General features: G+C 41.5%; 3 pseudogenes; all 3 read left to right on the forward strand.

Moving 5' to 3' along the window:
* The first annotated feature begins 28,367 nt into the window (after positions 1-28,367).
* Positions 28,368-138,212, forward strand: LOC134378236 (B-cell scaffold protein with ankyrin repeats-like; annotated as a pseudogene).
* Positions 138,213-142,089: 3,877 nt separating this feature from the next.
* Positions 142,090-143,103, forward strand: LOC134377724 (dead end protein homolog 1-like; annotated as a pseudogene).
* Positions 143,104-154,955: 11,852 nt separating this feature from the next.
* Positions 154,956-191,868, forward strand: LOC134378237 (GDNF family receptor alpha-2-like; annotated as a pseudogene).
* The last annotated feature ends 59,947 nt before the right edge of the window (positions 191,869-251,815 follow it).

Consider the following 251,815-nt stretch of genomic DNA (forward strand, 5'->3'; position numbering starts at 1 on the left):
GCCCTTGGAAAACCCCAAACTTGAGCTGACACGTGGATGTGCTGCCCAAGTGTCTGCATCAAAATCTGCATCTCCTCTTTCCACTGACACTGATCTCTTGACCCTGACCACACTCTGCACCACCAGCACCAGCTGAGCATCCGCATGGGTGAGCATGCTCGAGTGTGAGCGGGATGCTCTGCACACCTGCTCTGGCTCAGCACGGGCTCTGGGGGTGTGGGCAGGGCTGGATGGGAGGGGTGGGGGCAGGTTCTCTCTGGGCTCACTCTGCTCTCCAGCCTCTTGCACACCCTACAGTGCCTGTGGCCCCATCCCCAGCTCATCTTGACTCCTTTTCCTGCAGGAAAGGCTGTGCCCTGGGCCCTGTAGCAGGCATCATAAGATGTATGGCAGCCAGAGTTCTGCCAGCCCCCCCCATCCACAGGCCCCCACAGACCACACACTGTTCTGTGGAGATGGGAGCCCCGCCATCTGCACCCAAACTCCACTCTCCATTTTAGCTGCTCCAGGGGTCCGCCATCCCCATCACAATCAGAAATGATGCTACTGTACCTAGAGGAGACCAGGATGGTGTCACATCTACCATATGGTGGCACTACCAGCTTCTCATGTATATTGTGGTTGTCTGACCTCTGACTAGAATGGAAGCCCAGGAGGGCAGGGAATGTAGTCTCCTCGGTTCATTGGAATATGGTCAGTGCCCAGAAAGTCACTGCACATAGTGTGACTTCAGATATGTTTGTTGAAGGAATGAACGCCAACCAAGTCCTCCCAAGATATCTGGGTGCACCTGAAGCCCCTCTGCCAGCCTCCAGTCTCCCTGCTTTGAATACACCCAGAAGGCTACAGATAGAATGTCAAATGTGAAAAGAGTGAAGCCCAAGTCAACGAGGTCAGTGAGGGTGTGACAGAGACTTCCTCGTGGGGGGTGGGGGCAGGAATCCTGAATGAGGACGACCGTGGCCCCTCCAGCAGAACTTTCCACAGGGCTGGACTCAGGAGCAGCACTTTCCATGGGGGACCCACTGGAGCTTGTTCCTGTTACCACCCACTGAACACAGGTGGAAACTGAGGCTTAGAAAGGTGTGGTGACAGTCCCAAGACTCACAGCTGGGAGGCGGCCGAGTGACACTGTGTGATCGATGGGCAGAGTGCTCTCCCGAGGAAAAGCAGGTGCAGCACCTGCTGGGGAGTGGCAAAGTTCCTGTAGCTCAGGAGAAATGTGTGGACGTACGAGTGGTTGCCACACATGACAGCGGGCACCAGGTGCTCCACCCACTTCTGCAGGGTGCCTGCGGGGACAGGCCACAACATGTGGGTGGCATCCAGGCTCAGGAAATACTTGTCTTCACTCTAGGACAGGAGAGGGGAGAGATGCACAGTGACAGCACTGTGAACCCCCAGGAGGGAAGGGGCTGGAGGCCAGTCTTAACCCCAGGGAGGACATGAGAAGACAGCCTGAGCGCCCAGAGTTCATGTACAGGGTGGTGGTTGCCACCCCCGCAGTCCCCTTTCACCCTCCAGCCCTGACCTGAGGTGTGAACGCACCAGGACCAGCAGGTTTATAAAGCCCCTACCCTCTGCCCCTGCCCAGGGAGGGTGTCCCATGTCCCCATGTCCCCCCACACACAGGAGAAGGGTGTGCATTCACCCAGGGAGGCTCACAGTGTTGGCCTGGCCTGGCCCCCCCTGTCCTGGGACACCTGACATTACCTTTGGGGACCTCCTGCCAAATGGCCACAGGAGTCCAGGGCGAGGGCTGACCCAGCGCCGGAAGCATCGGACAAACCTCTCAGCACAGGGCTGCCTGGGGCTACTGCCCTGGGACCTCGGGATACAGCACGACATCTCACTCTGCCTGTGGCCAAGTGAGCTGGGGAAGGGACTGTGTATAGAATGTGGGTGCCAGGTTACCGAGTTCCGAGTTCAGTTGGGGTCTGTTGTCAAGGAAGTGAGGTCACTTCCTAGTACCTCATTTCTTAAACCCCTCCTTTGTTTACAAGACTGCAAGTGCCCCTCTGGGTATCTGACTGCTGACCCTCCTTCCCCATGAACTCTATTGCCCACACTTCCACCAACACTGCCTGACCACACACCTGTACAAGGCCTGGGTGCAGCCAGCTTCACAGCTCGGAGGAAATACATGTAGTTTCAGCCCCAGCTCCTCCTCCTTATTACTTATGTGACCCTGGACAAGCCACTGTGACTCTCCGGACCTCCCCAGTCTCCTCTTCTGCACAGTGGTTATCATTCTAGCATCTCCTTCCTAAGGATGTCATCAGGCATGTGTGAGCAAACATCTCTGATACCTATGACCAGTGTCACATGTAGCTAATGAACAAAACTAGAGACAAAATCCATGATGGTGTGTAAGGTAGCATGGAATACAACTAATGACAGGCCTGTTTCCTGTCATATAATCTTGAAAGTGTTGCTTTTGCTCTTGGCCTGTTTTCCCTGTCTGCACCATGATTATTATTACCCCATTTTACGGATAAGCAAAGACGTACAGAGTCTGAGTGAAAACAGCCAGCTGCAGAGTGGCAGTCTTGTCAGTTACCAGTGACATCTTCTTGCATGATCTTTCTCTCCGGAGTTTCTTCTTTCCAGATCCTGTTTGGGTGCACTAATCTGGTACAGGTGACTAATCATACCCATTTGCATACGGATCATTCAAAGTTGCACAATCAGGTTTTACAAATGAGGAAACTGACAGATTTAACTAACTTCCTGGGCTCCAGGGGGCAGGCCATCATTTGAACCTAGATCTGTGCGATTGAGAGAGAGATGAGGGAGAGGGGTTTGGGGGGAACTCAGCTCCTGGCTGAGGCTTGCCAAATATTATTACCACACCCAAGTCTGGCTGCCTCCCCCTAAATAAAAATAAACGACCCCAAAAGTCAAATGTTGTTGAACATGGAAGTAAGACTTTATTCAGGAATATCAGTGACCTGAGGAGACATGTTGGGCTGACCTATCTCTCTAGAAAGCCTGAAGGAGAGTGGCCAGGCTAAAGCCATCTCAGAGACTCAGGTTTACTGAGGTGTTTCTAAAGAGGGGGCTGAGAGAAAGGAATGTGGGACAGGAAAAGCAGGAGGGAGGGGACGTGAGCTACAGGAGGCCCGTGCAGGGAGCCAAGTGCACTTTCACACCAAGGCTCCATCTGGCTTCTGCTCCTGTCCTTGCTGTTACCTCAGGTCCTGCTGGAGGGGTGGAATCCACATAGCTTTACTGATGTCTCCCTTGATTTCTCAGGGTCTGGATAGTATGTGCCTCCCAGCAAGTTTGCAGCTTCAGGCTGGCTGGAAACAACTTTACATTTATGTAAATGTCACCCCATAACCAGGGCTCAAAATATCAAATAACCATGGGAAAAGAGGGACCTCAGAGAAATGCATGCTAAGAATAAAAACTGAGTCTTTAAAAAATCTTTTAGAGTCTGTGAGGTTTTAGGTCCCAATATGGCTTCAGTCCTCATCACTCCAACATGATTACAACGCCCTGGCTCTTTCCTGAATGTCTCAACTACCCAAGACAGTGCTGGGCCAAGGTATTTGCTCAAAACATGCTTGTTGAATTGGTTTTACCAGATCTGGAAGTAGGATGGACAGAGCTCAGCCATAATTAGGGCATGTTTAACAGTGGTCATAGGGGGTAGTGTTTGTGCGTGTTGGTAAGGGTGGGGATGATGGGGGTGACGAGAATCTCAAGTGAAATGATTGTCAGGGACAGGGGTGGGTTTATTACTTTTACTCGGAGTTGCACCAAATTTTTGGTTCCTAAGGCCAATGGATCACTTCTATCCTTTAAAGGCAAGAAAGCCATAGTTTTAGGCATGGTCATAAGAATGAGCAGTTCTTGAGGTCTTTCTTGGTAAATAAGGGGTTTTGAGTCTCTGTTGTCAGGTTCACAGCCTAATGTTTTGTTTAAACTATATTTACAGTAAAAGGGTCCTAGAACTGTTTGGGGGTTGAGGGATAGGAGTAGAAGTGGGATAATATGTACGAGTGTCAGGGAGTTCTCTCGCATGAGGGATGGTTTGATGCTGTTGATGTGGTGTGTGGGAGCACCTCGTTGTGTTGTGATTAGTATATATAGGGTGTATAGGGCCGTGATTAGCATGTTGAGTCCTATGAGGAGATCATGTAGGCAACAAAGCAACAGAGGATCAGTTAATCTGTCAGATGGAGAGAACAAATCTGTGGTTACTAGAAGGGGGGAAGGAGAGGAGGGGAAGGGGGAAGGAGAGGAGGGGGAGGGGGGAAGTGAGGAGGGGGAGGGGGAAAGGAGAGGAGGGGAGGGGGAAGGAGAGGAGGGGGAGGGGGGAAGGAGAGGTGGGGGATGGGGAAGGAGAGGAGGGGGAGGGGGGAGATTGGGTAAGGGGCATAAAGAATAAGTATGATTTGTAACAATGAGAATGCTAAGGGAAAAAACCAACCCTAAATCACATTTCTGGGCATTTTGCCTAAAATCTTGGGCCAGTTCAACTGACATCATCCTGCAGCAGATGCAGTGAGTGTGCACGCTGCTCAGTGATCTCTACTGCTCAGAAATACACAAAATTCCTCATGGAGTCCAGCCCCCAGTAGAAGCAGATAGGAGTCTGGGTCCAAATTCAGTTTCACCTGTGTTCTATTCAGATGGACGATGGTGCATCTAAGAATCCAAAAAAAGAAAACAGCAAATTCTGGTTTTTGTAGGCCAAATTAAATTAGGTAATTGTTGTTATATGCTTAACTTTCTAACACTATCCTTTCTCTGTTCTTGAACTATTCTATTGCTGTAGATAGAGTATTGTGATGGTTAATTTTATGTGTCAAATTGACTGGGCCACAGTGTACCGATGTATTTGGTCAAACATTATTCTGGGTGTTTCTGTGGCAGTGCTTTTGGGTGAGATAACTATTTTAATTGATCAGCTGAGTAAAGCAGATTTCTCTCCCTAATGGGGATGAGCTTCATCGCAGGAGTTGAAAGCCTGAAAAGAACAAAAATCTGAACACTAGATTAATTATATCACGTTACAGTTTGCTGTCGGGGCTGTAACCAACTGTTGAGTGTCACATGGAAAGAGGGGGTTGGGGTGCTGGAGACGAAGCCAGAGATGTGCAGAGACCCAGGAGACCAAGAGAAAGGAGCAAACAAAGGGCCACAGGCAAAGCAATAAAAACCCACAACAGTTCAGGAGTAAGGAACTAAAATTGTTCTGGGAAAATAACATGAAAATTGATTAAAATGCTCTTTTAAGAGAAAACCCTATTTGTTTAATATCTTCATAGTGGTTCTCACGTACCTCCTAGGAGGAGTTTGGGGAAGTCGGGGGGCCTATTTTAATGGCTGAAGGGCTCTACTGACTGTCAGCAGATGGATGTTCAATGTTTTGTAGAGTGGGGGACAGTCGCTCGCTATGAAGAATGAGCCCATCCATAATGCCAGTGGATCCTCCCTTAAGAAATATTAGCAAGAAACTTTCAGCTGATCACACTCTCGGTTAACCCAGAATTCAACTTTTTCCATATTCTCTCTGACTTCCTTATCCCTTTGGCAAGTAGATATATTAAATGGAATTGAAACTGTTTTTATATGTGTGTGCATATGACTGTATATGTGTCTGTGTGTTTAAAAAATTGCTCTCTGTTCCACTATGAGGTCAGAATTTGGAATTTTCTAAGGGTACTTTTTTATTTTAAGTTTTACATTAGTTGTTCTGTTGTAATTCTATCTTCTTAAATATTTATATATGAAAATATTTAATCATCTGTGGTATGTCAGAAAATGTGGGCTGCCATTTTGCCAGAGACAGCTGTCACCATCATTACCAGACAACACAGCCTGAACAGCTTCTAGGAGTAAAACTGAAGATGAAATTACAGCTGCTGTATTATGTCATCCACTAAATGTCTGTTTCCTACTTCAGTGACATGTCTCTCTTCCTTGTGAATAACACTTTTACACTTCTAAAAGAAGAAATATTGTGGGACCACCCATTCTTCTGGGACAATATCTACATATAGTGGAGGAGATAGAACATAGAGATATTCTTTTCAAATAGAATAAGCTAACCTCTCAAAGGTAGAGAAGAAGCAAAACAATAGATTGTGTGAGTAGGTAAAAAAAATCTACAGGGTAAAACTTAATTCTAAACCTATATAATAAGAATAAAATGGATATTGTAGGGGTGTTTGAAGTTACCGTCTTTTTCCTGTAGTTGCAAAATGACTTGCATTGTGGTGATACCATAATATCATATGCAGAATGTACCCTGAAACATATTCTTGCCTCCACAATTTATGGAGTGAATTAGTTATACTGCAGACTCTGCTCCCTTTCAAATGCAAGTATGAGTTTAGACATACTAATGTCATGAATAATTGGCAGGCAGCTATTGTGAAGTTTACCAAATATAATGACTCATGGTGGACATAGGGTTATCGAAAGGGATATTATTTGGAGAAACTAATGGAAACAAGATATAGAGCTTTATTTAGGTTGGATCATATTCAACAAACAAAGGAGTCAGGTAAGAAAAAAAAAGAGTTAAGCATGAGGGCAACCACTGGGAGTAATTTCTCTTTCAGAAAAAAGCAAGTCAGTAGAAGAAATTCATGTTAAAGAGGTGCAAGGTTCTTACACGGCTGTACCATTGGCCCTTCTGCCTCATACGAATGCTTGTTACATCTGTAGCCAAGTAAGAAAGTGAATGTTTCCCAGGCCAGCAGTTCTGACCACTGTGTTACAATCTCTTCACAAGTGTATTATCAAATTTTGATCCACAAATATTTTAAAAATATAATTTAGCATATATCATGTTGTAGGAATGACTATCCAAGAGAACGTTTAGCCAGATATATTGCACAACACAATACAGAGACAGGAGCAATTTACTGTAGAAATAAGAATTAAGGAAGTAGCGTCAAGTGCATAGAAATGAAAGGCCAAATATTTGTTGAAAGAGTGAGAATTCTGCCTCGCTGTCTAATGGAAGGTAGTCAGGGCAGTAAAAAGCTCTACTCAGGTCTCATGACAGTGTTGAAAGGTTACCAAACTGATAGCCTGTGACGTCGGACTATTTTATAAGTTCTGTGAGACACTGTCATTCAGTAGTCAGGACTCCCCTATAATTACCACTTCCAATGTAATTATGTTGTTTAGAGTGATTTGAGTTTTTCCATCCATTACAATTCACTGCTAAAAGCGTTGGTGTCTGAAGGCACGTCTCACTGCAACCACCTAAATATTGTGAACCCTGCCTTAGGGCCTGGATGCCACCAGCAAGCTGCCCAGTGTGTGAAGCCAAGAGGCAAGGGTAAGCCACAGCATGTGGGACAGGATCTCTTACTGCTAGCGAGAGGCCAAACGTGTATCAGCAGTAACTGTGAGGAAACTTCCAGAGCAGATTATAAAAACCTTTATTAACAGCCTAAGGGTTTAGAAGTATAAGCCTGTTGAAATATCTTTGTATTCAACAAAGGAAGCTATGGTTCTGCAATTTACTTGTTGGAAGTGAATTTTCCAATATCTTTCTGCACCGTAGTTAACTAGATGGATGGGTGGGCTAAGCTGTGTGTGTGACGTGCTAAGAGGCCACAATGGAGAACAACAGGGAGGAGCAAAGCGGAGACGATGGCTGTCACCATCGAAGGAGAAACTCCTGATCCTCCTGGTGGAAATGAAGGGAAAGCCTGAGCAGTGAGGGCTACCAAGTGAATTTTTTCCCTAAAAAATTTACTTATTTATTTTTGATTATACATATTTATGGAGTATAGAGTTGACTCGCAGTATTTGTGTGCAGTATGTGATAATCAAATCCATATTATTAGCCTGTTCATCCTCCACAAATTGTAATCACTCTTTGCACCCGTTACCCAGTTACTCCACTACTAACCCCCTCGTCCTACCCCTTTCCCACCAATAGTAACTGTAGGTCTGTTCTCTCCTTCTAAAAGTTCGGCGTTTCACTGCAGTCTTTGTTTCTTTCTGTGTTTCTTTCTTTCTTTCATTTATTTATTTATTTTTCTTAGAACCTAGAGCTAGTCCTTTGTCATAGACTTGTGAAGGGTTTTTTTTTAGTGTCATTTCTGTCAAAACAAGAGAATCAAAGATTAATATGCCTTTCTGATTGATGTAGCCAGTGGCCTTATGACCATAGCTTAAAAACAATTAAAAAAAAATAAAAACCAAAACCACTAACACCTACACTCTTAGAACAACTCATAAATAAATGGAAGATTCCCTTTGTAGCACCAAAGCAGGAGCTATTGTGACTGCACTGCTATTTTAATGCCATTTTAAAACAACTTTGCTAGGGAACCTCTTTCGAGTTTCATATATTTTCACCAATGCCACACTTCTTCACTGTACACGCACTTCATGGGCAGGGTTTACCTATCCCATTGTACCAGGACCATGGCTAACTCCCTGTTGAAATGTCATTTTCTCAAAGGGGCCCACTCTGACCACTCAAAATTGTGAATCCCAACACCCCCTCCCTTCACCTGGCATTTCAATTTCCTTTTATCTTGCTCAATTTATTTTTCTTATTTTTGTTTATTTATTTATTTTTAGTCATAGCACTTATCACTTTTGGAAATACTACATGGTGGCATTTATTATGTGCATCCACCCCACCCCACAGCCCCACCCCAAGATTATAAGTACCCTGAGGACAGGGATCTCTGTTTTGTTTTTATTGAATTTAAATTTTTTCTAAAGTTAAAGAAAGCAAACTATTTCAATTAACCTAGTAAAACTGAACAACTACACTGCAGTTATAAACGCAAAGCAATGAAAAAGTTTTAAGTAAAGTTCTTAAGGAGTCAATCAGGAAAATAGCTGAGTAAGAAAATTGTCTTGTGGATGTGAAGTAAAATGTAAGTCTTTCTGTGGGCTGTTAATTTTCTGAGGAATGCACTTGGAGAAATATACCATTAATGTCTTAACCCAAGGTCCATAATCTACTTTTTGAGAAGGTGTTTACCTTAATTTTTGAAATCACTTATCAAGATAAAAAAGGGCAGGGGGGAGAATTTTCCTTGATTTCAACACATTGATTATTCAATTTATTATCAAATGCCATTGAAAATCTTATCTGTGTCTAATATATTTGATAGAGCCTCTCATCTTTCCCTCAAGTAATTAGTTTAGGGAGGGTCCTAGGGAATACATGCAACATGCAACAAACCCTCTCACTACATTCGTATTAAGAAGGTTACTTACCAGAGGGGAAAATAACCTGACAACAAATATAGCACGCATGATTCCATGAACGGCATGTTTTTTCCCCAACCCACATCTCAGAAGCCATAGTCTTCAGAGCAGGAGACTGCATTTGGGCTGCCGGTCTCCAACTCCTCAATCACTTTGGCCTCACACCATATACAGGTAGCCCAGCAGTGCCAGCACCGTCCAGCCTTGCCAAAATTCTCTCTCCTCTCATTTCCCAAAGCCTTTCTGTTCCTTCCATATGTACAATCCTATCCTGCTGCTTTGTTCACTTATGTGTCTTCAACACTTCGTATTTTTCACACGTGATCATATCTGATATCCCACATAGTGGTTCAGAGACCTGACTCTGCTAGCAGAGAGGCTTAGTTTTTAAATCCCACTCCAGTACTTAATGTTTGATCTCGGGCATTACTTAATCTCTTTGTAGTTCGGCTTCTTCCTCTAGGGAAAAAGAGGTAAGAGTAGTACTGAAGAAATTGAGTAGTTGTGAAGGAAAAGACTAATGGTGTGCAAGAAGCACACAGGACAGTGCCACCACATAACATGCACTCAGAAATATTAGTAATTACTATTATTATTACTATTGTTAAGTCTCACGCCCTATGTGGTAGACAATATTAATGCAAATACACGTATGCCCACACGTGCACACACACAGCTACAAAAAGGCTCTTAAAGGTTAAATGACTTGTTCAGGGTTGTACACCTTTAACTGGCAGAGCTTCAATTCACAACTTTTGGCCTCAGGTTCAGTGCCTCACTGGACAAACCTGGACATAGAACTCAAAGGAAAATGTCTGGACGTCCTGTAGAATTCAATCTGACACAGCCATCCAAGGGTGTAATTACTGTAATGGGCAACGTTGGTGCTCTTAGCTAAGGTGGGCACCAAGCATGAGGGTGTCTTTCTCAAGACAGCCAAGTTAGTTTCAAGTTTTTTTATGTGCCATCTCATCCTGAAAATTGAAAAGGGAAGCACTCAATAAACCTTTAACTGATCCGGTTATGCATATGTGTGTTGCTTGTTCTGGCTATATATGTGTAATAAGCCACCTTAAAATTAAGTGGATTGAAACCATGACAATGATTGATTTTGCTCATAAATCTGAAATTAGGCAGGGCTCAGTAGGGGAGGCTCATCTTTGCTCCAAGTCACTTCAGTTGGGGCACCTCAAAAGTGGAAGACACACTTTCAAAAATGGATTATTGACTTGCCTGTCAGTTAGAGGTCTGTGCTGAGCTCAGCTGGGGCTATGCCCTGGGAGTCCTCTGCTCCTCTCCTGGGGGCGAGGTGAGGCTCTCCATGTTTCCTGGACTGCCTCACAGCATGGTGGGTGGTTCTAAGGGTAAACATCCTGCAAGAGAGAGACGGGCAACAGTTCTATCACTTTCATGACCTAGCTGCAGAATCTTGTAGAGGCACTTCTGCCCTCCTCTTTCGTCAAGGCAACCACAAAGTCCACACCTTTCCAAGAAGGAGGAGCACAAATACTTTCTGTTGGTGGGGAGTGGCAAGATTCTGGAAGAGCACATGGAGTGGGAAGTAGAAGACATGGGAAATGTGTATATGCATGCACGCATATATGAATATGTAAATGTATACATTTCATATCAACTGTGTGCTTCTGTATTTATGTGTACATATTTTATATTCAAATATATACTTCATCGTCATGTGTACATATATATGTATACTCATGTGTACATATATACACTCATACATATATATACACACACATATGTATGAACTGTTTGAGCTATGTAAAGTAACAACCCCACCCTGGCACTGCCTATCTCTCTTCATTTTTTTCCCTCAGCAATTATAACGACAAGGCATATTATATATTTATTTGTTTATTATGTCTACCCTCTACTAGAACGAAGCTCCACAGAGGCAGGAACTTTATCATATTTTATTTACTGCTATATCCTTATTACCCAGAACATTTCCTGGCATATAGTAGATGTTCAATCTATTTGTTGAATGAATGAATACATGCATAAATGGATACAACCTCCAACATACAGGACCAAAAATTCACCAGCGCTGAAGACGCTGGCTAAATGAGAGGTTCGTGGTGCTCTGTTCCATATGTAACAAACTTGGCATATGATGGAGAAAGAATGCCATCAAAGCTCCTGACACCTGCATTTCCAATCCCATGAAAAATATAACTTCTATAGCCATTTTTCCTTTCATCAACCAGCCATTGCTAGAAGTCTCAGCAGAGGGAATTTTTGGATGGCAGCTATGGAATACTAAAGAAAAGCAGTGCCAGATGCAAGGATTCTATTTGCCTTCCACAAGTTGGAACTTGTGAAGCCTCATAATGTCATTGTTAATAAGGTGTCTGCTTTGCCTTGAGGTTTTTTTCAGTAGCTCATAATAGCTTTTATTTCAGAAAGTATGGGCGTTGCTACTCACAATATATTTTGGCACATTAAGGGTCAAATAAAAATGATAAGAAAAGACCATGTTTGGATTTAGAAAAATCAAAAAGCCCTCAAAGCATAAGAAGATATAAAAGATTATTATGTGCCTTTTGTTAGATATAAGGTACATTATAATGAACCCCTTACCAATACCTCCACAGCTTTAGTTGTAAACACATAATATTGAATGTTCACTGTAATATCCAATCAGATCCTTGACACGATTATGTTGTCCCTTCCATAGACATCTTGATTCTGATGAAACACTACTTAATAGTGATAGTGGGAAGAAACAATTAGAAAATTCATGAATTACACAATGTTTCTGTGGTACAGCATTTTAAAAATATTTGATTTTGATTATGGATGCCAAAAGAATATTAGATGCTAACATATGATTTTCAACACTATTCTGGGAAAGTCAAACATCTCTATACTCAAGATGTCATAAGCAATATTTTAATTAAAGCCCGAAAAAGATGCTTTCATGTGAGAACTGTAACACAGCAATAATTTATGAATTCTCTTAAATTTTTTCTCTTAATGTCAACATTGATCTTTGATCACATGTAATCACATAATATACGATTAAAAATATTTATAAAATAAATGCATGAACAAAGAAGATGCTACTTGTTCAACATCAGTAGGCCATGATCTGTCAGACCATTTTTAAGAAGTAGTTATGGATTTGAATCATTATTTCCAGAAAGTTTGTGAATTAGCAGATAAACAAGAGAAATGTGAAACTTGTTCTAGAGAACATTATTCTTTATATTTGGTTCCAGTGGACATGGTGTGGGAGAACAGCTGAGAAGAATGGAAAGGACTGGCTGGCACAGTGTTGGACTTTCCACCCATGGGAAATAGACGCCTTTGGTTAAAACATCAGTAAAGGAGTTCGCTACCACCATCGTTATTATAATCATCATGAGAGAAAACATTTATTGAGTATTTTACTATGTGCCAGGAACATTCTAAATGCTATATATAATATGTGTGTAAATGCATTATATATATGCATAAATGTATTAATAAATGTATAACAAGATTCTTTTGAGACAGGTACTATTCTTTTGAGAATACGTTGATTCTTTTGAAGCCGGTGCTAGTAGTAGCCCATTTTACAGATGAGCAAATGAGGGACAGAAAACTTAAGTGCTTGGCCAAGGTCACAGAGCTAATAGATGGCATAGTCAGGATTTCAACTTGGCTGTTGGCCCTGAAGTTCATACTCTTAATCACACTGCTATGTTTCTTCAAGAAGGCACAACATTGCCTATAAAGAAAAATGTTAAGTTCTAACCCAGGAAGTGATATGACAATGGAAATCTGGAATGCCGTGAGTTATCAGGGTATGAAAACTACAATGCAGTTTTGGAGATTGGCACACACTATCACACTTCACCTGCACATAAAGTGCACCCACTGTATAATAATAACAGTACTTAATTTATGCCAAGAACTAGCTCATCTGATCCTCGAAACAACATGAAGAATTTGATTTACAGATGAAAATTAGTTCTGAGAAAGATTAAATAACTTGTTCATCACCAATAATCAGGAGCCACTTTGAATTTTGGTTATCAGACTCTGTGGTTGTAATCCCTATCCTCATGGTTCTACCATCTGGATACACATTAGAATCCCCAGCAGAGGCATTAATAAATGTCAGTGGCTGGGTCCCACCTCCAGAGATTCTAATTTAATTGGTCTTGGGTGGCACCCGGGAATAGGTAGTTTGTAAAGGCTCCCTACATGAATTTAATTTGCATTCAGGGCAAGGGACCATTACACTATCTGATAATGGTGCTCCTCTTAAAGTTATCTTTGGTCTCCACCAAAGGTAAAATACAATAATCTAGAGTATTCTTTCAAGGATGGGGTAAGGCATGAAAAGCGAACTTAAGTAATTAGAAATCTCAAGTGCTTTCTTATATGGGTTTTAAGACACAAGACATGGACATTAGATGTAAAAAGGATTTCTTAATCCATTCACAAATAACTAGATGGTTCTGGGCAGGATGTCATAACTTTAAATTCATTTATTTTCTGACCTTCACAACAGATAACCTTTCCATAATATATGATCTATTTAATTGCTGCTGTCCTAGTATAATTTTATCTTTAGTACAGCTGGCCTACACTTTTTAGCTAGTGTAGCTCTGATCTGCAAAAGTATAACCTAGGGTTCTCCTGAGTAATGCCACATATGTGTTATCAAGCTACAGTGGAGATGGCAGTAAAGATTTGTTGACTCATTATATAAAAGCCTATCTTTCTGTGGTCTATATTCATTTCTTTTTACAAGCAAAAGAAAAAGGGAAGAAACATCAAGCTAATGGGTAAGTCTGAAAAAGAATGTTACCTTAAGAATGAAAAAATAAAATCCCTAAGTTAGAAAACCTAACATCTGGATTATAATGTATTAGGTATTTGATAAAGTTGAAATACATATCTGGACAGCTATTATTAACCAAATAAAAAGAATTAGAAGAAACAAGTGCAAATCCAACAACTTTATCTTCGCACTTGAAAAGTTCATAATGATTACAAAGGCTGTCAAACAGAAATGGGTATTGTGTTCCAGAAACAAATCAATGCTAAAAGGCTAAGTGCTTTGGCCATCTTTGAAATGTTTGGCTAAAGATTCAGGAAATAAGAAAGAAAGCATGGATATAAAATTTTCGGTGGTAATGGGAGCTAGGGAAACAAGGTAATCTGAAACCATAATTTAAAATTATTTTTAACATTTTTGTCACAAAACTGAAACAAATGTAACTATAATGTGTAAAATTTTACTTTTCCCTTTTTATTACATCTATCAAAAGATAAGTCTACCTGATAGAAATGTTTCTCCTTTCAAAAGGGTAACACATTCTAGGAACTTCAATTGCTGGTAAATAAATAGACAATTAAATACAGACTTGAAAATATCATCAGGAGAGGGAGAAGGCAAGACACTGCACTGTGCTACCACTGATGGGGGAGGCCCCAGGCAAGCAGGCAGGAGACCTGGTCAGCCCACTGCCCAGCCCTCTGCACAGCCCCCTACCCAGCCTGTGCACAAGGCAAGATCCCATACTGTGCTGCCTCTGACAGGGGAGGCCCCAGGCAGGAAAGCAAGAGGCCCAGCCAGCCACCGGCCAGCCCCCCACCCCACCTGCACAGAAGGCAAGACTCCGTGCCACCACCACAAGGCCCCACACAGCTTTTGTGGAGGTGGCCCACAACATCCACCACCACACCTACTACTGTTGCAAGGATGGCTCACCATCTTAGTAACATCCACAACCACCATGAAGTTGGCCCACCACATATATGACTTCACTGACACAAGGAGAGTCACCAGAGGGGTCTGGGAAAAGAGGAAGAAGTCTTTCTCCTCCAAGTCCACTCCAGAGAAATAAAAGAAGCAACTGATCTGTCAGGTGACCAGAAATCAACAGAGAGATACTAGAAATAGGAATAAATCAGAAAATACAACACTGCCAAAAGAATTCAGTAACTCTCAAGTACCAGACCCTTCAGAACAGGAAATGCTTGAAATGATAGAAAAGTAATTCTGAGTAGCTACCTTCAGGAAACTCAATGAGATGAGAGGACTCTGTAAGACAACAAAATGAAATGCGAAAAAATGTTCAGGATATGAAGGAGGAAATTTACAAAGAGATTAATACCCTAAAAAAGAAGGTAGCAGAACTCCTGGAACACAAAGACACACTCAAAGCAAAGGAAAGGATTTCAGAACTCAAAGACAGTCTTTATGAAATAACCCAGACAGACAAAAGAAAAGGAAAAAAGAATTTAAAAAATGAAGAATGTCTGAGAGAGCAAGCAGACAACCTTAAGTGCATAAACATCTGAAGCATGGGTGTTCCTGAAGGGGAGAAGAAAGGTAAAGTCATTGAATATTTATTCAATGAAATAATAATGGAAAACATCCGAAGTATAGAAAGAGACATAGACATTCAGATCCAGGAAGTTCAAAGGTCCCCAAACAGATTCAATCCAAAACGATCTTCTCCACGACACATTATAGTCAAACTGGAAAAGCTTAAAGACAAAGAGAGAATCCAAGAAGCAGCAAGAGAAAAGCATCAAGTGACTTATAAGGGAGCCCGCCATCAAACTAACAGCAGACTTCTCCACAGAAACTCTACAGGACAAAAGAAAATGGGATGACATATTCTAAATACTAAAAGAAAAAAAAAAGGCAGCCAAGAATACTATACCCAGCAAGACTATCCTTCAGAAATAAGGAAAAATAGTGCATTTCCCAGACAAACAAAAATTGTGGGAGTTCATCACCACGTGGCCAGCCGTGCAAGAAACTCAAGGGAATCCTGGATCTGGCATCTGAAAAATAATAATCACTACCATGAATACACAAATAAGAACAAAACCCAGTAGTAAAACATAAATGCAAATGAGAAAGATAAAAGAAACTAAATCTTACCACATCAAAAAAAAAAAAAAAAAAAAAAAAAACGCCCTACAAACATTGACGACCAATAATCAAAGAAAAGCATGGCACCTCTCACCATATACCAAAATCAACTCAAAATGGATTAAAGTGTTAAATATAAGACCTGAAACTGTAAAACTACTAAGGGAAAATATAGGGAAAACACTTCAGAAACTAGGACTGGGCAAAGACTTTTTGAACAAAAGCCCAAAAGCACAATCAACAAAAGAAAAACTAAACAGATGGGATTATATCAAACTAAAAAGCTTCTGCACAGCAAAGGAAACAATCAACAGAGTGAAACAACAACCTACATAATGGGGGAAAATATTTGCAAACTATACATCTAACAAGGCATTAATAACCAGAATATACAAGGAACTCAAACAACTATACAGTAAAAAAACCAAATAACCCAATTAAATAATGGGCAAAGGAACTGAATAGACATTTTTCAAAGGAAGACATACAAATGGCTAATAGGCACTTAAAAATGTTCAACATCACTTAATCATCAGGGAAATGCAAATTAAATCCACATGAGATATCACCTTACCCCAGTTAGACTGTCTATAATCAAAAGAACAGAGAATAACAAATGCTGGTGAGGACCTGTAGAGAAGGGTCTGCTCCTACACCGTTGGTGGGACTGTAAATTAGTACAGCTGCTATGGAAAACAGTATGGAGGTTTCTCAAACAACTACAGATAGATCCGCCATATGATCCAGCAATCCCACTTCTAGGTATATACCCAAAGGAATGGAAATCATCATGTCAAAGGGATACCTGCACTCCCATGTTCATCAAAGCTCTATTTACGATAGCCAAAATATGGAAACAAGCCAAATGTCCATCGATGGATGACTGGATAAGGAAAACATAGTATAAAACATAAGGTTGCCAGTGGCAGGGAGAGATCGGAGATTAATTGGGTAGGGGACATTTGGAATAATTGCAATTTGTGGTAAAGGGCATCCTGATATTATTGATTTGACCATCACATCCTCAGCACAGGTAGTGAAGGTTAGCTTTGTACACCATGAAATATGCATTATAAATTTTTAAAAATGCAAAGAACAAACAAATTTTCATAAAAATAAATTAATAAATATCATCTGAAATATTCAGAATTGTCTTAATGTCTTTAAGTCATAGTGGTCATCTTTCATTCTGAACTGTATCACATGATTTTAATTAATTACCAGATTTTGTTCAATTAATTTCATAACTTTCTCACTTATTCTGTCAAATATCACATTATTAGTCAAAGATAAAAGGTATAAATTTCAGATTCATTTTTACGACTAACATAACTTTTTAAACTTTTCTTCTCATTTCAAAGTAGAACTTTGACCTATAGTCAAACATGATTTCCTCACTGAGTAAGAAGTTTCATTTCCCTATGTCTGTGGTCTTTTACTATGTTTCTTTTAGTGTCATCTGTCCACATTACAGATGGTTTTAACAGAGGAAGAAAGCATCGTGTTGTAGTGTAAAGAGCACTGGATTTGGATCTACAGCAGAGGAACCCCAAAGCCCTGGGTTATCCTGGATTTGAGTCTCTCCTTTAAATACTGTGCATCATGGACAAACTCTTCATCTTAACCTCCTCATCTGTAGGACTCCCCCTGCTTGTCTTTCAGGGTTTAAGGATCGTAATATACAAGAGGTCTTCAAAAAGTAAAACTGCTTTGAAAACCATAAATTGCTTTATAAATATAAAGAACCATAACCAAGATCTTCTTAATCATAGAATCTGCATCTCCTTTTGATTGATGGCAAGACAGAGGATAATGCTTCTAGCTACATATCACATATGCAAGGGTGCTGCAAGAAGTTCATAGAAAGATTCCTGTTATCTTTTAATTCTATTTGGCCACAAGCGTTTTGAAGTACCCTTGTATCTGAGAAAGGAGTTGTGGATGAAGCTCTGATTGCAAGAAACTCTCTTCATCCAGTGACCATGCACAAGTCATTATAAAACTTCTCTGCCTCTGTCATCCCATTTGGGAAATGAATATAACATGTAATTGTACATATTGCTTGAAATAGATTTAGAAGGAATAGCCAGACACACTTTATTTCTGTGCTACCAAGGGGACAGAGCACATTAAGTTATCAAATTATATTCCTGTAAAACCCAGATGTTCTTACTTGTAACATTTTCATCTTACAACTTTTTGTTTGTTTGTTTTTGAAAGACTGGGCCTAAAGCAAAATTCTCTGATTGTAATATTATAATATATCTGCATTCACCCCATTTTTTATTTCAAAGAACACAAGAAGCATTTATGAGATATTTTCACTCTAATTATATCTAAGCCAAAAGTAAAAATGTAGCTCTCTCTTGCCTCTCAAAAAAATACCTAGCTCTTTTGCTAGCAGGGGCGGCTGAGAAAAACGCACGGGAATGCCTGCGGTCGTCTTGGCTGCAGCTTGCTTGTTTGGCCCCGTTCCCAGTGCCTCCATTCACACTCCACTATTGGCATCTGTGCGATACGGTTTTATGATGTCTTGCTTGTGCTTTCAAATGCCATTTTTGCTGTCTTGCCCATCTCTTCCTTGGTGATTGATAGTGGGCCTCCTGATTCCTCGCAGCTCAAACAATAGCCAATACAGCCTTTATCTCTGTGTGTCCCCTACACACAGCCTTGACAGACAGCCTGACTCCCGGCCACCTGGCCTTAAATGCTAGAAAATGGTGAGAAAACTGAAAGAATAGTACAATGGAGTTTCCTAGTGCCCATAGACAGATACCTGGTGCCCCTACCCTCTCGCCATGTTGGCTACTCGTTGTTTCCCATGTATGACCCAGACTCCACATCCACTTTGATTTTTCTAATTATGTTGCTTTGACTGCTCATGATGCCCTGCCCCTGCTTCTATCCCTGCTTTTGAATGTTTTCTCATTTTTCAAAAATGTCTCAAAAGCCACCACCCCGAGGCTTGGGCGTTTCTTGCAAAATATTATCAGCTGCCCTTCCTATGAATGACTTTTGATTTATTGTATTCTTTGGTGACTTGGCCCATGCTTCCTTTTATATGCTTATTTACTTATTTTCCTTAATGTTTGGGCCCTCTAATAAGAGATACTAGCTATGTAACCTTGGACAAGTTATTTAGTCTCATTGTGCCTATTTTTTCATTCATTAAATGAGGATTGCAATAGTAAACCTATCTCATAATACTTTTTCTGAGGATTAAATAAGTTAATAAAAAATACAGCATTTAGAGCAGTATCTGAGATATAGTAAATATTATGTAAGTTATTAGTTTTGATGATATTGTTACATCTAACATGTATTATATAGGTATGTGCCTGTCTGTGTTTTCTAAGACAAATTTAACTTATCTTTCCTTATATTCCCATTGCCTAACCTAGTTTCTTATATTTACTGAGATCTGAATAAATGTTTTTAAATAAGTAAAAAATAAAGAAATAAATAAAGCCCCATTGCCATGGTCTTCTAGAGACTGAACTTTATTCATTGCCTAAACTGAGCTGACATTGCTTCAGTTTCATGAATTTCTAAGCAGTTCAACTTTTTGGTTAGGAATAAATCTTTATAAAACTTCAAAATATCCTCAAACACAGGACATAGCAATTGTTTTATTCACTCACTTAGTTCAGCTGTTAATAAATGCAAATCCCAGATAAAGTAACTCAATTCTTATCTTACTGTTTTAATTACATGATCCATAACAACGCAAAATTGTTCAAATTCCTAGGAAAAGTGTTAACATACAATGTTAGAAAACTAGATGACCCAGGGTTTCAATATTATATTTATATGTGCTAAGCCACTGTTGGTTTCTATAGAATTCTACCCTAACCAGTTTCAGAGGCACTTTCAGGCAGAATGAATAATACTAAGTCCTATATCTATTGTTAAATGAATTTTGTTTTTAATTTAAAGAGACTGTTTTAAACTTACACATGTCTTATTGTATAACTATCCTTTCATCAAATGTCATGGCCTTACTTTGTGGAAATGAATGTCTACATTTAGAACCAAAAAAATTCCTTGAAAACTGCATTATGCAAATTTATTTAAACATCATGTAAGGCTACACATTTACAGGAGTTGCTTCCAAGTTAAAGTGGGTATCAGATACACCCTGATTTCCATTAGACTAATCCTGATGTTTTAGGCTATGGCTATGAAGAGTAGAAATCATTTTCACAAATGACTGAAATCTACCTACTAAATCACTTGAAATTTTAAAATGCTGAGCTACCACCTCACAACAAGCAGGTTTTCAATTCTTGGTGGCAGAATGAATTGGGAGAAGGCTCATTGCACAGTGTTTACAGAATGTAAACAGCAACACCCTCAGTGTCCTGGATAGTGACCCCACAAAATAAAATGTGTTACATAAGTACATGTTGAAAACTTTCAGATTTCTGGGCTGAAGAAAATGATGTCTTTCCTTCAAAGAGACCTTATTGGTTTTATTGATTCTCTTCTATTTTGATTCTATGTGCAGATGTATGGGAAGTATATTTCTTTAATAAAAAGGTTATTTCTTCTACCAGAAAAGCTTTCCATTTTATTTTACCTTAAATATACTGAAAATTTACTTTTAATAGGTTTGTTCTAATATCAACTTATCAAATTTATTCTACTACAGCTTTTTATTGTTTTGGTGCATAAAATAATTTCTCAAAAAGGTCTGTGTTTAGATAAGATCTAAGAGCGTACATCTTCCCAATGCACTCACCAAAGTTAAGTGCAATAGGAAAGGGCTTCTCATAACTAATTTGAATGGAATCTCTCAAACTGGGATGGAGAGCATATGGTGGCTTTTAATTAGGAAAATCATTTTTAAAGGGTAAGAAATATTTAGGGTACTATGGTGTGTTACAGTGCATCAAAAACTAATACTGAATCCACATATGAGGGTACTTCAAAAAGTTCATAGAAAAGTAGAATTAAAAGATAATACGAATCTTTCCATAAACTTTTTGAAGTACTCTCGTATATAAGTACTTTTCGTATACTTTTATCTATCATGACTTTCTCCCATAGGAACAGCCTCTGCTAACTTGTTACCTCCGTTCAAACTGAACATTCAAGGCCAGAGATTATGTTTACTGTCCTACTATGTCTTCACTGAATTTATAATTTACCTTTTCTGCCTGTCAATCTTTCATGTTTTAGATACTCTGATCAATAAGAAGTGACTCTCTAATTCTGTATGTGGAAGCAAGGGGTTATTTCAGCCAAATAAACACATACTGGGAATAGATTTGAGGCAATATAAACCTTAAGAATCTTTCTGTTTAATTTGTCAAATAATACCTATTTTCTGGAACTAATAATACAAATGTAAAAGGTCTTTGGTTTCATTTGTCAAATAACACTTATTATCTAACAACTGAGTAGTATAATCTTTCTGGCAAACTGCTAGGTCTCTAAGTGATATTTTATGTTTGCTTCTGGCTTAGATTTCAGAAACCACTTGGTCCTTTGTTTTTATATAAATGAAAAGTCCAACAAGTATGTTGACGATGATGACAATGCTACATTTTTATTACTCGGCTTGCTTTTTTCCATTTGGTTCTTTGACCCTCACTCAGATTATCAAAGGCTCGGAAGAAAGAACAAATAAAGAATTGGCTCTTAGTGCTAGTCAACATAAATGTAAACCTAGTTTCCTTTTCACTAACTTCGATCATTCAGTTTGGAAACATGTTGACCACTTGGAAAGTTCATTCATTATTTAGTTTCTATTTAGTTTTCCTCTAGATTAAAGCATGTTTCTTAAATTTGATTTGCTTGGAGCATTCAAAGTAGCATAATGATTTATACTGTACTTTTGACATAATGGTATTTTGTATTTCCGTTAAAGACCTTTATTAACTTACAATTTTGAAACTAAAACTGATTTCAATATTTTAGAATGCTCAATAGCAAAGCTTTACGCTACTTCTGGTATATACTGATTTCTAGTTGTAGGAATACAAAAGCAGAGTTAGGTTCTAAATGCAGAAATTTTAGATTCATGTCTTGAGCCAAGCTCTTTAATCAGTTCTTAACTATTCACATGTGCACTCCGTCTCTCATCCATGGCCAATTTCTTTGGTGCTTCTGGTATGAAACATGATTCTGAGTCTGCACCTGTCCTCCTTGGCATCATTTTATGCTGGAGGAAGGCAAACTAGTTTTAATATTAACCTAAATAAGTCCTTGTTGTAATATCAACATTGTAAAATCAAATACAAGCCAGTGGGAATTAAACACTTTTTTGAATCATTTGAGAGTCCCCGGCACCCAACCCTGCTGATAATCAGCTCTTAGGGTGCCTTATATATCATAGTCTGTGGGAATGGAGCCCCAAGAGAATTTCCGTGGATAGCCCTGTTTAATTTCTGCTAGCATAAATGATCCAATATTGACCCATCATCACATCTGTCTTGTGCTTCCTTACACCTAAAAAATAGAGATAATTTTTAAAATTATAGTAAGCTACAGAAAGGTCTTTTTTTTTTCATCTTTATATTCCAGTTAGAATATAATTGATCTTTACTCAATCTTATAATTGAATACAGATTTTGACAGAAACATAATTTAGTAATATTAAAAAGGGAAACATAAAAATTAATTCTCTGATGAAATAACAATCTCAATAAAGATAATGGACATAACAGTTGTTGGATGCTTTCGATGTGCCAAGCTCTTGATGTGTTAAGTACTTGATATGTTTCCTCTTAAAATTTTCAAAATAACTCTGTGAGTTAAGGGACATTTAAGCTCATTTCGCAGAGAGGCCAAAAGAAAGGAATGTGCTTAAGATGATATAAGTAATAAATGAGTAGTAAGATTTGAATCCAGATCTGTCTGACAATATACCTCATCTCAAACTCTTAACCTATATAGCCTGCACATTTAGATGGCATGTTTAGTAACAATATCAGTCATCACTATCATCATCTAGAGATATTTCTAATACCCCACAACTAGGACATAGTAAGCAAATGTTGACTCTGCTCTTCCTATCAAAATTCACATATTCTCCCCAATATTCACCTGCTTCTTTGATTGTGTGGCTTTGCTCTCTGTGTATGGTCTGCTCAACCTCACTTTTGTTTGTGCCAGTCTCCATACCAAGAATACCCACATTCTTTTTTCTTCCACTAATTCATTTGTTGTCCATTTATCCATTAGGTCAATGCATTAGCTGCTATAACTAGATTTAGGGCTTATCTCTCAAATTCTACTCATCCTTCAAAACAACCCTACTAATTTCAACTAGAATAATTTTATTTTTATCCTCTGTTGCACTCTTTAGTCAAACCAAACATTTGAAGGACTATAATTGCTTCACGCATTTCGCTTCGATTTTCCTAGCTAAATATTCAGCATCCTGGGAGTATATTGTATGTTATATCTTTTGCATATCCCCAGAAACTTGCCTATTATTATAGTTTTATTCACACAGAAATCACTTACTAAATAATTATTGACTAATAGGCCAATGTTGGTGATAACTGTCATGCTTGAAAATGTTAGATCGCATATCTAGAGTACATACTAAGAATTTCTCAGAGCTCAGTTTTACACATTTTGGTAAAGAATGGGAAACTCATTCTTCTTCAAGATGTTTTAGCTGAGTCCTGAATACTATTTTGAAATCAAGGAAGGTTAATTAAAAATGATTCTCTGCCTCTTAGCTTTGAACTTTGACTTGTGTGATTGCATCCTCCTTCTGACTATCTCTGACATTTTCTTATCTCTCTTGTGTTCTCTTGTACAAACCCCTTTCTTTGTGCTGTCTCCTCACCTTCTAACTTCATTTCTAAATGGTAGACACAACTATGTGGCTTTTGTTCTCAGTGTATTATTCAGAAGTGCCTAATACACAATTAACCCATTTAATTTTATGGCAAACTTGTATAAAATCTTTTCATTTTTTATAAAGAAATTTAGTCACACTTGAATAAATGTAATTTATAGTTTGATATTCCATAGCTTGTATATAAGAACTATAATGGTAGCTTTATAATTTAATTTAGACTTTGTACTTAGTTGTTTTGCAATTCAATTCTACTAGCCAGTTAATTTGGCCTCTATACAATTAACTACCTTCTGTTTTCCCAGGCTGGTAAACTTCTTAACTTCATAGAGAAACTGGAAGATTCATCATTTCATAGCCACATACCTACTCCGCATATGTTTTCAAGTGTTCCAAGAAGCAATGCAAAGGATACTTAAGATGTAGATTTTCTATCTTTACCTCAAACTCCCATCTCAAATTACATAAAAAAATATGTTTTTAATCAGTGCCCTCATCTCTAAATGACAAGAGTTCTTTGGAGAAGTGTCCTGAAAAAGATGGTTCTAAACATGAGAACTGGTTGTCAGATGTTGAGCTGAATAGAAATTTACATTGTCCTATTTGACTCCTCTTCTCCAGCCTTTGGCATCGAAGCTATAAAAAATTTTGTGCCTACCATCTCCTGAATATTTCTTGAATTTGCCTTCTCCAGTAAATACTTTCTTTCACTAGCCTTCATTGCCTTTCACCTTAACTATTAGAATCGCCCCTTCTCCCTCTTACCTGCTATTGCTAGAATTATGTTTTTTAAATACAGGCAAGAACTCACTACTTTCTACTTCTTAGGAAGTAAGTACATACTCCAAAGCATTTAAAACTTTATCAGAGAACATCTTAATGCACCACCACATCTTTGCATTCAAATATATCCCTCCATGCAACCTAATCAAACCAACTGAAACCATCTACCAAATCTTCCTGCTGTTGCGGTCATACCCGCCTATTGACCAATAATTTGCTTCCTCCCTTTCTTTACGGATTAAACTCATACTTATCCTTTAAAGCTCAATTTGAATACTGTCTGCTCTGTAAAATTTTCTGTTCCATTCACCCAATGGAAATGAGGGCATGTTTCTCTCTATCTTACAGCATTTTACAAGTATGTGTACATTTAAAAAGCATGTTTTGCCTTGTCCATATTGTTTGTCTTCCTCACTAATTGCAAAATACTTGAGGTTGGGAATCATCCAACTTTAGTACTTGTATGCCCGACATTGCCCAGGCTAGTGTTTTGAGCGTGTGAGCTCTGGGTGTCACCGTCCCTCTCAGTAGCCTTTGCCTGTAATGAAGCACTCTTTCTCTGACATCTTAACTCATTCTCTGAAAAATGAATCTTAAGCACAGTTGCCCAATATCCCTTCTTTACTTTATGAAATCTAAAAGGAAAGACTATACATGATGCCTTTGGTTCTTTACCCCCATTTAACTTTTTAAGCTTCTTCAGTCCAGTATGAATTCACACAATTCTATTGTGATTCCTCTCACAGAGTCACCAGTGACTTGACTGGAAAATCTGATTAACTGTTTTCCGAACTTTTCTTTTTCACACTTGGTGAAGCCCTGTGGGTGTCCATGCCAGGAGGTCAGCTGGAGGGTGACCTGGAATGAGAGAATAGCCTGGGGCGAGCACAGGCCAGGTGGGAGACGTGCCAGCTGTAGAAGCCAACACTCCGTAAATGGTGTTTAAGAGCTAAACTTTTTCTATCTTGTTTTCCTCAGTGAAGGAGTAGGTCTCAATATGCCTGCTGTTTCTTTCTCCCTTCCCACATACTAAGGGATGAAAACATTGCTTGTCCCCTTGGTACACGTTCCTTTCACTTCACCAGATTGTCCTTGTTGGTCTCAGTTAGAAAATGGAATTCCTCATGTGTGCAAAATGAGACTTCTTTCACCTGGTCATAGTGTCTTTTCATCACTTTAATTTTCTATAATTAGACTGTGCCTGAAAAATAGGGCATATATATGCAGATTGTTCAGATGGAATTTTTACCCATGTAGAGGAAAATGTCCACTTTTTCCCCCTGAGTTTAACAGCTCCACATTTATCTTATTCATCTTCATGCCTCTCCCAAAGAAAGAGTTCCTATCTAATTTTTGCACTCAACGTTCCAATGTTATAATATAAAAACAAACTTCCATGGTTTTAGGTCATATCCCTAGATGGCCTAAGGAGAAACTTTAAAAGATTTCATTAGAGCTCAGACATTACACTCCTACAATGTATCCTTAAAGTTTTATTTTGAGACGCTGTGTTTGCCATTATTCATGGTTTTAGTATGACATTGGTCATTATTCTTAATATTTACTAAAAATAATCTCAATTATTTCCATTGAAGCATTTTCTCAGATTCTTTAACCTAATGCTTTCATTTGTGTTAATACATAAAATATTACAAGGTCAATTTGTTACTCTTAGAACATATTTATCTTTTAATTTCCATTCCACAGACTGCCATGTGCTTTAAAAGCTGGTGAAATCACTTGTAATCAACACTGTGGAAAGTTGAGCAAAAGTTGGGCCAATTACAATATCTTCAGATTCTCATAAAGTGATTTGGAAACCAACTGCCATGTGAAGATTGTTTTTATTCACTTCCTCAAAATCAGAATATTAAGATCAGTTTCCACAGTACCAGATGCCAAAGCCATGTGGAGCTTTATAAACCTCAGTCAATAAGAAGTTCTCTTTTTAATCTTTGGTAATGAATGATTTTAATTTCATTAAACATTGTGTGCTGCAAGGAGGATCTATGGGTTGAAATATTTCATTATTCAATGAATATTAGTGTGTTCAGCTAATAGATTTTTGTCATTTAAGCTTGAACTTTTATTTAGAGAAGTGGGAATCAATGCAACTATCAAGATACTTTTTAAATCCAATCTCCCCACTCAAAAAGCAAATGAATTGAACTTTTGCCCTGATTATCTGACAATTTCTTGATTCTCTACTCACCTGTGAGAACTGAGTTTGTTGTAGTGAAATAAACAAAATATTGTATTCTAATCATTTTACTATTTTTCTTCCTCTCCTAATAAAAACAGGATATTTTTGAGAATGGAAATTGTATCTTTTTTTTAAACTTACTTTTCTTAATAGCTAACAAGGCACTTAGCATAAAGTAGGTCTGAATAAATAATTGACGAATGAATAACATCAGACTCTAGCACTAGAAGAAGAAACCATGTTTGCTTAAAAGTAGATCTATATAGTATGTGATGAAGGAAAATTTAACATGTGAAGACTACGTTTATTGAGTACTTTACTATGTGGTAGGTATGCTATGGGTGTGCTTATATTGCTCTAATTTAACCCTTCCAGAAACTGATGGCAGAGATATTTCTATCCACATTTTGCAGAATGGAATACTGAGGTTTGAGGTTAAATGTCTTGCTCTATATCACATAGCAAATAAATAGAGCTGTGATTTGTTCTTAAATTAATCCCAAAGTCCATGCTCTGTGCATTACACAACCAAGGTTTAAAGTGATGAAGTGTCAGAATGCCACCATTCTTATCTTTGAAGCTGTTGTTGATTTATTGAAGTTATTAATATCTCACTAGATCTAGCATGTTTTTTCAAAATAAATATGATTGTAAGTGTAAGGAACCAAGTAAGAAACATTTGTATTTCAGCTTAAATATTTCTAAAGCTCCTGTCATTCCTGAGAAAACAATTAGTCTTTGCACTGTCTGCTTGTACAAAGTATAAATTGTATGTAGTACTGATGAAAGTGATCAAATCAGTGAAACTATGCCAATTTTAAAATATGCAAACAGTTTTCTTTAAGAAATTCTTGGGTTTGGGGTGATTGTTTTTTGGTACAAATATCATATAGTTTAAGTTATGACACAAAAAATGACTTCATTAGATTTCAAACTCAGTGCATACACACAGATCTACATACTTGTCCGATGACTCTTTATTAATTCACAGTGATTTTGAGCTCTTAATGCTTAGACTTGTGAACAATATATAGGAATTTTTGCATAATTCCTGATATCTTTGAAAACGATTTCTTTTATTCAACTAGCAAAAACTTCCTTGATAAGGTTTTGAGAGTATATGGATTTTTTAATATATTGTTAACCTACCTTATGAAATATATAGGTCAGGCAACTAGAAACAAAGAAAAGCTATATTAAACAATGATTTTAATACCACAGCATACAAATATAAATCAGTATGTCAAGCCCCCTACTAAATCTATGTGATTTTTCATATTAGCATTTGGTGGAGCCCACTAAGGGGAAAATGTGATTGAAGTATAAAATGAGTTACTGCATCAGTCTCACTAAAAATATACTAAAGAGTTTTTATCTTCAAGATTCCACTAGAAATCAGGGACTGTGTTGCTTCTCTGGGTAGCATTAGTTTAATAAATAAATAAATAAATTCCAGCATGCTTCCATTGGCCAAGGTGGGTGATAAACCAAATTAATGAAGTCAGTACTCGGGTCAAAATACCTTTGCATATCAAAGCTATTATAAATTTAAAAATGTTTTAATATGGATGCTTCTAATTTTTAAAGGGACATTCTAAATGCCGAGCAAATGGCCTAATCATTTCAATCAATTTTATTAAGAACAAAATCATAAACCATTTGAATAATCATTTGGAGTTTATGGTAACAAAATGTGACCTATGTTAACAACAGCCAAGCTCTATTCCTCTCCCTAAATGGTTTTGCAAAAATAGAACTGTCACTGGTATTATTTAGCTTTCTCTGTGAGCACAGTATTCTCCACAATGTAGACTCCATGTCTCCTTCAGAGATTATAACCAAAGACCAGCAATTCTGGAGATAACAGGTTTCTGTCTTTTCTTAGTAATTCTGCATTCCAAGTTTGGTGAAACTGATAACAGAAAGACAAATGAACAGACATACCCTTACTCAGTTTCTTTCCTCTTTTTAAAGATGGAGAATAAATCGCTTTATAATTTTATTGTTTTTCACTGTATTAAAATATTTGATGTAATTAAGAATATCTTTTGAATGGATAAAAGATATAAAAATGTTAAAAGGAAGCAAAGCTCATAGTTTCTAAGAGAAATAGTTATGCTAAATTCTACTCAGAAGTTCTTTATTGCACCTAAATTTCATGATTGCTTTCTTTCAGTAGTAAACTAGTTGCAATAAGCTTCATTTTTAAAGCAATTTATTACTTATTACAAATGTTCTGTTTCCCAGTTATATTTTTAACACTCTGTGTTATCATGTCCTTATAGACAGCACAAATAAAATAACCAAGATCTGTAATATAATAGAATTAAAGTATTTAAATAAAAATTATTTTTAATTTCCACAGGTATCAAATGAAGATTTATTAAGATTACTGAATATTACTAAAAATTACTCTTTTTTTAGATCCAAGAAATTAGCAGAAATAATGAGCAAGAAAATGACTATGAAGAGCATATTATCTCATTGTCTACAAGTCCTCCCTGTAAGTTTTCCTGCATGTCATGTATATAAGTGACTTCTATATTGTGGTATATGTAACTGGAAAAGTAAGACTGAAGAGACGTGAAATGGTATTTAATTAAATAAATGCTTTTTATGGGTAAAATGGTAGAGATCTACTACATTATATTACTAATTTAAATACATTTAATAAGCTCAAAGTTTAATAATCAAACACCAGTTTTTTCAATCCAGAGAGAACACAAGTCATGCTGATATAAACATTCTATTTGGCAGCTATATTTTTTTCAGTTTTTTTTTTTAACATAATTGCATTCTTTGCGGACCTTAGTTTTCTCAGTTATGAAGTGAGAAGGTTGAAGTGAGATACTCTCTAAGGTCCTCCTTGGCTCTAGTAGTTGTAATTCTATATTCTGGTGACTGAAGACTAATTCGCTGATCCTACATATTTATAAACCACCCATCATGTCAGGTTTCATTAGTATGCAATGGCTTGCTCAACATTTTCACCAGCATGTCTGCTAGGCATCTCACTCAATATTTCTGAAAATCCTGATTCCTGTTATTCCCAGACCTCTCCACCTGCGGACTTCTCCATCTCAGTGTCAATGCCTTCCTTCCGTTGTTCAAGTCAATCCAAAATCCTTGGAGTGACCCTTACAATTTTTACTTTCTCTCCTATCCCATATCCAATTTGTCATGTAATACTGTTGACTCTACATTCAAAATATTGCCAGCATTCAATCATTTGTCACCTCTTTCATTGTTATCTATCCTAGTCCACACTGTCATCAGGTCTCCCCTGGATTATGTCAATAGCACAGCGGTTCTCAATGGAGAGCTATTTACCACCCCTTATGTGACCAATTTGGCAACGAACAAAGGGTTTTTTTTATTGTCAAGACATGAGGAGGGAGGATTGCTGCTGGTATTTAGTGGGTAGAGACACCAGGAATGCTGCTAAATATCCTGTTATGCACAGGAGAGCTCCTCAGAACAAGGGATTATGCAGTCCGAAATGTCTTTAGTACTCATGTTAAGAAATCCCATGATAGCAACTTCTGCACTTGCCTCCTCTCACTTGCTATGCTTTATGAAGGAACTAATCAGTTTTCTGCTCCAAATCCTCCTCTACTTTTCCATTGTATGCATAATCCTTCTCATCACCTATGATGCCTTAGATAATCTTTTTGTTGCCATCTTTGACCACTCTCTTGCTTGTTCAAGGCTGCAGTGACATCTCACACATCAAGCATGCTCCTGCCTCAGGGCATTTGCAATTTCTCTTCCTTCTAAACACTTTTCCTCTTGTATCCTCATGGCTTTCTTCTATCATAACTCTCCACGATACCATTGCTTTTAATTTCCCTTTACCTGCTCCTCTTTTTCATTGCATTTATCAACATTTAACACTACAGTTTATTTTTCTGGTTGTTGGTTTATTACCTGTCCTCTCCTTCTAAAAGGCATGTTCAAATAGATCAGGACTTGTTTTGTTTACTGCTGATTGTATCCCCAGCACCTGTAACAGTAAATAGTCGATGTTTAATTAAACATTATAGACCACAAGTTTTTCAAGTGATAAGCAAATCAAATAAAATTAAATGCTTTGGCAAAATCAGTAAACTCCTTCAAATCTGTTGCACAACACACCTCCCCAAAATGCCAGATATTAAATTAATGAATTAATGCACCGAAGGTGATATATCTTATCATTTTTAATAATAATAAAAGTGATGATCAAGTCCATGATAGATAATGATGATATATTCATCAAGACATTTAATCTTCAGAAGAACTGTCTGTAATAAGAAAACATAATTTCAGTTCTTTGCAAAGGAAAACCTCATTTCTACAGTTTGGAACTGGAAACTTTCTCATAAAGAAAGCTCTGTGTGACTGGGCTCAACTGTCAGGTTCCTTCGTGGAGAGGGGGTGAAGCACACAACACCCTATGTCAGCAGATTTCTGTGGGCATCACCATTACCATCAAGTGTACTAAACCCGCTGACCCATTGATCTGACTCTCCAGCGCTGGATTCCAGGTTTGGGCATATTTGACCAGTACCATGGAGCTTCTGTTGCTTATTCGGTGTTAACAAACACTGAATACATAAACAGCACTGTGACCATGACTAATTGTCTGTAGCCTAAATGTGATTCTGAGTTGATGACTGATTGGCCCAGACAGGAATAGTGAAGTCCTTTTGCTACCCTAAGCAGTGATTTCTTTTCAGTCATTCCATCATCTACTTCATCAACATTTCTTGAGGCGACTTTATTTCAGGGTCTGTGTTTGGTGTTAGTGGTAGAAAAATGAATGAGATCTGTGTAGACATATCATGCAAAAATGACCTTCTGTCTGCTCTGGCCAGGCTGGTAATTAAAGAATCTTGATTCAGTTCTAGTACTGGAAGCTGTATCTTTCTTTTTTCTCACATGAGAGAAGAGAAAAAGAAAAAAGAAAATTCCATATAGTAATATGGGGTACCATCACGGGCATTATGTTTTACCACATAATTTTTCTACTATTGCAGAAAAATTTCCATGTTTCAAGTCTTCATATTTAAAAAAATAATAATAAAAATAAGTAAATAAATAAAGTTATTTTCCTTCACAATCTGCTATTTGGCTTTTTAAGCTGTATTTTATTTTAGTGATATTTTAATACAACAATTGTTTGCACTGACAATAACAATTCATATATTCCAATGTCTGCTATAGAGGTTCCAAAGCCCATTCAGAAGTTCCAAAGTCTGTTTTAAACTTTTTAATCCTTTATGTTTTTAATGTATTCACTTTCTTTTTTTAAATTTTATTTTAACATTTACTTATACATGTTTGCGGAGTACAGTGTGTTGTTTCAATACATGCGTATACTGCACAACAAACCCTTTATTTGGAGATTTTTTAAACAAAGAAAATTTAATAAAAGTGTTTTTAAGATTTACAGTTATCATATTATATTTTTTTCTATTTTCTTCGAGAGTAGTTAAAGAGCATATATTGTGTATAATATAAAAACAAATGAGGGCACGGCTGTTAGAGTGGAGGGAATTCAGATCATTTGGTTAAATTTTAGGATAAAATGCATTTTTTAGGTGAGAGAACTGAGCCTCAGAAAAATTTAACTACTATTGATGATTTGGATGCCTTCCTCATCAAAAAATATTAATGTTTTCCCAAGTAATATTTTCAAAAAATTGGTATGCTATCTATAATAAAATTAATATAATAAATTATAAAAATTATCATGGCATCTATAATTAAAATATAGCATATATAATAAGTATATTGAAATAATAACTAAATAAGAGTCAGAGATTCATTTCTATTCATTATTTATAAGCAAGTCAAGGTTTATTTCTTTTTTCTTTTATCTTTTGCATCACAATACTTATTTAATTAGGTCACTTATACAGTTTTCTAATAAAATGCAATAATGCTATCAAATATATGAATCTGCTCAGAGAACTGCAGAGAATCAGAACATCATTACATGCATAAGTGTGTCATGTGCTGAGGTAGCGAGAGATAATGGAACTTTGACTGTTCATTTCGTTAATATTTTAAAAGCCCAGAGATGACTGTTCACTAAAGTTACGCATTTGACAGCTTTCCACTCTATCAGGTCGTGAAAGTTCTAGTAGCAGCACTGCTACTTCTTACAAATGTACAAAATGTGAAATGCCTGCAGACGGTGTGTTTAACTAAGTCAGACAATCTTCATCATGAACAGCCGCACAGAACCCAGCATTTCAGCAGGAAAGCGGAAAGTCGTCCAGGCAGAGCGCGGCTGGGGCCGAGGTGAACGCAGCCCCCGGGGCAGCGGAGGAGCGTGAGCCGCACGCGGAGGCCGAGCAGGAGCCTCCCGAGGCCGGCGGTGGCAGCTCCGAGGACCCATGCGGTGACTGGCGCGTGTTCATCCCGAAGCCGATCCAGAAAATGGGTCACCAGAGCCGCTCATGAGCAGCAGACCCGCCTCGTCCCACCGCGACCTGTAGCTGCCGCCTGCCAGCTGGAAAAACGTCACTTCACCTTCCACGGTAAGTTTAAGGTTGAAAACAAAACAAACAAACAAACAAACAAACAAAAAACACCCTTGACCGGCTGACACAGGTAGAGTGCAGAGGCAAATCGACGCAGAGCTCAGCTTTTGAAACCAAGAGCCGCTTTCCTCCTGCTCTTTCACAACTAAGGTCTGAGAGATGAGGCAAGAGATACCTGCTGCTAGATCTTTCTTTCTCTTCCTCCTTCCTTCCTTCCTTCCTTCCTTCCTTCCTTCCTTCCTTCCTTCCTTCCTTCCTTCCTTCCTTCCTTCCTTCCTTCCTTCCTTCCTTCCTTCCTTCCTTCCTTCCTTTTCTTTCTTTCTTTTCTTTCCTCTCTCTCTTTCAACCCCCTTTTCTTTTCTTTCTTTCTTTCTCTCTTTCTCTCCTCTCCTCTCATTCTCTCTCTCCGTCTTTCTTCTGGAAAAAAGTCTCATTACAAAACTTTAAGAAAATAAAGAAATAAAACTTGGGAGGAGTCTATAGTTCTTCACATAAAATGAACCTCAGGTATCCTGTGGAAAACAACATTGCTTTCAAAAAATACTCTCAGTCTTCTGGCAAGAGGGACAGGATAATATTTTACAGATGATTTGCAAGTGGCCTTGGGCACTTCACTTACTTGGTAACTATAGGAGAATTAAGTGGTAAAGGATTTATCGCACACTGCATTGCGACCCAAATCTAACAGTATTCTACACACAGCCATAAGTGGAGGAACTGTCACCGCGGCCAGTAGCATTTGTTCCCAGATGCAGGAATTAGGGTGTGGAAGGTGGGGCTGTGCTCTTCCAGCCTTGCACAGGGTGGGAAGAAGAGCTTCCACACTGGGCTCGTCTGCCAGCCTGTTCAACAGCCTGAAACACTTCCAGCTCTAGGTTGACTCTTAAAGTTGTTAATTATAACCCACTTATTGATCATTGTTGAATATTTACTTTTCAAATAATAAAATGTTCTTATGAAGAAAATTTAGTAAGAAAGATGAAAAAAAACACCCATTATCAAAACCCCATTTGTCACTATATTTTAGCTGTCGGGTCCTAGAAGGCTATAAAGTACATAAACACACTGTTTCAAAAGTGAAGCTTGAAGCAATGAAATTTAATATTTTTTCCTTGAAGGCCCTGTATCTATGAAGGCTCAAGTTTATCAGCATAAGGCTTACTAAGGTTATGCACTATATTCAGAGATGGAAGGTGCTGCTTAATGGAAAGTACTGCAAACTACTAGACACTCGTCTGATTCATTCACTCCTTCAGCAGGTATTTATTGATTACCTACTATGTGTCATGCTCTTGTAGACCCTTGAGATACTCCTATACCAATGAAATGGGTATAATCATATTTGGGGGGGCATAGGTTAGTAGTACACTGGTAACAAAATTCTGGCATATCATTCTCATTTTTTCAGATTTGAACAATTTCATGTATTATTTAATTGTTACAAAGGCAAGGTTTCTTATGGCAGGTTAAGTCTTGTAAAGGAGCTAATATTAAATTATGTTTTTCTTAATGTAAATTTTTATATATGATATGTTTGGTTAGGAGATCTAAAACTACTCTACCCAGAGTGTTCACCAGAAATGTAATGGTGGCTAATACATCTCCTGAAATATAAAAAGCAAAATAAAACAAAAACCCACTCCTTTTATTTAAAAGCTTTATTTTCATATATTGTAATCAGTGCTACATTTCATCTTATCCTTTCGTAGGACTGATATTGGAAGTGAGTAGAAAATAAAATGCTAATTTTTTTCATAAATTTTTTTTTATTAATGTCTTTAAAAGCAAGGCTATAAGCTACCACTTATTTTTCACTGTAGACTTTGTATGGGGTCTTTGACTTTACCTGGTGATAACTTCAGGATTGTCCTTTAAGATTAGCTTCCATCTACCCTCAAGTTACTGGAAAAAATAAAAATGAAAAAGGACATCTCATCAATGCCCTAGGCATAAAATTCCTCACGATGGATTTATGAATATATTCATTGGAGAAACTAATAATATCTAATAATATGTAACTCTATAATAGGGCACTTTTCAATTTCTAAAGGGCACGTTGTCTCTTTTTATCTTCGCAACGATCCTGCAAAGTAACTATCACTGTGTTGTCTTTGACTCAGATCCCAGACCACAGAGCCTGCGATAGCAATGTGTCAGATACTTACTTCAGTGAACATATTTCCTGGGCTTGTAGCATTCTTCTCTTTTTTACACACTCTTGCCCCAATTATTTCAAAAGTTGGAATTATGGGAGTGTTTTATTTTAATCTTTACTTATTAATGTATAACCTGAATTAAGAAAGCTCACATCCCACTCTTAAATGCAAAGTACAATCAGATACTTTGGAAAATAAAAAGTAAAATGTATTATTTCTAGTGCAAGCTCAACTTTAAAAATAGTTGGGAAGAGAAGTGGGTGGGAAAACAGAGTTAACAGCTCAGGAAATCGGTTTATAAAAGTAGGATAGGTGACACATTCCGCTAAAAATGAACACTGTAAAAGTGCTTCCCACAACTTAATCTGGTTTCACCTGTGATTCTGTCAGTGAAACAGAAGTCACAAAGTCAAATTCTCAAAACCATATTATTCACAGGGAAAAAGGCAACTCTTGATGATTTTAAAGTTAGTGCTAGTCACATAAGTAGTTAATACTGTACTTCTTAAGGTAAACTAACAGAAATAATAAAATTGAAGACTGTTGGGAGATTATCCTGTTCTCTCTCATAAGTCTACTCAAAACCATTGCTGCATCTTTTTAGAATAATAACTTTTTATTCTGCTCTACTATTTGTCTTTTCTCTTAGATTCTAAGATTTCCCACTAAAATCTTCATAAGTAAACTCAATAATTTGGTGGGGGGGGGGAAGTCAGATTCTTACCAAACAAAGGACAAATTTAACAAACAAAAAAAGAAGAAGAGAGGGAGAGGAAAAAAAAAACAAAGCAAATAACCCTTAATTGGTCTGATGGAGAGCCATTGAAATTCTTTTCAATTTATTTATTCACCAAAGTATATCATATCTTTGTCTTCTAAATAACTGCTACTAAAATATTTGAACACATTCGTATAAAATATGTGAAGATTTTACTGAATATAAAAACCATAAAAGACTCTGAAACTTGTAACTTTATGCTTTTCATATGAATTAATCCTTAAGCCATTGGTTATCCACGCTGTCTTTCATGTTACAAGTCCTAGTTCTGGTGTCCTTTATCTAGGAATGAGGTGCGTGTTGGTTTGCAGGAATCATGAGTTACGTTTTTGAAGATCAGTTTGTCTTAGCCAGAAACTGACTGCTCGGAAACCAAGTAACAGTGTCGTTGGCTATTCCCCATCATTTTCAGAGAAATTGAATTTTAGGTTAAATATCCAGTGCAAGCAATATGGAAGGTAAAATGACTTCACAGGAAAAAAATCTAAGGGTATTATGCTTGAAACACACAAATTTTCAAAAAATTTGGAGTGTGAGACAGATTTGTAACTCAATTTCCTGATATTAAGTCATTCATTATATATGGATGTATTCACAAAATAATGTGGAAATATTTATATGTTTTTAAAGAATTTCATATTTTAAAGAAAGTGTTTTTGTTAACAAAATTAACAATTATAAACTGCAGGAGGAAGTGTTAGTAAGTTACATAGTTCACTTTTACTTGGAAATTTATGGGGTAATATATAAATTATTTTTATGGAGATTAGGAGCTTTTCTCGTATCATTTCTTATAGCATTTGATTAAGACACTTTGGGAAACTCAAGCAAGTGACTAAGCAATAATATTGCACTTAATAGAAGAGTAAATACAATATAAATATTTTATAAGCAGGCAAAAGGGCGGAAGGCCACATGGAAAGAAGAACTGGTGTGGTCCTGGCGTGAGACAAGAACCAGGAGCTGAACTCAAAGGAGAAGAAGAGAAGAAAGAAGACAAAAAGGAGCAGGAGAAAGAGGAAGATCCACACACTTTTGCTGAGATCGATGACAGCGAATATGACATGACACTGGCCAACATGAGTATGAAGAAGACAACTGGAAGTCGGTCTTTCATTATAAACAGACCTCCTGCCCTGACACCCCGACCCACAAGTATCCCTCGAAAGAGGAAACCACACCTTACATAGCTCAAGGTAATGTTGTGTTGTTGTTGTTGTTTGTTTGTGGATTTTTTTTGTCCTTTTGTGTATCAGAGGGGAGTGGGTATAAGGTGTTGTGATTAGTGCTCTAAAACTCCAAAGATTAAAAGTATCTTTTCAAGTCACAGTTGAGACTTGAATTTTACAAACATAATGAATAAAGAAAACAAGAATGATGGCTTGGGTTCTGGCTTCTAATTCTCCATTAAGAAGGATAATTTTGATAAGTCATCCAAGGAACATAGAATCATGGCATATATGGAGAAATTCTGTTTGATATTTCCTCCATAATTACAAGAATTCTACATAAGTCTACAATAACAAAATGGAAATTGGAACAATTAAGGTTATGAAGGCAGGGAATAAGCTTTAATTAGAAATTCTCTGATTTTCTATCACAGTGATCTCTAGAATATTCTATCTCTTTGACAAGGCTGCTAAATCCCAATAAATATTTTTAAAAGGGAGAAAATAGATACACCTTGATACAAGAATTTAGTTACATTCTAGAAATTTTTGAAGAGGTAAATTATCTTCTATACTCCTGAAGAGCTAGAGCTGGGTCTGGAGCTCACAGACCCCTCAAGCCCGTTGTCCAGACTGGGTCACAAACCCTTCCCATGCCAGGCTGGGTCAGCAGACCCCTCACACGCAGGTCTATGAGCTAGGTAACCGGCAAACAGGTCCTCAGAAGCCACAGGCTGGAAAGCATGGCAGCTTGGTGCAGCGGCCAACCAAGGCAGTAAACTCCAGCCAAGGTGGCGGTGATGCGCATGCATGCTAACTCCACCCCCCCACACACAATTTGTTTACTGAACCACCTCCAACTGGCCAGGAGGCAAAGGGAACCCGATTAAATTATTCTGTTATCCCAATTTAGGGAGATTCTCAGGACCACAAATACTGACGCCCATGTTATATTGTTCCACTTTTGGGGACTTATCTTGCCATTTTTCTGTTGTCAGTCATATTCTTATTTTCCAAGATCTCTTTTTTGTTCTTTGTTCTTTTTATAGCATTCTCTTCTCTTTTGGAGGTGGAAAAGAAGTGTAATGCAGTATCTGTGTTACTTTGTTTTTGCTTAATTTTGTTTTGATTTAGGTTTTTAAATTTGTTTTGATTTTTATTTTTCTTCTGCTCTCATTGTCTCTTCTTTCTGTATTTGTTGTTTGTTTGTTCTGTCTATATTACTTGACACTTCCATCGAATATGGCTATTCTCAGCTATGCTTTCATGTTTAAGAACGAAGCACCAAAAATGTGAACAGAACCTCTACTTGTTAGCTTGTCTACTGCATTGTATGTAATAGGGAGGTAAGCACCCTTTTCATGGAATGACCCCAGAAAGTAATTTATGTAGCTCTGTTCTCCTATACTTTTCAATTTTTCTAGAATAAAATCTAACTAACTTTAGTCTGCACTTACACTCGTATATCTAGTTGCCAGCACAGTGAGATTACAGTGTGTGGAGAAGACTGGGACATTTCTTCACTCAGAATGTTCAATTTACCTTGCTCTACCTGTTTTCAGTTCAGTGCCACCCACTGTGCCTCATCGCCCACGTTCAGAACAACTTCAGTTCAATTTCTGTAATGAATAACCTCCCATCGTGTATGATTTCCCCATTTCACAGTGTTGGAGAAGGAATTTAGGGCTGTGATTGCTTTAGACTTTCAACCAATCCTCATCTTTAAATAAGTGAATTGGGATGGTTTTCCTCCTTGTTCATTTATTTATTAATTACATAAAGATTTATTGAGTGCCAATGATAGTCTGTGTATTAATTTTGCAAATTCTGTACATCGCAATGGTGTAATTTGTCCCATACATATATGCACTCATAGGATTTTAGGGAATCTTAGAAATCTTGAGTTTCTAAGAAATTGTAAAGGTTATTTAACTCACCTACCAAGCCAGTCCCACTTCAATATTTATAAGGCATCTTTCTAATTCACTTATGAATTCTAATTTATTCTCATGATGTTTGTATTACATAAAGACAGGAACCAGCATTATAATGTTTATTTGTTTTTGCAATTAAGTAAAACAGGTGTAGTTATTTGCCCCACAACCTAAATCAGTAGTAAAATCCCCTTCCATTTTTTCTTCTTTTTCTCTTTCACTGGGATATATTTGCCTGCCTCTTTCCTTTAGGCAATTGATTGTAGATCATTCTGTTCCCATATTAGGAAGAGATTGCCTCATCAGCTACTTCTTCCTTGATGTTATTTGTATTTCACAGGATAAAAGTCTTTCCTCACATCTTTCTTCTTTTTCTTTTTTTTTTTTTTTCCTTAGCTCAGGCATATCTGTTAAGTGGAATTGCCACCATTTCCCAGAAAGCCATCCATTTAATTAAAAGAACATTAATTGTCCTCAGTTCTTGCCAGAGCACAGAAGTGGCAGCAGAATGTTGAAACATCCAGGGTGTGTTAACACACCGAAAAGAGAAGGATGTGGAATCGGGGATGGAAGAAGAATACAGGATGCAGAACTTCAAAGTACTATTTTAAAATCTCAAGAAAGCACTGTACTAGGAAAGGGACTAGGAAAAGGAAAACCAGGGAGATACAAGAAAACCGTGCTGGCTTTGTAGAAAACTCTGTACTCAGATTCAACCAGTGTTACCAAAACAAGTAAATTTATATATCTCAGATTCAATTTCCTCATTGTAAATTAGGGATAAAAATAATATCTACTTCCAAGGTTGTTACAATCTTTAAATGAAATAGAATTAGCAAATACCTGCACAATAGTTGGTATGTAGTATGCATTCGATACATTATAATTAAAAGCAATTCTACTTTGTCTTTGTTCAGTTCTGGACAGAGGATGACTTTGATAAACTAACGTTAAATTACAGAAAAAGTGTTGGTGTGTTTCTCGGATTCTGGAGGAGTCAGAAGTTAAGGAAGATAATAGAGCTGGAGTGGGTGGGGAGGAAGACCTTGTCCTCTAGCGGGATAGCTTGGCTTTGTCCACTCCTTGTAACCATTATTATTCGGTAACTTTCATGATAATTTCAGATTTATGTAATAATCCTGTCGGCAGTAATAGCCTCATTTTAGAGAAAAAGAAACTGACGTTCAATGAGTTTCAGTGTCTTGCTCGAGGTGATAAAACTAGGAGGAGGAAAAAGTGGGATTTGGATGCAGATTAATCTGGTTTTGTGCTTGTGCACATGGCACCACAGATGTCCTCCACCAATACGTTTATTTCTGAATTATTTACTAATATTTATGTTTTCCTTCTGACACATAATATCCATGAAGGAAGAGACCAGCCTCATCCACTTTTGCCCATTATCGTATCTCTGGTGCCAAGCTCAGTGCTGAATTTCTAGTGAAAAATAATGAACGCCGGAAGACTGTTAGCTAAATAAATGAATGACAGAAATAACGAGACCCACTCCAATGTGTCCAGAGTAGAAGGCTTCGGAAACACTCGGAGGATGCCCGGAGGAATGTCCATCTACAGTCACTAAACTTTCCCTGCTTTAAACCACCCTGTGTTCAAAGCACTGATAATTGAAGGGAAGAGCCCACATAGAATAGGACAAAGCTCTAAGATGTTCACGTATAGCTCGTCATTTTCGCTGCTTTCATAAAACATGACATATGAGAGAGAAGCTCTATTTCCACCATCGTCATCATCCCCCACACAGAAATATTACTTATAAATGCAGAACCGAATCCTTGCTGGCTCATTTTTTTTTAAGATTTATGTTTCTGATTTTTTTATTCCATTGCTGTTGTACTAAACCTAATCTTAAATTAACAACCACAACAAGAATAATTCACTTTTCTTAAAAAGATATTGAAGTTTGCCTATTTTCAGATATCATATTCTCTCTACCTTTTTCTCCCTGTAATACTGAAAAAGATCGGGTTCACTAAGTTTCAAGAATACAGAGGAATTAACATGGATTTACAGTCTTCTTTAGTGACAGAATTCTTGATTTAAGACAAATCAAGGAAAGAAAATGAGCACTTGGCATGGTGTAGATAGATTGGTAGTAAAACTATATCCATAAATCATGCAAAGAGATGAATGCCTATTGGGGAAATTTTTTCAATATCAGTGGACAATTTTCCATTTCTTCCTCACACAATTAATAGAACAGAGAGCCTTCTTCAGAATCTACATGGCTGATTTGGGATAAAATATGATTTCCCTTTCAATTTTCAATTGCTACTGAGTTGCCCTTGGCATTTTGCAATGCAACAAAGTTTTATATGACCTTTTTGAGAGCTACGCAGATACTGGGACCCCAAAATGTCAAGTACAGCTCAGTTGCTGTCAGAAATTTTCCACTTGCAATTCACTTGTACTTGAAATTGATCACATACAATGCAATTGAAATGCAAAAAGAAAAAAGAAAAAAGGACCTTGTAGAAACTCTTAGGAAAATTAACCCATATCACTGCAAATGTGACAAGGTAGAATGGTTTCTGTCCTAATTAATTATGAAATATGGTCAAGTGGATTAAAGTAGGTAAAGTAGGTCTTAGATCAAGTGCCTGGGGTCCTGTCTCTGGCTAGTGACCTTGTCCAAACCATTTAGCTGCAGGACATGGATATATATCATAAGTGTTCTTAGAACAGTGACATATTTATCATTCTGTCTGTAAGCCTAGTGTTCCTGTCTTTCTCCTGTGACCCTCTGCCTCGTTCCTTCTTCTGATAGGGTGCTGGTGCAGCTCTGCAAAGGAGCGATCATTCTGCCTTGCGCTCATGCTGTCCATTGAAGGGGAGCACGTCTGCTTGTGTGACCCACATGTCTTGATTTACTCTTTCTGTCCTTCTCACAGCAGAACATCATGATCTCCTGGCTCCTTCACAGAGACACTGAGTAAAACCTGAGAAGGGAGTTGCAGAACATCTGTTAGAGTGTTGGCATAATAATGACGAACTTTTCCAGTCCCATCTTCCAGGATTCATTCCTTTATATTAGTGAAGTGAGAAGGAGGCAGTAATCAACTGTGGTGTGAAGTGACAGTAAAGGGTTTGTTTTATGCAAGAAAATGAATACAAATGTTATCAAGCACTTAGACTTTCACTGAACAGCAGTGTGAATTCTGGTCTTTTTCCCCTCAAGATATAGTGCTCCTAAGCTCTCTGTTAAATACATCTCTACTAAGAAGTTTAATTGACCTACAGCAGTAGTTCTTAACTGGTGGTGGTTTGCCTCCCAGAAGACATTTGGCAATGTGTGAATACATTTTGATTGTCACAACTAGGACAGTACTAGTAGCATCAAGTAGGTAGAAGCCAGGAATGCTGCTAAACATCCCGCAGTGCATAAGCTAGCCCCCAAAAACAAGGAATTATCCAGTCTAAAATGTCCATGGTGCCACTGTTGAGAAACTCTGACCTAGATTATTTTCAAGTCAGAGTAATCATTTGAATACTTTAGAGAACAATCATTTAAAGATAAAATCATAGTTTTATCAAACAGCTATCCACAGACTCTTTTTTCTCACTTTAGATTTCCTGAATTCACAATATTTTCCCTGAAGACTTTTAATGTGTGCATCCTTTTAACTCTAAATAAGTAGCAGTTAGAGAAAAACAAGGTGCTTCCTGGTGTTGGCACACTGACAGGAGCATCCCCTAAGGGACTGGCAGCCTGGTGTAGTGAAATTCATGAAGACTGTAAAGCTGGATGCAACTGAATTTGACTTATGGCTTTGCCAGTTATAGTTTGTGCAAGTTGCATAACCTTGCTTCATTTGTCTTTGTTTTTGTTTTTTATTTTCTGTTTTTAAAGAAATGGTAATAACTGCTTCACAGGGTTTTCACATGAGAACTAAAGCTACATATGTACGGTGGCCGGTGCAGAGTAGTATGCAGGAAATGGTAGTCACTGTGATGGCTGGTATTCTGCAGACACAGACGGGAGGGCAGACCTGCCGTGGCCCTCTCCCCTTTAGTATGCCTTTTGCTTCTTCCCTTTTACATGGGTTTTGTATGGTAATACATCATCTTGCATGACTTTCCCGAAGTATTTATTAACTACCTCTATTGAACACTATCTAGAACAAATGGGCACAGGCCTGTCCTTTTGGAATTTTCAATCTGCATTTCTATAGTTTGAGACTTATTAGCAGAACTAGTATTTAATATTTGTTCAAAGTGAGCACAACCAGATAGTTCATCTGAAGTTCAGAGGAGAAAACTGTTTAGAGTGTCGAGTGTTATCACCCTGTGAAATATAACAAAATGCAAATCATGATCCACTGTTGCTTCTCAGGATAGCAACATTTCCTGGCATGGGGGTTGGGGGTTAAGGCAAAAGAGAAGGCCGGAGAAGTTACTTTTTGGTAATCACTGAGCATGAACCAAAAGGTGAACTCATCATAATTTCCACAGTCGTCTAGTGACTTCCTTCCTACCCAAACCACTTTTCTTTGAAACGAAAGGAAAATTCCTTGGGATGCTACTCAGTATCTACACTTACATCATTTCACTGAATACAAATGGGCAAAAAGAGAAGTGGAGTAATAAACCCAAAAGAAGTCTTATGGGAAGAGATTAACCCCCAGTCCAGTGCTATGCAAGCAATAGATGTTCAATACATGCTGCCTGCCTGGTAACCAGAGGGAGGAAGACCTGCCTACCCACTGATTAGTAGAGGTTTTGCCAATAAACTCATTGCAATGGCCTCAAGCTACAATTACATAGAATTCCACCAAGCAACTGTTCTCTCTCAGAATGTCCCAACTTCCTGGACATTTCTAAAATAGAAATATTCTTATTTGCAACAAGAAGAATAAATGTGCAAATAAAAATAGTTTGTGTTCTACTTTAGTAAAAATTCAGTTCCTTATAAGTAGAAAAAATAATTTATAGTGAGATCTCCTGGTTTGGGAGAGGATTTTTATGGGAGCACTTCTATCAGACAAAGTTTCTGCTATAAATTGGAAAGAAAATTAATGTTTTCTCCTTAAGAAACTAAAGTATTCATTGAAATCTCCATTGATTCAAATTTCTGTGCCATTTTCTTTTATGCAGCTATGTGCTTTCCAACTTTCCATCTCTGCCAATCTCGAGAGTAAGCTTTGGTAACCATGTCAGTGACCTCATGTGTGCTAGCTGACGATTTACAGATTCTTCCTAAAAATATAATGCCACCACTCCCAGCCACATGTGTCTGCCATTCAGTAAACTACTTTCAGGTGAAAGACTTTCATGTTATGTGGCTGATGTGACTGTTTATTGTGTCTGCACTACCTTGAATGCATCTGTTCAACTGTGGTGGCCTGATTCTGATAAATTTGTTCAAATTAATAACCTGTAACTATTGCTAGCACAATGAAATGGTGGTTTTAAGGTGACTGGAGAGCTCAGTCTTTCTTAGTTAATTTGCAAAGAGGCCACATCTTAATTTGACCTTCAGATTAGTCAGCATTACTACTTATAGGGTTAGAACATTCTGTCCTCTGCATGTACCAGCTAGACAAAGGGATTGTGTACACTGTTTCTTTTACCTCATTCTGCCTTTCTGTGATTAGCTTTTATATGGTGCATATTGGAGGAACAAGGTAGGCAGAATACAGTTACAAGGACTGAATTATGACCCTTGCTCTTCCTGACTATTTCTCATTTCTGTCCTCTTTCATCAGTAGGCGGTATAATGACACATTTGACCTTTACTTAAATGAATACACCAAAATTAGAGGATAGTCTGGCAACTGTGACTATGCGTTATGTACCTTTGTGTCCTCAGAACCCAGCACAGCACTTAACTATGTAGTTAGCAACCTATTGAAAGGTTGTTGAATGAATAATAAACATACTGTTTCCACTCTACATAGTATCGTTCTCTGAAAGTTCAGAACACAATACAGATCCGTGTATTTTATTTTATATCAAATCTCTAGTTTCAAGAGTGATCTCAGTGACAGGTGTATATCTCTAAATAACATTTCATTGTTCAATTCTAGTGGGCATGAAACCTCAAGGGGCTTGTGGGTTATAATTCATACCTTCATGAATGCTATTGGCTATTGCACAGACTTTTTATCACCTTAGCCACTTAAAAATAATTCAAAATAAGCTTTATCAGATTTTCTAAGAAGGGCTGCTCTGGAAGAGTCCCTTTGCTTGAAATAGGCCACAAATCAGGTTAACATGAAGAATGTTCTTACAGAAGCAGCCTGGTAAGACAAATAGTTCTAGTTAATCATTATATTTCACCTTCTCCTCTGCTCTTCTGCTAGCTCTGCTTTGCTTAACATTTTGAGTATTTAATACTATGCTAATGTTTTCCATTCAATGTCATTCCTATTCTGGAGAAAATTTTGCAGAAGTCATTCCACCAATATTTAAAATAAACAGGGGTGTTATTTGGGAGATTTCTATTTTGGGGTGTTATTTTATACCTCAAAAATTATTTTTCCTATTGGTGGGAGCTAAAAATTAATATATAAATTCACACACACACACACACACACACACACACAAAATAAAAAAAACAAGGGGGGGAAGAAGATTTAACAACCACAATTACTTGAAGATGATACGACAAGCAAACAGAAAGGACATTGTTGGGTGGGGGGGGGGGGAGGGAGAAGGGAGGGAGGTTTTGGTGATGGGGAGCAATAATAAGCCACAATGTATATCGACAAAATAAAATTTAAAAAAAAAATTAAAAAAAAAAATTTTTTTAAAAATATTTTTCTTTCTCTATGGACTTATTTTTATGTTTAAAGGTATTGACTACAACTAATAATGCATTCATGTTTCTTTCTTCTCAAATTCTAATTTTTGGTAGAAAGAGAAAAAATAAGATTTTACTGGGGCAGAGTCATCAAAGTTGACATATGTCATAAGTGCCTTGATAGCATTCTTTGAACATTGATGGGGTAAAATGTGATGAAAATAATATCCTCCAAGAATTTACACACATAGGGATAGGATCATATCAATATATTATTTAAAAAATTAACGTTAGTCTGTGATTTAACCTTCTAGCTTTTATATTAGTCAAAATCCCCAGATTACAAATAATTTCTTCTTCAGAAAATAGCATTCTACTTAAATTCATACTCACTTAAAAATTTATCCTGGCACCTTTGGACCTGGGAATAAGAACTGGTAACATCTTAGAATGTAATAGCTGAGTGAGATGTTAGAGATCATTGCGTCTAAGCCCTAACTTTATTGACAAGAAAATAAAGGTCCAGGAGGAGAAAGCCCTTTTCCATGTAATGCATGCTGTTAATATAAAGACAAAACTAGACTCCTTCTGCTGTGCCAAATTGGTTAGCATTCTAGTATACAGATTTTTTCCAGTTACGATATGTTTAAAACAGACTCATCTAACTCATCACAAATCTTGCTGTACAAAAATATGTACTTTTGTATATAAATCTGAGTGACCCATAACCCAACACTCAGTTCTCACTCTAGCACAGATTTTATATTTACCTCTTGTAAAGTTTGTGTGAAGTGATTGAATATGGTAAATATAAAGTGTGTAAAACTTTTTAGAACAAAGGTTTTACTGGTGGAAGCAATTTAAAATGTTTCAGTTAATATTAACTGTAAAAAAGGAAGATTGACAAATTCTAGAATTTTTTATTTTATATAGAATTTTATATTCTTTTCTAAGGCCGATGAAGTATGTGTCGTTGATATGCGTGTTTGCTTCAGTGATAATTGTGATGGGTTAACTCTTTCTTCAGGAAACAAGTTAAAATAGGTCCTTTCCCAAGGTGACCTTATAAACTTAAAAACACCTCCCAACTTGCATAGAGAAGAGAAGACGTGGAGATGTGCATGGAGACTTGGAGATATGCTAATTGCTAATTAGGCTTTTGTAACAAAGTGAGGCGCATCTTTTGGTGGGAGAAAGGGGACAGGGAGGAATGGATGCAACTGGAGATGAATTAGCTGGGAATTCCAAGGCAACTAAACAGACAGAAAGGACCTTTGTCCTGTTTGGTGTGACCTACTACTGCACATGCTGCTTTTAAAGAGTTCTGTTATCAGGCTTTTCATAATCGCCTCATGGATAGCATCCTACTCTCCCATTCCAATCCTCCACCCTCGTCCTGGACTGCTCCAAGTATAAGTCATGGTGAAATCTCAATAATAAATAAATACACTACGTGTAAATTCTTAATCTAGTAACTGAAAAAGAGCATTTATTTGGTATTTACTGTATTTCAAATAGCCTGAGCATTTGTTGTCAACAGAAAGTATTCCAATAAAATATAGGTTATAAAGTGGTTTTTAACAAAGTAATGCAAAATAAAATGCTGAAAAAATAATTCCATTTCCAAGTACTCTGTAGCTTCAAACCTCAGCAGAATTCTTTAAACTTATCAATTAATGTAATTTTTATTTGAAGAATTTATTGTCTGAATTTATCTTTGGACTCAGGTCATTTCTCATATTAATGATAGCATATTACAGCTTTTTAGTCTTATACATCCTCATTTATATCTTAACAATATGGGCAAAAAAGTAGAAAAGCTCTGCATGTTATTAAAATTTCGAAAGCATTGCATTTTTTAAAGACTTTTAGAACTGGCCAATGGAAAAAAAAAACAAACACCACTTTTAAAAATTCTTCTAGTATCCTAAAATACATTCACACACCACGTATCCCTCAGTATATTTTATTTTAGGAAAAATATAAGCCACTAACCCAGAACTTGCCAGTTAGTTATATTCAGCATGTTTTGCAAATACTAACTTGAAGCAGAAAACTGATTTTCAACCAGAAATGTTATTTTGTGTATCATTTTTCTCAAACACATTATACTTTGAAAATGTATTTGCCTCTTCTGTTTGAGAGAGGACAATAGACAGGAGTGTCCTTTCTCTTGACAGCATCTGTCAAAGTATATATGCTTAATAAATAATTGTTGCTTTGATATATTTGGGGGCACTTTTTTAAACTCAAAAAATGTCCCTGGTATGATCTTGATATTAGATTGGTTTAAAGCATGTTATAACCAAAGACAGTGATCTCAGATAACTGCAGGACGCTTCCTCCAGTCAGTGTCTGAGCACCACCACCCAGCTGGAGCACTCTCACTCCCACGTGCCTCAGTTTAATTACCCAGGAAATCCTGTTGAGCTGTTAAAGTGAACAAGAGACACAGCCATGTTGGAAATGCTCTAAGGCTCCTTTTAATCCTCTCCCTCTGTTTCCTTCTTTACCTATAAAAGGAAATAGTCATGGAAGGGAAGAGGTAGCAGTGCTGGAAAGAACCAAGCAATAGATTGAAGTTCTAGGCTTGAGGGTCTAAGTCACATCTCTACTAGCCAACAGCTTTGGGATCAAAATTTGCAAAATTACTTCGCCCTTTTACAAGCTAGTTACTTCCACCTCCCTCATCTATAAACACATGAGGTTGGACTAAATCTCCAAAGCTTCTTCCAGTTCCCAAACCCTTAATTCAAACTGCCCATAAAAATAAATGTAACCCTGGGATGTTCATTTTCTAAAGTAAAGTTGTAACAGGTCTGGACTTTTTCATTAACAAATGCCAGAAGCTATACAGAACTTTGTGGGTGCTCAATAAATGTAAGTACTAAGCAATAAATTTTATCTTTCATCTGCAAAATGTGGTGAGTAATGCTGACTTGTCTCCCAGAACTTTGTGTAAGAAATAATAAATGAGAGCAAAGCACTTTTCAGATAATGAAGTAATTTGAATAAGCTACTTTAATACGTCTGAGGTCTAGATAGGTGATGCAAAAATAAAGTGTCTTTTTTATTAGCACATCTGTGAAATACAACAGTCTTTTCATCTGTTTAAGAAGAAACAGTCATTACCCTTGCTTATCACCAAAAAGTCAGCATGAGTAATTTCTGTGCAAATGGAATTTTTCATGTGATGTTAACATTTATCACTTTTAACAAAGTGCAGCTTTAATCTCTACCTGATATCAAAATGGAATCATATCTTGATTCAAATAGTTTAATGAGGCATTCCATTAGCACTGTCCTACTCTGCCCACGAAAATGCTTTGTGAAATGACTGATAAGCTGCACAAATGAGAAAATTGTATATATAATAATCCTCCTACTGAAAAATAATACAATTCAGGAATTGTTACTAAGGAAAAAGATATATTGCATTCTAACTTCCTGGAGACATCTACAGTTTGTTATTTTTAACGTTTATGTTCACTGAATAATATGTTCTATATTATTTACAGTGTTCCAACAAAAGGCAGCCAGAAGGCAATCTGACATTGACAAGTTCCATGGTCCTCGTAAGAAAAAAGGTACTGACACTAACTTCAGTCTACCTAATACTCTCTAAGTAAGACTTAAAGAAAACTTATGAATACTGAATAAAGCCTCTTAGGACAGGAATAAATAATTGGGTGCTTTATTAATTTTACTCTTAAGTTAGTGTCTAACTCAAATACAATTTTGCCATAATATAATAAAATTGATGCAAAAAGATTATTTTAATTAACAAAGACATGAAATGGCCTCGTCAAAATATTTGTGATGATGTGGTTGATGTTGTTTTGAGGGCTCCAGGAAGGTCAAGTAAGACAAATTCTGTGTAGAGGGAAGTCTGTAGAACTTAACTTGGGTGAGAGGGGCAGATGATTGATTCCCCAAAGGAGGGAAATAGCATAGGTTGTCTATGCTCTGTGCTAAATGCCAATCAAAGATTGTACCCTTTTCCCACTATTGTCTAACCTTCAGTATTTGACACAACATTTTTTGAACAATTATTTGTCATGCAGAAAAGATCTGAAAACTATGACCACAAAAACATCTTACACAGGAGGAATATTTTCTGCCTACAGTTTTCCGTGAAATACTTGTCTCCTATTTAATACAGACACTAGAGCAAGTTATTTATTATGATTTTTTGTCCTGATAAGAAGGCCTTACTTACGGTTTAAAATGAAAATTGTAAAAGGTGGCAGAGATACAGACACCATTAGCTGACTGTAATAATCAGTGAGCAGATAGAGACCCACCTCTGTAATAACCTGGGTCCAGAATAATATTACCTTGAAATTGGTACCAATAAATTGCTAAGAGAGACATTAAAATAAAACCAGGAAATTATTTCATGGCAGCCCATAATGACTCCCATAGTCAGTCTCCTTTTGTGCCATTGTGGAGATCAATAGGTAATGATTGTGCCAACTTCTAACTCCCCCTGAACTACTAAACATAGAATCTCAATGGACCTGCTCCTAGGATGCTATGAATTGTCCTCAAAACAAAGGTGTGCCCTTAAATGAATGACCTTCACCTATCACTTCAAGTAGCATTGCCCACAGCAGCAAGGTTATACTTGGATCATTTTTCCAATCAAGTACATGTTGTTTGAATACAACACATGATGATGCTGAACTTCTATTTTTCCCATGAATCACTTGGATTCCCTGCTTGGAAATTTACATGCAATAACTCTGTTTGACAATTTTCCATTTTTGGTGATTTCATATTTTTAAGAGACATGTATATCTTTTTTAAGTCTACTATTATGCTCCCACTGTGTCTTTAGCACTCTTGAGAAATAAATGCAAAGCTCTATGTAATATCATTGTACAGTTAGGATCAGAACCGTACTAGGGAATTAAACAAGGTAGATAAGATTATTCCTATCTGGACTCTCCCACATACCTCACAGAGCTTTGGAAACAATAATGGGAGAAGATGCTTTGAGTTATTTGGGAGAAAATTCCCTAAATCATTTTTCTTATAAATTATTCAATTACATTTTTAATTAAATTCTCTTAGAGTTAAGGGGAAAATGTGAAGGGGCACACAGCAGATGAAGGAAGGTGACAAGTATAAAGTGTAATAAAGACATCTGTGGAAACCTTGGTCTTACCAACCATCCTTCTTGCTGCCCCACAGAGAGCAGGATGAGGAAGAGCCTGATTCAAGTATCCATATGTACAGAAAAATAGTACCAAATGGTGCCCAGAACAAAAGCGGGGAGAGGAAAATGGTGAAAGGAAACAAGGACCTGATCATACAATATTTTATTGAATTGACATCTATCTATATCTTGTTACCTAATTTGCTTCATAAAGGTCAATTTCATTAGATTGTTAAAATTTTGGGGGGATAACGATACTGAAAATTTTGATCATATTTTATTTGAAATTTTTTTCTTTCTGGATTTAACATATTGAGGACATTTTTGATAGTCTTCTTACAGCAGTTTCCCTAGATTCCTTTAATCCTGGATATCAGTAACCTACCCGAATGGAACAGAACATTGCTCTATTTGCAAGGACTGAGGGAATATCAAACCTTACGGAATGGTTTTTTTTTTTAAAAAAAAAAACTTTCTCCAATGTCTACAAGCTGCAGAGAAATCAACATCTAGCATGAGGAAAAAAAAAAAGATAATTATAAATCATTGGGAATATTTTCAAGTAAAAGAATTAATTACCTAAGTACCTAAAAGGGCTTACTCCATCCATCCGTATATCTCTAAACTGCCTAGATATTATGATCATCCAGTCAATGGAACATACTAGGCAATGAAAACTGCTTACTACTGAAGTAGTGAATACTCTTCAAATATCCTGAGATTTTATAGCATAATAGGAAAATTGGTATATACTTCACCAATGATAATCTCTTTGGAAAAGAAGAGCAGGGCCTTTTATGAAATGTTTGCCAGAGTCAAGATTTTCTAAAGGGGCTAGACAAGTTCTCTAAATAAGGTTAAAGAAACTATTTAATTCTTCCACTATATTCTGGAAGGAAAAGGGATTATGACAGCCAGTGATTTTCCCACTGTAAGTGTAGGCATTTCAGAGGCACTAAGTTCAAGACTACCAAGGGATTGCCAGGAAGTTACATTATTGCTAAGTCAAAGAATTTTCCTGAAGAACAGGAAAAAAAAAATTAATTGGCACCATTTCCATGGAAACTCAACAGATTTCTTCAACTCAATTTTCACATCCTGAAAAAATACAAGTAAAAGTGCTGAAGGCTTAAAATAAATTTTTCCAAGTTCATTTTGAATTAGAAAATGCCAAAGAATCACAGAGAATACGCTGCCACCACACCTCCACCCCCTTCCCAAAATTGAGTCTCACAGAGCAGTCAAGGGGTTGTTCCTCAACCTTGTAAGCCAGAGAACTGAATTTTGTCAGTAGGTTTAGGTTGATCAGGGTTTTGAAGGCTGAGTTATGTTAACTAAGATCACAGAGGGCTGATTTATTACCCCCATTCCTTCCCAGTGAATAAAATACTTGCATTCATTTGGCCCCTGCCAAACACTGAAGTTTCTGTAAAATATACTTGGCAATTAGCAGACTGCTGGGTGAACATGATCAAGTCAAAGAGTGCTGGCGGAATGTAAGGGCTCCTTTAAGGACGTGGAAATATCTGGCTAATTTTCCCTGCCTCACAAAACCATCTAGTAGTCCACGGTCAAGATTGCTTACATTCCCCAGACTATTATATCATTTTCTTGGACTGTGCATAGGGGCCTTATCTATCTACACCATTTTACCTACAGATATGACCAACTGATAAGGCTCAAGCATTCTTAACGAAATGCTTCCCTGTGATCGTGAATCACAGATCTCCTCTGCTATCCAATTAAATGATGAACCTCATCAAGAATGTGTGGTTGCTATCACTGCTGGAGGGCAGCGCTTTTCTTTGAGCAGGGAGAGTAGATGGGCAGGCGGAGCACGTCCACTCTAACCAGATGCGGTACCAGCCACTCCTAACTCTAGGTGAACATAAGAACTTTTTATGGAGCTTCTAAAACTTGATTGCCTAAACCCTACCTTAGACATGGACTAAATGTAGAACAGAAAATAGCAATCAGCAATAATCTAAAAATCAACATATAAAAAACCCTCCCAAAAGAAACTATATGTTTCAGAAGCCACGTTTTGGTCAAGTTTAGCCCCTAAATATGTTATATTTCAAAATAACCTGCACAATATAATTTAAATTTTTTGCCAGCATTTAAGGCTATATTTCATGTTAAAATTCAAATTTCCAACCACTCCGATTTATAAATGTATCATTTACTACAAATGACTTTTGCTATTATTTATTATTATGTTTTCCATGTTTTCTTATAGTTGAAACACATTTCTCTAAAGTCATATAATTCTACCAAAAGTGGGAAAATAAAAGGTATATCAAAAGTCATGTTATCAAGAAAAAAATGAAAGAGCATTTTTGTTTGTGATAATGAAGACTATTCAAATGTATTTAATAAGCAGACACTAAGTCTTTGCTCAGTCATTTGATCGCCTGGCCCCTGTAGGCTTATGAGTTTGCAAACCCGTGATATAGTCCCTGCCCACCAATTTTTCACTCCAGACTACAAAATCATTATTGGCTGGTCTTTTGGGAGGTGTGCAGGCTCATGGGAAAGATACAGTGAGGGAACATATCTGTTATGTGTTGTCTAAGTGTCCAGTGCTGCAGCAGTTCTATAGATGCTAAATAATAGAATTGTGTATAAGCAGGAGAGCTGGGGAAACATGGAAGGTATTATTTAGCCTTATGTGGGGAAAAGAGAATGCTGATCTCTGCGGTATTTTCATCAGGGTGTTTTTGCCAGTACTGGCTATATTAAAGAGAAAAAGAGGAAAATTGTCAAAATGTGGTCATTTGTACTCCATAAAAGAATAATGGCCTCGGTTCCTTTTTCCAGTATAACTTACATTTATTTCCATTTGTCATATTGCTCACAAAAGTTTTTTTTTGTTGTTGTTAAAGTTATACCTGGAACATTTTGTGTAACAGCTGAGTTCTTGCCTAAAATGGCCATGTGTTAACAACCCACAGTGCGGCCTTTCTCAGAAATGAAGGCAAAGCATAAAAAAGATGAAATTCTTAGTAACAGTGAGAACAAAGACTGAAAAACAACCTTGCTAGAATCTGGGACTAACTCCAATTAATTCTAAGGTTGAAAAAAGGTGATTGAGACAAATAAATCAATTGTCTGGCCCTATTGCTTATGAAAGAAAGCAGTCCTTTGCTCATAAATGAAGGTAGGAAGATATTTAATCAACCTTCCCCCACTGGCCCCCAGCTACCTCTCTACTACGCAAATATTAACATTTAAATGTGCTCCGCTCCCCAGCTCCGGTCTTTCTGTATACAGTAGACCAGACCTTTCCTCCCTGTAGAAAGTGAGAGGTGGGGGGTTAATGTTACACTTTGCTCCTCCTGGGACCCTCAAGTAAAGCTTGACCTAGGTAAACAAAGCTTCGGAGAACAGGAGAGTAGGGAACTGAATATGCTGACTGAATGGGCTTGCTGTGTTCCAGGAAAAAGTGAGGACAGTTACCCATATTTAAAAGCACCCTAACAAACCTTTTTAATTATAAGAACAAAGAAACAGTTCTAAAGTATTGAGGACTTACTTTAAGTTAGATTTTCTAATAAAACAATTAAAATTCATTTTAAAAATTGAAGAATCTTTGTAACAAAAATTTGAGATAAGGGACTACAGTAGTTATGCAGGAAGAGACTGCAACTTAAGTTTAAATTTAGTCAGGTATTTTGTTTGTGTTAGAAGAAAACAAATATAATAGTTTTAAGGATATCCAAGATTCTATGTCATCATGAAAGTATTACCCAAAATATATTCTAACCTAATAAGACTAAACAAAGGTAAAAAGCTTAAGAAAGAAGTTATAGTATTAAAAAATTGTAGTGAATAATGAATCCAGTTAAACAGACATGAATTTAAATAATTATTGTAAATTTATTTATAAAATATGTGAATGTAAAATATTGGTAATAAAGAAAAAATATGTAATGTAACAAATTATAATTTTATAGCAATAATCTGGATCCAATACCCAAATAATATAAAAATATCTAGGAACTAGAAGAAAAAGAAAAGCAATGCCTTTTCATTCATGATTTTATTAATCAAAAAATATGAGGCAAAAATATCTGTGAAATTTTAAAAAGTAAAATTTTTAAAAATAAAATTTATTTTAAAATAAACAAATTAAATAATAAAATATAATATGTACTATAAAATAAAATAAGATATATAAAAATAAAATGAGCTTGATAGAATATAAACTTTCTAAGATCCATAATTAATAATACGATATCTGATAAAAAATTCTCAATGAATATATGAGCAATTCAACCCACTCTCTAATCTCAGTGCAATATTCAAAGAATTAATAGCAGAAGTCTAAAAAATAAAAACAATCGAGGGAATTCTGAAAATCTTTTAAGGCAAAGATAAAATTAAAACACAATTAACCCTTCAGAAAGCAGCCCTACAAACTGCCTCTATAAACAGAGGCAACTTCACACCCTTTAAAGCTTTCATTATTAAACAAGAAAGAAGAAAAACAAAGGAACTAGACATTCTAATACCAAAAAAAAAAAAAAAAAAGGAATAAAGCCAATGAAATAAATATAATAAAAATTGAAAATTAATGGTAGAATTTAAAGGAAATTAGGACTAAGTATACATAGATTTAAAAGTGTTCATACTCAAAAATTAAAATTTTAGGGAGATATCACAACAAAATAAACAACAGTGCAGCCTGTGATTCATGTAAAAGAGTTTTAAGCTCCAACAATATATAATTGTGGAAAAAATGGAAACAATAAAAAAAAATCCAACTGTAAGGGAATGGTTAACTATTTTATTGAATATACAGACTTTGCAATATAATGCAGCTATTAAAAATCATGCTTCAAAGTGGTAGGGGAAAAAGTCATGTTCTGAAACCACAATAATTAAAATGAAACAGCAAGGAATATATACAGCCCTAAAGTTAAGAAGACATGGAGACTTTACTTGGAACTTACATATAAATGAATAGTCCAAGCATCTCCTAACTGGAGACCTGAGATTATTTTCCTTCAAATTCCCAAGCTAAATAGCAAAAAATAACTTCAGATTTAAATCTTGGTCACTGGTTCTTTAAGTCTTATGACTAAACAGTCCTTTCCAATTTACACAAAATAATTTGGTTTAATGGTACAGTATGGTATGGCATGGCAGGGCACTTATAATATGGCATGATACTTAACAGCACAGTACACCTGGCCTGGATTCAAACGGTGTGCATTCCATATAGGAATACATAGGAGAAGCCTATTAGTAAGGTGGAAGAAACTTTCTTACTGTAAAAACCAATATATCATTATTACATAAAGTTGTAGGTTAGAAGAAAACAATGACGTCTGATATCAGAAAAGAACAACTTGTATCAACTTTAAAAAATTTCTTCCATGCTTTAATATGTATACAACTTTTATATTGCTGAAATTTTAATGTATACATGATTTATCCTGAGTTTGTACTTGTCATTATATAATAAGCAGTTCCTATATTGCCACATCGTCTTTATTTTTTTAATGAATGCATGATATTTATTATGTAAATATTTCCTTTATAAATTTTTTGTTGGGCAATCAAGTCATTTCCTTCCAAATTTTCAGTAAAAAATGTTCTTCTAGCCAGTCATTCAGTAATAGAATTTTAATGAAAATCTCAGTTTGCTTTCTTACCCAATCTATAGATTCATATACTCACACCGTAAATTGTTTGATGTTTATATGACCAATATTTGATCAAATGAAAAATCTTGTAAAGAAAAATTGATCCAAAAGAAACTAAAACTTTGGAAACTATAGTTAATCTTGAAGCTTTTACAATAAGAAACCAAGAGTCTACAATATGTAGTTATTAATCTGATGAATGCTTTTTGATGAAAATTATGTTGAACTCACAGTAATTCTACTGAAAAAGAAATATAAAATTGGGGAGGAAGAAAAACCTTCCCCATCACCCTTCCCTCGTCAAATAGTAATCTAAATGCTTTATTGCAATAAAGAACTTATATTACTTCTAAATGTAAATCTTGCAAATCCTACCAAAAATTATATGCTGCATGTTTTGATTTTAGTCTGCCCTTAGGAGTAAAATGCCTAAATCATTCTTTTTTTGCAACTTGTTGTGCCTAATAGTAACTTTCAAGATAAATGCTTTAATCACTTTAATGTGAAAAAAAATTAAAAGCAGGTCTATGTGAAAGTGGTCTAGCTGTAAACAACTCACTTTTTGATATCTAGGACTTCTGCTGCTCCTAACTTTTGTGCTTTTGTTCTCTCTGCACAATCATGCAAGACTGAACACCACACACACACCCCCAAGTCATCTTGCTTGTATTTTAATAGCTAGGATTTAAAATATGAAGGGGTAATTGAAATGAATATTAATTCAGTATTTTTTAAAATTCAACTGTACATATAGCAAAACTGAAACTGGTATGGTTTTCTGGGGAAAATTTACTTGAGATACTTCCACAAAGGGAGAAATTCCAGCTGCGTGGGTTACTTGAGATAAAAATGAATTCACACTTAGGCAAAGGAATGATGGAAGCGAGGTGACAGTTAAATGGCGTAGCTGTTAAGTGATGAGGCTAAACCTCCGCACTGTGGCAGGGATGCACACACAATTCTACTGCAAACTGAATTTCACAAATCGAATTTGAGTGTGGACGCCTATAAAAAGCAAGTGGTGTAAGAAGCAAGATCTCAATCGTTATCTGTGCTTTTTGCTGCTGAACCAGTTAGCTCTCGGCCTGACTGTGCTTCTCCAGTTCCCCTGGGATTTTATGCTCCATAATCTTGGGAGGAAGATTTAGAGTGTAGAGTCTGTTGACATCTTGTTAGTTCTGGGGGAATAGACTTCTGAAGAGAAAACACAAGTCAAGAAACCCCCCGGGGGAATCAGAATGATTGGCCATGGAGCACTTTAATGTGCACACGAACGTTTTCGAAAAGGAACCCTCTCTGTGTCCCTATTCCCAGGTTGAGTACGAGAGTCCTTCTCAAAACTGAGAGGAACATTAGAGGTCATTCCAGGACAGCCCCGAGGCTCAAGTCCTCTTCAAATACTTAAAACCTACTGTCAAATACTGGAAACTTCTCATTTCCACAATAACCAATCCTGATTCTATTATTGATTCCTTATTACTATAGAATTTGAATGCCCTCCTCATTTCCTAAATCCTTGCCAATGTGATCCTGATACAGTCTAGTTTATCTAATTCTTTCTTGAGGAAGGACTCCCAGTAGTGAGCAGATTCTCCAGAGACAGCTCACTGGTGTGCCATTGGGTGGGACTAGCTATCATCTCCTTCTAGACCCTATGGGCATGCTTAGATGTGACAATGCATTAAGACATGTGCTAGGGCTCAGTTACCCTGCCCCTCTTGTGGTAATACAATAAGTATGTGGGACTTAATGCAGATATGTAAATGAGAAGGTACAAATTCAAATGAGTTCTGCAGCCAGGCAAGTAGCACAAGTTCATTGTCGTCTGGAGACAATAAGGAATGGCAGGGTTTGGGGTACCCTGGAGAGCACATAGCATCCCTAAAGGCATACAGGCATAGTTATGTCTGTAAATACCATGGTGGACAAATGAAATACTGAATTCACCTGTGGTCTGCCATTAGCTGTCACTGTGCCTCAGGCCAGTCTCTGGTGTTGGATTAGCAGCCCCATGCGGAAACCAGGCCGTCTAATATCCTTACTGTGCTGAGCAAATAATACATGGCATGCTCCAAAATAAACTCTTTTGAAAAGAAAGCATTTCATTACAAAATGACCAATTATTTACTTTAAATCTTTCAGAAATAAAATTTCAAATGATCCTAAGCCTCTTGTGACATTTGGATGTTGGTTGACCTCTCTTTTCTCAATAAAGAGATTGTTTATTCTCCAAATGCTTACTATCCATGATTATATTAACATTTACTTAGCTTATGATGAGGCAGGCACCATGCCAAGTATTTTGTGCACATGATCTCTTTTAACCCTCACAAAAAGAACATAAAAGTGGCACTGCCCACAGCTGGCGCAGCACAGAACTTTTGCTACTGTTCATTCTCTCCTCATCCCTTTCTGTTTTTCAGCGACGTGACACATTCTTTTTATTGTAACACTAGGTTCCAGGTATCCACCATCCTTAGAAACTCATTTAAAAATTGTTTATTCTGTAACTTCTTTTTTTTAATTTTAACTTCTCAACATACATTGTGGTTGATTTTCGTATCCCTTTACCCGTTCCTCTTTGTCCCCTCTCCTCTCCCCCACTACATCGTATCTGTTCACTTGTCTTAACAAATTCAAGAAGTTGTTGTGATTGTTCTTATAGATGGTTATGAACAAGAAACTCCAATGGCTTTTTTTTTTTGAGTGTTTTCTTCCCCGGTTGTCCATATGTTGACTTCCTGTTAAAACACCCTCCCCCATATTGTAGAGAGAGCTCGGATGGAGAGTCCAGCCTTTTCTACTCCAAGGGGCTGTCTGGCCACTGGGCAGGAAGAACTCATCCTCCTGCAAGAAAGAGTCAAGAATGGGAAAATGACTGTGGATGAAGCCCTGGAGAAATTTAAACACTGGCAGATGGGAAAGAGTGGCTTGGAAATGGTTCAGCAGGTAATAATGACCCCTGTCCCTTCTGGAGTGTTCTCTCACTTGTGGAGCTCCTAGACTCTGTAAATATTTCGTCTTCACAGGAAACACAGGTAACTGTTCTTTTGTTTTTAACTAGCCACTGAAAAATATGTTTCAAACAATCAGTTAAAAGGTAGAAAATATCCAGATTTCATGTTTACCAGCCTTTGGTCAACTCAATCCTGGAACCCAGTGTGTCAAAGCTAATACCTAATCGGTTTATACTACCTGTCCTTAGTATAGTGAATATTTTTTGAATCTCATTGCTGAAATTAAGGTGAAGTATTTTTATACTAATGTGCTCAGCATTCTGAAAAGGGTATTATGTAGAGGCTTAAAGGCAACAAGAAAATGATTGAAATCACATCAAGCAATAGTTCTAAATGAAACATACTATAGTAAGTTTTATCTTCTTTCTCCTTAACTTTTTTGGGGGATATATATACATCTCCACATGCCAGTCAAGGTTTGCAGAGAAATGCCAAGAATATTAACTTCAGATAAGTTTGTCTTCTATAAATATAATTTACATCCTGGGTGGGATTAGAGATGTTGGTTCTGAGATGAGAATGACAACAAAACATCCCACATGCACTCCTTGACATTCTTCAGCAAGGGGTATCAGGGCCATATTCTATCTGTCCCACAGTCTTCCCACTCCCAGAATATTCCAACAGTTTTTTTCTTCTCATCACAGAAAGGCCCATTGCCCAAGAACCCAGTTTCAGGTAGCTGTTTGATCAAACACGTGTAATAAACTAATTTTGGTGGCTGTGTAAATAATTACTAATAGCTTACTGTGCTATCTTTCCCAAGATAATTTTTAATTAAAAGACAATGCTTAGGAGAATAGTTTTTAAAAAATAAAAAAAAATCACAATGCTGAAATTTCAAACAATACAGCCTAGTTTAGGCAAGGGGACTTTCCCAGGACATCTTAGATCACAGTTTGTCAGAAACCACCTATCTCTAAGAGTAGTTCTGATTGTGGGTGGTGGCTGGACTTGTTCCAGATTTGACAAGTCCAAGAAAGTCAGTTATTTTGCCAAACAAATGCTGTGGAATGCTGACTGTAGAGTTCTGCAACTGTTCGTTGTTCACCAGAATTACACCATTGCTTTTCAGTCCATGCCAGTGTCATCACCATCACGCATCCCGTTATCCTGGAATGGGGTAAAATGTGCTTAAGCGCAGGCCTACAAATCACTTTCTTGGAGACATTGTATAGGTTTTGTTGAAGTAAGCCAATTGTGCTTCATCCTCCTCAGATCCTTAAATAATAAAGTTTTCAATTTAGTGTAATCCAACCTAAATATCTTCTTGGAAATGATTTCACTAATTGTTTCATTAAGGCTTTGGTGGTCTCTATTTTGTTTGCATACTTATATTCAATCTTGTTTGGGGAAGAATTTAAGGTGGTCAATATTCACTACGTAAAGACTGATCTGACACATTTGATATACAGGAATACTGAGATAATGAGTATAGTTAATGTTTATGCAAAAAAAATATTTTTTTCTTTAACTTGTAAATATAGGCCAGAAGATGCTACGATTACCTTCCACCTGAACCAAAAGTTTAGTGACTCTGGCTGAATGCTGTTAGAGGAATCAGTCAGTCCTTAACATAAGGGCCTTGAAAAAATCCAAATAACACAAAAATGAATGTTCTTCGCATTTCTCCAACACACACACACATAGTCATTCCCATATACTTTTCAATATGCATCTTGTAGTTTGCAAAAGTATTAATGTGCACCCTGGGAATGAATCTATCAAGGTTAACTGTGAAGTTATATTATTATCGACAGAAGAATTATCCTAGAAAACTAAAAAGAAAAATGGCACAAACGCAGAATTACGAGTTTCCAGAATAATGAGGACCCATGTAGAATTCCTGGCATTGACGGTGAGACAGTGGAGAAGGTGAACAGTTTGCTTTTATTCTTCCCCCTCCTTCTCACGATCGCAGTGCACCTGAGGAAGAGCGTGGCTCCACTCAGAAGAGAGGATCTGCAAGGCAACGGAAACAACAAAGTAGAAAAAGTGGTTTCTAGGTTTCTGCAGAAACCCTGAGGAAAAAATGCAACTCAGGTTGTCTTCTAAAAGGGGATTTATTAAATGTTAACTTGTTTGAGTTTTTCATTTAAAAAAAAATAAATGTTCAATGTAGAATATTTGTAAAACAAAGAAGGATGGGGAATCTAGTTACATATCATTTGCTCCTGAGTACCTAAATTTTAGAATTAGAACACCAGGAAGGAATGTGCCCTACAGAACTGTAGATGGGCTCAGACCACAGCAAACCACTGCTGTTTAGCCCTTCTCCTTTTGGACACCAAACAACCAATGCAGACCCCACAAGCGTTAGGGTGAAAAACAGCTCCCATAAGAACTGGGCTCTGGGATGCAATCCTGAGTCTACCACTTATAACTGTATGATCTAGGAAAGTTACTTAACTTCTCTGTACCTCAGTTTCCATATCTGTAAAATGGGATGATAACATTTTATGTGTACTTCATGAAGTGGTCATAATCAAGTAAAATAATACATGTAAAGTATCAAGGATGGCAATTGGGATATCGTGAAGTAGCAAATGAATACTAAGTAATAGTATTGGTACTAGTAATACTAGTTGTTGTTTTCACCTTGATCCATGAAAAGTTTGCAAATCATGACCTCAGTGTCCTGGTTGTTTCTTCATTAAGGAAAAACTATGCCAACTACAAGACTGCATTATTGGGAAAAGGCCAGAAGAAGAAAATGTCTGTGGTAAGTGAAATTTGCCTGCTGTTCAGAAATGATAGAGTGATGAAGTAGAAAATACAGGGACTGTGGAGTCAAATAGACCTGGGGTTCAAATCTATACCCCATCACTTCCCAATTGTCTGCCCTGGGAAGTGTCTTAATCCCTGGTACTTGGGTTACTTGTCTGCAAAACAGGAGTAACTGTACATGTACCTGGAGTGCTTGTGGGAATTGACATATAAATATTTATCACATTCTCGGATCCATAATGGACCCTCAGTAAATGCTCATTACTTTCTTTCTTTTGATTTTAATGTAAGCTATAAATAAGATAATTCTCTAGTTTTTTTTATAAGCCATTAGGTAGGCAATCAAATAATTGGGGAGTCATGCTTTTCTAATTAATATTCTTAATATAGTCAGTTCTCACAATTTTTCACATGTGAATTATTTTAAATTACTAATAATTAACATTGCTCTTGGGGTGGGGGCAGAGACACTCAATATTAATGCAAACCAAACATCATTAAGATGGTAAATCTTCTCCAAAAATAAACAGCACATTCCAGAATTAAAAATAAATTATCTTGTCACTGCCTGACTACTCTTCCCCCAAATCTCTACCCCTGCACAGAAAATTAAAAACTAAGAACCATTAAGAAAGCTTGAATGCTTCCATCTCTTCCATTTTCAGTAATATTTCATGGCTTTCAGCTAGTCCTTCATTTCCCTTCATTTTATTGAGCTGTTATCTACTTTTCCATAGGGAATTCTTCAAGCTCTCTTAGAAATGTTTTCTAAAACAGAAATACACTTTCTAAAATAATTAAGGTCATAAATCCAGGGCTAATTTATAGTAACTGACAAGCAAAATTCATGAGGTGGCTCTGTTGGTGGCCCAAGTTTCTGCCAGAGAAATATTTCCTGACTACTGTCCATGCAAAGCAAGAAAGCCCTGTTGAACTGAGGAGGCAGAGATCCTAGTTCAGGGCAGCTGAAGCTGCTGGAATGTGTGTGGTGGGTGATTGAAGAGGAGGTGGCTGTGAAGAGAGGTAGTCCCACAGGTCCATGTGAGGGACTATACAAGTCTATGGCTGAGAGATGAGCTGTAAATGTGCAAGGAAAGACCACTCAAGGCATACAAAATAGCAGCTTCTAGAGCATTGAAAGCAAAGCAGAGACACAAAAGAGATTGACCAGAGCCAGGGTAGACATACTGGGAATGTCTGAGTTCCTGCCCTGCTGAAGTGGAAAGATCTTCTTGACACCTCCTTAAGACACCTGGCATCCTGCTGTGAAAGTCAAGAGACACAATGAGTGAGGAGAACAGCTCAGAGTTAGAGCTACTCTAGACATGCCCTAACAATGTCTAAAAGTAAGCCCTGCAACATCCACATGGGAGACACAGTTTGCTAGGCTGAGTCCTACCAAGGGCCTTAGAAAACACCTTTAGGTTTCTATAGATCAACACTGAAAGAATAAAATCAAGCCTATACAAGGTCATGCCAGTAATTGACTGCCTGCTAAAACAAGAGCCTACATTCATCAGAGAAATATTATAGAATCCAGAATATACAACAGATTATCTATACATCCAGTATTAATTTTTTTTAAAGAAGACATACGAAGAAACAGGAAAATGCAATCCATAGTGAAGAAAAAACTGAACAACTGAACCTGAGATGTTGTTGATCTTAGCAAAGACTTTTAAGTGGCTCTTATAAACATATTGAATTAATGAAAGAATATGGTTTTAAGGAGTGAATAAATAGGGAATCTTAGCAGAAGAATTAAAACCACGCAACAGAACCAAATGGAAATTGTAAAATAAAATTTCAATAAAAGAAATGAAAACTTTACTGGTTAAGCTTATCAGCAGACTGTATATAGCAAAGTAAAAGTTAGTGAACTTGATGACAGATCAATAGAAACTATTTAGTGTGATAAATAGGAGGATAAAAAGTCTTTGGGGAAAAAAAAATAGAACTCCAGGGACATTAGGGCAATATAACACAGTCTAGTATGCATGTAATTAGAGCCCCAGAAGGAGAAAAAAGTGAGTTTGGGGGAAAACATTTTTGAAGAAATAATGGCCAAAACCTTGCCAAATTTAATGCAAGTCACGTCTGTACAGTTTTAAGAACTTCAGAAAAAACCCAATCAGCATAATTGTTAAGAGAACAATATCTAGGCAACTTGTGGTCAAGCTACTTCAAGTCAAGGTAAAGAGAAATTCTTGAAAGCAATAGAAGAAAGGACACAGTACATACAGAGGAAAAAGGATAAAAAATATGCCCAATTTCTTATTAGAAACAATAGAGAACTAAAGACAATGCAATGATATCTTAAAGTAATAAAAAAAAAAAAAATAAGGCCACTTATAATTCTGTATCCAGAGAAAATATCTCTCAAAAGTTTGGTAAAGTAAAGATATTTTTAGGTAAATTAAATTAGAGAATTTATAGCAATATTGCAATTCAATAAGTGCTACAGAATGTCATACAGGTTGAAGGGAACATTAACAAATAGAAACTTAGATCCACTCTAAGGGAAAAAGAACACAAATTATACAAAGCAGGTAAATATAAAATAGTTGTTTTTTTCTTCTCATAAATTATTTCAAAGACAACTGTTTAAAGCAAAAATAATAGCACTTAAGTTGGTGTTATATAATGTGAAGAAGGAAAAAATATAAAAACAATCACACAAAGGACATAGGGTGCTTATAAGTGAAATTATATGTTGGCAAGATTTTTATATGGTAAAGTACAAAGTGTGGAGTGTAAAGAATCAGTTATAATGTAAGAAGAGAAAAGGGTAAAGTAGAAATTTTGAAGGGTCAAGTCTAAAGCATAAAGCATGAAAGAATAAACTATCATCTCAAAAGAGATTCTGGTAAGTTAAGGATGGATATTTTAGTCATAAAGCAACCACTAAAAAAGTAAATGAAAAAGTATATATACCTAGGAAACCTATAAAGAAAATAAAATAGACCATTAAAAAACTATTTGAGTCACCAAAAATAAAGCAGGAAAGTAGCCAAAGAGGAGCATAAACAAAAGGGGTAAGTGAAAAACCAAGAACAAGATGGTAGTATTAAACTGAGCCATATCAATAATGATGTTAAATGTAATTGGATTAAATACTTAATTTAAAAGGCAGACATTTTCAGACTGGATTAAAAAAGCAATACCAACTTTATGCTGTCTAAAAGACATATTTTAAATATAAGACACAGATAGTTTGAAAGTAAAGGATGGTAAAAGTCTACTATGCCAACAGTAAGCATAAGAAGTTTGGCTTGGCTATATCAATATAAGACAAGATAAACTTCAAGACAAAGAGCACTACAAGAGGTAAAAGAAGATACAGTATAATGATAAGAGGGAAGTTTACTAGTAAGATATAACAATTCTAAATATTTGTGTATTTTATACCATATATGTACTTGTGAGCTTTATCAAAACTCATAAAACAAAATCTGACCGTACTCAGAGATCTTTTTCTTCTTTCTTCATAATTAGTAGAGCAAACAGACAAAAATCAGCAAAGTTACCGAATACCTACACAGCCCTATTGACTAATTTGACCTAATTAACATTTACAGAATAAGACACTGAAAAAAATTCAGAGAACATGCTTGTTAAAGGTGTGCATTGAAGTTTCACCAAGATAGAACACTTAATAAACCATCAAAAATGTTTCAATAAGTTTCAAAAGATTGAAATCTTCAGAGTATGTTCTCTGAAAGATTTTAGTATTTTGAAATCTTATATTCTCTTACCACATCAGAAGTAAATTAGAAATTAAGAACTAGATATCTAGAAAATATCTCCAAATATTTAGGTATTAAAACAACGTTCCAAAATAACCCATGGGTCAAATAAGAAATCATGAGAAAATATTTCAACCTGAATAATAATGAAAAAATACCAAAATTTGTAAATACAGCTAAAACAGTTATGGAGTTAACAGTTAAATTAGAGGGAGATTCATGGCTCCATATGTTATACTAGGAAAGAAAAAAGATTAAGATCAATGATTTAAGTTTCTACCTCTAGAAAACTAGAAAAGGGAAAGCAAACCAAACCCAAAAAGAGGTAAGAAATAATTAAGATAAGATCAGATATTGATTGAAAAGGAAAGAGATGAACAAAAGAAAAAATTACCAAAACCAAAATCGGTATTGGAAAACATAAGTAAAATTGGTAAGTTCATGGGAAGAATGATCCAGGAGGAAAGAAACAACAAAAAGCAAGAGACTACATTAGGAATTAGAGTGCACTATCACAACAGATCCTACAGAATACATTAAGAAAATACAAGTAACTTTTTGCCAATACATTTGACAACTTACGAAAAAGAACAAATTATCTGAAAAAGAAAATGTACCAAAACTGATGCAAAAAGAAAAAGGATCCACACTTCTCTGAGTATACCTCTTTATATAGTTCTCACTTGAAGAACTTTATTTTACATATTCCATAAACAAGGATGAGTCAAGGCAGGGAAAGGAAAGAAAATGGATTATAAGCAGAAACGAATGAACCTAGTGGTACTATAAATAAATAGTATATCCATATTGAGTGGGGGATAGGAAAAAAAACATAAATAAATCTAGAAAACAGTGTATCCTAAGGCTAAAAATAAGAGAAGAAAAATAGATAAAAATTGTACTTTACCCAAATGAGTAGGGTTTATTTCTCCAGAGTGGTGTAATTTAGAAATTTCTGTACATTATGGATATTCTAGAACTGAGCAAATCAAGAAATGTACTGAGATAATGAGAGCCAAGTTTTCTACTATCAGAGAAGGGAGTTATAACTAAGGGAAGAAGGAAGGCTAGAATGAATCACGTGGTATAGCATTGAACTGGCGGTAAAAGTATGGCAAATCATGGCTGCTAATATGTATAGCACAGGAGGGTAAATATAGAGATGTAGTTGTATGCATAATGTACATATTTGTTTAGCTCTGTTTGCTGTGAGGACATAGAAGCAATGACAGCCCAGCACCACTGAGCACACCCAGCACCGCTAGCACACCCAGCACCCAGAGCACACCCAGCACCGCTGAGCACACCCAGCACCCAGAGCAAACCCAGCACCGCTGAGCACACCCAGCACCCAGAGCACACCCAGCACCGCTGAGCACACCCAGCACCCAGAGCACACCCAGCACCCAGAGCACACCCAGCACCGCTGAGCACACCCAGCACCCAGAGCACACCCAGCACCGCTGAGCACACCCAGCACCCAGAGCACACCAGCACCCAGAGCACACTCAGCACCCAGAGCACACCCAGCACCGCTGAGCACACCCAGCACCCAGAGCACACCCAGCACCCAGAGCACACCCAGCACAACTGAGCACACCCAGCACCCAGAGCACACCCAGCACAACTGAGCACACCCAGCACCCAGAGCACACCCAGCACCGCTGAGCACACCCAGCACCCAGAGCACACCCAGCACCACTGAGCACACCCAGCACCCAGAGCACACCCAGCACCGCTGAGCACACCCAGCACCCAGAGCTCAGTTTACAAAAGTGAATGGCCAGTAACGTGTGAAAAGATGCTCAACATCATTAACCATCAGGAAAAGGCAAATTAAGCTACAGGGAGATACCAGCACACAACAGCTGGAGTGAATACAATTTTAAAAGTAAGTCAGGTCTAAGTGTTTGTTTGGATGTGGAACTGGACACGCACTGCATGCGCTGTTGATGGTAGTATAAGGTGACATGATGCCTTTGGGAAAGTCAAATACACACTTACTATACAGCCTAGTCATTTGCACTACTCGGTGTTCTTCCAAGACAAATGAAAGCATATGTCCACCCAAAGATTTGTTCACAAAAGTTCACAGCAGTTTCTTTCATAATAGTCAAACTGAAAACAACCCAAATGTCCCCTAGGAGACTAGATCATTATATTGTGGCATATTTATACTATGGAATACTACTCAGCAATGAAAAAAAAAATACTTACTATTATACACAAAAATATAAATGAATCTCATAGACTTTATACTGAATGAGAGATAACAGACACCAAGGAGTACAAGAAATAAGATTGCGTTTATCTGGAATACTAGATGAAACTCATCTGGACAAAACTAATCTACAGAGATTGAAATCTGATCAGGGGTTGCTGTGAGTAATGTTTGGGTGAGGATTGCCATAAGGGGACATGGGGAAATATTCTCTGGAGATGAAATGGTCTCTATCCTAATTGGGTTGATGGGCACATGGTTACATAGACAGTCAAAAGTCATCAACCTATACACTTAAAAATGTTTGAAGCATGCTGTATGTGATTATTCCTGAATCATGTTGATTTATAAAAAGAATGGCGTAGGCCAGGCTAAGGTAATATCAAGGCATAGTAGCAAGCCATTATTAAGTGTCAAACATATCTAAGACATAACAACCACAATTACTTGAAGTTGATACGACAAGCAAACAGAAAGGACATTGTTGGGTGGGAGGGAGGAGAGGGAGGAGGGAGGGTGGTTTTGGTGATGGGCAACAATAATCAACCACAATGTATATCGACAAAATAAAATTAAAAAAAATAAATAAAATAAAAATAAAAATAAAATAAAATAATAACACCTTGGGACAAGGGTTGGCGGGGGGGAGACAAAAGTAATAGTAGCCAGAGGTAGATAAATTTGGAATTAGTATTTTTAGATCAGATTGTGAGATTTTATAGTCACCTCAAAGACAAGAAGTAGTCAAACAATCAAAAAACCTTAGAATAAATACTGAACAAAACTCAGCAGAATGTGCTTTTTTTTGTCTTTTAGATAAGCTCACCATCGTGCACCATCCAAGTGGTAAGTGCTAGGTATTTATTGAAGGATTTAAGGCTAAAACAAAGTATGTAGTAAACCAATTTCAATATTAATGTAAACCTAATATGATTAGGCAGGTCAGTGTACAAATTTCCATGGATTAGATATTTACATGCAAAACCAAAATGAATGTGAGGTGGTTCTAGAAGAGCAATGCTAGGGGCATCGTAATACAGTAAAAGAAGCGTGGGCTTTGAATTCTGATTAACCTGGCTGTTCACAGCTTACCAGTTGTAACCTTTGGCCAGTCACTTAAGCTCATATGTGAAGCATCGATAAGAATTGTACCATGGGAAATTGCTATGAAGCCTGACAAGGATTTATGTGAATAATGCTTGATCGTGGGAGTTATTGATTGAGCGGATGAAATTGGAGCAACCTTTGAGAGAGCAACTCACTTCAATATGAAGGGAGAGGAACGTGTGCCAAATACTGGGAGGGCAGAGAAGAGCTAGAGGCCAGCTGGGGAGCTGTTGAATAATCTAGAAGCAATGTCTACAGCCTGGACCAAAGCACTGACTGTGGGGAGAGGAGAAGCAACAGATTCAAGCCATGTGGCTGGGGTGGAAACTAGGAAGCCATAGCAGAGGCAGGAGGAGCAGCAACTCAGGCCAGTGGGGAGCCGCGGAACAAGTTTTCTCAGAAGAGCGCGCTTTGCAACGGGCCGATCCTGGTGAATGCGGAGAAGAAGAAGAAATCGTAATCATGGGGACGTTGTTACTCAAAGAGGTCGGAAAGACGGTTTCCAAACTGACATGACTGCTCAGTATCCTACATAAACCTCTCCCTACACGAAGGAGATATTAATAACATGCTCCCCGAGGGTGACTTTTCAACATGTCCTTTTTAACTGTTTAGTAATGTTTCTCTTCACCCTACTCTTTGTATTCGTCATTTTTAAGAAGTGCCGAATAAGTGAATCATCAAATGTGTGAATGACGGAAGAGGTAGTAACATAGTTTGTATTTCTAGGTAATGAAACTGCCCACAATGAAAATATGCTTTATAACATACCCTTCAACAATAAGGTAGGTTGTATTTATTTTGATTTTTATGAAATGCAAATAAAGAACTTCTCTGCTGAGAAAGAACCTGAGAGCCTTCAATCCCCTCTGTGCTTTGAAACATTCTAACAAGTATGAACAAAATAGGTTATGTGAGCATTTGTGTGCAAAATCTGTGAGAGTGATTTTAGGAAATTACCTATTCAGAAGACAACAAGGGAGGAACTAAAAGGGAAAAGCCACCAGGGCCAAAGTGTGGCTGAATTCAACATGTACAGACCAAATAAATCTTAGAGGAATTACGAATACATCTGTTTTAGCAATAGGAATATGATAAGTCTATTTGAACCACAATGTATACATCCTTAAAAGTCTAGTTATAGGAAAAATACAGCCCCAAAATATCGCTGATGCAAATATGCATCACCTCACTTTGTAGAGTTAACTGAAAATAAATTGCTGCAGAGAAGCTAAAAATAACACTAAACAAAGATAGCAGCAATTGAAAACCAAGACCAAATCATGACAACACTGATAACGTCCTGACCACAAATTTTTCTTCTTGTGTTATATATACAGATATGTGATATAAGAAATTTGCATTGTTAGCAAGGGTCAAGTGACAGCTGAATTTCTTGCTAAAATTCAGAAATAGAGTCCTTGGTAGGTTTTCATAATGAACCAATTTTGGTTTTCCAAATTTTAGCAACCCTTTAAGCTCTTTTATATTTTACATAAATCATAAATAGTCATTAAAGTCATTCACCATTAAGAACTAATCAAAGTATTTGCATTTTTGGATCATTCTGTGGCCCAGCAATAAACTATAAGAGCTATATACTATAGGCTCCTTCCACTCATTAGAATGCGGCAGAATCGTGGGGTACACCAAAGCACAGGAATTTATGAAAATATCTCTGTCAAACAAAGATTCTTCCACAGGACCCTATACACAACCATGGTATTTATTTTGTGAAAGCAATATTTTGTATAAGAGAAAAAGAATACAAATTCCCAATGCTAGGCTGTTCTCCTTCAAAATGGAAATGAAATTTGAATTCAAGGACTTTGATGTAGTTGAACTTTACAATAATTGTTTCCTTTTAAGATGGAGGATTGTCTTGCCAGCTGCCTCAACAAAGCTGTTTTTTCCATGACTGTAAAAGACACCTATGACTTCATCGTATTTCTTTGTTCAGCCTTAAAATTGAAAAATGCTAGTTCTGTGTCTTATTTTTTAGTTTCCTGCTCAACTCCAAATTGAAAAGGAATTTGGTTTCTGCTTGAGGAAAGATCATTAAAGAAGGTAAAATATTAGCTATTCTTTTTAGAAAACCTAAAGCAAGTTTGCTGGAGACTTGAAAGAATCATTTCTCTAGGAAATAGAACTCTTTAAATATTTCATTGTCTTCTCTTGAAAGGATAAACATGTATATTTTTCAAGCTAAAGGTGGTTGCTCCTTAGAAAGAGTTATATATAGGGGTGATTTTATGCTAGCTAATCAATTTCAGTTGATGAGCCATTTTTCACTAATATATTTCCTGTGATTTCATTTTCAGGTTATTATAATGAAACTCAAGAATTTGCAGACATTGTGCCTTCTGGGTGATTCAAGCTTGCTTTTGGATTACCTGCTCTCTCCAGGGCAGTCTATACTATGAAAGCAGAAGCAAACCTCTGAGTTTCAGAATTTGTTATTGCCACAATTTATTGGCATCATAACTGCTTCAGATGGGTATATTAATATTAAAATGGAGTGCCATGGAGTAACTGCATTCTTTGAAAATTCTTGAATTTTACAATGTGCTTTGCCACTGACGCAGCCAGTTCCCATTTTGAAAATTAAAAGAAAATAAGATCAGAGAAGTTAAATGCTGCGTAGCAGCATTATTGGGCCTGTCTATGGCACTAACCTTAGATTACTCCTCCTGTCCTTAGAATAACCATGAAAATGCAAATTCACTTCATACATATTTGCCTTTTAAGTGACTGGTTTGTTTTTTCGATTTCTCAAATTCGGTCCTCTAATTATTATTGTTATATCATGTTTGCAGAAACCTTCCCTTATTTAGAGCTTCTTTGCATATAACACTGAGAACATCATTTTTTTTGAAAAATTTTCTATGTCTCAAATTAATATACATTTCCAGAGTCAATATTCTTTATTGAAAGCTATAATTTCATCAACCTATTTCTTAGAAATAATTTACTAGCTTAGATTAGAATGCAGTTTCATCATATTATGATTTCCATGTACAAATGCTGCAAATAAATTGAATGTTTAAAGCTATGTCTGACTTTTTAAAATAAATGTATAAAAATTAACCACTAAGTTTTCTGCTTATCAATTTAAAGAGGGAAGTCTACCAAAATTGTTTTAAAATAAACTCAATTAATTTCATTGTATAGGGCCCATATACTAAGAACAAATGATTTTTTTTCTACCTTCTAAACAGTGATAGGAATATCTATTTAAAGTCATTCTGAACATTTATCATAGGTTTCTCATAAGTACTAACATTCTAAAATGAGCTCAAGTTTTAAAAAATAATACAGTAGCTTGATTAATCTCTAAAAGAAGGTGCTTTTGACTATGGCATTTGGAAATTCAGTCCACAGGGGCACATCCAGAATTTCAAGAAATAGCACACTGAGTCCCCATTTCTGTGGGCTGTTCCATCCTTAGGAAAGGCAATAAAAAAACCTGATGACTTTTCTATCACTTTTCAATCTATAAAATTCAAATAAGTGTATCATTTCTGAAGTAAGAACTTCCATACTGACTGTGACTGATGCCTACAATTTCACCCTTGGCTTTATCTTATTAAAAATGTGAAATCCAATGATAGGTAAGATGCCGATTTTTCTAGTTATAATGCAACTAAATCATTCTTACCTGCGAATCAGTGAAGGGTGGAAATGGAAGATGAGGCCTGAGTGTTATTCAGGTGTTTCACATAGAGAGAAATCTAAAATCAGGATCTCTAAATACTACCCTAGTGAACTGGGCTAACGCAGATTAAAATCAAGACTAAAAGCCCCTGTAAATCGCCTCTTACCTTAGAGAGTCTGGCCTTTGAAACCGTACTACTTTGTTATCACAGAGAAACATGGAAAAAGAAATCTAGAAATAACTGAGATCTTCCCTGCGTTTTTTTCGCTGTGGCTGCTGTGCTTGACCAGTCAGTCTTTGCCAGAGCTGGGAAGACGGTTAGAGAAGGCTGGAGTTGGTGAGCCAGAAAAAGTCCTTGGAAGAAAGACATGAAAAATAAAGAAATGCAAAGGAAGAGGAAGGATCATCCAAATATGGGCATGTTCCCGACTGAAAATGCTCCATAGAGAATCAATATCTTCTCGCCTCTGGGCTGAAGTGCATAGACATAGAATACTGTCCGTTAAATTCAACCACATGACACATGCTTCTTCTTGGTGGTGGAAGCGATCAGGGAACAGGAGCAAAGGGGTAGGGAAGTGGAAGAGAAAGACTTGACCTTTCCTTGGAGACTTGGAGCATTTCTGAAAGAGCCCCAGCCACCGCCAGAAAGGAAAGGCCTGAATGGGAGATCTGAAGATTCTGTACTGAATCTAGAAGTCAAAGCAGCCAGGAGCTAATATACCTTATTGTTCCCATAATCCCCTCCTCAGATCAGATGTTTCCAAGCCATTACTGCTAACTTCAGCCAGGAGTCATCTCCTACCTCCGGTTCTTAAATGTACCCGCACTCTGACTTCTAGAGGAATGTAAACTGGTACTGAATGTTATCAAGAGTTTTATTTCGAATATTAACTCCCTTATTTTCTACCTAGTCAATTTCCTGGGATAACAAAGAGAAAGCATCAAGACCAGTGGGCTCTTAACTAGGACAATTTTCCTCTGCCTGCCCCAGACATGTGACAATATCTGGAGATATTTTTGATTGTTGTGACCGGGAAGAGGTGCTCCTGGCATCTAGTGTGTGGACCTAAGGACGCTGATAAATATTCTTCATTACACAAGACAACGAATTAACTGTCCAAAATGTCAACAGTGCCAACGTTGAGAAACCTTGATCTAGACTATGAAGTAAAATGGCATTAACACTTAAAACAATGTCATTAAAATAAAAACGGTTAACCTTATTCAGAGTTTTTGGAAGTGGAAACCCCAATGATAGCATAATTGAATGTCTTTATTTTGAGTGCATATGGTGTAAGCATAAATGATCATTAAATACTCAAAAGAATGGGTGAGTCTAATACACTTTCATAAATCAACATTAGAGTGTTCTATCACTGGAACCTCTAATTTTTAGAAAATGAGACTATTCTTAATATTTTCTAATGAGAATGACCTTGTAACAAGTCGTTATTACATCCTATTTGTGCACTAAGTATTTTCTATTCTGAGTTTTTTCTTGTTTCCTGTAATGCTCGGGGGGGTTCTATTTGAATAACTTGGACTTACCTGAATGTTCACTTCATATTGCTTTTCTAAGTGGGTAAATATTTAGGAGAGAGGTTTGTGTCATGAGTGTGAGCTAGTGGGTCCCAGCTGATTGCACAGAGTGGTATGAGGCCCTACTTGCAGCCCTTCCTTTAGCTGTTCCTTCCAGCCACACTTGTTGGCCTGTCTTATTTTCTGGGGCCCACCAGGGTTGCCACATAAAAGATAGCAAAAGGCAAGGTTCTGAACACAATAGACCTCAGTTTCTAAATGACAGTGTATCATTTCCTCACTATTCTCATCAGAATGCAGATGATAATGCTTCTTTCATAATCTGATGAGTATTAAATGATCAGTGCTGTACTGCATTCAAGCACACAACCTTTGAAGACCAACCTAGCTTGAATCTTGGATCAGCTATGTCCCATGTGTGTGAGTAAAGCTGTCTCCCTGAATCCTGTTTCATCACTTATAAAAATGAGGGTAATAATACAAAGCTGGCGTAAGTTGTCTGAGAATTAAATGTAGGGGGATCACTTAATTTATCATTCAAAGAGGACACTTGGACAATAAAATAGAGTGCTGTTAATGATTAAGTTATAAAACCAGGCATAAACTGGGACTGCCTCTGGCATGAAATGGGATGTACAGTCACTCGACTTAAAGAAGATGTAAGTTCTTGGAACATTTTGGCTCACAGTAGATGGTCAACAAAAATAGTTTGCAAAAAAATAATCCTCTTTGAAATGTGAATTCTGGCGCAACACCAGCACCTCAGGCCCGTCTGGGGACCTGAGGCATGGATCCAGGGACCGGACCCCCCTCCCACAACCAGCTACACGGCCAGCACCAAGAAGCATGCCAAAAACATCACCTCCAGGTGGGTGGCCCACCACAGCCACCACAATAACCACAGCTGCCACAAAAGCAGCTAGATGCCAAAACCACCATGCAGATGGCCCACCAGCCACTGGAATGCATTCACACAAGGAGTCACCAGCAGAGACCAAAGAAAAGAAGAGGACGTCTCTCTCCACAAAGCCCATTCCAGAGTGACAGAAGAAGCATCTGCTCTACGATAATATTGGGGGACCTGATCACACCTCTCAGCATTGGACAGATCATCTAGGCAACAAGTCAAGAGAATAACCATTATTCTTTCAGAAGGAGAGAAGAAATCTAGGGTAATTAGATGGGGGGAGGGGGAGGGAGAGGGGGATAGAGATTGGACAAGGGGCATAAAGAGTAAGTACGATTTGTAACAATATATGTGCTAGTAATATTGATTTGATCTACATATGTTGACATGGAACTCCCAAAATATGTATAATCAATTATGACTCAATAAAAATTAATTTAAAAAAATGTGAATGCTGGATGACACTTTAGGTTGACTTGTTATCTGACTGACTCTTATGTGCACCTGTACAGCATGTGATTCAAATCTACCCCATTATAAAAAAAAGAAGAAGAAAAGAAACAACGATTACTAACTGTTGAATGAACACTTGCATCATCCATAAATATCAGAAGCCTCCAGTAGAAAAATCTGAGAGCAGTAAGGTACAGTAGCAGTGTTTCCCAAGTTGTGCTCCAAGGAACTCATGGGGGGTATTGCATCAAGATAGGGTTCTAAGATCAAGTGCATTTGGGGAGTGTTCTGTATTTTATTCCATTTTAGAAGAGCATATTATACATCACAATATTGAAAACTAAGTAATCCTGCACTAAAGAAATCTATACAGTTCGAGAAGCACTGGCTTGCATTTTATGTACATGTAAGTTGGCCTCATTTTTCATGGAATGAAGTAAGAAAGACGGGCTAAAGGATGCCTGGAGTGATGCGATGAGAAGGAGTCAGCAACGTGTTTCAATGCGCAACTGTGTCATGATTCGCTGACAATGTGTGCCGTGGATATCGGTGTGGGCGTGAGGAGTGGTGGCATGCATGATGCTTATTTTGCATTTTGCACCTGGCTAGCATAGAGTGAAAGATTGAGTTCTGAATTTTGCAAATAATAAAAGTTAGTTTCACTCAGAATAAAATTAATGTGACAACTATTATTTGTCTTCAAAGAAACGAATTAGTAAACACGTCTCTGGATATGACACTATAATTTCCACTATATTTATTATGCCTTCAAATAACATCAAGCTTGGGTCCACTCCACTGGTTTAAGACCACTCAGAGATGCTGCACATTGAAATGCATCAAACTCTGGATCAGTTTCTGAGTCCGTGGAATCCAGTAGGATAGTTTTGCTCAGGTTGGTTTTTGCCCTCTATAGCAATAGGTGACCCTCAGAGGGAAATTAGCCCTCAGCAAATTAACCATCAATTTCTGATGGACTGTCTCTTTCATTTCTCAAGGTGGAGATGGACATGCTATATCAACTAAAATAAACGTGCTACAGTTTTGCCCCTAGCACTTTCTCATTTCCTTGTTCAAGTGAAAGAAAAGACAAGGGATGCAGGGAAGTGTGAGCTGATGTTGTTTTAACATTCAGGCCTGGCACTCAAGTGGAAGCATCTGCAGTCACGCCAAGCAGCCTGAGCTCCCTTGCACGACATTGACACTTGTCCTAACGTTGTGAAATGAGGTGTTCTGCAAGTCAGAAGTAGCAAGTCATTCCCAGTACCTCTGAGATCTTCTAACTTGGGGAATCCTAGCAGATGACCTGTCATTAACAGTGACATTGAAGGGCATAAGGACCTTAATTATGATCTCCATCTGTTCCCTTCACTTTAGTTTCCATAAACTGTGGCACCTTGACTGAGATATTTATATACCTGCCATTCAAATTTTGGTCACAGGTGATCTTTCTGGGAATGCCAGAAAATGGCAAAACAGCCCCTCTATCACTATAAAAACAATCTGCTTTCTCACCTTCTTAAAAAGACAGCGGATAAGTAAACATTATGTTTTCCCAACCTATTTCATCAATTAAAAAAGCCAGTGTTTATGAAGATTCTGCTCATGTTTCAGCCTCTGAAATAAGAATGGAACAAATAGCAATCTTCTTTGGAATATGACAAAAAAATTTATTTGGAAAGAAGTTGTTTAGGACCACAAAAAAAATGATGGAGGTAGTGCAATTGGTCCTAAAAAAAGAAAAAATATATATGAAATATTCTACAGAAAGTATAGAGAATAGCATGTATTTCTTATGTATACAGTGTGTATGTATGTAGTAGGACCAATCGTGCTACTTCCATCATTTACATTTGCCATGAACTTATAAAAATTTACAATAAAAATATATTAAATATATTAACATGAACTGTGTAACTCTCTCTATAAAATACAGTCAATAGGAAGACAATTCCCCCACATGCCAGAGGCAGCTGAGCCCATAGGCTTCCAATCAAGTGAAACAGACCACAAATTTCCTCCGGGATCACACCATTGATTCATGTCTACTTAATATAAGTTTGTGGAGCACCTGCGGTAGGAGGAAGCATACAGTACTGGTAAATGCTCAGTTAAGATATTTAATTAATGATTGAGCCACAAGTGCCTGGATTCAAATCTCGACTCCAATACTTACTAACCGCGTGACCTTGAAAATATGATTTATCCTCTTTCTGCTTCAGTTTTTTTTTTTCTTTTTTTGTGACTGGTAAGGGGATCGCAACCGTTGGCTTGGTGTCGTCTGCACCGTGCTCAGCCAGTGAGCGCACCGGCCATCCCTATATAGGATCCAAACCCGTGGCGGGAGTGCTGCTGCACTCCCAGCACCACACTCTCCCGAGTGAGCCACGGTGCTGGCCCTCTGCTTCAGTTTCTAATCTGGAAGTATTAATGGTACCTTTCTCATAGATTATGTGAATAAATTAGGTGAATATGGTGCTCAATGAATGCCCTTTATTACTATAATTATTTGAATTTTTATTAATCTTTGTAGGACAACGCACCAGGTGCTAGGGGTGCAAGAATAAAATGCTAAGCCAAAACAGAAACACTTCCTTGCCCTCATGGGGATATTAAAAATAGTAATCACAGTAATAAATGTAAAATTATAGCTGTATTAATAGCTATGAAGAAGAGGACATAGTGCTATGAGAGTTATGGAAGTGGGGATTGACCTATCTAGGAAAATCAAGGTAACGATTTCCTGAGGAAATGACAGTAGAGATGAGATCTGAAGGAAGGATGGAAAGAATGAGTGATAATTGAGACAAAAAGGACAGGAAGAATGTTGTAGGCAGCGAGAACAGCAAGTGCAAAAGCCCTGTGGCAGAAGGAAACAAAAAGTATCTGAGAACCAAAGTAAGGCCAGTATGACTAGAACACAGAGAACAAAGGGAAACAGAATATACGGGCAGATCATGCAGGGCAATACTGAGGATTCTGTTTTTTCCAGAAATCAATGGAAATCATAAATGAGTTTTAAGCAAAGAGGATGTCATATTTGCATTTTTAAAAATGAACACCCTCAATTCACAAGGGAAAAGTGGAAAGAATGTAGCAAACAAGATAGGAATCAATTGTCCAAATACAAGGCCTCACGTTTGCTCTGAATTTTGAAGCTACAGGTGTTAGTTTTCTGTGCTGCATAACAAATTGCTACAAAGTTAGCAGCTTAAAATAACACATTTATTGTCTCAAAGTTTCCATGGGTCATGAGTCCAAGCATGGCTTAACTGGGTCTGCTGCTCAGGGTCTCACAAGGCTGCAATGAAAGCCTTGACCAGGCTGAATTTTCATGTGGAGGCAAAATGGGGGAATAATCTCCTCCAAAGTTCATTCAGGTTGTTGGCAGAATTCATTTCCTTGTGGCCATTGGGCTGAGGGTCTCATATTTTTGATAGCTCTAGGCCAACCCTCAGGTCCTATAGGCCTCATGGAATTACTTGCCACATAGGTCTCCTCAGCACAGTGCCTGCCTCATCAAGACCATGGGAGAGGCCCAGGCCTCCCTAAGGTGATATGACTTTTTATTATTTTAAAATCAACTAATTTGGGACCTTAATTACTTCTGAAAAATCCCTTCACCTTTGCCATATTCTGTCATCAAGAAGCAAATCAAAGGTCCCATCAACACCCAAGGAAGAGAGGTTTACACAAGGCATGATCACCAAGGGGCAGGAATCATGGATGCCATGTTAGAATTTTGTCTACCACACCACCAAACACTTAAATTTTATATTACAAATTTTCAAAAACAAATTCCTGGTATCAATGGGACTTTACTATACAGATCTTATTTTTACAACTTAATAAGAACATTGCTAAGAGAAGAGTCCTTTCCTTGAGATCTCCATAATGCCTTTTTCATATCACCAATCAACTTACTCAATTTCTTATAGCAACCCACCAAGAAATGTGAATACCCTGCAACCCTTTGCTACTTTTTGGTAAATTGAAATATCTCTTCTAATGTTTTCCAGTTCTATTTCCACCTTCATCTGCTTTTACATTTGTATTTAGCTAAGTGGTTTTCTCCAACACTGCAACTCTCTCAATATAGATGCACATTTGGCATCAAAAAGAAAGTAATGGAAACCAAAAATAAATGGCTTGAATAATTTCTCTATGACTTACTTGAACTTAACCAGTTTCATTACATTTGGCAGTTTGGGGTTCTCAGAATTATTCGGACTCATCATGGAATCTGACACTGCTAGCAACGATACCCAGAAAACAACCAGAAATCCCAGAAAATCAAAATTTCATCTTCTAACTTTTACATCACTGATTACTTCCCTGGTAATCAATGCGATACTTTAAATTCTATTTAATACTTAGAGCACGTTATTTTTAGAGTAGCCCAGTGGCAAAAATCTAGGAGGGAGATACACCTAGATTTAAATCCTCCTTCCCTCCTTCTGACCTCGCCTCTCTCTCCCTCCATCTCATTCTGTCTTTTCGTCTTCCCATTTGCCAGATCAGGCACTGTTTTGAGTGCTGGGATAAAGCATTAAACAATACAGTCAAGGTATGTCCCCTCACACAGCTTATGTTCCAGTAAGGTTTGGGGAGAAGAGATAATAACCAACCTACAAATAATGAATAGAAAATATCATAAAATGGTAAGTGCTATGCAAAAAGGTAAAATAGAGTGATGAGACAGAAATTAACTCAGTGGCTACTCAGTTTATGTGACAATGGAAGATCACTTTAAGAAGAGACATTCAAGATACCAGCAGAATACAGGTGATCCAGCCATGAGAAGAGGAGAAAGAGCAGCATTCAAGGCGGAGGCTACGAGTACTGCCGATGCCCCAACGCGGGAAATGAGCTGGGCATTTTCTGCAAACTGAAAGTTTCATTTCATGGTCTGAATTGTGTCCCCTCAAAAAAGTCATGTTGTAGTCCTAACCCCAATACCTCAGAGTGTGACCCTATTTGGAGATAGGATCTTTGAACGGGTATTTAAGTTAAAATAATGTCATTTGAGTGGGTCTTAATCCAATATGACTGTTGTTCTTATCAGAAAAAAGTCTGAACACTGACACATAGAGAGGGAAGATGATGTGAGGACACAGGCAGATGGTGGCCATCTGTAAACCAGAGACAAAGGTCTGGAACAGATCTTTTTCTCAAGTCCCTCAGAAAGAACCAACCCTGCCGGCATCTTTAACTCCAATTTCTAGCCTCTGGACTATAAGGAAATAAATTGCTGTTGTTGCAGACACCCAATCCACATTACTTTGTCCTTGTTACAGCAGCCCTGGTAAACTAATACATTGTGATCGGAATGTAGTATGAAGGGGCAGAGAAGAAATTAGTTTGCAGTGGTAAGTCAGAGCAAAACATCATGGAAGAAGTTTTAGATTTTATTCTAGGTACAGTAAGAAGACATTGAGAGGTTTTAAGCAGAAAAATTCACTCTGCAGATGGAGAACAGGTTATGAAGAGTCAAGAGTGGAGGTAAAGTGACCAGTCACGAACGAGTGTGGTATTACAGAGATAGTGATGGCTTGGAGTAGGGTGATCCCAGAGGTGACAGAAGAGGCATATTTTAAACATATTCTGATGATGATGTCAACAGGACTCAATAACGGGTTAGATGTATGGGTAAGAAAAAAGAATGTGGATAACGCCTGTACTTCTTGACTTGATCAGTTTACGATGATGGTGTTATTTACTAAGAGGGAGAAGCCAGGAGGGTAAGTATTGATGAGTTGTATCTGACATTGGCCAGGTCAATTAATTTATTCTCCATTTCCTGATTAGTAAAATGGAGCTAATAATAGTGCTACTTCTTTGGGTAGTTGTGAAGATGAATGCTCAAGAAACACTGAATTATTATTATTATTATTATTATCCTTATCATCATCATCATCATCATCAGTCCGTTCTCATCTGAAGTACAACAAACAATTAGGTAAAGCTGGAGTCAGTGTCGTCAGGGACATTACAACTGAAGTAGTAATATTTCTCTTTGTAATAAACACAGAAGCCAAAATTTTACTTAAAATTAATTTTGTACTGTATGTCTAAAGTCTGTTAATCCATGGGAAACTGTTATCAGATTCTGACAGAGTGAAGCTTTAGCCATTTATGAAGTTGCCTTTGAATGTAGAATAGTTTGAGGAAGATTTCCTGATATTTTTGCTCATCTCCGTAAAAAGACCAGAGACTCTTATGGGTCCTCAAAACAGACTAAGTCTTCTGGGTGTGGATTCAGCATCCATTTGAATTTCCTTCTATGAAGACCCTACATTAAAGGGGCTGGAAGGTTAAAGCGTAGGTTTCTCAGGCTCCCCGGCAGGTCAGGGCTAGATGTGACGTGCATCCCATCAGGGAGAGAGTCTCACGTGAGGAATGAGGGTGGAGGTGTCTGCGGCCGATGGGGTCCACATTCAAGTGTCTGGTCACCAGCTTCCTGCGTTTGAAGCAGTTGTATTGACATCAGTGGTGGCAGTAGGCACAGCTGCTTCCTGACCTCTGGATCTTAGCTACAGCAGTGCTCACCTGAACCAACTCCTCTAGGTCTTTAAAAGATTTTATAACCGCTTAGTTCCACATATTAAATCACTTTTTGATTAAAATATCTAGAGTGATTTCTATTTCCTCAATGGAACTCTAACTGGTACGCTGAGTCACATCAAGATGCTAAAGTTAAGTCAGTTTTTGACTAATTAGAATTTTATCTGATAACATTTTTGTTAACGAAAATTTCCAATCTGTTTACCCTGCTACTTGATTCTCATTTCAGGCATCCTCACCAAAGCAGGTGCTTATTTGGTGTTTGTTCAATGAATAAATATTAGGAGCTTATCTCTTGGGTTACCTAATGCATAAAAATATAACTCATTCCTCCTGACATAAGCCCAGCTTTCAAATCAGTCTAATACAATATTCATCAAGTTATTCAGATGTTTATAATCAATTTTAAATCCTTTTGAACTTTATATAATCATGCATATAATAGCTTATAGCTTAAATGGGAAATTTAAATGCCAATATTACCACAGGTGCAGCCAAAACTTTATTCAATGAATTCCTAGTTGTGGAATCGAGATCCTGTTAGTTATTTCTCAAGGATATTTAGTTAAACCAAATGACTTTCATTAAACTCATTTTTCATCAAAATCTAAAAATACCAAATTACCAATTCAGGAAGAATTTCACTTGCATCTATAATCAAGGCATCAGCATTAAATTATTCATTGATTAGTTCTTCCTTTGTTTGCTCTGCTCTTGACATAAATATTTTAGATTGTGTTGAATGTTATTTTTTCCTCCTTAAATATGCTCAGGCCCTCATTATTAATAACCTTATCATCTGATTTAAACCATCCTTTGATGGTCCAGATTGCAGAAAAGCAAACTTAGAAAACCTGGTACCAAATGAAACATTTATCAGAACTGTGGCTGGATTATAACTTTCTCAGTTTTGTAATATAGTATATATTTAAAGGGAAAAAAATCAATGAACTGAATACTAGAAAGTGGCCCCTGGTAGTCTGTGTCACAATATCACATGCTCAGATCTGTTTTCCTTCCTAGACTGGAGGGCTTAGAAGAACAGGACTCCTGGCACTAGAACTTCCAGCAGCGTCTCTTCTGTTGGGGTGCAGTGGTCCAAGCAGGAAATTCAATAAACTTTCGAATCCATCTACCTTACCTCATAACTAGATACCAAGTATTTTTTAATGCCCAGGGCTGCTACAGGTTTGAAGAAGAAACGATAGACAGTGGAATTAAGGTTTTCTTGAAATGTTACTAGTTACCTGACAGTCACTGAGCATCATGGTCTGATGTCCCCAGAGAAATGGCACGAACTTACCAGAGTTACCACAAAAATAGATACTAACCACTGGGCACAATGATTTTTCATTTTGTTCTCCACTTTTTGTGACTGCAGAAAGGGAACAATTTCAGATTGGGCAGTGTGCTTACCATACTTTACTGGAAATGCATTGAACATTTGCCTTTAAAATGTCTATGGTCTTCTTTATGTTCAGGTAGCAATCGCCTCTTAAAAGGATTTACTAAAGGAAGAGACCCCTTTCATTTCAATTAAATTAGTTCATCATGGGCGCTTCTTTAGATTATTCTCACTTGTACCAATGCGAATTTACCCACCTGGGGCAGGCTAGGGCATAACAATCCGATGGAATCTTAATATTCAACCAACGCTACATTAGATTTTAACAAATTTTGCAAACATTCTTATTACATTAACATCAGCCACCAACACAGGACATAAATAACACAAGCACAGTGGTAATTTAAGGACGGACACTCTATAAATTACTGATTCCACAAACATGTTGCACAGAAAACCACCATAAAACTCCAGTGCTATGACGGTTTGTGGGGGTTCAGTTGATCTCTTCAGATTGCAATGATCTCTTGTGGTTTCCCTCCTGGGACTTCACTCATCTGGGGGTTAGGTAGGTGGCTCTGCTGACCTTGCTGGGGCTCCACTGGCTGTGCTGGTCTAGGATGTCCTGGGGGGGCACTTCACAAGCTAGCTCTGCACACCGTGTCTCCTTCCCACCAGCAGGATAGGCCAGGCACAGTCTCAAGGCAAGCTACAGAGAGCAAGAGAGAGGCAGCAATTGCACAAGCACTTTCCAGCCTCTGTTGTGCCACATTTGCCACTTGTCATTGCCCCAAGTAAGTCACGCTGCTGACCCAAAGTCAACGCAGAAGAAAATCAAAGGAACGTGGCAAAGGATGTAGAAACAGGGAGGGGTGAAATATCAATTCATCTACCAAAGACACTTCTTAATGTCACTTTATCCCATTAAAGTGCATACCAAACCACAAAGAAAAAGCTACATAATGAGAAGTAGCAAAACCAAAATTAAAATGATAATGGCACACTGGAAAAATATTTGCAGCTCTAATATGTAAGGATCACATTCAAATCTATAAGGAAAACATTCAGATTTCAATGGTAAACTCCCAAAAGACAGGAACAAAGAGTTCATTTAAGAAGAAACGCAGGCAGTGAACAAGTATGTGAAAAGAATGTTTATCCTCATTTGTGACACAAAAATTAAAGATAACTTAAGATAGAATTTTCCCTTAATAAATTAACAGAAAAATAAAAATTTTAACTAAGAGCAAATAAAATTGATGAGCTACAACTCTATTGGAACATAGTGTGGCCATAGACAGAGTATTTACTGCAATGGGATTTTTGCACCTGCCGTCTTGCCTGCATCATTTATTCAGACCCTCAGCCTCTTACTTCACTTAAGAATTCTCTCCAAACTTAACCTTCTCAGAAAGGTCTTTCTGACATCCCTACCTAAAACAGCACACCTTTCCCTCCCCTTTTTATTTTTCTCCACAGCACGTATCACCATCTTGTCATCTAGTCCATATTTAATTTTTTATATATTTATTGTCTGTCTCCCTCACTAGAATAAAAACTGCATAAAGACAAGAATTTCGTCCACCTTTTTCACAACTTTGTCTCCAGACATGAAACAGTAGCCAGCACAGACACTTGAATATTTGGTAAATAAGTGAATGAATGAATAAATGAATGAATAGCTAAATGAAAATGATTGACTACATGAAAATGAATGTTTACACTTTATCAGTGTAATCTTAAGGAAAAAAATTTAAAATAAGTCAAAACCTACATGCAGGAAGATGTTCATTAGTATATTAACTGAAATAGCAGAAAAGTAGAATCAATCTAAACATCTAACAGGGTTTTAGACATTCATTAATCCATTATTCAACAAGTGCTTTTTGACTTCTTACTGTCTGTGAGGCACTTCTGCTGATATTTGCCCTGCTACATTGAATTTATATTAGTGGGATAAATAACCATTAAGAAATTAATATATACTATGATGCTAGGCAATGATAAATGCTATGAAAAGATAAAAATCAGGAAACGTTACAGAGTAAGGGAATGGGGGACTCAACCCAGCCTTATTATTATGAGGTTTGTATAGAAAAGTGCTCAGAATACAATATGTGAAATAGAACACAGCACTATATAGTGAACATTTTAATAACTATGTAGAAATACATAGTCATGGTAGCATGAATTAGAAAAACAAAATAATTAGCTTAGGTAGCAAAACTAAGGAATTTTTAAAAAATTTCAAATTCTTTATTATTGCATCATTTCTCCACTTAAAAAAAAAAGAAATATGAAAGGAGAAAAGGAATTTGGAACAAGGAGACCAGGAGTTTTGGAGCACACTGCTCACAGTGTCCTCTGGAAGAGACTCGCACCTGCATACAAAATAGCTTGGAGGTGGGCTGAGACTCCAGAGTTGTGGATGTCATTTCCCGTATAACCAGGGATATTTTCTGCCTCAATTCTCTTGTTTCAACCAATCCTCTGAGCCATCTAGATTTCCTGGTGGACGCAGAAACATTCGTTTCTATTCAGAATAAACTTTCTACAGGAATTATCTACCGTTCATTTGTGGTTGAGGTCATTCATTACAATGTATTTTGTATTTTAAAACTAAATTTTGTCTTCCATTCATTTGGGGGAATTTCATTTATTTTCTCATGGATCTATGCATATTAAAACCCTCTGTGTGAAATCATCCAGCTTTGAAACGAGTAATAACTATCACTTGCAGGTTGTCTTCTTTTTGCCAGGTGCTATGCAAGCTACTGCATATATAAAATCTCATATCTTCACAGCAGTCTTAGATGGCTGGCTTTATAGATGTAGAAACAGATTCCTAGGTGTCAACGGTTTCTTACTGGTATTCCTTCCAAGACTGGTGGCCAATGGGTGACTTGGAAGAAGACGAAACCCAACGTAGCTTATTTATGGACCTGAGGATTTTTATAAACCTGGAGAAATTGGTCATTTATTTTGATGACATAGACTTTGCCTTCCTGTACCAGACATTTGTCTTACTTCGCTCCCCATTGTCTGAATCCCCCTTCCCTTTCCTTATCGGCACTGCCATCGTCCTTTTGAGAAAATTCCCACTGAGTGTAGTTTTGACAAGAAAGCAATTCCATCTGACTCACTCCTACTTCCTACAATGAGAGGGGCAGATTCTTCTTCAAGCATCCTTGGCACAGCCAGGTGTCTAAACCTACTCAACCAGATACTCATTCCTGGGATGCTGATTCAACAGTGAAGAACAGATTAATCAAGATGCAGAAGAGAACAGAGGTCAGACTGTTTCTGAAACATGCCTTTGGCTGCAACTTTGCCTGCCATCTCCCAAAGGATCCCTGGTTCCTGTCCATTCTCCTAGTTCAACCCTCCATCTCCCATCTATTATGTCACTCTGACATCCTCACAATAAATTTGCATTTACTGAGACAGGCAGGGTTGTTCCTGTGCTTGTAACCCACACCCTAGACTGGAGGAATCAAATGTATATGTTATGGGTTGAATTGTGTCCCCCACCCTGCAAAAGATTATTTGAAGTCCTAATCCCCAGTACCTGTGAATGGGACTTATTTTTGGAAATAAGATCTTTGCAGATGTAATCAAGATAAGTTGAAGTCATACTGGAGTAGGGTGGGCCTTTAATCCAATAAGACTGATGGATGTCCTCATAGGAAGAGGAGAGAGGCACACAAGGAGGCCACCATGTAAAGACACAGACACACGGGTAAGAACGCCATTGCCGTGCCACAGCCGCAAACCAAGGAACACCAAGGAATGCAAACAAACTACGGAAGATAGGAAGAGCCAAGGAAGGATGCCCCCCTGCAGGTTTCAGAGGCAGCATGGCCCTGGCAACCCCTTAATTTCAGATTTCTAGCTTCTAACATTGTGAGATACAAATTTCTGTTGTTTTAAACCATGCAAGTTTGTGGCACTTTGTTATGGCAGTCCTAGGAAATATCTAATTTAAATTATTCCTAAAAATGGTGGACTAACAGGTACCAAACTATGCCATCTTCTCTAAGTGCATCATTGTGCAGTCTATGCATGCATTGAAACAATACACCGTACCTGCAAATATGTACAAGTAAATGCTAAAATTCTTTTTAAATAAATAAATTTTTATTAATGACAATCATGGGCCATTAGGCATCTTATTTGCTCAAGAAACTCATTATATATCTGTAACATAATAATCCTTTCCTAGATAACTGGCTATACTTTTTATTTTTTAACCTTCCTGACCCAAAGTTTTCTATGTAGTAGGCATATAAATAATAACCCAATTGGTAATACAAGCCTGCAGGTGAACAGAGAGCTTGATGCAGGGTGGGATTGCCCTAAGAAGTTTATGTATTTTCTAACTTATTCTCAACAACTAAACACTTGACTCTTCTTATCTATTCATAGAATGTTCGTATCATCAACCAGGCCACTTTCTGAATACTCTATGAGTATTTACCAAACAAACCAAGTCCTTGACAAAACCAGAATTAGACACTTCATAGTAACACAAGATTTTTAAGGAATATGAATTTTCACCATGACAACCTTATCACAACCCTGAAATATACATAAATAAGGAAAGCAAGTTATAACATTTCTTTAGTTTTATTCATATTTGGTACTGTGAACTATTAAGACAGGTAAAATGGAATGGAATTAAAATAGAAAGGACATAGAGATACCCACTAAAAGGAGGATATCCAGAAAGGTTTTAAAAACTATGTGCAACTATCTTGCCAATTGACCAGACAGCCATCAGTGGCAATGATTAGATTTTTAAACTACCTTGAAGTTTCATTATATTTTATTCAGCAAAGTCAAATATGATTGCAGAATATTGGGCAAACAGAAATGTGTGTTACAGGTATCATGCTGGCATTTTATTTTCTACTGGGACTTTGATTATATATTATTAGCTCCTCAGTCATTCCAAAATTCCTCAGATTTATTTCTGGTACTGCCATTTGACTTAGCAACTAGATAAAAACAGCTGAAGGCATTTCTTGATCTTAAATTAGAGTTGGCCATGACAAGTGTTCCTGCAAGACTATAGGATAAGTCCCACACATTTATCATGGCATGTGAGCCATGTTTGTTTCTGTAGGACAAAGGAGAGGGTAGGCAGGATTCTTATGTTGGTAAACTGGAAGCCTAAGCACTGTACTTGCCATCTGGGCTGCTTTGACAAGAATACCGGCCTGTTCTTCCCACTTAATTTCCAAAATGAAGTATCATCATGCAAAGACAATGATCTTGGTGATCTAGACTTAAGTAAAACCAGTAAGAATAAATATTTTCATTTAAATAGGATTGTATTTGTTTACTATGACATTCAACAAGATTCTAGAGTTTATAGAAAAATTTCATGCATATGTTTAGCCTATCCAAATACAAAGAAGTTACATAAACCCAACATAATTAAAGCAATTTATATAGGGCATAAACTTTATGACATTTACAGTCAACTTGCAAGTAAAGAAGGCAACTAACAGAAATAACTTCTAGAAAAAACACTTACGTGGTTTGCACAGTTCCAAAATACCAGTCTTTACATATGTACCATTCCACCAAAGTGCCAAAAGGAAAATAGCAAACTAAATAAAGAAAATATGGCCTCAATTTAGAGATTTGGTAACAAAGTAAAAGGAAGACCTACTTTTACACATGCTGTTGCAAAGAATCAGCTTAATTTCTCCAGCATTATAATTTCATTAACTCCATTATGGAATACAATTTCAAATAAATAGCAGGTTTATCTAGATCTATTGAACAATTAAGACAATTGTAATACTTTTGGTGTTAAAGCCACTGAGTTCCAGATATACTCACACTTTTTTTACTGCAGAATCTCCTTTGTTAAATAATAGAAATAGTGTATTTTTAAATGCTCAATGGGCAACTCAGAAGCATGCTAAGTGGCCGCCTGAGGTCATAATCAGAACAAGGACTCCCAAGTGCTGTCCCTTATGGAAATAGCATTAGATCAGGTTTCTATTACCTGAGTGTCTGAGCAAACTTTAGTCCACACTCCCAGCCCTGTACTGAGCAGATATCCACCAGCAATTTTCTATGAATGTGCTGTCAGGCCTCAAATTTGCTTTTGACAGAATTGTTACAACAGTAAACATTTGCCCTGAGTACCAGTCCGACACAATTCTTTGACAAGCAATTTCTCTCATGCAGAGGAGAGAACAGGTAAATATGATTCCTGCCTAACAGACAATTTCGGAATGATACGGATAAAAACTCACAGTAGCAGCAACTTATTTCCTGATTCTGCATTCCAAAACAGAATTACCATCTGCCTTTTGGAATCAGGTCTCAAAGGTATTTTTTATTAGCGGTATTCTTTCCAATGACAATTATAAGGACACTAATTATCCTGAGGTTCACAGCAATTTATTTTAACTCAAGAATTTTCATCTTTGGAAAGCATCTTTATCTCTGCAGATGGGAGTAGCCAAGTCATGTGGAGAAAACCCTCAGCAAAGGATCTACATCAATAGGTTTATCCAGATTTGACCCTGGGCTAAATGGAAGGCCTGGCTTAAGTGGAATGAAATGACATTTTAAACACTGGGGTGGGGACTTTTTCAAAGCAGTCATCCCCAAGTCACTTTCTTTCATCTTTCTTCTTCAAACTACCCATAATATACATCTTTTTTTAAATTTTTCAATTTAAAAACTGCCTTCCTGGTGCCTCTTCACAATTCTTCCCTCTCTGGGTCAAAATACCCTGTCCTGACGGGCCCTAAGACGAAAAAGTGAGCAAAGCCAAGGAGTCACTTCACAGCAACCTGTCCCCCCTTGTTGTCCCAGTTGACTGACACACCACGTTCTAGAAGCAGATGAAACACTGCAGGTGTCTGCAGGCTGGGCAGCCCCTCAGACATGCAGGCCTGCTGGTGTGCTTGGATTTAGAGCTGAGTCTGCGAGGTCTCAGATGTCTCCTCATGAAAGGATCATATTAGAAGTGGAACATTGATATCATCATCTTAGGGAAGAGAAGTGGCTTGTGAGCAAAAAAGCTGTCACTCTTTTTTGTACTCACAGCCACATCCCTCTCCTGCCCCTCCACATCTCCCAAACAGGCTGGAGGTAGGGAGCGCACTTCCTAAAAACTGTTCTTATCGTAGAGATGAGGATAAACTGACTTGGTAAACGGTGTGTGACACACCTTGACGGAAAGGTTTAAGAAGTACTCTAGCAAAAAGTATATCAGAAATAGCACATATTATGCACAGTCTCCACTGTGGGATCCACAGAGATCAATCACCCTTCTTAGATTTCCTTAAGTCACACATCTCATGGAAACAGAGGGCCCAAATGAGCAGAGCAATTTGGGCATAGATGCCAATTACAGATCAAGAAGTGAATGGTGGGAGTTTCAAGATGGCGGCGGCTGCGGCGGCTGGCGCGGAGTAGCTGAGGTGGAAAAGGTGGCCACTGGGCCTCAGGAAGCCGGGAAACTTGTGGACCTTCCTCTGGCCATCTCTTAAGGGAGGACTGCTGCTGCTGGCTCGTCGTGGGGGCTCAACGCCACTTTGCCCCCGGCAGGAGAGGCTGCCTCATTTACAGGCAACAGCTTTGAAGTGTGGAGCAGGAAAAGAACTGATTCTTAGCTGCAAAAGCGAGTCTCTAAACAGGGAACACGGCGCCAGGGCTGCTGTGGATGCAGCCAGGATCCCGGAGGCTGGGGCCGCACTGAAGGCGGCCAGCTGCCCTATTCAGGATTCGAGGTTTCAGGCCGGCATTAAAGAAGATTCCTGGGAGCGCCCGAGCGGCGCCGCGACTGAACAGCCCGAGGCGGCAGCGCCGAGAACACAGAAGGCAACAAACCAGAGACAGAGCGAGCGCCCTACCTGGCACAGCACTGTGAGTGATCCCTGGCACAGCTCTGTTCGGGGGGGTGGATGCCCACGCGGCTCCTGCCTGCACCACCAGGCCACTCACTGCGCCGGTGCTGCCTCCATTTTCCCAGGTGCGGGCAGCTCCGCCCTGCTCGGCCATCACTGAGCCCATTTGCTTGGCCTGGCACGGGGCTTTCCGGACCCTGCGGGCCCGCCTCCTCTCCCACTCCCTCCGTGGTTCTCTGGCAGGGCTGGGGGTGTGGGGCGTCCCGACCAGTGTTGGGAGGGCTAGGAAGTACGCGGGCCGACTGTCACTCCACCACACCCTGGACTCCGGCCCCGGTAAACTTCCTGTTACTGGGAGGCAGATACCATCTCTGCGACCACCAGTTTGGAAAAAAGCCTAACGAATTTCTGGTTGGGAATAGTGTGGTAGGAGAGTTCCCAGGTCCGCTTGAACCTGCCGGAGACCAGGCTGCAGGCGGGCGCTAGACTCGGTTTATACCGGGGGGATACAAAGGTGAACAAGACCCGAGAAAGATCTACACAGTGCTACAAAGGCACCCAGAGAGACCGGTCGTCTGTGCCTAGCAGAAACCAGGTAGACTTCCTGGGCGAGGCGGTGCTGAGCAGGGTCTTGAAGGCCCAGCTGATAGACGAGGGGTGCAGAAGACACGCCCCAGCCCAGCACAGTGTGCACAGAGGGGGGAGACGTGCGGCCAGGGAGGCGGAGACTCGACAGAAACCACACACCCGGTGGGGTCGCCACTGCATGATCTAACAGCCTGGGCCAGAGCACACGGAACGGGGAGAAGTCCTGTACAGAAAGTGAAAGCTCAACAGAGATCACACACCCTGTGGTACGTGATCGACCAGCCCAGCAGAGTACAAGCTGACCAGAAAGGTGGATCCCCGGAGAAGCCCAAGACCCGAGGCAACCACACACACAAGACACTAGAGGCCAACTGAGCAGTCACGGCGGGAGCCATACCAAATTGGCAACCACAGCAACATCCTAGTTAGTCATTAGTCTCAAACCGGTGGACTGTGAAACCCCCTGCCACAATGAATAAACACCAAAAAAAAGACACCAGAAATACAAAAAATCAAGAAAGTACACCACCAAAAGTTAATAAATCTCATACTCTAGATCCTATAGAACAAGAAGCCCTTGAAATAACTAACAAGGAATTTTGAGTGATAATTCTAAGGAAACTGAATGAGATACAAGAAAACTCAGCTAGACATCATGATGAAATGAGGAAAAGTATACAGGATCTGAAAGAGGAAATATACAAGGAAATCAATGTCCTGAAAAAAAATGTAGCAGAACTTGCTGAACTGAAGAAGTTATTCAGCGAAATAAAAAACACAACGGAGAGTTTAACCAGCAGGCTTGTCGAAGTTGAAGAGAGAACCTCTGAACTTGAAGATGGGCTGTTTGAAATAACACAAGCAGACAAAAAGAAAGAAAAAAGAATCAAGGACATTGAAGAAAATCTGAGAGAGATATCAGACAACCTCAAGCGCTCAAATATCCGAGTCATGGGTATTCCAGAAGGGGAGGAAAATGGAGATTCCATTGAAAACATATTCAACAAAATAGTGGCAGAAAACTTCCCAGGTATAGGAAAAATCACAGATCTTCAGATCCAGGAAGCTCAACGATCTCCAAACGTATTCAACCCAAAAAGGCCTTCTCCAAGACATGTCATAGTCAAATTGGCAAAACTCAGAGACAAAGAGAGAATCTTAAAAGCTGCAAGAGAGAAGCGTCAAATCACCTATAAGGGAGCCCCAATCAGGTTAACATCAGACTTTTCATCACAAACCCTAAAAGCTAGAAAGGAATGGGATGATATTTTCAAAATACTAAAAGACAAAGATTGCCAGCCAAGAATACTCTACCCTGCAAGGCTATCCTTCTGAAATGAGGGGCAAATAGTATATTTCTCAGACAAACAAAAACTGCAAGAGTTCACTACCACAAGACCACCCTTACAAGAAATCCTCAAGGGAGTACTGGGTTTGGTTCCTGAAAAATAACTACCACTGCCATAAAAACCTAAGAAAAATCTAAACCCGCTAGTACAATAAAAATGGCATTCATGAAGAGAAAACAAGCTAACAAAAACACTATCTACAACCTAAGGAACCAACAAACAAAGAAACCAAACAGTAAATCAGAAAGCAAGGAACAAAAGACACCTAAGACAACCAAACAACAATCAATAAAATGCTAGGAATAAATCAACACCTTTCAATAACAACTCTTAATGTTAAAGGCTTAAATTCCCCAATTAAAAGACACAGACTGGCTGACTGGATCAAAAAGCAGGACCCAACTATATGCTGCCTACAAGAGACCCACCTCACCCATAAAGATTCACACAGACTAAGAGTGAAAGGATGGAAAAAGATTTACCATGCAAACAGAAAAGAAAAACGAGCTGGAGTGGCTATTCTTATATCTGACAAAATAGACTTTAAACTAAAAACCATAAAAAGAGACAATGAGGGACACTACTTAATGATAAAAGGACTGATCCATCAAGAAGACATAACAATCATAAATATGTATGCACCCAATGTTGGAGCAGCCAGATTTATAAAACAAACTCTATTAGACCTAAAGAAGGAAATAGACACTAATACCATAATAGCAGGGGACCTGAACACTCCACTGTCAATATTAGACAGATCATCTAGGCAAAGAATCAGTAGAGAAACACAAGATCTAAACAAGACTCTAGACCAATTGGAATTGGCAGATATCTACAGAACATTCCACCCAACAACCTCAGAATATTCATTCTTCTCATCAGCACATGGATCGTTCTCCAGGATAGATCACATATTAGGTCACAAATCAAGTCTCAATAAATTCAAAAAAATTGGAATTATCCCATGTATCTTCTCAGACCACAATGGATTAAAACTAGAAATTAATAACAAACAAAACTCTGGAAACTATACAAACACATGGAAATTAAACAGCATTCTACTTAATGACATATGGGTCCAAGAAGAAATCAAGCAGGAAATCAAAAAGTTTATTGAAACTAATGAAAACAATGATACATCATACCAAAACCTGTGGGATACTGCAAAAGCAGTATTGAGGGGAAAATTTATTGCATTAAATGCTCACTTCAGAAGAATGGAAAGATGGCAAGTGAACAACCTAACACTGCACCTTAAAGAACTAGAAAAACAAGAACAATCCAATCCTAAAGTTAGCAGGCGGAAAGAAATCATTAAGATCAGAGCAGAACTGAATGAAATTGAAAACCAAAAAACAATTCAAAAGATCAACGAATCAAAAAGTTGGTTTTTTGAAAAGATAAATAAAATTGACAAACCATTAGCATGGCTAACAAAAAAAAGAAGAGAGAAGACTCAAATAACAAAAATTAGAAATGAAAAAGGCGATATTACAACTGATTCATCTGAAATACAAGGAATCATTCGAGACTACTATAAACAACTATACGCCAACAAATTTGAAAAGCTGGAGGAAATGGATAAATTTCTGGACACACACAAGCTCCCAAAACTGAACCGTGAAGACGTAGAAAATTTGAACAGACCAATAACAATAAAGGAGATTGAAGCTGTTATCAGAAGGCTCCCAACAAAGAAAAGCCCAGGACCAGATGGATTCACAGCAGAATTTTACCAAACATTCAAAGAGGAATTGACACCGATTCTTTACAAACTATTCCAAAAGATTGAAACGGACGCAAATCTCCCAAACTCATTCTATGAAGCAAACATCATCCTGATACCAAACCCAGGTAAAGATATAACCAAAAAAGAAAACTACAGGCCGATATCCTTGATGAATATAGATGCAAAAATCCTCACTAAAATACTAGCAAACAGAATACAGCAACACGTACGAAAAATTATTCATCACGATCAAGTGGGATTCATCCCAGGGATGCAAGGTTGGTTCAACATACGCAAATCAATAAATGTGATACACCATATTAATAAACTCAAACACAAGGACCATATGATCATCTCTATAGATGCTGAAAAAGCATTTGATAAAGTTCAGCACTCATTCATGACAAAGACCCTCTATAAGTTAGGTATAGAGGGAAAGTATCTCAACATAATTAAAGCCATATATGACAAACCCACTGCCAATATCATCCTGAATGGGGAAAAGCTGAAAGCTTTTCCTTTAAGAACAGGCACTAGACAAGGATGCCCACTCTCACCACTCCTATTCAACATAGTGTTGGAAGTACTAGCCAGAGCAATCAGAGAAGAGAAGGAAATAAAGGGCATCCAGATTGGAAAAGATGAAGTCAAACTGTCCCTGTTTGCAGATGACATGATCCTATATATCGAACAGCCTAAAACCTCTACAAAAAAACTGTTGGAATTGATAAACGATTTCAGCACAGTAGCAGGATACAAAATCAACACACAAAAATCAGTAGCATTTCTTTTCTCCAATAGTGAACATGCAGAAGGAGAAATCAAGAGAGCCTGCCCATTTACAATAGCCACCAAAAAAATAAAATACTTAGGAATTGAGTTAACCAAGGAGGTGAAAAATCTCTATAATGAGAACTACAAACCACTGCTGAGAGAAATTAGAGAGGATACAAGAAGATGGAAAGATATCCCATGCTCTTGGATTGGAAGAATCAACATAGTGAAAATGTCCATACTACCCAAAGTAATATACAAATTCAATGCAATCCCCATCAAAATTCCAAAGACATTTTTCTCAGAAATGGAAAAAACTATTCAGACATTTTTATGGAACAATAAAAGACCACGAATAGCCAAAGCAATGCTCAGCAAAAAAAATAAAGCTGGAGGCATAACACTACCTGACTTTAAGCTATACTACAAAGCTATAATAACCAAAACAGTATGGTACTGGCATAAAAACAGACACACTGACCAATGGAATAGAATAGAGAATCCAGAAATCAACCCACACACTTACTGCCATCTGATCTTTGACAAAGGCACCAAGCCTTTTCACTGGGGAAGGGATTGCCTCTTCAGCAAGTGGTGCTGGGATAACTGGATATCGATATGCAGGAGAATGAAACTAGATCCATACCTCTCACCGTATACTAAAATCAACTCAAAATGGATTAAGGATTTAAATATACACCCTGAGACAATAAAACTTCTTAAAGAAAACATAGGGGAAACACTTCAGGAAATAGGACTGGGCACAGACTTCATGAATACGACCCCAAAAGCACGGGCAACCAAAGGAAAAATAAACAAATGGGATTATATCAAACTAAAAAGCTTCTGCACAGCAAAAGAAACAATTAAAAGAGTTAAAAGACAACCAACAGAGTGGGAGAAAATATTTGCAAAATATACATCTGACAAAGGATTAATATCCAGAATATATAAGGAACTCAAACAATTTTACAAGAAGAAAACAAGCAACCCAATTAAAAAATGGGCAAAAGAGCTAAGTAGGCATTTCTCTAAGGAAGATATCCAAATGGCTAACAGACATATGAAAAAATGCTCAACATCACTCAGCATCCGGGAAATGCAAATCAAAACCACATTGAGATACCATCTAACCCCAGTTAGGATGGCTAAAATCCAAAAGACTATGAACGATAAATGCTGGCGAGGCTGCGGAGAAAAAGGAACTCTCATACATTGTTGGTGGGACTGCAAAATGGTGCAGCCTCTATGGAAAATGGTATGGAGGTTCCTTAAACAATTGCAAATAGATCTACCATACGACCCAGCCATCCCACTGTTGGGAATGTACCCAGAGGAATGGAAATCATCAAGTCGAAGGTATACCTGTTCCCCAATGTTCATTGCAGCACTCTTTACAATAGCCAAGAGTTGGAACCAGCCCAAATGCCCATCATCAGATGAGTGGATACGGAAAATGTGGTACATCTACACAATGGAATACTACTCAGCTATAAAAACGAATGAAATACTGCCATTTGCAACAACATGGATGGACCTTGAGAGAATTATATTAAGTGAAACAAGTCAGGCACAGAAAGAGAAATACCACATGTTCTCACTTATTGGAGGGAGCTAAAAATTAATATATAAATTCACACACACACATACACACACACACACACAAACCGGGGGGGGGGGGAAGAAGATATAACAACCACAATTATTTGAAGTTGATACGACAAGCAAACAGAAAGGACATTGTTGGGGGGGGAGGGGGGAGGGAGAAGGGAGGGAGAAAAAAAAAAAAAAAGAAGTGAATGATGTTTAGTGAAATATTTGCTAAAACTCTCAGGCCTTAGTATAGGAACATAAAGAAAAATATTAGCAAAAATGCATGAGAAAGGACAAATTGCTAGAATTCAAAAAGAGGTTGCAAACTTCATATGTTGAAATCCAAATCCTCACGATGATGGAATTAGGAATTGAAGACTTCAGGAGGTGATTAAGTCACCTTGCGATCAGTGCTCTTATAAAAGAGGCCCAAGAGAGGCCCCTTGCCCTTTCCACCATGTGAGGACAAGCAAGAAGTCACCATCTGCAGGCCAGGAAGTAGACCCTCAGCAGCCACTGAACCTGCCTGCATCCTGGATTTCCCAGCCTCCAGGAGTATGTGAAACACATTTTTGTTGTTTATGAACCACACATAGTATGGAATTTTGTTATAGCGGCCTAAGTACTAGGGCAGTTAACACATAATAGTGTGATATTATAATAGCCACAGAGGTGCACTGCTCAGATCGGCCTTCAAGAGAGGAACTGCTGCAAAGACTGTGGTGAGCTGACAGATCCCCCAGCCTTCGGATCCACACCCTTCCCAGGCTGCTCCAAGCCAGTACTGAGCAGTGTGGATACTGGAGCTGGGCCATGTCTGCCCAGTTCAGGATTGCTCCGATGAAGAACCTTTGCTGTGGGCAGCCCATCGCCCTCACTAAGACTTTGTCGAAGGGGCACTGCAGTCTTCGGCTCTCCCACCGTAATCATTCTTCCCCTGCCCTCTCTTTTCACAGATGCCAGGCACACGGTGGGATCTCTACCCTCTCCCCACCTGCCTGCCCCTACTCCCCCTCCCCTTTATCTCTCACACGTGTTCCCCCAATAAGCCTCTTGCACTCCTAATTCCATCACGGTGTCTGCTTCCCAGAGGACCTGAACTGATGCCAAAAATATGTACATCAGTGCAGTTTTGGCTATCTTTCTGGGAGACAAAAATCCTAGCTAAAAAAAGTTATTTATTTACTTATTTTATTACACGTACATGTGGGGTGCAATGTTGATTTGCAATAATTATGTAGAATGTGTGGTGGGTAGATCAGTATGTTAGCTTATTCATCATTCCAATATGCAATCATTCTTGTGTCCATTGACCAATTCCTCATTAGCACCCCCTTCCTATCCACTCCACTCCCCTTTTCCACTTCTAGTTTTCTAAAAGTTCAACATATTACTGTGATTGTTTTTTCTTTCTTTCATTCTCTCTCTCTCTCTTTATTGTTCATTTGTTTATTTATGAATTCACCTCCCAGCTATGAGTGAAAACATGTGGTATTTTTCTTTCTGTACCTGGGTTGTTTCACTTAGCATAATTTTCTCCAGGTTCATTCATGTTGTTGCAAATGGTAGAATTCCATTCTTTTTTGTGGCTGAGTAGTATTCCATTGCGTGTATACACCACAATTTCCTTATCCAGTCATCCATCTATGGACATTTAAGTTGGTTCCATTACCCAGCTATTGAAAAAAATATAGCTGCAATAAACATGGGAGTGCAGGTATCCCTTTGACTTGATGTTTTCCAATCCTCTGGATATATCTTCAGGAGTGGGATTCCTGGATCATATGGAAGTCCTGTCTGTAGTTGTTCAAGGAACCTCCATACTGTTTTCCATAATGACTGCACTAGCATACAGTCCCACCAACAGTGTAGGAGGGTTCCTCTCTCCTCACATCTTCATCAGCAATTGTTATTCTCTTTTTTATAATAGCCAGTCTGACTAGGGTGAGGTGATATCTCAAAGTGGTTTTGATTTGCATTTCCCTGATAATTAGTGATGCTGAGCATTTTTTCCTATACCCATTGGCCATTTGTATGTCTTCCTTTGAGAAATGTCTATTTAGCTCCTTGGCCCATTTGTTAATTTGATTACTTGCTTTTTTTGCTGTAAAGTTGTCTGAGCTCTTTGTATATTCTGGATATTAATCCCTTGTCAGATGCATATTTTGCAAATATTTTCTCCCATTCTGTAGGATGTCTTTTCACTGTATTGATTGTTTCCTTTGCTGTGCAGAAGCTTTTTAGTTTGATACAATCCCATTTGTTTATTTTTCTCTTTTGTTGCCGGTGCTTTTGCGGTGTTATTCATAAAGTCATTGCCCAGTCCTAAATCCTGGAGCCTTTCTCCTAAAACTTTAGGTGTTTTAAAGTTTCAGGGCTTATATTTAGGTCTTTAATCCATTTTGAGTTGATTTTGGTATATGGTGAAAGGTATGGATCAAGTTTCATTCTTCTACAAATGGATGTCCACTTTTCCTGGCACCACTTATTGAAGAGGCAATCTCTCCCTGATGTATGTTCTTGGTGCCTTTGTCAAGATCAGTTGGCTGTAAATATGTTGGCTGATTTCTGAGTTCTCTATTCTGTACCATTTGTCCACGTGTCTGTATTTATGCCAGTATTATGCTGTTTTTGTTACTACAGATTTGTAATATAGTTTGAAGTCAGGAAGTGTAATGCCTCTAGCTTTACTTTTTGTACTCAGGATTGCTTTGGCTATTTGGGGTCTTTTGCTGTTTCATATGAATGTTAGGGTTGCTTTTTCTATTTCTGTGAAGAATGTCATTGGTATTTTGATGGGAATCACATTGAATCTGTAGATGGCTTTGGGAACTATGGACATTTTTACTACATTGTTTCTTACAATCCACAAACAAGGAATGTCTTTCCATCTCTTAGTGTCTTCTTTGATTTCTTTCAGAAGTGGTTTGTAGTTCTCATTGTAGAGATCTTTCACCTCTTTGGTTAGATTTATTCCTAGGTATTTTATTTTTTTGTAGACTATTGTAAAATTTAAATGAATGTTAACCATGAAAAGAATGAAGTAATAATCAGTGCTTTTTCCTTCTATCAAAGCATATACTGTTTCCAAAGTTTAATCTCTTTTTAAAATTGTTGTTTCCCCCATAATAGAACCTTCTCTTTTCTTGGCCTTCCTAATGAATCTGTTACTCTCATCTCTCTCTAGCTCAAAGTTAAATGTATTCTATTGACATTAACATAGCAGATATATGGATTGGGAACAACAGACCTCTTCTAATAAATTTAGGCATTGTCTATGAATAGTTATTACTTAAGAATAGTTGTTCACACTAGGTACGTATAATTCTAAACTGCCATGCTTTGAGGTTTTTCAGTACCTGGAGAGAGAAGTAAGTGTACATTTAGAAGATAATTTAATCTAAATAACCTGGACTTCAGAGGTTGGTAATGCCCAAAAGCTTGTAATTCATTTGATCACAACTATCAAATAAAGTCTGCATTAGGACTCACCCAATATTGTGAATTTGCTCTTGGAAAGATCTTTGGAGGCAGTTCTATTCTTCTTCTTTAGCAATTATTTACCAAGCTTCAATTCACTTCAGGTTCATCTGTCACCAACTCCCTTTCTTGCATGGTTCATGACTCTAAATTATCCACTTGTTTCACATCCTGAAAATGCTTATTTTCTTTGTAAACAGAGAGAATGTAGCTCTAGTATAATCAACCTCCCCCACAATGTTGTGTACACTGAGGATGAATTTTCATTAGAGGGTAGGGTGGGAGGAGAGAGAAATAGCAAGTGCCTGCTCCATTCACTGAGTGCCACCTGTACTCAAGGGCACCCACACAGAATGCCCACACATCAGTCCCTACACAGCACCCCTGGAAGCTGTGGGAAGGGGACACACAAGCTGAGACAAACATGGCACCCACTTTGAGACTGCACATATTGTTCATCAAAAGATGCAGAATGAGCCTCAAAGGAAGAAAAATATGAAGCTCATTTTAAGTTTTAAAATTAATTTTTAACTTTTTTAGCAAAAATGAGCGAGTTTTTCTTTTTTAATGCCTGCAGAACCTCTAATGCCCAATCTGTTCAGAGACTTACCTTCCTTTACAAACCAACAAAAATGGACATGTGGCCAACCTCTGAAACTCAGTGTAAGAAATAGAAATCATTTTTTCATAGTTTCTTTGCAAATCAACATGTTAAATTAGAGATTAGGGAGCAGGTCACTCTCTCTATATTTTAAGAAACAAGAAAAGATGCTGTCTGGAGTTGGTATGAAAACTCCAATTCTTTCTGACTCTAAAGTAGGAAAGGCATCACTGGCAGGTAAACAAAAAGCCTGATTAATAGAAGGAGGGAACAGGAAGTGGAAGAAAAAGAGAAAGAAAGAGACAGACACACTCATAAGTGGGGGCTGAATCAGTAAACAAACAATAGGGAAAGAGAGACAGAAACAGCAATCCACAATAATACATTGAACTTTTAAAAGGAGAGAAAAGAATAGTGGTTACCAGAGGCGGGAAAGAGGAGAGAAGTGGAAGAGGGAGGGGGCTAATGAAGAACTGGTTAACAGACACAAAGAATGATTGCATATAGTAGTGAAGAATAAGTTAACTATCCTGATCTGACCATCACAGATTGTACACAGCTGCTGAAAATCAAATTTGTACCCCACACATATATGTAATAAATTATCTTAAAGAGAAAAAGAAGAAAGAAATGGGAAATAAACATTTATTGTAAAGATTGGGTTTTTTTGTTTTTTGATTTTGTTTTTGGCTTGCCAGTTTACGTAATATCTCACTTATTCCTCATGATGGCTCGGTGAGATGGGCAGCCCTGTTTCCATGAAGAAAACTAACCCAAAAGATGGTTTGCAAACTGTGTGTAGAAAAAGGCAGAATATAAAAATAGGAACAAAGAAAAAAAGCAACAAATAGAAAACAATAACAAATATGGTAGATACTAATCCAACTATATCAATAATCGCGTTGAACATCAATGGTCAAAGTGCACCAATTAAAAAAAAAGATTTTCACAGTGGATCAAAAATAAAACCCAACTATATGTTGTCTAAAAGAAACCCACTGTAAATATTAAAAAATATATAGATTAAGAGTAAATGGATGGAAAATGATTTATTACGCTAACAGCAATCAAAAGAATGCAGGAGTAGCAATATTAATTTCAGCCAGGACAGATTTTGGAGCAAGGAAATTTATCCAGAATAAATGAGGGCATTACATAAAGATCAAGGAGTCAAGACACAACAATCTTTAATATGTATGCATCTAACAACAGAGCATCAAATTACATGAGGCAAGGGCCGGCTCCATGGCTCACTCGGGAGAGTGCAGTGCTGGTAGCGCCGAGGCCACGGGTTCAGATCCTATATAGGGATGGCTGGTGCACTCACTGCCTGAACGTGGTTGCAGACCACACCATGCTGAGGGTTGCAATCCTCTTACTGGTCAAAAAAAAAAAAATTACATGAGGCAAAAACTAATAGAACTGCAATGAGAAACAGATGAATCCACTATTAAAGTTGGAGGCTTCAACACCCCTCTAGCAGAAATCGACAGATCCATCAGGCAGAAACACATTAAGGATATAGTTAAATCCAACAATATGATCATCATTCAACTGGATACAATTGACATCTATACAGTATTTCATCCAACAACAGAATACATATTCTTCTCAATTTCACATGGAACATTTGCACAGATTGATCATATTCTGGGTCATAAAATACACCTTAATAATGTTAAAGGAACATAAATCATGTAATGTCTACCCTCAGATCACAATCATTTTAAACTAGAAATCAATAATAGAAAGTTAGATGGAAAATCTCAAAATGTATGGAGATTAAACAACACATTTCTAAATAGCACATGGGTAAGAAAGTCATCTCAAGAAAAATTTTAAATACTTTTAGCTTAATTAAAATGAAAACACAACTCATTAAAATTTGTAGAACGTAGCAAAAGCAGAGGTTACAGGGAAATTTTTACCATTGAATATATATATCAGAAAAGAAAAAAAGATCAATAATCTAAGTTTTCACCTTAGAAAATTAGAAAAAGAAGCCAGTCAAGATGGCAGAGTAGTTTGCTTCCTGGTGTTGCTCTCTCCCACAGAGCGACCAATTTGGAGGTATTGAGGAGAAGTAATGGAGGACCCGAGATCTGCACAGGAGTGGTGGGGAACAGCACACTGTGGGACTCCAGTTCAGGTTGCTCCCCACTGCATGGAGAGATTTTAGAGCTTCTGGGCCCACATGCCCAGAGCCTGCAGGGCTGGAGAAGGCAGGTGGGGTGGGACTTCTGGCCCAGGCCTTTCCCCAACACTGGGAGAGACTTAAGAGCCTTGGGGCCCCCACACTGTGAGCCAGCCAGGCAGAGAAGGCAGATGGGGCAGGACCTCTGGCTAGGTTGATCCCCACCCTCAGGAGAGACTTAAGAGCCTCAGGGCCCCTGCACCCTGAGCCAGCTGTCCCAGAAAAGGCAGGTACAGTGGGACACCAAGCCCAGGCTAGTTCCTTCTGCCTAGAAGCAGCAGTGACTTCAGGATCCAAGCCAGACCTCAGGGAGAAGAGAGTGTACTATGATACCCCAGGCCACAACGACAGAAATATGAAAAATCAAGAAAGTACATTGCCACTAAAGGAAAATAATAACTCTCAAGGGCTAGATCCTATGGAACAAGAAGTCTTTGATATGACAGACAAGGATTTAGAGTAACAATTCTACAGAAATTAAATGAGATACAAGGAAACTCAGACAACACAACGAAATGAAAAAAAATATAATGGATCTGAAAGAAGAAATGTACAAAGAAATCAATGCCTTGAAACAGAATATAGCTGAGCTTATGGAGCTGAAGGATTCATTCAATGAAATAAAAAACACAATGAAGAGATTAACCAGCCGACTTGAACAAACAGAAGAGAGAATTTCTGACCTTGAGACAGGCTGAGGCAGACAAGAAAAAAAAAAGAATCAAAAAAATTGACAAAAATCTAAGAGAGACTACAGACAACTTTAAGTGCTCAAATATACAAATCATGGGTATTCCAGAAGGGAAGGAAAAAGGAAATGGCATTGAAAACATATTCAACAAAATAATAGCAGAAAACTTCCCAGGTATACGGAAAGTCACAGGTCTCCAGATTCAGGCAGCCCAAAGATCCTTAAACACTTTCAATCCAAAAAGGTCCTCTCCAAGACATGTGATAATCAAACTGGCAAAACTCAAAGACAAAGAGAGAATCTTAAAAGCTACAAGAGAGAAGCAGCAAGTCACCTAGAAGGGAACCCCAATCAGAATAACATCAGACTTTTCATCAGAAACCCTAAAAGCCAGAAAAGAATGGGATGATATATTCAAAACACTAAAGGACAAAAATTGCCAGCCAATAATACATTACTCAGCAAGGCTGTGCTTCCAAATTGAAGGACAAATAGTATATTTCCCAGACAAAGAAAAACTGCAGGAGTTCACTACCACACTACCACCCTTCCAAGAAATTCTCAAGGAAGTACTGGGTTTGATACCACAAAAACAACCATCACTGCCATGAATATTCAAGAAAGAGCAATAACTACCAGAAAACAAAAATGCTAGCAAAAGAGAAAAAAAAATAGTTTATCTATCACCACAACAAACCAACAAATACAGAAGACAAACAGAAAATTAAAAAGAAAGGAACAAAAGGTACTTAAGACAGCTAAACAAAAATCAGTAAAATGCCAGGAGTAAATCAACACCTTTCTATAATAACTCTAAATGTAAAGAGATTAAATTCACCTTTCAAAAGACACAGACTGACTGACTGGATTAAAAAGATGGGCCCAACAGTATGCTATCTTCAAGAGACTCACTTGACCTGTAAAGACACACATAGACTAAGAGTGAAGGGATGGAAAAAGATATATCATGCAAATAGAAATAAAAAACAAGCTGGAGTAGCCGTTCTTATATCAGATAAAGTAGACTTTAAAGCAAAACCATAAAAAGAGATAAAGAAGGCCACTATATGATGATAAAAGGATCTATCCATCAAGAAGACATAAGAGTCATAAATATGTATGCAGCCAATGTCAGAGCAGCCAGATTTACACAGTAAACACTCTTAGATGTAAAGAAAGAGATAGACACTAACACCATAATAGTGGGGGACCTGAACACCCCACTCTCATCATTGGACAAATCAACAAGGCAAAAAATCAATGGAAAATCACAAGATCTAAACAATACTTTAGAACAATAGGACTTAGCAGATATCTACAGAACTTTCCATCCAACAACCTCAGAATATTCATTCTTCTCATCAGCACATGTAACATTCTCCAGGATAGATCACATCTTAGGTCAGAAAGCAAGTCTCAACAAATTCAAAAAATTGAAATTATTCCTGTATTTTTTCCAATCACAAATTAGAGATCAATAATAAATGAAAGTCTGGAAACTATACAAACACATGGAAATTAAACAACATTCTACTTAATAAAATAGGGTCCAAGAAGAAAGTAAACAGAAATTCAAAAAATTTCTTGGAACTAATGAAACTAATGACACATCATACTAAAACCTGTGGGATAAGGGAGAAATTTATCACATTAAATGCTTACTGCAGAAAAATGGAAAGATGGCAAATAAACAACCTAACACTTCACCTTAAAGATCTAGAAAAACAAGAACAATCCACACCTAAAGTTAGCAGATGGAAAGAAATAATTAAGATCAGAGCAGAATTAAATGAAATAGAAACCTGAAAAACAATACAAAAGATCAGTGAAACAAAAAGTTGGTTTTCTGAAAAGATAAACAAAATCAACAAATCTTTAGCAAGATTATTTAAGAAAACAAGAGAGAAGACCCAAATAACAAAAATTGGAAATGAAAGGCTGATATTGCAACTGACACCTCAGAAATACAAGGAATCATTAGAGACTACTATAAACAACTATATGCCAACAAATGTGAAAATCTGGAGGAAATGGATAAATTTCTGAATGCATACAAACTACCAAAACTGAGCCAAGAAGATATAGAAAATCTGAACAGACCAATAACAATAAAAGAGATTGAAGCTGTTATCAGAAGGCTCCCAACAAAAAGCCCAGGAACAGATAGGATCACTGTGGAGCTGTACCAGGAACTGATACAGCTTCAAAGAGGAACTGATACCAATTCTCTACAAACTGTTCCAAAAGATTGAAACAGAGACCATTCTCCCATACTCATTCTATGAGGCAAACATCACCCTGATACCAAAACCAGACAAAGTTGCATCAAAAGTAGAAAACTACAGGCCAATATCCTTGATGAACATAGATGCAAAAATCCTCAATAAAATACTAGCTAACAGAATACAGCAACACATACACAAAACTATACACCATGATCAAGTGGAATTCATCCCAGGGATGCAAGGTTGGTTCAACATATGCAAATCAATAAATGTGATACATCACATCAATAAAAGCAAAGATAAAAACCATATGATCATCTTTATAGACAATGAAAAATCATTTGACAAAATTCAACATTCCTTTGTGGTAAAGACTCTCTACAAGTTACATATAGATGGAAAGTATCTCAACATAATTAAAGCCATATATGATAAGACGACTGCCAATATCATTCTGAATATGGAAAAGCTGGAAGATTTTCCCTTAAAAACAGGAACTAGACAAGGATGCCCACTCTCACCAGTCCTATTCAACATTGTGTTGGAAGTACTAGCCAAAGCAATCAGTGAAGAGAAGGAAATAAAGGGCATCCAGATTGGAAAGGATGAAGTCAAGCTGTCTTTTATTGTGGATGATATGATCCTATATGTTGAACAGTCTAAAGTCTCTACAAAAAACTCCTAGAGTTGATAAATGATTTCAGCAAAGTTGCAGGATACAAAATCAACACACAAAATCATTAGCATTTCTATATTCCAACAGTGAACATGCAGAAAAAGAAATCAAGAAAGATAGCCTATTTACAATAGCCACCAAAAAAAAAGGCGACTGAGGATGTGAAAAACCTCTACAAAGAGAACTACAAACCACTGTTGAGAGAAACTAAAGAGAACACAAGAAGATGGAAAGATATCCTATGCTCTTAGATTGGAAGAATTAACATTGTGAAAATGTCCATATTACCCAAAGTAATCTACAGATTTGATGCAATCCCCACCAAAATTCCAATGACATTTTTCTCTGAGATGGAAAAAGCTATCCTGACATTTATATGGAACAACAAAAGACCACACAGCCAAAGCAATCCTGAGCAAAAAAAAATAAAGCTGGAGGCATAACACTACCTGACTTTAAACTATACTACAAAGCTTTAATAACCAAAACAGCATGGCACTGGCATAAAAATAGACACACAGATCAATGGAATAGAATTTAGAACCCAGAAATCAATCCATATGCCTACGGTCATCTGATCTTTGACAAAGGCACCAAGCCTATAAACTGGGGAAGATACTGCCTCTTCAGCAAATGGTGCTGGGATAACTGAATATCCATATGCAAGAGAATGAAACTAGACCTGCACCTTTCATCATATACAAAAATCAACTCAAAATGTATTAAAGAATTAAATATACACCCTGAAACAATAAAACTCCTTAAAGAAAACATAGGTGTAACACTCCAGGAAATAGGAGTGGGTACAGACTTATGAATAAGACCCAAAAAGCATGTGCAACTAAAGGAAAAATTAAAAAATGGGATTATATCAAACTAAAAAGCTTCTGCACAGCAAAAGAAACAATTAACAGAGTAAAAAGACAACCAACAGATTGGGAGAAAATATTTGTAAAATATACATCTGACGAAGGATTAATGTCCATAATACACAAGGAACTCAAACAACTTTACAGCAAAAAACCAAATAACCCAATTCAAAAATGGGCAAAGGAGCTGAATAGGCATTTCTCAAAGGAAGATGTAGGAATAGCCAAAAGACACATGAAAAAAATGCTCAACCTCACTCAGCATCCGGGAAATGCAAATCAAGATCACTTTGAGATACCATCTCACTCCAGTTATGATGGCTAACATCCAAAAGACTGACAATGATAAGTGATGGAGAAGTTGTGGAGAAAAAGGAACTCTCATACACTGTTGGTGGGGCTGCAAAATGGTGCAGACTTTAGGGAAAATGGCATGGAGATTCCCCAAACAATTACAGATAGGTCTACCATATGACCCAGCAATTCCACTGTTGGGAATATACCCAGCGAAATGGAAATCATCATGCCGAAGGGATACCTATAATCCAGTGTTTATTGCAGCTCTATTTACAATAACCAAGAGTTGGAACCAGCCCAAATGTCCATCATCTGATGACTGGATAAGGAAACTGTGGTATATCTACACAACGGAATACTACTCTGCTATAAAACAAGAACAAAATACTACCATTTGCAACAACATGGATGGACTCAGAGAAAATTATATTAAGTGAAAAGAGTCAGGCACAGAAATAGAAATATCACGTGTTCTCATTTATTTGTGGGAGCTAAAAATAAACAAATAAATGAGCACACAAAGAAATAAAGGGTTTGGGGGGAAGAAGACAGAAGAACCACAAAAATTCCTTGAATTATTTAAGTCAAGTGAACAGATATGATGCCAGGAGGGGAGAGGAGGGGTAGAGAGGAGTGGGTAAAAGGGCATGAAAATCAACTATGATGTATATTTAGAAGGAGAATTTAAAAAAAGAAAATTATAAAAAGAAGAGTAAGTTAAATTCAAAGTAAGCAGAAAAAAATGAATAATAATTATAGTAGAAATCAATCACCTTGTAAAGAGGGAATGAACAACTCTATTTCCACAAATTTGATAACCTAGATGAAATGGACTGATTCCTTGAAAGATACAATTTGCTAAATCTCACACAAGACAAAATTAAGAACCTGAATAGGCCTATATCTATTAAAGAAATTGAATCAACAATTGATAATTTTCTAAAACACAAAGCAACAAACCCAGATAAATTCACTGATGAATTCTACCGAATATTTAAGGAAGAAATTGTGCCAATTCTCCACAATCTCTTTCAGTGGATAGAAGCAAAGAGAATATTTCCTAACCCATTCTATGAGGCCAGTATTTTATCCTAATACCAAAACCAAAGACATTACAAGAAAAGTAATACAGACCTATATCTCAGAGAAACATAGATGCAAAAATCCAAAAGAAAATATTAGCAAATTGAATTCAACTATATGTAAGAAGAATTACACATCAGAACCAACTGTGACTTGTCCCAGTTATGCAAGGTTAGTTCAGCATTCAAATATCATTTAAAGTAATCTATCACATCGACAAGCTAAAAAAGAAAAATTACATGATCATATAAACAGATGAAGAAAATGCGTTTGACAAAATCCAACACCTATTCATGGTAAAGACTCTCAATAATCTAGTAACAGAGAGGGGAACTTCTTCAACTTGATAAAGAACATTTGCAAAAAAACCTACAGTTAACATCATACTTAATGGTGAGAAACTCAAAGTATCTCCACCAAGATGAGGAAGAAAGCAAGGATGTCCCCTCTCATGACTTGCCTTACAGCATTGCACTGGAATTCCTAGCCAATTCAAGAAGACAAGACAAGACAAGACAAGACAAGAAAAGAAAAGAAAAGGTATACAGACTGGGAAAGAAGAAATAAAACTCTTTGTTCACAAATGATGTTATTTCTATGTAGAAAATCTGAATGAATTTAAAGAAAAAAAAAACTCCTGGAACAAATAGGCAGTTATAGCAAGGTTTCAGAGTACATTAAAAAGCCAACCACTTTCTTGGATTATAATAACAATAAACAAGCAATAAACAAGTGATATTTGAAATTAAAAACACAATACCATTTAAATTAACACCCTCAAAAATTAAATACTTAGATATAAATCCAACAAAATGTGCACAAGATTTATATGAGGAGAACTAAAAAACTCTGATAACCAAAGCAAAGAAATAAGTGGAAAGATATTCCATGTTCATGGATAAAAAGAATCAATTTTGTCAAGATGTCAGTTCTTGTCAGTTTGATCTACAGATTCAATGTAATCTCAACCAAAACTCCATCAACTAGTTTTGTAGATATCAACAAAGATTGTAAAGTTTATATGGAGAGGCAAAAGACCCAGAATAGCCAATAAAATGTTGAAGAAGAACAAAGTTGGAAAACTGACACTATTCAACTTTAAAACTCACTATAAAGCTGTAGTAATCGAGCATGTGTGGTATTGGTGAAAGAACAGACAAATACATCAATAGAACAGAATGGAGAGCCCAGAAATAGACCCACATAAATATGGTCAACTGATCCTTGACAAAGGAGCAAAGACAATACAATGGAGCAAAGATAGTTTTTTTTTTTAAATTTTATTTTGTCGATATACATTGTGGTTGATTATTGTTGCCCCTTACCAAAACCTCCCTCCCTCCACCCTCTCCTCCTTCCCCCCCAACAATGTCCTTTCTGTTTGCTTGTCGTATCAACTTCAATAATTGTGGTTGTTATATCTTCTTCCCCCTCCGCCGGTTTTTGTGTGTGTGTGTGTGTGTGTGTGTGTGTGTGTGAATTTTTATATTAATTTTTAGCTCCCACCAATAAGTGAGAACATGTGGTATTTCTCTTTCAGTGCCTGACTCGTTTCACTTAATATAATTCTCTCAAGGTCCATCCATGTTGTTGCAAATGGCAGTATGTCATTCGTTTTCATAGCTGAGTAGTATTCCATTGTGTAGATGTACCACATTTTCTGTATTCACTCATCCGATGATGGACATTTGGGCTGGTTCCAACTCTTGGCTATTGTAAAGAGTGCTTCAATAAACATTGGGGAACAGGTACACCTTCGACTTGATGATTTCCATTCCTCTGGGTATATTCCCAGCAGTGAGATAGCTGGGTCATATGGCAGATCTATCTGCAATTGTTTGAGGAACCTCCATACCATTTTCCATAGAGGCTGCACCATTTTGCAGTCCCACCAACAATGTAAGAGAGTTCCTTTTTCTCCACCACCTCACCAGCATTTACCGTTCAGAGTCTTTTGGATTTTAGCCGTCCTAACTGAGGTGAGATGGTATCTCAGTGTGGTTTTGATTTGCATTTCCCGGATGCTGAGTGATGTTGAGCATTTTTTCATATGTCTGTTGGCCAAAGATAGTTTTTTCAACAAATGTTACTGGAACAATTGGACATCCACATACACAAAAAATTAATCTAGGTAAAAACTTTACATCCTTCATAAAAACTAATTCATAATGGATTATAGACCTAAATGTAACACACAAAATTATGAAAGTTCTAGAAGATAATATGGGAGAAAACTAAGATAATCTTGAGTATAGCAACGGCTTTTTTAGTACAACACCAAAGGCACAATCCATGAAAAAAATAATTGATGGCTTGACTTCATTAAAATTGAAAACTTCTGCTCTGTAAAGACAATGTCAACAGAATGAGAAGACAAGCCACATACTGGGAGAAAATATTTACAAGAGACCTATCTGATAAAGAACTGTTATCCAAAATATACCAAGAATTCTTAAAACTCAACAATAAGAAAACAAACAACCAGATTAAAAACTGAGCCAAAGACCTCAACAGACACCTCACCAAAGAGGATGTACAGATGGCAAACAAGCACACGAAAAGATGCTCTATGTCATATGTCATCAGAGAAATGCAAATTCAAGCAACAATGAAATACCACTGCACACCTATGGGAATGGCCAAAATTCAAAACACTGACAACACCAAATGCGTGTGAGGATGTGGAGCAACAGGTGCTTTCATTCATTGCTAGTGGCAATGCAAAATGGTACAGTCACTTCAGAAAACAGTTTGACGGTTTCTTACAAAACTAAACATAGTCTTACCATACAATTCAGCAACTGAGCTCCTTAGTATTTAACCAAAGAAGTTGAAAACTTTTGTTCACACAAAAATCTGCACATGGATGTTTATAGCAGATTTATCCATAACTTCTAAAACTTGGAAGCAACCAAGATGTCCTAGGTAGCAAGATCATTAGGGTGGAGGATCGTCTCAGCAGCCAGTTCAGCTGGAATCTAAACATTGCATGGAAAATTAATCTTCAGAGTTTGAAAGTCCATCTTCTCTTTTGGTGAAAGGAGGGTGGTTCATTCACAGGGTTGGTTCTAGAAGCAATGAGAAATCAGACATTAAGTACCACAATTTTTAACATACCTCTGCAGACAACTGTCAAGACTAAAGAGAGGGGCTCAAAATGAATGGATTCCAAAATTGCTCAGAACTGCACTGAGGAAACCTCTCAGCTACTGACATATCTCTGAGAATATTTCAACAAAGGAACAAATCTTTTTTGTTGTTTTCCATTTGCAGTGTTTTCAAATTCGTTTTACCACTCTATGGAGAACACAAAACTTACTAAGGTATCTGAAAAATCCTTTGGAAGATTTAAGAAGTAATATGCTTTACCTAAACAGGCTCACAGCAGCTCCCATTGTTGACTGCAGGATAAGACATAAAGATTTAGAGACCTGTGTTCTCTGAATTTGCACCTCAGAGTGCGTGTCATTAACTTGCTACACTCAGGTTTCTCTTCACATGCACCTTTCACTCTTGTGCTATCAGAATATGTGGATTTAAACATATTAGAGAAAGCTAATCACAAAACTGAATTAACAGATAAATGGCTCCCCAGTTTAAGATAGGTTGTTAATGCCGTTCTGAGAGTGGTCAGTACCCCTCACGCCTATCAGAAAAAACTGAACTACCTGATCTAGAAAGGCATCTATTTGAGTGTGACTGTGAATCTTTTCAACAGTCACTACCCCAAGACCTCCATTTCTACGATGGAGTTTAACATATTCCAGCCATGTCACAAATGCTTTAAGGCCCCTTTTGAATGAGATCTTTCCGGCTAAGTTTTCTGGGGCTGTCTGCCGGATTCAGTCTGAGCTAACATTCTCAGGACACACCGGACCTCTCAATAAGGCCGCCTCCGTAGGAAGACAGCGCATCGCAGGCTGTCAGCAAGTTCAGGAGAGAAACTGTCCTCTCGTCCATCCCTGACATCCCTAGTCAGGCACGGAGCCAAAGCTTTCTTAAATTGGGTCCAGAAGTGTAGTTATTCCTTAGATTTATTATATAGCTCAGTAGTTTGATGCGTTCTTTCCATCTCACAGATTACTATTGTTGTTCTATTAAAATGAAGTGGAAATATATCTTTTGATTTTTGTCTGAGCTCCCAACAGTGCTAACTCAAAACATTTCCTGCTATGTGTAAGATGGCAGGACAAACCATGTTTCAGTTCTTTGTTATTCCTAACTGCCATGGAGCTAAAATTTGATTTGGACTCTTTTTTCATATGACTGGCCAGTGGGGCAAATTGCAAGGAATAGCCTTATTTGTTTTAGTGAAGGAAGAGAAAATAGTATATGAAGGAATAAAGGAGAAAAAAAGTGTGCAATAAATGCTGAATTACTATCCTAACATACCTAATCATGAGTAGCCAAGCACTTCCTTCCCATCACTTTGACATTAAACCACGTTCCTACAATATAAAAAGATTTATTTCCTCCCAAATACCATAAAGCTATAGACTGCTTAGAGAAAAAAATCAGATAAGCTACTAAGATACTCAAATAAGTAAAAAACTAAAAGCACAAATTATTTTTTACAAGAGCAATTGTTAGAATTACCTTGGAGTTTGCAGTCTCTTTCTTCCTTAGCGCTATTTTGGGGAACTGCCTATGATTTAAGGAAACCTGGAGCCAATGCCTTTCCGGTCTTGGTATCTAACTACAGGATTGCTGGAGACCACACCAAAACAATACCACTTACATTCTCATCTTGGGCTACTCTCCCAGTCTACAGTCACATGCAAAGGTAATGTCATTGAAGCCTAAGGACATGGCTTTGAGTACCTGCTCCTTCCATGACTCATTTCTTGACAGTGTCCAGTTAATGAAATTGAGATTAGAAGTCAAGTCTAATCCATGCTGGGAGCAGATGTCTTCATTCTGTTCTGTAGCTATAGGTTGCTAAATCAAATGTGCTTGACCAGAGAAAATGAGCTCCAAGTGAGAAGGAAATTTTCATGAGTGAATGCATAAAATCCTTCCACTTTCAGTGGATAAACAACTCTAGGGCATACCTACACACAGGGGTCATTAGATGCAGCTCTGGTCAAGGGGGAAAGTGTGCTGCAACCACAATGGAATGACTCAGCCACTGAGAATACAATCTGTAGGGGAAAATAATCACATATATTGAGATTAATTACACAACACAAGTTTTTGGTTATCTTTTTTCTAAGTGACCATATAAAAGACTGCCTTCGATGAAAAATGTGGTAAATCACAGACAAGAGAAACATCGACTAAATCCCAAGTTCAACTCTCTTCTACAGTGCCAAAGGAATCTTGTAACTCCATATCCCAGACCTCACTAGCTTTGTCAACCCCCCACACACATGTGCGCGCGCACACACACACACACACACACACACACACACACACACACACACACACATTTGCTTTCCTATCGCAACCACTATTGTAACTCATTCTCTATTTATATATGACATGCTTACTAAACATATGAGATATGAAAAAACATAGCAACACCATATTTTGCTGTAACCTAAAACACTGCTTAATTTTTCATAGGCATAAATGATTCCCTTATCATGGATTTCTCATAACCCAAAAGATGAAGCTTCTTTAAGTGACTTTCTAACCAATCTCCAATTTTATTCCTGACTTAGCTCTAGAAGAGAAAATAAATTTAAATGTTTTTTTTAAAAAAGATTATTTTCCTTTTCAGAGTCTCATTCAACCAGGAAACCAAAATGTTTCACCATGTCTTGACAGCCACCCATTCCAAATCAGTCAATTGAACTTGACAATGTTATTAGGCTCTGGCTTCTTTTTCTTTCCTGGTGAAAGGTGTGTTCAGGTCTTGGAGTCTGGACAACTGTCATCTCTTCTATGTTGAAACGGTTTGACCAACTATTCCACAAGAAAATGCCTATTTTATTTATACTGGCCAAATATTTACCTGCATTTTATTACCTGAAAGAATTATTTTCTATTCATCTTATTTTCTTTATTCTTGTTCATGCAACATTGAACAATATTTACTGAGCCCCTGGGAGTCAGTGACTATGCTATGTGATAACCATGAGAAACAACGACGGGATCCCCTCCTCCCAATACATACCCAGGAAGGCAGATAAGTAGAGAGGGAATTACAATGCAGCACGACCCATTTCATTCCTAAGCTCAGGTGACGCTGACCATCATGCTTTGCACAGCAATTATTCTTAACTTCATTTCTGGCTTCTTTATGGTTAAGCACTGTCCAATAGAAATTTCTGTGCTGATGAAAATGTTCTAGAGCTTCACTATCCAGTGCATAGCCACTAATCCCATGTGACTATTAAGCAGGGTTAGTGTGACAGAAGAACTAATTTTTAATTTTATATAACTTTAATTAATTTCAATTTTAATTTAAATAGCCTCCCATGGCAAGTGAGTACTGTGTTGGTCAGTGCATTTATAGACAGACATCCCTGGTGCTACAAACCACATTATTTGATTCAACTATAAATTAGCCTTTCAACTGTAAAAAGTCCAGGGAACTAGTTATTACAGGCACTGTGTAATTCTGGATATAAAATGCATCTGATGGTTCAGCTGCACTGAATGCAACTTTCTATCTTTATTGAACGTATAGACATCTTCTTATAGCAATCCATCAGTGGGCTGTATAGTACAAAGGGCATAATTCTTTTTGCTAGATTCAGCTATGTCAAGGAAAAAGAACCCCAAACATTCAAAAGTAAATTAATACTCTTCTTTATGTTTATAGATAATTCTTGCCAACTTGCCTCCAATCCAATAGTAAATTGATACAAGTTTTAATTCACTCAAAGTTATTGAGCGGAAAGATGTTTTATTTAGAGAACCGTTGAATGTTAAATGTGTTCTGAAAGTAGAAACACAGGTTTTTGGCCCAGGATTACAACATTTAAACTACTCATAACCAAAGCACTGACAACATGGTACCAAGGGGGAAAGGCCAAAGGGACATCGATAAAGGCAATGAGCCAGCATGAGAAAGATAAAGATGCGTTATTTTGAGGGTGAGGTGTGGAAGAGCAGTGACGTGAGAGGGATCTGGGTATTGAAGGGAGGCCCTGGCCTCACTCCTGGCTCTGACATGGAGAGCTGAGTGACCACGGGAAGTTTGCTTTAGTTTTCTCATCTGTAAAATGTTAATAATATCTGTCTTACAGGTTGTTGAGAAGGCCATAAGTAATGTGTTCCAAATGCCTCGAGCAATGGTAGTTAATATGAAGCTAAGTATAACTGTAAAATTGCAGTCACAGCAGCCTGTACCAGTTGAATCCCATCAAGCTATCCTTTAAATTCAAGACATAAGAACCTATTATTTATTTATTTTATTTTATTTTTATTTTTAATAGATAAATAAATATACAAACAAATAAACAAGGGTCAGGGGGAACCTATTTTTTAAACAAGTGAACATCTCTAAATAAAATGAAATTCTGTCCCAAGCCAAATGGAGATTCACAAATGGGAGAATTAAGTAGACAGAATGCAGGAGAAATAGCTCCCTCGTCCAGAAGTTTTACCTGATACGATCAAGATTCCTTTCCCCTGCGTTAACACTTTCTCGAATTCAATACAGAATTAGGAAGAAGTTAAAGAGAGAAGTATATGGGCCGGGCCCGTGGCGCACCGAGTGCGGCGCTGGGAGCGCAGCGATGCTCCCGCGCGCAGCCCCGGGTTCGGATCCTATATAGGAATGGCCGGGTGCACTCACTGGCTGAGTGCCGGTCATGAAAAAGCCAAAAAAAAAAAAAAAAAAAAAAAAAGAGAGAGAAGTATAAAAAGTGACTGGTTAGTCAAAGAACTGAAACAACACTTGTTTTTATTGCAAACCCAAATCACACGTAATATTTGAAGAGTGGAATTTGGTCTCAGAGAAAAAATCCGGGAAGAAAATGACTCTAGAATCAACATTTAAACCATTCTCATCAAGGCCCCAGTATCTCCACACATTTTTATCCATTTGATTCTGATACTACAGCCTGCCTTTCTAGCTTGTTATCAGAACCAGACATTGAGGGGCAACTGGAAAATCAGTTAACAGTGACAAACGCATACTCCTACTGGCAAAGACAGTGAGACAAATAACCCTGCCCACAACCCGTAGTCGGCAATCTTTCTTCTTTCTTTTTTTTTTTTTTTTTATAGTTCATGCTCTATATTTTGTTATATTTTGATTTTTTCTACAGTGCACATGCATTATTGCACTTCTTATATAACTTTGAAATATCTCCCTTCTCAATGTCTGTCCTCATCCTTTTTTTTTTTTTTTTTTTTTAAATTTTATTTTGTCGATATACATTGTGGCTGATTATTGCTCCCCATCACCAAAACCTCCCTCCCTTCTCCCTCCCCCCTCCCCCCCAACAATGTCCTTTCTGTTTGCTTGTCGTATCAACTTCAAATAATTGTGGTTGTTATATCTTCTTCCCCCCCCCGTTTGTGTGTGTGTGTGTGTGTGTGTGTGTGTGAATTTATATATTAATTTTTAGCTCCCACCAATAAGTGAGAACATGTGGTATTTCTCTTTCTGTGCCTGACTTGTTTCACTTAATATAATTCTCTCAAGGTCCATCCATGTTGTTGCAAATGGCAGTATTTCATTCGTTTTTATAGCTGAGTAGTATTCCATTGTGTAGATGTACCACATTTTCCGTATCCACTCATCCGATGATGGGCATTTGGGCTGGTTCCAACCCTTGGCTATTGTAAAGAGTGCTGCGATAAACATTGGGAAACAGGTATACCTTCGACTTGATGATTTCCATTCCTCTGGGTATATACCCAACAGTGGGATAGCTGGGTCGTATGGTAGATCTATCTGCAATTGTTTGAGGAACCTCCATACCATTTTCCATAGAGGCTGCACCATTTTGCAGTCCCACCAACAATGTATGAGAGTTCCTTTTTCTCCGCAGCCTCGCCAGCATTTATCGTTCATAGTCTTTTGGATTTTAGCCATCCTAACTGGGGTGAGATGGTATCTCAGTGTGGTTTTGATTTGCATTTCCCGGATGCTGAGTGATGTTGAGCATTTTTTCATATGTCTGTTGGCCATTTGTATATCTTCCTTAGAGAAATGCCTACTTAGCTCTTTTGCCCATTTTTTAATCGGGTTGTTTGTTCAATCTTTCTTCTTTCAAATGTGGATCTTTGTTTTACTAATAATGAGGTTATTTCAGCAGTAACCAAGGGATGACAGTTTGCAGGGGACAAAAGTAATGAGCAAGTAGTGTCTCTAAACCATTTCATTTGACAGCCATTCTCCTCTCTAACAGTCATGGTAGTTATTACCATAATTGTACCAAATTATTAAATTATTCTCAAAGTAATTTGCATGAAAATTCTCTTCCTCTCTCTCCCCCTACATATAAATGCAAATAATTATGTCAGTTTTTGGTTGTAGGTAAGTAAAATTCCTCCCTAAACATCAAAGTACTAAACTAAAGCATACAGGTTTAGAGTACTCATCGATTAAGTAAAACAAATCTGTTTCATGCATATATCATGAGAGTTAAAGGGTAATGGGGTTATTATGAGAAAGATAAAGAGTTAAACAATTTGGGTCAGATACTGACTCAGCTTCACCATTTCTTAGCTAAGTGAACTTGGGCAAGTTATGTGTTTTAAATTTCAATTCCTTCATCTCATAGATATGGAAATAACAACATCATCTTTTTCATAAAGTTGTTGCAATTGTTAAAGTAATAATGCATTTTGTAAAACTCTGCACAGAGGTTAACATAATAGAATCAATAAATAATACATATCATTGATAAATATATGTAATCATCATTTCCTGCATGGTAAATAGGCAGATATGAAAAATCATTCATGCAGGTTAACCTGTTTCACATTACATTTATGCAACCACATCTTGCTGTCTTTTTCCAGTATCTAAAATAAAGAGTGCCAAATACAATCAATAAGAAAAAATCCACATCTAAACATATTATCATAAATTATAAGAACATCAAAAGCAAAGCAAAAATTCTATATAGCAGAGAGAAAGAACACACAACCTAAAAAAGAGCAATAATTAAATTGACATCACGTCTCAACAGGGACACTGGAAGCAAAAAGACAATGAAGTAATGTTTTTACACACTGTGAAAGGATGGAAAATTTGGACTTAGAATATATCGTGCAAAAATGTTAATTTTAAGATAAAATAGAAACAAAGATATGCTCAGACATAGAAGGCCTCAGGAAATATACTATACAGGAACTTACTTTTAAAATATTCGTGAGCTGGCCAGTTAGCTCAGCTGGTTAGAGCGTGGTGTTGGTAACGCCAAGGTCAAGAGTTTGGATCCTGTCCCTGGCCAGCTGCCAAATAAATAAATAAATAAATAAATAAAACATTCTTGAAGGAGGCACTCCTGAAAAAAAGAGAAACCAATCTAAAAATATCTTCTGAGATATGAGAAGCAAGCATGAGAAAACAAGAAAAAAGCCTTCTTGTGGTGTGATATTAATAGGTCATGATCAAACAAGAAGCAGAACACTCACACACAGACAAAAATGAAGAAAAAGAAAATCCAGAAAATCAAAGGCTACATGACACCAACATCAAAAAAATGTATTTGAGGATAAAAATAGAACAAAGGCAGTAAGAACATGAAAGGACTTGGACTTCATTAAGGAAAAAAATAAGCATATTTATTGTCCTTAAAAACTTGGGGATACCACTAAAAGAATAAACATAGAAAATACAACTTCCAACTAGTATAAAAAAAAATTCACTTATTCAATGAAATGTAGGAACAAACAAAAAAATATCATGAATATATATTATCAAATAAGATAGAGAAATAAAAACTACTGAAGTGCACAAATTAAAATTGTGACACTCACATTAGATTAAAAAATAAACAACATGAATATCCTATTATAAGATACACATTTAATAAGAAAAGGATACAGAAAGGTTTAAAATAAAGAGTGAATGAAGATATTTCAGGCAAATGTGAACCAAAAAACTGTGGTAGCAATAATAAAAGCAGACAGGAGACATGAAAATTATATGGCACCAGGACTGTTACATACCTGAGGAAGTAAGAGTAAATTTAAAATATTGTATAGACATATAGACTTAGAAAAGTATGAAATGATTATAGACGTGTGTGTGTGTGTGTGTGTGTGTGTGAGAGAGAGAGAGAGAGAGAGAGAGAGAGAGAGAATATGAAACAGGTAAAGCAACAACCGACAGAGTTATGGAGAGAAACATTAATCAATATCACTCAAGTAATACTCTTTCTAATGTCATAATGTATTTCCTCTCTACTGAATCATTCCCATTAATAGAAAATGTCCTGATGTCACTTCTCCCTTTAGCTACTTCTCCTTCTCTCTGCTCCCATTTCCAGCAAAACTCCTTAAAACTGTGATCTAAATTCCTTGCCTCCCATCCCCTCCTTTTCATCTCAAACCCTCTCCAGGCGGGTTTTCACCCCCATCACTCTGCCAAAACTGCTCCTTTCAAGGTTTCTAATGACTTCCACAGTGCGAAGTCAGGGGATCCATGTGAATTCTCATATTTGGCCAAAATTGATCACTCCTCCTTGAAACCATTATGTCACTTGGCTTCCAAAACACCACTCCTTTCCCTAGCTTTTCTTCCACTGCCTTGGCCATTTCTTTCAATATTCTTTGCTGATTCCTCCTCTCTCTTCTGTCATATAAACATCAGAAAGCCTAGAACTCAGTCCCTGGGCTCTTCCCTGTCTACACAAGTTTAATGACTTTAAACACCGCCTATTTGCTGCAAACGTCAAGTTCCTATTTCTGCCTCAGACCTCTCTCTGGAGCTCCATACTCATATATCTGAACTCCTGTACCATATCTAAAAGGCACTTCACATTAGCATGTCCAAAGTCAAACTCCTGATCTATAGCCCCACAACCTGCTCCTCCTAGAGCCTTTCCCTTCCCAGCAGTTGTCAACTAAATGCGGGTACTTCAAAAAGTTCATGGAAAAATAGAATTGAAAGATAATATGAATCTTTCTGTGAACTTTTGAGGATGTTCTTTGTATTCTTCCACTCACTGTCCGGTCAAAACTCGTGTTGCTTCCTTAATTTTTCTCTTCCTCTCACAGACACGTTCAATATGTCAGTAGAATCTGCTTGCCTTGCCTTCAAAATATATCCTGGATTCTACCCACTTCTTACCATTTTTATGACTCCCACTCTCATCCAAGAAACCATCACATTATCTCTCACCTCAAGTATTGCAATAGCACCCCAACTTGCTCTCCTACAATCTATTTGCACCACAATAGCCTCTCTAGTCCTTTTAAAATCTAAGTTAGATCATGCCACTCATGTAGGTTTCTACATTTCTGACAGTCAACCCCAAAGTCCTTACAATTTCCTCTATAATCAGTCCTTCCATTTCTGCTCTGGCATTGACTGGCCACACTGGCTGCCTGCTCTTCCATACACGTCGATCCTGCCTCAGGGCTTTTGCACCTACTGTCTCCTCTGCCTGGAATGATTTTCCACTAGATATCCATACACTTCACTTTCTTCTGACTTAGGCTCAAACGCCATATTCTCAGTGAACACAGTTTCCTTCAGAGAATTCCTACAGATCAATTCATAGGAGAAAACAGAGCATCACCTGAGCAAATAGCTCACTCATCCAACAATACTGATCAAGACTCTCTTCAAGATCCTTGACTTGCTGTAGTCACCAAACCTAAACTTCCACAAATTTATACAATCTCAATCAGCTTCCCTCTTTGAATGACCCATCTGTAACCACTTCAGCCCAGGCTAGAGAGCCCTGTAAATACCCCACTTCTGAATTCTCCTTCTGAGACACTGACTCTGTCGAAACGGCATTTTCCCTTGCTGCAGTGAATTCAAATGAACTTAGTTTTTCATTATTAACAAGGTTTCTGGTGGCATTTTGGAGAATTCAATAAAGGACTAGATGATTCTTAACTCGTTCAAGTTGTTCCAAGAAGCAGGAAAAGACAGAAAGGACCTATTTATTTAAAAGGCTGGTTCGACATTGATTCTATAACCAAGTGAGAGTCTATATAAGAAAAGAAATATAAACCCAAATCACTTATTAACACTGATATAAAATTTCTATATCAAATATTATATAGATATATCCAAATTTAAGGACAAAAAAAGCACTGAGATCAAATAGGGTTCATTCCAAACCCCTTCATTTCCATCTACATATTAAATCATATGTAAATATAATTTAAAGCAGAGAATCTATCAGTAGTTATCACATCTTCAAAAACAGAAAAAGCACATAATTAACTTAATTGATCAGAAAAGTTATAATTTTTTTAAAATATATAAAACTAGAAATAGATTATTAACTTAATTAGTCCTGTCCTTAAAAAATCACATAAAATATCTCTTTGAGATTTATTTTCTCGTCATAAAACAAGACAAGAATGCTCACTATTACCTTCACTGTTCAGTACTGGCCTGGAGAAAAAATAAAAAGAAGTAGTAGAATTGGAAAGGAAGAAACAAAGCTGTCATTATTTGCAGATGATATGATCATCTATAAAGAAAAACAGCAGAATCCAAAACTACTAGATGTAGTAAAGATTGATCGACAAGGTATTAGGTACAAGATCAACTTATAAAAATCGACATTTCTTTACACCAGCAATAACACAACAGGAAACAAAACCAGAATAAAACACCATTCAAATAGCAACAAATACAAAGTAACCAGAAGCAAATACCTTCACCAAGCAATATAAAAAGACATCTGAATAAGTGGAGAGCCACTCTGTCGGTCCTAGATGAAACAACTTATTATTGTTAAGTTGTCACATTATCAAAATTAATCTTTAAAGACATTGCATTGCTAATCAAAATTCCAGAAGGCTATTTTGTACAAATTGACAAACTGATTCTAAAATTTCCTAGGAAGAATTAAGGTCCATGAAGAGCTAAAAATTTTCAAAAGGAAGAGCAAGTAAGGAAGATTCATGGATTTAAGAGCCAGACCATAAGATTTTGAGAGCTGACTCTGCCTTCGGTTACTGGGCAAACTGCTTAAGCCTTGCTTTTCTCATATACATGATGGGGGAAGAAAATACTGCCTTCCTCAGAGGACTATTCTGAGAATTAAATGAAATAATGTATGTAAAGTGCCTGAAATGTGGTGAGCACTCAAAAATTTAAGCTATTGCTATTGTTGTTAATATTATCTTAATATACAGTTATTTGTGTAACTAATCTTTCTAGCAACACCAGAACTTCTTTAGCAAGATCTTTGAGAGTTACTCATTTTGTTCCCCTGTAGTTAACAGCCTTACACGAGTCATGTCTGTTTGTTTTCATAATTTATAAAAGGAGAAAAAAAGGACTGTTTCTTCTTTTATTTAAGATAAGACAAGTTGGACTCAGAGACACTGTATTCTTTTCCAGCCTCTAGAATATAACCTCTAAAAAGACAAAAAAAGAAAAAAGAAAGCATGCAAATAGAGGGCTCTACTGGGATTGGATGATGTACAGCATAAATATTGTAAAGAAAATTCTAAACTGTCTCTCTTAGAATTTAGTATGCTCATTTAGAAGGAGACAGCACAACTCAGTCAATGGAAAATTCAATAAACTTAATAACAAACTGGAAACCTGAAGGCCTAGTAACTTGTTAAGGTATTTATAACAAGTTTTTTCCCTTCTGTCTTTCATTTTCCCTATCTGTAAAGTGGGAATAACAATTCTTGCCTTGCTGGAACAACTTTTGAAGAGTTTGAAGAAGACAGTGCTATATAAATGCTTATTTTAAAACAGAGACAAAAGGTAGTGGAACAAAAGCCTTATAGTGGAACAATACTCTCTGGGGTTAAATGGATTGCATATGGAAAAGTTATCATCTGTATTTAAGACAATACCACCACAAGTGATCAACATGAAAACGCATGAATTTATTGTCTACTCTCCTTGGTCAACTTGACCATTTCTACCTGGAGCCATAGGCTGCTAATGCTTTAAGTGACAACTTTTCATTTCTTGCAGATTGTCCCAGAAGTAAACAGACTGCACCTCTCAAAAATAGAAATTATATTGAACAAGTGGATCCCATCTGCTAGAAAGTAAACATCATGAAGAAAACTGTACTTATTTAAATAGCCATCAGGTGTCATGGAAATTAGACGATATAATCCAGCTTGATCTTATTTAATGATTTCCTTAGCATCCTGTATGTCATGATGTTTCCTGGATTTTGGGAGAAGCAGGCACTGAAAAGCACACAAGAGGTGAGTGCAAGCTTTCACATCACTGTTTGACACAGATATTGACATTCAAGAAGCACTGATATTAGGTATTAAGGTTTCTCAGGGTCAGTTGTTCCCTTTTTTGCTGCTGTGAATAAGGTGATAACCAAGAGATGTGCATGGCTACAAAGAGGAGAGCAGGCAACAGGCAGAATTGAAAGGCAGCAACCGAAAGAAAATACTTTTAATGGAAATGGACCATTAGCCTTCTGTTTGGGCAATTCTAGCAATTGGGAGGGTACAGAGACCCAACGATGCAAATGATCCCATAAAATGCAGACAGGAAGACCTGGAGAAATCTTCCTTGACATCAACGCTGTCCTAACTCCTCAGCAGAATATCTCGATCTAGCTCCATTATTCCTCTCTGGCCCCAGCCATGCAGAGCCACCTGCACTTCTCCTATGTCTGGGTCTCTATGCTCGCCATTACTCTGCTTGGAACTGCCCTTCTCACACTGCTTCCCAACCCTTCCTTCTTCTGGCCAATTCCACTAATTATATTGGTCTCAACTTAAACAGTAGTTGTTGGGCGGCCTATCCTGACCCTTGTCCGTCCCCCGTGACTTCAGTAGCTCCCTGTGCTACTTCTTCACATGGAACTTGTCATGCTTCATTCCCTATTCATATGGTCTCCACCCACCCCAGACGATCTGCGAGCTCAAGGGTCGGGCTATCCTTCCAATGTATTCCCAGCATCTTACACATTGGAAATGCTTAAGAAATAACTGCTGAACATTGAATGTTAATAGAAGAAGGCTAGTTGAGATTCTGAAACTGGATAAATCTGTCTTTGAATCCTCACTCTAACACTTAAAAATTGTGTGACTTCAGTCTAGACAGTCCTCTTTTCTGTAAAATAGGGCATAAATGGAGATGATGCACAGGTTATAGGGGGCATTATTAGAAGGAAATATATGGAAAGCATTTAGCTCACATATGCTGGCTGACACAGCAAATGGTAGTTATTTTGATAATAATATTATTAGAGATTGCTAAAATTGGATTTAAATATATTTCTTTGCTTTTTAATCATTTACATCCTAAATTACAGGGGTTACTGTAAATGCATATGTTGAACCATCCTTGCATCCCTGGGAAGAATCTCACTTGATTGTGCTGTATCATTTTTTTTTTTTTATGTGTTGCTGTGTTCTGTTTGCTAATGTTCTACTGAGGATTTCTGTGTCTATTTTCATCAAAGATATTGCCCTATATTTTATTGTTCTGTGTATCTTTGTCAGGTTTTGGTATTAAGGTGATGCAGGCCTCATAGAGTGAGTTTGAGAAAAAGGCCTGTGTTTCAATTTTTTGGAATAGTTTGAAGAGATGTGGTATTAATTCCTGTTTGAAGGTTTGGTAGAATTCAGTTGTAAAGCCATTTGGTCCTGGGTGTTTGTTGGGAGACTGCTGATTGCTGCTTCAATTCCGTTGCTTGTTACTCGTCTCTGCTGGCTTTCTGTTTCTTCTTGGTTCAGTTTTGGAAGTTTGTATGTGTCCAGAAATTTATCCATGTCCTCTATGTTTTTAAATTTGTTGGTGTATAGTTGGTTATAATAGTCTCTAATGATTGATTCTTTGTATTTATGTGGTATTGGATGTAACGTCTCCTTTTTCATTTCTGATTTTTGTATTTGTGTCTTCTCTCTTCTTTTTTTAGTCAGCCTAGGTAATGGTGTGTCTATTTTGTTTATCTTCTCAAAAAACCAACTTTTTGTTTCATTGATCTTTTGTATGATTTTGGGGGTCTCTATTTCATTTAGTTTTGCTCTGATCTTAATTATTTCTTTCCATCGACTAATTTTGGGGTTGAATTGTTCTTATTTTTCTAGTTGTTTGAGGTGTGCCATTTGGTTGGTTGTTTGAGATCTTTCTATTATTTTGATGTTAGTGTTTATTGCAATAAACTTCCCTCTTAGTACTGCTTTTGCAGTATCCCACAGGTTTTAGTATGATGTGTCTCTGTTTTCATTAGTTTTGAGAAATTTTTAAAATTTCCAGTTTAATTTCCTCTTTGACCCATAGGTCATTCAAGAGCATGTTGTTTAATTTCCAGTATTTGTATAGTTTCCACAGTGTTGCTTGTTATTGATTTCTAGTTCTAATTTGTTGTGGTCTGAAAAGATAATTGAAATGATTTCAGTTTTTCTAAATTTGTTGAGACTTGATTTGAGACTTAACATCTGATCGTTCCTGGAGAATGTTCCACGTGGTGATGAGAAGATTGTGTATTCTGTTTTTATTGGATGAAATGTTCTGTAGATATCTGCCAAGTCCAGTTGGCCTAAAGTGTGGTTTAAATCCAGTTTCTCTGTTGGTTTGTTGCTTAGATGATCTGCCCAATTTTGGGAAAGGGGTATTCAGATCCCCCGCTATTATCATATTTTGTCTATCTCTTTCCTTAGGTTAATGGTGTTTGCTTTACCTATCTGGGTACACCAATGTTAGGTGCATATATATTTATGATTATTATGTCTTTTTGCTGGATAGATCCCTTCATCATTACATAGTGAACTTCTTTGTCTCTTTTTATAGTTTTTTGTTTAAAGTCTATTTTATCTGATAGAAAAATAGCTTCTCCTGCTCATTTTTGATTTCCATTTGTGTTGTATGTCTTTTTTCATTTCTTAACTAATAGTCTGTGTGTGTGTTTACAGTTGAGGTGAGTCTCTTATAGGCACCATACAATTGGGTCTAGCTTTTTAATCCAGTCAGCCAATATGTGTCTTTTTGGTGGGAATTTAATTCATTTACATTTAGGGTGTTATTGAAAGGCATCTTACTCCTGGTATTTTATCAATTTTCGTTTGGATGTTTTAAATATCTCTTGTTTCTTTCCCTTTCATTGTTTGTATTAGGTGATAAGATTTAGTTTCTTTTCTCTTTTTTGTTTGCATTTTTTGCTCTACCAATGACTTTCATTCATTTGTGTATTCATGGTAGTGATTATTGTTTTTTTGGATCCCAGGTGCAGGACTTCCTTGAAGAGTTCTTGTAGGGCTGGTCATGTGGTGGTGAACACCTATAGTTTTTATTTGTCTGGGAAATACACTGTTTCTTCTTCCTTTCTGAAGGATAGCCTTGCTGAATATAGTATTTTTGGCTGGCAGTTTTTTTCTTTTAGGATTTTGAAAATATCATCCCATTTTCTTCTGGCATGTAGAGTTTCTGTTGAGAAGTCTTCTGTTAGTTTGATGGGGACTCCGTTATAGGTGACTTAATGCTTTTCTCTTGCTGTTTTTAGGATTCTTTCTTTGTCTTTGAGTTTTGCTGGTTTGACTATCATGTGTCTTGGAGAGGATCTTTTTGGATTGAATATGTCTGGGGATCTTTGAGTTTTGTGATCTGAAGCTCCATGTCTCTCCCTACACCAGAGAAGTTTTCTGCTGTTATTTCATTGATTGTGTCCTAAATAATTTTTCCTTTCTCTTCCTCTTCTGGAACACCCAGGATTTGGATGTCTGTGCACTTAAGGTTGTCTGTTACTTCTCTTAGATTTTCTTCATTTTTTAAAATTACTTTTTCTTTTTTATTATCCTCCTGAGTTATTTAAAGACACTGTCTTTAGGATCAGGCATCCTTTTTCCTGCTTGCTCTAGCATGCTGCTCAAGCTCTTAGTTGTGTTTTTTATTTCATTGAATGATTCCTTCAGTTCCTTGAGTTCTGCTACATTCTTTTTTAAGGTATTTTTCTCTTGTAAATTTCCTCCTTCCTATCCCAGATAGTTTTTCTCAGTTCATTGTGTAATCTAACTGCATCTTCTTGTATCTCATTGAGTTTACTCAAGATTTTTACTTGGAATTCCTTTTCAGTCATTTCAAGGGTTTTCTGCTCTGGGGGGTCTGGTACTTGAGAGTTATTGTTTTCATTTGGTGGTATCATATTTTCTTGTTTTCCCTTATTTCTAGTGTCTCTGTGTTCATGTGGTAGAGCTGTTGCTTCTTCTCTTGCTCTCCTCTGATCTCTGTTGGTGAGTCTTCTTGTGATAAAGCAGTTGAGTGGTAGTTAGTCTGCCTGCACAGCAGTAGCAGCTGCTCCTGTGGTAAGGCCACCCTTGTTGTGGTGGTGGCTGTGGCAGTGGCTTTGGTGGGCTGCCTATGTGGTATTGGTGGCTCCATATGTGGTGGGCTGCTCGCATAATGATGTTGGCTGCCTGGTGGCACTGGTGGTGGTGCTACAGTAGTGGCCCCTGCAGCTGTTTCTGTAGTGGCCATGGGGTTACTTTGTGGCATCAACAGCTATGGTGGCTGCTGGTGTCTGTGGGTCTTGGTGACAATTGGGTTATATCATGGGGGTGGTAACAGTGCTTGTGGTTACAACTGCCTCCCTTACATCTGTGGTGTCTGCAGCAGCCTTGGGGTTACCTCATGGGGAGGGCAGTGGTGCTAGCAGCTGCATCTGCCTCCCTTGCATCTGCAGTGTCCACAGCGGCAGTGGGGTTACCTCATGGCGGCTTTAACCATCTCTTTTGCATCTGCAGTGTCCTTGGCAGTAGTGGGGACAAATACTTATTGTATCTGCTCTGTATCTAGTACTATTTCTAGGTACTGTACAAAAGTGGTTAACAAGGTGATAAGGTTCCTCTTATTAAGGACTTTATATCTGAATGAAGAATAATGAAATAAATGAAGGCAATTTCAACAAATGATAAGTACTATGCAAATAATTTTAGGAGTAGAGATTGAATTGGGTATGGGGCTCGGGCTTTGTGTTAGATTGTTGGTGTCAGAAGGCCTTTTGCAGAGGTATCATAGAGCTGAACATGGAGAGAAGGTACCAGTCGCCTGGAGGTGTTTCAGGCAGCTGAAAAGGCGGTGCCAAGACCCTGAGTAGGTTGTATTCTAGCAAAAAAAAAAAAAAAAAAAAAAGCCTAGGTGGCTGTAGTATACTGTAGGGAGGGAGCAGAGATTGGGGAAGGTAGAAAGCAGGACAGGGAGAGGAGCTATTTGAGGGCAGAAAGTAAGTAGGGGATTGTGTTGGATGTTGTAGGCCAGAGTGTCATTTACATTTTATTCCACTTGAAATGGGACAGCATCTGATTTACATTTTGTAAAGATCTCTGGCTGCCTATAAGTCATTGTGTCAGAAACTTAATTTATTTGGGGTTCCTGTTAAGGTCTAACAGAGAGCTTTCAGTATAATACTTAATTTTTATTGCCATTGATAAAACTAGAATTCTTTGTTAAGTGAGTTTTAAGAAATTTTCAATTATTTAAAAAACAACATCATGTACTGTGGATGTGAAAGTTGAAAACACACAGTAAATCACTCTAAATATTTACACCATTATAACCAAGAAGAAATGAACAATGTTGGATTATCAAGTCTTTTTCTTTTGATGGCTGGCTGGTATGGGTATCCGAACCCTTGACTTTGGCATTATCAACACCAACTCAGCTAACTGGCCAGCCATCTTTTATATGAAGCCAGTCTTTTATATGAAGTAGGAAATTACATTTAAAAAATTGTAGGGTAGGAAAATGAATAGATGGTTAGAACTTACAGATTCAACCATGTGAATAAGGATACTGTGTTTCTTCTTTAGGATAGCAATAGCAAACTCTTGGTATAAGGATCACCATAGGTAAAGCGAAGAAAGCCATTACCACGCCTGAATTATTGACTTCATAAATGGTCCCTTTTCTGCCTCTTCCCGTTCTAACCAAGACTGGTCTTAAAGATAGCCCAGAGACACCTCCATAGATAGACTAATAAAGTTCCACTGATTTAAGATCCATGGTCTCTAACCTTTCTATTCCCGACATCATGAAGTTCAAAATATTTAGTTTTTCTTGAACTTGATGAGAAGCCTGATGTGGTATAGAAGTTATAACAGTTCTAACATTTTCCAGTTTCACACAGAGAATCATAATTTTCTGATTTTATAAAATACCTGATAAAATAAAGTAAAATTTTCCTAACTCAGTTCTTAAATGTAGCTCTACTTTTCTTTATAGCTCAGTTTCCTTGTCTTTTATGTGTTTAATTCAGTGATCTCTGGAACGTGATTAAAAATTTATATAACCTTGGACCTCTGGTCATTGAAGAGTCCCAGCATGCTTTCACATTTTATAAAAGAAAAATAAACAGAATGAAAGCTGTGTCATTGAAGGGGACACAAAATACATTAGTTTACAGCAAAGCCTTCAAAGCCTCTCTTCATGTTTTGGACATATTTCATTTCCTAACAAATAGATTTTTCCTATTTTGAGGCAGGCAGTGATGATACACCTGTCAAGACTGCCCCTTCTTCAGATATTACATATATTTGTGTATGTGTACTTGTATATACATATCCAGATTTCTCATCATGGGCAGGGGATTACCCCTTTAGCTCCTGATATAAGTTCTGCATTCCTTGTTACTTGTCTTATTGGCCCATCCTAGTCTCCGCCTCTAGTGGCTGCTTATGTTAGTAATTCCCCACACCTTCTCATTATTTGATCGCCGTGGGCTTGTGGGGCAGTGTGCATTATTTGCATAGTGCAGACGGGGAGAGGTTACTTTGTGCAGCACCTCCCCCACGGTAAATGACAGAGCTGGGAATTGCCCAGGACTTCTGACTCTAATACGTGTGTTGTTTCTTTTTCTTTTTTGACAGTTTTTTTATTGAAAGATAATTGATTATATATATTCGTGGGGTACAGAATCAAATATCAATACATGTGTACAATATGTGGTGATCAGTCAGGATAATGAGTGTACTTATGTTTACAAAATGTAATCAGTCTTTGTGACCCTTAACTAATTTCTTGCCACCATCCCCTGCTTCCCACCTCTAATAACCATAGTTCTGTTTTCTCTTTTTTTTTTTGAAAGTTTATGTATTATTGTGATTGTTTCTTTCTCTTTTTCCTTTCATTTTCTTTCTTTATTTTAGCTCCCACTTACGAGTGAGGACATGCAGTATTTCTCTTTCTGTGCTGGCTTATTTCACTTTACATAATTTTCTCTAAGTTCATTCATTTTGCTGTGAATGGCAGAATTTCATTATTTTTTTATGGCAGAGTAGTATTCCATTGTGTATATATACCACACTTACCTTATCCACTCCCATCTGTCAATGGACATTTAGGTTGATTCCAACTCTTGGCTATTGTAAATAGAGCTGCAATACATATGGGAGTACAGGTGTTCTTTGACATGATGATTTCCATTCCTCTAGGAATGTAACCAGCAGTGTAGCTGAGTGTATACCTCAAGAAAAATACCCAAAGGAATATACCCAGCTACACTTTAGGGATTGCTGGGTTGCATGGCAGTTCTACCTGCAGTTGTTTGAGGAACCTCCAGACTGTTTTCCATAGTGGCTGCATTAATTTACAGTCCCAGCAGCTGTGTAGGAGGGTCCCCTTTCTCCACATCCTTGCCAGCATTTGTTGTTCTCTGTCTTTTGGATAATGGCCCGCATAACTGGGGTGAGATGATATCTGCGTGTGGCTTTGATTCGCATTTCCCTGGTGCTGAGGGACGCTGAGCATCTTCTCACGTATCTGGTGGCCCTCTGCAGATCTTCCTTTGAGAAATGTCTATTCAGCTCCTTTGCCCATTTTTAAACTGGGTTACTTGTTTTCTTACTGTTGAGTTATTTGAATTCTTTGTATATTCTGGATATTAATCCTTTGTCAGATACATAGTTTGCAAATATTTTCTCCCATTCTGTGGTTGTCTTTTTGCTCTGTTAGTTGTTTCTTTTGCTGTGCAGAAGCTTTTTAGCTTGATATAATCCCATTTATTTATTTTTTCTTTTGTTCCCTGTGTTGTTTCTTAATGACTTCTTGAAGAAAGGTTGGGAAGACTGCTAGTAAAATCTGCCTTTTGGCCCTGCAGTAGGGGCGCTTCCGTGAGAAGTCTCCCGTCCCTGTTGTGCTCAGACCTCACATGAAAACTGTGCCATTGTTTCTGTTGCAATGCTGGCTGGGTCATGATGGCCCCTAGGTTTAGGAATTGTGGAAGATTAAAGCCATGTTGTTAGAGTGTTTCAGGGAAATGGGAACCTGATTTACATTGAGGAAAACATAAAGGTCATGTTTCACTTTTTGATTTTTTCAGCAGCCCCAGAGCTTCTGTAGCCACAGTGCTTGCTCATGAAGGCAAAAGGTGCAGAACCAGGCAGCCCTTTTACGGGAAATATCATTTTTACAGGCCTGGCCCTTGACGTGGTCGGGTTTAGCAACTTGTTTGAGACCACACGGGGAGCAGAGCTGGAGGAACAGCTGGCAACAAAGCTTCCTCCTTTCAGCCAAATGGTCTTTCCCTAAAACTATCTACCTTCCTCAGGAAACTAGTCTTTGAAAAGCAGCCTACGCTCCACCGAGAACCTGGGCTGGAAGATGGAGAGAGGTTTCCACTGGGTGAGCTGTGTGGCCTTGAGTCACCGGGATGAGTCAGGAATGGGCAGCAGTCATCGGAATGGATGTGTGAGCTTGCTAATCGCATTTCTCTCTGACTTCACTGGCTCTTCACAGAAGAGATTACTGATGCTTAGAGAATGGAAGTTGCCTGTCCTAGGAAGGGTGTGGGGCTGTTCTGCTGGAACAGAGGTTCACTGCCCTGGCCCTTTTATTAGTTAAAAGGCTTACATTGTCAATGGCTCTTTTGCAGGTATTCATTTAGAATCAAGTTTTATACTCATAATCATTAGAATTGTATGGCTCTCATCTATTGCACTCTAGCTACTTAACTAGTATATTTGAAGCTATGGGCCTTTGGACATATTCTGCTTTTATAAAAATTTGAGCACTCCAAGACTCCCTTTGGGAATTCTTTTGGTGGGTGTAATTCTTTTGGTGGATGTCAGACAGAGTCACAAAAATCAGTGTTCTGCAACTTTCCCCTTGGTGACAGATCGTGCCTCATATTTAACTTTTTCTGTTTTTAAACTATGTCTCGAAGCATCTATTACCACCTTGTTGACAGTTAAGAAAGCATCCTTTAGAAAGTTAAATTTGCTCTGTACTGAACTAGCCAAGAGGTAAATAAACCACAGGCAAGCCAGCTTGTACTGTGTGATCTACAGTTTCTTTGAGTTTGTTTTGGATTCACTGTTTAGTGTAGGTGTGGAACACTGCTGAAAAAACATAAAAAACAGTTCTAGAGACCTGCTATGGTAGATTTTCAGAAGTGCCTTCCACACTGAACTTTTTAACAGTGGTTCTTAGTGGAGTCATGCCTTGTGACCTACACTATTAATACATTTTGTAAGTGTGAATTCTCTTTGTTCTTGGTACTGAGAGTAAAACATACAGATCCAATTAAAGGTTGTGTGCATAGCACAGTGTTTATCAGTGCAGTGAGGGAAATAAACCACCAGGTGGCTCAAGTACAAAGCATTTGCATTGTATTTTTTAGTCCTTGATACTTACCCCTAAGTTTTACATTTGCTTTGTACTTCAGAGAGACTGTTCAGTATGAACTATTACAAGAATTTATTTATTTTTTTCACACAGTCTTAGAATGCTAAAGCAGAAAGTTGATTGTTTTGAATTGTCATTAACATTTACAAGTTTTTGAATACAAACCTGGTGTTTGCTTAGGCTGAAATAAGTGCCCAATTGTCATCTTGGAATGTTATGATACATTGTATATTTACATATTTATTTTGACATACATCTTCCATAGTTGCAAATAAAATGAATAGATATTTAATTTCACTTTTGAAATTTAAACTGTAAGCCTGGTTTATATTGTCTTAGTTTATACCTCACTCTTCAGAAAAAAAGAGGAGATACACAATACCTGTGAAATCAACACATAATTTTTATGGACTTATTATTATTCCCCAAGAAGAACTTTGAAAACTTATTTTTATCCATGAAAAGATAGTTTCTACATAGATTCCCATTTACATTAGGAGAAAAAGATTAAAATGCAAAAGTATTGGCTTTATTTTAGAATAAATGTGCAATAAATTTCAAGTAAATTATCCCAGTTGCCCTTAGCAGACCAAGACACGGCATCTTAATTTTGGTTCTCATACTTTTTATTTTTAATCACAGAGTTCCTAGAATTGGAAATTTTTTCCTGATAAGCTTAAGGCATAAAGGAAAATAAAACACTTTTTTCAAAAATTTAGTGTTCAGTTTCCTATTTATCTAAAGTCTTCTTCCTTTTGCTTCAGAATTTTCAGACAAAGTCTTTAGGTCCTGTAACTTCTGTTAGAAGAGGAGGAACAAGGGAAAGAAGGTGAAGTTCAAGTGTGTTTTTCTTTGTACTAATTCTAGTTAAAGTGTTTGTTGAAGAAAAGATGAAATAAGTTTTTAAGAACATGTTTTAAAATTACTATGATTTTATTTACTCTTGTTAATTCCACCTAGAGTATTATTACCTCAGAAAGGAAACCAAGGTCTTTATTGATACTATTAAAAATAATGGGTTTTTTTCTTTTTAGTGAAAAAATAATAAGTCTTTGATAATTCTGAAGACTGTTTGAGGAGTGATTGTGGCTCACAGAACAGCATTTGTGGAACATCGCTACTGGACTTGGCCGGCAGCAGTATTACTGTGTCTGCAAGTCGTACATTGACTACGCTAACTTTGCCCCTTTATACATGGTCATCCAAGTAGTAACGAAACCTTCAAAAACGGATCTTTGCTATGGTATTAATTTTTGTCAAGGAAATTGATGTGATTTTAAAGAACTGTCACTGTGTGTGAACTGGGTAGGGGAAGCTATTTGTGTGTTTTCCCCTCCCCCGTGATTAGGAAAATAAAACAACCAAAAAGCGTGTGTGTGTGGCACGCTTTAATTCTAGTCATCTTCTATTTGTATTGGTGGCTTGGAACCTTTTTTTGTCATAATGATAAGGGAACTAGACATGTGAAACATGTTGATCGATAAAGGAAGTAAAATTGGTGGAAAATGCTTAAAGACATAATTTAGTGTTAATATTTTAGCTGTCATGTTTATTTATTGGTTTTAAACAACTATATATACGTGTGTGTGTTTAAAACATACTCCATGAGGAACTGACCTTTAAGAATCTTGAAACATATGAGGGCACTTCAAAAAGCTCATGGAAAGATTCACATGATCTTTCAATTCTGTTCTTCCACAAACTTTTTGAAGTACCCTTGTATTTTCCCCAAGTTTCTTTTTAAAAAAATGTTTTTTAAACATTTTAAAACTTTTTTTTAAAGTTTCATTGTGAATATTTTAATGTCATTTCTTCCTTCTTTAATTTCCTTTTAAATTAGTTTTACTATATATGCTGATTCAGAAATTAGTCATTTTTAAATTACAGAAATTTAAAAACTAAGCTTTGAATCCAAAGGAGCTCATGTATAGAATACAGAAGCACCTGGATCAATAGATGCCTTTCTTTCTCATATACACGCAGTACAAACTGCTGACAATGCTGAGATTAAGTCAGGATCTCCTGAGGCATGGGAGCCATCTCACTTGACTTGCATCACGCTAAATTGAGAATGACAGGTAATATTAATAATGCCTTTTCCTCTATAGCACTTTCACTAAGCTTCCATTATTCTAGGGGTTCATGTGGCCGTTTCATGTGTATTTGCCACTTTTCTAGTCTTAAAATGAAATTCACGGATAACATATCTTAACTACACACATTATTTTTAAAAATCTATATAATGTTTTTATTATCACAAAAAAGGAAATAAAAAGAAACTTGTTTGCCAGGAGAGCCAATGTTTTAGTACACAGAGGTGTAGACACTGCTGCCCTCGAGCCTTTGATGGAGCTCTCCAAGGCCTGCACCTCCGTAGCATCCCCAAGTGTGGGACGGCCGCAGCCGCAGGCTGCCACAGGTGCTGGCAGCGGAGACTCAGTAAGCGCTAGTGGTCTGCTCTTAGTGTCGTCATTTTTGAAATGGTTGAATTTGGAATAAAATAGTAGTCCTTAATACATACTTTGTCCTGAATACAACTTTGGAATAAAGTAGTCATCTTTAATACATACTTTGTAACACATAGTTTGTGCCTGTGTAAAAAATGAGTTAGGTTCTATGCTCAATAATAAACAGGTTTTTTTTTACCCACATGAGTATCCAACAAGACTTTAAAAAGTTGTGAGGAATGCAGGACAGTCTTTGGCTGTGTGGACTGTCCTGGGCATTCCTAGTCTCCACCCTCTCAGAGCCAGTAGCATCATCCCCCAGTCACTGTGACAACCAAAATGCCTCCACAAATCCCTAAAGCCATCCTTAGGGCTGTGAGAGCCAATGGGTAAGCCCTAGCAAGGTACCACGTGTCCATTCAGCACCACCATTAGGAACCTGCCTTGTGGCAGTCAGCGTTAGGTGCTGCAGAGTTGAGGTGAGCGGCACTTGTTTTCGTCCTAAGTGAGTACAGTCTCGTGCTCAAGAAAGCACATGTGCCATATCAGGGAACGTGGGGTAACGTGGCCACAGGAGGGATCCAGAAAACAATACCTGTGGATCATTTCAAAGATGAACTGTTTTCCTCCTGCCTTTATGTTGTCTCCTGTATTGCAGAAGCCCCTCGGTGTCCTGGCCAAGAGGCCACTGCCCTCAGGAGCACTGGGTGGGATTCCAGCTCTGCCCTCAGGAGAAGAGACCGAGAACTAAAACTAGACTTGTCCAAGCCTTGCTGTTGTCATCTGTAGAAGTGGTGGTCATGAGACTACCTGTGCAGTGGGATAACTGTGAGAATTATAGATTTTGTGTAAAGACAGCTCAATGGCTTATACGTAGTGAGTGCACAAAAAGTTGCCTTTTACTGTTTTTTTTTTAACAACAGAGAGAAAACAGGCCATCAGTAAATAGAATTAGGGTTACTCTAATACTAAACTAATTTGCTCTTTTATTAGAAACATTTAAAAAATAAAATTCCTGCGGTTTGCAATGTCAGGTTTCCATTTCACATTTGCTCTTTTCTCCCATCTCTGGTTATTTTCTTCAGAAATAAAATACAAAATTTATAAAAAAAGCATTTTGTGCTTTTAATAAAAGTTGCAGGTTGAATGTTTTCCATTGGCTAAGTTGCCTTCCTGAGCTTAATGACCTCTGTGAGGTGGAAAAGGAGCTAAGAGTAGAGAGGACTCCGAGCAAGAAGTCTGCTGAAACATGTGCAAAGTGACCAACATCTGTAAAAAGTTCACGTTTCGTTACGTAAGTTGTCCCATAACCTCACTGCGCCTCATCCTTTAGAACAAAAGAACTGCTGCACATTACCATCAGCCTCGTAGTCATGAAGTCATGAGTTACATTGGTCACAAAAGTTTTGGCAGAATGGATCTTTGTGTTGTAGTCGTTGGTACTCGCAGACCTCGACCATCAGTTATACAGCAGAATATCAAAGCCATTCCCATAGCCAGTGGAATATAGACGGAGAAAAAATTATTTTCAGGTGTGAAGGTATGTTTCCAATCCTCCAGAAAGGTGTACTAGTTCCATGTTCTGCAAGTTCCATCAAAATGAGCATGCTCTGGAAGCACACCCAGAACTATAAAGGCCGGAGATTATAGACGGCAAAGTGAGCAGAGTGCCAAGAGCAGTGGCCTCTACTCTTGGTTTCTAAATAATATGCATTCCTGGCCCTTCCCAGATCTATGTAGTCAGGATTTCTTAGGGTGGGGGCCAGGGGGTCTTGCTTTGAACAGGTTTCCCACCTGATTCTGATAATGATATGAATTTGGGAATCACCATAGGGATTGGAAAATTAACTCTCCAAAGACAGGACTAGCCTGCATTTTTGATTGTCCATTTGATCTCTGTACCTGGATGCTCTCTCTAAGTCTCAAAGTCCACACAGCTAAATTCAAACATCTACACTCCATCCTCTCCCCTCCCCCAACTCCTGGTTCTGTTATCAGCGTGACTTCACTCCCTGGTGCCCAGGCTTGAAATGCCAGTTTCCTTGGTATGGTTTTCTGCTTCCCTTTTTTCCTCAGACCAGTCAATCACCATGTGTTCTGTCTCTTCCCTGCATCACAAGCTTTGGCCATAATGGGCACTGGCTCTTCTCCTCCCTGTCTCCCGTCTCTCGAGTGCCCGCACTGAGTGTGGCATCCCCCTGCCTGTGGCCTCTCCTGTTGCTCTTCTGCTGTCCCTCCTAGCCCGGCTCCAGTTTCGTGTGCTCAAGGATGGCTTCCTGGGCCTCCTTCAGCAGATGTGCCCTTGCCCTCCTCTGAATCCTCTGCCGTGTGTTGCAGTTAATCAGTGATTGGCTTTTTGTTATTGGACATTAAACTCCTTGAGAACCAAGACTTGTCATCTTGACATCCCAGCAGCACTTAGTGAAGAACCGTGACCATGGTGGATGAGGTAATGACCGTTTGTTGTATTCTTTATTCCATTGCTGCTAAGAACAAGAATTAAAATCTCTTACTACTTTTTCCTACCTCAGTAGTGAATCTATCCTTATCAAAATAGAACATTTTGCTTCTTGTTTTTTGTTTTAAATCTCAAGGGGGAGGTTGATTATGTGACCAGCACAGGGCAGTTAGAGACGTCTCAGGTGAAGCACCTGGAGAGGCTAAAAGCAGGGTCCTGGTGCTGCTTTTATAGGCAGCTGGAAATTACCTTTGGTTTTGGAAGGAAGGTGCTAAATAGAAAAGCTAAAATTATTTGTTTAACCGTTAATGAGGTTCAGCTAGATTGGACTTTGCGTCCAGTCTTTGTGTGAGAGAATTCTGAACATTTAGGTAAAAGAAATCCATAGCCAGTTGTGTGCAGCGCAGGAGACTTTGTGCCCTCCCACTGCCCCCTCACTGTGAATCCTCCTCCTTGGGAGACACAGGCATGTTGCCTCCAAGAATGCGGCGGGCTGTCAGCCTGAAGATAGAACCAGCCTGAGGATAGGGTATTGGCTTGTCAGTTATTAACAGACTGGATTAGGCTAATCATAATGGGCCGGTCATTTCTGTACCAACCTGAAAGCTCTGCAGGGAGCCTGAAGGCTTTACTTTTCTGCTTTCCTAGGCAAATTACTGTGGGTATTGTTTTTTAGGGTTTTAGAGGCAAAGAATTCTGAGATTTGAATCCACAATATTTTGCTCTTTAGTAATGGACTATACTGAAAACCCTTTTAATAACAATCCCTTTGAAGAAAACAATTTCAGCTTGAAAACCATTGCTCATTCCGTCCCAATGTGGACGCCCTTTTATATTGTCTGTTACAGTGAAAGAAAAGCAGAGGAAAGTCATAGCCTAGAGTTTAAACCTTTACTGTTTTACTTGCTTGGTATGTCATCTTATGCAAAGCTTTCTTAACTTAATTTTAAACCTCAGCCTTCTTTTCAGGAAAATGGGCATAGCGATGGTACTGCCCTCATAGGAGAAGATCTCATGGCAGATGAAATGAAATGGAGCGTAGCAAGCACCATCTCTCTCATAAGTGTTTTTTAAACCGAACACTGGGAGGCATTTCCTGTGCTGCTTTCATTTTGCATTTTGTTGAAGAGCTTGGTACTTCTCCAAGGAGGAGTTTGGGTCTACATGGATAAGAGTCAAGCTTGTGACTGTAACACAGGTAAACCAAATCCACAGAATGATGACTACGTCAGGTGAGAAACAAAAGAATGAAACTTGTTTCTCAAGTCACAGGTCTTGTCACTGTGACTTTGTCCCAGACCAATAGATGGAGGTAAGCAGAATCTGAAGGCATATGGAGGCCCTTCTTTGGCCTGAGACAGGAGTGCTTTACCAACTGACTAGCTGGAGGCCCCTTTTTCTTAACCGGCTGCAGAGAGGGCCAGCTGAAACCAACTTATTCACCCATTTCTTTTGTGAACTTGGCTGATAAATAAAGAATATCTCTGGTCCTAAATGTTGTTATTGTAAAATTTATAAAGCAGACACGTTATAGAAGAAAATACAAAATATGGTTACCTAGAGAGCAGGAAATATTTAAGGATGTTTTAATGATCTGGCAAAGCTTTAAAACATTTATTGTTTTAAAACAGAGTATCACTAATGTTTAATAGTAGATTCCACTTTTAGTTAAAAGTATCAAATTTATCACATATAACTTTATATATAAATATATGTACATATATACTTATTTGTGAAATGCGGCAAATACCCAAATAAAGACTTCTTTCAGGTGTCTTTGGTTTAAAACACTAGCAACTGTAGCGTATTAGTACATATACACTCAGTAATTTCAGTCCCTCACCTTGAGTGTCAGAATCTTGATAAGGGAAACTGTGTAGGTAGTTTTGTGGTTTTTAGTCCTTGCTTGACAGAATGGATTTTTTTCCTTTAAATTAGTAAACGAACCTAAACAATGGTCCTCAGTGTGTATTACAAGTTAAATGCCATCACAAAGAAATAATCGGATTACTCCAGAATATGACATTTTTTAAGACAACTGACCTGGTTTTCAAAAAGACATTTTTTTTTTAACTAGGGGGAAAGCATAGTGGATTGAATTGTGTCCCCCCAAACTCATTGAGGCTTGACTTGTATCCCCAGGTTTTCTGTAGTAGAAACTTACGAGTCCAAGCGGGCGTGTGAGCTCCGGGGTGAGCAGGTGAATCCAGAGAACGAGGCGGCGTTGGGGGCGCGGGTCAGGGAGACGGGCGTCCGCCTGGTGCAGGTGGAGGGACAGAGGAAGGACGGCGGGCCAGCCCCAGGCCGGGTGGGCAGCCCGCCGCCGGCCGGCTCGGAGGTGTTCTCGGGCGGCTGCTCCAGGACGTCTCGGAGCACCAGGTGATCCCACTGTGGCAGCGTGCGGGCCGCCTGCGAGATCCGCCTGCCCATGACCTTCAGCGGCCTGAACCGCGGCTTCCCGACGCCCGCTGCAGCTCGCGGCGCGGCGCGCAGGCCGCCATGGCCCCGCTGCACAGCCGCCCGCTGCGGCGAGAAGAGCGAGCTGCGCGTGGACGGGTCACCGCCGACGGGAGCCGCCGCCGCTGCTGCTCGCGCTGCAGCCTCAGGGCCCGGCCTGCAGGAGGCGCTGCCGCTGCCCAGCCCTGGCGGCGACCGCGCAGATCGCGCTGCTCAAGTTCAGCTCGCAGCGCAACGCCGCCGCCTGCCCCCAAAGGCACTGGTGGGAGGGCTGTCACGCCTCTGTGGAGGGCAGGAGGCCGTGGAGTGGCTCAAGACAGGCCCGAAGCAGCGACTACGCCAGCAGCTTGCAGGTCCCTCACTGCGGTGCCTACAGCTGCAGGGCAGCTGACTGGCCTTGGCTAGGGACAGGCTAGGGTCCCAAGGGGCTCGGGCTGCCCTCCAGCTGCTGTGCTAACAAATGAGGCTGGGCAGCCCGGTCTTCCTCACCAAGTGTTTGGGCACAGGACCTGCTGGCTGGCACCACTTCTGGTACCATGCGGTGATCCCTGGTCATCCAGTGCCTTTCAGCGGCCTTATCTGGGTTGCGCTGGCCGCAGATGGGCAGGACGGGCATGACATAGCTAAGGATGCGGCGTCCGCACAGCTGCTGGAGTCACTGAGTGAGTCTGGGGCTGGCTTCTTGTGGTCTGCTGGGGCTGAGCCAGGTGCCATCATGAAGCAGTGACCCCGTCCTCCACAGGCAGCCTAAACAAGGAGGCAGAGCCTGTGTCAGTCTCCAGCCCAGCAGGCCTGGGTGGCCACTGTCTGATCCCATTGGGGGAGGGGCGGGGTCCTGCCGCATGTGTGACACAGCCTCCCTGCTCGGGCAGGGCCTCATAGCACCTGGGTGGCTCGGGTTTGGCTTATGTGGTGGTGAAGGACCTTGCCCTCCCCCTCCCAGCCCAGGGTCAGACCTGATCCCATGGTGAAACCCACACCTACCTTTGTCCTGTCACCCCTCTTTCTCCCACAGCTCAGTATGAATCATGGTTATTTTCTTGATTTCTTTTGGTTGGATTTTATTTGCGGGGCCGGCTGAACCAAAGGGTCAGAAATCCTGCCGTCATCTCCACTTCTTGGCATCTGGGTTTGGCTTATGTATAGTTTTGAGTTTCTCTATGCTGGTTGTATTTATATTAAACTCCTGGCTGGTATAAAAAAAAAAAAGAAGAAAGAAAGAAACTTACCCCCACTGTGACTGTTAAGAGGGTGGGAAATCCTGTTATGGTAGTTGAAAGGTGGAGCCTTGAAGAGCTGATTGGATTGTAGGACCATGCAGGAGCAAATGGATTAAAAATGATGGTCAGGGGTGTGATTCTGAGGACTTTAAAAGAAGAGGAGAGTCTGTCTTTCTCTGTCTTGCTCTCTCAGCTTCCACCACCTTGCAATGTGAGACCCCGGGGTCACTGTCACCACCAACAGATGGACTTGGACTTCCCAGCCTCAGAAACTGTAAGCAATAGATTTTGTTTTCTTTACAAATCACCCACTTTCAAGTATTTTGTTATAAGCAACAGGAATGAACTAACACAGAAGGTATTTGATTAAAAGAAACAAAACAAGGGCCGGCCTGTGGCTCAGTCGGGAGAGTGTGGTGCTGATAACACCAAGGCCCCGGGTTCAGATCCCATATAGGGATGGCCTCTGAGCTCACAGGGTGAGCGTGGTGCTGACAACACCAATTCAAGGGTTAAGATCCCCTTACCGGTCATCTTTAAAAAAAAAAAAAGAAAAAAAGAAACAAAACAACTGATTATAATGTGAACTTTGAGAAAGAAAAAAAGCAGCCCCTGACCACCATAGCTGAGCCAGGCCATGGAGTTCTCCTACTGAACATAAACCATGTCCCAGAACACTCTCTCTGTTACCTTTCTGGAGCAAGATAAAAACCAAGACCGTTCTGTAATTGTCTAAGAACAGACAAAAACAAGAACTTTGTTCAAACCACAAAAGGGCCAGATGTCTCCCTTTCCTGCACTATTTTGCCTGCTTCTAAGTAAAAGTTAAGATAATCATAGAATTGCTCTTGCTTTTTGACAGCACCCAGTCTAGAACAAAACCACCCCTTCCTTGAACCCTCCCCCAATCAACTAACACAAGCTGAAGTCCTATGAGCCCCATCTTGAGTTGCAAAGAGTTCAATCAAATATGTCCTCTCCTCCTACCTTTACAAGTATGTTCCTGGCATCCAGGTCCCACCACTTGCTCACCAATCAGAAACAAAAGACTGGTGAGTCCCAAATGTTGGTGCAAGGCAGGAAGTTCATTATCAGATGTCTAAGGAGACAGACTAGAACTGTCTACCACTTTAGGGTTTCAGGGGAGTTTAAGGGGGAGCGGAGGGAATGGAGCACGGGAAATGAAAAGCAGGAGGGAGGGGCCCGTGCAAGGAACCAGGTGCAGTCTCAGCCAGCCTCCGTCTGGTTTCTGCTCCCGTCCTTGCTGTTATCTCAGGGTCCTGCTGGAGGGATGGAATCAGCATAGCTTTAGTGAGTCTTCCTTGGATAGCACATGCAATTCTGCCGCTCCAGGCTGACCGGAGGACAGCTTCAAGTCCATGTATATAACGTCATCTTGCCCCATAACCGAGGTTCAAAATATCAAATAACCATGGGGAAAGAGGGAACTCAGAGAAATGAAGTCCAAGGAAAAACAAAAAATCTGTGTCATTTTGAAATCTTTGAGAACCCATGCAGTTTTAGTTCCCAACATGGCTTCAGTCCTGCTCACTCCAACAACTTACCTTCCTAATTACCTGGACAGTCTGTTTCAAGTTTAGAATTTTTAGACACCCTGAAGTTTCAGGCTGGGCCATACTGTGAGGATCACAGCCCGCACACGATCTCCCCTTCTCTTCCCACCCCGGCTCCACTCCACAAGTCAAAGAGCCTGTTGGGTTTCCATGTGGACACAGCAACCAGGCTTGGGTTTAGTGATAATATTTGGCAAGCCTCAGCCAGGAGCTGAGTGCCCCCTAACCCACTCCCCCTCATCTCTGTCTCAATTGAACACATCTAGTTTCAAAAGATGGGCCTGCCCCCCCGCAGCCCAGGAAGTTAAATCTCTGTGTCAGTGTTCTCATCTGTAAAACCTGATCGTGCAACTTTGAAAGATCCTTATGCAAATGGGTACGATTAGTCACCTGTACCAGATTAATCCACCCAAGCAGGATCTGGAAAGAAGAAAGTCCAGAGAGAAAGACCATGCAAGAAGATGTCACTGGGTACTGAGAAGACTGCCACTCTGCAGCCGGCTGTTCTCACTCAGACTCTGTACATCTTTGCTTATGTGTAAAATTTGGTGTATTATAATAATTATGGTGCCGACAGGGAAAACAGGCCAAGAGCACAAACAACATGTTCAAGATTATATGGCAGAAACCAGACGTGTCATTAGTCGTATTCCATGCTACCTTCCACACCATCATGGGTTTTTATCTCCAGTTTTGTTCATTAGCTACATGTGACACCGGTCATAGGTTTCAGGGATGTTTGCTCACACATGCCTGATGACATCCTTAGGAAGGGGATGCTAGAATGATCACCACTGTGTAGAAGGGGAGACTGGGAAGGTCCTGAGAGTCACAGTGGCTTGTCCAGGGTCACATAAGTGATAAGAAGGAGGAGCTGGGGCTGAACTTCCATGTATCTCCTCTGAGCTGTGAAGCTGGCTGCACCCAGGCTTTGCACAGGGGTGTGGTCAGGCAGTGTTGGTGGAAGTGTGGGCAGTAGAGAGAGTTCATGGGGCAGGAGGGTCAGCAGTCAGGTACCCAGAGGGGCAATTGCACTCTTGTACACAGAGGAGGGGTTCAGGAAATGAGGTACCAGGAGGTGACCTCACTTCCTTGACGACAGACCCCAACTGAACTCAGAACTCGGTAACCTGGCACCCACATTCTATACACAGCCCCTTCCCCAGCTCACTTGGCCACAGGCAGAGTGAGATGTCGTGCTGTATCCCGAGGTCCCGGGGCAGTAGCCCCAGGCAGCCCTGGGCTGAGAGGTTTGTCCGATGCTTCTGGCGCTGGGTCAGCCCTCGCCCTGGACTCCTGTGGCCCTTTGGCAGGAGGTCCCCAAAGGTAATGTCAGGTGTCCCAGGGGAGGGCGGGCCAGGCCAGCAGTGTGAGCCTCCCTGGGTGACCGCACACCCTCCTCCTGTGTGTGGGGGCGGGCATGGGGACATGGGACACCCTCCCTGGGCAGGGGCAGAGGGTGGGGGATTTATAAACCTGCTGGTTCCTGGTGTGTTCACACCTCAGGTCAGGGCTGGAGGGTGAAAGGGGACTGAGGGGGTGGCAACCACCACCCTGTACATGAACCCTGGGCCCTCAGGCTGTCTTCTCAAGTCCTCCCTGGGGTTCAGACTGGCCTCCGGCCCCTTCCCACCTGGGGGTTCACAGTGCTGTCACTATGTATCTCTCCCCTTTCCTGTTCAAGACTAGAAACAAGGCTTCCCTGAACCTGGATGCCACCCAGATGGTGTGGCCAGTACCGGCAGGCACCCTGCAGAAGCGGGTGGCGCACCTGCTGCTCGCTGTCCTGGATGGCAACCGCTCCTATGTGCACAGCTTTATCCTGAGCTACAGGAACTTTGCCAGTCCCCAGCAAGCGCTGCACCTGCTTTTCCTCAGGTGAGCACTCTGCCCCTCGATCCCACAGTGTCACTCGGCTGCCTCCCAGCTTCACAGGACTGTCATCACACCCCTCTAAGCCTCAGTTTCCACCTGTGTTCAGTGGGTGGTAACAGGAACAAGCTCCAGTGGGTCCCCCATGGAAAGTGCTGCTCCTGAGTCCAGCCCTGTGGAAAGTTCTGCTGGAGGGGCCACGGTCGTCCTCATTCAGGATTCCTGCCCCCCCCACGAGGAAGTCTCTGTCACACCCTCACTGACCTCGTTGACTTGGGCTTCACACTTTTCACATTTGAGATTCTATCTGTAGGCTTCTGGGTGTATTCAAAGCAGGGAGACTGGAGGCTGGCAGAGGGGCTTCAGGTGCACCCAGATATCTTGGGAGGAGTTGGTTGGCGTTCATTCCTTCAACAAACATATCTGAAGTCACACTATGTGCAGTGACTTTCTGGGCACTGACCATATTCCAATGAACCGAGGAGACTACATTCCCTGCCCTCCTGGGCTTCCATTCTAGTCAGAGGTCAGACAACCACAATAGACATGAGAAGCAGGTAGTGCCACCATATGGTAGATGTGACACCGTCCTGGTCTCCTCTAGGTACAGAAGCATTGCTTCCAATTTTCATGGGGATGGCGGACCCCTGGAGCAGCTAAAATGGTGAGTGGGGTTGGAGTGCAGGTGGAGGGGCTCCCATCTCCACAGAACTGTGTGTGCTCGGTGGGGGCCTGTGGATGGGGGGCTGGCAGAAATCTGGCTGCCACACATCTTATGATTCCTGCTACAGGGCTGAGGGCTCAGGACTTTCCCTGCAGGAAAAGGAGTCAAGATGAGCTGGGGATGGGGCCACAGGCACTGTAGGGTGTGCGAGAGGCTGGAGAGCAGAGTGAGCCCAGAGAGAACCTGCCCCCACCCCTCCCATCCAGCCCTGCCCACACCCCCAGAGCCCGTGCTGAGCCAGAGCAGGTGTGCAGAGCATCCCGCTCACACTCGGGGATGCTCACCCATGCGGATGCTCAGCTGCTGCTGGTGGTGCAGAGTGTGGTCAGGGTCAAGAGATCAGTGTCAGTGGGAAGAGGAGATGCAGATTTTGATGCAGACACTTGGGCAGCACATCCACGTGTCAGCTCAAGTTTGGGGTTTTCCAAGGGCCCTGGGAAGGCCAGGGGAGCAGAGCCTCCCTCTGTTTCCTCATTCATCAGATATTCCTGGACACCTCCTGTGTGCCAGCGAGTAAGGCCCAGAGCAGACAGCACCCTCCTGCCCTGATGGACAGGTCATTCCAACAGGGATGGGGCAGGGACCCAGACAGAGGAAGGTGTCAGATTTCCCTGAAGAAGGGAAAGCTGGTAACACCAGTGATTGAAGGATCCCCGCACAGGGGCTTTTGCCAGCCCCTCCTTGGTTGCCAGGCCCATCTCTTCCAGGACTGCCATACTGGGGGTGGACATTGGAGGGGCTGGTCTATGGAGAGGCAGGGGCAGAGGGTAGAAGACTGCAGCTCACGCAGGGGAGCCCTGGGAGGGCAGCATAGAGGGATAGGCCAGGCCTCTGATGCTGCTGCCCACCTGTCTCCCCCAGTGCCATGTCCTCCATCCTAAAGATCTGGCTGGAATTCTATTCCATTGACTTCCACGAGCCTCCTGAATTTCCTTCTTTGAAGTTTCTGTTGGCCTATGCACACATCAACATGCCAGGATCAGAGGTGGAGCGCAAGGCAGATCTTCTTCTGGCGCAGCTGGAGAAGCTGGAGCACCTGGAGCCCAGTGAGGCGGAGACTGAGGGTGAGGAGGAAAAGGGTGGGTGCCTGTGAGGGTTTGGGGAGGGGGCTGGGATGGGCCACACAGAGCAGAGTTTCCAGAAGCAGGCTGGGGACAGGGGCACTGAGTACTCAGAACAATCATGCAGTGTTCTGCAGTGTGGGGTGACTTCCTGAGGCTTGGTCGCTGGACTTGGGCTTCTCAGAAAGACTGTCATTGGAAGAGACATAGAAACTCATGTTGATATTTTCAATCGTTGTCACTCCAGTTCCAGCTTCGGCCCAGGCTGAACAAGTGTCCAAAGAGCCAAAGCCATCTTTAGCTCCAGCTCGAGCTCCACCTCCACTGCCAAAGCCAGAGCGAAAGCAATATCCAGATCCCAAGCGAGAGCACGAGAAAGATCAGGAGCAAGATCCAGAGCCCAAGCCAGAGCAAAAGAAAGATCAGGAGCAAGATCCAGAGCAAGAGCTAGATCCTGAGCCAGAGCCAGAGCCCAAGCCAGAACATGAACAACATCCTGAGCCAGAGGAAGAGCAAGAGCAACAGCAAAAACAAGAGCAGGATCAAGATCCAGAGCCTGAGCAAGAGCAAACACTAGAGAGAGCCAGAGCACGAGCCATGGCCAGGGCCAGGGCCAAGGGAAGAGCCAGAACCAGAGCCAGAGGAAGAGCCAGAGCAAGCTCACCTAACCACCCCTGAAACATCAAAAGAAGTAGAAGAAACACCAGCATCCAGGGGAGCCCTGGATCCAGAACTCCCACAAACACCCTCACTAGTCCCCACTCCAGAGCTGTCCTTCCCCTTCCCTGCCACTGTGCTTGTCCTCATTTTTGTCTTTGTCCTGCATCTCCCAAATTTTATCATCTTTTCTCTTCACTTATGTCCCTTGTATAAAATAAAGTGTTTTAATATTTTCAAAATTACAATTCAGTGGCATGAAGTACATTTCTCATGTGGTGCAGCCCTCACCTCTGTCTAGTGAGCAAACAGCTTCATCAATTCTGTAGCCATTAAGCTGTCACTCCCCATCCCACCTCTCCTAGTCCCTGACAACCACTCCATTTTCTGTGTGTGTGAATTCACCTATCGTGGATTGTTCCTATCAGTACAGTTATGTTATGTGGCCTTTTGTGTCTGGCCACACAATATGAGAAGGAACTGATTAATTTTTATTTTATGTTTTTAGTAAGAGGAAAATTACAGAAAAATCAAAGACTATATGTAGAAACACAAAGCCCCAATATTTACTATTGCCATATCTTGAAATAGGAACTACTTTTGAATGACTGGAGAGCCAGATGCCACAGAGGAAAAGACTGACTTTTGCTGGTCAAAACAAACCAAGAATAATGTCCAAAGCTTAAAAGACAAACCCCAGATTGGAAAATTCTTCATGGGCAGAGAAAGGGTAATATGCATCCTAGTGGTACAAAGAGTTTTCATTTATCCATGTTTTTAAGGGGAGAAAGGATATGTTCGTGCAGTTCCAAAGGGAAGCAATTCACATGGCCAGTAAATGTCAGACATCCGCGACCTCCCTTATGATGACACACAAAAATTTACACACTATTGAGATGTCATTTGCCCCATCAGATGGGCAGGTCTGTATGTCTGGTGATGACCAGCTCTGGTGACAATGTGGGAGAAGAGGTGCCAGCGGATGTCCTGGGAGACATGTTCGTAGATACCCCATCTCAGGAACCACTCAGCAACTTCTATCAAAGTGAACACGCGTGTCCATCTGCCAAGCAGTGGTAATCCGGGGAGGTTATTCCACAACCACAGCTGCCCAGGTTTTCAAGATTTCTGTTGAAGTGTTTTCATCACCACACTGGTGGAGGTAGCAAGGGGCTGGCCACGTCTCTAACATCCTGTACAGGGGCTGGGTGTTCAAACCTGGTCCACATGGACCAGGGAACATTGAGCGGCTGCTGAGCTGCACACAGAAATTGTCATGTAAACATGTCATGAAGGCCAGTCTGTATTGAGGGTCTCAGGTTGAAAAACATCTATGTGTTGTCAACATGCATACACACCTGTAGGTAAATGACTGTTTAGGTGAGAGAGTGAGACAGACAGACACAGGACAGAGGAAGTCAAATGGGAGAGACAGCCTGGGAGACGTGACCAAGCCATGAATGAGGACCAGCTCTGCTGGGTGGGACTTTCAAAACCTTTTATTCTCCTTTACGAGACATGTGAATATTTTTAATATGCACATTATTTTATATTTATATAAACATTAACAGCACATTAAATAATATCCACTAAACACTCACCTACTAAGTAAAGTACATTACCCGGTTTCAATTTTTGTAGGCACTTATTACAAAGACAAAAGATAATTATTATACATAAATCAGTAGTTCAATATGAATGAAGAATAACATTAAAAACACAGTCCTTCCACCCAGAAGCCCAGTGGGTGTCCACTGTGGTGTTCCTCTTTCCTGTTCTTGCCCTGTGTGCAGGCACGTGTGTGTGTGTGTGCAGGTGCGTGTGTGCAGATGTGTGTGGGTAGGTGTGTGTATGTGCAGCCGTGTGTGCAGGTGTGAGTGTGTGGAGGTTTGTGTCTTTGGGTGTGTGTGTGCAGTTGTGTGTGTGTGTGTGCAGGGTTCTGTGTTTGTAGGTGTGTATGTGCAGTTGTGTGTTTGTAGGTGTGTGTGCACATAGGTGTGAGTGTGCAGAGATGTGTGTGCATGTGTGTATGTGTGTGTGTGCACTTGTCTGGGGAGAGGGTGCTGTATGCCTGCAGAGGACCTGCTGCCCCAGTGTCAGGTGAACTCAGGCATGCCGAGGGGACATGCATGTGCCATCAGCAGTTTCACCACCCTGGTGTCCTGTATCCAAGGCCAGGACCCTTTGCACCACTTGACAGGCCAACTTCTTCAGTCAAAGCACCACTTCCTCTGCACAGTCCTTCGTAGTTCCCAGCTTGCTCTGCATCGTGTGATCACACTCAGACCAGCCTTGGAGGAGGTGGCCATCACTGGGTGTCCCCAGCATTATAAACAAGGAGCCCTAAGATCACACTGAGGAAGAGACTTCTCCACAGTGACAGGGCTGCAGTGACACAGCATGGTTCCAGTCCAGCTGCTGCCGCCTCCAGGTGTGGCTGCCCCATGCCGCCACCTGCACTGAAGTAAAAAATGCCCAGCACAGTGGGGGGCTGCCACCTCTGCTGCCCTGGACTCTTGTCCCCACATGAAGCACAGAAGAGGGTCGAGGAGGGCCTGAGGGCTGCAGCTCCAGGGAGCTGGAAGGTGAAGAGGAGCAGCCACATCCAGATGTTCAGTCTGGGAAGAGAGAATTCTGTCAAAACGCAGAGCTGTGGCCAGTAATTACTTCGTGTCTTTGTGAAGTGTATTGCTGCACATCCCTGCTCAGCAAGAACTGCTTCTCCCCAGCCTGGACATCTGGGAAGGGAAGGGCTTGGAGCCCTGGAGAGAGGGGCCCGTTGGGCCGGAGCTGGACTCGTGCAGAAGACAACATTCTACCTCCTGAGCTCAAGGGGCCGGGGTGGGTGTCTAAGAACAATGCTTCCCTGAAATCCTCTCTGTTTTATCATTTATCTTTCTCCTCCTGAAGAACATACTTTCCATTTTAAGATAAGACAGGGTTTGCCAAGATTGCAAACCACACTGAGGAGTCAGTTCTGAGTTTGGCAACCCCAGTACACCACGTGATCTAGGACCTACTTGTCTAAGCTCTTTGTTCTGTTGTCTGGCAGCTGTGGTAAGACTGGAATAAGAAACATCTGCAGTGAGCAAACAGCCTACGGAGAGGAGGGATGGGGCGCCTTTCGCCTTGATGACACTTTAAAATTGCAGATGGGGGTTCTTGGAAGACGTAATTATTAAAATGATTAAAATTCAGTGCCTGCCCCCTAATGATGGGCATCCTATCCTAGCACTGAATTGCTGTTCACTCCTCTGTGAGCCAGTTCGCCACTTTCCAGTGGTCCGTGACCACAGCCTGTCGTAGCCGGTCCTACATGGTCCATGGTGTCCGTCTGGCTATGGAAGCAAAGTACTTGCCATGAGGACAAACACATGAAGCCCTGGAGTACGGGATGCCCTCAACCTGAGGGAGCCTCAAGGACACCCACCGTGCACACACCAGGGAGACAGACATTTTCTACTCAGAATCATTCCAGAACCTCCCCCAATATTGCTGACATTCTCCTTGATGCCTAAAACAGGAAGCAAAGAACTATCTGGATGCGTCCAGAAGATACCGCACTTCCAAACGAGCCCCTGACTTGACTCACGGCAATAAAAGAGGCTTCAGTCTCCTCGTCCACACCAGCTCTTAAAGGCACCAGAACCATCTCTAGGAGCCACAATCGATGTTCTCAACTTTCACACGACACACGACGTGATTCTTGTGTCGATGACTGTTCTCAGGAGACGGCTGGAAAATCTCAATAACTGTCAGGATTTTCTCAGTAAAACCAGTGAATGTCCGTGGATCTAGTGACAACCAGCAAAGAGGAGGAGGTGGTGAGCTTCCTCACGCTGGATGAGGAGTGACAGGAGGTCAGCACGTTTACCAGCCGTGGTCAGCTCTGATGACTTTCCAGGGAGATGTTTTCAGTGGCTGTGTCATTACACTCTTTCATGAATTTGAAACGGAGCCTAACTTTAAACAAGAATGTAACCAAGAAGGGAAAGTCAAGCCCAATAATGAGCTCACCTTCAGCAGAGGAACGTGGGGTACAGCTGTGCAGAAGGACTGAGGGTTCTCAGCCCAGCCCGGGACAGGACAACCCACCTCTTACTCCTAGTCAGGTGCTGGGGAGGGTGCAATGTTGGACGTGTGTTGACAGATGCTCCATGAGGCCTACCCAGCATCTGGGAGAATCACAGCAGAATTCCAAACTAACTGTGAAACAGACTCTGCTGATAAAATAAATAGGCCCCAATATGAACATCCAGAGACAACCCCTTCATACCAGACCTCCACCCTTGAAGTCCTCTGATTGCTGAGATCTTCTCTACGACACCTGGACTCTGCTTCTACTTCAGGCCACCCCCCCCCCAGCCCCTATCTGTCCCCCACCCCTTTCATCCAGCTCCTGACTCTACCAAAGTTGGGCTTCCCCTTCTGAAAATAGGTTGGAGACTCGATTTGTCCATAGTCACTCTGTACCCTTCAAGAACAGCCTACTTATCGGATGCTCCTCTGGTCTGAGCTGCTTTCACCTAACATCACAGAAAGAAAACCAACCCCTGCATCAGGGGAATCGATGGTTGAAATGTAACAGACATAGGCAGGAAAGAAACAGAGCTAAGTGGTTCCATTTAATCTGCACCAATCTTTGGTGCTAGGTGTCACAATCCAGCCACACCCAGAGCTTAACAAAAGGGACTATGAGCTTCAACCACAGCAGTCCCACGTTCTTTTTACCTGGAGCCTGTACAGCTTTACAGATAGTAACTTGACATGTACACCCCTGATGAATTTAGTCCCCCGCTTTATAGCTTACAGCATATAAAATGGGATACTAGATGCAAAGACTTGGAGGATGAGGGGTAGACATGGAGGGAACAGGAGGCTGTTGGTGCCAGACCACCGGTAGCAGAAGAAATGAAGTCATAACAATGGACAGAGGAAAAGAAACCTAGAAACTCAACATTTTATTGTCACATAGTACCATGATGGCTGTTTGTAAAATTTTTATGTCAAAAAATAGTTAATTTGCTTCTGTACACTCTAATTAAGAAAGTACCACGCTATGAAAATAAATGCTTCAGTGCCTTTCTGGATAAAGAGAGTGAGGTATGAAGAAGAAAAGAGTAAGTATCAGGATGTCAGCAAAGGGGCTTAGAACTAGGATGTTTAAACAACTTTCCCTTCATTTGCCAAATCCATTTCAGTTTTAGGGGCTTCCTGGAGCACTCCCTGAGGTCTCGGGCCCCTCCTCTGAGCTCTCCCCTGGAGGAAAGTAACTGTTGCCAGTTAGACCTATTTTTAGCACCAAGGGGAAAATGAGACCACAGGGGCCTGGCTTGTGCAATCCGGTGGCTGGGCATGCTCAAGAGAGAGCACAGAACATTCTGATTATCACTGCTTGGCTGTTACTATTATTGTTGTTATTTTTTTTTACCCAAGGGAGAAAGACAAAAATACTGTGGGATTTATTTAACATGATCTTGGCAAACGCCTTCTGCCTCCTTTTTAGGTGAGTACCTGCGGGCGGGGAGCAGCGAGGTCGCGGGGGCGTCCGGGGCGACGGCGGGGGACCGGCGGGGACCGAGCGCCGCGGAGCGAGCGGGGCCGGGCGGCGAGGACGCGGGCGGAGCGACGGGAGTCGCGGCTGGCTGGCTGCGCGGGGGACTGGGAAGGAGACTTCAACGTCCAGCCATCCCCGCGCACAGACAGCCTGGCTCGCTCACACGCCGCGATCGCACATATTTCCTCCAAATTAATGGGTTCACATTGCGGCAACTTAAGAAAAAAATCCAACTCTTGATCTGGAACAGGGGAAGGAGAGGCGGGGCTCAGAGACTGGGAGGGAAAAGTCGTGCCAGGTCCACCGTTCACGGTCGGCTCCCGGTGGCGGTCGGTCGCGGTGCAGGGCGTGGGTTTGTCCAGGAGCTCCTGGTTGGACATCAGCGGGGGAGCGCGGGCAGTCACCTGCCAATCAACCTCTGGAAAATGCACCCCGTTTCCTCCCTCCCGGAGCCCCTTCCCAGCGGCTCCACCCCCTGGAACACTTTTCAAGTGTGTCCCCACCGTTTCCCTCCCTCCCACCCACCGCCACCAGAGCCAGACGGGTGGGCGGGAGTGGAGGGCTGCTAGCACCGGTACCGGCCTTCCCTCGCCCACCTCTGGGGACCGGGGACCCCGTAGTTGGTGGGAAGAAGAGGCAGGGAGGCCAAAGTTTGCTTCCTAGGGTGAAGAAGGTGGGGGGGAAACGGATCCGAGCAAAGACCGCTGCCCCTCTGTAAAGCCCCCTTCCTCCAGGGCAGGGAGGAGGGGCTGCCCGGTGCCCCCGATCCGCACAGCAGCTTCTTTCCCACACGGAACTCTCAGGCCCTCGCCCCCTATTATCCTACGGGAAATGGCTGCTTAGGAAGAGGGGTCTAGAGAAAGCAGTCGCCCAGCTGAGTGCGGAAGAGAGTGTGCCAGGCTGTGTGCTGACAGGAGTCCCAGGCACGGCTTCTGCCACCGAGTAGGTGCCCCATAGAGGGAGCCCGGGAACTACTCGGTGTGTGTCAAAGAAGCACATGTGCTTCAGTGCCGGTGCTGCTGCAGCCGCCCTGCCTGGCTGTGTGGCCCGCTGTGAGCCCGCTGTGAGCCCGCTGTGAGCCCGGCACCATTTCTTTCCTGCAGGAGGGGCCCGGGGAAGGCAGGGGTGGGGGGAGGCAGGTGCTGGTTACAGGAAGAGGTATGCCGTCTAAGAACTCTCCAGACTGGACAGGGGATTCGGAGTCAGCGAGGGTGGACGTTGGTCAGGCCCCGGGCCCTTGGCATGAGTTCCCAGGGGGCATGGCCCGGCTCTGGGTGGCCTTTCCCACCTCCCTAAGCGGCAGGCAGCGTCTCTCTGGGGTGGGAGGGTGAGTAGGGAAGCTGGAAGATGCTCTGGGCCCACTGTGATCCCCCAGCCCTTCCAAGCAGCCCTGGGGAGGTGGCCTCTCATTGTGAAGGGGCTATTATAAAACCTGACCTTTTCTCCCACTGCTGATTTGAAAACCCAGCTTTCTGGGTCTCAGAATGATCAGGGCCAATAAGAAAAGAAAACTGTATTTCAGGCAAAACAGCCAGATTGCCTGATGCTGAGCTGCACCCCCCACCCCTTGCCTGCAGGGCTCCCTGGTGGGGGCGCCTTCTGAGGGCTGCGGGTGGAGGAGAGCAGCGTGGGCCCCTTAGCCCCCTCCAGACCAGACCCCCATGCTGTAGTCAGGCTTTCCCCAGCTGAGGAGTCGACTCTCCTGTCCTTCCCAGAAGTGGCATTGGGGATCCTGCTCACGGTGGGTGTGTATGTTTGTGTGTGAAAGTGTGTGCATGGGGGGTTGGTCGGAGGCTCCCACCTGGTGTCTGTGACTTGAGTGCTGAGTAGTGGTGGTGGCGGGAGCAGGAGAGGAGCAGGGGCAGCATCCCCTCGGGGCACAGCCCTTTAGTTCTCTTTCCTTTGAGAAGTCCTTTTCCAAAGCTGGGCTGAAGGCTTAACTGAGTGGCTGCAGGATATTGAGAGGCTCTGGGTCAGGCCAGCCAAAAGAAAGGGATAGGTTGGGGGCAACTTTAGCCTTAAGGCCTTTTTCCTGGCAAGGAGCCCATAGTTGGGAGTTGGTTGGAAATTCCACGTGCGGGAGAGGTTTTCCTGGAGCTTGAGTGTTGGTAGGCAGTCTTGGCTGGGGACGTGGTGAAGCGTCTTTCCAGGAGCAAGGGCCTTTGATGTGGCCTTCCCAAGGCTCTGAGTGAGGTCTGTGGGTGGAGGACCATTGGTGGAGAAAAGGGCCTTCCTTGCCCAGCCCGCTGACCTGCAGCATTGGCATACCCAAAGAGAGAATGAGCTGGGAAGGTGGCTTGGAGCAGCGGAGCTGGTCAGAGGGCCCACTTCCAACTGGCATTCTAGCTGTTGTGGGGACCTCAGGAGGGCAGGTGTAGTTCTGTGTCATCTCAGTTGACCCATGTCTCTAGAAGCTGCTCCACATGATTGTTCCTGGTGGATCTGAGTTTCCTCCTGACCTAGGATTAGGAAACATCACCTCTGCCCTTCACTCTCCTAGGATTCTGCTGAGGCCTGCAGGTTGCTGCAATTCCTTTCTCTGGCTGGGCATGATCGGTTCTGGGGTCACAGTGTGGTGAAAGGATGCCTGGACCTTTGCAGAGCAAATCCCTGCCCTGGGCACACGTGCCAATTGGCAGGATGGGGAAGCCTTCTTTTGGTTCGGGAGCCTACCTAAGCTTGTGTGAGGATCATCCCCTGGGGTCCTGGGCCCCACCAGCAGGGCAAGGAGAGTAAGTAAGCATCCTTATTGTCCACCCCCCCTAGGCTAATACCCTGACCTTTAAGGGTGCTTTGAATTCTGAGCCTACAGAAGGCCGAGGATGAGAGGATGTCCCATTCCCAGACCTCCTCTGGCTGTGCAGGCTTTGACTCAGTCAGTGTGGGAGGGGAGAAGCCTGCCGGGACACTGGGCGGGGGTCGCAGGTGCCAGTGGCCGTGTCGGCTCAGCTGCTCCTGAGTGGCCCAGATGCACCCAGGTCCTGCTCAGGGATGTTGGAATCTGCTGAAGCCAAGAAAGAAAGATGCTGCCTCAGCTCGTTGCAGGACACCTCTCCAGCCCGCGCTTGGGCAGATGCCCCGCTGCCCTGCCTGGGCCTCACACTCCACTCTGCGATTTCTTCTCTGGTCCAGTTCAGTCTGGGCTTTAGCTCTTCTTGTTCTGGGGCAGAGGTATGGTCACTGAGAGAAGGAAAGGTCTTTTGCTGTGGCCCTGAGGTCTTCTCCATCCCAGGCCCTCCCCAGCACTCTCTCCATGTGGTCTCCTTGTGGCTTGTGGCGTGGGTTCCTTTTCCCTCGGGGCTCTGGGGAGGGACAGGCTTGCGGTGCTGTGCTCTGCCTCTAGCTGTCGCTGTCCCCCTGCAGTAGCTCCCCCCTGAGCAGGGCCTCCTGAGGGAAGGCATGGCCCTTCTGGGTAGGACGAGGGGATTCTGCAGTATTCTGAGGGGGAGACTTGTGGCCTACAATTTTATTATGCTTTGGGGTGGGACGGAGCGGAGTAAGTCTCCCAAGTCACTATTTGCACCTTAGAAAAAGCAGTCATGGCTCTGGGACATGGGATGGGCTTTTCTGTGGCAGGATATGGAATCAGGGCCTTAGGAGAGGACAGGGGGGCTGGGAAGAGGATGTCTATGTCTGGAAGAAACCATTTGGGAGCTTGGCCTTGAAGGCATCAGGCTGGCCTCTCCCTGCCCTTCACCTCTGTATAATCTTCTCCCCCAGTGCCCTCCCTTCTGAAGCACCATGGGTTTGGACACCAGGGGCAAAGGATGGAGAGGGCTGGCTGATGGGTGCTTGCTCATTTGCGGGGAAGCGAGGGTCGGTCTTCCAGGCCAGAGTCCAAAGGAGGTCTGGGGGAAAAATTTCCCTTTTGCCATTGATTTATTTGGCTTTTGGAAGGCAGAAAAGAGAGACAAGGAGAGAGGGTTTCAGGGGATGGGTGGGGAGGAGAGGAAAGAAAATGAGAAAGAGAGAGGAGGAGAGAGAGAGGGCCCGTCAAGAACGGATAAAAGGTGGTGGAGAATCACACCCCCTGTGAGGTGGCAGGAGAGGCGTGAGAGGCAGAGACAGGAGAGGCAGGGCCGGAGGGAGGAATGGGACTTGCTCTACAGGCTTGCCTAAAGCACTTGCTTCTGGGAGAGCTGGGGTGGAACTTGTCCCATGGAAGGCAGAGTTCAGGTCTCCATCTGGTGCAGAGTCGGGCTGGGCTGGAAGGGAATGGGGCAGCCCCTGCCTGCTGGACACGCCTGGACCGTAGAGTTTGGCTTCTCTCTCCCTGTCTTCTCTTACAGTCTAGCAACTCAAAATGAGTAGAGTAGGGGTCGGAGGGGCTTTTCTGCTTCTGTGGGTGATCTTGAGTTGTCATCTCTGTTCTCTAGGCCTCAGTCTCCCAAGGGTAGAATGTGGGGTCCGGACTGTGTGTCTCTCTAAGGTCCTAACAGACTGTGCAAGTTCAGTGACTTTCTGCTGCTTTCACGGCTTCACACAGCGCCTTGTATGGGCCTCTGGCTGGAGTGGGGTTTGCAGGAGGCCTGGGGTGGTGTTGATCTGAGAGTCCCCCTCTGCACCCCAGCAAGCCCTGCAGCTCCCAGCTCTGTGCTGAGGCTGTGACATTCTTCTCTGGACTCCTGGTGTCTTAGACTGTCTGTAGTCTCAAGCGAGGGACTTCTTGGCTTTCCTGTGCTGTGCTCCTAGCCCCAGTGCCGGTGCCAAGGAGGAAGCCACCCTGGTGGAGCCAGGGGAGAATGACGGCTGAGTTCTAGTTGGGTTTGAGGAGGACTATTCCGCTATGTTGGCCTTGGTGTGCTTTGGTGTAAAATGGGCGTGAAGTTCCCAGAAGGGCCCCCGTCCCTGGGCCGGCCTCTGGGGTCCTCACTGATGCTTGTCTTCCCTCCCCACCACCCAGACAAGACCCTCCGCTCTTTGGCCAGCCCTTCCTCCCTGCAGGGCCCAGAGCTCCACGGCTGGCGCCCCCCGGTGGACTGTGTCCGGGGCCAATGAGCTGGGTGCGGCCGAATCCAACTGCAGCTCCCGCTACTGCACGCTGCGGCAGTGCCTGGCAGGCCGCGATCACAGCACCGTGCTAGCCAACAAGGAGTGCCAGGCAGCCCTGGACGTCCTGCAGGAGAGCCCGCTTTATGACTGCCGCTGCAAGCGGGGCATGAAGAAGGAGCTGCAGTGTTTGCAGATCTACTGGAGCATCCACCTGGGGCTGACCGAGGGTAAGCCCGGGAGGTGGCGGTAGTGGGCCCAGGGTTCAGGAGGGAGGACTTGGTAATGGGGTGACTGGCCAGCTTTCTGTGTCTATCCACCAGGGGAATCTAGAGCCCAGAGGACGTAGCCACCCCACCTGGGAGGGTGGTGTGGGAGAAGGCCAGGAGAGCTAAGGCTGGAGGAAGGGGAGATGAGCAGGGTGGGGAAAGAGCAGGACCACGGGATTTATGCAAGGACGGTGTGAGGTGGTCCCAGAGAAGGTGAGAGTCACCAGGTGGGTGGAGAAGTAGGAGGGAGGAGAGAGAAGGGCAGGCCGTGTGCACGCAGAGCACTGATGCCCAGAGCAGCCAGCCCCTGGCTCTCCCCTGCCCTGTCCTGCCAGGCAGCTGAGCCCAGAGCTGGCTGCCTCATCTATCCTTTCTGCTCCTGCCTCCTTGCTCCAGGAGGCCCGCCCTTCATGTGGCTCTGGACCCTATGGCTGGCCAGGAGCCTTCTGTAGCTGGTGTGTGTGTAGCAGGTCCCACATCCCTTGGCAAGCCTGCCTCCAAGTGCAAGGTAGAACCTGTGAACCCCTCCCCAATACCCTCCATTTCCTCTCTCTCCAAACTGGGTATTCTTTAGGAGACATTCATTTATTAATTTAACAGCTGTTTATTTGGAGTGCACTCAGTGTCTGCTAGGCATTGCAGGAACAGTCGAGAACAAGTGGCGCAGCCTTCGTCTGCAGGGAGCTTGTAGTCTGGGGTGGGGTGCAGGTTAAGGAAGGGGGCGTGTGTCATCTGAGGCCGTGGGGGGCTGTGATGGGAAAGCACAGGGCGCTGTGGTGGCACCTTGGAAGGGCATCTAGAAACCTCTTGTTACCAAATCTAAAGAGTCTTCCTGGAAGAGGCGGCCTCCAAGCCGAGATGGAAGAGTGAGTCAGAATTGTGTAGGGGATGTGGGGAGAGTGTGGGCAGTGGAGGGAACAGCATGGGTGAGGCCCAGATGTGAGAGAGGGACCTGCCTGCGGAACTGAAAGTAACCCGATGTGGCAGAGGGTGGAGTTGGAAGCAGGGAGAAGAAGTAGGGGACAGAGCAGCGGGGTGGGTGTGACATCTGGTGGGCTGTAGGGAGCCCTGAAAGGCTTTAAGGGAGATGGTCAGACCTATGCTTCCGAAAAATGTTAACGTGGTTTCTGTGCAGAGACTAGAGTGGAGGGACTGTTGAGAATCCACTGCAGAGATACAGGCTAGGGATAATGGTGGTGGAACCAGGACAGTGGCAGGAAAGGAGGAGACGCTCTAAGAGCTGTTCAGAAGGTAGAAGCAACAGGTCTTGGTGACTAGTGAAGTAAGAGTGTGAGGAGAGAGAGGAGTCATGGAGGGCACCCTGTTTCCTGTCTTGGGCCACTGAATGGATGCTCGGGCCATTCAGAAAAACAGGGAAGGCTTTGAGGGGGAGGGTGGGTGATGGTGAGTTCATTTGGGGGCATGTGCCTCTTGTTGGCCATACCCTGCAGACCTGCAGGTATGGAGCTCAGGTGAAGAAGCGGGCTGGAGAGAGAGATTCAGGAGTGGACGTCAGCCTGTAGGTGATCACCAGAGCCAAGGGAGTAGTGCCGTCACATGGAGAGGAGGGCAGTGATGGGGCCCCCGGGACCATGGACAGTTAGGGATGGGAGGGGGAAGGGGAGCCTGTAAGGGCGACTGAGAAGGCCCTGGGGGAGAGGTGGGAGGACCAGCAGAAGAGCAAGGGAGGGGCTGATTCTCAGAAGGCAGGGCTGTCAACAGCACCAAGTGCTGTGGGTCAAGCAGAAGGACAGACATGTGGCTGCTGGGGGCAGGAACCTGGTTAGGGGGTGCATGGTAGCTGGGGGATGGGATGGTGAGTGTGGACACCTCTCTCCAGAATTTTGGTGTAACAATGGGAGAGGATTGGGTAGTTTATATTCTAAGGTAGGACAGTAGTGATGGAGATGTTGAGGTGAGGAGAGAGGGGTTCTCTGTGGAATGGTGCCCTTGGGACAGGCGAGGGGTGAGCCCAGGGCTTGGGGTGGGGATGGTGGATTATCCTCAGAGCGGAGGAGGAACACTCCCTCCAGCGTGCTGGAAGGGAAGGAGGAAAGAGACCCACTGCGAGTGTGGAGTCTGGGTAGAGAGGGACTCCTGCCCTGTGGCTGAGATGGCTCAAGTGCACTCTGAATATAGGAATGAGCAGTGCATGTCATTATTAGTGTGACCACCACTCATGGCAAAGTAGTTCTTTGTGACTTGGGCAGCCTCATCTCCTAGCAGCGTCGATTCCTAGAGCTAGCAAAGAGGGCCGTACTATCAGCAAGCACATGCATTTTGTTCTGCAAGAGACCGGGAGCTGTCTTCTCCCAGAGCCTGACTCTGTAGTGTACAAAAGATGAAGGTTCCTGATTCCTGAGCTGGGGAGTTGTGTTTCCCGTTTTGTTTCTGGCAGCCTTCAGTTTCAAAGCAACAGGTGGGGGTGGGCCTGCTGCAGGCTACAGAGCGGACCAGGAAGAGGGAGGACAGAAGTGCCAGCAAGCAGAGCAGGCTGGGCCTTTTGGCGCAAACAGCCTTCGGTGTCCCAGCGGCTGGCTCTGGCATCACTGCATCAGAGCACGCAGGACAAAGGAGGCGTTTCTCATTCGCAACAGCAATGCTGTGTGCATTTAGCTGCCCGCTGCTGTATGCACTATGGACGTCTGTCTCTGGTTCAGGGTCTTGAGATGGTTTATTTGTTCATTTCTTCAACAAACGTCTGTTAAGCACCTACTGTGTGCCTCAGAGGGTGACAGCCAGCATGCAGGCCAGGAGACTTTTCTCCAGGCCTGATCTGGAAGAGTCCACCCCCGCTTGTCTCCTCCTGCAGAAGCCTGTCTCTTCTCCCCAGGGAATTACACTTTCTGCTGAGTCTTGGGGGCTGGAGGTAGTTTCTGACCAGGAGAAGCCAGGAGGCCTTTGAATAGCCAGTAACATTCCCATGAATGACAGGGTCTACCTGAGAGTTGAGCTCTCATGGCTGGGGTTGAGCTGTCTCCCTGGGGGAAGCTCTAAGTCCTTCCTCCCTGTTCCTTAATTACAGTTAATAAATGGGCTTGGGCCAAGGATGAAGGGGGGGCAAGAATCACTGAGGAGAGATGTGCGTGGGTTTGGACTTTCCTACTGCTGCCTGGCTTCTCTTTGGCCACTGCTGGTGGGTGTGATTCACCGTGGGGCTCCCCGGGACACACAACGACCTGGTGGCAGAACCCAGGCTGAAACCCAGGGCCCCCAACTCTTTATCCAGGCTCCTTACTACTGCCTTGGCAGAGATCCTGTGGCCTGGGGCTGTTTCTGTCCTCTGTCACTACCACCACCCGTGTTTGTACAGTGGGACTGTCACTGTTGGCTGCATGGGGGCCTTAAGACCATGTCTTTTGGCTTCTCCAAAGGTGACACTGAAATTTAGAGTCTTCTCATTCTTCAAATGTGAAGAGCAAAGGCCTCTCCCCCATGTCCATTCCCAGAATCTGACATCCTGGATCTGGCTTCTGCAGTCCAGGCCTTGGGATTTCCCACTGGTAGCTTCTGTTGCAGGGACAGGTGACATGCATTGACTTAGAGAGTATGGGCCCCTCTAAACCAGTCCTGGAAGAGGCTGTTTCCCCCTAGAGATGCCTTTAGTCAATCATCCTGGCTGATCCATACCCAGGAGCACAGCCACACCAGAGGTAGAAGGGCAGGACAGGCCCCACTCTGGGGGCTCAGTCTGGCTAGCAAGAGAAGACTGATCCTGGGAAGAGTGAAACGATGACAATACTTATTTAAGAATGATTTGGTTTCAATCGCGTTTTGTATGTCGGGGGACAGTTTTCGTAGTGTTGAAGCACTGGGGCTCTGGAGAAAATTGCCTGGGTTTAAACCCTGGCTCTGCCGCTCACCAGGTGTGTGACCTTGGCCAAGTCACTCACTCAGTGTCTCTATGTCCTTGGTTTCTTCTCAGCAAGCTAAGGAGAATAATGGTGCCTACCCCACAGAGTAGTTACGAGAATGAATATGAATTAATGTATCTAAGGCACTTTCAGTAGTGCCGGCACACAGAAAGCACAGTATGACCTATTTTTATCATAAAAGTGATTCCTGAGCTCTTATCTTGTTTGGCCCCAATAACTAGCAATGGCTGGTAACCTCGCCACAAGTTGTTTCTCCAGGGAGTATAAATCGAGTGCCAGTGGGTGGAGTGGGGGACACTCAGCTCATACAGGCTGGCGACGGGCCCTGAAGGTTCCAAGGGAGAAGGTGGGATTAGACCCAGGCCATAAAGAGGGAGCAGCGTTTGTTTAGGTCAGTCGGCAAATGCCAGTTGGGCTGCCACTGTGTGGGCTGGGTGTCGCAGGCATAAGGGGTGAGGTGAAGGCTGGAGGCCATTTTTTTAGGAGGGGATGTGCCTCCTAGTCTTTGGGGAGTCTGTACCCTTTCCTGGGGGTGTGCTGGGCATAGCAAACTCCCTGCTCTGTCAACCAACTGGGGGGTTAGTTGAGTCTTAAGTCCTAGCCTCTGGGTAACCCCATGGACTGTGTATTAGTCTGTTTCTGTTGCTTATAACAAAATACATGGACCTGGATAATTTGCAAGAAAGCAAAATTTATTGCTTACAGTTTCAGAGGCTGGGAAGTCCAACGTCCAGGGAACACATTTGGTGAGGGTCTTGGTGATGGTGACCGTGATCCAGGGGTCTCAATAGCAGAAAATGGTGGAGCAGAGAGAGACTCTCACATGCTCTCCTTTGAAAGCCCTCAGAACCACACCCCTAACCATCATTAATCCATTCACTACGGCATGGTCCTGCAATCTAATCATCTCTTCAAGGCCCCACCTTTCAATTACCATAATAGGATTTCTCACCCTTTTAACACTGTCATGGTGGGGACCAAGCCATCAACACATCAAACTTTTGGGAGGGACACAATTCAATCCACAAGCATCCCCTTACAGGACGGTTGCAAGCTGCTCTCCTGGATGAGTGGTGCCTTCCTGTAAGTGCTCCTGGGGATGCTGCCCACCGCTGCTGGCCCTGAGGCAGCCTGCCCTGGCTCTGGGCCCCAGTGCATGGGAAATCAGTGTGCAAGGCTGGGGGTCATCCCCGGCACCCCTGCCCCTCACACATGCACAGTCTGAGTGACTGTCCTCACCATTAACATCTTGGGAGGATATTTCCCTTCCTGTAGAGGCACTGGCAGGGGCCAAGATTCCCGATGAGGTGGTCGGGGTCTCCAGGTCAGCCCTGTGCCCATTATCTCTTGCTGTTCACGTTTCCAGGCAACCAGAGCCTCCAGGAGAGGTCTGAGCAGCTGGCAGGTGGTGGGGAGGACTGGTAGGGCCTGCAGGAGGGGGGTCAGGCAGGCAGGAGCTGGGGACCAGGCCTCCCACTCTCTGGTTCATTAGCCCCTCCAGCCAGAGTCTTCTGGTGACATGACAGGAAGCAATGAGGAAATTCTGTCCTCCTTAGTGATCTGGTCAGAGCCAGGGTGGTGTGATGGGAAAAGTAGTGGTCTGAGGGCCAGGACACCAGAGGTCAGCTCTGGCTCTTCCAGGAGTAGCTGTGTGATCTCAGGCAGGTTGCTTCACCTCTCTGGGCCACCTCAGAGCCCTCTCTTGTGAAATGAGGACGTTGTACTGAACACTCATGAGGGGCCCTTTGGCTGATCCTGTGCTTTGTACCTGGCCTTTCATGGGCTCTCACTGTTCCTCCTCCCCTGAGTCTTTTTTCCAGAGTATTCGGGAGTCCTTTGAATAGGGTTGTTCATGCAGGGAGGTCATGAGAGAAAGTATTAGGTGGTTCCGATCTGCTCTGGGGAGCTCATCCTCTGGCTGGAGAGAAATAGCTTGCCCACATGAAACGTTAAACTTTTCACTCCTAACTTGCCCTAGGGTAGCACTTTTCACTCCGGGCAGGGCTGCCCATCTCCACCTCCTGATAGCACCAGCCCCAGTGGCAGAACGTTCCTCGGGTAGATTTGCTAAGTGCCAGGGAGAGTTCTGGACAGGGGAGCCTGTGTCTGACGCCAATTCTCTCTTCCAGGGGAGGAGTTTTATGAAGCCTCACTCTACGAGCCAGTGACCTCCCACCTCTCAGACATCTTCAGGTTTGCTTCAATCTTCTCAGGTGAGTGGGTTCGTGCTGGGACTTGGCCAGTTGCCCCTTGTCCCTGTGGCTTGGTGGACAGGGCTCTGGGCTTGGACTCAGGCATCCTGGGCTTCTGTTGGTTCTGCCCTGCATTGGCTTAATGTTTCCAAGCCTCAGTTTCTTGTGGGTGAAGGAGACCATAGCAACCCTCTTCCTCGGTGGTTTATGGAATAAAGCATTTGTGGAAATGACTGTGCACGATGGTGTCATGGAGCAGGTCTTGAATCTGAACCTGATGTCCCTCTTGATGTTGTTCCCTCTTTCCTGCCCCTGGCTCTTCTACTCGAGGCTTTTCTACTTGGCCAGCTTGCTTAACCTCTCTGTGCCTCAGTTTCCTCAGCTGTGAACAGGGGGAGTAACAGTCCTGACCTCATGGGATTGGTGTGAGCTCTGAAGGAGCCCATGGGTGGTAGAGCCCTCAGCGTGCTGCAGGCACCTGTGAGTGTGCAGCTGGCCGTGGCTGTCGGTGGTAGTGCTACCACACTCCCCCGAGGGCTCTGCTCCTGAGTGCCCTGAAGGCAGCTTCCCAGGGATGAATGTCTGGTCCCCAGGCCTCTCCCCAGCCCGGCCTGCCCTGGGGACTGAGGAGGACCATGTTGAGCTCCAGCTTTACTTGCCAGGGCCCATGTGCAGAAGCCAGATGAGCTTTGTGTTTCTTTCTTCTTGGCCTGTTCCTCTGGCTGGGGGACCCTGGGCCCAGGGCAGCCTGCTCCTGCTTGGCAGTGGGGAGAGGCTTCCCGGTCTTGGGATTGCTCCGTGAGGGGTGGGACTGCTCTTCCAGGAGTCAACACTGGTACTTAGGGGTGGCCAGAGCAGGTCCTGTTCTCAGGGGTCTCTGAGGACAGGGATCTGGCTTACAGGCTCCCGGCTGAGACAGGCAGTTTTGTGGCAGTGTCTGAAGTCTTTTGAAACCAGGGTTTCTCAACAGCAGCTCTATTGACGTTCTGACCTGGCTCATTCGTTCTTGTGGGAAGAATCGTCCTGTGTGTTATAGGACGTTTAGCACCGTCCCTAGCCTCTACCCACTGAATGTCAGTAGCACACCCCCAAGTCATGACAACCAAAAATGTCTCCAGGCATTGCTTTTCTCCTGGGGGTCACAGTCCCTGACAGTTGACATTAGCTGCTCTAAAGTGCGAACCGAGAGACTTTCCAGGGAGACCCCGAACCCTTTCCAATGAAGAATTCTCTAGGACAATGTTTCTCAACTGTTTTTTTTCTCATTTATTGCTCCCCAAGGAGAAAAATTAATTCTCCCTGACTAGAGCTATTAAATACCAAGGAATCAATTTTCATCACAAAGGGTCAAGTTTTGGGGGGCTGCAAACCATTGTAATACCTACGTTGCCCACCCAAGAACCAACTTTTGCTCCCGTTGGTGATCCTCCCCCCCATGGAGAATGCAGGTCCCAGAGGGTGGGGAGGGGATGACACTCACATCCCTGGCGGGAGAAAGCCCGGATGCTGTGAGAAAGGAGGCATGGGCTGGGGTGGCTGTTGGGTGGGGGTGGATGGAACGGAAACCTCAAAGACGATCACTTGGGTGAAGCATCCTGCCCGGCTCTCTGCAGCTCAGCCCTGTGGGGGCACGGCAGAGGCACTGGGCACAGAGCAGGCCCCACGCTGGTTCTGCCTGTGGGCACTGGGGTAGCTCTGTGAGATCCATCGACGGGGCTGGACTAATGATGGGCTGACCGAGGTCCTTCCTAACATAGACTTTGATTCCCACATTCTAATACAGACGTTGATGCTCATGTTTCTTAATTTTGAATAGAAATTCGCCATGGACCGTTTCTTTTGAGACACTGCCCTGGGGCTCAGATGGAGGGGTAGGGCACTGTTCACTTGTGGATTCTATGGTGGGGATGCCCTGGTGGCCCCCAAAGCACCCATGTCCCCTCCCACCAGTAGCTCAGGTACCAGCTAAGTACAACTGCGTCGACAGGTGCTGCAGGTTTACTCCAGTAAATAGATAACATTGGCTTGCTCCTGAATGCCGAGGCTCGGCGGGCCTTTCCTTAGGCCGGGCCCTTGCTTGATCCTGGACTCACAGTTAAGTATCTTCCTAGCAGAAAATCTTTACGTAATGGACTTGACACTCTGTGGGACAAGGATGTTGACAAGACAAATGAGGAAATTACTGGGTCTGCAGCTCAAGGAATCGGCTCCCTGTTCCCTGCTGCCTGGGGATAACTGGGCCCCACACAGCCTCTGTGCTCCAGGGCCCATGTCCCAAAGTGAGGGCCAGGCTTTGGGGACTGTGATGGTCCCTCCTCATCACCCCTGTTGACTCTGCTCCACCAAGAGCAGCCCTAGAGCTGGGTGAGTGGGCACCTCTGTCTGGGGAAACTTGGACACATAGCTGGAGGGGAGGCCCTGGCCCTGCCAGCAAGAAACCAAGTGGCCTTAGTGGGGAGCAGGAGAAGGCAGAATCGGGAGTGGGAGGCTGGATTCCACTGCAGCCTGTGGGGCCTCAGGCAGGTCCCTTCCACCCTCCAGACCACGTGTTTCTTTTCTGGAGAATGAAGTCATGAGATTAGAGCAGTGTTCCTCAACCTTGGTTCTATCAAGGCACATGGAAAATGGTGATATGGTAGGACGAGCAGACCAACTTGGAGCTCAGGCCAGCACAGGCCCCCTGCCTGGCTGTCCTGTGGCTGGGGGATCCATATCTGGGACACATATCGCCCACCTGTGTGGGCACGCTGGGTGGGAAGTCTTGGCCTGGGTGACCCAAGATCCTGCCCTAGTGCTTTAGGATTCCAAGGCTGCCACCCTGTAGGACTGTATGAAATCAGGTGTGAGGCCCCTCCCTGCTTCCACACACCCGTATTTGGCTGTATGTGGCCCCCGGCACCGTCTCTGTGTAGAGAGGCTGTGGCAGGGGCATGGAGTCTTGGTGGCCTCCTCTGAGCTGCCTGGGCCCATCTGGGGCACCAGGGGATGATGGTGCTGTGTCTTTGGGGCCTGGTTGCTGCTATCTCTTTACTGTCTCCCATCTGAGAATTTGGTGCCTGGTTATAGGGGCCTCCTGGAACATCTGTTGTTGTTCATCTCTTGCCCCCTCTCTCTGCTGGGGTCCTCGGGAAGTCCTACTGGGATTCTGCTGGCAGTGAAAGCTGCCGGGATCCCCATAACACCCTCTGATGGACAGAAGCCCTGGGGCAGGGCATGCCCTCGGGCTCTCCCCGCCTCTCTGCCTAGTTCCACCTGACAGGCCCGGGTTCAGTGATGGGTCAGCTACTCCTGAGTCCAAGGCCAGGCAAGGAGCAGTCTGGCTGTGCCCTGACCCACAATGACAGTGATGTGGGAAGCTTCCAGATGTCCTGCTCTCGCCTTATACATGGGAAGAGAGTTTTCATGGAGATGTAAGGTTTGTCCCATTTCTAGCAACTCCAACTGCCCCCTTGAAAACAAGACACAAGTGTTTAGGGGCACCTGGTGCACAGCAAGAGCATGGGCCTTGAGCCCGCAGTTCTGGGTTCGAATCCTGACTCGTCACTTAGAGGGGTGTCTTGGTCCTCACTGTGGCTTTTTTGAGCAGTGGTGCCCATATCCATAAGATGCACCTGTGATGCTACTAATAGGGTTGATAAAGAGCCATCTTTTCTGCCAAGGGTGTTTGGTGGAGGCCGGAGGTCATCTAAGGGGATGCAGGGGTGCAGGAGCTGAAGTCGAGCATCCATCTCGTCCCCAGGCTTCTGTGACTCTGTGAATACTGAACCCTAGCTGGTCCCATCTGGGCAGGCAGGAGAAGATGGAAAAGGTGAGGAAGGAAGATCTCTCAGGCAGAGAGGCAGCCGAGGGAAGGAGGTTCTGGAGGGTGGTATGGAGCGTGCAGGGGCAGGTCTGATAGGAGCGAGGGTGAGAGGGACTGGGTGGGCCAGGCAGCGGTGTCCCTCACCGCCACTGGGGCCGTGCCTCAGGCCAGGGAGAAGCGGTGGGCAGGTGGCCTTGGCTGGCGCTGCCTGTGCATTCTGGGGAGGGGCAGGGGGTTTCTCGGGCCTCTGCTTTTCATGCAAGTGCTACCAGAGGCACGGACGGGCATGGAGAGTATTTATGGAAACATTGTTTTCCTTTCTGTAACCAGAAGGGGATTTAGGAGTCAAGTCGGCCCACCCCTTCACCTCACAGAAAAGGAAACTGAGGCCCAGAGAGAAGGGGCAGACATAGACCAGGTCCAAGTCCTGGTTCCACCCCTGCCCAGTGTGTACCTTAGGCAGGTTCCTCCCCACTCGGCCCCTGTTTCCTCTTGCCCAACATGGGGCCGGTGGAACCCCTGCCTTCTGGGATTTTTGTAAGGTTTGAATGAGATAATGTGGGTAAGTGCTTGACCCAGTGCCTGGTGTGTTGCGCTAAACTATGTTAGCTATTTAAACATTACTGTGGAGTGATTTCTCCAAGCTCATATGGCAGGTTGTGGCAGGGCCGGCCTAGAACCTGGTATTCTGGAAACAGAAATGGTCGTATGCCTTTTGGTGACATGGGGGCTGGAGTGGAGGAGACCAGGTGCTTTTCAGTGGGCAGAGGGGCCCTGAGGCTCAGTGGGAGTCTTGGGCCATGACTACCTTCTTGTGCTGGGCTGTGACTGGGCAGGGGCGGATGGAGGCTGCTTGGTGGCCTTTTGTGGATTGCAGGCAGGAGAGAAGGTCAGTGTCCACTCTGGTTGGCCAGCAGGCCTCTGGGGTGGGCCTTCCTGCTTAAATGGAGCCAGGTGAGCGTCAGGGATGTTCTTGCTGGAGGCTCCAGTAGTTTCCTTTTTGGGGTCAGGAAGGAGAGAACAAACATGCAAACAAGAAGCCTTGCGTATGGCTCTGGGGGGTGAATAACACCTTCCCCTGGTGCTGTAGCACTTTGATCTTGTCATGGCACTCACTCCCACGTGTTGGGGGCATGTGTGCCGTCATGGGCTTGGGTCTGTGTCCAGTGCATCCGTCCTCTCTGCGTCCGTCCCTGGTTGCCTAGCACTCTGTCCTAATACACAGCCACAGAGGATCCTGGAATGGTGGGTAGAAGGTGGACTTTGAGGCTGGCGAGGCCTAGTTTGGAATCCTGGCCTTGCCTTACCAGCTGCATGACCTCAGGGTCACCTGACCTCCCAAACCTCATCTTTCTCGTCTGTGAAATGGAGTGGTCAGCTGCCTTGCAAGGACCAGTGACGATTCGCGGCCTGCTCCTCACAGGGTGCTGGCACACAGGAGCGAGCTCCCCAGATGGAAGCAATTGGTGTCACTGTCTGCGGACTGGAGTGAGCCGGTAGGCTAGAGGGAGGCCTTAGACCTACACAGGAAAAGGTGACTAGGAGTCCAGGCACTTGTGAGGTGCCACATACATGCTACCTCTCAGAGCAGCTGGAGGGGTGGGTCCTGGCGGGGGTGGGGGCGCAGGAGGCAGTATGGACGTGGCCGGGCTGGGGCAGGACCTCGGAGCGGCACTGTTTAGTTCAGTAAACACTGAGTCTCAATGTGTTCCAGACAGGTGTGAGCCACTACAGTAAATGAACCTGTGTCCTTGCTGCCTGGTGGGGAGGGCAGATCCACTTAGACACCCAGTAGGTGGTTTATTGTCAGTGGCCCTGTAGACCAAGTGCTGTGCCAAGAGTGCAGGAGAGGCAGCACTGGGCAGTGCCTGGGGAAATCAGGGAAGTCGTGCAAGAGGAGAAAGTGGGATCTGGGAATGAGGCCCTTCCTGGCAACGTCATGGCTGGCAGGCCTTGCCAAGCTTAGGGTGGTGAAGCCTTCTGATCCTAGTGGGCTCGGGACGGTGAACAGTGGCAGACAGGAGAATGGCCTCTCTGAGATCTCCTCCCTTGGGGCTCAGGATTACTCCATGACAGAGCTCGGGATGACTGCTCAGTTAGCGGGGTTCAGTCCCTAGGGAGGGGCTGGGATGCCCTTGGGTGGGATGAAGGGACTTATTTCTGGGCTCAAGAGTCAGTCCCCCGTGAAGTTTCCATCAGTGGCCCTGGTGGGGCTGGGGGAGGCTTGGGCTGGGTTTAGCTCTGCTGGATGCTGGGGGGAGCCCCTTGCCTTCCCTGGGCCTGGCCCCACTGAGGCAGGCCCCACACCTTGGACTGCTGAGCAGAAGGATGGAGAGTGAGGCTTTAATGCTTCAGGAGGTTGGGCTGGTGCCTCTCAGAGACCCCGTGCTGAGGCAGCCCCTGCCAGGAGGAGGTGGGGGTGTTGGGGGTGGCAGGCTGGGGAAGAATGGAGGAGCGGGCGGCCTCCCTCCCTGCCCCCTTCATGGTGGCTGGGGAAATAAACTGCTTATCCTCAGGTTGTCTCCCTGAGCCGAATGCAGAAGCATGTTATTTACATTTCAAAATTGCATTCTTCTTCTAACAGCTGTCAGAGACTCTGAGTGTCAATGAAAATTGGGCTTTGCTGCAGCCCTGTCACCTCTGACACCTCTCCTTTCAGGAAGGATTTGTCTGATGGCCAGTGAACGGTGTAGGGTGGGGAGAGTGTGGGGACAAGAAGAGGTGGGCTGTCTGGGGGGATGGGGTTAGGTGACTGAGTGGCTCTGGCCATGCAGGTGGGCACCTGGGACCGAGCAGGAGGAAGCCGGCTTCCCCAGCTGGGGTGCTGCAGCTGGAGAAATGCACATTTCCCCTCTCCTGTTTCCCTTTTCTGTCTCTCCCCACCAACGATTTGCTCATGCTGAGGGGTGAGCAGGGTGTTGGCGACTTCATCTCTGGTTCCCTTTGGGTCCAAGGAAGAGACTGCTATGAAAGAAGGACCAGGAGAGAACAACATGGAACCCCAAAGAAGGGCTTTTAGTGTGGAATTTCAGGCGCTGTGGCTGGGGTGAGGTTTTTCCGGGAGAGGGTGTTTTCTGGTCCCCTTCAAATCTGACTTCCAGGGACCAACTGCTGTGTGTGAGACAGGCCCTGCCAGCAGCCGGGATGGGGGGCGGTTCATGATGGGCTCCTCCTGCTCCTGACCAGCTCCCAGATAGTGCATGCAGGTTCTGTCCTTCGCGCATGCCTGGCATGGTCACGTGTCAGACTCACTCTAGTTTATCCTGATATAGGACAGGATAGGTACCTGCGCTGAAACCTCTCCCAACCACATCTGTCTGCATGCTCCTGGAGCTCCATGGTGTGCGGAGAAAGGAGTGCAACGAGGAGGGGGCTGGTGTGCGAAGAGAGTGTGTGTGTGTGTGTGCGCGCGTGTGTATGTGTGTGATGTGGGAGTGTGGTCTGGTGTGTGTGCATGCACATGTGTGGTGTGTGTGTGGGGGTGGTATATGCGTGTGTGTTAGTGTGCATATGGGGTGTTGTGTGTGTTAAGAGTGTATGTGATAGTGTGTGTTAGCATGTGTATGGGGTGGTGTGTGTGTGTTAGTGTGTGTATGGGATGGTGTATATGTTAGATTGTGTGTGTGACAGTGTGTGTAGGGGAGTGGCTTGGGTTTTGGCAGCAGCTCTGTGGCTCTGTCTGTGGACAGGGAAGTGGAGGGGAAGGCAGGCAGGAGGGACAGGGAGGCCGAGCCTGGGTGGGAGCGTGGAGCTGGGAGACTGGCCCTCCCCAGCTCAGAACAGTCTTAGCCGTCACTACTCAGGGAACAGCCGCTGCTGCCTTCAGGCCTTTCCTTATCTCTTTGGAAAGCTCTGCGAATAGTGGGACAGGGAGGAATGCGGAGGGGCACCGGGAGGTGGGAAGGCCGTCATGGCCGACCAGCAGAAAGAACGGTAGCCTTACCTCTGCATGCGGGGGCGTCCTGCCCCACTGCGCCCTGATGCTTAGGGACTCTCTGCAGAAGAAACATGCGTGTTCATTCATCCCAGATACTCACGAGTGTCCTTTGCATGCCATGCCCGGCTCTAGGTGCCAGGGAAGCATCAATGAACAAAGCGAGCCAAGAAACAAATTTGCAAGAAAAATGTAAGACGGCAATGAATGCTGAGCAGAGAATTGAAATAGGATGAGGGACAGAGGTGACTGGGAGTTTCAACATGTGACTCACAGGATGGACCCAGCTGTGGGAGGGTCAGGAGTTGGCAGAAGCCCCAGGTGCGAACCTGCGTGTGGAGGGTGGGTGGGCAGGAAGGCCCTGTGGATGCAGAGGCAGGCGGATGAGGCTGCAGGCCAGATTACGGGGTTTGGACTGTATCTCGAGAGTGATGAGAAACCAGACAGTTGTGCAGTGCAGTATGATTCATGCACTTGGAAAGATGGCTCTTGTACTCCGGAAGAACGGCTCACGGGGACGGGGGCCTGTCCTGCTTCCCAGACAGGAGTGGCAGCAGGGAGCCCCCTGGAGAGGCCGCTGCTGTGGCCCAGGCGAGGGATGGTCGTGGGAGAGGTGGAGAGCAAGCCTGGGTTTGGGGTAGATTTTGGAGGTGGGTTGAGAGGATGCAGAGCTGGAACTATGGATAACTCTGATACTTTGGGTGCGAACAACGATGAAACTCCATCGGACCAGGTTAGAGGGGAGACGTGGGAAGGAATGGGCTGTGGGCGGGTGTGCAGAAAGGAGGAGTTCTGTTTCAGCAGCAGCGTTAGGAGTGAGATGCTGATTAGACCTCTTGGAAATACCAAGTAGGTAGTTAAATGTAAACCTGGAGTTCTGGGGAGAGGTCAGGGTTGACTCATAGATTGAGGGTTATTAGCATATAGATGGCACTTAAAGCCATGGCACCTTGAGGTCACAGCAGGAGAGTGTATGGTCAGGGAGAGGGGAGGCTGTGCTCTCCACGCAGAGGAGGAAGAGCCAGCAAATGAGGCTGGGGAGGGAGGGGCGGCCAGCGCAGTTTCCAGAAAGGGGTGATGAGCAGCTGTGCCCGGTGCCCCCAAGAGGTCGTGTGGGAGAAGTTGGGTACCATGGAGTTCACGGTGGTCTCTCTAGAAAATCCTGCATGGAGAGTGGGGTTGGCAGCTTGATTTGGGGAGGATGAGGGAGAGAATGGGAAACGAAAAGGGAAAAACAACCAGAGACCACCTTTTCAGGCTTTGCCAGGAAGGGGAACAGCAATACAGGGGCTGAGGGGTCATGGTGGGTTTTGATTTGGGGTTTGTGTGTTTTGTGATAGGTAATAATGGCAGCACATTTGTATGCTGTTGGGAAAGATCCATGAGAGAGGGAGAGACTGAAGGCTTAAGAGGGGAGGCCCAAGTGGGCACCTGCCCATATGGCATGCACCGGCACACGTGGCATGCACACGTGGCATGCACCAGCACACATGGTACGGCAACCTTTGATGGGGGTGGGTCCTTTCTCCCTAGTGATAGGGAGAAGGCGGGCAGTGCACAGGTGAGATGGTTGATTGTTGCTGGGGTGGGAAGGTGAGGGATTTATGTCCAAATCTGCTATTTTTTCATAAAGTATGAGGCAAGTGCTATGGTCTGAATGATTGTGTCTTTCCCCTCCCCACCCCCATTTCTACGCCGAAATCCTAGCCAGTAAGGTGGTGGTGTTAGGAGGTGGGGCCTTTGCCAGGTGATTAGATCATGAGGGTGGAGCACTCAGGAATGGGATCAGTGCCCTCATAAAAGAGCCCCAGAGAGCTCCCACGTTCCTCCCAACAAGTGAGGACACAGGGAAAAGACGCTGTCCATGACCCAGAAGGTGAGCCCCCCCCAGACACCACATCTGCCAGCAACTTCATCTTGGACTTCCCAGCCTCCAGAACTGTGAACAATACATTTGTTATTTATAGGCCACCCAGCCTAAGGCATTTTGTTATAGTAGTGCGGACAGACCGAGACACAAGGTAATCAGCTTAGAACAAGGGCGGAAGAGAGAGTGCAGAAAGACTGAGGCAAGAGAAGGTTTGAAATGGCATTTTAAGGCATTTGGGGTCAGGAATTTAAAGTAAGACCAGTCAGGCTGGTTGTGCATGCATGTGTGTGAGTGTGTGTTCCTAGAGATATTCAGCTGCTCAGGAGCCAGCATGGAGTAGAAGTGGCTGGTTTCACCGGGGTTGCTGGTTAGTGAGGATGACAGAGGAAGGCAGGGGTGGAGGTGTTCAGGCATGTGCGTGGGGCCAGGAAGTCTAGGCTGGGTGTGGAGGAAGTGAGCACAGCATGGTGGGATGGTTGAGGGACGGCAGGTGGCTGGGTCAGTAGGTCAGGGTTCGGGGGAACTTTAGGGATTGCTGCAGTAGGAATTTCAGAGAGGTTGCGGAAGGTGGGGAGATAGTGGTCCGAGGTTGGGATGTCAGCATTCCAGGGATGATGTGGGTGTCAGTGAAGTCGAGGCCAAGGGTATGACTGTCGATTTGGAGCTAAGGGTAGGAAGAAGTCCCTGCAGGCAGGAGGACAGGTGGGCAGGGAGGTCGAGTGTTGTACAGACTGTCCCTGTTGAGTGGCCGCCACCAGGAATGGTGCCTGGGAAGGGATGGGGGGAGCTGGGTGTGAGCCAGGTGGGGGGTCATTCCCAAGAGAGGGGGCTGGTGGGATCGGTAGGTGACAGCCCTGGGGAGAAGCTGGGGTGGTGACCTTCACAGGGGGATGGAGGGCCCAGAAATGACCAGGAGGAGACAGAAGCCCTTTTCCACCTCTGGGCCTGGAGCTCAGTCGCCCACAAGCTGCCCACTGGTCACTTCTTTCACAATTAGCATGCTGAATCACTAAGTCGCTGATTTTACCAAACACGTTGATTTACCCAGACTTTTTTCTGTAAATTGTCTTTAAAGCTGTTAGAAATTCACATTGAATGGTGTTCATGGCTGTTGAAGATTTTTGCAAATGGTCTTCAGAGCTGCATTTTATGATATATTTAATTTTTTGGAGTCTAAGGGTCATGTCTTGAGGTGGACTTCTCATAGTGAGAAAAGTATATTTCATAGTCAGTAAGCAAAATGATAGCTTGTGATTGGCATCTCGAATCCTACATCCATTCATCACAGATAAAAAATGCTGAGGGAGGGTTTAGGTCAATTACATCAATATGAAATGCCGCACTTTTGGTTGTTAATAATTATAAATACAAAATTAGAGTGGATATGCCATTGTGGGAATTGGTGTGAGAATGGTAAAAACCTTAACGTAATAAACCCCCCAAACGCCAAAACTATATTTAATATAGAGCACTCAAAAGTGGCCAAAAAATTCCCTTCACAGTGAAAGAAAGAAAGTTAAATTTTTAATTGCTAGAACCACAAAATTAAGACTAATCTGCATTTTAAGGAATGAAGAAAGAATTTTAAACATGGTAAAATTTGACAAAATATAAAATGATATTCAAAAGCATCCAAATTGATTTTTTTTTTCCTGAATTGGTTTTCAGTGAATTTGCTGTTCATCAAATTAATCTTTGGCAGGTTGTCCTGCTTCCAAAAATACAGCTTCCCCTGGAGAGTGCTGGGGTGGCTGGGTGTGGTGGCAGGGCTAGGAGGTGAGAGGAGAGTTTGGAGAGAAAGTTGAGGATATCAGGGAGTTTGGAGGAGACTCCTGGGCAGGTGTGGGTAGGGTGGGCAGCCTGGCCTTACAGAGCAGTAGGGGATGGGGGTTTGGGTCCCACCAGATCGCTGGCCTTTGAGTGGCACCTGAGAAGACTGAGGCGAGGTGCTGGGATTGGTCCTGTCATCTTTGGGGGAAACTGAGGTACCGCTTCCAGTGAGATGGTATGGACAGGACTCTTGGCCACCACTCCTAGCGGTGTGGGGCCCAGAGGTCAGAAGATGCCCCGAGGTCCTGCTGTGTCAGGCTCTCTGGATGGAAGACCTCCTCTTGCCCATGGAGTGGGACACTGAGGACGGACCCCTTTGTCTTTTGGGACATAGTGTGTTGAGGCAGGAGCACATGGGACTGGCCTCTTCTACCAGCAGGGTGGTGTGAAAGTGGGGGAATGGAGAGATTGGAGGGAGGACCTTTCCAGCCAGGTTGCACATTTTTAAGCAAGCCTTTATTGCATATGTGCTATGGTCTGGAAACTTTGAGAGGCATTTTCATAATACATTACCCTGTTAGATCTTTAGCGTAGTCCTGTGCGTCAGCAGGGTGGGTGTCATCTCTCCATTTTGCAGATGAGGAGATTGCGGTTCAGAGAGGCTACATAGTCTATGCACACTGCTCTGCTGGTTGGTAGCCCAGTCAGGTCCCCCACCTCCCAAGCCCCTGCTGGACCAGAGCCCTCGCTCTTAACCAGTGGCACAAGACCTGAGAGTAAGCCTAGGGCCAAGGGGAAAGTTTTCCTCTGTTTACTTGATTCTAATCTCTCACCTGCACTGGAGTGTAAGCTCCAGGAGGGCAGGAGCCGTGTCAGCTCTGATCATCGCTGCAGTGGTGCTTGACTCGTAGTGGACCCTCGGTAAGTGTTTGTTGTAAAGGTGAACGGGTCTTGAGGGAGATCTGGGTTTGGATGGCCCCATGTGGGCGAGAGGTGTGGAGGGGATGATGGAGGTGGCTACACCCCACAGGGAACCCCAGCCCCTGGTGCCCGCTTTCCCTACCTTCCTTCCTGCCCTCTCTCCAGCCCTCTTTAGAGTTTATGCTACATCTCATTGTTAATTGCCCCTCTGCTCACCTGTACTCCCCTAATTATTTGGAATCAGTTGACTCCTCCTTTTGAGAACTCACGTCTTGGCTTCCATGAACCCAGCATCTGTTGATTTTCTGCCAACTCAAGATCCACTTCTTCCCCGTGCCCACTGCATACTGGTGCCCCAGGTCTTGGTCCTGACCCTCTTCTCTATTTTCACCTTCAATCTAGGCAACCTCATTTAGTTACGTGGCTTTAAAAACCCTCTAATGTCAATTACACCCAGTTTAGGTCTCTAGCCCAGACCTCCCTCCTGAACTCCAGACTCTTTGACCTTTTTTCCTTTTCAGCATCTCCACTTGGACATCTACTGCGCGTCTCAAAATTAAGTCAGAAACAGAATTATCCACTTAGTTCTGCTCCTCCTCCTCCTTCCTCCCAAGTCTCTCCTATTTCATGAAACGATATCACCAGCCACCTGGTGCTCAGGCCAAAAACCTAAGAATTTTCTTTGATTTTTTTCTTTCCTTTTGCTCAAAACTCAACCAATCCTTTCGGATTTACATCTAAATTATGTGTAGAACAGGCTCTTTTTATTTATTTATTTTTTTGCCATCTCTGCAGTCACCACCCCACCCAAGCTCCAACATCTTCCAGCTGTGACTGCAGCAGCCTGCAGCTGGTCCCCTCTCCTGCCCCCTCCACGTATATTCTCTCTACCATACATCAGTGAATGCGGGCATGTGGCTCCCCTGCTTAGTGCTGTCCAAGCACTTTGTGTTTTAGAATAAAATCTGAAGTTTTGACCCTGCTCTGCAAGGTCACACATGGCATCCCCTGACTGCCCCTCCGACTTCCCTTCCCTCTAACTTTTGCCTCATTCAGGAAGTTTTGGCCACTTTCCCTGTCCTTTAGACGAGGTACATGCCAGGCCCCTGCCTGCCTCAGGACCTTTGCATGTGCTCTTCCTTTTGTTTGGAATTCTCTTACCTTGGATTTTTTGTGTGTTTTGCTCCATCTTTCCATCTCAACTCGATGTCACCTTTTACAAGAGGCCCTTCCTCATCTCCTAGTCATTCTCTTCTGAAATCCTTATTTTCTTCCTAACACTTACCAGTTCTTTAAATTACCTATTTACTTTTTCATGTGTTCATCACAAGCTTCTTTTCACTAGAAGAAGACCCCTGGAGAGCAGGGGCTCTGTCTTCCCTGTTTACAGCTGGATTTCCAGGGCCCGGCACGTACTTGGTTTGTGAAAATATTTGTCGACTGACTGCTATTTGACCAACAACTAACTGCAGGGCCGTGGGTGCCGTTCATGGAGAGGCAGGCATGGTTGGGAGCCCTTGTGTGTATGTGCGTGTCGCTGTGTGCACACATGCTGTTGTGTTTGCATGGGACCAGAGTAGATAGACTCCTCTTAGCCTGCTGTGGTTGACCTGTGGTTCTGGCTCATAGGAACAGGGTGGGACAGGGGAGCTCTCCCAGACCTCCAGCCCTGAGTCTTGCACTGGTTTGTCGGGTGTGTAGGCAGGAGAGTCACAGAATATAGGAGACCATGTATCTCAAATCCCATCATTTTTTAAGTGAAGAAATGAAACTCAGAGAGGGACATGGATTTATCTGGGGTCTTACCCAGCTGGAAGAGGTAGAGACAGAGTCAGGACCCAAGTTGTCTGACCCACACTTTAGTGGCAAGCTGCACAGCTTGGCCCAGGGGTCCAGGTGCAGACACTGCAGCTCCAAATGGCATTAGGGGCAAATGACCAGCTGGCAGTTTCCTGGAAGGCAAGAAAGGAAGTTGAAACACCTGGGTCCCCATTGGCTTGGAAGTATTACAGAATGGTGAGCGTCTTACTGCTGCCTCTGTAGGGAAAGGCCTGTATGTGGTTGGAAAGTCTACCTTGATGAGCTTCTTGGTTGGGGTGTGGTGAAACTCCCAGGTGGCACGCCTAGGTGACAACAGAGGGCCACAAACCATCTTGTGTGAGGATGGGTTTGGTAAATTGTGTGCTGGGTTGGGGCTATGTGTGCTTAGGGAGGGACCTCGGGAAGCTCAGCCACTCCTCTAGGTATTGGTTCTCAAACTTTGGAAGGTGGCCTCTGAGACGTGGGGAGCTTGTGAGATCCTGATGCCTGGGCAAGAGCCATAGAACTCCTTCCTCAGTGGGTCTGGCATGGGGCCTGTGAGTCACAAATGCACCAGAGCGTAAGCACCTCTGTCCAAGTCAGTCTCTTCCCTCTACTGCTTGCATGTTGCTGCTGGGACAGGAGATGGGGCATAGGAATAAATATTTTTATTTTGTTAGCTGTGCATCTGACTGTGTGTTAGAAAAATTCAGAACGATTGTAAATATCATTTAGGACAAATCTAGGCAGGTATTGAAAAATTTACAAAGTGAGTCAATTAAAGATTTTAAAACATTTCATTTAAGAATTAAGGGATTTAAAGAAAAAATTATTAGTATAGGTGGTACTGTTAATGGCCCCAATTATATAGGCGGTTCTTGGGCCGTTGAAGCTTGGTACACCCAGCTCTATATAAATGCCAAACAAATATTTAAAGAAAATCTGTTGGAAGAGCGCTCACATGCCTGCCTGCTGGGGTTCCCCACTGTCTGGGGCCAGCCTGGTGGTGCAGGAGGGCGGTAGGCCCAGGGCCGCACCCTAGGAGAGAGGAGGAGAGACTGGGCGGGCTGGGCTGGGCTGGGGTATGGTGGGGGGCAGTGCATTGCAGGTGTGCATTGGAACCTCTGGTGGAGGGAGGGAAGGAATAAAGAAGACATAGAGTGTCCCAGTGCAGGGGGTGGGAGGATGTTCACTGAGGTTTTTACAAGTGCCAAGCATTGTGAAATGCCTCCCCCTTTCTCCTGGGCAGCAGTTTACCATCGACCCCTTGGCCTTGTAGATGTGGGTTCCTCTTAGCAGCCTGGGAGACGCTTGTGGGGTGGGAGCTGGAACATGTGTTGGGGGCAGGATCTCGTGGGTCAGCCTGGGCCTGGGGTGCATTTCTAGCTCTTGAGTCCCTCCCAGGCCTTGTATGGTTTCAGCTTTCTGTGCAGGGATGGGCTGGGGTAGGCAGAGGGGTCTAGGACTCCTGATCCTCATCGCTGCCCTTTGCACATTCTAGTTCAGAGCTGGTGGCCCACAGCAGCAGCCAGGCGAGGTTTGTGTTTGGAATTCCCCACCTCCTTCATGCTCCATGAAGGTGACTCTCCTTGGGGACTCCAGGGAGAGGAGCCTCAGGCAATGGAAAAGGCAGTGCGTGGCTTGGGAAAGGCACACGGTGCCATGTACATGTTACTGATGGCTTGCATGCTCCTGGCTGTGTGCCCTGTCCTGCCCTGACTGTCACTCAAGGTGAAAACCATAGTGGCATCCTGCTTGGAGAGGGGCCTGGCACTGTGTCCGTGCCCAGGCCAGCTCCATGGTGGAGTGGGGCCCCCAGCATCGGGCCACCCACTGCTGCTCCCCCATGGAGGATTGTAGGGGACGTAGCCAGGCAGTTGCTGTTGCTCTTGCCATGTGTCTTGATTTTTTTTTCCCTGGGAAATCTACCAAGTTTTGGCCCAGGGGTTTACATTTCCCAGCCCCCCAGCAGAAGCTTTCACTATTCAAGCTCCAAGAGAAGCCACCGAGGCTGTAATTACAGGGGCATTAGCTCAGGAACATGCTGGGAAGAGCAGGACCAAGCACTTGGGATCCCAGAAGCGACCACAGGTCTAAATTAGCTGCTGTTCTGTTGGCAGTCGTCGCCCTGCTCCTCTCTGGAGTCCCTCCTGGTCGTCCCTCCTCCACCTTGCCCGCCCCCCAGACAGCATGTGACGGGGGCATGGACAGCTGGTGTGGGAGAACCCCTCCCACAGAGGCAGTGTCCCCCCAGTAGACTTTGTGTTGACCAGAGTCCTGGGGTCCTGCACAGTTTGGTAGCAGCTCAGGGCGTTGCTTGGGGAGGGCCCTTGCTTAGCTCTTTGGCGTCTTCTCTCGCCCTTCCCTCTCTCAGTCCTTCCCAGCTTTGCCCCTGCTGTTCCTTCTGTCTGCGGTCCCTTTTCTGCCCTCTTCACTTCCTCTGGCTCTGTAGTTTCTACAGTGATGTCCCTGCTGCCATGACCCCTAGGTCTGGGCAGGACACTTTCTTCTCTGTGCCCTGACTTCCCAACACAGAACTCAGTCCTGGCACCGGCTGCTTCTCTGTCCTCTGCTGAGTCTTAGGCAAGGCTGCAGCCCCTCAGTGTCTGGGGAAGTGCCTGGCACAGAGTAGGCCCTCAATAAAGATGTGTTAATTCATTGATGAGGAAAACAAACCTCGATTCTTTTTCTGCTTTAATTGTCCCTAATGCTCTCTTTTTTTTAGACTTAATTTTTTTTAGAGCAGTTTTAGGTTCACAGCGAAATAGACAAGAAGGTATGGAGATTTCCCATCTACCTCTCGCCCCCACGTATGCGTAGCCTGGCCCACTGTCATGTCCCCCACCAGAGCTTTGTAATCAATGAACCTGCATTGACATGTCATTATCCCCCATAGCCCATAGGTCACATTAGGGTTCACTCTCGGTTCTGTGGGCTTTGACAAACGTATGGCGACATGTATCCACCGTTATAGTATCACAGAGAGTATTTTCACTGCCCTAAACACCACCTGCTCTGCCTGTTTATCCCTCTCTCCCTGCTAACTCCTGACAAGTGTTCATCTTTTTACTGTCTCCCTAGTTTTCCTTTCGAATGTCACATAGCTGGAAGCATACAGTGTGGCATATGGCTTCTTTCATGGAAGGCTCCTCCGTGACTTTTCATGGCTCAATAGCTTATTTCCTTTCATCACAGAATAACAGCCTATTGTCTGGATGTACTCCCCCCCCCCTTTTAATTTTACAGCACGCACAGGGAACTTTTCTCTTTGCCTTTCTAGGGCTGTCACTGGCTAGATCAGGTGCTGGGGTGAGCGGCTCAGTCTTCATCCATCATCTGCCATCTGTTACTTCTGAGCTACTTCTGGGCCCCACATTGATAACTTATCATACATGGTCTTGTATCGACCACAGTCACCTGCTCGGTTTGGCGTCCTTAATAGTATTAGTCCACATCTGTGAGCACTTATTATAAACCAGACCCTGTCCTAAGTACATTGATTCTGTCACTCATCAAATACTTACTCAGCATCCATGTATCGGGCACTGGATACTGTGGACAGAGCAGCAAGCACCACTGACAAAGCTCCTGCCTTCATGGAGCTGATATTGGATACAAACAAATTAGTAAGCGATATACACTGTGGCAGGTGGTGAGTGCTGCAGGAAAAACAGATCAGTGTAGGGATAAGTGGAGTGCATGTGGGGGGCTGTTATTATGAGGAGAGTGGTCAGGAAAAACAGAGAAGGTAACATGTGGAGCAGAGACTTAAAGGAAATGAGGAAAGTTGCCTGAGGCAAGTGTAGGGGTGGGAGATAGCCTCCCAGGCCTTCCTCAGAGAACTAAAAATAGACCTGTCTTATGACCCAGCTATCCTAGTGGGTATATACACAAAGGAAATGAAATCAATGTATCAAAAAGACACCTGCACTCCCAAGTTCATCTCAATACTATTCACAATCGCCAAGAGACAGAGTCACTTTAAATGCCCATCAATGGATGAATGGTTTATTTTTTTATTTTTTAAAATTTTATTAGTTATGCATATTCATGCAGTACGAAGCTGACCGTCACCATTTGTGCCCAAGATGTGATGGTAAGATCTGCATTATCAGCATGCCCCTCACCACAAATTGCATTTATTCCCCATGTCCCCCACCCAGTTAATCTCCGACCTCCCTACCCCACCCTATCCCGCAATTCTAGGTGTGCTCTCTCCCTCTGCAAGCCCAACACACCACCGTGGTCTTTCTTTCCTTCCTTCTTTCTCTCTTAGCTCCCACTTATGAGTGAGGACATGTGATATTTTTCCCTCTGTGCGTGGCTTATTGCACTCAACCTAATTTTCTCCAAGCTCATCGATGTTGCTGCGAATGGCAGAATTTCATTCTTTTTTATGGTAGAGTAGTATTCCCTGGTGTATATATACCATGTTTTCTTTATCCAGTCATCCGTTGATGGACACTTAGGTTGGTTCCATAATCTTGGCTATTGTAAGTAGAACTGCGTTGAACATGGGAGTGCAGGTATCCCTTTGACATGATGATTTCCATTCCTTTGGGTATATACCTAGAAGAGGGATTGCTGGATCATAAGGTAGATCTGTCTGTAGTTGTCTGAGAAGCCTCCACACTGTTCTCCGTAGTGGCTGTACTAATTTGCAGTCCCACCACCAGTGCAGGAGCGGTCCCTTCTCTCCACATCCTCGCCAGCATTTGTTGTTCTCTGTCTTTTTGCTTACACCTTTGACTAACTGATGACTAGTGATATTGAACATTTCGTAAAGTGCCTGTTGGCCATTTATATGTCTTCCTTTGGTAAATGTCTATTCAGCTCCTTTGCCCATTTTTTAATTGGGTATATATATATTTTTTGCTGTGTAATTGCTTGAGTTCCTTGTATATTCTGGATATTAATCTCTTGTTGGATGTATAGTTTGAAAATATTTTCTTCTACTCCGTAGGTTGCTGTTTCACTCCGTTGATTGTTTCCTTTGCTGTGCAGAAGCTTTTTAGTTTGATGTAATCCTATTTTATTTTTTCTTTTGTTTCTTGTGCTTTTGGGCTCTTGTTCATAAAGTCTGTGCCCAGTCCTAGTTCTTGAAATGTTTTCCCTATATTTTCCCTTAGTAGTTTTACAGTTTCAGGTCTTATACTTAAGTCTTTAATCCATTTTGAGTTGATTTTAGTATTGGTGAGAAGTGCATGTCCAGTTTCAATCTTCTGCATATGGATTCCCAATTTTCCTAGCACCACTTATTGACGAGGCAGTCTTTCCCCCAATGTATGTTTTTGTTGCCTTTGTCATGTATCAATTGGCTGTGAGTCTGTGGGTTGATTTCTGGGTTCTGTATTCTGGCCCACTGGTCCAAGAGTCTATTTTTTGCCATTATCATGCTGTTTTGGTTACTCTAGCTTTATAATATAATTTTAAGTCAGGTAGTGTTATGCTCCATTTCCCCCCCTCAGGATTCCTTTGGCTATTTGGTGTCTTTTGTTTTTCCTTATGAATGTTAAGATTGTTTTTTCTGTTTCTGTGAAGAATGTCACTGGTATTTTGATGGATATTGCATATGGAATATGTAGATCACTTTGGGTAGTGTAGACATTTTCACAGTGTTAATTCTTCCAATTCAAGAGCATGGAATGTCTTTCTGTCTTTTTGTGTCTTTTAAAATTTCTTTTAGTAGAGATTTGTAGTTCTCATTGTAGAGATTTTTCACCTCCTTGGTTGAATTGATTCCTCAGTATTTTAATTTTTTGGAGACTATTGTAAATGGGGTTACTTTTCAATTTCTCTTTCTGTTAGCTCATTATTGGAGATTATAAATGGAACTGATTTGGGGGCATTGATTTTGTATCTTGCAACATTTCTGAAATTTTTAACTAGTTCTAAGAGTTTTTTGATAGAATCTTTAGGTTTTTCTATATATACAATCATGTCATCTGCAAATAGGGACAGTTTGACTTCATCTTTTCCAATCTGGATGCCCTTTATTTCTTTCTCTTGCCTGATCTATGGCTAGTACCTTCAGTACTATGTTAAATAGGAGTGGTGAGAGTGGGCATCCTTGTCTCGTTCCTGAACCTTGAACCTTCAGTTTTTCCCTCTTCAGGATGATATTGGCAGTGGGCTTGTCGTAGATGGCTTTTATTGTGTTGAGATATTTCCCTTCTATACCTAATTTGTAGATAGTCTTTATCATGAAGGTATGTTGAATTCTGTCAAATGCTCTTTCTGCATCTATTGAGATGATCATATGGTTTTTGTCCTTGATTTTGTTGATGTGATTTATTGACTTGCATATGTTGAACCATCCTTGCATATCTGGGATGAATCCCACTTGACCATGGTGTATAATTTTTTTGATGTATTGCTGTATTCTGAATGCTGGTACTTTATTGAGGAATTTTGCATCTATGTTCATCAGAGATATTGGTCTGTAGTTTTCTTTTGGTGTTGTATCTTTTGTTTTGGTTTCAAGGTGATACTGGCCCCATAGAATGAGTTTGGGAGAGTGGCCTCCATTTCAATTTTATGGACTAGTTTGAAGAGAATTAGTATTAATTCCTCTTTAAAGGTTTGGTAGAATTCAGCAGTAAAGCCATCCTGTCCTGGGCTTTTATTTGTTGGGAGATTGCTGGTTACTGCTTCAATCTTGTTCTTGTTATTGGTTTGTTCAGGTTTTCTGTGTCTTCTTGGTTCAGTCTTGGTAGTTTGTATGTGTCCAGAAATTTATTCATTTCTTCCAAGTTTTCAAATTTGTTGGCATAGAGTTGTTTATAATGGTCTCTAATGATTTTTGTATTTCTTCAAAATCAATTGTAATGTCTCCTTTTTCATTTCTGGTTTTTGTTATTTGGATCTTCCCATGATTTGGATCACCCATGATTCAGATGTTTGTGCACTTAAGGTTGTGTGCTAGTTCTCTTAGAGATGCTTCATTTAAAAAAAATTTTTTTTCCTTTTTCTTGTTTGCCTGAGTTATTTCATAAAGATCATCTTTGAGTTCAGATATTCTTTCTTCAGCTTCTTCTAATATGCTGCTTAAGCTCTTGGTTGTGTTCTTTTTATTTCATTGAATGCATCTTTAAGTTCCAGGAGTTCTGCTACATTCTTTTTTAAGGTATTAATCTCTTTTTAAATTTCCTCCTCCATATCCTGGATATTTTTTCTCATTTCATTGTGTTGTCTTATAGAGTCCTCTTTTATCTCATTGAGTTTCCTTAAGATAGTTATTCAAATTTCCTCTTCAGTCATTTCAAAGGTCACCTATTCTATAGGGTCAGGTACTTGAGAGTTACTGAATTCCTTTGGTCGTGTCATATTTTCTGATTTTTAAAATATTTATAGTATCTCTACATTGATTTTTTTTTGTCCTTTTTTTTTTTTGTGACCGCGCTCAGCCAGTGAGTGAACCGGCCATCCCTATATAGGATCTGAACCTGCAGCGGGAGCGCTGCTGCACTCCCAGCGCTGCACTCTCCTGAGTGAGCCACGGGGTCGGCCCTCTACATTGATTTTTGGTCACCTGTTAGATCAGTTGCTTCTTCTATTACTGTGGAGTGAACTTTAAGGAGAAAGACTTCTTCATCTTTTTCCAGGGTCCTCCAGTGATTCTCCTTGTGTCAGTGAATTCAAATATGTATTGGTCCATCTACACAGTGGTTGTGGATGTTAAGGCAGTGAGCTGTCCTTGCAATAGTATTAGCTATTGTTATACTAATATAACAGTATTACTTTATATAATAGGAGGTGGTGGCTGTTACAGACTACTTCTTTGGAAGCTGTGTGAAGCCTCATGGCAGTGGTGCAGCATGCAGGGTCCTGCCTTCTGTGTGGGTGGGGCAGGGGTCTGGCGGGTGGCTGGCCTGTTCTCCTGCCTGCCTGAGTGCCTCCCCTGTCAGCAGCAGTGGCTGGATCAATAGTTAAAAACAACTACGGTATATATACATAATGGGATACTATTCAGCTAGTGCAAAGGCCTTGAGCCCAGGCCAGGATTGGCATGTTCCAGATCTAGGAGGCCAGTGTGGCTGGAATGTAGGAGAGTGAGCCAGAGGTGGGGGTGGTGGGAAGGAGGTGAGGTCATATGGAGCAGTGCTGGCTAACAGAAATTCAATACGTTTCACTGATGTATGTAATTCTAAATTTTCTATAGCTACCTTAACAAAGTAAAAATAAATAGGTGAACTTAATTTTAATAGTACATTTGTTAACACCATATATCCAAAATACTATCCCTTTAACATGTAATCAAAATAAAAAATTACTGAGATACTTCACCTGATTTTCTTTGTTACTAAGCTTTCAAAATCTGGTGTGTCTCTCCATATCTTGTGTGCACATTGGAAATGTGCTAGCCACATTTTACATTCAATGGCAATGTGTGGCTAGCAGACACCATATTGGACAGCACAAATATAGAGCCTTGTGGGCCATACAAAGGCCTCTGAGTGACATGGGCAAGCCAGTGTGGATACTTTGGGGCCCACAAACACTCTGCCCTAGGTACTAGAAGGTTCACTCCAGCTGCTGTGATTAGAGAAGAGGGGGTAGGGAGTGGGGCAAAGGTAGAGCAGGGAGACTGGGAAGGAGGCTTTTACCAGGCACATGGTGATGGTGGCTTGGATCATGGTGGTAGCAGCAGTGGGTAGTGAGAAGTGGTTGGATTAGAACTGGTGGCTTTTCCTGATGTGGTTTGTGAACAAGACAGGAGCCAAGGAAGTGCCAAGAGTTTTGGCTTCTGGAAGGATGCAGTTGTTTTCAGCAGGATGAGGAAGACTGTCAGGGGTGGAGGGTAGCCTTTGGGGAAAATCTGGGGTTAAGTTTGAGATGCAGCTGTTGGGGTTTTAGGGAGAGTTGTCCAGTAAGCAGTTGGATGCAAGAGTCTTGGGTTCAGGGGAGAGGTCTGGTCTGGGGATATAAATCTGGGAGTGAGAAGCTTATTGATGATGTTTAAGGCCATGAGATGAGCTGAGAACCCTATGGAGTGAGTGTATATAGACAAGAGGGCTGAACCCTGGGTAGCACAGATGGAACCAGCAAAGCAGGCTGAGCAGGAGAGTGCAGGTAGGCAGCAGGGAGACCAGCAGAGAGTGGAAGGTAAGTGAGGAAGGGGGTCGGGAAGGAGGGGCAGTCAGCCATGTCCAGTGCTGCTCATGGGTTGAGGGACACCAGGCCTGGGGATTCCTGATCACTGATGTGAAGAGTGGGGACATACACCAAAGCTGACATGGGTTCAAGGGAGAATGGGAGGAGAGGATGAGACAGCTGGTATAGACATGTCTTTTGAGGGGTTTTGCTTTAACAGGTAGCAGAAAAATGGGATGATATCTTAAGGGGGATGCATGGTCATGAGAAGGTCTTTTTAAAAAAATTAAAGATGCATGATCTAATAGTGGGTGGGAATGATCTAGTAGACAGGACAAAATCATGACATCGGGGGGAAAGAGGAGCACCTGAGCTACAGTTCATGGTCACAACAATTTTATGCAGTGGGTCCTGTTTTTCAGCCAAGGAAACTGAAGCAGGGAAAGATTCAGTCACTTGCCCCAGGTCACACAAGACCAGGAATTGAACACTGTGGGTTTCCCAGCTGGAGTTGTGAGCTCTTCCAGAGTGGGGCCCCCTCTTACACTTTTATATCCAGCACAGGGCTGTGTAGAGGTGAGACTTGATAGTGTTGGAAATGCTCAGTCACTGGGCCCACTATGGGTGGTGACTGGCCTCAGCCTGTGCCATCCGGAGTCCTTCCTACCATGTGGTGGGGCTTTGCACGGAGAGAGTGATGCTCAAGAAATACTGAAAAGCATTTGTAGGGTTCATGAACATGGATGAAAAGGCTATGGCTCATCCTAAACCCTAGGCCAATGGTTCTCCCTGGCATCCCACCATGCTGGGTGTGATCTGGATGCCTGCTCTGGTTTGCTGCCCATGTGCTGGGTGACCTTGGGCAGGCCCCTTGCCCACTGAGGGCCTCAGTTTCCTTATCTGGAAAATAAGGGGGTTGGGTTAGATGATCTCCCATCCAGCTCTTGCCAGAACATCTAAGGAATGCATGTGCAGACTGGATTCTTGCCTCCCTCCCTCTACCTGTGATCAGGTCTGACAAGAGATGCTCTGTTGGTGGGAATTGGCTGGTGGTGGAGCATTTGGTGGTCCCTGTGTGTGTGCCCCCTCAGAATAGCTGAAGCTTGTGGAATGGTGGGGGTAGCCACCATGGAGGGGATGTGGCACTTCCCCAAAATTCTGCCCAGTGGGGTTTAATGTCTGTGTTCAAGCCATGCTACCCCGTGAGCCATGGCACAAAACTCAAAACACAAAACCCACTGCACTAATGCCACCAAAGTCTCAGCACATCTGCCCTTTGGTTGGTTATGTGCTCATCAGAGTCATATGTCGGGGTCCTAGGCTGGGCTTTAGCTTTGACCTCATGCTTGCAGGACTCCCAGCCCAGGGTGGCAGTAGCAGCATCCCTTCCCCTCCTCCCCAGGGGGGCATCTGACATGTGGAGGGGCAATTCTGGTGGTCATAGTGGTGGGGTGAGGATGTTGGTTCTGGTGCTGTTTGTACCCTGGCTGCTGTAGCTCCCATCATGACAATTGTCCCACCACACGTGCTGGTGTGCTGTTGGCAGGTGCTCACGGGCCCTAGGCTGGTCTTGGCTCAGCTGCTCCCTGGTCGTGTGATCTTGAGCCAGTCACGTTATTTCCCACATTTGTCCACAGGGCCATGCACGTCTAGTTGCTTGCCTGTTAGGCTTGTGATGAATTTTAAGTAAGATTTTGTATTAACACTCATCATTGCAACAGTGACCATATGTGCAGCTTACCATGTGCCAGGCACTGTCCTGAGTACAGTGTGGCCCTGTATATTAACTCACTGAATCCTCAGCACAACCCACTTCACAGATTAGTGAACTGAGGCAAGGAGCGGGCATGTGAAAGCATACTGAATGCTGGGAGGGGTCTCCCAGTGAGTGGGCAATTGTGTCCTCCCCATGCCTGTGTTGGCCTCTGACCTGCTCTCTCCTTCCCTCTGCAGGGACAGGGGCGGAGCCGGTGGTCAGCGCCAAGAGCAACCATTGCCTGGATGCTGCCAAGGCCTGCAACCTGAACGACAACTGCAAGAAGCTGCACTCCTCTTACATCTCCATCTGCAACCACGAGATCTCACCCACCGAGAGCTGCAACCGCCGCAAGTGCCACAAGGCTCTGCACCAGTTCTTTGACCGCGTGCCCAGCAAGTACACCTACCGCATGTTCTTCTGCTCTTGCCAAGACCAGGCGTGCGCTGAGCGTCACCGGCAGACCATCCTGCCCAGCTGCTCCTATGAGGACAAGGAGAAGCCCAATTGCCTGGACCTTCGCAGTGTGTGCCGGATGGACCACCTGTGCTGGTGAGAGCCCTGCTACAGTGCCGTGGGGGTTGGCAGGAGGTGCTGTGGGGGGCCGGGGTACCCCCTTCTCTGCATTCCCTGGGACCCATTGGATTATGACCCTGAGCCCAGCCAAAAGGGGGTTGGGAATGTTAAAACTGATATGGACATGTACAAAATGAGTCATTATCCATCCATCCATTCATTCATTCGTTCAGACCACTTTTATCATGTGCTTTCTCTGCTCAGCCTAACGCTGTGTGGGAAACCAAGATGAGCAACCGAAAGAGTTTATGAAATTATGGACTCCTAGAGCCTTGGAATAAGAAGGGACCTTCAGAGAATTTAGTCTTGTTTCTAAAGGAAGCTCCTGCCTAATACCCCAACAGAGGCCATGGGGTTATCAGGGAAGGTGCTCTCTTAGATCAGAGAGCCGGCTCATTCTGTCCTGAGCTCTGAGCCAGTGTAGGGTTGGCTGAAGGGTGGGTTCTGTAGCCTGAGTCTGAATCCTGACTTTACCACTTATTAGCTGTGAAAATTTTAAAAACCTCCTGAGCCTCTGTCCCTTCACCTGTAAACCAGGAATAAAAATACCCACATCACAGGATCATTGTGAGCATTAGATTACATACGTGTGTCCAAAGCTTAGCGCAGAGCCTGGCATACAGGGAATGCTTGACAAGCGTAGCCTTATTCTTAGGAAGGTTTTGTTTTTTTGGTTATAGCAAGTTGAAATTTGGCTCCTTATATTTCTTATGTTTTTCCTGATTGTTGTTAAGTATTCATTGAGCCCCCAATGTATGCAGTGCTTGGTTCCAAGGTCTGGGCACAGTGTTCTCCCAGGAGCACACAGTCCAGCAGGGGAAACAGACCAGGGCAGCAGTGATTCCAGTTCAGTGGGATGAGGCGGTGGGCTCCAGAGGAGGGAGAACAGGGGAGCGCGGCTGCCTCAGCCTGGGGGTGTGTGTGGGTGGCTCTTGAGCTGAGCCTTGGGAAAGAGAAGGAGAAAGCCAGGGCACGAGGCAGCTGGAAAAGCATACACAAAGGCTGGAGAGTAGGCGAGATCCTGGGCTTCTGGGGAGCTGCAGGTGGTGGCACTTGGGGCGGGCTGTGACATGAGGCTGCAGGAGACTTAGGGACTGCAGTCGGCATAGGTGTCTGCAGATTGCTTGCTATGTTCTGGACATATGGGCTTTATGTCTCATTTACTCCTTGCAACAGGGCTGTGAGGTAGGTACTGTTATCACCTTTACCTGCCAGATGAGGAAACAGAGACAGAGGAAGTGACTTGCCTAAGGTCACACAGCTCATATACCTCAGAGCTGGGGTTTGAGCTCTGCTGCTCTCTTTCCAGTGTGGCATAGTGCCCTGGACTAAGATAGTGGCTATGGGGATGGAGGAAGGTGGATTGTCTGAGAGACTGGTAAGTAGACTTGACAGGACTGGGTGACTGTCTGCAAGTCTCCTGGAGGCAGGAACAGTTTCTGTTTTGTTTACTCACACCTTGTCCTGTACAGACAGCCTGGTACATGGCGAGTGCTCCACAAACACTGCTTGAACAGATATGTGGATCGTGACTGCCGTTTTTCCTAGTTGAATAACTATGGGGCCATGGAACCATTCAGTGGAGGTGGTGTTGGCCATGCAGTGTTTTAGGTACTGGGGGACCATTACCATCTCCATGGCAACACCTGGGGGGCATTTGGACTTGTGGGTCTAGGGCTCAGTAATGAGGCTGGAGACAAAAGCTGGGTTTGGGAGTGATTGGGCACCTCATGGATGAGGAAAGTGACAGCAGTGAATGAGATGGCCCGGGAAGGGTTGGTAGAGCCTGAGAGGAGTCTAGGCTGCAGAGGCCTGCAGATTTGGGCACCCTTGGTGTGTAGGTGGTACGTGAAGCTGTTGGTGTGGACAGCGAGGGCGGAACTCTACTGGAAACACCAGGGCTTATGGGAGGGGTGGAGGAAGGGGAGTGGGAGAGGAGAGGCTGGGGAGGTTGGAGCATAACCAGAGAAGAGTGGGCCCAGAAGCCAGAAGAGAAGGGGATTCTGAGGGAGGGAGTGGCTGAGCTGTGGTGTCACAGAATGTGTGTGCATGTGTGTTTGTGTTGTGCATGTGCACACGTGTGTGTGGCAGAAGCCAGACTGCAGTAGTCCCGGCCTGGTGCAGATGCAGAAGTGGAGGCACTGGGTACAAACCACCTTCTTCAGAAGGAGAGAGGGCCAGTGACAGGGGCTGCAGAGGGCTGTGTGGTGAGGGAGGGCTTCTTTTCAGTATGGGAGAATGAAGGTTGTAGTATGCCGAAGGGGAAGCGCTATTTTGTTTGGTTTGGAAACGAGCTCTCCTGGAATTCAGAGAAGGGACTGATCCCAGAGCTAGCTGCAGGGCTCGGGGAAAGCTCTGTGAAGAAGGTGGCTTTTCCCTTTTGCTTACTTAAAAAGAATGCACCTTATCGCCTACACACATGGATTGAGGTGATTTAAAATAAAACTGTGCACACAACAGTAGGAGGGCTAGCGGTGGAAACCCAGTGCTCAGAAAAGGAAGAGGGAGGGGTGTCACGCCCATGTAGTCTAGCAGTTACTGAACTTGAGCTCTTAGCTCTTGGTGGCTGGGATAAGGGGGAAGCGTGGAGGGCCACTTAATTCCCAAAGCATGATAGAAAGGAGCATGCTCATTCTTAAATCGAGACACATTCTCTCCTGTGCTAAATGCTGAAATGACCTTGGCGGGCCGCATCGTACGCAGCTGCGTGGAAGGACAGAACAGACGAGGAACCGGGCCTTGAAGGGAGGGCTGGGGACCGGCATGAGTCCAAGCCCAGGACCCCAGTTGCACCCAGAGAGCTGGGTGGCTGCAGGGGCCTGGCAAGGTGGGCCTGGAGTCAGGCCACTCAGATGTCTGCACTGGGAGTCTCGAGCAGAGGGGCAGCAGGGACACCAGCACATGCTTTGTTAGTACCATTTTCAGGAAGGATGGACGCATAGTGCATGGCTCCTGCAGGGTCTGCGGCCCCGAGTGAGGTGGGAGAGTTTGGAGCAGGGTGCATTTGGTGGCGTGGAGGACGTCTGCCTGGGTAAAGAGCCAGAAGGGTTTTTTGTTGGTTGGTTTGTTTTTCTGGAGGAGGGGGGAGCCGGGAACGGGAGAATTGGGAGATAAACTTCACACTGTGGAAAAGAAGGGGTGTTTAACCCAGGTTAAGTATGGGGAGGGTCAAGATGGAGGACTCCCAGGAGCCAAGGACTGACAGTGCTGAGAGGTGCCGAGCCGAGTCGCCATGCTCTTTGCACGGGGGAATGAGTGTAAACAGCAGCAGCTCCTGGGCCCATGGCGGCGCAGTGTCTAAGTTACTGAGTTAGGTACATGGCTCACTTTAGGAGGCCTGGGGTCGTGAGGAGGATGTTCTGGTTGCAACAGGATGCAGCTGGTGAGCTGCTGCTCTGGAAGCAGGGCACTCCTTCAGCCAGTCTCTCCCCAGCTCCCTGCCCACGTGCAGATCTACAGTGTGGTCCTGGAAGAGGCAGGGAAGGGGTGAGGGCAGAACCCGTGGTTGGTATGAGTCTGGCAGGATCCTTTCGGGATGTCACAACATGACGGAGTAGCCTTGAGGGAACACTGACAGCAGGTGCAGGGTGGACTTGGTGGCCATGGTGCCCAGAGTCAGGGGCACCCTGGGTGGTCCTAGACGGGCCATTTCACTCCATGTGAGCTCGTTGATTGGTTTCTTCATTGATCAAACAAGGATGCTTCACCAAGGCATCTTGAGGGACCCTTCCAGGTCTTCCAGATCTTCCAGGTACATGGTTCTGATTCTGTTGAAGTAGTTTTCCAGTCTGCCTTCTCCCTCTTCTCCTGCTCTCCACCTAGGTTATATTGCTGGAGAGATGAGCTCTTGGTGTAAGAGCAAATGGCCAGAGAAGCCTCATCAGTGTGAGTGTGGGGAAGACTGTAGCTGAAGGGCCCTTCTCTCCAGTCTCTGCAGGACCAGGCCTGCCAGGAGAGGACCTGTCTTCTTCCCATGCCCCTGCAGGCCTGGCTTGCTGCCCCACGTGTGACCTGGGCTTGGCTGTCCACTGGGCACAGGAAGGGCTGTGCTTCCTTCTTTTCCTGGGTTTGGCTTCCTCCAGGTTTCTGCCCTCCAGGGTGGGTGCCACAGGTGGAAATCTTTACTGTGAAAATGGAGGAGCCTAATGCCATGGTGTTGGGAGCAGGAACTGGAGACACCAACCGCAAGGTATTCTTTCCAAGACACTTTAATGAACAAAGTTGGTCCTGAAGGGAGTAATGGGAGTCATAGGGAAACGTCTTTGGGGACTGACTCTTTGGAAATGAGACCCTTGCCCTTGGACATCTTCCAGGAACATTCTCCATGCTCAAGTGCTGTGGCACCTAGTCTTGACCTAGCCAGGCCTGCCTGGCCCCCTCCATTCCTCTTGCTCAGAGAGTTGGCCCAGTTATGTCCAGTCTTCTTGCTGAGTGAATCTTGGCCTAGGACTTTTGGGGGGCAGCCATACCAGAGCCCACCTAACCTGGTGCTACAATGAAGCAAGTCCACTGATTTGCACAGCTAGCGGCAGGCCTCGTATATCACCCATGTGATATTTAACAGGCTCCACTGTGCTGTCTTATTAAATATCACTAATGATAAAGTGTTGGAGGTTTTCTTTGATCTGGGGTTTGAAGAAGCTTGATTCATCAAGGATATCTGCTTGCTAGGCCCTGGGGTTATTGGAAGCACTTCCAAATCCTCCCACCACCCTTTGGACCAGGAGCAGCCTGGGGTCAGTGACCGAGGGATGGAGACTCTGGGAGTGGAAGCTTCCTGCTCTGTCCATGGTTCCGGCTGGCTTTAAAGTTGCCTCCCAGGAGCCCAGGCCCTGCCCTTTGCCTTTGTCTGGTCACATGTCTGAGGCTTCGGGGCTGTAGACTTGAGCTCATCAAGGGCCAGGGAAGACCAGAAGAGGAATTTCCTTTAAAGGGCTTCTGATGTGGAGCCTGGAAAGCCTGGAGAACTTCTTGGAATGAATCCATGAATTTGGCTTGATTCTCTCCAGCCCCCCAGTGGGCCATGGTCTGTTTTTTAAAAAAACATATAGTCTTTTAGTTTCTTCTATCCCAGCTTATACTCATTGCAAAGATGGTCTCAGATTGCGTGTGTGCGTGTGTGTGTGTGTGTGTGTGTGTGTGTGTGTGTGTGTGTGTGTGTACATGTATACGTGTGTGTGTAGTGGTGGTTGGAGGTTGTGGGGAGGATGATTCTGTTGTCCTGTAAACTGTGTGCCCTCCAGGCCTCGTTTGGAAGAGACCCTCTGAAATGCCCTGTTCCTCTTAGTCTGCCAAGAGGATATAAATAGCTCCTTGCTGGCCCTGTGCCGTCTTCTAGGCTGCAATTTAACCTCTGGGTGCTGAGGACGTGTATAAATAGATTCCAGCCTGGAGCTATCCTGGTAACCTGGGCTCCTTCACGCAACGGACAGTGTCCTTGTCCGAGAGGACTGTCGGGAAGCAGGGGTAGTGGGGCTCCCCCACCTCAAGGCTGTCCTCGGGGCATGGGGAGGTGCACTCGGCAGGCTGCCCCTCTCACCTGGCTGGGGAGTGCGCACTGTCTTTAGGCAACGTGGATGAACAGGTCTGGGTTTTGATTCTTGGCTCCTTGGAACTGTCCCTCAGCTTCTTTTAAACTCTCTGTAGGATCTGTTTGGCTGATGTTTTTAGCTAATTATCTCTAAATGGCAGCAAATAATTTTTGGCGTAGGAGTAAGTAGGCTGTGGGGTTTCCAGGTCTTCAACTTCTTTTAAAGGACAGATGTTTAATATCTGGAAATTATATGCAGAGTTTTGTGTGTATTTTCTAGAGAGAAACTCATTGTGTTCATCAGACTCTCCTTGAATGCACTCCTTGATCTCCCAAGGCTTAAGAAGCTTTGCCTTCTCCAGATGACCAACTTGGATGGGCTCTCTGGAGAAGGGTTTTGAATCTGCTTCCTGGCTCAGCAGCACAGAGGGCTGTGGTTGATGAGTGACACCTGCCACAGGCATGGAAGGGCAGAACGGACATCCTGCTGGAACCCAGCCAGTTGTTCTGCGCCCATGGATTGCCTATAGCATGAGGAATAGAGGTCTCGTGACTATTCCTTTATTAATTTCACAACGATTTATTGACTGTCTGCTTTGGGCCAGCATAGTTTTGGGGTTGGTGAGTTGATGAAGAAGTAGAGAAAGGTCCCTGCCCCCATGGCACTTAGAATCTAATGACAGGACACTGTGTTTTTGCCTCTGCAGTGGTTGGAGAGCCACACCATCATTAGAGGATGGCATTTCCACTCGGGTTCTCCTGATACCTGATTCTACTCTGCTATCTGCTAGGTCTTCCTGGGATCACTCTGGTAGCATCAGAGAGCAGCCTCTTCTTGGGGGAGATGAGCCACAGACAAATAGATCTTGCTCACGAGTCTGCTTGGCCTTGAGCAGAGCTCTCAGTCCAGCAACCGCATCTGGCATCAGAGCAGAGCTATACCTAGGAATGCCAGGGGATAAAGAAGTCACCACAGTGTTGGCAGTGGAGGGAGACTCTCTCTGTGGGGAGGGGCTGTGGGATCCTTAGCTCTGCTGGAGACCCTGAGATCCAGCCTCCTCTTGGGGATTCCATACTGGCTCCCATTGCTGCTCTCTGCAGGGGCCCTGCTCACCCCTGAAATCCGGGCCCTTCACTCTGGAAGTGACCCTTCCTGGAATTTCCTGTGGCATGTTGAGACAAGACTGGAATGTTGAATATCACTTTACTAAAGGCTCTGAGGAAATAAACACAAAGAGAAGCTCCAACCTAGATGTCTAATTTACAAGATATGGTTTATGCATCTTCCTGTATGGCCATGACATGCATATGGGCACGGCTGCACGGAGCGTCTTTCACCTTTCTGTGCAGGCTGCTCTGGAGGCATCCCAGCTCCACAAAGCTCCCACCCGAGGCAGGTGAGCTGCAGCCCCTGCCACAGCCCACATGGAGCTGAGCTTGAGGACCCAGCTCACCTCTGGGTAGATGGGGAGGAATGACCCATTCGAGGAGATGTGACTTTTGCAGAGAGTATCAATACATGCCAGAGGCCCCACCTCCACTTGGGCTCACTTGGGGCAGGAACGCTTTCAGCTTTGCTGGTCTTACACTTACTGTGGTCTCCTGGATTGCTTCTTTTTCCACACGTTGACGTAGGCTCTCTCCTTGCCTGGGGCCAGATCACACAGGGCCTTGCAGGCCATGGCAAGGACTTTGGACTTCTGGGTACAGTTGGAAAGGAGCATCTGAAGCCAGGTAGTGAGTGACCTGATGAAAATTATGGTATAAAAGGATCACTGTGGTGACTGTGCAGTAAAGGGGAGGTGGCAGAAATGATCGCAGAGAGGCCAGGAGGATCCTGTGCGGTAGCCCTGTTATCTCAGGGTCTCTGAGCTGGTTGAGCATTGCAGACCACCGCTGGCACCCTCCTGCCTGGAGGGTGGGACTGGGATGTTGAGTTGTGCACAGAGGAGCAGCAAGGTATCTATCTGTTGCTCCTCTAGAGCGGGAGGAAGCTTTGGGATAGCTGCTCCCACCTTGCCTGACTCAGGACACATGGCCTCAGTCTGGCAGGAGTGCTCCTGAGCACAGTGTGATCCTTCCTTCTCTGTGTCCATGGGGGTTGTGCTGAGCACCGTGACGTGCTCAGGAAAAGCACCCGGAGCAGAGGATGAGCCGCAGTCACTTGGCCCTGGTTTCAGATCCATGCTTCAGTGGTGGCTTGAGTTTGGTCACTTTCTTTAATGTTGCAGTGCCTCTGCTTTCCTTGTGAAAATAAGGACAGTGCCACCCCCATGGAAGCTTTGTAGCCCATTCAGCACGACTTTTGGGGAGCTCTATTTCCGGGTGCCAAGCAACCGGGATGCTGAGATAAAACAGATCCGCCTTCAGGAGCCCACGGGCAAGTCCTGGCTGCGAGGCTGGCCCCCATGGGCTAGGAGGTGCTGTCTATGCCGAGTTTGAAGGAGTGGGAGGCCTGGACAAGGAGGTGGCCCTTCTATTCCTTGCAGAGGGAATGTGTGTAAAAATGGGGGAGCCCGGGAGAGGCCAGGGGGAACCAGTTTATACATCCCTGTACACTTTGCAAGGAGTTTGAATTTCTCCGGAAGACAATGGGGAGCCATGAAGTGTTTTAAGCATGAGAGTGACATGATCCAATTGGTATTTTAGAAAGATCCCTTTGGCTTCTGTGTACAAATAGGTTAGAGGAGAGGGATGCGGGGCACAGGGTGTCCTGTGAGGAGACCGCATCGTGATGGGGTTTGAGGTAAGGCCAAGGCAGAGGGTTAGTGCGGAGGGGCCAGATCGGTGGGACACATCAGAGACCTCCAGGGGTCAGTTTCGTGGACCTGTTGGTTGTGCACAGTGAAGGGGAGGAGTGCAGGATGATGCCATGGCCTCTGGCCTGGTGGCCGTCTGGCGGGTGGTACCATTTCCTGGGAGAAGGGTGGAGGAGGAGGAGGTCTGAGGCATAGATTGAGGATGCGTGGGTTTCAAATTTGTAATTTGCAAGCCTTGGAACGCACACGTGGAAATGTCAAATACAAAAATATTTGTATATCTGGGAGTTCGGAAGAGAGACAGGGCTTGGAATCAAGATTATGGGATTAGGGTTAATAATGCGTGAAGAACAGCAAGCATCGCCCAGCACATAGGCACGTGGTAAACACCAGCTCCTTCAAAGAGCACCTCAGCTCGTTTGGGGAGGCAGGGCTCACCCGTGTGAACTGCTGACTATGAAGAGGAGGCTGTTTAGTTAGGTGTTGCAGCGATTAAACTGCTTGCTGCAGGCGTTTGGAGAAGGGGAGCGCTGTGGCTGGAGAGCTGGAAGGGCGCGTGGAGATGGTCCTGCAGCTGGGGCGGAAGGAGGGGCGTGCTGGGGCAGAAGCTTTGGAGAGAAGGAAGGGGTCAGGAGTAGGAAGCAGGACAGAGCGTGGCTTGTCCCAGGCAGGGAGGATGAGACCAGAACAGAAGGTGCCAGCTGTGGGGGGAGAGTTTGTGGGGGACGGTGGGGTTGGGGGGAGTATGAGAGGCTGGAGCTTTGAGGTGCCCTGGGAGGTGCCGAGCAGACAGGACCTCCTTCCTGGCTGACCCCATCTCCAGCAGGCCCAGGGGTCTGTAAACTTGTTTCTGAACTAGAGAAGGAAACAGAGTCAGGTGAAAAGGGGTTAGGAGTTATACTAAATCCTGATACCGCCCCACGATAACTAACTGTTATCTTGTTGGAAAGTAGGATGATTTGCTTTGTTAGGTAGGAAGTTCCCCATCCTCAGAGGTGCAGAAGCAGAGGCAGGGGGCCTCCTTGTCCCCATCAGATGAGTGTCAGGTCAGATGGCCTTTTTAGGTCCCTCTGAACCAGTGTGACTCAGCGTCCTCGGGCAAGGGAAGGCAATAGATTATGTGATCCAGGAGACTTCCCCCACCTGTCTCTGTCCTCTCCCCTCTCCCCCCTCCCCTCTTCTCTTCTTTTTCTCTCCTCCTTTCTCTCATTCCTTCCTAATTCTCAAAATGAAATTCATTTTCCTGTTTTTGCAGATTATAAAAGCGATATGTGCTCGCTCATTAGAAAAAATAATTCAGGCAAGACAGAAGAGGCATACCTAAGGAAAGTAGAAATCACCCCCAATCCTAGCACCCCGAAATAAGCCGTGGCTAGCATGTTGGAGATTAGACACTTTCAGCCTTCTTTTTTTCCTTGTGCATACACATATTTTAACAGAAATGGTGTCCTGCATACGTGCTATTTTATAAGCTGTTTTTTTTTCCCAATACATTGTTAACAATTTTCCATCTCAGCACACATAGGTTTACTGTTTTTTCGGTCTAGTTTTCCCTCATGGGTTGTGTCCCTGTGGACGGCTCGAGCAGTTTGTCTTTGCACACTCGTGTGTTGACTCTTATCATTCAAGAAACACGTGTCTGGACTGGAGCTTGCCAGGTGGTAGGGGACAGCCATAGCCTAGGCTTTCCAGGGGGAAGGGGATACTCAGGCAATGGGCCCCTGAGAGCTCTTGGGTCCCCGACTGGGACTTGCCCAATGTGAAGCGGAGAACAGGGAGCTGGAATGAACCAGCTGTCTTCACAGCAGGTGGGGTGTGTTTCTGGGTAGTTTCCATTTGTGGCTTGGGCTCTCTGCTTGGGGGTGTCATTAAGGAGAGTGATCTGTTTCCCTATAACTTCTTAAGGCAACGCCTGGGCAAGGACCGTAATAGAACCAATGAATTTTAGACTGGGATATGCAGAGGCCTCTTTAGCAACCATCCAAAGACTCCAGGAACGATGATGCCCAAAGTGGAAAGTTTTGGGAACTGGCATGTGTGTTGGCATCATTAAAACATCAGCTGGCTGGCAAGAGAGTTGCAGAGTGTTGTTGGCAAGGCTGCGCCTCGAAGGTCTGGGGTGGCAGATTTCCTCCACTCAGTTCTCTTAAGTGTTTTGTTTCTCTGGGAGAGTTTTAAATAAACCAAGCAGGGATCATTGCCTGCTCCTTGCTAATCCTCCCCTAGCTCCATCAGGGATGATTGGAAATCCCTACAAAATCAACATGTAGTAGCTACCAAGTGGCTGCCAGTGAGCTCATAAGACTTGGGGGCTGCAGCCGGGGGAATTAGGGTGCGACTTCCCCTGCAGGTGGGAAGAGGTTAGAACTGTGCGTGGATGGGGGTGGGCCGTGATCTCCAGCAGCTGGGCGGGGTAGGAAGAAAGCTGGTATGAGGGAACAGATCTGGGATGCCCCCCACCCGTCACCTCCTTCCCCTGGCTGGGACTTGTGCATAGAAGCCCAGGGAGAAGGCGGTGGGGGCACCTCCTCTGCCTGTTTCTGCAGATCCCTGGTCAGGAGCACGCTCTCCTTTTGCAGGCTCTTTGTCTTCCTGTTACTTTCTTTTGGGCATGTGCCATTAAGGAGGTTGGGCCAGTATGGGGTCCTCAGAGAGAGTACCCGTTGGAGCACCTGCAGCTGGTGGGGAAGGGTGGGCCTCCACTCAGCTGGCTGTCTGTGCCCTGGACAGCCCCGCCGCTGGCCTGAGCACCCTGCCTTGTCCCCTGCATGTGTCTGAAGGAGAACTGGTGTGGAGGAGAGTCCCTGGTGTGTATACCGAGGGGGCAGGCACGGGTGGGAGGAGGTGTCTCTGTCTTGAGTGTGCATCAGTCTTATTCATGATGGGAGGAAGGTGGGCCAACTGGAAGGGTGGCAACTACGGGACTGGGGAAGCCAATGTTGTGCCTAAAAATGTGGCTGACGAAGCCCCAAGGATCTGTGATTTCACCTTGAAATAGAGGTAGAGGAGCTCTTAAACATTGTTCCAACAAAATTTCATTTTATAGATGGAGAAGCTGAAGCCCAGAGAGGTAAAGTGGTTTTCCTAAAGTCACACAGCTCAGGAGTGGCAGGATCCAGACAAAAGATCAGTTTTGCCTCCCCAGGCAGTGCCCCACTCTTGAGACAGCTTGGCCTGGTCGAGGGTGAACGGGACAGTGAGAATAAACCTGGGCCCCAGACTTGGGAGATGTAACATCCCTGACCCTCTGTTTTCTTTTGAAAAAGAATGGACAGAATCGAGTCTGTCCTGTCCACTTCACAAGGTTGTTGTAGAAAATGAGAGAATAGCCGTGAAGTTACTTGGAATGTTGCAAAGTTTAAAAACAGGATGCTCCCAGCACCGGTGCTGGCCTGCAGACTGGCTCTGTTCCAGCGGGAAAAAGGTAGGCCAGCCGTGGGCTGTTGGTCGGAGCCCCCCAGAAGCAGTCCAGGGCAGCATGGCCTGGGTGGCTTCATGCTTAGGTACATGCAGAGCCCTGGAGATGGCTTTTGGTGTCTAACTGTGGGCAGAACATCTACGACCAGTTGGGTCTTGGGCTAGCCTGTGCCTGGTAAAGGGGAAACTGCCTCTGCTTCCTTCCCTTTCCTTGCAGCTCTTTCCCAGTGAGCCCGGCAGACTGTCCTGAGCCCCCTCCCTCCTGCCAGCAGCACAGGTGGTCCACGGCTCGCCGAAGGCTGGGCAGGAAGGGGTGGGGTGTCGGGGAGACCATCAGTTGGGGTCTGCAGTCCAGAGCCCTCCCCTTTATTCCTAAGGGCTCCAGTCTGCACAGTCCTGTCCCCTGTCCCTGCCTCCCCTTTGGATCAACCTCCCAGAGGTCGATGGCAGGAAGGAGGGGGGAGAAACAGACGTGATGATGACTGTGATTTTTTTACTTTCTTCTGTCGGAGCCTGGGGAGGGTGGTTGTTTTGCTTTCTGGATCTCGGCAGAGAATTCTGTGCCAGACAATCATCTCGGCATTTTCATTGCTTTCTGATGCTCCTCTAACAGCGCGGGGTCGGCTATTAAATGGTCATCAAACCTCAGACTCTGTCCCATCAGTAGTCATAAATTTGGGGAGATAAAAGCCATCAGTTTTCCATTATAGCTGAAAGCGATACTGTAGATAGCTATTTTCTGAATGCTGCAGATAGATGTATTTTAACTAGAGCAGCTTTCCAGCGGCCCCCAGCCCGGCCTCAGGCCTGCTGGGCCTGGCGTAACCTGCCAGGTGGTTAAAATGGAGGAGGGGTGAGATCTTTCTCCCTTCCTCCCCTCTCTCCTTGGATGATCGATCGAGCAAATCCTCAGGCTTGGGGTGCTGGGTGGAGGCCTTGGAGGTGGGACTATGGGTTTCTACCTTTTTTTCTAACCAGATTCTGTGTATAAGTGCAGGGAGTTGGAATCCACTCATTCTAATGAGAAATGCCCCTCCTCTGCCCGATCTTGGGCTTTGGGCAGGCCAGGGGCCAGGCACAGGGCAGGTGCCTGCTGATCTGCGGGGAGCTTGCGAAGGCCAGGGAGGTCCAGGCCTGCAGGCTGGGTCAGTGTGGAACAGGAATGGCCACAGCCCAAGGGAGCTGGATGCCTGTGATACAGAACGCTGGGAGCTTGGCTGCTCCTGATAAACGGTGCCCGGTAGCTCCTCACAAACGAGCAGGCTATTTGGAAATGGGTTTTGCAATCAAACAGCCCGGCAGTGAGCAGGCATCAAATAAGTCCCCAGAATGAACTTTTCAAAGCACTCAAACCCCAGGGACCTCCTGACTCTGGTGCCAGAAGAATCTGGGGTCTAAGACCCATACCCTGACCCCCGGCGTTAGCTCCCACGTCTGCAGCTGCCTTTCCTGCAGCCCCTCCTGGGCTCTATTTCTCCTGCTTCTGGAGTTCTCACAGGGACAAGTCCCTTGCCTGGAATGTCCTCCTGACTCAGCGGGAGGCACACATTCATCGTAGATGACCCTTTGTGGTCACCACCTCTGGGAAGCTTCTCTTTTCCAATAAGGTGTGTCCTCCGTTTCCTGTGCCCCAATGCCTCTTTGTTCCAACCCCTATCAGAGCTGTTCTTTGGATGCTTTGCAGTTGCTGTGTGTGGAATTTGCTCCACAATACTCTGGGGTCAGTTCACATTTCCCGATTTTTCCAGATCAGCTGCAAGTTCCCTCTCCCCAGCCTGGCTAGCGGGAAATGCTGCCCCTGCCTGTGGCCTGCAGGATCCCGGCTCACAGGGCTCACAGGCAGGGGCTGATCTTCAGTCTGTGGCTTGCTCCTCCTGGCAGCCTCACAGGGGACTCCCGGGTGGGCACTCTGTCCTGGGTGGACTTATGTGCCCCACGGCTCTAAATTCCACTGACCCCAGACTTGCCCAGAGACCCCCATCCACCCAGACACTTCCCTCAAGACCAGGCGCTCCCTGCTCAGCCGCTCCCAGCACCCCTCATCTGGGCCTAGAGAAGTGGAGCCTGGGGGTTGCCTTTCCCTCCTGCCCTGCTGGCTGCTCCACTCAGCAAGGCCTGGGCATCTCCAGCTTTTGGCTTCTGAAAGCAAGCCCTCTTCTTAGTGGCAGGGACCCCCAGGCTTCCCAGCCTCGAAATCCTGCTCGCCCCCTGGAAGGGGCATGTGGGGGGCAGGAGGAAGGGAAGACACCTCTGGTCTGTTTCTTTCTTTGTCCCCCTGATGTGCCTTCAGGAAGGGAAAATCCAGCTTCTTCTCCAGCACATTCTCCTGTAGGTGGCACTCCTTGTGGTGACACCGTGAGCTGGCCTGGTGGCTTGTTCCTTCACCTCCGCATGTGGCCCAGGGCCTGCCGTGATGCAGGGTTGCAGTAAAGACGCGTGGAGTTCTCAGATGCTCCTTGTCTCCTTCAACAGATGTTGGAGACGGCACCTTAACCTTTTCTTGATGACACAGTATTGTCCTCGACCCAGTTAAGCTGTACACATGCTGTGGTGGTGCCTTCAGGTGCTACCGACTTACACAGCACCTCTTACCCCTATGCCGATGAGACCTGACGCTGTGACTTTTGAGTCACTGTCGGCTGCTTTTCTGGTATTTCTGTCTCCTTCACTGTGTTTGCTGAAGATTCTGTGTGCCCCTGGGAGCTTCTTTCTGCCACCCTTTCTCCTTTGCTGGTTTCCCGTGGGACAGACAGCCCCATGACTGAGTTTGTTAGAATCGTGCATGCCCTCGGAGCCATGTGACTTTGAGTGGAGGGAGAGGGAGTTCTTGCAGGAGGGAAATGCACAGACTTTGTGCTCTCTGTTCAGGCGACTGCCTTGTTCTTGGCAGGCTGCCACATGAATGACCTACAAGTGTGTGGTTGTGGCAGAGCCCTTTTAGATTAAAAATGTGTATTTTAAGGTGACATTGGACAAGGGACAAGAGAGCGTGCTTAGGCTTTTTGGAGTTAGAGTTGGCCACTGAGGTGGGTGAGGATAGTGGACTTCCAGAGATTCCTCTCTGTTTCTCTGCAAAAGGACATGAGCAAATCCTCATTGTCCCCAGCTTCCTTTGATGACCTGTCCCAATGTAATTTTACCCTGTCTTTTTGGACTAGGATCCAGGAATTTGGATGAGGATGGTTTTGGTCTCAGTGGGTGGAGTCGTGGCACCAGCACAGAACTTTGACTCTGAAATAATAGAATAATGTATTATAATAATAATGAATAATATAATTAATGCTCTGTATTAATTTTGTTTCTCTTACTTATAAAAAATATGTGCAACTGGGTGATTTATAAAGAAAACAAAATTTATTGCTTACAGTTTCTGAGGCTGGGAAGTCCAAAGTCTATCTGGTGGTGGCAGCAACAACCCAGGGGTCTCACATTGCAAGCTGGTGCAAGCAGCGAGAGCAGAGACAGAGAGAACAGAGAGACAGACTCTTCTCTCTCTTCTCTTAAAGCTCTCAGAACCATGCCCTGACCACCATTTTTAATTCATTCACTATGGTGTGGTCCTTCAATCTAATCACCTCAAGGCCCCACCTTTCAATTATCATGATAGAATTTCCCATCCTTTCAACACAGTGGGGGCAAAGTTTCTAATACATAAAACTTGGGGGACACAACTCAAGCTTAAGGGAGTTTTGGGGGGACATAATTCAATCCACTACATGCCCCATGAGAGCTTCCTGCTGGAAGGCCCTTTTCACATATGAAGTGCAAGCTGCGTTAGTGTCTGCTGCATAGAGAGGGAAAGAGCCCTGCCAGGGACCCTGGTCCTGTCCCTAAATCTGCCCCATCTTGCTATGAAAACCTCAGGGAATGCTTTTAACCTATTGAGGTTTTCTCCTTTATCTGATGACAAAGGAAACAAATAATACTTGTCTCAAATTTTGTGCTTCCTATAAACTATGACTTGCTGGAATTTGGGGGAGGGGAGGAGGGAATTTACATGGGCTTAGTGCGCTCATGAAGTTCCTGCCACCCAGGCAGGTGGAAAAGCCTTTGCATTTTGTTGCCATTCTGCAAGTCCTGGGGTTCTTTTAAGTTTGCATGGGAATATGCAGACAGTGTGTTTGTGAGTGTTGCACGTGCACGTGTGTGTGAATGTATGCACGTGTGTGCACGTGTGTGTGTGAGAACTACCCTGGGAGACCGGCATAGAGCACTCTGCTTTGTATGCGAGGCTCGCTCTGGAATGCAGAGAAAGGTGAAAGAGGGACCTCTGGTCAGCCACTTGCCCCTCTGGGCAGCAACGTCTTCATTTCCATTGTGAGGGGCTGGGCTGACTGTTCTCGAAGGTTCTCTGAGAACCCAGGAAATGCCTTAACAACCCTTCCCCCACCTGCCAGGAGAGGCCTGTGGGGGTTTGCCCTGTGGCTCTGCCTCCTCCTTGGGTCCTCTGGGGTGGGGTAGCTGTGATGGGTCCCCTCTGCATCTCTCCTTTTAGGTCTTGCAGGTCTAAGGGCAAGTCTGTGTAGTGTTTGGGCTTCCCAGGCCCAGAAACTTTTGGAAAGAAGTTCTCTCGGTCACGTAAGGAAATTCTAGAGTCCCTCTTGGTGTTTCAGGAAGAAAAGGATCGGAGAGACAGGGAGGATGGGGAAAGCTCAGAGAGAGACACTGAGGCTCCTTTAGTTCAGTGTGTTAGAGGACCATGTTTTGAGTCATCGTTTTCTGCACGCCAACAAACCCAACACCTTTTGAGAAATCTATCTATTCTACAGATCAAGAGAAATGCAGTGAGAGGGAAAATACCTCACATAAAATCTTCAAAGCGCTGCTCTCTCAATGGGTCAATATCTCGTAGGTTATTTAACCTTAATGAAAGACAAAGACCAGGTGAAATTTTCTATTTAGAGAAAATACGCTACCCAATTCCTTATGTGGGGGAACAGGGCACAAAGTGAGTCCCATTTTTTTCTCCAATTTTATTTTTAAACTACTTCATAAATATCTAAAAGCTATGAAAACAATACTGTGTATTAAATATAACGCAGAGTTGTTACTTTTGATCCTGTCAGCACACGCATTATATAAAAACAAAAGGTTTTTAACATTTTCAAATTCTTGCAGGGCTGAGCCCGTGGCGCACTCGGTAGCGTGCTGCGCTAGCAGCGCGGCGACGCTCCCGCCGCCGCGGGTTCAGATCCTATATAAGGATGAGCGGTGCACTCCCTGGCTGAGCCCGGTCACGGAAAAAAAAAAAATTCTTGCAAATCTGTGCTTGCCTTACTCATTTTACTAACTACCTTGTAACTACAGGCTGTGATTTGCAACAATGCTTAGAATAAGCTGTTTTATTAGTTCAGTGACCTGGTAAGAGTATATATATATATATATATATATATATGAAGCATATAATGAGAATATTTATGATGGTGATTAATTATAGAGGACGGCATCTGAGAAGCATGTAAGTGAAAAAGTGAATAAGAGATTCCATTACTAACATTCCTCTGTGAAGCGGGTGGTAAAGAGAGAGCAGAACAATGGAATGCAGGGAAGTTGGGTCGGACAAATGATAAATCAGTCCAGGAAAAATAGAGAAGGAATTATTATAAGCATTAAGCTACCATTCTAACACGATGAATGAACAATAATAACACCACATTTGTAATTATAATGATGTCCTTATAAATTATAGAGCAATTCAGAAAACAGCACTTTTATATTTTGAAATAAACATTGACGGTATATCCCCAACAATAATGAAAAGGGTGCATATTAAGCCTCAATGGAATCTGAAGTCCTAAAATACATATATAAAATAAATATAAAATATTTATATTCATAGAAGGCAGGAAGTATTCTTCCCTTTTCTGTAAGACAAAGAATCATTGTGTTGAATTTCCTTAAGTCGTGTATAATTCACTTGCTCCTTTATCTCTGGATGTCAGCTAGGAAGCTCTGACAATGACACTGTACATAGAGTAAAACAACCAAGACCTGGACAAACATCTCAGATTTCTCGTGAATGGAGTGGGTAGTGTGATGATTTTGCTCACAGCCTTGTCGCTTTCAGGTTATCTTTTATCTTCCCTCCTACTTTCTAAGCTCCTTGAAAACTGGATCCTCTTTGTGTTTGTATTTCCTATAATGCTGCTGATAATGCCATGTGCATGGTAGACATTTGGTCCTTTTTCTAGAAGACTGCTTTTAGAGGCAGACCTGCTTTGTGCTTTAGAACAAGAGTTGGAAGAATCATACTGGAAAAAGAAAAGGAAACTCTAGTAGCCTGGATGTGTGTCAGCATCTCCCCTGTAGTTTTAAAAATATACAGATTCCTTGACACAATCTCAAACCTATGATTCAACATCTCTGGAGTAAAACCTAGGAGTCTCTACCTTTAATGTGTATCCTAGGTGATTGTAATGTGTAGCTGGGAATAAGAACCATTGGTCTGATACCTAATCATTTTTCTCTCTAGCCTGGCATGCCATGAATTAGTGTAATATATAACACCTTCCTTCTTTATAGCTCTCAAAGTGCGCATATATTCTATATACATATATATTATATATAAAACATATCTCATTTGAGCAATATCTATTCAACAAATTGTATCCAAATATGTACTGAACAAATGATTATGTTAGTAGAAAATTCACGTGGGCAACTCCCATCACAGTCAATTCATTTCCTCCTAAGCAGGGTCCTCACCTACCACGGGTCCCTCTTGCATACATATCATTCTGTCTACTCAGACTGCTGACCTCTAATGAAGACAAGTCAAGTCCATCCGATAATCATGTGCAGAAGCACCAGTGTTCAAACCTTGGTCTCCATGACACACTGGAGCAAAGAACAGACATTTCCTCTGCTCCAAACCACTTCTAGTTAATTTGTTCACAAATGGAAAAAGAATGGAAAGAGTTTTCCCCAGAATAGACAATAAACTTTCAACTTTTCAGGCTAAAACGACTGAAGTAAAATGTGCCAAGTTACAGACTGTGTGTTCCCGAAGTAGTACTGAATAGACAAAGCTTCCAGTGCATAGTACTGGCAAGAATTGTATCTTTTCCAGTCATACAAAATCATGTCATGATGAAGAGAGGCTTGTCAAAAGGTCACATTTAGCTCACCTGCCATGAAATGCTGGAAAAGCCCAGGCTCTGACAGATTTTCACCTTGGGGTTGGGACAGAGCTGCCACGTATGATTGTTCAGGTTTTGTGCTTAACAAGGGCGCCACATTTAAGAGGACATTAGTTACATCAGAGACTCCTTTATTTCTATTATTACAGTTTTATTGATTCCAAAGATGGATAATTTCTGTACTTATTATGACAATTTTTGTGCAGATGGCACTAAACTATCTTATTCTAATATGGTCTATGTATGTCATTCTATTTTAACTTACAAATATGTAATTAATTGAATAATCTAAAAACCTAGTTGATCTAACAGTATGTAAAGTAACCTGTACTTCTAAACATAATCTTGTTATTGTTTTTTCGATTGATGTATTGACTAGTAAATATTTCCATTTTAAAAAAATCTCTCGTTGGGGTATAAGTTTACTGGGTAAATTGGATATCTCAAATAGCAGTTTATGTAATCTCTCTGTTTTTTACTGTGCTAGAATAGTATTTCTGAGTTCCCAATTTAAATATACATTTATATTAGTCATTATGATCAAAATCTCTGTGTAATAATCAATAGTCACCAATAATAACTCACAAAGTATTATTTAGATATAAATTGGACATTATTATATAATAATGTAAAAATTATAGCAATTGTTTGTTGTTATAGAAAATTACCAATGCAAAATTTAACTGCTGTTAAAATTTAACAGCTTATCATACACATAATTATTTCAAAATAATACAAATTTTTAAACAAGATACTAATCATTACATTGTTTTTCATCAGCTATCAGAAAAAATATAGTTTTTACATTGTCATGATTATAAAACAGAACCTAAAAAGCCATGTTAAATCTAAAAACTAAAATTTGGCCTGAGAAAGCCTCTGTACTCACACACTTGAGCTCTATGTATGAACCACAACCTAACTTATTAGGTAAACAAATTGAAAACCTAACTAGATAGTCCTTCTGTTGCAGTAGCTCAGTCTCAGCCAATCACAGCAGCCTCCTTCAACCACTCACAGGCAGCCAGCTGTACAAACCATGTTCAAATAAGGCAAACGCCAGGCTGTAACCAATCCAGCTGTTTCTGTACCTCACTTCCACTTTCTGTACATCACTTTCCTTTTTCTGTCTATAAATCTTAACTGACCACACAGCAACTGCAGAGCCCCTCTGAATCTGTTCTGATTCTAGGGGCTGCTTGATTCACGGACTGTTTTTTTTTTTTTTTTTTTTTTTATTTCTTGCTCAGTTAAACTTTGTTAAATTTAATTTGCTTAAAGTTTTTCTTTTATCATCCATTACAGAAGAAACAATCTTAAATATTTGGAATATTGATTATATGTTTGGCGAAAATTGATGTAAATCTACAATAAAAGAAAAAGTCATTATAATTATTACTTTGAGCAAAAATGTAGCATAGACACATGCTGTCTACAAAAAGTAGAAGGTGAATTTTGCTTCTGCCTCCATGTCAACCAAAACTGATAATTGGGAAAAAAAAAATTAAAAACTGAAGATTCATTAAACAAAATCTATTTTAGTTTATAGGTATATGGCCATAAAATTTGACTATTATGTAATACTGACATTTTATTGGCAAGTATCTGCCTCAATTAAGAAGTTTAAACTTTATAAAATGACACTATAAAATGACGCTATGTTACAAGCAGGATGTTTTGGGGAACTTGTTACACACAAAAACCAAGTTATCACAAGTAATACTATGTCCTAGTTTCTTTATTCTACCTCAAAAAACTCATTTCATTTACATTAAAAATTCTTGTGAGTAGAAAAATAATAATTTAAGAATGAGATTGGCTGCAACAGTGGGCAGCATTTGCTACAGATTTTAGCATGCCAACACCAACAGTGCTAAGTATATTCAAAAGTGAAATCCAATTTGAAAATTGGTACTTGACAATGCTGTAGAATGTGGCAATACAAAAAAATGAGGAAAACTACTTGCACACTTCCAAGCTTATAACATACACGATTCCATTTTTGGCAAGACTGTCTGTGGTGTTCAGAGAATCACCCAAGAGATTTTAGAGCCTGGTAATGGGAATATTCTTCATTTGGCAGAAACCATAGCAGTGTCTAATAATGACACAGAAGAATATATACATAGAATACAAATAGTATTATCAAATAATACTATTACTCTTAGAGAATAAAATACAAGACCAATTGATTAAAATTATAGAAGATGCAATGAGTGAAATTGTCTCGGGTGACTCAAAACTATGTTAAATATGTCCCAATTGGTATAGATGCAATCTTCATATAAACCATGTAGAATTTTAAAAACAACAACAACAAAAAAATTGTTGTTAGATTTGCAGATGTCCAAAATGTGAATATTTGGTCCAGTAGATCACCTGGCTCCAAAAGAAGCATATGCATTTTTATCGGACTATTTTTAAAAAGCTATATCTAGATAAAATCAATTTGAGAGACCAAGCACACAGCAGTGTCATGGATACGTATGGAAATATAATAGATTGCAAAAGAAGATCCTCAAAATAAAAAGATGTAGGCATTCTATATTTCTTCTAGTATGTGGTATGTAAATTTGATAATGAAAAATTCAGGTAAGTTTTTTTAATATCACCTCATTTTATACTAGCCTTTTCAAATTCAATGAAACATTAAAGTGTATTGCAAAGACATCTTGAAATCTTTTTGACTATGCTGTGGGATAGTCAAGTTGATGGCACCAAGAAATCATGCCACCAAAAAAAATCAATGGAAGGTAGGATGCTCTACTCTTAGAAGTTGTTGATGATATTAATAAAGATAACTATTTTTGGAAACAAACCAAAGCTTTACTTTAGAAATATTTTTTCTTAATTTATTTGCTCAGGATTAATTAGGGGTGATATTTGAAGTGAAACTAATGTTATGAGCAGAATTATGCCAACACCAATTGATTGTATATCATTTTTCTTGAAAGTTTCAAAGGCATTAATACATATTTTAAAGACAAATGAAGCACTGATGTTTATTTTTTAAAAAACAATTATTTTTGATGAGCAAATTGCAAACTCTTGACATCGATACAAATATATCTAACAAAAACAATACTAGTGAAAAGAGTAAAAAGACTGACTTTGACTGCAAAATCCCCTGATCAGTGAGTCTATATTCCAAAATTAAATTTCAAAATAATTTTTTCTTTATTGGATGTAAGAATATCACAACAAAAAGAAAAGTTAATGATACTGAAAAAGTCATGACTTGAACTACTATAACTATAAAATCATTTTTTCTTGAAATCCACTAATGACCCAGTCTAGACTGCGACTTTAAAGGAATTCTAAATTGTTTTCCCCAATTAGAAACCAGTGGAAAATACAGCTCTTTAAGGCTAAAATATATGAAACCTACTTAATGCCTATAATATCACAAGAAAAACAAGATATTAGAGCAAATAAGCATCAAAAGGAATTTTAATTCCAAAATATGCAACCGTTTTTATTATATAATAGTAACTTGTAGTTTCTGTATATTGTGATTAAATATTCCAATTTTCTTTTATTTTATGTCTAATCATTTAATATTCCTGAACAAAATGACCTTATATGTTATGTAATTGCTATCAGTACAGGTACCTTGTTCAAATTTCTACAAAAGCATTTTATACAAAAGGATTAGTGGCAGCCCTATGATTGGGAAAATGGCTGTAAGTAGGTCCAAATTCACAACTTGGGGTCTTGTTATATGACCCCAAAGACAAGCAGGATAGTTTTCATGGGGACTCTAGCTGAAAAGGCACAGGAAAACACCCCTTGTTCCAATCTGGCTCATATGTGCATCTCTGAACCATTGGCCAGTGGGATGAGATCTTTGCTTGTCCAAGTCTAACCCATATGTCCAGTCTGTGGCCAGGATTGGGAAGTAGAGGTCAAGGTAAAATGGTTGACTATCCCAGTGAAGCTTCCATAAAGAAGGGTGAGAGTGCTGATGCCAAAAGGAAAAACGTTTGGCAGGCTGAACCACAACCACTACCACTGGCTGCCATTGCGTAACATTGTGTATTTGAGTCGGAACTTCGAAAAATTAAGACTTTATTAGCCCTTATACTGGGGAAATGAGCAGTGTATTGTAGATCAATGAGATAGAAGTCAGTGAAGAATGCAGAATGAGATGATAAATACAGGAATGTTTGCAAAACAAACTGGGAGAAAAAAATTCTTAAATATATCAGGCTAAATGCTTATCTGCACATCAGTGAAAAGAGATTGAAAGGCTACCCTAGAATCTCATTGTCTTCCTTTCTGTACTAGTTGAAATTTGTGTTACAACATTTCATTTCCCTGTTTGGTGAACATTTTATCATCCATTCTTAATAAATACTTTTTGCCATATTGGTAAAGTCCTAAAAACCTTTTCACTTTCTGAGGAGATGCCCCTGAACTCAGTAGATTCTACCAGCAATTGCAGGTGGGTTATGGTACCCAGAGCAGGAAATCAGGGCTCTTACAGAGCAGTTTCTAAGTAATGTTTATTCTTATCTGGGTGTGCCATATTCCTCAGTGAAAACTGATTTTTAATATTCTGTTGCTGTTTGTTCCCTATCTCCTTGTTAGCAGTTCCATCCTTGAAAATTGTCTTCTGAGTCCAGACTTTCAATGGTAGAGCAGGACCAGAGATAGAGGAAATGAACTGTCATTCGAATTTCCAGTTCCAGTTTTAGCATTAACTTATGAAACCTCATTTATGTCACCACCTTTTCTATGCAGGTCTTTGGGTTGTGCCCATATTTAAAGGAGGACAATAACATGATCTAGCAAATATTTATCAAGTGCCTTTTATGTCCCTGGTATCAAATGTGAAGCATAAACAGGACACTTCCTCTGCTCATAACTGGTGTGACAACCTCGGGCGAATCATTTTTCTTCTTTGAGTCTTATTGTAACCATAAAATAAGGATTTTAGGCAGACATGCTCTAGGATTTCCTGATCATACCTAAGCATGTTATTGCAGGGGTCAAAAGAAACAGACAATGGGCATGAAAATTGTTTAAAAATCATAAGATTTTTCATAGCCCTGCTTCAGCAATGACACCAGAGGACTGGAGGAACTTATAAATCATCATTTTTGGATTCATGTTCTTTCTTTAAAAAAGCATATCTTATCAAAAGTCCCCTGACAACTAGATCTAAATAGGGATTATCCAGTTAAAAATGGACCAAGATGGGGTCATCTGTACTGGTCAGGCTAAAATTGGACATTTTAAATCACTGATGTCCGAGCAGGGATTGTCCTTCCACCGGCTTCACCTTTCAAACTACCTCCTTAATATTATTAGAATTGAGTTGTCCCAAAGTGGGATTTCATGAGTTTGTTCTCTTTTGCCCATGAATCAACCTAAACTAGTTCAAGCTAGTACTTCATAATCAGGTCAATTTTCTTTCTGTAAGTTTAGAGGTTAGTTTGAAAATACTTGGAAAGAAAGAGGAAGAGTTACTGGCACTGAACATAAAAACCATTTTTTCGTTTGTATGCATCCACAGATGTACGAGAGGAATTTATCCTTCACTGAAAGCATCTTCTTCCCGACAGGTAATAATGACAGCTAATGAGACTGACATTTACACTGTTCAACAAAAAAGTATTTTTCTAAACATAATGTATAATTAACAGAACTTGCTCACAAATCATACACACAAAATGCATCAGATCATCAAGCTCATGGATGAATAGTGTCTTCCGAAAGATTCCACTCACACCCTTGTGTCCTATGAGTCCTTTTCAAGGTGCTTGAGGGTTTCTTCATTCTCTGGAGTGAAGATCAACTAATTCACATTGATAAAGGTTATCGATTCTTTTTATCTTAGAGGGAAGGAAGAAAAGTATGAAGGAAGAAAGGAAGGGAAAGAGGGAGGGAGGGGAAAAAAGAAAGGGCAAAAATAGATTTTAAACAAAACTTATTTTGTTTATGTGTTATATTCCATACAGTATAGATAATGCCTCGTTTATGTTTCTTTTTTCCCCTAAGTTGTATTTTTTTGTCATTACATAGTGTTCCCTTTATTTCTGTTGACAATTAATGTACATGTGTACGTACATAGGTTTGGGTCCTTTTATCCAAGCAGCGAAAGGAATAATGCTGAGCAATAATGGACCATTATACACAGTAAAGAAGAACCTTTCCCAGGTCCATGTGGGATTACAAACACCAAGGGTGACTGTGCAAGTGAACAGAGTAGAATTGTTTATTTTTTTGTTTTGTTTTGAGAATATTAAACTTTATGATGCTATAACTTTAGCAAAGACTTTAAAATAGACACCAATGCAGAATAACATCCTGAAAAGATAAAAAGGAATCATGATTTACATTGTCGAACAACAGTGCTTGGTTTCTGTACACTTTTAATTCCTGCCTCACTAATTTCCTAGCAGCCTCCACTGCTCAGGACTCACCCAGAGTCACCTTCTCCATCAGCACTGCGTTGCCTGCAGACGCTCAACCCCCAGCTCATCTGAATCTTCCTTCCTGCCTTGTCACTTTACGTCCCTACCTTCTGATAAACAAATTCAGCATTCTGGCTTAGCATACATTTGTCAGAATATAGGTGAATATAGGGCTAAATTTCTTTTTCTCCAACATTTCTCCCTTTATGCCTTTCTTGAACCTCACTAGGTTTCAAAGTAAAAATAAAAATTTCCCTTAAATGTCATTTATGTTCAAGAACCTGCATTCACTCACATCAAGGTCTTCATGGGCTGATCCTCTGTTTTCTGATTCAGTCTATCACCAGATTTTGATCTGTTCAATTTTATCTAGTCAGGGCAGGCTTTTCCATCATTCCTCACATAGGTGATGTTATGCCCACTCTTGCATCTGTGTAATTCTCCTGTCCTGAAATATCCTCCTGCCCAGTCCCAGCCATTTTCATCCAGCATATGATTAGCTAAACATAGAAATATAAATATATGCACAATATTTACTAAAATAGAACTCTTAATCTCCATCTCCTTAATAAAGCCTCACACCCATAATGATCTAATTCTTAGTTAATCTACCTCACTAACTTGTAGTGGTACTCATTTATTTTATTTTTCATTCATAACTTGGTATTGTAAAGACATTTTAATATTAATTGTAGCTCTTTGTGCCTCATGTACCTAGAAATCTGAAGACAATCCAATGTTCATTCAGAAGGCCATGGGGAAGCATTCAGCTTTTTAACTAGAGGGTGTCATGATGGAAACTCCAGTTTTTTGACTCTGTCTTCTCTGTATGGAATGGATTAGAATTGGGATCCCATGGCATTCCCCTGCTCAACGTCCTTCAGTAGTGTCCCATCATTTTCAGTTAAAGGATGGTCCGGGATACCTACCTTTATACTCTTTTCTACTGAAGATTCCTACTTGCCCTTTGTTCCACACCCTTCACTTCTGCTCTATGGAATTGTTTCTAGATCCATGAATTCATCTTGTCTCCAGGATACTAGACAGCAGGCAGCACAGGAGAGGGAGAACCCAGACTGGACAATTACTTAAGAAGAAAACAAAGGGCTCAGTCACAATCTATACACAAGCCCCTCTCCTGGAAAGAGAAGCAATAATCTGGATGAATTTGAAAGCCATTGATAAGTTACTGATCTTATGAGCAATAAAAAAGGCCTTCTGTGCATTTATAGCTTACCTACTAAAGATGGACTGAGTTAAATGGAAAAAGCCTGAAGAAATCTCTAGCTAATACGGTAGATTAAACATCTGGAAGTGAAACTTGAAGCAGTTCCCTCTTATATTAGCAAATATATATAGGGCATCATGATGCTGTCAGCTTTCTCTTCAAGAAGGAATTTAAAATTTCATTGTATTACTACTTGTCATTATTTTATAGAAAGCCCTGGTACAGCTCTAAATTTCTCAATCTTTTATCCTAGACAGATAAAAGTACTATGCCTTCTGACCTACCTGAAAGAGACACGTGGATTTATTCTGGTGGCACTGACCAGTGCAAGGACAATACATTATAAAGAACAAAATAGTCACCTTAGGAAATGATCCAAAATCTCCCATGCAGGTGTGGCTCAAAGGAAAGAAACAGCCTTTGACAATCTGCAACTACGCCCAATCCTAGTTTTCAATAAAACCAGAAAGTTGAGGAAGAACATTTAAAATGTTACTCTACTCCCTGCAGAGGAACCAAAAAGGGGCCTAGAAAGCTGAGAGAGGCCCTTCTCTATTTGCAGCCAGTCTGATTTTTTTTTTTTTTAGTACAAATCTTTAGTACAAGTCTCTCCCTTGCCAAAAATGGGATCCTGGCAATATTTTGTTTCTTGATCTAGTCACATGGTGTGTTCACTTTGTAAAAATTCATTGAGCAGTACACTTCTCTTTATGCACTTTTATATTGTATGTCCTACTGAAATTATTAAAAAACATTTGCTCCTTTATTTTATCTAAATGCTTTGCCTCTAAAACATTAGTAAGGACTTCTGGTTTAAGATAGCAAATACACATATCTACCTCTCCTCATTAAGAAGACCCCCACTGAAAAAACATAAGTATTTTTAAATGAATGAAACCATAAGAGAGATGGAAATCTAGAAAGACGGCCAGAAAATTTTAGGTTGATGGAGAAAATAAGTCAGGAAAAGTTCTATCTCAAAACTCCAGAAGAAAGAATGGCTCTTTCCAAAGGGGTCCTGGAGAGCTGCTAGCTCAGAGAGAGGCTACCTTGAAGAGAAGGAGTGGGGTGTGGTGGCAACTGAATATATCATTGCTTGTAGCATGGCTGAACCTTTTAGGCAGCTTTCCCTCCTTCCCAGTGTTCTCATATAAAAGGATAGGAAGCAGCGTTTGCAGCTCTCATGGTGTCACTCAAACTTGCTTTTCTACTGCAGGAAGGATTCAATATATTTTTGGCACCTTCAAGAGAAGCGGAGAGCGCCGGGCGGCGGGAGGCGCGTGGAGGAACCTTCTCGGCCTCCGCTCCCCTCCCGATGGCGGCGTCCCGGCGGCGGCGGCGGCGGGGCTCGGCCTGGGCTCGGCGCGCCACGGACAGGCCGGCGGCGGCGGCGGCTGCGAGGGCGGCGGGGGCCGGACCGGGGCCGACGGGCGGTAGGAGGCTCCTTCGGGCCGTGGGGGGCGCCGTCGGCGGCTCCCGGCAGCCCAGCGTGGAGACCCTGGACAGTCCTACAGGATCCCATGTTGAACGGTGTCAACAGCTTATAGCTGCTACCATTTCTAGCCAGATTTCAGGTTCAGAGACATCAGAAAATGTATCCAGAGATTACAAGGAGCAGCGGGGGCTCCTGGTCCTCAAAACCTGGCTGGGCAAACATGCGTCTCCAGGTGGAAGAAGCGTTGGCTGCATCTCTGATGCTGGAGTGGCGGCCACTGAGCAGTTGCGGATCCCACCTGTCCCAGGTGCCCTATTGCCCTCACCTTAAGTGGGAAACTGCCTGCTGAGTGGAGAGGCTCAAGGACCCATATTAGCAGAGAGTAGCTCTCGGACCTTGGGGTGATTTTCTTTACGGACAATTATGTGTTAACTACGTTTTCGTTGTGGTTGAATAGTGTTGTGTGGGTTCTATAAAAGACTGATGTTGACTGTGGGCATAGCTTTATAAACCTTTACATTAATAGATCAGACTGAATTTGTACTTTAACGTGAAGCAGCTTTTTTTTTTTTTTTAGTCTATTTACAAATTCGGTGTAGCAGAGTTCGCTCATGTTGGAATGGTTTAACAGATGGTATTCAGAAAAAAATAAGGCTTTTCTATATTTTGGAAATTAAATTTTAAGTCCCTACATAAAAAAAAAAAAAAAGCAGAGTAGAGCCAAAGGTAAAAATGAACTATCCTATCAGTCACTGAGGAAATTAATTAAAAGAGAAAGCAGCTTCATCCAATGGTAAACACATGGAAGCACTCCACCCTGGAGTAATCTCTCCCTACTTTACTAATGATGAAGGTTCCAACAGGTTTGGAAAAACTATGGAATCTACAGCTAGCCCTCCTATTTAAGGGTGTGGCATGCCAAAAAATGAGAACTATACAACTTCAGGGGAAAAAAACCCACCAAATGCTTACAATAATCAATCAAATCATTATTCAAAACTAGGAACAAAAAAACAAGAATTCCTGACACTTGAGGAAAACTAATTGCACAGAAAGTGGGTGAAATGACATCAGAGAAAACAGACATAATTTATGAAAAAAGAAGAAATGAACTTTAAAGGTTCTAATATTCATGCAGGGGTAGAAGAAGAAATCTTTGGTGCATGAGCATTAGTAACTGCAACTCAGATACGTATAAAAAATCAAGTTTCTCAGTAGGCTGTCTTCTCAGTGATAAACTAGACAAAGGCTGCTCAATACTTCATTCACATGGCAAAGAAATTTATATTTGCCCAGAGCTGAGGGTCAGGGAATAAAACATGTCAGAGCCATATGAAAATTTAGAGTCAGAATTTAATCTGTTTGGAAAGAGACCCTTAATGCCAAAAACAAAAGTAAAAATTGTGCGGTTTCAAGATGGCGGCGGCTGCAGCGGCTGGCGCGGAGTAGCTGAGGTGGAAAAGGTAGCCACTGGGCCTCAGGCAGCCGGGAAACTTGTGGACCTTCCTCTGGCCATCTCTTAAGGGAGGACTGCTGCTGCTGGCCGGTCGTGGGGGCTCAACGCCACTTTGCCCCCGGCAGGAGAGGCTGCCTCATTTACAGGCAACAGCTTTGAAGTATGGAGCAGGAAAAGAACTGATTCTTAGCTGCAAAAGTGAGTCTTGAAACAGGGAACACGGCGCCAGGGCTGCTGTGGATGCAGCCAGGATCCCGGAGGCTGGGGCTGCACTGAAGGCGGCCAGCTGCCCTATTCAGGATTCGAGGTTTCAGGCCGGCATTAAAGAAGATTCCTGGGAGCGCCCGAGCGGCGCCGCGACTGAACAGCCCGAGGCGGCAGCGCCGAGAACACGGAAGGCAACAAACCAGAGACAGAGCGAGCGCCCGACCTGGCACAGCACTGTGAGTGATCCCTGGCACAGCTCTGTTCGGGGGGTGGATGCCCACGCGGCTCCCGCCTGCACCACCAGGCCACTCACTGCCCCGGTGCTGCCTCCATTTTCCCAGGTGCGGGCAGCTCTGCCCTGCTCGGCCATCACTGAGCCCATTTGCTTGGCCTGGCGCGGGGCTTTCCGGACCCTGCGGGCCGACCTCCTCTCCCACTCCCTCCACGGTTCTCTGGCAGGGCTGGGGGTGTGGGGCGTCCTGACCAGTTTTGGGAGGGCTAGGAAGTACGGGCGGGCCGACTGTCACTCCACCACACCCTGGACTCCGGCCCCGGTAAACTTCCTGTTACTGGGAGGCAGATACCATCTCTGCGGCCACCAGTTTGGAAAAAAGCCTAACGAATTTCTGGTTGGGAATAGTGTGGTAGGAGAGTTCCCAGGTCCGCTTGAACCTGCCGGAGAGCAGGCTGCAGGCGGGCACTAGACTCGGTTTATACCGGGGGGATACAAAGGTGAACAAGACCCGAGAAAGATCTACACAGTGCTACAAAGGCACCCAGAGAGACCGGTCGTCTGTGCCTAGCAGAAACCTGGTAGACTTCCTGGGCAAGGCGGTGCTGAGCAGGGTCTTGAAGGCGCAGCTGATAGACGAGGGGTGCAGAAGACACGCCCCAGCCCAGCACAGTGTGCACAGAGGGGGGAGACGTGCGGCCAGGGAGGCGGAGACTCGACAGAAACCACACACCCAGTGGGGTCGCCACTGCACGATCTAACAGCCTGGGCCAGAGCACACAGAATGGGGAGAAGTCCTGTACAGAAAGTGAAAGCTCAACAGAGATCACACACCCTGTGGTACGTGATCCACCAGCCCAGCAGAGTACAAGCTGACCAGAAAGGTGGATCCCCGGAGAAGCCCAAGACCCGAGGCAACCACACACACAAGACACTAGAGGCCAACTGAGCAGTCACGGCGGGAGCCATACCAAATTGGCAACCACAGCAACATCCTAGTTAGTCATTAGTCTTAAACCGGTGGACTGTGAAACCCCCTGCCACAATGAATAAACACCAAAAAAAAGACACCAGAAATACAAAAAATCAAGAAAGTACACCACCAAAAGTTAATAAATCTCATACTCTAGATCGTATAGAACAAGAAGCCCTTGAAATGACTGACAAGGAATTTCGAGTGATAATTCTAAGGAAACTGAATGAGATACAAGAAAACTCAGCTAGACATCATGATGAAATGAGGAAAAGTATACAGGATCTGAAAGAGGAAATATACAAGGAAATCAATGTCCTGAAAAAAAATGTAGCAGAACTTGCTGAACTGAAGAAGTTATTCAGCGAAATAAAAAACACAACGGAGAGTTTAACCAGCAGGCTTGTCGAAGTTGAAGAGAGAACCTCTGAACTTGAAGATGGGCTGTTTGAAATAACACAAGCAGACAAAAAGAAAGAAAAAAGAATCAAGGACATGGAAGAAAATCTGAGAGAGATATCAGACAACCTCAAGCGCTCAAATATCCGAGTCATGGGTATTCCAGAAGGGGAGGAAAATGGAGATTCCATTGAAAACATATTCAACAAAATAGTGGCAGAAAACTTCCCAGGTATAGGAAAAATCACAGATCTCCAGATCCAGGAAGCTCAACGATCTCCAAACGTATTCAACCCAAAAAGGCCTTCTCCAAGACATGTCATAGTCAAATTGGCAAAACTCAGAGACAAAGAGAGAATCTTAAAAGCTGCAAGAGAGAAGCGTCAAATCACCTATAAGGGAGCCCCAATCAGGTTAACATCAGACTTTTCATCACAAACCCTAAAAGCTAGAAAGGAATGGGATGATATTTTCAAAATACTAAAAGACAAAGATTGCCAGCCAAGAATACTCTACCCTGCAAGGCTATCCTTCCGAAATGAGGGGCAAATAGTATATTTCTCAGACAAACAAAAACTGCAGGAGTTCACTACCACAAGACCACCCTTACAAGAAATCCTCAAGGGAGTACTGGGTTTGGTTCCTGAAAAATAACTACCACTGCCATAAAAACCTAAGAAAAATCTAAACCCGCTAGTACAATAAAAATGGCATTCATGAAGAGAAAACAAGCTAACAAAAACACTATCTACAACCTAAGGAACCAACAAACAAAGAAACCAAACAGTAAATCAGAAAGCAAGGAACAAAAGACACCTAAGACAACCAAACAACCAATAAAATGCTAGGAATAAATCAACACCTTTCAATAACAACTCTTAATGTTAAAGGCTTAAATTCCCCAATTAAAAGACACAGACTGGCTGACTGGATCAAAAAGCAGGACCCAACTATATGCTGCCTACAAGAGACCCACCTCACCCATAAAGATTCACACAGAATAAAAGTGAAAGGATGGAAAAAGATTTACCATGCAAACAGAAAAGAAAAACGAGCTGGAGTGGCTATTCTTATATCTGACAAAAAAGACTTTAAACTAAAAACCATAAAAAGAGACAATGAGGGACACTACTTAATGATAAAAGGACTGATCCATCAAGAAGACATAACAATCATAAATATGTACGCACCCAATGTTGGAGCAGCCAGATTTATAAAACAAATTCTATTAGACCTAAAGAAGGAAATAGACACTAATACCATAATAGCAGGGGACCTGAACACTCCACTGTCAATATTAGACAGATCATCTAGGCAAAGAATCAGTAGAGAAACACAAGATCTAAACAAGACTCTAGACCAATTGGAATTGGCAGATATCTACAGAACATTCCACCCAACAACCTCAGAATATTCATTCTTCTCATCAGCACATGGATCATTCTCCAAGATAGATCACATATTAGGTCACAAATCAAGTCTTAATAAATTCAAAAAAATTGGAATTATCCCATGTATCTTCTCAGACCACAATGGATTAAAACTAGAAATTAATAACAAACGAAACTCTGGAAACTATACAAACACATGGAAATTAAACAGCATTCTACTTAATGACATATGGGTCCAAGAAGAAATCAAGCAGGAAATCAAAAAGTTTATTGAAACTAATGAAAACAATGATACATCATACCAAAACCTGTGGGATACTGCAAAAGCAGTATTGAGGGGAAAATTTATTGCATTAAATGCTCACTTCAGAAGAATGGAAAGATGGCAAGTGAACAACCTAACACTTCACCTTAAAGAACTAGAAAAACAAGAACAATCCAATCCTAAAGTTAGCAGACGGAAAGAAATCATTAAGATCAGAGCAGAACTGAATGAAATTGAAAACCAAAAAACAATTCAAAAGATCAACGAATCAAAAAGTTGGTTTTTTGAAAAGATAAATAAAATTGACAAACCATTAGCATGGCTAACAAAAAAAAGAAGAGAGAAGACTCAAATAACAAAAATTAGAAATGAAAAAGGCGATATTACAACTGATTCATCTGAAATACAAGGAATCATTCGAGACTACTATAAACAACTATACGCCAACAAATTTGAAAATCTGGAGGAAATGGATAAATTTCTGGACACACACAAGCTCCCAAAACTGAACCGTGAAGACGTAGAAAATTTGAACAGACCAATAACAATAAAGGAGATTGAAGCTGTTATCAGAAGGCTCCCAACAAAGAAAAGCCCAGGACCAGATGGATTCACAGCAGAATTTTACCAAACATTCAAAGAGGAATTGACACCGATTCTTTACAAACTATTCCAAAAGATTGAAACGGACGCAAATCTCCCAAACTCATTCTATGAAGCAAACATCATCCTGATACCAAAACCAGGTAAAGATATAACCAAAAAAGAAAACTACAGGCCGATATCCTTGATGAATATAGATGCAAAAATCCTCACTAAAATACTAGCAAACAGAATACAGCAACACATACGAAAAATTATTCATCACGATCAAGTGGGATTCATCCCAGGGATGCAAGGTTGGTTCAACATACGCAAATCAATAAATGTGATACACCATATTAATAAACTCAAACACAAGGACCATATGATCATCTCTATAGATGCTGAAAAAGCATTTGATAAAGTTCAGCACTCATTCATGACAAAGACCCTCTATAAGTTAGGTATAGAGGGAAAGTATCTCAACATAATTAAAGCCATATATGCCAAACCCACAGCCAATATCATCCTGAATGGGGAAAAGCTGAAAGCTTTTCCTTTAAGAACAGGCACTAGACAAGGATGCCCACTCTCACCACTCCTATTCAACATAGTGTTGGAAGTACTAGCCAGAGCAATCAGAGAAGAGAAGGAAATAAAGGGCATCCAGATTGGAAAAGATGAAGTCAAACTGTCCCTGTTTGCAGATGACATGATCCTATATATCGAACAGCCTAAAACCTCTACAAAAAAACTGTTGGAATTGATAAATGATTTCAGCACAGTAGCAGGATACAAAATCAACACACAAAAATCAGTAGCATTTCTTTTCTCCAATAGTGAACATGCAGAAGGAGAAATCAAGAAAGCCTGCCCATTTACAATAGCCACCAAAAAAATAAAATACTTAGGAATTGAGTTAACCAACGAGGTGAAAAATCTCTATAATGAGAACTACAAACCACTGCTGAGAGAAATTAGAGAGGATACAAGAAGATGGAAAGATATCCCATGCTCTTGGATTGGAAGAATCAACATAGTGAAAATGTCCATACTACCCAAAGTGATATACAAATTCAATGCAATCCCCATCAAAATTCCAAAGACATTTTTCTCAGAAATGGAAAAAACTATTCAGACATTTATATGGAACAATAAAAGACCACGAATAGCCAAAGCAATGCTCAGCAAAAAAAATAAAGCTGGAGGCATAACACTACCTGACTTTAAGCTATACTACAAAGCTATAATAACCAAAACAGTATGGTACTGGCATAAAAACAGACACACTGACCAATGGAATAGAATAGAGAATCCAGAAATCAACCCACACACTTACTGCCATCTGATCTTTGACAAAGGCACCAAGCCTATTCACTGGCGAAGGGACTGCCTCTTCAGCAAGTGGTGCTGGGATAACTGGATATCGATATGCAGGAGAATGAAACTAGATCCATACCTCTCACCGTATACTAAAATCAACTCAAAATGGATTAAGGATTTAAATATACACCCTGAGACAATAAAACTTCTTAAAGAAAACATAGGGGAAACACTTCAGGAAATAGGACTGGGCACAGACTTCATGAATACGACCCCAAAAGCACGGGCAACCAAAGGAAAAATAAACAAATGGGATTATATCAAACTAAAAAGCCTCTGCACAGCAAAAGAAACAATTAAAAGAGTTAAAAGACAACCAACAGAGTGGGAGAAAATATTTGCAAAATATACATCTGACAAAGGATTAATATCCAGAATATATAAGGAACTCAAACAACTTTACAAGAAGAAAACAAGCAACCCAATTAAAACATGGGCAAAAGAGCTAAGTAGGCATTTCTCTAAGGAAGATATCCAAATGGCCAACAGACATATGAAAAAATGCTCAACATCACTCAGCATCCGGGAAATGCAAATCAAAACCACACTGAGATACCATCTAACCCCAGTTAGGATGGCTAAAATCCAAAAGACTATGAACGATAAATGCTGGCGAGGCTGCGGAGAAAAAGGAACTCTCATACATTGTTGGTGGGACTGCAAAATGGTGCAGCCTCTATGGAAAATGGTATGGAGGTTCCTTAAACAATTGCAAATAGATCTACCATACGACCCAGCCATCCCACTGTTGGGAATATACCCAGAGGAATGGAAATCATCAAGTCGAAGGTATACCTGTTCCCCAATGTTCATCGCAGCACTCTTTACAATAGCCAAGAGTTGGAACCAGCCCAAATGCCCATCATCAGATGAGTGGATACGGAAAATGTGGTACATCTACACAATGGAATACTACTCAGCTATAAAAACGAATGAAATACTGCCATTTGCAACAACATGGATGGACCTTGAGAGAATTATATTAAGTGAAACAAGTCAGGCACAGAAAGAGAAATACCACATGTTCTCACTTATTGGTGGGAGCTAAAAATTAATATATAAATTCACACACACACACATACACACATACACACACAAACCGGGGGGGGGGGGAAGAAGATATAACAACCACAATTATTTGAAGTTGATACAACAAACAAACAGAAAGGACATGGTTGGGGGGGAGGGGGGGAGGGAGAAGGGAGGGAGGTTTTGGTGATGGGGAGCATTAATCAGCTACAATGTATATCGACAAAATAAAATTTAAAAAAAAAAAAAAAAAGAAAGAAAAAAAAAAAAAGAGTAAGTACGATTTGTAATAATGAATAGGCTAATAAAAATAAATTTAAAAAAATAAATTACAATAACAATAAAAAAAAAAAAGTAAAAATTGTCCCCAGTCTGCTCCTACCATATCTGGGTAGCTGCAAGAAGCAAATGTAAAACTGTTCTGTATGAATTCTTCCACACATAGAACCTGAGAACTGTCAGAAAAAACAAAATCCTCTAAAGATGAGCTTATGATCAAAAATTGCAAAACACACCCAAGCATGATTGAGCATGAGTAAGACTCAGAAAATATAACAAACAAAAGGATTAGATCTCAAGAACTTAAGGTAATATAATACTCTTAAAGAGATATAGGGTGGTTTTATTTCAATTAATGTAAATGACAAAAGGAGGTAAAAACTACAAGAAACATATGACTCTCCAAAAACCAAAATCAAAACCCAACGAAAAAAACAGATTTGAAAATAAACCAAGTGTAACAGCTAGAAATGAAAAATGTAGTGATTAAAACTGAAAACCACATGGATGCACTAAATAACACACTAGGCATCATTGAAAAGATAATTGGCAAACTGGAAGATAGACCTGAGAAAAATACCAAAATATGAGTATAGCACAGAAATATAAGTATAAAAGAATCGAGAATAGTAAACAGAAGCTATTAGGCATGGAGGTAAAACGTGAAGATCCATTAGCTCAGTTGGTTCGAGTGCAGTCTTATGACACCGAGGTAATGGGTTTGGATCCCATACCATCCAGCCACCACAAAAATAAAAAATAAAAAAGATCTGGAGATCCCACACACACCTAAGAGCATTTTCAGAAAGAGATGACAAAGAGATGGAGGAGAGGCAATACTCAAAGACATCAAAGACAAAGATGTCATGGCTGAGAATATTCAAAATTGATAAAGATATAAATCCTAAAACAAGAGCAAGCTGTGAGAAAAAATAAATAAAAGGAAATTCACACCTTGACCAATTATAGATAAACTTCAGAACATCAAAGGCAAAGCAAATCCTAAAATTGAGGTGAAAAGACAAATTACTTACAAAAATAGAAGGACAATAAAAAGAGGCTCCAAAACAGCAAATTGATATCTGCAAGGGCTTTTTCAAGAGAAAGAGCAAAATAAAGGCATTTTTAGGCCTTCAAAGATTGAACGTAGTGCCAAAAGAATCTCTAAGACCTTATAAACGACATACTTTGAGAAGAAGAAAATAGGACCCAGAAGAAAGGAGTGCTTGCAAGAAGCAACAGTAAACAAAGAAATTAGTAAACATGTGAATGATTAGAAAATAAAATGGAAATAAAGTAGACAAAAATAGTGTTAAGTTGAAAGGAGTTATTCGGTATTTAATTGTTATAAGGCCCTTGTTCTGTTTGGCCAGATGGTATAGTAATTGATTAACTTTAGATTTCTATGTCAAGTATGCATGTTAAAATTCCATGGTAATCATTAAAAGATGAGATATGGAATCTGTCACCTCAAACTAATAAAGGGCAGTAAAGAGAGGAATGAGATAACTCAATCTAACAGAATTCAGGAAAAGAGAAAAAAAAAAGCTAAGTTAAAGCATTTGGAAATTAATAACATTATAATTTATTTTGAAATCACTGCAATTATTCTTATTAAATGATGTTAAAGTCATCTATACCAAGGATCATAGAAACAAAAACAAATTAAATATCTGTGTGTGAATTTATGATCCACAGAGATTAAAGGGATCATAAAACAAATTTTTTTTAAAAAGGTGCTAAAAAATAGCAATCAGAGAATAAGAAAGACTCATAGGAATTTTAAAACTGTGATTTTTATACAAACATTTAAAGAATAGTATGAATAATAATAGAATGGACAGTTTTCAAGTCCAAGCTAAAAGATAAAATCAAGGAAATTTCATATAATATAGAATTATGTGTCAAATTACTGCATGTCATAGAGTCCATATTTAGCTCCTATTATGTACCAGGCACTATTCTAAACATTTGATGTTACTGAACAATCTAATAAGACTATTATTGTTGCCATTTTATAGGTGAGAAAACGGAGGCACAGAATAATTAGTATGCCCAAAAGATGAAAGAATAGCAAAAAAATTCAGAAACATGGAGAACAGATCCCAAAGTTCAAATATCTAGGAATAAGAGGCACAGAAGCAGAAAATAAATGGAAATAATAGAAGTTAGGACCTAATGAAATAAGAGAAATTTTTTGTTTTAACTCAAAAAATTTCTTGTTAAAGAAAAAAAAAAAAAGATGTATATTCTGATTGAAAGAGCCTGCCAAGTACAAGCATGATGGATGAAGAAAACTTATCTATGCTTGTAAATAATCTACATTCTGAAAATAAAGAGAGAAATTAAGAAAGCTTCCATGGTATCTTACCAAAAAATGAATATCAGACTTTAGCATCAATAAGTGTGAGAACACTATGAAATAAATAATCTCTTCTCTTAAAATGTGGAGAGGAAATTATTAGAAACTATCAATTGTAGGAGAAAACATAATGAGAAAAAGATATAAAGACATTTGGAGATATGCAAAGCAAACTAAAAGAAGATTACCTCCCCTGCACACATATGAAAAAAAAACTGCTTGAGCAGATAGAACAGAAGAGCATGAGGAAGACCCATGAAGGAGGAAGGAGGACACAAGGGCAGCAGCAGCGAGAAAAGCCGGCAAAATATAAGGGATTCCACTGGACTGTGAGGTTGAATAATTCTTCAACAGTATAGGATTGGTAATATAAAATTAAATTCCCTTTTTTTATGGGTCCATTCACATCAGGTATTTCTCCATTGTATAACATTTATATCAAACACTTTTCAACAAACACATTTATTTAATTTTTAAGAATTAGTCTAAAGATAAAAGCACAGAAGACACACAATCTAGAATACATATATATTATAAACTTTGTTAGTGTAAAAACAAGTAACTACCAAAACAAAAGAGGGAGAGGAAAGAAAAGTAGTGTTAGGTGCACTGACAATTTCTGAGGCTGATATACAAAGAATTATCAATACAAATTTGTTTACTTGAGGTTAGTTTATGTTAAATGATCATTTTAATCAAAAAAGACTTAACAATAGAAACTATTCAAAAAGAATTAATTTTAGAAGTGGGGCTCAGGATAGGTACAGGAGAAAGGAGATTGTAGTTTTCCATTTTAGGTCGTCCATGTGATTTGAATTTTTAAAAACCATTTTAAAGTGCCACAACTACTGAGCTCTCCTTTTGAAAATTTTCATTTTAAAACGTGGTCTTCACTTCACTTTTATGGTGGTTGCATTTCCATCTCTATTCAGCAAAAGTACTTCTTCGCAATAATCATGTAAGATAAGAAAATACTTCTTCATAATAATCGTGTATTTAGAAGATCAGAAAAATGAGACATTACATCACTGACATTTAAAAACTTCATTCCTTCTCCCGCTCCTTTACTGATCCATTCAGCAACGCCAGGACCATTCCAGGCTCCCAAGACACAGTGACTGAAAACAGACAGAAGAAGACTTCTGGTCACGGTGGAGGAACAGACCATCCCCAGCCTCACCCTCTCCCACAGTTAACCAGTTTACAACTATGGACAAGCACCAACTGCCAAGGTGGCGCTGCTGGAGCCCAGGGAAGAGCAGGAGAGACCGACGGAGGGCGCGGGGGCAGGAGAGGCCGCGGTGAGAGAAAGGAAGGGCCGCTTCCACTGTCTTGAGTCCCGACCACTTCAAGGCTGGCTCTGGTGAGCACATGGAGCAAGAGCTGGCAAAAGCTGCCGCTGTGCCCTTTGTTAAGTTGCTTGGAGGTGGCAGGGGAGAAGAGGGCCTTGGTGGCCCACAGGTCAGCAAGACCATTATCAGGGTTCCTGTGGACCCACATAGGAGTGAAGGGCCACAGACAATGGAAAAAGGGAGCCACTCAGAGGCTGGTGAGTCACAGACTGTGGAGTGGTGGGTGCATGGAGCACTCCATCCGAAGTGTTCGGAGTATGGGGTTTGGGGGAGATGGGACACCAGGGGAAAGTTTGGGCATAGCATGGACAGCTGATCTGCTCCCCAATCAGCACAGGCCCACTCAGAGAAGACTGGTCAGGAATATAGACCTGCGGGGGGTGCGGGGACAGTTTGCTGAAAAGACTCGGGCCCAAACCAGAGTTTCCACACAACCTGGGTGTACCAGACACTGAAAGACACAGAAGTACTTACAATGTCAACCATTAAACCCTGAACTGCACAAAAACCCCTTCCCAGGGAATCAGCAGCAAAGCAATTTACCACAGGTCTCCAGTGCTGGTTCCCACAGGAAGTCCCCCATTTTAGATGTAAGCAAAGGACAACAAATCAATTTAAGTGAAGTTTAAGTGATAAGAACAGCGAATAATCCAACATAGAACTGAAAGAAAAAACAAAAAACCCACAGATCAGAGACAAATTTCTGGTCTTAACCAATAAAGGTGTACCAAAGAACACCTATAAAACCTAGAAGGACTAAAGCCCCCAGGCTGCCAAGCCGGGGTAGGTGGAGGACCACGGGCCTCAGCCACGCTCCTCTCACAACCACATCCAGACCAGCAACAATCACCAAGCTACCTCGGGAAGCTCCCTGAGCTCCCAAGCCACAGTGATGGGGGCAAGAGCCTTAGCCACGCACCCCCCAACATCTGCATCCACCCAAGCGACGACCTCTGAACCACTGCAGGAAACTCCCTAGATGCCTGATTTGGGGTAGTGAGGGGCTGAGGGCCTCAGCCATGCTCCTCTGACATCTGCACTCAGCCCAGCAATGACCACAGAGCCACTGCTGGAAGCACCCCAGACACCTCAGCCATGCTCCCCCGATGTCTGCATCCAGCCCAGCAACAACGGAGCGCCTGCTGGAATAAGGGGGGTGCCGTGGGTCTCAACCATGACCCCCTCCTCCCTCCTCCTACCCCCCTCTCCACTCTCCCCCTCCCACCATCTGCTCTGCAACATCTTAGAATGTTAGAAAATAAAATAAAATAATAAATGAATTACTTAAATAATAAATAAACTAGCTTTTCCTTTCCTTCCAAAAAAAATTAAACAAAAGATAAAGAGAAAAGCCTAAGGCCTCTTGAAGCCAACATGCAAGTTGGAAAGACTAGCAATAAAGAGCTCAACAATAAGTAATATAAAGTTAGAAAGCAATAAATTCTTGACCATAACATAGATACATCTTGTTTAGAGTGTCAGCAGGTGCTGCTTCTTGGGACAAGAAATAAATATCTTTCATGTTTCCTTGAAGACCTGCTTAATTTTAAGTCGTATATTTTAAGTTATATTGAAATACTCAAAAAATACTCTGTTCTAGAGAAGAATAGAATTTGTTTAATCAAGGATACACGCACACACATAAAAGGATACACAACATATACACGCACAAGTATATGTTTATATATATTTCAGAAGAAGAAATAAACTTGGAAATAAATTACAAAATAAAATAAATAGCATTTCTAAATGTTTTACGTTATCTTTCAAAAAAAAAAAGATTCTGAATATAGTTGGAATTGAATTCTATGCACAATCCTGCAAATCCCTGAGCACTTTTGAAATACAGTAAGAAAAATACCATAAGCATTAAAAGGTGTCACTAAGGCTAGTGTAACATGAGGCCCGGCTCTAGAAGAGTTCACCCTGAGTTATTCTAGCTGAGCCAGTTAAGCACCTGGCAGTGCAAGCACTGACGGCACCAGTGCTCGCAACAAGCCACCCTGATGCTTCAGAGGCACCTCCCATGCCACACTCGGTTCTGAATGCTGGTGACCAGAGGAAGGAAGATACATGATGATTAAAAGCGTCAAAGGGAGGCCGGCCCCGTGGCTCACTCGGTGCTGAGGGCTGCATTCCCTAACCGGTCAGAAAAAGAAAAGTGCAACAAACAAACAAAAAGTCAGAGGGGAGATATAAGTGGAACAGTGAGAGTGGCTTCAACAGCAGTGTTAAAAATAGTGCTTTTAATACTTAATTTACTTTTATTTTCAGAATTGTTCCTAGAATCATAAATGATACTCCTTTTAGTACAAAACGTTTTTTAAAACTCTCTTTGTGGTGCTCCTAGGTTAATGAACCTCCCATTTTACTTTTTGATCTAATTTACATATTAAGAAAATGTCAAAAAAAGACTCTGTTTGTGTGTGTGTGTGTGTGTGTGTGTGTGTGTGTGTGTGTGTGTATGTGTGTGTGTGACCGGCAAGGGGATCACAACCCTCGGCTTGGTGTCGTCTGCACCACGCTCAGACAGTGGGCACACCGGCCATCCCTATATAGGATCCGAACCCGCGGCCTCCGCGCTCCTAGCACCGCACTCTCCCGAGTGAGCCACAGGGTCGGCCCAAAGTCAGACATTTCTTGAAGGTATGTTAATTAATATTACTTCTAGAATAAAGTCATAATGGTAATGTAGTTTCTGAAGTAAAATCATACATTGCTTTTTATTTCCACAAACTACTTACAGTTCAAAACCAAAATTGTGTTATGTTATACCTTACAGCAAAACCCAGATGGTTTGATGAATTTTTACTGTGAAACTAAGTCTAAAACTTATGTGATCCATATACTCAAAATCACTTTATTCTTTTTAAAAAATATCTTGAAGTTTAATTTTACGATTGCCTCGAACCCCTCTCTCTGAAAATCTTGCATGGCCTAAAGGCAAATCCAAGAAAATTGTGACGAGTAGGGCAGGTGGAATCTTTCCTGGTAACTGCTAGAGGGGGGAACAGTGGTTCCATTAAACTTTCCATTTTCTGGGCCAATGTTATTGGTCTTGATATTGTAGTTCTTTTGTGTGAGCTTTTTAATGAGCTGCTTAGAGCAGAGTATTAATGACAAGGAAGTCATAGTTTGAGAACTTATTGAGCAAGACAGAGGTGTAAAAAGAAAAGATCTATGACCACAGACTGCATGCAAACATTGTTCAGCCATCTTGTAAACCAATGTTGTTCATTTCCAAGAGATCCAGGTAGGGAGCTATAGCTCAGGACAATCCATCATCATGATTATAAAAACAAGTCAGAGTACCAACCCTGCTGACAGTGAGCATGCAGCATTGCTACGGTAGAAAAAAGAGTCCCCTTATTCTAATTAGTATTGCATTAGTCCATTTCTGTTGCTTAAAAACAAAACACAGGGAACTGAGTAATTTACAAAAAAAAAAAATCATTGCTTCCAGTTTTGGAGGCTGGGAAGTCCAAAATCCAGGGAGCACATTTGGTGAAGGCTGTGGAGGTGGTGGTGACAGTGACCCAGAGGTCTACATGGCAGAAAATGACAGAGCAGAGAGAGACAAACTTATCATGTGCTCTTCTTTTAAAGTCCTCAGAACCACACCACGGACTATCATTTTTAATCCATTCACTAAGGCATGGTCCTACAATCTAATCACTTCTTCAAGGCCCCACCTTTCAATTACCATAATAGGATTTCCTACTCTCAACAGTTACAATGGGGATTTAAGCTTCAATGAGGTTGGGGGGTGCATGGAGTCTACTGCAAGTATCAGTTCCCAAATAGCTTGTATCCCCTTGTATGCAACCACCTTATGTTCAAATGGTGATATATCACCATAATGATTATTTTATTTAAAAAGTTTAAACATGTGTATCTGTATCCTATCTTCTTAAGTCTCAGGACAGAAAAAAAAGTTTTTAAAATATCCATTGGCTTTGCTAATTTTTTGTTCTTTCAAAATTATTATTTTTTAGGGCCGAGCCCGTGGCGCACTCGGTAGAGTGCTGCGCTGGGAGCACGGCGACGCTCCCGCTGCGGGTTCGGATCCTATATAGGAATGACCGGTGCACTCACTGGCTGAGTGCCGGTCATGAAAAAAACGCCAAAAAAAAAAAAAAAAAATTATTATTTTTTAATTCCCTCTGCTGATCTTGACATTCAGTGTGCACTTCCAATCAAAAGCGCAATACATCTAACTGGTGTATCTACCAATGTCTGATGCATGTGCCTGTCACACTCAGACCACAGGCAACCCTCAGGATCATGCACTATACATGTTCAATACAGATTTAACACTACAACTAGAATTTTATTTCATTTTAGTAAACAAATAGCAATTATGGTTGATCATGGTTTTAATTCAGATTTTTCTATGTTGAAGTGTTAGTCTGGGCCCTCTGAGAAGCAGATATTAAGGTGAGATTAACAATGCCAGAGTTTATTAGGGAAAATGCCTATGTTAGAGAAAAAGGGAGGAGCTAAAAGAGCTGTGAAAATAAGCTGCAAGTCTGACCCCAGATGAAGGAGAGAAGACGGAAAATATGGATGGAAGGCAGCATTCTAAAGTGCCATGTAATCCACTGAAAGCTCAACAAGAACGTTAGGGTAGGGAGTCTTGAGCCAAAGTAGGCCATCTGAGTCCTGTGTCTCTTATTAACAGGACTGCCTTAATATCTCTGTCACCCTCAGCCATTGGCTAGTGCAGCCTGTGGGAAGAGTGGCCAAAGTGCAAACACAGTAATGGATTTCAGAGGGCTGCAGCTGGGCCTCTTGGTCAATTATAATGCCCATAGTTGGAGGTCAGCAAGGTGCATTTTCATGGGTGTCACAACTGCCTACCATTAAGCCTTTGGGAAAATGTTTTTCCATAGTTACGAGATACACGATTTTGGCAAAACTATCATTATAACCTTTCAAAGTGACTTTTTTTTTTTACTAGTGAAAAACATACGATGCCAGATTTTTAAAAATCTCACAAAGATTCTAATAGAGGCCATTGTTAATTCATTACAGTTATTATTACTTTAAATCAATTATGATATCAACTACTATAATGACAACATTTTACTTCAAATATTTTCATGTTGACTTTAAAGAAAACATGTCTTGATTTAAAACAAAATAGTGAAGATACATAAATTTAAAACATTAAGTATTGAAGATGGCTTTGTAAAAACAGATAAGACAATAAACAATGAGATGGGCTCAAAATCCTTTTAAAAAATACTTTAATAAGTTACCTTCCTTATTTCCATTTACTTTTGCAGAAAGTCCCATGAATCTAAAAGCAAGATGAACTTTCTTAAATGCCAGGCATAGAATTTTGTGACATTCCTCAAAAATATTCTTTACAAAAAAGAAATGAGTATTAAGAAATCTTACCCAACATTTTAATGATGACTAACCAATTTTTCAGAGTTTCATTTTTAAAAGTACCTTGAGAATAATAAGTAGACTTTCAGCAAGCCTTCCATATGTAACGAAGAAAGCTTGCCGTTTAATAATGCTCACCTATTGATTTATGTTCACCAATCCATTGTGACCACCATTCTTTGGGTATTTTGCCTCCAAAAACATTTGTGAGTTGTTCAAAATTGTGAATGTTGTGATTTGTTGTATTTTTTAAAAAATATATCAAGCCAAAGTTAAATTTCCCAATAAATATACACAGGGTATTTTGGGAGTTTGTTAACATTTGCCTTGATTTGCTATTATGTAACATTTAATGACACCTTAAGTCCTACATATTTTAGTGCATTTTCCCCTGATTAAAGGACTCAAGAAATCTGGAACACTATTTTTGTTTTAAAACATTCTATGAAAACATGTAAAAGTCATACAAATATTCACAAATTTGGGGCTATAATTTTACATCTAGATATTTATCCTGAGAAAATAATTCAAAGTGTGGGAAATTAGAGTTTCTAAGACATTCTTTACAGAATATTTACAATATAAATAGATTAAGACAAATTTCAAATGAGGGAAAGTGTACAATTGTAATGTATTCACTAAATAAAATACTAGGCAAACATTAAAAATTTTGCTATAAAACTATAAAGAAATATGAACAGATTATGATATCTTAAGTAAAGAAAGAAAAAAGTTATATATAAAACATAAGTAGCTCTATTTTTAAAAATCTTCAAAATTCCATCAGAAAAAGTGTGATTATTATTACTTTTATATTGTTGAGTTATGTGTTATTTAATTTCTATCTACTTGTCACATTTTTTGTAACATCATTATATTCCTTTTCATAATGGAAAAATACTTAATCTTTTTCTTTCAGTAAATAAAGGTTGTAATACTTTCCAGTTCATCCTATAAGGCCAGCATTACCCCATACCAAAACCTGACAAAGACTATACAAGGAAAATAACAACAGAGCAATGTCCTTCATGAACATAGACGCAAAATGCCTAAACAAAATTTTACAAATCTAAATCAACAATTTATAAAATGAATAATTCATCCTGATCAAGTATGATTTATCCCAGGAATTCAAGGTTTGTTTAATATTCAAATATTGAACAACATAAATCACCATAATAAGAAACTTTTTAAAAATGTAATATGATTATTTCAACAGGTACAAAAAAATGCACTTGAGAAAAGCCAACATCCATTCTTTATAAAAACTCTCACCAAATTAGAAATAGAAAAGAATTTTCTTTATCTGATGCTGGGCATCTGTAAACAATTCTACAGCTAACATGATATTTAATGGTGAAAGGCTAAATGCTTTTTGCCTAAGGTGAGAAACAGAAAAAGGATTTCTGTCCTCTGTAATTATATTCAATCTTGCTAGCTAGTGGAACAAGGCAAGAAAAATAAATCAAAGGAAGTAAAATTGTATTTATTCATAGATAACATGATTGTTTATATGGAAAATCCTGTGGAATCTACCAAAAAAATTCACTTAGATCTAATAAATGAATTTAGGCTGGTTGCAGGATACAAGATCAATATATAAAAATCAATTATATTTCTATCTACTAGCAGTGAACAACCAGAAATTTAAATTTTAAAAAAGTATATCATTTAGAATTGCTTAAGATAATAAGAAGCACTTAGAAATAAATTAGTATAATGTTAGACCTGTACACTGAAAACTATAAAGTATTTCTGAGAGAAATTTAAAGACCTGAATAAATCAACCTTTTATTCATGAATCAGAAGGTTCAGTATTGTTAACAAGTTAACTCTCCTCAAATTGATCTATAGATTTAATTCAATCTCAGTCAAAATCTCAGAAGGACTATTTAAAAAGAAATTAACAAGCTGATCCTAAAATTTATGTGCAAATATAAAGTACTTAGAATAGTTAAAACAATTTAGAAAAAGAAAAACAAAGTTGGGGGAGTAACACTACTTGATCCACCATTTACTATAAAACTAAAATAATCAAGGCAGTGTGCTATTGGTATGAAGATAGACAAATCAGTGGAACAGAATTGAGCATCTAGAAATAGATCCACATATATATGGACAATTAATTTTCAACAAAGGTGCAAAGGCAATTCCGTGGGCAAAGAATAGTCTTTTCAACAAATGATGCTAGAATAATTGGATGCATGTAGGCCAAAAAAAAAAAAAATTCAATCCAGGCTGATCCCGTGGCTCACTCGGGAGAGTGCAGCGCTGGGAGCACCGAGGCCGCGGGTTCGGATCCTGTATAGGGATGGCCGGTGCGCTTCCTGGCTGAGCGCAGTGCAGGCGACACCAAGCCAAGGGTTACGATCCCCTTACCGGTCACACACAACACACAAAAATTCAATCCATATCTTGTGCCACATTTAAAAATTAACTGAAAATAGATCATACACCTAAATGTAAATCCTAAAACTGTAAAAATTATATGCGATAACATAGGAGAGGGCTGGCTGGTTAGCTCAGTTGGCTGGAGTGCTGCATTATAACATTAATGCAGCAGAAAATATTTGTGACCTACATTTAGGCAAATATTTCTTAAATATAACATCAGAAGCATAATCCATAAAAGAAAAAAATACATAAATTATACATCATCAAAATTGGAGTCTTCTGCTGTTTTAAAAGACACAGTTAGGAAAACAAAAAGACAAGCCACAGACCATTAAAAAATATTTTCAGAGTATATACCTGACAAAGGACTTAGAATATGTAAAGAACTCTCAAAACTTAGTAAGAAAACAAACACCCAATTTAACAATGAGCAAAAGATTCGGAAGACAGTTCACCAAAATAAGATATACAGATGGCAAATAAGCACACGAAAAGTCACTCATCATTAGCCATTATGGATATTCAAATTGAAACCACAATGAGTTAACATTGCATATTACATTAGGATAGCAAAGATTACAAAGACTGGCTGTACCAGGTATTGTCGAGGATGTGGAGCAACTGGAAATCCTGTGAACTGATGATGGGAATGTAAAATGGTACAATCACGTGGAAAATCGTTTGGCAGTGTCTTCCAAAGAGAAACATACGTGGATCAATGAACAATGTGATCTGACCATTGTATTCCTGGATATTTACCCACAAGAAATAAAATATGTTCATACAAAGATCCACACATGAAAGTTCACAAAAACTTTACTTGTAATAGCCCAAAACTGGAAACACCAAAATGCCAACAGATAATGGACAAATTGTGGTGTACCCGTATAAGCCATGCAACTGAGCCATAAGAAGTAGAGGAATAAATAAGGAACAGACTACTGATATATACAACAATATGAATAAAATTCAATATAATTGTGCTGAGCAAATAAGCCTGAAGCTGGGCCATAAAGTGTATGTACTATATTATTCTATTTTTTTGAAATTCTTTACAATGCAAACTGTAAGGAGAGAAAGCAAACCAGTGGTTGTCTGGCTACAGATAAAGGAAGGACAGGGAGTGGCAGGACAACCGAGAGGCATGAGGAACATTTTGAAAATAATGGATATGTTCATTATATTGATTGTGATGATGCTTTCGCATATGTATACCTATGTCAAAACTTATCAAATTGTACATATCCGATATGTATAGTTTATTGTTTGTCAATTAAAGCTTAATTAAGAAAAACAAACAAAAAACCCTGGATGAATAGGTTTAACAGCAGTTTGGACACAGCTGAAAAGATACATAATAAGCTAATCCTTGGGGAAAAGATTATCAAATTTTTCATTAATTACTATAATTAATGAAAAATAATTAATTTTGTTATTAAAATATAACACGTATAAGGAATATAAGGTGCACTTCCCTTTATATTAAAAAAAATTCACATTGAAATAAACTTTCTCCCTAACTTCTTTTATCTGCAAATAATGCATCCTAGACTTACAGAATTTTATTCTTTTTTTAAAACATTTTTACTATTTAATATTAGCAAACCCTGTCCTTCCCTCCCCCCATCTCTAGTGTCTTTAGGTTTGTTCTGTCCTTCTGAAAGTTCAATGTATTGTTGTAGTTCTTTTCTTTATTTTCTTCTTTCTTTTTTTCTTTCTTTTCCTTCCTTCCTTCCTTCCTTTTTTCCTTCCTTCTTAGCACTTAGCACCCACTTATGAGTGAGGATGTGTGATATTTCTCTTTCCTTGTCTGGCTTATTTCACTTAACACAATTTTCTTCAGACTCATCCATGTTGCTGCAAAGAGCAGAATTTTACTCTTTTTTATGGCTGAGTAATATTCCATTATGTGCATATACCACAGTTTCCTTATCCAGTCATCTGTTGATGGACACTTAGGTTGGTTCCATATCTTGGCTATTGTAAACAGAGCTGTGATGAACATGGGAGTGCAGGTGTCCCTTCAACATGACAACGTCTATTCCTTTGGATATATACCCAGTAGTGGGAGTGCTGGATCATGTGGTAGTTCTGTCTGTAGTTGTCTGAGGATCCTCCATACCATACACTTTCCATACTTTCTGCTAATTTACAGTCCCACCAATGGTGTAGAAGGGATCCCCTTTCCCTGCATCCTTGTCAGCATTTGTTATTCTCGGTCTTTTTAATAATGGCCAGTCTGACTGGGGTAAGATGTTATCTCAGTGTGGTGTTGATATGCATTTCTCTAACGACTCGTGATGCTGAGCATTTTTTCGTGTACCCATAGGCCATTTGTATGTCTTCCTTTAAAAAATGTCTATTCATCTCCTTTGCCCATTTTTCAATTGTATTATGTGTTTTTTTTTTTTTTTTTTTTTTACTATATAGTTGTTTGAGTTCTTTATATATTCTGGATAAAGATCCCTTGTTGGATGTATAGTTTCCAAATATCTTCTCCCATTCCATAGGTTGTCTTTCCACTCTGTTGATTGTTTCCCAACTTGCAGAATTTTTGTCAGAAAGAGAACCTAAAGATCATTTTAGGTCAATGTGCTTCTGTCTCACATTACATACTGAGGACCTCTAGGATTAAGTCATTGGATCAAATTTTAAATTCAAATTTTCATATAATTCTAAGGAAAGCAATGACTAAGGAAAACTTGACTGAGGAAAACCTTTATCACTAAACATAAAGTCATAATTTAAAATTTCACCTGTCTCCAAAAAAAATGCTTCAGAGACTCTTATTTCAAAGTTTATTCATTGTTCACTAATCCTCACTGCTAGTAGCACCTATGTATTTATCTAAAGGTCGAATTTATTTTATTAGTATAGAGGTGGCCAATTATTGCTCACCATGCATCTCAAAGGGTTCATGCTTAATAAAGATAATTAGCATTGATCTGGTGGAGGAAAATAATACCTATTTTCTAATGTGAAGAATACAAAATCAACAACCTTCCTTGGAAAATAATAAGATATATAATTACCAGTGAGCTATAGCTTCTCGGGGAGAAAAGAGCGTACACCTTCTCTAACACAGTGGTTCTTAACCACGACGATGCAGCCTGTGGAAGTGCTGTGCACACTTCACGGCTGTGCTGTGCACACCTCAAAGGTTGGAGGCCAAATTTTTTTTTTTTTTTTAATTTTATTTTGTCGATATACATTGTAGCTGATTAATGCTCCCCATCACCAAAACCTCCCTCCCTCCTCCCTCCCCCCCTCCCCCCCAACAATGTCCTTTCTGTTTGCTTGTTGTATCAACTTCAAATAATTGTGGTTGTTATATCTTCTTCCCCCCCCCCCCCCCGGTTTGTGTGTGTGTGTGTGTATGTGTGTGTGTGAATTTATATATTAATTTTTAGCTCCCTCCAATAAGTGAGAACATGTGGTATTTCTCTTTCTGTGCCTGACTTGTTTCACTTAATATGATTCTCTCAAGGTCCATCCACGTTGTTGCAAATGGCAGTATTTCATTCGTTTTTATAGCTGAGTAGTATTCCATTGTGTAGATGTACCACATTTTCCGTATCCACTCATCTGATGATGGGCATTTGGGCTGGTTCCAACTCTTGGCTATTGTAAAGAGTGCTGCGATGAACATTGGGGAACAGGTTTACCTTCGACTTGATGATTTCCATTCCTCTGGGTATATTCCCAACAGTGGGATGGCTGGGTCGTATGGTAGATCTATTTGCAATTGTTTAAGGAACCTCCATACCATTTTCCATAGAGGCTGCACCATTTTGCAGTCCCACCAACAATGTATGAGAGTTCCTTTTTCTCCGCAGCCTCGCCAGCATTTATCGTTCATAGTCTTTTGGATTTTAGCCATCCTAACTGGGGTTAGATGGTATCTCAATGTGGTTTTGATTTGCATTTCCCGGATGCTGAGTGATGTTGAGCATTTTTTCATATGTCTGTTGGCCATTTGGATATCTTCCTTAGAGAAATGCCTACTTAGCTCTTTTGCCCATGTTTTAATTGGGTTGCTTGTTTTCTTCTTGTAAAGTTGTTTGAGTTCCTTATATATTCTGGATATTAATCCTTTGTCAGATGTATATTTTGCAAATATTTTCTCCCACTCTGTTGGTTGTCTTTTAACTCTTTTAATTGTTTCTTTTGCTGTGCAGAAGCTTTTTAGTTTGATATAATCCCATTTGTTTATTTTTCCTTTGGTTGCCCGTGCTTTTGGGGTCGTATTCATGAAGTCTGTGCCCAGTCCTATTTCCTGAAGTGTTTGGAGGCCAAATTTTGATCAATGTGTAAAATTTATTTTTGCTCTGAGTTTATATCCTGATAAGGTAATGCTGTTGATTTGAGGTTGTTTGGGGCCAGATACACTTGCTGCCAGCAGAAGGAAAAAATGTAGCTTAACACTAATCTGGCACTCAAGGAGTATTTATGCTTACTGAAATGTGAGATTTTGCTTCATGAATATATAAGAAAGTCTGCTCAGGGCAGTACACAGTCTTACTCAAACCAAGACTCATAACTGAGGGACAGATAAGTGAACAGTGTGACAACTCAGTGTCTTTTATTTCTTTCAAGTGTGCCTGCAAAAACTCTGTAGTGGTAAATGTTCTCACAAGATTAGGAACTAATACAGTATCCTGAGCAAAAGATTTAGGGCGAGGAGATCCTGCCCTTCCCAATCAAGGTGCCAGAACTGGTCCCTGGGATCCTCTCCATATCAAAAATTCATAGTGAGGAAGGGTGTCATATGCTTCAAAGTAGGATAAAAATGGTTGTCCTGCTTACTTTCATCCTGGAGAGGTTAACCCTGTGAAGCACCTACTGGTCTCCGAGAAGGAAAGTAAGACTTGAACAAGTCCGGCTGGGTCCACATCAGTAGCCGTTCCCTGACCCACATCATGAAGCATTACACGTGTCAGCAGCAGATCCTCACAATGAAAGCCTCTCTTCCCCCCAGAGTTCTGATCGAAATGTCTTCTTCAGCACATCCTATCCACTTAGCTATGAAAGAGTTCACTGCTTCACGACTCAGTTTTTAAAAATACTTATTGAACAATGACTATGTTCCTCACACCTTTAAAAGACAATGAACATAAGATACTGTCCCTTTTCTCAAGAAAGGTATAATATTTAGAGGAGACATGGGAAATAACTACAATATGTATATAATAAAGGCCTAATATTACTCGTGGCAGGTGTATGGGATATACAATAAGAACTACGGGGTGGCTAAGAAGAAAGGCATCAATTACAGCAAATGCTAATGGAGTCAATGTTCATGGAGATACAATTAGAATAATGTAAATGATTGGTAGTTTGGAGATTCAAATTCAATTACCATTTATTGTGCTCATCACGTCCCAGATACCAAACTATGAGCTTTAGCAAAATTATTATAATTTTATTTTTTTAAAAAAAAGGAATGGAAAAGAACTTGGAAAACTTTTATGTAGATGTTATATGATGGTTTGGGGATCGTAGGTGATTTCTTTCTTCTAAAAATTTTTCTTTGTTAGTATTATGTATACAGTAAGCAATAAGAAAAAAGAATATGTAAGATTTAGGCAGACAAGTAATTAAAAGCATTTTATAATTAGAGAAGACATTGTGTGCAAAAACATGACAGTGAGAATTAATACAATGTGCTGTGGACAATGAATGGTTAGTGTTGGGGAGGAGTGTAGAATAAGCTGGAAAAGTAAGACAGGGTTGTACCATGAAGAACTTTGAATGCATGAGAGAGGAGTTTACATTTAATCATATATACAGTGGAAATCCATTAAAGTTCCTGGGGAAGAAGGTGTAGCTGAAAGATGATGTTTGGAAAGATTACTCTTGTCGCAGCGTACATGCAGGAAGGATTTGAGCTGAGATCAGAAGGAAGAGGATCCACAAAGGTACAGGTGCAGTGTGAGCAAGGAGAGCAAATGAGGGCTTGGGCTGGAATCTCAGTGGAAGAGGTAGAATCTGAACCCGGCTCTGCCCTCTGTCCAAACCCGTCACACGTGGCTGGGACCAGGAAGAACCTTGACTCTACTCCACTACTTCACTGCTTCTCAAACTCCTCCACTAAAATGTTCCTACGAACCTGGGGCACAATCCTAGGAGGTCCACCTGCAAACCAAAACTGTCTCTGAAGTCGCAGATTTTATCTTTACAACCGAAGCAACATTTTTATTTTCTTGCATTGTGTATCCCTATATGCTTTAATATCAAATTAATACTTAAAATTTAATCAAGTAAAATTAGTAAATATATTCTCTTCCAATTACACATGGGCTGAGACAGCTGTCCTCCAGCTCTTCCAAGTAAGTGACACGGTGCTGTTTTTAAAACCCCACAGAGAATGTTCGCCATCTTCTAGATCATACGGTTTTACGTTAGCAAGAAAGCTATTCCATACAATTTAGATATAATTTTTTTCATTTCTGACCATTGGTTCTACTTTTAGGACAGAGCAGAGAGCAGGGATGGGAGAAGCAGCACAACAGCAGAAACAACTCATAGGACTCCCTACAGAGAACATCTTCTCACAAGTTAAGGAAACAGCTCTAATGAGTGTCATAGTGAGAGCAAAGGCAACAAAAGGAGATAAAGACCTAAATCGAAGACACGGAATGAAGAAAGGATCGATTTGATTTGGCAACAGAATGACACGAGATAATATTTTTTAAAAAAGGAAGAGGAGAGAAGGGGAAGGTGATGGAGAATGTGACGCCTCCCGTCTGCACGACTGGGAGAAACGTGAGTAATGTCATTAACAGAAATGAAAAAGTCCAGAAGTTTGTTGGAGAGAAAAAGTGAGTCCAGTTTCATTCATGCTGCACTTCAAAGCACTAACAGAACAGTCAGGTGGGAATGTCCCGAGAAATGTATTTGCGGTCATCACTAAACAGTTGAAGCTTTAAGAAAGAATGTGGCTTCCAGAGAAGTTAGCGGAGCAGGAGCATAGAGGACGTGCTGGGGCTGGACCGCGATGTGCTGGCTCCGAGTCAGCAGAACCCCAGAGGGAAGCAGCAGGTGCGCCGCCTGCAGGGAAATAGCTGTGAAGAGAAGTGAGTAATAAGCGGTGCACGAAAGTCAGTGTGAATAAAGACAGGGAAAATGCCATGATGTGGGCAAGGAAAAGATCATTGGTAACGGTAAGGAAAGTGGTTTCAGCAGAGTAATGGGAACAGAAGTGAGAGGAGAGAGAATTTGGGAAGAATGGTGCGCTGAGTAGAACCTGTGAACATTTACTGAAAAGTCTATGAAGTAATAACCATCAGCGTTTTATAATAATTGCAGTGTTTCTAAATGGAATGCAACTTGCACTAATGACTCAGAAGCAATAACTGAGAGGTAATAGTAGTGGCCATATTGCTGCAATGACACTGTTTCAGCAATGGTAAAAGAGAGTAAATCTGCAGAGATTAAATGGAAAAACTCTTTATATCCATATTTTTTCTCAGGAAGGCCCACAATTTTCTCTGAACTAGAAACAATACACATCGGTCTGGGTGCTTTCTGTTTCAACTGAAAAATAAAAATAATAATAAGGATTTAAACCAGACAGTCTAGTAAGGCTCTTTCCAGCAAACAAAGTGATCGTATGAGTTTATCCATATCTGAGTCAAAACAAAAACAAAAGCAAAGCCCACGGTGAGAACTTATATTGGCAATATGTTCCAATACAAGGTACTCTAGAAAAACAGAAAAACTTAGTGTTGATACAAGTGCTTCATAATTCAACATTTAATAGTTAGGTATTCAGGCTACCAAAGTTGTGTATATGGTTAAAAATCTCTTGGTAAGCCTGGGGGTCTAGCTCTATCTGTTATACACTACAGTGGTCCCCCTGATCCACAGTTTTGCTTTCCATGGTTTCAGTTACTCGGTTACCCAGTCATCAGCGGTCTGAAAATACTACACAGAAAATTCCAGAAATAAACAATTCATAAGTTTTAAACTGTGTGCTGTTTCAACTAGTTTGATGAAATCTTGCACCATTCCACTGTATCCTGCCTGGCACATGATTCATCCTTTGTGCCCCTTATCCACATTGTCTATGCTACCTGTCCATTTGTCACCTAGCAGCTGTCTTGGTTATCAGACTGACTGTCTTGGTATTGCAGTGCTTCTGTCCAAGTGACCCTTATTGTACTTAATAGTAGCCCCATCGTGCAAGAGTAGTGATGTTGACAATTTGGATATGCCAAAAAGGAGCCAGTGCTTCCTTTCAGCGAAAAGGTGAAAGTTCTCGACTTAATAAGGAAAGAAAAGACATAATGTACTCATATATAAGGTTCAGTACTATGCATGGTTTCAGGCATCCACTGGGGATCTTGGAACTTATTCCTCATGGATATGAGGGGTCTACTGTATGCCCATTTAGTATACCATAGGGCATACTTATGTATGCATATACATGAATAGATCAATACATTTATACTTAATATTTCCTATAAGCTCATTGAGGTCCAGACACTTTAACAGAATAATATTCAATTGAAGCCAAAATATACTCTTTGAATTGTGAAAGAACCTTTTGTTTCTACTATGTCTCTTTTAATAATAGATGAAGTAAATTAAAATATTCATTCCAGCAAAAATTCTCAGTTTTTTTGTTGTTGTTTAATGTTGAAATGTAAGCATTAGTCAAACTTTTTGGACAGAAAAGTTCAAAACAGCAACATGATTCCAGTTAAAAGCAAAGTTATGGCCAAGCTCACTGAAGACAGTAACCTCCATAGAAGCTAGAAAGACACAATTGCGTCTGCAGGGAGCTTTTGGGAGCATAGCCTCGTTTTCGGCTGACAAAACATAGACCTATGATAGTATCTCAGCGGAAGAAACATTGCCATTATTTTGCCTTTTTTGTTTTGCTTTTAATTACAAATTGGTTTTAAAATAGATGAACCTTTTTTTCATGGGTGTTAGAACAAAAATATAGAACACATATAATCACACAGGTTTATGATGCTGAATTAAAAAACAACTGAACAGAGAACTATATCAGAACACTTGGAAATAGAAACATCTCCTTGTCATTAACATATACCAGGAGGAAATCTCAGATCTGCACTCAAATAAGAAAGTGATCATGTAGTTTTATTTATAAAATAAATTGTTTCAATTTATGTTACAGAAAAATACCATCACTTAGTTATTTATTTCATAACATTTTGGAGGTTTTTGTAGCTCTTTAAAATTCCTATACAGCATCTAGGTCAGTCAGGGAAAATGCTACAAATATTATATTTAAAATATATTCTTCCTCTGAAAAACTACTCTGCAGAATTCAAACAGCTTCAGCTCCCTGAAATCACTAAAACACCTTTGTGCTTTTCAAAAATCATATTTCACAAAGGGCATTTATTCTATAGAACTAAAGTTTACCAAATAATAAATATAACTTTAAGTGATGTAAGCTGTCAAAAATCTTGAATGTCAGAGATAAAGCTGATAGTTCTTCATGATTTTTGCTGCTTTGGAAAAGGAAAAGAAGCAGAACGACAATGATTAAGTAAAGGTGATCTCGCTTTTGAATTTCTTCATCTCTGTGTCTGTCATAAATAACAATTTAGATATCCTCTGAGGTTAATACTTTCTGGTTCAATGTGAAAATATAGAAAAAATTAATATACTCATGCATAATATGAGGCAACAAAGACTGGAGCATCTTATACGTAGTAAATTTTATTTTCAAATAACCATAAAAGGTATTGAGTTACTCTTCAGATGAATTTATAAGATCATGCAAGATGTAAACAGGAAGTTCCAATGGAAAAAACGTTCCCTACAATTCTAATATGTGAGGAAAAAGTACACAGAAATGCACACCAGGAACTTTCTACATACGGCTAATACCTGGAACTTTTTGCCATCTTTTCATTATTTCAGCACAAGGTAAAATGTAAATGCAAAGAAGCAAAAATTAAGAACCCAAGGGAAGAGAACTTGTTGATGTTATACATGGTAATGGAGAGTCAACTATATTTATATTCACAGAAAAATGTTGCAAATGGGGAGTGATGTTAGATAAAAATATCTACTTTGCAATATAGTTAAACAGAAATTTAATTATGGAAATATTGCTATTTATATCAATATTCATAGACCTTTCCATGAGTATCGTGCACAATTCTGAATTTCTTTTCTTTTCTTTGCTACAGAACCAGGTTTAAAAAAAAATAGAAATCTTCCCAGAGGACATTTAGAATGATATATTAAGTTAGAATTATAGTTTATTTTGAAAATAAGAGAAATTGTAATATTCTTCTGGAAAAAAATATTATAAAGGCAGGTTAGGCATTATAAAAATGTTTAAAGTCAACAGTAAACCATAAAGAAAATAACTCCGTATTTTTGACATTGGCTGTAAAGCAAAGAACTTTGGCCTTACATCAGATGATTATTATTTTTCAATATTCCAAGTTGGTTCCCAATCACTAAAAATAGAAAATAGATCCAAAAAGCCAATCCAGAGTTTATCTATATGTATGGTTTCAAAGAAAATACAATGATATTTCTTCAGTTTGGACTTAGTGTGTTTATTTTATCCTGGTGTCTAGAGACTGGAAAATGTAAAAGGTATTGAATTGCCTCTAAAGAACACAAACTCTCTACAAGAAAAGCTAGCTTTGTTTATAACATAGTTAAAAATTTAACAGCAAATCTCCATATAAAATTAGGTGTTTATAATTTTTTTGTAACAACCAGTGGTATTCCTAATATTCTCTTTAAGAGCCTAGAATGACATGACTCCAAATTTCCATTCCAGAATTTCCCATTTCTAAAACTTTCTACCACAACACCTCTGCTGCTCATACTGCAACAGCATATGAGATGATATTTATATGTGACTAACAAAAACATGTTTTGACTCCAAAGAAAGATTATTGTAAAAGAATGTACAATAGATTTTACTGGAATTTTGTTAAGTAAAGCTATTCACTTTTTAGGTGATGAAAAATCACCAAGGTTTTGAAGGTTTTTGCTTTGGGTCCTTCATTATGGAGTTTTATCATTATTTGACGTATCAGAAACCTGCCCCCTGTGTCAGTCAGCATTAAGGTGGCTGGCTGTTCAATCAAAGCACACAGAGGCTCTCAGTCAAGCTTTGTTTGCCCAAGATCAATTTGCCAGAAGTTAGACTATCCAGGCATTTGGGAGGTGGAAGCTATGGAAATTTAGTTCCCTGCTCCCAACTAAGAAGCCCATATTTTTCTGTCCCACCAAGCAACCGTGTGCAGTCGCCCGGACTCGAAGACTGCGGGTGCTCGACCTTCCACCTCTGCGTCACCTGCTTTTTTCTCTTCCCACTCACGTAATTAGTGCTCCTTTTACTTTTTAAAAATGTGCCTGTTTCAAATTTGTATTGTTTTTTTCAGACGTCTCATTTCAGTGATGTCCTTTCCCTCTTTGTTTCTCCCCGCATGTCACATCCCAGACAAATATTTAAAGGTCTGTAAAACCAGGCGAGGTTTCAAAATATTTCTATATGAAACTGCCATAGATGACAGAACAGAGAAAGAAGGTGAAGCTGTAGGACAAGGATTTGAATAAAATGGCTGGAAATGTATTGGAAAATCTATTTAAGTTGCTTCAGCCAGGGCCGACCCCGTGGTGCACTTGGGAGAATGCGGCGCTGGGAGCGCAGCAGCGCTCCCGCCGCGGGTTCGAATCCTATATAGGGATGGTCGGTGAGCTCACTGGCTGAGCGCGGTGCGGCCGGTCACAAAAAAGACAAATAATAATAATAATCATCATCATCATCATAAATAAGTTGCTTTAGTCTACTTGTCATGGTGCATTGCTTTTTTTTTATTATTAGTAATTTGCCATCTCTTTTGTGTGTGTGTGTGTGTGTGTGTGTCTGTGTGTGTCTGTGTGTGTGTGTGTGTGTGTGTGTGTGTGTGTGACCGACCGGTAAGGGGATCGGAACCCTTGGCTTGGTGTCGCCCGCACCGCGCTCAGCCAGCGAGTGCACGGGCCATCCCTATATAGGATCCGAACCTGCAGCCTTGGCGCTCCCAGCACCACTGCGCTCCCAGCGCCGAACTCTCCCTCCTGAGTGAGCCACGGGTTCGGCCCAAGTTGGTATTGAACTACAACAGAAGCATGTAGATGAACATTCACCACTGCCCAGACCATTAAGATTTTAGCTTAAATTAGAAGAAAAAAAATGCTATTGTAAACTAGGAACTACATTCAGATCAGCGTCCACAAGGCTCCTGAGTTTATCTTCTTAAAGACTAACTCCAAATCTCTAACGTCAGAAAAGTTTTTTTGACACATGT

The sequence above is a fragment of the Cynocephalus volans genome, chromosome 5, assembly GCF_027409185.1.
Source record: "Cynocephalus volans isolate mCynVol1 chromosome 5, mCynVol1.pri, whole genome shotgun sequence".
Classification (NCBI taxonomy): Eukaryota; Metazoa; Chordata; class Mammalia; order Dermoptera; family Cynocephalidae; genus Cynocephalus; species Cynocephalus volans.